Raw genomic sequence first — 288,358 nt, 5'->3', positions numbered from 1 at the left:
AGAAATGATTCTCTCCATCATCTTATAGAATGAGGTTGCTCATTCCTACATGTATGACAGTGAAAACTTTGACTGCCCGATCTCTGATGTCCAAAAGAGTTAATTGTCCAAAATTCAGTCATTTGTAAATCAAATAGAAAATTACTTTAAATTCATGCATTACACTCCATGAAGTCCTCTTTAACTGAAGATGACAAGAGTTTGTTCTTATAATTTCTCAAGTAAATGTTGAAATTTAGCTTCAGCATCTATACACACTAAACAACCAACATCTCACCTGACTCAACAATCACAATAGTTTGGGTTTTTTTCAATATCAAAACAACATCAACTTATCGTACAGTCAATGGACATGCACCTATACAGAATATTGTCAAATGTCTCATTGGGCAGTGATCGCACGTGCAATCTATCAACAAATATTCAAGTCATCAAACATGCTACAACATACATATTCCTAATGGTAAAACTGCTCACAATTGTTATTGTAGAAGACATCTGCATCTACCAATACAGTATACGTTTTCAAACATCAACGAACTCCTGAGATGCAATGCAATGCACCATATACAACATACTGGTAACATATAACAGATAGATTTTCTCTCATGAAATTCAACATATGTTTTTCTCATACGGTAGGTGTACCCATTCATATATATTATAAATAAATGCATATAGGTAAGCACAAAAGCATAAAACATGTAGTAAAAGTAACATCTTGAATACAATATAACATCAACATTTATACAAGAGGACACTAGTATGTCTGAGATCACTTAAATTTCTAAAACTGTGACATTTCAATGCTCTCCTTATTTTTGATAGAGTCCGCCTTAAATGTCGGAAAGGTATCAGCTCGGGTGATAGTACATTTTCTAACAACTTATATAATCCTGTGCTCAACCGATTAATCTTCCTTTCAACCATAGTAGCAAAATGTAACTCCTTTGCAACAAGTTGTATCCAATGTGCATACATGGCCTGAAACCATCGTATCTTACCATCCTCTACATTTATCAGTTCAGTCAGTTCATTATGATTTGCAATTATACCTTGCTTCAAACCGTCCATTCTGTCGTTGGCCTTAGACATGTAGGAACCCATGTAATCCTGTGACACGTTAAAAGCTGCTTCTTCCGCTCTCATTCTATTTGATAAGATATTGATATGTTGTCGTATTATGTTCACGTCGCTGTCACGGGCAGTTCCGAATAAATTATGTGAGAATTCACCAATAAAAGGTAGCAATGCTCTCTTGGAGCGAGTCTGAGAACCAGGAATTGGACCTTGAGGAATAATGTTTTTGATCAAAGTGACCCCTTCAACCAAGTTGTTTAAAGTGTCGTCATGTATGCGATAAGTAAAATTCAATACAGCCCTCATGTTCTCATCACAGGATGAGTGATTTCTTAGAAGACTAGCATTCTTACAAATATCTCGAGGCAAAGTCGGATAATTAGAGATCTTGGGCAATTCAATAGCAAACGTATGATACCACGTCTGCTCATACGTTAAGAGTCTTCCCATGTGACTGAAGGTAGTACCCCAGTGAAGACGATAGATATCCGGAACACATGTCGCCAATGGTACTGAGTTCCACATCACCAGTAGTGTCATCATCACCTTAAGTGCGAAGCCGAAGGGTCCTCATTGTCCACAAATGTTCCATAATTATCCCCCGCCGCGCGAAAGCGCAAAGCGGGGGATATAGTATTCACGACCGTCCGTACGTCCGTCCGTCCGTACGTCCGTCCGTACGTCCCACCTGTTTGTTGCCACGATATCTCAAGAACTAAACACTGGATTGTCTTCATATTTGGAACTATGGTGTATATACAGACTCCGCAGACACCAGTCGGTTTTGGTGACCTTGATCCCATTTTCAAGGTCACAGCAGACAAATCTGCTTTTGGAGTTGGAAAACGGTGTTGCCGCGATATCTCAAGAACTAATCGCTGGATTGTCTTCATATTTGGAACTATGGTGTATATACAGACACCGCAGACACCAGTCGGTTTTGGTGACCTTGACCCCATTTTCAAGGTCACAGCAGGCAAATCTGCTTTTAGAGTTGGAAAACGGTGTTGCCGCGATATCTCAAGAACTAAACCTCTCGATTGTCTTCATATTTGGAACTATGGTGTATATACAGACACCGCAGACACCAGTCGGTTTTGGTGACCTTGACCCCATTTTCAAGGTCACAGCAGGCAAATCTGCTTTTGGAGTTAGAAAACGGTGTTGCCGCGATATCTCAAGAACTAATCGCTGGATTGTCTTCATATTTGGAACTATGGTGTATATACAGACACCGCAGACACCAGTCGGTTTTGGTGACCTTGACCCCATTTTCAAGGTCACAGCAGGCAAATCTGCTTTTGGAGTTAGAAAACGGTGTTGCCGCGATATCTCAAGAACTAATCGCTGGATTGTCTTCATATTTGGTACTATGGTGTATATGGCGGGGGATATTTCGTCACTCTGTGACAAATACTTGTTGTGGTTGTGACACCCTATGCTCCTCCATGTTCATATTCCTTGGAGCAGGGCTCCAGTTTTGTCCACAGGGCACATCATTGTCACTCATGTCCCTGATATCAACATGTGTTGATGCACAACCACTTCTGTGATGTTGATGGAAAGTTTGTGTCCCATTCTTCACTGGGTGTTGGTCATCAGTACACTCAGTCACAGTTTTAATGTACTGCTTTCTGTACATAGTCATCCTGATGCTCATATGAAAAGTTCCCTCCTGTTCGAGTATTTTCTGCACTGGTCAATAAGGATACTTGTCCAACGAGCTCCTCTATAACAGGCACAAGTCTGTCATTCTCTGATGTGGCCAGACCAAATGCAGCATCTGCTATTCTTGCACTTTCAAGGACTTGATCCTTGGTCTCATGCAATCTTGTCAAAATGAACTGTTTAATGTGAGGTTGAGAATTCCTAATGACGGCATCCATGAGAAAGTTGTCATCCAGTCTATCAAGACGTTTTGCTTCATATTGCAATTCTTGAAGAAAGTCCTCAAAATCCTGAGACGGTTTCTGTTTCCTATTATATAGCTTGCATAGTCTTTCATATCTTTTTGCTGAATTTAGTTTGTACCTTGCAAGGAAAGCTGTCTTCACCTCATTCCAGGACTTTTCACTAAAGCCTTGAGCTTCATACCACTTTAAAGCATTTTTGTCTAACCATAAACTAAATGCTGTCTTTGTCCATTTTTCTGAATAATTATGTAAAGAATTAAATTTCTCATATCTGCTTAACCATGAACTTGCAATTTCTGGATCACTTCCATTGAATTTCTCAAGAGAAAACTGACTTTGGGAAAAAGCCCTTGCTAAAGCAGCAAAACTCTTGTCTAATTTGTCCTTATTTCCAAGTCCTCTTGAAAATAATCTGTCATTTGTCTCTGTAATATCAGAGGCAGAACAATTTTCATTGTCATGAAACATTTTGTGTCACTTTGGTTCTTCTCTGACAATATGTGAATGTCCAACTTCATGTCAGAATTTCAAGATCTAGAGCTCAGTGTTGGTGATAAGAGATAATAACAGTAAAGTCAAGCTCACCTCAAAACTTCCCATCCCAAAACTGTCCTGTGTAGTAGCGAACTAAGGGAAATCAATACCACCTCCCTGCAAGTGAGGCAACTGACCAACACTTAGTAATCAATAACTGCTACCCCTAGTGCCACTGTCTCTCTGTGAGGCCGGGCAAGCAAGTGAATAACCCTTCTTAATGTAGCCTGTATAATAAGCACGGATGCATGGCTGAAGTAGAACTGCATTCTCACTTCCACAGTCAGATAAATGTAAGATATGGTTCGTCCATCAGTTCTTAAGTCTTGATTTCTTCCTGTGGTGGGTCATCATGAAACAAATTTTCTTGAGCATTGGCACAAAAAGTCTGAAAAGACTCTCCAACTGTCAGGAACCACAGTCACACTTCACTGTAAGTTTTCTCGCTCCTTGTTTTCATGAGATGAGCATGGTACGGTGATCTTAGAGCAACTCCGCCATATGTAACCTTAGGTTCCGGGTACTTTACCCTTCTACCTTTGGTCACTTGTCCTTATCAACTACTCCTTGGTTCTAGGGATGATGTAGCTCTCTCAAAATCACAAGTCAGATGGTTTGCTCCAGTCCTTTTTATTTATGATAGAATTAATCATAAATATGCACACATGGTCCTCAGATAAGTTCTTGTTGTTGCCTGATATAAATACAACACATACCTAGATGATGCTTTAAAAGGCCTGATGGTTTTTCTGATGAACCTTTAACTCTATTTCATTTCTGACTCGGGATCCCAAAACCACAGTGAACCTTTCTGTTCAGTTGTATGCTCCCGACTCCCCGCACCACTCTCGGGCAACTAACAAAATACTATCGATGATAATTTTAACTCCTCCCACCAAAATCATATTTGACATCATGAGAAATGAGTCATAACGAGTCTATGAACCCCCAATTCCCATTTCAATCAGTCTTTCCATCAAGTTCTTCTAACCAAACACTCAACTAATTTCCTAAATTAATGGTCAAATCATTGGTCAACGGAACATACCCACAACTCAAAACAACCCTAGATGTAAACCCAATACTCTGTCAGACTGGAAGGCGCCGAAAAGATTGTGATTCAAATGAAGCTTGTTATTTAGACATTCCAGTCACGTAGTAGCATGCAGAAACATTTGATCACATCAGGACTTACCAACTTTTGTCCCATCCATTCATTTCCCTTCTGACCCTTATACTACAAGACCGTATTTTACTAATTTCCTCAGATTAATGAAAAGTTATCTCATAAGTTGTCACCTCCTTCAGTTGCCACAGTCTCAGTTACCACCGCCTCAGTTGCCAGCTCCCTCAGTTGTCACCTCGCACAGTTGTCACCTCCCTCAGTTGCCACCCACCTCAGTTGTCACCTCCCTCAGTTGCCACCAGCCTCGGTTGCCACCGGCCTCAGTTGCCATCACATAAGTTGTGACCTCCCTCAGTTGTCACCTCCTTCAGTTGCCACAGGCCTCAGTTGCCACCAGCATCAGTTCCTGCCAGCCTCAGTTATCACCGGCCTCAGTTCCCACTGGCCTGAGTTGCCACCTGCCTGAGTCTCAGTTGCCACAAGTTACCTGCCTCAGTTGCCCCTAGCCTCTGTTGCAACCAACCAGTTGACAACGAAGAAATTTCACACATCTGATCCATAGTGGAATTGGTTGTTTTAAATCTGTATCGATTTTTGTTTCGCTACAACATGGTCTGTATGTAAATGAAAGCCACAAAAACCTTTTCATAATCACACAAAGTCTTTATCAAAAGCAGAATTGATTGTATGTATTTAGTGATTCATAAACACATGCTTTTGATATGGTCCGAAATATGGAATGGACTCTTCTTTTAGTAGAGATTTCTTATGATTATGGAATTGATTTTGTCGCTTTTATTTACATTCAAGTCATCAACACATCAGGGTCCCTCCACATTGTAATTTCGACGGTGGAGGGAGTTCGATGAAGGTGTGTTGATGACTTGACATCACCTCAGGGTCCCTCCACATGATATTTCGACCGTGGAGGGAGTCCCATAAAGGGGTGCTGACAACAACCTGAATGATCCAGGTCTCCTCCACATTGTCATTTCAATGGCGGAGTGAGTCTGTTCCCACCTGTCTCAGTTGCTACCAGCTGCCATCCCCAGTTGCCAGCAGCCTCAGTTGCAGCCAGCCACAAGCCTCTGTTGTCACAAGTAACCTGCCTTAGTTGCCACAAATAACCTGCCTCAGTTGCTACCAGTTGCCGCCACTCTCAGTTGCAACATGCCACCACCTCAGTTGCCACCCGCCTCAGTTGCCACAGTCTCAGTTACCACCGCCTCAGTTGCCACAGTCTCAGTTACCACCGCCTCAGTTGCCACCACATAAGTTGTCACCTCCTTCAGTTGCCACCGGCCTCAGTTGCCACCCGCTTCAGTTGCCACAGTCTCAGTTACCACCGCCTCAGTTGCCAGCTCCCTCAGTTGTCACCTCACACAGTTGTCACCTCCCTCAGTTGCCACCAGCCTCGGTTGCCACCGGCCTCAGTTGCCATCACATAAGTTGTCACCTCCCTCAGTTGTCACCTCCTTCAGTTGCCACAGGCCTCAGTTGCCACAGGCCTCAGTTGCCACCAGCATCAGTTCCCGCCAGCCTCCGTTATCACCGGCCTGAGTTGCCACTGGCCTGAGTTGCCACCTGCCTGAGTCTCAGTTGCCACAAGTTGCCTGCCTCAGTTGCCCCTAGCCTCTGTTGCAACCAACCAGTTGACAACGAAGAAATTTCACACATCTGATCCATAGTGGAATTGGTTGTTTTAAATCTGTATCGATTTTTGTTCGCTACAACATGGTCTGTATGTAAATAAAAGCCACAAAAACCTTTTCATAATCATACAAAATCTTTATCAAAAGCAGAATTGATTGTATGTATTTAGTGATTCATAAACACATGCTTTTGATATGGTCCGGAATATGAAATGGACTCTTCTTTTAGTAGAGATTTCTTATGATTATGGAATTGATTTTGTCGCTTTTATTTACATTCAAGTCATCAACACATCAGGGTCCCTCCACATTGTAATTTCGACGGTGGAGGGAGTTCGATGAAGGTGTGTTGATGACTTGACATCACCTCAGGGTCCCTCCACATGATATTTCGACCGTGGAGGGAGTCCCATAAAGGGGTGCTGACAACAACCTGAATGATCCAGGTCTCCTCCACATTGTCATTTCAATGGCGGAGTGAGTCTGTTCCCACCTGTCTCAGGTGCTACCAGCTGCCATCCCCAGATTTAAAACAACCAATTCCACTATGGATCGGACATGTGAATTTTCTTCTTGTCAACCTGCCACCGGCCTCAGTTGCCACCACATAAGTTGTCACCTCCCTCAGTTGTCATCTCCTTCAGTTGTCACCTCCCTCAGTTGTCACCTCCTTCAGTTGCCACAGGCCTCAGTTGCCACCAGCATCAGTTGCCACCAGCATCAGTTCCCGCCAGCCTCAGTTATCACCGGCCTCAGTTGCCACTGGCCTGAGTTGCCACCTGCCTGAGTCTCAGTTGCCACAAATTGCCTGCCTCAGTTGCCCCTAGCCTCTGTTGCAACCAACCAGTTGACAACGAAGAAATTTCACACATCCGATCCATAGTGGAATTGGTTGTTTTAAATCTATATCGATTTTTGTTTCGCTACAACATGGTCTGTATGTAAATGAAAGCCACAAAAACCTTTTCATAATCACACAAAGTCTTTATCAAAAGCAGAATTGATTGTATGTATTTAGTGATTCATAAACACATGCTTTTGATATGGTCCGAAATATGAAATGGACTCTTCTTTTAGTAGAGATTTCTTATGATTATGGAATTGATTTTGTCGCTTTTATTTACATTCAAGTCATCAACACATCAGGGTCCCTCCACATTGTAATTTCGACGGTGGAGGGAGTTCGATGAAGGTGTGTTGATGACTTGACATCACCTCAGGGTCCCTCCACATGATATTTCGACCGTGGAGGGAGTCCCATAAAGGGGTGCTGACAACAACCTGAATGATCCAGGTCTCCTCCACATTGTCATTTCAATGGCGGAGTGAGTCTGTTCCCACCTGTCTCAGTTGCTACCAGCTGCCATCCCCAGATTTAAAACAACCAATTCCACTATGGATCGGACGTGTGAAATTTCTTCTTGTCAACCTTCCACCGGCCTCAGTTGCCACCACATACCGGTAAGTTGTCACCTCCCTCAGTTGTCATCTCCTTCAGTTGTCACCTCCCTCAGTTGTCACCTCCCTCAGTTGCCACAGGCCTCAGTTGTCACTTGCCTTAGTTTCCGCCAGCCTCAGTTGTCGCCTGCTTCAGTTGCCACCAGCCTTTGTTGCAACCAGACTCTGTCGTCACCAGCGTTAGTTAACACTAGTCTCAGATCCCAGCCACTGCCTCAGCCACCGTCAGGGACCACGTCAACCTGGTGTTACCTCTCCATATGCAGTAAGTAAAACTGAAGATATAAACCTATAATTTGTTCTATAGGAATGATTTTTTAATGTGTAATATTATATTTTCTACTCTATATCTCACTTGAACAGCTGTCATGTTGGTGCCTGCATTTAATTGATATTCCTCCGTCCACTACCCAACAAAAGTTCAAAGAGGGTTACACACACATGTGAATTGATGGGCATGTTATCGAAGTTATTGAATAAATACTTAAATTAACAAAATACTGTTTCGTCTTCAGGTGTGATGACAGGTTACCATCTCCATCACCTCTGCCAATTACACTGCTTCATGTGCAGGAATTGACACCCTCTGATACACTCACCATATCCGTGATCAAGTAATCCGAGTAAGTGTAGATGTAAACAGTTTCATGTTAACTTGGACCAGACACATTGTAAAAGTGAGTTAACTGACTATAAATGTCAAGTTTCCACCCTTGCCAAACTAGGCTGGAAATTTGTGGCTCGATTGTGGCACCACCGTTTGCAGTTACGAGTTACAGTCAAGTCTCGTTAATCCGACATGGGATAAACCATGATTCATCGGTTAACCTTGCCTGTTCGTCACTTATGATTAGCACAAAACCTGCATCAACTAGTCTCTGAATTTGATCATTGTGGATCTTTGCAAGCTCTTGGTGATTCTGATGGTGTTTCTCAGTTCGTCTCAGGTTCAACATCACAGCTTCCTTTCCTGCCTGTAACTTAATATGGTCTGATTTTCGCAGGAGTGGTGTTGCATAGTGCTTACCATCGCTAACTTTCACTCGCACTGTTTTAGCTTCAAGTTACAGTCAAGTCTCGTTAATCCGACGATCGGCGTTATCCGACAATTGGCGTTATCCGACACAAATGATGGGAACCGATTTAATCTGTGCTATTTAGACCCGTTAATCCGACAGTCTCGCACTCCGACTCCGACACACCTAATTTGCAATGAAATGCTGAAATCACTCAGTAATAAGTCTCGTTAATCCGACACAGTGATCAGTGTACTCCATGCCATCTGCCCGCAAGTTGTTTATGAACCAAATGTTGATTTCGTTCCACAATTTTGATTGGACTATACCTAGTCTCGTTAGTCCAGCCAAAATACAACTCCATAATTCCAGCCTAGTTTGGCAAGGGTGGAAACTGGACTTAATTTTGGAAAGATGGATACATTGTCCTATCACCAAAGTGAACAAAGTATTTCAGAAATCTGCGCATCTCCTGCATCCAACATGCTGGTGTTTTCAGGATCTTGTTTTGTGAGTAACGATCATCCACTTCCAAGTCCCTGATGGTGTCCATGTCTACCTCCTGATGACTCGGCAGCTTTGAGGTGTTGAGGGGTGTTTTATGTTTCATGGCTCATATTCCTACTATAAACACCCGCCAACACCTTCTAGTTGAACGACAACTCAGTTGTATTCACAAGCATCTTCTCAGCATCTTCCTGAGGCAATGGAGTTAAGTGAATTTAAAAAAACTGGAAAAAGTCCAGTTTCCACCTTTGCTGAACTAGGCTGAAATTATGGAGTTGTATTCTGGCTGGACTAACGAGTCTATGCATTGTCTAAACAAAATTGTGGAATGAAATCAATATTGGGTTCATAAACAACATGGCGACTGCAATGCAGATGTCAGTCGATAACAGGATTTACAGAGCATGTGTACTTTCATCTGGGCGTCGTGAGATGTTTTCTTAATGTTTTCAGGCTTAAATTCAGGGTGGAAACTTGACATTTATAGTCAGTTAACTCACAATGTATCTGGTCCAAGTTGACATGAAATTGTTTACATCTACACTTACTCGGATTACTTGATCACGGATATGGTGAGTGTATCAGTGGGTGTCAATTCCTGTACATGAAGCAGTGTAATTGGCAGAGGTGACGGAGATGGTAACCTGTCATCACACCTGAAGATGAAACAGTATTTTGTTAATTTAAGTATTTAACAATAACTTCGATAACATGCCAATCAATTCACATGTGTGTGTAACCCTCTTTGAAGTTTTGTTGGGTAGTGGACGGACGAATATCAATTAAATGCAGGCACCAACATGACAGCTGTTCAAATGAGATATAGAGTAGAAACTGTACATATTATACATAAAAAAAAATCCTATAGAGTTAATGATTCGTTTATACCTTCTGTAAAGTAGGGTCAAATTATCAAGGTCAGCCTTATCGGTCGGGACATAACCTAGAGGTTTTGAGTTCATTATGGCTTCAACTTCTATAAGAACAGTTCGCAGGACTGGCTCAGCCACTGACTGATCTCCGAGGACAACTCTAAGGCCATGTATAATAGACTTTATTTCACTCTCCCAGCAGCCACCAAAGTGAGGTGCATAAGGCGTATCTTCTGCTTGGTCAACTGTTGAGCGATCTCAGGGCTCATTGAGGTAAATGCTTCAGTCAACTCAAGGTCACCATCCTTGAAATTGGTACCACGATTCATAGCCCGCAGAGGGAAACCCTATGAAATACTTTCAAAGACATGAGGAAAGCATCACTGTCCATACTCTCGAGCAGATCCAGGTGAACTGCCCTGGTTGTGAGACACTTGAAGACTATATCCCAATGCTTTCCTCTTCTGCAGCCAATCTTGACCCACATTGGTCCAAAACAATCCACGCCAAAACAGAATGCAGGTTTGTAAAGTCGAAGGCATGAGGGGGAGATCTGCCATCTGGGGTATCTGAGGAGATGCACATGATCTCTGTCATGCTGTACAAAGTCTCTGATGGCGTCTGATTGCTTCCCATCCCCTCAGTATCCATAACTTTCATTGAACTTCTGCTAAGTAGCATTCTGGTCCATAATGGTGCGAGATTTCATCAAAGTCCTCGATGATGAGTCTTGTTATGGGAAGCGCCAGAAACCTATGATTGTGGGTTCGAATCCCGGTTCTCCCCAATTATGTTTCTAGGTTTGTCAGCACCATACCCGTGCTCGTGGGTTTCACCGAAGTGGTAAACGTCTGAGACCTGCATCACTTCAGGCTTTCCTCACACATTAAGCTGACATGCCATGATATAGCTGGAATACTGTTGAAAGCGGCGTTAAACCCAACTCACTCACTCACTGTTATGGGAAGTTTAGGGTCGAGGACTTTAGGGTGTTTGACATTGTCTGGGAGTCCCTCAGCCTGTCTGAGTCTTCCACCAACTCCTACCATGCCATCAGATGGGTCATATTCTGGATTGAGTTCTATAAGTCTGCTTGTACGGGTTATTGCTTTGCCTTCTCTTAATGATGCAATTTCATCAGGAAAGCATTCCAGCTGAATTTGTTGAAACAACAGTGTTCCCGCTTTCTCTATGAGTTCAACTTCATCAAATTGATAACTTTCGTCACCCCGTCAAGGCGGTCCATGGTAGCCTTGACTAGTGATTCCCAGTTGTACTGAGAACAATCAGGAAGGTTCACAGCTGAGATATTGCCACAGAAACTTTTCTTCAGTTCATCTGCTACCTCAGCAGCATCAGGAATATCACATTTGTCTATGAGTGTCGGCCTTTTCTCAGAGGATTCTAGAAGGAAAGGAGGTTCCTCCATTGGGAGGCAACACAGAGTTCCTGCAAGGTTAAACCTCTTGTGACATCATCGGCTGGGTTATCCATGTGTTCACATAACGCCAGCTGTCTGCAGGAGTCAGGGGTTGTATCTCAGGCCCGAGTCCCAACAATCACCTTGTACCGACAGAACTCTGACTGAAGCCATGTCAAGACAGTTGTTGAGTCACTCCACAATATGGTATCTTGGATCGTTATTCTCAGTTCTTTGTGAAGTTTAGTGGCTAACTGTGCACCAGTAAGGGCAGCAGAGAGTTCTAGTCTGGGCATTGAGAGCAGCTTCTCAGGAGCCACTCTACTTCTCACAGCCACAAAACTGACAGCTATCTCACCATTACTCTCTGCACTTCTCAAATAGGCAACTGAACCACAGGCACGCTCCGAAGCATCACAGAATATGTGCAGTTGTCTCTGTGACTGAGAACGATCATGGTTTCTAGATGTGTAGCATCTTGGTAGACACACTTGAGGGATATCACACCGTTCAGATTCCCACTTACACCAATGATCATCAAGTTTTCCAGTTTCTATTACAGCATCCCATTCATGTATGGATCTCCTTAGGTCCTGCACCAAGATTCTTGCTCTTGACGTGAACAGTGTCAAGTAGCCGATAGGATCATACTATGTGGCAAGGATCTTATACATAACTTTCATTGTCAGTTTATCATACGTAACTGGTCGATACTGGTAGCTAAGTTCGTCAGTGTTACATTTCCAGTGCAATACAAGAGCAGGTTCTTGCTTATCATCATGTCCAAGACTTGCCCACTGCTTGAAGGTATCTGACTTTGCCTCTGCAGGCAAGTCTTCTAGTATCTCAGGTACATTGCAAGCCCACTGACAGATGTCAAAGCCACCTTCAGCAAGCACCTTTCTCAGATTTGTAACTTGTTTCTTTGCTTGGCCAGGATTCATCAGACTATCCAGGCAGCTGTTTTCCTAGAAAGCCTCACCAAGACACTTCATAACTTCAGGGTTCCACCACTGATCGTCAATTGCTTCAGTAGGGCAATGGTCACACAACATTGACTGCAAGTAGTCCCGAAGGTCAGTACCTGCCATTCGTAGACATCTGGATCCACATTGTTCAAATTGCGCCACAGGAATCTGAGGATGGGTTTGTCTTCAAGTAGGAGTTCCAACTGGGTATTGTCAAAATCTCAAGAACATGCCTAGGAGGGAGGATCCAAGGGTAGGACCCAGTAGAAGATGGCTGTTGAGATCTTGGCCCTTGTACTCATAAGAGCAAATGAAGACAAAACGATGCTCCCCATTGCGTCAACAAGGTGATGGGGGATAAACCATGATTCATCGGTTAACCTTGCCTGTTCGTCACTTATGATTAGCACAAAACCTGCATCAACTAGTCTCTGAATCTGATCATTGTGGATCTTTGCAACTATTGGTGATTCTGATGGTGTTTCTCAGTTCGTCTCAGGTTCAACATCACAGCTTCCTTTCCTGCCTGTAACTTAATATGGTCCGATTTTCACAGGAGCGGTGTTGCATAGTGCTTACCATCGCTAACTTTCACTAGCACTGTTTTAGCTTCAAGTTTGTATAAAACTTCTTGATCCTGTTTGGAAAGAGTTACTTTTCGCTCATTGAAAGGGAAAATGTCAACTTGCCATAGTCTTTCAACATTGTTCATCACCTGATCTGGACTGGAACCTGCTGTGAAATGGCATTGGATGTCTTTGGGATTCATGAATAGCTGACTTGGTCCCTGGAGGGCCCAGTCCAGCTTGTCTGGTCCAAGATAACATGAAACTGTTTACATCTACACTTACTCGGATTACTTGATCACGGATATGGTGAGTGTATCAGAGGGTGTCAATTCCTGCACATGAAGCAGTGTAATTGGCAGAGGTGATGCATGGAGATGGTAACCTGTCATCACACCTGAAGACGAAACAGTATTTTGTTAATTTAAGTATTTATTCAATAACTTCGATAACATGCCAATCAATTCACATGTGTGTGTAACCCTCTTTGAAGTTTTGTTGGGTAGTGGACGGATGAATATCAGTGGCAGTGCGGGGTCAAGCCTCCCAAAAAGGAGGGTGTTTGGTGTCACAGGATCAAGGTCAGCCTTATCGGTCGGGACATAACCTAGAGGTTTTGAGTTCATTATGGCTTCAACTTCTATAAGAACAGTTTACAGGACTGGCTAAGCCACTGACTGATCTCCGAGGACAACTCTAAGGCCATGTTTAATAGACTTTATTTCACTCTCCCAGCATCCACCAAAGTGAGGTGCTTAAGGTGGATTATACTTGAAGCGTATCTTCTGCTTGGTCAACTGTTGAGCGATCTCAGGGCTCATTGAGGTAAATGCTCCAGTCAACTCAAGGTCACCATCCTTGAAGTTGGTACCACAGTCTGAAAGTATTTCATAGGGTTACCCTCTACGGGTTATGAATCGTCTCAAAGACATGAGGAAAGCATCACTGTCCATACTCTCGAGCAAATCCAGGTGAGCTGCCCTGGTTGTGAGACACTTGAAGACAATTCCCCATAGCATTTCTCTTCTGCAGCCAATCTTGACCCACATTGGTCCAAAACAATCCACGCCAGTCCAACAGAATACAGGTTTGTAAAGTCGAAGGCATGAGGGGGAGATCTGGGGTATCTGAGGAGATGCACATGATCTCTGACATGCTGTACAAAGTCTCTGATGGCGTGTGATTGCTTCCCATCCCCTCAGTATCCATAACTTTCATTGAACTTCTGTGAAGTAGCATTCCGGTCCATAATGGTGCGAGATTTCATCAAAGTCCTCGATGATGAGTCTTGTTATGGGAAGCGCCAGAAACCTATGATTGTGGGTTCGAATCCCGGTTCTCCCCAATTATGTTTCTAGGTTTGTCAGCACCATACCCGTGCTCGTGGGTTTCACCGAAGTGGTAAACGTCTGAGACCTGCATCACTTCAGGATTTCCTCCCACATTAAGCTGAAATGCCGCGATATAACTGGAATACTGTTGAAAGCGGCGTTAAAGGCCGGAGTGCAAACTGAAAAAAAACCATGGGTTTCTAATTAGTCTCCCATTGGCTACTCCTCAACGTGTAGATTTTATCTGCCCATGAGTGACAGAGCTCTAAAGGTTTTGCTGCTTGGTGAGAGCCTGGCGAGGTCAAAGGTTAAGCATGGAATTTACTACAAGAATAAACATGTGCCTTGTAGTAAATCCTGAATCCAACTACACTTTCTCTACTAATTCAGAAGAAAAAAAGACAATCATTTGATAACCATATATGAAATTTTACTTATTCATGAATGTACATATTTTCAAAAAATGAGTTACAAGACAAAAGTAATATTCACAAAAAGTTTCAATCACATCACTTCAGTTATACTCTATTCACACACACACACAAACACACACACACATACACTCACACTCACTCACTCACCCACTTAGTGTGTCAAGTATTCGCAACAGGGAGGAGGTGCCCAACATAAATGTCAAGGTTTCCTCGAAAGATCATCCATTATTCATTTACACATTTAATTCACGGCAAAGTACCTTTATAGGTACTTATATATATTGTTTACAACCAACAAATATGTGTTACAGGCGCTCACTTCATCATTTAAATGAACTATAAGCACAATTGTTAAAGTTCTTTTGATCTTTCTAACTTTACAACAATGGCATTAACAGATAACCTTGTTAGGGTAATTGAGAGTACATTATTAACAATAACATCAATATAATACTACATAAACAATGAAGAAACACAATTATTGAAAGGGCGTATTCCATATACCAATGCAAACATAACAAATATATAGTCGTAGCATCAATTCCAGGTATGTCCCATATATGGTTTATTGGGTGGATTTGGTAGCCATGTCCGAACTAGTATTATAACACAATCTGGCATCAGGTCACGTTTGTGTCGGGTTCCATTCCATACCAAGTGATGTCTGTTCACATGTCTTTCTAATGCCTGTCTCTTTCTCTCTTGATAACGTGCATCCCTCCATACACCTCGGTGAAGAAGCATGGTCCAAAATCTCTTATAATGTCCCTTTCTTAGTTCAGAATTATGAACATTGTCTTGAAGGATGTCTTCTTCCCACCACATTTGCTTATTACTAGAGTCCGTTATGCATGGTTTGCATAAACAATGAGGACACTCATCTGCATCAGCTCTCTGTTGGATCATAAACTCGGGGTCATCATCAGGGTCATTAATATCCGGCACAGTTGTAACTGGTGTTGTTGTCTCGGAGTGAGGAACTTCTATTATATCCCAGTTGTGGTGATGAAATAAACTGTAAATAATTTCTCGTTGCAAAGGAGTTACCATCAATGTGAGAGACAGTCTATCTTCTCAAACTTCCATGTTCACTGTGTCTTGATGTAATAATGTTTCTCACAGCTTTCTTAAGACTTTTACCATGAAGTAACACTGGAGATAATTTATAGTTGGCAGTAAAGTCATAAACAAGTCAGCAATTAAAAGTGTCAGCAAGAGAAAATATGTTATCTGTCTATCAGTTGGCAAGAAGTAATTGGTTCAGGTCAAAATAATCTGCCTAAATATCTGCTCCATACAATGCCCCTGTAATTGTAGGAGACAGATTTGTAATTCTTCTTCCTGCGACATCTTTGTGCACCTGGATTCCTTGAATGCCACTCGGAAGTGAAGCTCCTATCAACATTTTCATTCCAGTGACAAACAGCTAATTGAGAATTCATGTCATACACTGTCAGAAAATGAGATTCTTTTATCTTGAAAAATATTCATAACATTATTGAAACTTTCAACATAGAATGTATCTTTGGCCAAATTGAAGTCATCTGGGTACTTGAAAATGACTGTATTTGTAATGACTCCTTTCAATAATGAGATTGCTTTCTTGCTTGTGAGCACGATATGTGATGGTTCATAGTTTGGATCTTTCTTGCATCTAGATGAAGGATTGCAGTCTGAATGATTGTTCTTGTAATGTTCGATCACATTTAAGAGGGAAGATCTCAGATAATCACTGTCACCATAACAATTCCGAATGGCATGATGAAAGTGAGTTGTGACAGGTTGTACTTTGTCAGACAGCTGCTCATGCCAGGTACTGCCATGCTTATATTTTGGCCCAGGGGATACAGCAGAAAGAGATTTGGCTACCGATTTTACACCATGCCATGTGTCGTTTTGGTTAATTGTAGTTCCACTGTCCCGAATGAATTTACTAACAGATAAATTTCTGTCATGTGTGTGGACTTTAACACGGACATCATTCTCTTCTAGGTAATCATAGATTTGTCCAGTTCCAATCTTTTCATGTCTCTGAGAGACGGGATCGATCTGTTTAGTGATATGTGGGCATGCTAACACCTTATATGTGTGGTCACCAATGGCCACAACACTACTGTCCTTGGCATTTTTCCGCCAGCCATGCCGAGCATCTGTCATGATATTTATGCCATCTAAATCTTCATAACCAGCGACTTCTTCTAACAATGCGGTTTCACAGGAATCCCTATACTCTGTCTGAACACAGCAAGTTGACCAAAGGGGGAATTAATCAGCCTACCATTCTGTCATTGAGACCGTGCGGGTGGAACGTTTTTAGCTCAAATATCCACCTCAGTTCGAGTGCTCTCCTCTTAACTGTGGTGTCAGTGGACTCAGGGTTTTCCTTGAGCTGTACTATGATGTTGTATCTAACATCTTTGGTGCTGTGATCATCACTATTGAAGTGATTAGCTACAGGTTTGTCTCTCTTGTAGCTGATGTCTGCAAAGTGTTCTTTCAGTCTAGTCTGAAATTCTCTTTTGGATTCTCCGACGTATGGTTTCTTGCATTTGTTGCAAGTTAGCAAGTAAACTATGTTTTTACTTGTACATTCAAACTTGTGGGTTTTGAATGTTTTGCCTAATGTTGAGCTGCGAAACGTATGTGTTTTGCCTAAGGAGTTGCAGATTTTGCATCCTTCTCTTTTGCAACTCTCATTAACGAATTTGCGGTTTGGTGGGTGGGTAGTGTAGTACTGTCCTAACTAGGTAATCCTTTATGGTAGGATTCCTTCTATAGGCCGAGACATGGGGAATTGAGAAGCAACTTTTGCAAGTGTCAGAACCGGTGAGTAAATGCCACCGGTTTCTGATGATCCTGTTGAGCTCCATGTTCAATGGATTGTAATCGCTAATGAGCACCTGTTTCCTGATTGGAGCAGGTTTGGGTTTGGTTGCTAAGGGTGATTCTCTTTTGCAAGCGTCTGCCCGGTATTTATTTTGTTGTAGTGTTTTATTTGGGTAACCCCTTTTGAGGTAGTAGTTGATAAGATTTCTACTATGTGTATCATAGTCTGATTCAGAGGAGCAGATTCTCTTGAGTCTCAGGAATTGGCTAAATGGCCCTTTCATTTTGATATGACTGGGGTGAGAAGACGTGTACAACAGATAGGAGTGTGTGTCCGTGGGTTTGTTATATAAAGTAAACTGCAGTTTGCATTCCTGTTTGTTGTAAGAAACCCACATGTCCAAGAAGGCCACTTTATTCCTGGAAAATTCTGCGGTGAATTTAATGGAATGGTGTACATTATTAAGAAAGTTAATAAATGCAGCTAGGCGGGTTTCCCCTAGCGTCCAAATAATGAAAATGTCATCAATAAATCGGGCGTAGAAGTCCGGCTTATCGAGATGCCCAGATAGGAGTTGAGTTTCCAATTCTCCCATAAAAATGTTGGCATAGGACGGGGCGACTTTCGTCCCCATAGCTGTGCCTCCAACTTGTAGATAATGTTGGTTATTGAACACATAATTGTTATTGTGTAAAACGATTTTTAGGAGAGAGAGTAAACCGGTGGGCGAAATTTGCCAGTCTGGTTTAAACTTACGAATGGCTTGCGCAACGGCTCTAAGGCCTTCGCAGTTTGGAATGTTGGTGTACAGCAAGGTGACATCCATAGTAACAAGCATGATGTCTCGGTTGTTGGGGAGATTGACTGATTCTAATCTCTGTATGAAGTGTGTTGTATCCCTGAGGTAACTGGGTTATCTGCTGACAAATGCTTTGATGTGTTCGTCTACAAAGCTACTGATGTTTTCAGTAGTTGTGCCATTCCCACTGATGATGGGACGGCCCGGTATTTTTCCTGGTAATAAACATTTGTGTATTTTGGGGAGCAGGTAAAATCTTCCTACTTTAGCGTTTTGCGGTAAAAGTCCCGTAAAACATTTGTGTGATAGTTCTTCTTTGAGGAACAGATTAGTTAGTCTCTTGGCAACGATTTCAGAAAATCTTTCTGTGAGGTCATAGTCTGATTTGACGTAGAACTTAGTGTCAGAGAGCTGTCTTTCTGCCTCTTTGATGTAATCAGTAGTGTTCTGTATTACTACTGCCGAACCTTTTATCAGCTTTTTTAATGATGATTTCACTATTAAATTTGAGCTGTTTTAGTGCAGTTTTATGCGCGCCGGTGATATTTTGGCGTCTGAATTTTATATTACCAAGTTTGTAAAAATCATTGGAGACTGCTTTGATAAACGACTCTAGTGTTGGGTCGGTATAAGGTCTAGGGGTCCAAGTGCTTTTGGGACCGAATTTGCGATTCAGTGTGTTTTGGAGCGGGTGTGAAGTGCCATCAATGGTAGAGTCGTGGAAGAAATGAGTGAGACGTAATTTCCTGAAAAATTGTTTCAGGTCGGAAAAGGTTTTACTTTTGTCAGTAAATCTGGGGGTGGGGCTAAGAGTGAGTCCCTTGTTGAGAACCTCTAATTCAGATGGATTAAGGTCATAATCAGAAAGATTGATAACAAAGTTGTCCTGATAAGATTCACCAGTTTTATTATTTGAGTTATTGTTCAGATCCAGATTAGAAAGTTTATTGCACAAACTGTTGTTGTTGAAGTTGAGGTGCTTCGACAAAAGCTCTAGGGCCCGTTTGAGGTCCCTCGAATTGTTTCCTTGATTGCCCCTGTCGGGGCGGAAGTTCTGTCGTGGTCTGCGTAGTCCACGAGCTCGATCACGTGATGGTTGCCTCGAGCGGCGAAACTTGGGAGATTTGGCCTGTTTCTGGGTCGGGGTCCCTTGCACGTATAGTTTGGCGGCGAAGGGGTCAGATTTGATGGCCGTCTGTTGTAGGCTAACAAATCTGGTGTTGAATTTTTCATGTGTGGACTTGTGCTCTCTGTCTTTGACTGCCTGACAAGCAGTGTTGATGATGTTTTGAGAGTGTAGATCCGCTTTGGAGATAATTTTATCTTCCAACAGTTTAACTGATTCGTTAACGGAAAGAAGCTGGTGTTCTAAAAGTTATTTTTGTGTACTCATGAGTGTGGTACAACAAGTCTTAACAGCATTGCTGCGCTGTAGGGCGAGATCCATGGGGTACGTGGTTTGTGTAGCCGGTGGTATGATGAAAAACTGGTCTGGTACCAGTCCACCTGTGATACAGGCGCCTAAGTATTCTGACTGTACTGGGGTGCGTGCACGTTTGCTAACTGCGTTACGAAGATCTTTGTATGATTGCATAAGATCCGGTGGTAAAGACACTGCTTTGGTCTCAATGCCGGTGTTGGCGGGGATGTTACCGAATGTGATCCGTTTCCCTTTTAAAGGATTGCCTCCATCTTGGTCTAGATGGACATCAACTTCTATTTCCGTGGTAATGGAAGTAGAGCTCTCGAAATTCGAGATGGACGGAGCCGGCGTGATAAGGGTCGACATACCTAAAGGTGTCGCAGAGATAAACCGACTTCGCCGGTTTATTCAGGTATTTAAGGACGCACACGCCCCTAAGCTATCAGTCTGATGAGCGCAAGCCGCGCGAAACTAGTTACAATTACTATTGCTACCCATAGCTATATATCTACTGGTGAAGCCCCCACCAGTCTCTCTGAACACAGTTCTTATAAGTGGTAAGCTGTCCTTCTCTATACTTCCGTGAGAGATTACCAATCCCTGCAGCTGAACAGAACCTGCTGTATTGGACTGGTAACATGCCACAGCTGTAAAAAGCATGTCCAATCTTCTCATTCACCAGGAATTTGTTGTCTGGGAGGTAGGGTGATGACGCCAGACGATACTGGTGTGACTTGCGGCAGCGTACTTTCATCTTCATGACATGGACTGGATAACTGATTTGGGCCACAGTCAATCTGTTGGAGCATTTTCGTCCATGCTTTTCTGCTACATCCAGGCACATTTTCATGGACAATTGAGATATAACAAAAAATCTGTCATCAGTGTCACCTGGTCCAGCTGTCAGGTGTGTTTCACTGGTGGATCTTCCGGGGCAGTCAGGCCATGATGTTGGAGATAATACGATAATACCCGGTCCAGAACATCAGCATTATTAGCAGGCATGCTGGTCTCTGCTTTCAGGTGAGCTTTCACCTGTTTCAGCTTTTGAAGAATACCTTCCTTGACTTCATGATCACCTGGTACTTCAATTGTGAAACGAGCAGGTCGCTAATTTGGATCCAGCATGTGAGGAAATCAGTATGGCGTGGTAGAAAACAAGAGATGTCCAATTTATTCAGATAGTTGGAGTCAATGAGCAGTGGTCAGACCCTCAAGTGATCGCATACTAAACAAAGCCAGGTTCATTGGTTTTTTTGGGGGGGTATGGGTTGGAGAGGTACATTGAGGAGAGGAGATTGGTATATTTTTTATTAAGGTCTTGTGAAATTTAGGTTATTATAAAGAATTTAGTACAACAAAGGTTAACCATCAAATAGAATGAAAATTAACTAGTTGAAGTGTTGGTAATGATCACATAGATACCAAACAAATATCACCCCCTCATGGGAGAATCAAAGTTCTTGTTGGTGTCAGTGTCAAAACAGATTACACTCCCGCACAGGGGGAGTGGGGGTGGGGGTCAGTTTCACTGTCTGGGGAGAAAGTGAAATATGAAACCTTGAATGGCAATCTTTCCTCCACTAGCAGACATGTTGCTATGGATACACACCTCCTCTGGTCACCTGACTGATACAGTGGCAAATTCAAATCTGGATTACAATAAGGGGGAAATATTTTCCAAATTGTACGTTTTGTAGACTATCTGTATCCATATTTTTTCATAGTAAGTCTTCATAACATCCTTCTGTGTACTATGCCTCAATATCATTAACTGGTAAGTCGATTTGTGATATTTCATCGAATGTATTTGACTACTGCTTTGCTTTGCATCAAAAGACAGTTTTAACCATACATTGTGGCCACACCCCCTTTGTGCATAGGCTTGAACCCCGGCCTTTAAACCCAACTCACTCACTCACTGTTATGGGAAGTTTAGGGTCGAGGACTTGAGGGTGTTTGACATTGTCTGGGAGTCCCTCAGCCTGTCTGAGTCTACCACCAACTCCTACCATGCCATCAGATGGGTCATATTCTGGATTGAGTTCTATAAGTCTGCTTGTATGGGTTATTGCTTTGCCTTCTCTGAATAATGCAATTTCATCAGGAAAGCATTCCAGCTGAATTTGTTGAAACAACAGTGTTCCCGCTTTCTCTATGAGTTCAACTTCATCAAATTGATCACTTATGGCCGCCCTGTCAAGGCACTCCATGGTAGCCTTGACTAGTGATTCCCAGTTGTTGTACTGAGAACAATCAGGAAGGTTCACAGCTGAGATATTGCCACAGAAACCTTTCTTCAGTTCATCTGCTACCTCAGCAGCTAGAAAATGCCGCGAAAGTTGCGCTTATGCCGCGAAGTTTCGCGTAAGTGGCGCAAAAGTGCCGTGATAGTGCCGCGATAGTGCCGTGAAAGTGGCGCGATAGTGCCGCAAAAGTCGGTAATAGTGCCGAGAAAGTGGCGCCATATTGGTAGTGACACTGCATGTACACTTCAAAAATGCTGTCGTGCGTCACTTCCCCATGTATGTCGGATGTATGTTCAATCTAACCTGGAGCTGTATAAGCCTGTTGCTCATATTATATTAAAAGAGGTGTAGGTGGTAGGTCCATTAACAGTATAAAGCTTTACATGGATATGTTCTTAAAACTGTATTTTTTCTGCAAGGATGCATGACCTATTCTATATTAATCAATAAGAAATTCATTGACAAATGTTTCTATTCCCTGATGTGTGTAACTCATTTGTATAAGTTGTCAATAGTCTTCGGAATTGGGAGTAGTGTATGAGAACGCAATTCCCAGTGGTGCCTGAATACACTTTTTTTCTAGATTCACCCCGATTTTGGTCCTCAGTTCATCTGATTCATACACAATAAGGACTTGGGTTCGTCCGTAAATGCCTGAAATGCTGAGTGTTAACAGCGGCCATCACAGTCTCTGTTTAGCATTTAGCATTCAGGATTAAATATATGAAAATACATTTCGGTTTGATGTGCTTATGAAAACGGAATAACTTTCCTCAAAACAAAGTAGAAACCAGGTGATACACGGATGATACATACATGTAAGGAAAAGATTTATGGATGGTAACTTTATTATGAGGAACACAATGTTTCGAAGTAATATTTACTCCTTCATCAGGTGAAGGAGTAAGTATACACTCCGAAACATTGTGTTCCCCAAATTAAAGATGTCTTCCTTATGTGTTGAACTTGTAAATGATTTTCAAAGACATGATACATAGACGGTTTTAAAATGATAGGTCAAAGATGAGTTTCTGCTCGTTAATCAGACAAACAACTGCTACACTTGGTTTGTGCAAAAGTTGATGCATGTATACACATGTCGAGTGTCTCAGATACGCGGGGTCTGCTTACTTACTTACTTAAATTGGGACTTTCACGTGCGCTTTCCGACACATGCGTATTTCGCGCACGGGCCCGCCAGGCCATTTAGTGTTTGGTCGAAAAGGGTATGTCCCAGAAGGTGGGGCAACCTAGGGGGGGCTTTTAGGGTTGTTTACTTAATTTGGATAACAAATTTGGAATTTTTAAATATGCCATGCAAAAGGTGGAGGGGGGGACTAAATGTAGTTTTAGTAGTTGTAGTTCTAAGTGTTTTTGTAGGTTTAGAATTTTAAGGTTTATTGGCAGCTTGTTTGCTGTACTTTGTTAGATGTGGCCGAGTAGGCCTGTTTTGATTAGATATATGCCTAGTGCTTTAAAGGTTTGTAAGTCATTTAGGGGTTTAGTACCGTTGCTAGTGTCATTTGATTGTTGCAGTTTAGTGTGGATTGGAGTGTTGTTCTATTTTGCTGGTACTGTGTGCAATATAGTATGACGTGTTCAGGAGTTTCTTTTAAGTTGCAGTGGGGGCATTTCCTGGATTGTTTTTTTTTTTAATTTGGTGTAGGTAGGAGTTTAACTTATTGTGGCCTGTTTGTAGTTTAGTTATTTCTGATAGTTATTTTGCCACTTTTGTATTACTTTTAATTTATTTATTTTACATTGGTAGGTTGATGCTTACTTCTTCTAATTTTAGTGCTGATTTGTCTGCATGTTTGTTGCCAAACACTCCAACGTGGGCAGGGATCCGTACTATTTCTATGTCTTTTCCTAGTTTACGTAGATTGTTGGCGCTTTTAATAATCTGTTGTATTAGTTTTGGGCACTTTTTTTTTTTATATTTTTTTTTTATAGCCTGGAGCCCGCTTAATGAATCTGAAAGGATTAGGGTTTTTGGTGGCGGGGTCTGCAGATATAGTTATGATTTGATGAATTCTTTACTCTCTAGACATTCGAGAGCGAACCAGACTGCAGCATTATTCACAATGAATATACTCAGAATATCTACTCCAATGAAAAAAGCACCCCCCATTTTATTATGTAACTTATAGCGAGACAACTCAGATAGTTAATTACATTGTCTTCTCACAATGCTAAGCAGGTGCACAAAATAACAGGAAGAGTCATGCGTTATATAACATCATAAACATGGAGGATGAAATCCACCTTCCAGCAAATTGTATTCATTAGGAGTAGAGTAGATTCAGCTTTGCAGACAATTGAATAGTAGCGTTAACCAGTGGCATTTAAGACGTTTTTACATTTAAGAACATATGTAATACTCATGGTCATTAGGACGGAAGCGCAACAGATATGAACGATATCGATAGGTTTGTGCGAGGATCAAGGATTACCATCTATTTGCGACACAAGATCTATACTGTATTTTTCAATGAGTATTTGTTTGTGGGCCTATGGCCTTTATACTGAAAAATAAAGAATTGAATTGACACACGATCATATTTCTTCATCAGCAACATCTCACATATCCTGTGGTATCGTGTTTGCTTAGAATATAGAACAATGACTTCATTACACATTACACTATGCAGTCATTTTGTCATCTTGTTCTTAACATTCCTTTACTGAAATAGGATTGCTTCGCAGTATTTAATTAACTTGTTATGTTGGATTCGAGACCAGAGAACATGTTATGTATCGATACCGGTTGTTTATTAATGTTCACTAAAGGAGGGAGGGCTACAATTGACAAGGACCTCTTGGCTACAGGTCATGAAAATATGTTTCTCATGTCGTTGTGTTTAGTTATACGTGTGCGCCTTCACTAATGAAGTAAGTGAATGTTAGGAAGACGAGATAACATGTACCTGTATCATCCATCACACAAAACAATGTAGGTATGGTTTGACACTGTTTTAGAACGTTTTGTAAAACGGATAGGACAAAACAAGCCAGTGCTGGCTTCTGTTGCTGCCCCTCCGAAGATCTGAATAAAAAGGTTATCATACTCATTGCCACATATTACGTTCTAAAATAGGAACATTTACAACGCAGGATTGTTGGCTCATTTTTTATGTACCACACCATATATTTAAGGAGAGTAGGACATTTCCCCCACACTGACAGTCCCCTACTCGGACATTATCCCGTACTGACATTTCCTCACATTGAATATATTAATAATTTATATTACAGTTTCATTTACAGTTTGACAAACTATTATAATATAGACATGAAAAGTCATCATCACATGTCAAGTTCACTCCATGTCTCCAGCTGGAAGTGACATGGGAAATAGATTTTACTCTTTGTTCAGCTGGTTGAGTGACCTCCTTTCATCAGGTTGAAAGGATTACCCACAGAGAAAGAAAGGATTAGAAATCGACATGCTATTACGTATTCACTACCACCGTCCTCTAATATTAAACTGATACCCTTGGTATCCCCTAATGAGATCATGTATACTTTGTCACACCCGGTAATTGTTAAGATCACAAATCCTATCTTCAGCCAGGCAGTCTATACATGTTTGCAATATCCTGTTATAATTAGTGGTGAATGCTAGAAAACACATCATGAAAGATATCCTGAGACGCCTCCAAATGTCCACTTCATAATTCTTACAAAAAGTGATATTCTACAGTAATAATATTTGAAGGCTAATCCACAAATACCATCGCATCAATTGTTACGGAGGATAGAATGCACTTTAAAGCGAGCTGCAATCTTCTTTGAATATTAGATATTCGTTAAGGAGATATTCATGATAATAAAAATTATTATCAAAATAAAATCAACTAAATTATCATTTTTAAAGTCTTAAATATTCTAGATTATGTCCCGAACTTACGTTTAGCATCTGACAGTTATAGTTATAATTCACCCAATATGCTGCTGATAAGACAATAATATTTGAATGCGCCCCGGATTTAATCGGAGCATATGTTAACGTTGTATAGAGATCTGACGTAAATTGTCTATGCGTCCGCTTATAGCACCTGGTCGTGTTTAAAGAACAGTTAACATTTTAGATATAATGGAGGGTTTACTACCGCTACGCCCGAACGTAACGGTTGTCACAAGCATGATGATCATGTCAAGGATACATAAGCGATAATTCAAATACGAATGTACATATGTTGCTCTTTCTAAATAAGCACATTTACATTTACAAGCAAACATAATTTGACACAGTGTCATGATATTGCTGAATGGTTGCTTGGCCATCCATAGCAGGTGTTGGGTTGTCTGCAGGGCGTTATCAGGTGCCCTATTTTTTCTTCTTAGGTGTCAGGCGACCACCGGCATTCAGCTGTATGATCAGGGTTTCTGTAGCTTTTTGTTCCGTCTATAAATGCGTGTCTGGTCGGACCCCGCTTACTTTTATTAGAATGCCAGCCTTCGACCTGGTTGGTTGTTTGGAATCCTGTGGAGCTGAAACCTCTGCTCACCATGCAGAGCTTCACTCACTTGCCTGTGAGACGGCCCCTATAATCCTCTATTGTTTTACAAATCAACACGCTTCATTGGCTATCGTTTTACAAAAACGCTTTTCGCAATAGAGTGATTTGGTTTTCTTTTGACACTGTTTCTGGTAAATATTCCCTGGATAGAGAAGATATTGGTGACATGGGTTCCATGCATCGTTTGATATTTGTAAACAATTCATTTCATTAATTTGAGCTCGAACATATCTTTAAGAAAGTAAGAGAGGTTCTGATTACTCGCGAGTGTGTTATCGGATATGTCAAGTTGGCTTGTTATTAGCTATAAGCTATAAATGTTTCGCTGACAGATAGATTCAAACTTCAAATGGTATATTTCGAAATTCAAGCGTCTATACTGACTGCACTAACACCCGCCAACAATGTTAGTGAATTATTTAATATGCTACAGTTTCATAATAAAAGCGACACAATCCTTTCCATATTCAAAAGAAAATCTCTGCTAAAAGCATTCCAACTGTATCGTGAGCATGTGTTTATAAATCACTATCAAATAGTGATGGTATCGGGCGTTCGTGAAATGTTTATTCCATGTAAGTGGAAAATAATACAACACAATCGTCTTGCCACCTACCATCCCAGATAATATTTCCCCCGGGCTCCTTTCAAGGATGTTCTTTTAAACATATACATGTGTATCTAAAGAAAGAAGTCTGTGTATTGCTTTAATAATAATATTGCATATAATTAAGGCAAAGCCTGTATGTTATATACCTACATTAAACTGACACTTTTGCTATGTACACATGTCTTGCCACCTACCATCCCAGATAATATTTCCCCCGGGCCCCTTTCAAGGATGTTCTTTTAAACATATACATGTGTATCTAAAGAAAGAAGTCTGTGTATTGCTTTAATAATAATATTGCATATAATTAAGGCAAAGCCCGTATGTTATATACCTACATTAAACTGACACTTTTGCTATGTACACATGTCACAAAATGAACCCGTTAGACCACTTCAGAAATTGATTTATGAAATTGCGAAATGTCCGCGTCCAACAGGTCGATGAGTATGTGAACCAACTATTTAATTATCTGTTTTAGAACATTGAAATGTTTCTAAGACTGACAACAGGTATAATAAGTGAATAGTTAGAAGGGGCACTACTTATCAGAACGAATCACTGAAATCAGTGAGTGACTTGGGTTTAAAGCCGCTAATCTCTAGCTTCTTCTCGGCAGTCTGACATTGGCCGCTTGGGCACACTAGCTGCCTTGAGTCAATTTTGCTCGCTAACGCAACTGAGCGTGACAAGAGACTGGGCTACCGCCTGCAAGGACAGCTAAATAAACTTGGAGGCAATATTTGTTTTACGCATTTTTCAACACTGATTGGTTACCCGTGATCTAAGAAGATTTGGACAAAGGGCGCATGTTAATAAATTTCTTCAGCCTAAACAAACAGACAAAAAGAACGACTGAAGCTCATCGGATGTCGTATATGGAAATCCCCCTGGTGGTTATAGTTTATAATAAGAAAAGCATCCCTGCAGTGAAAGCATTTTCGGATTTCGTATTGCGTGGGTAAACTACTCCCTTGTTGTCATCCATGTTTTCTGGTATAACCCTACACTTGTGTATTTGTCGTCATTCAATTGATGCTCAGTTAATTTATTACAGGTATAATTACTGGAGGCACCACACAGATTACCTGATAAAGGTTCCCATTAGGCATTTCGTGTGTCAGGGGTATTTATTCAATTCAAATCCAGGTTTAAACCGAACCCCGGTTTGAAGTGAGGTGAAATGTATGTTATATAATATGCACGTTTCAGCCCAGCAAGAGGAGTGATCACCATCATTCCTCGCCATCAAAGGATCAGCAGAAATTACGTTGATTGAATAATCACTCTTATTTTGCACAGTGGATTTGTCAAAAGTAAGCGTATACATGTGTGTTTACTAAAGCAGACGGAATACCCCAATATCTGGGTGTGAAGTGCCGATGTGAAAACAACATACTTTGTTCAAAGCTGATATAACGTTGATTGATTGCTCATTGTTATCTAACTCAATGGATTTTTTTAAAGAACTGTGGACATTATGAAAACAGTTGTCACGCGGGCTTTCTCAGCTGACCTTTGAGAGTTGACACCTATGTGAAACAACTGAAACAAACTAAGTGATCAGTTGAGAAACCAAACACGGGTTATAATGTTCTTGTTCCTCTACGTCTTGGTTGGGAAGTTCTTCGATGCGCGATAGACGTTGTTTTCACAAGTCTTTTCCTTTGAATGCGTGTATATGTTACAGTCAATGTGTAAAATATGATTCACTCAGGCAATCTATAGAATGTCTAAATATTTCAGGCGATTGACTGAAAAATCTCTTCATTTATTTAACAGATTGACTAAAAATGACCAAGACGGTCAAAAGGGCTTAAAACATCACAATAGATTAATTATGCTGGGATTAGAATCCAAACAATATAGAAATGTACTTTTAATATCCTTACATTTTCAGTCACTTGGTGATGATATTAAACATAAAAATGTTTGGAATTCGTCATCATAATAATACAGATGGGCATATTTTTCAGTCAATTTGTGAAATAACTGAATATTTAGGCGTTTAATAAATTTCCTAAGTGAAACTTTTGCACATTTTGACTGTAAAAATATAAACAACATAAAATAAGCAATGAGCAGGTGAAATATTTTCTTTGTGTTGCAAGTCAAAATAGTGTAAACGAAAATCACACAATTACCAAGCAAGTGACTTATCAAAACACCATCACCATTAATGAAGCTACCCACAAAGATACCTACATTTCCTTATTATTTCCAAAACTGTATTTCATTTTGTTGATAAATGTGACCATACGCCCTTATACTGTCAATAAAAGTGACAACTGCGTTTACGAATGGCGCAGCACAGGTCGCGAACTAGTCTAGATCTCTGATATATCATCCGGGTACTCACGGGGAAAAACAATAACAAAGGCAACAACTCTCGGGGAATTGCTTTAGGTAATTGCCCATTTAACAGTATTCCAGTTATATCACGGCGTGTCAGCTTAATGTGGGAGGAAAGCCCGAAGTGATGCAGGTCTCAGACGTTTACCATTTCGGCGAACCCCACGAGCACGGGTATGGTGCTGACAAACCTAGAAACTTAATTGGGGCGAACCGTGTTACGAACCCACAATTAGAGGTTTCTGGCGTGCCCAAGGGATGCAACTATGTACAGCGAATCGCAGCGCCTAAGACGACTGGGCCACCCGTGCCCCCCACTGAAATCAAAATCGGGGCACCATGTTATAAATCCCGAAGACGCTCAAATAGCAGTTCATGGAAGATTTACATCTACTCATCAATTCTAAGAAAAATATGTCTGATTGATTAAAATTTCTCAATCAAATCTAGTTTTAATCAGCCTGATAAGTCTATGTAAATACATACACGTATATTCTAGTGTCTTCCTCTAAAACACGAAACCAGCTCTTCCCTAAGTTTATTTCAGAAGCTTTGTATAAAGTTGTGTTATTTCAATGTGGTAACTGTATATGTATGTCTTTGACTTGCAAATACCTGTCTTGCATTTGCATGTGTTTGTGGTGGATACGCTCTAACCTGATTCATGAGTATGATTCATTAACACATGCTTATGATATAGTCGGAATGGAATGGAAAAGAAGTAAATTATTGAAATGGTTTTATTTATTTTGTTTCCAATAAAAAGCATATTCTTTTACAATGTTAATAATCGTCCACACATCAAGAACAAGTCACTGTGTAATACAAATACCTAACGACGTAATATTTGTGAAGGACTTCGTTTATCATAGGAAATTATTTAATAACACCAAACGATTTTGCCCAGACTATTTCACATTATATTCAGAATGAAACTTATCACGAAACATTATGGTATACTAGACATGCGCAAAACATTAGTTGGTTATGAGGTTTCCTGACGGTCATTTTGGCCGACACATGATTGTGTTTGATTCTGTTCTAACTTATTTGGTGCCGTGAAAATCATCTCAGCTAATGTGTGTACGAGTATTTGTGATTGGAGTCATGACCACAAGATCACCATACATTTGCAGTCTAAATAAAGTATAGATATCGGTATTTGTAAAAGGAAAAGAAGCTTTACACTATGATCTTAAATAATGCAGACTAGCATGCCATGGAAAATGGAACTCAAAATCAGTCAAGGAAAAAAGTAATACAATATATTGCACTGTACCTTTAGCACAAATGTCACAAGATAGCGTGACTATTCTGTCTTGAAAGTGGCGCGATAGTGCCGTGAAAGTGGCGCAATAGTTTCGCGTTAATGGCTCAAAGGTGGCACGATAATTCCGCGTAAGTGCTGCAATAGTGACGAGAAAGTTTCGCAAAAATAGGGGAAGTTACTAATGAAATGTAGTGTATATGTCACCTGATATTCTAACTGGGTATTGTGGAAATCTCAAGAACACGCCTAGGAGGGAGGATCCAAGGGTAGGACCCAGTAGAAGATGGCTATTGAGATCTTGGCCCTTGTACTCGTAAGAGCAATTGAAGACAAAACGATGTTCCCCATTGCGTCAACAAGGTGATGGGGGATAAACCATGATTCATCAGTTAACCTTGCCTGTTCGTCACTTATGATTAGCACAAAACCTGCATCAACTAGTCTCTGAATCTGATCATTGTGGATCTTTGCAACTATTGGTGATTCTGATGGTGTTTCTCAGTTCGTCTCAGTTTCGACATCACAGCTTCCTTTCCTGCCTGTAACTTAATATGGTCTGATTTTCACAGGAGTGGTGTTGCATAGTGCTTACCATCGCTAACTTTCACTTGCACTGTTTTAGCTTCAAGTTTGGATATAACTTCTTGATCCTGTTTGGAAAGAGTTACTTTTCGCTCATTGAAAGGCAAAATGTCAACTTGCCATAGTCTTTCAACATTGTTCATCACCTGATCTGGACTGGAAACTGCCGTGAAATGGCATTGGATGTCTTTGGGATTCATGAATAGCTGACTTGGTCCCTGGAGCTTGTTCCGGATCATTAGATTGGTTGGGTTGGCAGTATGAGATCTGCATGATCAGAACCCATGAGGATAGTAGGGATAGCTTTGTCGATCATTGGCAAAGGTGTATTTCTCAAATGAAGGTAGGATGAGATCAGAAGGTTCATGCTGTGACCTTGGCAGTTGAAAGGTCCTTCATGAATTGTCGTGAGCATGATATTATCTTGCGTCTTCAGAAGGTTCAACTGCTTCACCACAGAGGTCAGTATCATTGTCCTCATCGAACAAACATCTAAAACAAAATAAGTAAGTGGGTTGGGAATTCCAGGATTAGATCTTGTCGTTCATGCCTTGCGGGTGGATGGTTTTCAGATCGAATATCCATTTGAGTTCAATGGATCGGCGTCTAGCCATGCTCTGAGCTGACTCAGGGTCTGTTTTGAGCTGTTGTATGATTTGATAGTGTAGGTCTCTGGTTGAGTGACCTACAGAGTTGAAGTGTTAAGCGAAAGGGTTGTCCCTCTGATGGTTTGTGTCCGCAGAATGTTCTTTGAGTCTGGTGCCGACGTGGCGTTTGGTTTCGCCTATGTATTGTTTACCACATTTAGTGCAGCTTAGCAAGTAGATTATGTTTCTGCTTTTGCAAGTGAAATGCGAATGTCATTTATATGTCTTGCCTGTTGTTTGGCTGGTGAAGGTGTTAACTGGCTTCATATTTATGCAGATTTTGCATGATTGTTTGTGACAGCTGTCATCTAGGTTTGGTACAGTGCGGCCACTGATTTGTGGTTTAGGTGGTGGATATGTGATTGCCGCTCTCATGAGGATATCTCTGAGTGTGCGGTTCTTCCTATATGCTGTGATGTGCGGGACTCGGAAGGTCTTTGCAGATGTCTGTACCTTAAAGTAGGTGCCAGGACTTTTTTATCATAGAGCTAACCTTGAGTGCAGTGGGGTTGTAATCTGTGATAAAGATCACTGGTTTAGTGTCTTCTGAGGGTGTCTGTTTTTGTAATAAGAGGGACATTCTCTCTTTAGCGTTAGCTTTCGTTTCGTTGTCCAAGAGAATTTTCTTGGGGTAACCTCTCCTGAGGTAGTATTTTACTAGATTGTTGCTATGGAACTCATATTGTGACTGCGAGCTGTATATCTTTTTGAGTCGGAGGAATTGGCTGAATGGTCCTTTGACTTTGATGTGACGCGGGTGGCAGGAGGTATATAGCAGATAAGAGTGTGTATCTGAGGGTTTACAGTCAAAGTCCAGTTTGTTAGTAGCTTGGTTAATATGACCCATGTATCTGAGAAAGCCACTTTTTCCCTGGAAATTTGGCCGTGAATTTAGTGGTGGGATGTGATCGGTCCATTTCTTCGATGAAAGATTCTAACCTAGTGTAACCCAGAGTCCAAATGAGGAAAATGTCGTCTATAAATCTGACGTATAAGTTTGGACTATCGGTGGGGTTTTTTAGAAGTTTTTCTTCTAGTTCTCCCATGAAAATGTTTGCGTATGATGGGGCTAGTTTGGTACCCATGGCCGTTCCTCTGGTTTGTACAAAGTGTACATTGTTAAAGACAAAATTGTTTTTGTATAGCACAAGTCTAAGTAAAGAAAGTAAGCTTGTGGGGCTAATGGACCAGTCAGGTTTGAAGCCCCTAATGGCCTGAGCTACTGAACGGAGGCCTTCCGTGTTTGGTATATTGGTGTAACGGGATGTGACGTCCATAGTGACAAGAATGATGTCGCTATTGGGTGGGAGGTTGAAAGTGCCTACGGTCTGGATAAAGTGGGTGGTGTCCCTGATGTAACTGGGATAATGTTTGACGAACTCTTTTATGTGTTCGTCAACGAAGCTGCTAATCAGTTCAGTGGCCGTACCGTTCCCCCTTATGATAGGGCGGCCCGGTACTTTACCCGGTGTTAGGTTTTTATGAATTTTGGGCAGGAGGTAAAACTGGCTGGGTTTGGGGTGTTTGGGTAACAGTCCATTGAATATTTTGTAAGTGATCTCTTCTTTGGTGAAGAATTTGTTGAGAAGTTGTGTGATTTCATTAGCAAATTCCATGATGGGGTCATGGTCTATTTTGAGATAAAAGTTGGTTTCAGTGAGTTGACGTGTGGCCTCTTGTATGTAGTCAGTAGTGTTTAGATTAACGACTGCTGATCCTTTATTGGCTTTTTTTATCATGATTTCTGAGTTGTTTTTGAGACTGTTGATGGCTGTTCTCTGTGCACGTGTGAGGTTGTTGCGTATGAATGGGATGGTGTTCATTTTGAGAAATTGGTGTTTGACTGATTTGATAAAAGCATCAAGCGTCGGGTCTATGCCCGGATTTGGGGTTCATGTGCTTCGTGGGCCAAATTTACGCTTTAGATCGTTGAAATTATCAACTGTATCTGATTTGTTTGTCTCATGAAAGAAATGAGAGATTCTCATTCTCCGGAAAAAGGCTTTAAGATCTGTATATATTTTGCTAAGATCCATATCTAACGGTGTCGGGCTTAAAGTAAGGCCATTGCTAAGAACACTAAGTTCTGTCTCATTAAGTTGATAATCAGACAGATTGGCAATGAAGGCGTTTTTGTAAGGTTCAGGATTTTTATTATACCCCCGACAAAATGTCGGGGGTATATAGTTATACCAAGATTCCGTCCGTCCGTCCGTCTGTCCGTCCGTCCGTCCGTCCGTCCGTCCGAAAACTTTGTCCACGTGATTTCTCTTAAACTATTCAGTGGATTCATCTCAAACTTAGTACATATAATCTGTGTCATATGGAGGGGTGCAGTCAAAAGAAAAAAATTGTTTTTATTAATTTTCCATTTTTTTATGAATTTTTCAAACCCAAACGTCCGTCCGAAAACTTTGTCCGCGCGATTTCTCTTAAACTATTCAGTGGATTCATCTCAAACCTAGTACATATAATCTGTGTCATATGGAGGGGTGCAGTCAAAAGAAAAAAATTGTTTTCATTAATTTTCCATTTTTTATGAATTTTTAAAACCCTAACGTCCATCCGAAAACTTTGTCCGCGCGATTTCTCTTAAACTTTTCAGTGGGTTCATCTCAAACTTAGTACATATATTCTGTGTCATATGGAGGGGTGCAGTCAAAAGAAAAAAAATGTTTTTATTAATTTTCCATTTTTTTATGAATTTTTCAAACCCAAACGTCCGTCCGAAAACTTTGTCCGCGCGATTTCTCTTAAACTTTTCAGTGGGTTCATCTCAAACTTAGTACATATAATCTGTGTCATATGGAGGGGTGCATTCAAAAGAAAAAAATTGTTTTTATTAATTTTCCATTTTTTTATGAATTTTTCAAACCCAAACGTCCGTCCGAAAACTTTGTCCGCGCGATTTCTCTTAAACTATTCAGTGGATTCATCTCAAACCTAGTACATATAATCTGTGTCATATGGAGGGGTGCAGTCAAAAGAAAAATATTGTTTTCATTAATTTTCCATTTTTTATGAATTTTTAAAACCCTAACGTCCATCCGAAAACTTTGTCCGCGCGATTTCTCTTAAACTTTTCAGTGGGTTCATCTCAAACTTAGTACATATAATCTGTGTCATATGGAGGGGTGCAGTCAAAAAAAAAATAATTGTTTTTATTAATTTTCCATTTTTTTATGAATTTTTCATACCCAAACGTCCGTCCGAAAACTTTGTCCGCACGATTTCTCTTAAACTATTCAGTGCGTCCATCTCAAACCTAGTACATATAATCTGTGTCATATGGAGGGGTGCAGTCAAAACAACAAAAATTGTTTTCATTAATTGTCCATTTTTTATGAATTTTTAAAACCCTAACGTTTTTTAAAACCCTAACGTCCATCCGAAAACTTTGTCTGCGCGATTTCTCTTAAACTATTCCGTGGGTCCATCTCAAACTTAGTACATATAATCTGTGTCATATGGAGGGGTGCAGTCCAAAGAAAAAAAATTGTTTTCATTAATTTTCCATTTTTTATGAATTTTTAAAACCCTAACCAGGAAAAATTAAGGAAAAATACGTCCAGAAATAAATGACTGCGTCATGACTGACGCAATTTCAAAATATCTATGTTGTTGTTTACCAGCTTTGGAATGAAAATATTACAACTACTCACCTGAACTTAATTTATAAACATTTTCTGAAGACAATATATGCAAACATCTTAAAATTTACGTCTATGTTTTAATTAATCGTCGTTTTTAGAAGTAACATAACTTCGCATAACACCTCTGCCACGGGCTAATTTGCATAGCCTGTCACATGACCAGACTTTTCTCTCGTTTTAAAACAAACGCTCAAATCAGAACAGCCGGGGGCTTTACATATTGTTTTGCATAATTATATAGATATGCTACTAAAACTGTGCGACTGTTAGGTACAGGACAAAATATATTTATTCATCAAAGTGAGCATAACTCTCACACTCCGTGTGGCTTCGATGACAGCACGTGATGTAAACAAAGGAAAACTCTGCAAATGGACAAGGTTTTTCACGTTTCGGCATATTTTCTCACTAAAAGTTAACCATGACATATGTTTATCTAGATGTGTAGGCTCGTAAAATATGAAACAGAAGAAAATATTATCATTGTTGCGGAGAATAATGTGATTTGGCGCGGTCACAGTATGTGGTTAAACGGAACCTATGGAACGGGGTAAACTGAAGTTGTAAGTATCAGAGGGACACATGTTTTTGCCGAAATTTAGGTAAACATTATTAAATGAAATTTTAAATAAAATTAATAAAATAGATGACAAACGTAAAGTCAGACATACAGAGAACACATTTTTATTACCAGATAGTGAAATTCAATTCGGATTTGTTATGCTATTTCCGATGACGGATCATGACAGCCTGAAATGAGACTGAAGAAAAGTCTCTGCGTATTATACATGAGAGATATTTTTATCAGGATTTAATTGCCCATAATTAGGGGTGCGTATTATACACGAGTGTGTATACACGAATAAATATGGTATGTACGAAATGTAAAGCTTTGGGCGTGTTTGTTGTTGCTAATAAACTGTATTCAACCAGAAAATATTACGAGTGTTCACAATTCTTCAGTTCAACTTCACTGTTGATAGATAATACAAGATAACTAGATAAAACATTCGCCATATCACTGAGAACGACACCAACACATGCTCCTCTTGTCGCCATTTATTTGTACTCTTCAAAACCATACTTCCGGTTCGCCGGAAGTTATACAAAAGTCGGAATGACGGAATCTGGAGCCTTAACACTCCTATAAAATTCTCTTATTTATTTTTTGATTAAAGATCTGTTTTTAAAAAATAAAAATATCTAAAAGCAAAAACATATTTTTTGTTATTTTTGGTGAAAGTCAATCAAAGATAAAAACAGAATAAATGATTGTCATTCATCATCACAGAGTCACTGAAAACCCGAAAGTTTTCCTGATGACAAAACAGTCATTAGTTGGTGTGCAGATGCTCCTCTCTTTGTCAAACAGTTTGCCAACTGATATTCACCTGGACACCAACACACTTTCAGCACATCTCCATTGGTAAGCAACTGTCTTATGGCAGCTAGATCAATCCGCAGTCTTTTATCATCCACCATTTTTGTTGAATGTATGGCATCGACAACGCTGCGGTTGTCCACATATGCCTCCATGTGCACTTTAACGCCGATCACAGCCAATGTGGAACGAACCACTCTCTTAATCTTGCCAGAATGCCATGACAAAACACAACAATTGCTATCATCAGCAAGAAATATCACATGTGCACCCACGCTGCCAATGCCATCATTCAGATTTGCATGAGCAGCATCTGAAAACACAATAATCCTCCATTTCAATTGATCATCCAGCCTAGGAAAATACACTTTTGTTGAAACAGACTTCAATTTTTTCAAGGCTTTTGTAGCTGTTATAAGATCACACACAGTGCCTGCTTTGAATTTCGTACTAAGATCCACCATCTCAAAGGCTAAATCAGGCCTCGAACCTTGAACTGCCCAGTTCAATTTTCCAACTATCCCCCTAAATTTTGTGCTTTCGTTTTGCGTGAGTGACTCCCTTTTCTGCGCACTTCTGTCTGATGATATCACCTCAACGTGTATTTCTTCAATAAATGCAGACTGGTCCATGAACACACCACTCTCATCTTGCATAATGTCAAACCCGATATACTGGAAACTCTTTTCCTCCAGCCTTCCCGCAAGAAATCTGTGATGCAATTGCTTCATCACAGTTGACTCAAAGTCTGGTTCACCACAATGCAAAAAATCGTCCACATGACTCACCAGCATACCACGCAACACAGAATCATTCTTGTAATAGAAGAAAGCTGGATCTAGCGGTGATTCTTCACACTTTAATTTGACAAGTTCTTCAACTACACTGCGATAAAACTGACGAGCAGCATCATTTAGTCCATACAAACAATGCTTCAATTTCCAGATATATCCTTGCTGGACATTTGATTCTTCTGGTGGATCCAAGAACACATCTCTCTCCAATTCTTTTCCCTGCAGAAAAGCTGATCTGATATCTGTGGTTTTGACATTCCATTGCTTACAAGCTGCAATAGCAAGAAATAGTCTGAGGACACTCTTGCTGACCGTTGGAGAAAAATCCTCCTCAAATCCTCTTGCAACTAATCTAGCCTTCACTTCTTGTCCCTTCTCTGTAATCACCCATCTTGTTGAAATTCTATGCTGTCCTTGATCTAGAACTATTTCGTAAGTGTCAAAAGATTCTAACTTCTTCAATTCTTCAAGCTTTGCACTTACACATGATTGTTCGTTGTGTTTTGACTTTGGAACCATCACGACATTGACATCTGCTACAGTTTCATCTACAGTGTCAATTTTCCACTCTGCCACGTCCAGGTTTACACTAACCGCTTCACCTGAATCTTGTCTAACATTGAACCAATTTTTGTACTTGCCACCTTTCTTTCCTGCTCTTGATATTACCTCAGCTAATACCCAGTTTCCTTCTGTTGTCTTGAGTGATATTCTGTCGTTTTGTTTCAATGATATGTCTTTTGAAACTTGTCTTCCGTCAGTGATTTCTTGCATGTTGCTCTCTTCTATGTCTCTATTGTTGAGATCAAAAATCTCATTCCCCATCTCCTCCTCACTTGCATCACTTTGTATGGTTTCAAAACGATCATCTTCTTTGTGACTTCTTTCAACATGTTCAAATTCATGACCACCTTTCTTCAGTCTATTTGGAGACACTCTGACGAAAACTCCACCATGACGAACAAAGATAACCTTTCCATCCTGGAACACAACTTTACCAGGTCCCAGCCATCACTGCTGTCCTTCTCTCTTGTAGTAGACATGATCACCATTTTCATATCTTTCTTCTGATGCCCTTACTTTGTTTCTCAAAGCACGACGAATTCTTTCACAAGATTCTGACTCTATGAAAGCCTTTCTTGACTCATTCAAAGCATTTAAGTGTTGAGCAAATGTCTCTGAAGAAGTAACTCCTTCCAAAGCTGGGAGACGATCTGTCATGATATTTGGAAGCTTAGGATTTTGTCCAAACACAAGCTGGTATGAACTGAAGCCATGCCACATTTGGAGTGCATTACGCGCCATATTTGCCCAACAAAGTAGAACTGAAAGTGGTGTATCAGGACACTGTTCTTCAAGCTTAACCAGCATATGATCAGTCACTGAATGTATGCGCTCACACAAACCATTTTGAAAAGGACTTTCTGCAGCTGTTATCACTTGTACATCCAAGATGCTTGCTACCTCTCGCATTTCTTCAGCTGAGAATTCACCACCGTTATCAGTCAGAATTGATTGCATGACACCAAATCCCGCTCCTATCCAGCATGTCATAATCTTTCCTATCACTGAAACGCGACCACATGTCCACCATATGCAAAATCCAACAGTCCCTAAACTTATTAAGATCCATTGCTACCTTCTCATTGAAATGTGTAGCCATGGGTAAGGCAACTACCGGTCTGGAAGGGGTTTTGGAATGAACTTTGCAAATGTCACAATTTTCACAGATTTGATGTAAAATATCTCCATACTCGTCTTTCCATATATTTGCATCTCTGAACAAGGCAATCAGACGCTTCTCTGATGGATGAGCAAATTGACGATGAAGTTTCTGTAAGATCTTCTTTCTATCTGACGTTGAAGCATCATACAGTGAAACCATATTGACACTTTCACAATCTGCTGACAAACTCTCAATGATTGGCAAACAGTAATGTCCTGAAGATGTCATGTTTAGACAAACACAACTACCAAAAACATACGCACAGTCATTTTCCAAGTCAAGATGAACTTTAGCACTCTTCATTGCCGACACTGATAATAGAAGAGGTATATCTGAATCGACAACATCTGAGATGATAGTAACTTTCTTTCCCGCTACAACTGCTGGCAGTTCATATGAACCAAGAGATTTGTACTTATCTCCACCACCAAACCGAAAAACAGTATCACTGCTAGTCTTGACCACTTTCTCTTTTTCTTGTTTGGATAAACTGTCAATATAACACTGCAACCACAATTTTCCGCACACTGTCTTGGAACAGCCGCAATCCAACACAGCACAATTTTTAGCCTCAAGTCCTAGCAACACTATTTCCTCTTTTTGATCACCAGCCAACAAAATAGCATACACTTTGTCAGATTCACTAGTATGTCCATGTTCATCATGCTCTGTGTAGTATACCCTTTTTGATAAATTCTCCCAGCTGTCTGGACATCTTGCAATCAATTGCAAGTGTCTATAGGAACCACAACACAAACAAGTCAAAGGTTTTACCATCTGGACCAGGAGGGTTCATGTTTTTACCCCCTCGATATGAAGATGATCCCCCTCTGCCTTGAAATCTTCCTCTATTGGAGTAACTTGTGTTTGGAAATCTACTTTGTCGTCTTCCACGAAATGTTGCTGATCTTTGATAGTTCTGATTAAACGCACCATAACTCTCATCAGCAGCCAATGCAACAGGTTCAACTTTAATGGAAGGTATCTCACTTGACTTCTTAAAACTTGTTCCACCTGTCACATTCACTTCCCAAAAATTTCTTCAAAGATGTTCGGGATTGTTCATACAATTGTCCTTTGTTTGAATAGTCCATCCCAGTCAACACCAACATCTTCTCATCTCTTGAGATATTTGCACGTCTCAACAGCTTAAAAGCCAAAATCTCGGGAGGCAATGTCGTATTTTTCTTCTTAATCTTGTTGTACATCAAATCAAACTTTGTAATATAATCATTAATGGACTGTCCTTTCTCTCTATGAAAATCTTCAAACTCTTCAAACTTTTCCAAACTATCAGTCAAATCATCTTTCAGAAGATGTTCATCAAGAAACTTGATCAAAATGTCGAGACCATTTTCTTTTGATAAATCGGCAACGTTCATGTGGTCAAACACATTTTCACGAATACATAAGGGATGGTCATAAGGAAGCGACAACGCTACAGCTACACCTTTTTCAGTCGTTTTTGCAACAGTTACCTGTCTCCAAGCCAGCAGTTCTTGTTTGTATCGTTCATAATTTCCAGCTTTAACCAAATCCGGGGGATTCAATCTCATGGTCGCCATGTTTTCGCACGTGGACCGTTTTCAAACTTGAAAGTCAATAAAGTATCCTAAAACTTCACACTTCACAGCCAAATACGCTTTTCACCGTCACAGACGCTAACAACAACCTTCGCTATATGGACATGCTCTGCTACCATTTGTTAATTCGCCATATCACTGAGAACGACACCAACACATACTCATCTCGTCGCCATTTATTTGTACTCTTCAAAACCATACTTCCGGTTCGCCGGAAGTTATACAAAAGTCGGAATGACAGAATGTGGAGCCTTAACAGTTTTGTCAGCATCCTTTTGGAGTTTGTTCTTCTCCATAGTGGCTAGGTCTCTAAGCTCACATATGTTGACTTGTAATTGGGAAATATGTGTTTCCATAAGTTTTAAGGCGCAGGTTTTTGCTGACTCACTTCTGATGCTGGCCAATTCTGGGTTGTAATTGGTCTGGTGTTGTTGAATAAATGGTCTAAATAACCTTGGAATTAGACTCTTCTCTTTGCATGCAATTGTAAATTCCAGTTGCATATTGTTATGGGCGATTTTGCTCGTGAGATTCCTATATGTTTTATATGGGCCGACTAGATTGTCGGGTAAATCCACCGCTTTTGCGATGTTATCGGTTGATTTGGATTCTGTGGTTCCAAATTCAACCCTCTTCCTTTTACTAGATGGTTCTGCCTGAACCACCGTAGAAATAGAGCGGCTTTCTAGGCTGCTGAGGTAGGAAGACAGAGTAATTTCAGCCATTACTCTTGGGTGTTAGAGAGATGTGATGAAGATAGAGAGTTTGGGGCTAAAACCCAAGAGCAATCTAAGTGACCAGTTTCAAGCGGGGTGCTCTCATCAGACCTGGTCAAATTTTCAATGGACAAGTTTTGGACTCTGCTTCTTTGATCCGCGATGTATTTGAACTGAAGGACTGGAGTCTGCCCAGTAGCCATGCTGCTCCCACCTCTGTGTGATTGTCACACTGAAGTCTCAAACACGACAATCAGTATAATTATAGTCAGCACGTTGTAGTTAACTGTATGACTTCATATCAATGTTGTCATTGTCCTTCGTAACTAAGTCTTCAATTCAAATCCCTCTTCCTTGATCAGTTGTAATGTCCTTGCAAAGTCAGCTTCCCTGCTTTATTTCCGACACCCCTGGGCAAAGTCCAGCAGTCGTCGTTCAGTGTCATTGCAGTATGTGTTAGAGAATGAGTGACCCAACTACTTCATTCTCTAGTGATCTAATGGCACACTCTCCGGGGTAGAATAGGTCTTCAGCAACCCATGCTTGCTGTGAAAGGTGACTATGCTTGTCGTAAGAGCGACTGACGGGATTGGGTGATCAGGCTCACTGTGTGGATCGATGATCATGATGTCAATCACTGGATTGTCTGGTCTAGACTCGATTATTTACAGACCATCATCTGAGTGCAACAAACAAACTAATGGCACACTCATACCATGTATTGACTTGCTGTTTGTTATCTCCTATATGTTCACTACCATTGTGATAGCTAATGTTCAATGCTTTATTTTGATACTTACATCATCAGTATGGACATGGTAGTTTGTTATTCGTGTTTTGCCGGTGTTTAGAAACACACGTTGGTTAAGCGCCCCAGACTATTGTATTCCCCGGCAGTCCAGGAGTCCGCTTGAGAAAATGCATCTTACATGTTGTGTTACATTCTACTCCAAAACCAAGGGGCTAGTGGGATAGCCTGGTGGTTAAAGTGTTGGCTTGTCACACCAAAGATGAAGGTTCAAATCCCCACATGGGTACAATGTGTGAAGCCCATTTCTGGTGTCCCTCGCTAAAAATTGCTGAAAATTGCTACAAAGCGGCATAAAATACAACTCACTTACTACTTCTAAACCGGCATGAGTTTTGTTTTTTGTTGTTGTTTTTTTCTTTTATTGTTTTTAGAAAGACGCACCTGTTACATAAATGGGCTTCCGCCCAGGGTAGCAGAAAGCCCATGACATAAAGCACAACTTATCAGTACATCTTACTTTGTTGTTTTTTTACAGAAAATAACATACTTCTCACTCACACATTCACTCTTGTTTATATATCATATTGCAGTTTAGGAAAGTACATGGTCTCAAACATTAAAATCTTAAGTACAAAACTAAAATTAAATTGAAAGCTGCTCCTCATTTTCGAAAAGTTGATGATACAGCATCCAAGCACCATAGAATTTCTGTTGATTACCTGTCTTGAAAGCAATATCTTTTTCAATGTTGTATCGTGAAAAAGCTTCCTTTTTATAAACATGAAAATAAGGTTTTGTATTTTGGAATTTGCATCTATAAATATAGTATTTTGCAATTAGTAAAAGTAAATCAAACACTTTATCTGTTTTTATGTTCTCTTTAACTCCAAAAAGTATCAATTCTGCACAAAATGTCATATTATAAACATGAAAGCACTGGTCGATCCACAATGACACTTCATCCCAAAATTGTTTTATTACATCTCATTCCCAAAACAAGTGAGTAATTGTTTCCTTTTCATTGTGACAGAAGGAGCACAAATCATTCTGAGCATAATTGAGTAAATACAGAAAAGTATTAGTGGTGAGAATTCTGTGGGTAATTTTGTATTGAAACCATCGCAGTTTGACATCCTGTGTTGTACTGAAAATTTTATTATAAATATTGTTCCAATTTAAGTTTTCAAATTGTAATTCCCACTTTTCCTGCCCTTTAGTTTTTACTTCTGTAGAAACCAATGAAAAATAAATATGTTTTGAACCGGACTTGGAACTACAAATAGTTTTTACCACACAGCGCTGATCCTCCACAGAATCTGTTGGAACTCTAACTAAATTTAGAGCTCTATCATGGGATAACATTTATACTAAGTTATCTTATAATAAATTAGATCTACATCAAGTGCTTTTATGAGTTATCATGGTGTAATATTTATATATGCATTTAACCTAATGATAATTATTACTTGCTAAACTATAATTATATGAAATGATGTATAAATATTACACCATGATAACTCATAAAAGCACTTGATGTAGATCTAATTATTATAAGATAACTTAGTATAAATGTTATCCCATGATAGCTCCAAGGTATTGTTTAACGCTGCTAACAACACCATAAAACTCCAAATAGGATGAACAAATACCATACATATCATTAAATTCCTCATATGACAGAAACTCCTTATTGGCCTTGACCAAGTCTATAATTTGGGAGACGCCCTTCTCAAACCAGCATTTCAAGAAAAATGATTTCCTATTAATTTTAATATTAGGGTTATAAAAAATTGGTTCAGTTAAAAAACTACTGAAAGATTCTGGCTTGATTTTCTTATCAAGCACTATAAATGACTGAAAACAACTTTTCCAAAACTCATTACTTATCAAAGATAATTTTCTTTCAAAAAACGTCACACCAAACTCACCAAGTTTACACAAATAAGGATATGTAGATTTAAATAGGTGCTTCCATTTTTGATCACCTGAGGACACAAGTCTCCTTATCCATGTGGCCTTAAGAGATGTTACATATGAAAAGATATTCACCATACCTAAGCCCCCTTGCTTAACAGGTTGACAAACTTTAATCCTCTTTACTTTGTCTCGTTTATCACTCCAAAGAAATTTAAAAAGCATAGCATTTAAAGTAACAAGAAAATCATTTGGGGCATCAGGCAGTGATAACAATAGATAATTGAGTTTTGAAATCAACAAGGATTTAATGATTGCCACCCTACCAATTGGTGTAACTATCCGTTTCATCCACCTATTCATAATCTGTTTTAACTCAAATAATTTGTCTTTATATATATTTTAATAAACTTCTCATGTTGGAATCCAGAAGAGTTTAGAATTCTAGGAGTCAAATTTTGCACAAATCTGAAAAAAATGGTTCAGTTGAACTTTAAAGCGTACATAGATCAAGTGTTAATGTTTTGGAATTTTAGAATAGTCTGGGAATTCAAAGCCACACTGATAAAAGTTTAGTGTTTCTAGCTGTGAGGGTACACATAGATTTCTGCCATGTTTCAAATTCAGTCTGCATTTGTCATGTTAATTTTGAAAATCTATTTCGGTCTGTCACGAGAATGGATATATACAGATGTGGTTGAGCCATGCTGCTCTGGATGTATTCATTTGATACTTCTAAAACAAGCCTAGCATTCTTCAAAGTAGGAGTATAGACAGTATTTTGTTAATTTAGGAATTTATTCAATAACTTCCATTAAATGCCGATCAATTCACATGTTTGTGTAACCCTCTTTGAAGTTTTGTTGGGTAGTGGACGGACGAATAAAATTGAAATGTAGGCACCAACATAACAGCTGTTCAAGTGAGATATAGAGTAGAAACAATACATATTATACATAAAAATTTATTCCTATAGTCAGTATAGTGTTAATGATTCGTTTATATCTTCAGTTGTACTTACTGCATGTTGAGAGGTAACACCAGGTTGACCTGGTCCCCAACGATGAAGCAGGAAGTTCTCTTTCTATGCTGGAATGTTGACTGTGAGATCAATGGCCTGTTGACTGTGAGACCAATGGCCTGTTGACTGTGAGACCAATGGCCTGTTGACTGTGAGACCAATGGCCTGTTGACTGTGAGACCAATGGTCTGTTGACTGTGAGATCAATGGCCTGTTGGCTGTGAGACCAATGGCCTGTTAACTGTGTGGCGACTGGTTACTGAGACTTGTGTTGTCTTAATAAATCGGACTACTTTGATAACCGAGTCTGACATGTTTAGGCTGATGTTCTCGGTTACTTGTGTTTGGAGAACGTCTCTTGTCAGGAATTGATTGAATGATTTTGAAACAAGAAATTCTCACTCGTTGAAAAAAGTGTGTCAGATCTCACTGGTATGTCTGAAGAAATATATCACATTCGGTTGAATGGTCAACTTATGGTCAAAATATTTCAGTTACTTTTCTTGATACTCAGAGTTAAAGATGGATTTTCCTAATAATGTGCGGTGCTGTGGTAGGATGTTGGCAGTATGAGGCAACCACTGAGATGGCTGTTGAACAGAACTAAGTGACAAGGTGAGTTTCAGACTGCACTTATTTGATGGTTGAAAGGTATGAGACTCATTTGTAGACAGACTCTTACAAACAACTGTCTTGAGAACTACAAGACCTCCTATCTGTCTTTTCCTTTACAGAACACTCCTTGAGTCAATTCAATTCTAGTTATTTGTTCAACCGCCTCCATGGTCTAGTGGATAGAGCGTCTGACTGGAGAGCGGAAGGTCCGGGGTTCAACTCCAGCTGTGTTATACCAAAAGACGTTAAAAGATTGTATTTGTTGTTACCCTGCCTGCAACTCGTCATTAAGGGGCTAAAACAAGAACTGGTGGGCTCGGAGTCAGTATACTGTGTCTGAGAGTGGGGTATTCATGTTAAAAACTTGTGGCATGGTATCTCAGTGAGCTAGCACTTCAAAATCAGCATTAGTCCAGACTTGTACAAGCAGGCGCACACACGTGCATGCATGTCGCTATATAAGTGCAAAAGTCTTGAACGCGACATTAAACCCCATTTCACCGCACCTAATTAATTGTTACTGTGTGCATGCAATGCCATTTGATCACAATCTGTATGTTTACAGGTACACTTGCCGTGGCAGCACACTGCACCTTGCTCCGCGCTTGTCAGGGGGAGGGTCTGCACACTCAGCCACTGCAGCAGCATACACGATGAAGATTACAGACCTCTAGGACGCCGCTATGGTGCACTGCACCATCATATAACAGAAGGCAAGTAATTATATCAACATCGTAATATAGCAAATTATCCATTGGGGCAAGGATATTGGTACAAACATTTACATTAATTCTCACTGAGCCAATCAGCATGGATAAGCAATTATGATGTTTTGTAATTCCACTATCCCATTGTTTTTATTATTTGTGAAGCATCCCATTGCAATCCCATATCATATCAACGTATTGTTTGCATATAATTAATGATGTCATCCATTGTTTATGACAAGTAGGTTCTCCAAAATTTTCTTCATCATTTTTCACAGAAAATATTGAAAAACATGTATTCAGTTCTGCTCCAATAATCTGTTAAATGTTTTGGTGAAGATAATAAAGACATGACTATATACATGTACGTTTAACCGTCCCATCTCTGGATTAATATAGAACAAATGTATCTTTCTCTCCAACAGGCATTTCCTCTGAATATCAATGAACTAGTTTTGGACTCCGATTCTTTCATCCACGATGGACTGAAGTGTCCCAATAGCAATGCTGCTCCCACCTGTGTGTGATTGTCACACTGAAGACTCCAACATGACAATCAGTATAATTATAGTCAGCACGTTGTAGTTAACTGTATCACTTCATATCAATGTCGTCATTACCCTTGGTAACTAAGTCTTCAATTCAAATCCCTCTTCCTTGATCAGTTGTAATGTTCTTGCAAAGTCAGCTCCTGTATGTTCGCTACCTTAGCCATATATTGAAAATGTTTTTGTAACTATGATTTTCAAACATTAGGGGAAATTATATGTACATTCAGATATTTCTCATGTATTTATGATCATTGTTGCCTCCCCAATAATTGTACACAGCTTGTTGTAATCTTTAATGATACCGCTGAATAGCTTATGTTCAGTGCTTTATTTTGATACTTTCATCATCAGTATAAATATTCTGATTCGTGTTTTCCCCAGGTTTTGAAACACGCTTTGGTTAAGTTTTTGGTTTTGATTTGTTGTTTAACGCCGCACTCAGCAATATTCCAGCTATATGACGGCGGTCTGTAAAATAATTGAGTCTGGGCCAGACAATCCAGTGCTTAAACAACATGAGCATCGATCCACGCAATTGGGATCGATGACATGTATCAACCAAGTCAGCGAGTCTGACCACCCGATCCCGTTAGTCGCCGTAAAAAGTGACTATGCTTGTCGTAAAAGGCAAGTATGGGTTGCTGAAGACCTATTGTACCCTGGAATCTTCACGGGTCCATTGGTTAAGTGCCTCAGACTATGCCCGCGGCCGGCAGTCCAGGAGAGACTGACCTCTACATGAGTGGGTTAAATGGGCCTCCAATCACCATCACCACATAGCAACCCATCTGCTTTGGAAAATGCATCTCCCATGTTGTGTTATGGTATACTCCAAGACCGAGGTGCCTGTGGGATAGACTGGACGTTAAAGCATTCGCTTGTCACGCCAAAGACGCTGGTTGGATTCCCCACATGGGTACAATGTGTGAAGCCGATTTCTGGTGTCCCCCGCCATGATATTGCTGAAAATTGCTAAAAAGCGGCGTAAAATACAACTCACTTACTACTTCTCAACTATTTTTATAAAGTGTACATAGATCAAGTGTTAATGTTTTGGAATTTTAGTATAGTCTGGGAATTCAAAGCCACACTGATAAAAGTTTAGTGTTTCTAGCTGTGAGGGTACACATAGATTTCTGCCATGTTTCAAATTCAGTCTGCATTTGTCATATTAAATTTGAAAATCTATTTCGGTCTGTCACGAGAATGGATACATACAGATGTGGTTGAGCCATGCTGCTCTGGATGTATTCATTTGATACTTCTAAAACAAGCCTAGCATTCTTCAAAGTATGAGTATAGACAGTCACGGAGTTTAAATCGTTCGACATATCTGGGTCACATTTTGCCTCTGTCTTTGCAAATTCCAGTGACAGTAATGACAATACCAATGTATTTCATATCGATAGCCATACATTCACACATGCATTAAGTATTCAATAAGTATAACAGTTTTTACCTTGAGGTTACCCAATTGCGTGGATCGATGCTCATGATATCAATCACTGGATTGTCTGGTCTAGACTCGATTATTTACAGACCGCCATCATTTAGCTGGAATATTGGTGAGTGCGGCGTTTAACAACAAACAAACCAACCAACCTGGGTTTGCTAGGTTGGGTTCCATTCCTCATGTCCCTGCCTCTGTGGTTTAGTGGACAGAGTGTCTCTCTCCGCAGAGCAGATGGTCGGGGTTCGATCCTTGGTTGCGACACACCAAAAGACCAAAAAGGGGCTAAAACAAGGACTGGTTGGCTCGGAGTAGGTATACTGTGTCTGAGTGAGATTTTCATGTTAAACTGCGGTATGGTATCTCAAGTGGGTTAGCACTATAAAATCGGCATTAGTCCAGATGAGTACAAGCTCACAAACACGTACATGCACGTCGCTGTATAAGTGCAATAATCTTGAACGACATTAAACCCCATTCCACCTCACCTTCTCACATGTCACTATGTCTGACCTGATATTCTTGAATAGTGCTGAAAGCAGTCAAAATCCACAAGCCCATGATAAATATTTTAATAGTTCTTGTCATGTGTCATATATTGCCTTCATTGTCTGAGTGATTGTATACTATCATTTGTCACCGAGACCGCCTCCGTAGTCTAGTGGTAGAGCGTCCGCCCGGAGAGCGGAAGGTCCGGGGTTCGAACCCCAGCTGTGTCATACCAAAAGACATTAAAAGATGGCATTTGTTGTTACCGTGTCTGGCGCTCGGCATTAAGGGGCCAAAACAAGGACTGGTCGGCTCGGAGTCGGTATACTGTGTCTGAGTAGGGTATTCATGTTAAACTGCAGCATGGTATCTCAGTGAGCTAGCACTATAAATCGGCATCAGTCCGAACAAGTACATGCAGCCACACAAACACACACACGTACATGCAGTCGCTATATAAGTGCAATAATCTTGGTCCCGACGTTAAACACCATTTCACCTCACCATTTGTCACCGGGTCATTAAATCTACCCTTGTCAAGGTCTAGTGACTGCACCGCTCCCCGGCTATATTTCAGACACTGCTCAGAAATGTTCATTGCATTCTGTGTTAGAGAATTAGTGACCCAACTATTTCATTCTCTTGTGATCTAATGGCACAGGGTAGAATAGGTCTTCAGCAACCTATGTTTGCCGTAAAAGGTGACAATGCTTGTCGTAAGAGCGGCTAACGGGATCAGTTGATCAGGCTTGATGTGTGGATTGATGATCATGATGTCAATCGCTGGATTGGGTGGTCCAGACTCGATAATTTACATACCACCGTCATATAGCTGGAATATTGCTGAGTGCGGCGTATACCAACAAACAAACTACACATTTATGTACATTCAGATATTTCTCATGTATTTATGATCGTTTTTGCCTCCCCGATAATTGTACACAGCTTCTTGTAATCTTTGATGATACCGTTGGATAGCTTATGTTCAGTGTTTTATTTTTATGATTTCATCATCAGTATGGATATAGTAGTTTGTTATTTGTGTTTTCCCCATGTTTAGACACACGTTGGTTAAGCAACTCAGACTATTGTATTCCCCAGCAGTCCATGAGAGACTGACCTCTCTGAGGTCTGCGCCCTGTATGTATAAACATTTTCAAGATCTTGTATGTTTATCCCCCAGGATTAGTTAGGCCGTTTTAAGGGTCGGTTTGCTAAGGGATCTCGTACGAGGACTGACTCGGTTGTATTGAGCTAAACTTAGTATATGTCACTAGGGTTTCCAATACTCAAGTTTCTCTAGTAATCCGTGGATAACCAACCTTCCCGTGATTGTCTAGCTTTTGGGGAATTTTAGTATTTCCTTGCTCGGTCAAAGTGACTGAATCTTTAGTCTATTAGACTAGTTTGATATTATGATGTTCTCCACTATTTTATTGTCAAAGTGACTTATTTTAGGGATATGCCCTCTGATGAGTGAATAACCTCTGCCAGGTTAAATACAGGGAAATAAACATCTGGTCGGTATCTTGTTAGAACAGAACAGCACTTTGTTTCCCTCGGCATATGAGGTACAAACAGTATTTTACACTGCGGTGGACAGAGGTTAACCAGAGCTTTTACAATTTTTATTGTATGTTAACAAATTTACATTGTTTCTTTTGGACAGATATCTTATGGCAGTTAAATAATTGTTGGAGTTGTAAGATATTTGGTCGTTTCGAATAGTGTTTTGGGATGTACTTGTCCCTTTGTTCATCGGGATATTTACATTTGAAGATATACTGGAATTCATCTCCAATGTCAACACAATCACACAACTTGCATAAATGTTTAGTCAACGGAGTGTTTTTCCATCTTCCGGTTTCTATTGGCAGACAAGAATAGCAATTTGAATTATATATTTGGGGAGGGATGTTTATTAAATATGTTTCAAGTTTATAGGCGATTTTAAAAATATGATATTAGGAGCATTTACTTGAATTTGAAATATCCACTTTCCAAGATGTACAGTATGTATCAGAGAGAGTTTTAGAGACATGATTTCAACCAGGAGGATGATATAAATGTTGTCTTTTATCAAAACTATTTTGGATGAATCGTGTATTTCCTAAGTGTTGTTTTAGCTGCTCTCATTTTATTACTGTAATACAGTTGCTTAGCTCAGCCGCTTGTGCATTTGCTCTGATTTAATTAATCAGATCTTTGTCAGTGCAGATTTGGCTCATTTGATCATTTTGATTGTCATCTATTGGTAGAATTAGTTGTCAGTAATGAACCTGTGAACCTATTACCATATTTTCATTATTACTTTTTCTTGTTTAATGACACCCCTTATCATCGGAGCACTTGAGAATAAATAGTTGTTAAAACGATTACTTGGTGCTTTTCCTCATAACGTTTGTAAATTTGTTTTGAATAAAGTTTTATAACAATAAGCTTTATCATGTTGTCAACTTGTCACCTGGCTTGTAGGAACCACGTCGGTGCTGACTGGTTTCACCAGTGATGAACCTGTACCTGTATCACTTTCCTTTCCTCCCACATGAAGTTGATACTTCCTCCAGGGGGTCTTTGACTGCAATGGAGAGTGGTTTTCACTTTTAAAAACAAATGAAAAGATCAATACAACCTTTCCTTTATACAGCAAAATAGTATTGTTACTTATGCCACGGGGGCGGTCGGGTAGCCTAGTGGTTAAAGCATTCGCTCGTCACGCCGAAGACCCGGGTTCGATTCCCGACATGGGTACAATGTGTGAAGCCCATTTCTGGTGTCCCCTGCCGTGATATTGCTGGAATATTGCTAAAAGCGGCGTAAAACCATACTCACTCACTCACTCACTCACTTATGCCACGTACAGCGATGTAAAATTATAACTCACTATGCCCATACGGTGATGTAAAATTATAACTCACTCACTCATTATTCCACGTAGGGCGATTTAAAATTGTAACTCACTCACTCATTATTCCACGTACGGCGATGTAAAATTGTAATTCACTCACTCATTATTCCACGTACGGCGATGTAAAATTATAACTCACTCACTATACCATGTAAAGCGATGTAAAATTATAACTCACTCACTATGCCACGTACGGTGATGTAAAATTATAACTCACTCACTCATTATTCCACGTAGGGCGATTTAAAATTGTAACTCACTCACTCATTATTCCACGTACGGCGATGTAAAATTGTAATTCACTCACTCATTATTCTACGTACGGCGATGTAAAATTGTAATTCACTCACTCATTATTCCACGTACGGCGATGTAAAATTATAACTCACTCACTATACCATGTAAAGCGATGTAAAATTATAACTCACTCACTATGCCACGTACGGTGATGTAAAATTATAACTCACTCACTCATTATTCCACGTAGGGCGATTTAAAATTGTAACTCACTCACTCATTATTCCACGTACGGCGATGTAAAATTGTAATTCACTCACTCATTATTCTACGTACGGCGATGTAAAATTATAACTCACTCACTATACCATGTAAAGCGATGTAAAATTATAACTCACTCACTCACTTTGCCACGTAAGTCGATGTAAAATTATAACTCACTCACTCACTATGCCACGTAGGGTGATGTAAAATTATAACTCACTCACTCACTATTCCACGTACGGCGATGTAAAATTGTAACTCACTCACTCACTATACCATGTAAAGCGATGTAAAATTATAACTCACTCACTCACTTTGCCACGTTAGGCGATGTAAAATTATAACTCACTCACTATGCCACGTACGGCAATGTAAAATTATAACTCACTCACTCACTATTCCACGTACGGCGATGTAAAATTGTAACTCAATCACTCATTATTCCACGTACGGCGATGTAAAATTGTAACTCACTCACTTTGCCATGTAAGGCGATTTAAAATTATAACTCACTCACTCACTATGCCACGTAGGGCGATGTAAAATTATAACTCACTCATTATTCCACGTACGGCGATGTAAAATCTTTACTCACTCACTCACTGTGCCACGTACGGCGATGTAAAATTGTAACTCATTCACTCACTATGCCACGTAGGGCGATGTAAAATTGTAACTCACTCACTCACTATGCCACGTACGGCGATGTAAAATTAATACTCACTCACTCACTATGCCACGTACGGCGATGTAAAATTATAACACACTCACTCACTATGCCACGTACGGCGATGTAAAATTGTAACTCACTCACTCACTATGCCACGTACGGCGATGTAAAATTATAACTCACTCACTATGCCACGTACGGCGATGTAAAATTGTAACTCACTCACTCACTATGCCACGTAGGGCGATGTAAAATTGTAACTCACTCACTCACTATGCCACGTACGGCGATGTAAAATTAATACTCACTCACTCACTATGCCACGTACGGCGATGTAAAATTATAACACACTCACTCACTATGCCACGTACGCCGATGTAAAATTATAACTCACTCACTCATTATTTGTAACTCACTCACTCACTATGCCACGGAGGGCGATTTAAGATTGTAACTCACTCACTCATTATTCCACGTACGGCGATGTAAAATAGTAATTCACTCACTCATTATTCCACGTACGGCGATGTAAAATAATAACACACTCACTCTGCCACGTACGGCGATGTAAAATTATAACTCACTCACTATGCCACGTACGGCGATGTAAAATAATAACTCACTCACTCACTATGCCACGTACGCCGATGTAAAATTATAACTCACTCACTCGCTATGCCACGTACGTATCCCAAGTATAGTTGAGGAAGTGATGGCGTAGCGAGGTCAGACTGACCATATGGGATCGAACATAAGACATAATAAGTCTTATTGTATGTAGAGCCTTTATCACACAGACACTGGTAGGAATCGACCAAGCGTGTGACCGGGGGATCCCAGGACCATACAGTGTTATCGCACTATTTTTTATGAATTCCTCTTAACTTAACATATGTTGCCAACAAGGTTTAAATATATCTTATAACTGTCTCTCTGTTGATACAGGTTGTGCTCGGGGATGATAAAACCTGTTCAAGTGCCAAGTTGAAAATAAGCTTGAAAGTTTAACACAAAAGTACATGTAAGAATATTATATATATCTATGTTAGCTTAAGGTCTGCAATATTATGATGGGTTTGAGTTACTCATCTAGTGGAGACATGTATATTATAAAATGGTCAACTTAATAAACAGTACTAAGGTGGTAAGAGTGAGAGAGAGAGCATGTGAATTAGTTTGGTTTGACGCCGCTTTTAACAGTATTCCAGTTATATCATGGCCTGTCAGCTTAATGTGGGAGAAAAACACGAATTGATGCAGGTATTAGATGTTTACAACTGTACAGGTTATTGGGGCGCCTTTGACAACTGGCCCTCCCGTGCCCCCTGAGGAGGCATGAAGACACACACTTATATTCAAAACCTCCTCCGTGGGGTCCCTGACTGCAATGGAGAGTGGTTTTCACTTTTAAAAACAAATGTAAAGCTCAATAGACCAAATTGCTTTCCTTCATACAGCAAAATAGTGTTGTTACTTATGCCACGTACAGTGATGTAGGCACTCGTGAAGAGCAACCTCCCCGTGGTGAGTGCTGGGTTACGCTAATAGCTCTTCCGCAGTGTGGAACCGGGGCAGAATGTGTCCACAGCACCCCATTGCTGGTCGTAAAAGGCGACCGAATTGGGCAACCTGTTTGCCGTGGGTTGCGCCCCTGTGTCGGTGGAGGAAGGGAGTCTGGTGGTTGAGGGCACTGGAACCAGGAACCAGTGTTCCATTTGCCCAACACACCACTTCGACCCTAACTTCACCAAGACGGGTGGTAGATTTGGCCCGATTCTATCAATCGGCTGGTCACGACAAGCTCTGTGCATAAAATTGTGAATGCACACACGTGATTTTTGTAAATGTGTTATTTACACTTGGCCATGTATAACATGTTTACATTCTCATATTATTTATGTAACTATTTGCCTATAGTGCAGCGGCATAGCAAGCCAATTGTGCCTGTACTTTGCCATGTAAGGCGATTTAAAATTATAACTCACTCACTCACTATGCCACGTAGGGCGATGTAAAATTATAACTCACTCATTATTCCACGTACGGCGATGTAAAATTTTTACTCACTCACTCACTGTGCCACGTACGGCGATGTAAAATTGTAACTCATTCACTCACTATGCCACGTAGGGCGATGTAAAATTGTAACTCACTCACTCACTATGCCACGTACGGCGATGTAAAATTAATACTCACTCACTCACTATGCCACGTACGGCGATGTAAAATTATAACACACTCACTCACTATGCCACGTACGGCGATGTAAAATTGTAACTCACTCACTCACTATGCCACGTACGGCGATGTAAAATTATAACTCACTCACTATGCCACGTACGGCGATGTAAAATTGTAACTCACTCACTCACTATGCCACGTAGGGCGATGTAAAATTGTAACTCACTCACTCACTATGCCACGTACGGCGATGTAAAATTAATACTCACTCACTCACTATGCCACGTACGGCGATGTAAAATTATAACACACTCACTCACTATGCCACGTACGCCGATGTAAAATTATAACTCACTCACTCATTATTTGTAACTCACTCACTCACTATGCCACGGAGGGCGATTTAAGATTGTAACTCACTCACTCATTATTCCACGTACGGCGATGTAAAATAGTAATTCACTCACTCATTATTCCACGTACGGCGATGTAAAATAATAACACACTCACTCTGCCACGTACGGCGATGTAAAATTATAACTCACTCACTATGCCACGTACGGCGATGTAAAATAATAACTCACTCACTCACTATGCCACGTACGCCGATGTAAAATTATAACTCACTCACTCGCTATGCCACGTACGTATCCCAAGTATAGTTGAGGAAGTGATGGCGTAGCGAGGTCAGACTGACCATATGGGATCGAACATAAGACATAATAAGTCTTATTGTATGTAGAGCCTTTATCACACAGACACTGGTAGGAATCGACCAAGCGTGTGACCGGGGGATCCCAGGACCATACAGTGTTATCGCACTATTTTTTATGAATTCCTCTTAACTTAACATATGTTGCCAACAAGGTTTAAATATATCTTATAACTGTCTCTCTGTTGATACAGGTTGTGCTCGGGGATGATAAAACCTGTTCAAGTGCCAAGTTGAAAATAAGCTTGAAAGTTTAACACAAAAGTACATGTAAGAATATTATATATATCTATGTTAGCTTAAGGTCTGCAATATTATGATGGGTTTGAGTTACTCATCTAGTGGAGACATGTATATTATAAAATGGTCAACTTAATAAACAGTACTAAGGTGGTAAGAGTGAGAGAGAGAGCATGTGAATTAGTTTGGTTTGACGCCGCTTTTAACAGTATTCCAGTTATATCATGGCCTGTCAGCTTAATGTGGGAGAAAAACACGAATTGATGCAGGTATTAGATGTTTACAACTGTACAGGTTATTGGGGCGCCTTTGACAACTGGCCCTCCCGTGCCCCCTGAGGAGGCATGAAGACACACACTTATATTCAAAACCTCCTCCGTGGGGTCCCTGACTGCAATGGAGAGTGGTTTTCACTTTTAAAAACAAATGTAAAGCTCAATAGACCAAATTGCTTTCCTTCATACAGCAAAATAGTGTTGTTACTTATGCCACGTACAGTGATGTAGGCACTCGTGAAGAGCAACCTCCCCGTGGTGAGTGCTGGGTTACGCTAATAGCTCTTCCGCAGTGTGGAACCGGGGCAGAATGTGTCCACAGCACCCCATTGCTGGTCGTAAAAGGCGACCGAATTGGGCAACCTGTTTGCCGTGGGTTGCGCCCCTGTGTCGGTGGAGGAAGGGAGTCTGGTGGTTGAGGGCACTGGAACCAGGAACCAGTGTTCCATTTGCCCAACACACCACTTCGACCCTAACTTCACCAAGACGGGTGGTAGATTTGGCCCGATTCTATCAATCGGCTGGTCACGACAAGCTCTGTGCATAAAATTGTGAATGCACACACGTGATTTTTGTAAATGTGTTATTTACACTTGGCCATGTATAACATGTTTACATTCTCATATTATTTATGTAACTATTTGCCTATAGTGCAGCGGCATAGCAAGCCAATTGTGCGTTTTGTGATACAAGCACCACATTTGGCACACAGTTACTTTAATATGTTGCAAACATTTTTGGATATGGAGCCACTTGAAATTCAATATGCGTGAGACGCCATTTTGAATTTCAAAATGGCGGTCATCAAAAATCTATAATTGTCAATATTTCTGGATCTTTGTCTACCATAAACTTCTTCTTGGTGCCTAATTCTACATTTTGGGGGTCAAGGAATCCAATAGTGTCAGTTACAAGTGCCTACAACTGCCGCCATATTGAATTTCAAAATGGCGGCACTGAAAAAAACGTCTAGAAACACGTTACCACATCTCCTAGTCTTAGCAGTACAAAAGAAAAATTTAATGATGTTTACAATACTATCTAACATTACTCAAAAGGGAAGATTAGTGAGTGATCATGGATGTGTAGCATTCACACATGTTCAACAGTAACTGATACTGATTAAGTGTTACATTCGCCCTCACAGGCACACAGTCCGGTGCATTTGAGGGCTGACTTCTTGCATATGCATTTCCCACTGCATCCCTTCTTGCATCCACATGATATCAGTTCATAGCATGACTTTGCAACTTCTGGTAGTGTTGTCTTCAGCAACCCTCTTAAAAGGCGACTATACATATGTTATGTCTCATGCACTGTGCACCGCATTATTCAAGTAGACTGTTGGTAATAAGTTGTTCTAAGTGCGATAGAAAGGTCGCAGACTGTAAAGGTAAATAAATAGTTGACCCCAGTGTGTTGTGTGACTCTTATAAAGTCACAATACCAGGAGCGCACGAGTCATCTACTTGTCTAAGACGCCTCAATTCGCTGAGAACATACCTATGATCATTGCCTGGGTTGGAATCACAACTCGCCCTGATTATGTTTCTAGGATAACGTCCAAGACCTACTTCATTTCAGGTCTTATATGACATGAAACTTCTAAGAACACCTTTATGTATTTGCGACACTAAAACATGAGTTTTGAGTAAAGGAAAATATTCTCGCTCATGGGCGAAATATTTCAATATCTCTATAAAATAGTTGAATTCGGTTAAAATGAGTTAAATTGTGTGTCATGATACATGAAAGAAATGCATTTATGTATTTGCGAAACAAAAACATGAGTTTTGAGTAAAGGAAGATATACTCGCCCATGGGATTGCCCATGGGCCAAACCTTTTTCTCGCCCATGGGCAAAATATTTCAATATTGCTATAAAATCATTGAATTAAGTTAAAATGAGTTAAATTCTGTGTCATGATACATGAAAGAAATACATTTATTTATATGCGAAACAAAAACATGAGTTTTGAGTAAAGGAAGATATACTCGCCCATGGGCCCAACCCTTTTCTCGCCCATCGGCGAAATATTTCAATATCTCTATAAAATCGTTGAAGTAAGTTAAAATGAGTTAAATTTTGTGTCATGCTTCTTGAAAAAAATACATTTATGTATTTGCGAAACAAAAACATGAGTTTTGAGTAAAGGAAAATATTCTCGTCCATGGGATTGCCGATGGGCCAAACCCTTTTCTCGCCCATGGGCGAAATATTTCAATATCGCTATAAAATCGTTGAAGTAAGTTAAAATGAGTTAAATTTTGTGTCATGCTTCTTGAAAAAAATACATTTATGTATTTGCGAAACAAAAACATGAGTTTTGATTAAAGGAAGATATTCTCGCACATGGGCTTGCCCATGGGCCAATCTTTGCCATAGTGTAAATATTGAGTTTTTGAACATTTCTTTTTTTCATTTTTTCTTCCTTAGTATGTTCCCATGAAAACAGCATGTTTATTTTTGTAAATACCTTTGACCGAGTCTACACTGACAAACGATAATAACCAAATACACGTATAACCAAATATAAAACACCAACGCCAAAGAATATCAGTCTGAACATCTGCCGAAACACATCCCATTGGGCGTCAAAGGCAAAAAAGTGGTGAATAGTATATGAATAAATGAATGAGTGAACAGACTGATTGATTTTATCCAAGGATGGAATCAGATTGTACCTTCAACCGCTACGGAATGTGGAATGTGATCAGGATACTGCTGTTTTCCGCTCACACCTGTGACGTCACAATGATTTTACGGTCATATCCATGTAGCATTGTGACATAGCTGTAACTTCAAAATGTTTGAGGTCCGTTTGTTTCAACGATCAACCCTTTCTGTCCCAGATTGGAATATGCAATTAATGACTTAGGGTATCCTGCTTCATCTCTATCGCAATAAAAGGAACAAAACAATTGAAGAGACAAATCCCTAACCCTACAATGTGAATGATTGTACCTTACAAAGATGACACCAGGTGTTCATTAAAAGTCTATACAGTCGTGCATACAAAATTGTCTTTCACACGCATACAGTTGGAACCTCACATACACACGCCTGGCATCATGGAAGACCACACACAGTGAATTCTATTTCAAATGTGTATTCCGCACAATGTTAAATATGTAAAATGGGAACACACTTAATTGCTGCTTTCAGTATTATTTGTCAACAAACTGCTTTCAGTATTATTTGTCAACAAACTGCTTTCAGTATTATTTGTCAACAAACTGCTTTCAGTATTATTTGTCAACAAACTGTGTATTATAATGTAAATGCCAAAATGATGTATCCAGGATCAAGTAGAAGATATATGGACAGCAGCGCTGGAAATTTATTCAACAGGCCCGTGAAAACAACACTGCTTTAGCTCAATGTTTACCACTCCTGGCGGCCTTAATGCGACGGCCATCTTACACACAACCCCGTGCTCACGTCTACAGGTCTCTTCCTGTGGTACGGTAATTAGTATAGCCCTATCCCTCAAGTGTATCCTCCAGGATATATTCTACTCTCATTAATTAAATGCTGCCCTTTCCCAGCGTCACGGCTATGGAGCTGAGACGAAGAGGCCCAACCATCATAAAGTAATTAGGGTCCAATAAAAACAATGCCCCACCAAACCTCATAAACATGATCACTGAAAGTCGTACTACAGATGCTTAATGTCAAATCACAAAAAAAGCATTTGAATAGCAAAAACATGTAACAGGATCATGTATTCTCTTAACACCATCGCAAGACATCATGTAATCACATCTAAAAATGAAACATCAGCAAGTACATATAATAAAATGTGTATTAACATTTTTCGTCAGGAAATCCAAAAGTCATCTCCTTGTTACCACGTCCAGGTTCAGGTAGACATGCCCATGGGTCCTCCTTTGGTCAAAAGTTTGTTCCCCCTCTAATGAGTGTGACACGCGTTGCACACGGGTATCACACGCGTGACGTACGGGTTCCACACGGGTGACCAACGGGGTGCACAAGGGTTGCGTAACGCGTTGCCCATGCGTGTAAGGGGAATGAACTTCTAGGCAGAAGTGTAAGTGCAATAATCTTGGACGCGACGTTAAACCCTATTTCACCTCACCTCATCATTGTTATTGCGACCTCCTATGGGGGTTTCCTCAAAGAGAGGTACCGTGTCCCAGTAAAAGTTCTCACTTCAGATCAGGGCTTAAAATGTGTGCGTGTGTTTTCAGGACACAGTCGGTCTGACTGACTGATATAGAAGATTTAACGTGCGCTTTCCGACTGAAGCGTATTTCGCACACGGGCCTGGCCAGACCATTTAGTGTATTCCGAAAAGGGTGAAAGTGGTGTGTGCAACCCAAGAGGGGGCTTTTAGGGGTTGCTTAATTATATTGAATTTTTGGAATTTTTAAATTTGGAATAAATGCCGAGGTGGGTGGGGGAGGGAACTAAGGGAGCCGGATGAGGTGGGTGTTTGTATGTTTATTGGATTTTGGATTGGTAGAATAATTAGTTTTTAGATGCGCTTAATTAGGTCTGTTTTGATTAGGAATACGCCTAGGCCCTTGAAGTTTTCTAGTTTATTTTGAGGGTTTAGTATTTCATCTAGAGTAGGAACCTTATTTAGATTGAGGGTGGTTTGTAGTGTGGTTCTGTGTGTTTTGTAGTGGGTGCAGTGGATGAGTGCGTGTTCTGTGGTTTCGGGTTGTTTGCAGTGGGGGCAGTTGCCTGTGGTGTGCCTTTTAAGTTTTTTTAGGTGGTTATTTAGGTTAGTGTGTCCTGTTTGGAGTTTTGTAATTGATCTGTCAATTATTTTTGAGGGGTGTAGGATTTTAGGTTTGGCTAGTGGTTTTCTGAGCACTTTTTTGGTTTGGCTATTTGAGTTTTGATATTGATTATGCCATTTTTTGGTTATTTTTTGTTTGTTAACAATTTTAATTTCTGATTTTGAGATGGGTAGGTTTAGGCTTATTTCTGGTATTTTGAGAGATAATTTAGCTGCTTTATCGGCGCTTTCGTTGCCGTAAATTCCTACGTGGGCGGGGATCCAGAAGAAGGTTATTTGTTTGCCTGCTTTTGTTAGGTCGTTGGAGCTTTTAAGTATTTGGTTTATTAATTTAAGCCGTTTTTTGGTATTTTTGTTTTGGAGGGCTTGTAGTCCACTAAGGGAGTCGGTGAGAATTAGGATTTTTGTGTTGTTTTTAGATTGTTGGTTATGCAGGGCTGAGGCCATGCCCATAAGTTCGGCCGTGAATATAGATTGGTTGTTAGGGAGTCGGTAAGATTGTGTGGATATAACTGGTTGTGTGGTATGGACTCCGAAGCCTGTGTGGTTGGAGGTCGGGTCTGAAGATCCGTCAGTGTATATGTGACACCAATTTGGCCAATTTTCGTGTATGTATGCAAGTGTGGTGGTTTTAGCTATGTTTGGGTCGGTTTGTTTATTTATTTGGTTAGCTAGCGTTGTGTCTATTTTGGGTATTTTGAGTTTAGGGGTGAAGATATTTGATTTTTTGCAGTTTTGTTTAAGATTTTGAGTTTGGTGTTCATTGAGGTAGTTAGTTATTCTTTGGGATATTGGGGTGAGTAAGGGGTGTTTGCGAGCTAGAGCTTGGTTTCTTGGGCTAATGTTTTGGTTAAATAGGTTTTGGATGAGAGGGTTTGTTTGGGACGCGGCCCAGAAATTAAGGCTTAGATGTTCCCTGCGTAGATTTAGTGGCATTTCTCCTGTAAGGGCCTGAAGTGAGGTGTAGGAGGTGCCATGTTGGGTGCGTGTAATTAGTTTAAGGGCTTGGTATTGTATTGACTTTGTTTAAGTGATAGCGCATTTGTAATTCAATCTAATATACTTTCCTTGATTGATTATATGGCTGCGGTCGTAGATCCGGATGTATCTAAATATGCTCAGTATATACACAGGGTTTATTGTTAAACTATTAGGATTAACAGATACAATTGAGTATTTATACCCTTGATCATAAAGTTAGTCACTACTTTCACATTTTGATTTGTATGATTTGTGTTATGATTAAATTGACAAAATAAGAAATCATTCCGTGTTTATGTGTATTATATATTGTACCCCAATACGTAATTAAATTGTGTAAATCCGTGTGACGTCACGATGGTGGTCGGACGTTTTACGGAGAGCTGACTCCGCATAGCTGCGCTTTCATGATGTAGGAATTAACTTTCACAACTAAATCTTCAACCTATAAATCCCAAATGGTCTCCAGTACATAATATATGAAAAGTGGAGGATGATGATTTGTAGTTTGGACGATGGGTGTTGGATTGACTGAATGTAAGTGATCCGTGAAAGTCGTGGTCCACGCCATCAACATACGTGTGAGTTGCTAACTCATTGTCTCTTGTGTCTTGCGATGTGCATACAATTCATTTGGATTTCATGGACATATCACGGAATTATCACAACTTCACAGAGTGAGTACGAATGATTTTCACAGTATTTGACATTAACGCATAGCGCATGGAGACATCTATCTCAACTACGCCTCTCACTACAAAACGTAACAGAGACGAAGTGTTCACATCACCCGACTCGGAAATAGACTTTGACTTGAAACGTCAGTGTCCTAACATCTCAGTTTTGGATATTTCTAACACCTCTACCAGGATGAGTACCGAAAGTTTAGATGTATCTGTTAATAGCCCCACCTCTGATTCTCTTACTTCTGAACTGGTAAAAGCTTTGACAAACACGGAAGTTCTCACAGCAATAAGCACTTAAGTTGCCGAGGTGATAAGGCCAATGTTTCGTCAGGAAATGGAACAGATCATTTCTCAAAATAAAATTCTTGAGGAGAATGTGTCCCGCATGTCCACCAAACTTATCGAGCATGAACAGACCATAGAGGCTCTCACCAATAAGCTAGACCGAAGCGAGCAGTACTCAAGGAGGAATAATGTCAGAATTTCAGGGTTGTCCGAGTCCGAAAATGAGGACACTGACCAGTTAGTGTTAGACGTGGCTAAGTCCATTGGGGTTAATCTCAACCCTGGTGACATCGACATTAGTCATCGTGTTCCCAGACGACCAGCCACCCCACAGGACAATCCACGATCTATAATTGTTCGATTCGTTAGCAACGCTTCAAAACGTGCTGTCCTCAAGTCGAGATCGGAACTTAAATTCGTGAAAACCCCTGTAGCCCGTAAAATCTTTATTAATGAAGATCTTACTGGACCCCGAGCAGCGTTAGCTCGAAGGGCCCGCCAGCTTGTCTTTGATAAGAAAGTTGAGGCGTCATGGGTAACCAGTGGGGTCATCCTCATTAAAATGTTGGACGGGACGGTCAGAAAGGTCGCCAACAGCGCTCACTTCGATGAAGTGTGCGAGTCTACTAAACTCAACATAGTGATTAGTCTGAGTCAAGACAAACAAACATTAGTACAAACATGAGATAAAATGTTTGAGATATTCATAATGCCCGTGTACGATCTCGTGAACTGTTGATAACAATTACGGCTCTATGCTTCATAATCATATATGCCAACGTAAGTACAACTGTACATGAAATTGTTGTTTACTGTTACTCTGTGTCTGTAGATCTTCACAGGTGATATTGATAAACAATATGAACTTCGGGAAACATGTTAATGTTCGTCAAGATTTAGATATACAATGAACGATGATATGCGCTCGTGAAGTCAACGTCTTTCTTCACGTCTAGTGTCAGTGACACATCACCGCTTGATGCTTACAGTAAACGTGCTGTGAATGTTGTGAAGCACGTGAGTGTGTGGTATGCACGAGCATCGTGTCCGTGCTTTATATGCTGTGTAACGGCTCTGTCTAATACAGACAGAACAACACGTCCTTACGTTTGATCGTCAATACAGCTAAACTGAGCTTATCCCAATGATAACATGAGCCCTTTTGTATTGTCTTGTATGGTCTGTATGCATTCAATGAGCTTGCTCGTTTGTATCCCGTTTCCTTAAAAATGTGCATGGTTTATTTTTTGTCCGTTAACGTCGCTTAGCAAAACCTAGTTAGCATACATGCATAATGCATAGTGTAGCACTTATGGTGCAAATGTTAGTACAAACATGAGATAAATTGGTTGTGATATTTATATTGCCCGTGGCGCGTGTGCGTAGTATACGTGTGATGTGTTTGTAACATAGCTCACAAACCTTATGTACAGTGTGAGTAGCATAGCAATCATGCAGTGTAATGCGTGGAGTATGTGTGCAGTATACATTCTCTGGAATGTTGTATGTGTGTGATGTGTTTGTAACATAGCTTACAAGCATTATGTTCAGTGTGAGTAGCACAGCAATCATGCAGTGTAATGCGTGGAGTATGTGTGCACTATTCTGCATTCTCTGGAATACAAGCACTGTAATGTAGGTTGTATGTGTGTAGAAGATACACGTATGTAACATATGTGTGAATGTTCAATATTACTTTTATAAATAAGTGTATACATGCGTTCACTCCTATGTATCAGGGTGTGTGTGTATACAGGTACAAGTGTGTGTATTTGTTCAATTGTTAATGGTTTGATGTATTCATGTATGTATGAAAAACGGCGAGGGTATGCGCTTTGGGTGTGTATGTATATTTTATATTTTGTGTATATATCGAGTATGCTAGCTTGACATTATTAACCCGAAGATTTTTCCTCCCATGAAAGCGCAGTTTGCCTTTTTGTTTCTCCATTAAGTTCTTTCATTATGGTTATGGTTAACTTTATCTTCCTTTCTTTTTTCTTTTCTTTGTGTTCAGTGTTTCATTTAGAATTATATTACAGCATGTCATTTGACCTATATCTACATCAAATTACAACAAACCTGATTACATGTTTTATTTACCTTAGTTCAGTTTGTGTGTGTCTACCTCCATTTCATCACTTACTGGAACCCACTGTCCCACCTATTACGACAATAGATATGATATTTGATTATGGCTGATATTGAACAATACAGGCAGGAAGTGGGTTCCTTTGCTGCAAAAGTGCATTCAAAATTTGCTGTCCAATTTATGAAATCCAGTCACAATTTTAAGTTGTTGTGTCTCTACAGCCCTCACGTATCGGTAATTGTTTCTCTCGTCCTACTATGCTGTGGCGATATTCACCCCAAACCAGGGCCGAAATATTTCAGAGACCTTAAAATAATACATTTGAACGTACGCAGTTTGAAAGATAAAACTGATTTACTTGACGCAGAATTTCGATCACATGATATTATATGTCTAACCGAAACCTGGTTGCATGCAGACATCCGCAGTGTTGATATAGCAATACCTGGATACCACCTACCATTCAGGAAAGACAGGCAAACTCGTGGTGGCGGTGTCGCGATCTACGTCAAAAGTAATCTACACGCAAAACATTTGTGCTATCTTGACATTCCTGGGCTTGAGGCGGTGTGGGTACAGATAAAATGTAAAAACCGTTCTTACCTAATCGGTTCCGTCTATCGAGAAGATAAGAGTGCGGAGTACTGGGATCTGATTGAGGAGTCTATCGGTAATGCAGTCGATCTGAACGTGTACACTGTCGTTGTCGGTGACTTTAATATTGACGTCATTCGGGAAAATCGAACAAAAATAGATTACCTTCAATTAATGTATGATCTTAAACAGATAATAACAGAACCAACTAGAATTACACCACATTCAAGTACCTTGATAGATCTGATTTTTGTTTCTAATGTTAAAGCAGTAAACTGGGTACAATGTGTGAAGCCCATTTCTGGTGTCCCCCGCCGTGATATTGCTGGGATATTGCTAAAAGCGGCGTAAAACCATACTCACTCACTTAAGCAGTAAACGAATCTGGAGTTCTTGACCCTAGTTGCAGTGACCACTGTCCGATATATGTGACGATCAAAGAACCAATTTCTCTCCCTACAAACTATAAGAGGAAGGTTTATAACTATCCCTTAGCTGATACAGAAAGTATGAACAGGTGTGTCAATGATATTGACGTTAAAGGTTTATTTTCTTCTAAAAATATATAGAAAATTGTAACCAATTTAACATCCGCAATTACGAGGATCTGTGATGAACACATACCAAATAAGACTGTCACCATCAGACCTACAGATCCACTTTGGATGACGAATCATATACGATCCTTGATTCGGAACCGTAATCGTTTACATAAAATTGCCAAAAAAAGAAACCATCCAACTAAGTGGGCTAATTTCAGATCAGCAAGAAATAAAGCTACTTCCGCTATCCGAACTGCTAAACAAATATTCGTCTCTAAAATTGAAGATACTGTTAATAACTCGCCTTGTACCAAAACGTGGTGGCGCCTGATTAAAGCGTTTATAAAATCACGCAACGATAACAGCCAATTCCCAACAATTATTTTCAATGATGCAGTCTACAATGGCCCCGATGAAATCGCAAATGTCTTAAATAACTACTTTACGGCTCAGTCGACAATTTAAGATCAAAATCGAGATGTGCCCGACCCCCCGGTTACCTGTAACTCAACATTATCTAACATCACTCTAACCCGCGATGACGTCAGAGATATTCTATTGTCATTGGATACATCAAAAGCGACCGGTCCGGACGGAATAGGAAATAAAGTACTTAGATATACCGCAAATAGTCTAACATCCATACTTACGAAATTGTTTAATTTATCACTGAGCCAGTCAATTTTTCCCTGTTTATGGAAAGAAGCATCAGTAATACCTATCCACAAAAAAGACAGCGTACTTGAATGTTCAAACTACCGTCCTGTCGCACTCACATCTTGTTTATCGAAAGTCTTTGAGAAATGTGTATTTAAATATGTATTCAACTTCCTAAGAGATAACGACCTACTAACAAATTTACAATCAGGATTTATGCCAGGAGATTCCACATCAAATCAATTAACCTATTTGTATAATTTCATAGCTAAAGCTCTTGACGAAGGAAAAGAAGTTAGAGCAGCCTTCTGCGATATAAGTAAAGCCTTTGATAAGGTATGGCATAGAGGAATTATTAATAAACTGAAAACTCAAGGTATCCAAGGCGAACTATTAAAATGGTTTGAAAGTTATTTAGAAAATAGTCAAGAGTACAACGGGTAGCAATTAACGGGTACAAATCTGACAAGAAAGCTGTACTAGCTGGAGTACCTCAGGGCTCAGTCCTTGGACCACTTCTTTTTCTGATATACATTAACGATATTGTATGTGATATTGACACTCAGTAACATTCGTCTCTTTGCAGATGACACTTCATTATATGTTATCATAGAAGATCCATCAGTTGCTGCTACCTGTCTTAACAATGATCTAGATACAATTTCACAATGGGCCCGTTAGTGGCAGGTTAAAGTAGAAGACCGAAACCATCCAATTCTCAAGTAAAGCTAAACCGTCTCTAAAGCCGAACCTACTTATGGACGGAACAATCATAAAAGAAGTCAAAAGTCATAAACATTTAGGAGTGACACTCCAAAGCGACTGTACATGGACTGATCACATTAATGATATTGTACAAAAGTTTCGCCCTATGATCAGTTGTCTGAGGAGTTTTAAATACCGGTTATCACGTAAAACCTTGGATACTATGTATAAGTCCAATATCTTGCCAACATTTGACTATTGTTCGCATATTTGGGATAGCTGTACGTCTGAGCAATCGCGTATATTAGAAAGCCTACATCTTGATGCCCTGAGAACTATATGTGGTGCCGTTCGTGGCACAAGTCATAAGAAACTTTATAACGAAACTAAATCTCAATCCTTGCAAGATAGAAGATACTGCCAAAAATTATTTTTTTTCTTTAAAATGTATAACAACCAATTCCCAAACTATCTTTGTGATTTGATCCCAAACTTTGTCTCCGAAACTACAAACTATAATTTAAGAAACAGTTCTGAAATACAAGGAATTTATAGCCGTACTTCCTCTTACGCCAAATCCTTTTTACCAGACACAATACACTTATGGAATGCTCTACCAAAGTCCAAAGAGTCAAGTAGTCTGTCAGAATTAAAAAACCTAATTACGAAAACCGAAAATAAGACTTATTTTGACCTTAGCTATGGCACTCGATTCTGTCAAATCGTTCACTGCCGCCTCAGACTCGGTTGTAGCGACCTAAACGCCGATAAGTATTATAACAGACATTTAATTGACAGCCCGTGTTGCTCCTGTGGATATCAGAGTGAAAACGCCCTACATTATTTTTTTACTTGCTGTAACTTTACTCAGATAAGACTTAATATGCACTTTTACACTACCGGTTATAACCTGGATACTATTATGAACGGAAACAATGAACTTGCTCACTCTGAGAACCAGAAATTAGTTGAATCCGTCCACGATTTCATCATCAAGACAAAACGTTTCAGCTCCTCACAAATTAATAATTAAATAAACCGGACAATAACCTCATGATTGACCATTACTTTTGTTACAAACGACTTGTTAGACACACACAAGCTGTAACTTTCTATTTATGTTTTTGTATTTGATGTAATATGTACAGATGTCTATATCGATGACGTCACATCCTTCATTTCAATATGTAATATATGTTGTATGTGAGCGGTGTTAACATAAGCTGTAAAGCTTGTTCACCAATCCCAACTCATTTCAATGAATAAAAATATGTTTAAACCAATTAAATTGTGTATAAATAAGGACACAAGGTTAATTACTGTAATTGATTATTTGATAAACATATTCACATTTAGTTGCGTGATATGTCACAGAGGTAAAGCTAATTCATAACAACTAATTGTCCCATTTATTTGGCTTCTATCTTTTATATGAAACAAATGCTATAACATGGGGTGATAAACTTCATTGGCAAAAGACGTATCATATAATTGTCCGCATGAACAGTCTACTCTGTTCCAGATATGTTTATTCATTTTGTCAGCATTTAAATCGTTGCATTCCTGGCTCAATGATTCATTTGACGAAATCTTGTTCCCTGTTTTGAATTACCGTCAGATAGTTCCAGACCAATTATAAAATTTCCAGCCCTATGTGTTGCGCATAATTCCGAGATAATTCGAAGTTCATATTCTTGTACGAACACTTATCAAAATTCATTTATACCTAGTACTATTATGTACATATGTATATTAGTTCAAATTATAATTATGAGGCCCTCTATATTCTCGAAACGGTCTTTGTTCTACGACAACCGTAAGTCGGTATGGGAAAACAAAATATTTGTTTAATTGTTCAAAGTTCATAGTCAATGTCATATGATTATAGACAAGGAAGATAAGAAATTAAATATAAAGAGTAGCCACTTTAAATGACAGAAATTCTTTTAGTTAAATTTGCTCATGATTTGGTCTTTTCGTGGTACATAGTGCCAAAATACTCTTAATTATTCACTTTCATGTCATTACTAATCTCACATAAGGTCAAAAGTTGTAAAACTTTTATCATATATGATTATGACATGTTGTATCCAAATATTTCCAAACAATTCCAAACACTTCCAAACAAATCCAAGCTTGGAAATATGACCTTGCCAAATAATAGAATGGTCATATTTCCAATTGGAATGGTGGTATTTCCAAGTTTTGGATTTTTTGGAATGGATGATATTTTGTCCAGTGTTGGCATATCTGACCTTTCGGTCTCGATCTCGGATTGCGTCGGCTGAGCATTAAAAGACACTTACAGCTGCACATGTAATCCCTAGTGTCACCACATGAATATTTATTTTCCAAAACAAATATTATTCTGAAAGAGATTTCCAAAACACAATTTTATAGCTTTCAATAAAGAGATATTAGATCATTATTGGCACATGAACACCAGCAGTTGCACAGACAGGCACAAACTAGCGGGTTTTGAGACCGGTTGTTGTTTACAGAGCTCCGGTAAGCAGTGAAAATTACAAAGTTTAAATGGTAAAGTTGAAGACTGACGAGACATTTCCTGTGTTGTAAACCTCTGAAGCATACAATGGCGTGTCAGAGCTCGAATCGGTCGTTTTAATGCAATTTTAATGTCGTTCATGCTGAAGCGTGCAAATGGACCCGCATGCACGTGCTGCATGTGCTGCACGTGCCGGGATGGACTGGGACCGGTCTGAAGCTTTGTTTGTTCACATCGTTCCTGATGATACTTGTGAGTAACGACGTACAGAAAAACCCGGGCCCACGTCAACGCTACTTTTGCCATACATGATACGCAGAGATTGCTTTGATCTTGCATATAAGAGACAGAAAAAGTTGTACTGTCTAAATATTTGTTGGTGACAAGAGGTTTTACTGTGTTGGCGCTGAATTGCTGTGAAAGTAAGGATATAGTAAAGACATATCAATGTTTCAAAAGGGCTACTGTGAATCACTGAATGCTTCGAGATAGGCGTGTCGCGGTGAACTCCGTAACTTACGTCCTGTCCGAAATCGGGGCTCGAAAATACAACACAGCACATTCTTCAACGAGACATAAAGTACATGTTATATATCTCAGGTGTAGACTGTGCGTGAGACATTTTTTACAGATACAATAACAGCCAAGCCAGGGATGTGTCCTTCAGACGTCAACTAGTTTTGCCGAAGATAGGGTCATCACGTGATCACACAAGCTCCTCCTAGTGTACACTAAAGACCACTGTAGGTTTAAGGGCACAACAAACGTCCTTATTTCGTTGAAAGTTAAGGCTCGGTTAATTTATATATAAGAAATATATATTATTGTGTAACCGAGGCGCACGTTCCCGGAATTCAAACATGTATTAGGCGGTTAAAATATTCTTAGAATGTCTGTGTGTACGTTTTTACGTGTGACCGCGTGCTTGTGCGTGTGCGTTCGCGTGTGCGTTCGCGTGTGCGTGTGACTGTGCGTATGTGAACTCTTTTGTTGTGAAGATTACATGATGTCATAGGGGTATATACACAAAACTTGAGTCCAATTGAGCGAATTGTTTCGCTGTGACAAATTAATAAATAGACTGTGACCTTTTTCGAAAGTACTAGAAAAAAGGAAAAGAACTTAACACCCCCCAAATACCAGGGTAAGATGCCCCTTCCTATGTCACCGTAAAGGGCAGTAGAGTTTAAGCGTGGCAGGGGGGGGGGGGGGGAGGTGTGTCACGTCAACAACAACAGAAAAGATTAGGGAATCCTCGGTATGTTGATGGTTGACCAACGAATGACTGAGCGTCGTATATTGCTTGTTCAGCAAGCATTACCCAGGAGAGGGTATATTCCATTATTACAGAAACTTTGGCAATGAAGAACATATCGACTCGTTCCAGTGCTTCTGACATCTGATAAAAAATGCACCAGGCGCAACATGTCTCATGTTAATATGACCCTGTTTGAAGCTCATCCAGAAAGGTTCTTGCAATGTGCATATGTGACTATGGATGAAACCTAGGTTCAACAACAACAATAAAACAGTGGAAGCATTTGACATTACCACCAAAGAAAGCAAAGACTGTCCTATCAGCTGGAAACGTCATGACCTTCTCGTTCTCTGCCGAGGGTGTCATCATGGTGGACAATCTTCCAAAAGCTGAGACAATAAACGGAGCATATCATGCAGCCCGTTTGAGGCAATTACATGATGAAATTAAGAGAGACAGAAAATGTATTTAGGAGCAGGCCACCAGCCAATAATACATTAATATAACATGATAAAGTATATATATAACAATTTCTTTCTTTACAAAATAGGTATTTAGGTATTTCTATCATGTAGGACAAGTTTATCATCTGTTTGCAGTAGCTGTATGAATTTCATAAGAAATGGATGTCCTCGTCATCCTGGAAGCGTCTTCCAGGTAGGGCAGATTTGTCTGGGCTGTACAATTAATTCACCCACCCTACAGCCCAGACTTAGCCCCCAGTGACTTTTTCCTGTTCCGGCAAATGAAATCTGCCCTACGTGGAAGACCCTTCCAGGATGACGAGGACATAAAGGCTGTCACAGAGGCGTGGTTAGAGGGCCAATCTGCGGATTTCTATAAAAGTGGTATTAAAAGCTTGATGGACAAATGGAATAAGTGTATTGAGGTGTATGGAGATTATATTGAAAGTGCATAAGATATTCTGCGACTTGGTCACTATATTGAAGTTGCAAAACTTATTGAACGCCCCTCGTACTTTATAGAGGCATGTCGTTCACATACAATCACAACATGGTATTTTGTCTTCAATATATTTATGGTGTTTTCAGAAACAGTATTTGCAGACTCGTTCATAATGAGGAATATAACTGTCTTGCAAATTTAACATCAAACGGAAATTGTTGCATCTAAACTTTGAGATATACACCTTAAATGTAATGTGGAATGTACATTGAAAGATGCGTGTCTTGATATAAAGAATAATGTGATATCGCCGGAACAAAATGTTTTTTCATTGATGTAGCCCATGTCACTCTGTCCACATTATCAAGTGATTTAAACAAGAAGGTTTGACGACATAAGATGTGAGAGTGAAAATGAAGAGGTCTGCATCAATATTTAACTGTTCTTGTAATATAGATAGACTGAAGAGGCTTTTTTTCTCAGAGAGGCGAAGAAACAGTGTCCCCCAAACTTCTGTTCCGTAACACAAGATCGAAACGGTTACAGTCAAATATTTAAAAAAGACGTCTTGGAATGATTTGTTTCGGTGCTATTCGACATTCCACCTCATGGAAATAAAATTTGGTTTTATCTACATAAATTTTCATTCCATTGGATTCACAGACATTTTCAAGAACGTTGATTTGCTTTTGTAGCTGTTAAGAACTGGACCTGGTTGTATCAAAGCCTCAGTAACTAATGGCTGCATTAAACCATATATCCAGTGATTCACATCATGAGCATCGACCCACGCAATTGGGATACGATGACATGCATCAACCAAGTCAACCAGCCTGACCACCCTCTGCACAGTACATTGCTTTAGACAACAGCACACACATCGCCTATATAATTTGGAATATACTGTGTGGTTTTGTGTATCTCCGGATCTTGATGAACACCTAATATTGTTCACAGTTTTCATGTAACAGTAATGGTAATACAAATATACAGACAGCGTCTATCAGCGCAGGACACAAACATGTAACTTGATATTGCACGATGAGGAAAAACTGGCTCCATACTATATCCAGCTGAATTCATTTGAACAAAAGATAACCAGATAAACCAATGCAATATTTTCCTACTTCTGAGATAACGAAGAGGCCATATTTTCCTCATAAGTCCTGTATTTTAAAGCTTCTCATTATAGCATACTTCTCAGCACACAGTTGGGGATTACAGAAATGATCTGAGGTGAGACACTTACCATTCCGACGTTGCACATATTACACTGTGAATTTTCCCCCACGTTGTACTACGTTTGTTTGTTGTTTAACGCCGCACTCAGCTATATACCTGCTATATGACGGCGGTCTGAAAATAATCCAGCCTGGACTAGACAATCCAGTGACTGTCATCTGACCGTCCGATCCCGTTTGTCGCCTCTTATGACAAGCTGGGATGCGGAAGACCAATAATTCTAACCTGGAACCTCACGGGTTTGTCATGTAAGACATCAAGTCATTTTAATCACGAGGAAGTAGAACCGGCGGTAATCACTCAGGGTCGTGATTGTTTCTATTTGCTGACATTGGTGTTGTGATATTTCAAACTAACGAGCCATAAACAAACAATCATCACATGAGCTTGACTCACAAGTCCGGAGGCAAAACATATGATTTTAGTCTTTTTAAAAATAAAATGTCTTGTTTCATCCATATTAGATAAATTATATAAATTACTAAAATTTATGATTTTCCTGTAGATACCGTTTGTATTGTAACGAGTGTGTTTAAAAATGTATAGAAAAAAGTAAGGATAAGAATTTATGGATGAACAACTTCTTTATTACAATTAAGAGCGACGTTTTGATGTAGGTTCTAATACCGTTATCAAGCAAGTGATTTACAGAGTGTGGTTGGCAAGTATATATACAAGTAGGAGGCAATGTTTATACAGTAGAGGGTCGGTCGGGTAGCCTTGTGGTAAAAGCGTTCGCACGTCACGCCGAAGACCCGGGTTCGATTCCCAACATGGGTACAATGTGTGAAGCCCATTTCTGGTGTCCCCCGCCGTGATATTGCTGGAATATTACTAAAAGCGGCGTTAAACCATACTCACTCACTCACTCACTCACTTATACAGTAGAGTAGATATTGTTATACTGGAGTAGAGAAGCCTGTTATGTACACACAGGGGTAGTGATGACAATCATCGGTGAAGTCAATGACATAAACAAAGGATGAAGCCAGTAATATAAACAACGGGATTATGGCTAATTGGGGTCTTTGATGAGTTGATGGTACGCCGGGGGTATGTAATAGCCTTGGTCACGGTTGATTGACGGCTGGAGTCTGTTGATGTTGATGGCTTCTTGTAGTTTCCTGATCTTGAAGTCTTTGAGGTTGGTGGCGAGGGTTGTGACTCTCTAAATTCTCATCCTTACTCCAACTTCTAAATGCCCATCAAAGAAATGTATAGAAAAAGCTAAAGCGTATGAGATACGTTTTGAAATATACGTTTATGAAAAAAGGACATCTCTTGGGCCCCTTAATGGTCAGGCTCGGCGTCTTGGTTCTTTGCGTGTCATCGTTCTCCAACGGCGTGGATCGTTGCTCATAATATCACTGACTGGTTTGTCTGGTCCAGAATAGATATTTTATAGATCGCCGCCATGTAAAGCCGGAATATTTCTCACTGTGGCGTTATACAAAAGAACCAACAAAAAAATACCCTAAACAAAACAAATACTATTTAATGATATTTTTTCAGGTAAAAATATATATTTACAATTTTTATCGATAAAATCTCTGACACCCTTGGTCATACCTTATTCGAACTATAAAATCAATGGAGGTGAGGAAAATACGTTTATAAGATAACATGACGTCATTAGTGAATGAAAGGGCTATATTTCCCCGTTTTACCATAATCTGTTAATTGATAGCCGCCATCTCGTTAAGCAGGGTACTGGGGTAATTTCTGACCTGGAATCCTTGACGTTCTTTGTGGTGCTCCTTAATTTTGTTTAATATTATTTAATACTTGTTGCATGTCGATTCCTAAATTGAAACAATATGTTTACCAAGGAATTTGTACATAAAAGAACTTGGTGTGAAACCAACAAACAACCAACAAGTGGTATACAATCAACAAATGTATTACAAAAATTCGCCAAGTTTGCAAATCCATACAAATTATTACACAGCAATTACAATGGCAGTACACAATAGAGTGATAGTGCAATATTCAATGGCAACAAATAATATGATGGCAGTGGTCAGTATCAAATACAAAAATATAGTGGTGATAGCAGAAGTCAGTGATAATAATATATATTTACCAAGCGGCGACAGTGGTCAGGCTTCCGAGATGGGCTAGGCAGGAGATCAGGGATGATGAGCGATCCTCACATGAAAGCTGGTTCCGATATGATGAAAATTCGCAAGAGATACGTGAACACGCTATTGTCCCATTATATGCAATCTACTTGACACTAGAACATTAAAGAAATTTCCATAACATCCTATCACAGCCCGCGTTATACCGGACCGGATGTTTACACATCACACTAGCATCTAAATACAGTAACAGATCATACAATGTTTTTTATCATTACAAAATTCTTTGGAATAGGCCCGGTTACAGCCTCAGACGTATCCAGACAACCTGACCATGTCCTCTTTTGACTGACTATTTCGCGAACAGAGACTTTGCTATTTTTATTTTTTACTAGGTAATACTGATGTTGGCTCTCCTGTTTTATCTGAAATAAGTTCTTGATTGAAATGAGACATTTCTATTTCAAACATGAGACTAGATATTCGAAAAGTTTTAAGCCTTTTAATAGTGTTTATGCCCTATTTAAGATAAAAAAAATCCCGCAAAATTACCGCGATTTAAGTTTCGCTATACGTTTCGTATCGTATCGTAAACAAAGTTATGGGGATACGTGTCGTGTCTGGAGACAGTCGTTTAGTGATATCACCTAGTTAATACATCAAACTTTAGATAACCGACGCCCCTATAATCCTTCTTCACTTTCCTATGTTTGCGCATTTGTAATTGTTGTGACTATGTTCAATCCCTGAGATTTATTCTGTAGTCATAGATCATGTTTTGTTAAAATTTTGAAAATGTGAAGTAGTTAACATAAGCGCGACAATGCGACAAAGCGACAACGCGACATTTTGATGAAATGTTTTCTTGTCGTATTGTCGCGCTTTGGTTAATTTTGACATTTGCTTGTATTTGTTAGGCGACAATGCGTAAAAAAGCGGCAATGTCCCTTCCAGGATTCCATACGATAGTATGCGATTTTTATTCTTGTCATTATGTTATATCTCTTCTATTCACCATCGCTCTCAGAAAATAATTCGAAAAACATCCACCACAGAAGCCATTACGATTTAGAATTTAGGCAATCAAATTTGATGTGACGAACTGGCAGTAATCACGAAAAAATACTCTACGCGAGTTACTAATACCCAGCTGGCCCCGTTCCACAAAGCGATCTTAGGGCTAAGTTGATTGTAACTCACTAAGTACGCGATCTCAAATTTTGGTTAAGATCGGCCGCCCGTTCCACAAAGCAATCTTAACTAAGAGAGTTGTAAGTTAAGATCAAAATGCTAAGTTGCTCCGGACCAACTTAGGATCGCTAAAACCGATTTTAAATATTGTACCATAGCAACAAAGATGGCGACTTTTATTATGATGTGCAAGGAAATGGACCGTGTTTACACAAAGAAAGGGTGTTTAGAGGCCGCACCGGCAGCTGGATACGTTATCTGACGATGAACTGTATGCGCGATATCGTATGCCACGCAACGCCCTCTTGGAACTGATAGAAGCTGTCTCTCCGTCCATTACACCAGCAACCCAGCGTTTACATTTGCATGTTGGGGCACGTATGTTGACTTATTATTATATATTATTGTATATTCTGACAGTCCATAGCTCACTTACTTGTTAGCGATGTCCTCCCACATGCTGCCTCTAAACTTTTTGGTGACGGTAGAGCTGAATGAAGAATTCAGTGTCGTGTGGTGAACAGCCACCTCATCAACAAGGACAGCGATCTCGCTTGCTGCTATATTTCTGCGACGAACGCGTTTGACGCCGACAGAGGTCTGCGTTTCGGCCATATTTCGACAATGCGTCGTCTGCTAAACACGACCAAGGGAGGCCACTCAAAGGGAAACTTTCTTATCTTTATGGCTGAAGATTCCGATCTTTGTTTAGATCGGCTACCAAAGAACTTGTAAAGTTACGATCGCCCTAAGATCGCTCTGTGGAAGGGGCGTAAACTTTAGCTAAGACGATTTTAAAATCGACATAAGTCTCTAAGATTGATTGTAGTTAGGATCGCTTTGTGGAACGGGACCCATGTCAATCAATAGTAAACAAGGAAAGGTAATAGACTAGTTAATAAATGTATGTAATTTCTTTTGAATTTTCTGTGGGAAATCTATTCCGGAATTTTCTCGATGTTAGTTTGCCTCTGTGTGCAATTCAGCAGAGAGAAAGCGCCATTGGTTTGCTACAGTTGGTAGTCAGACATGACACAATCGCTAGACACTTTGCTTGCATTCAAATACCAGGCAACCACCTGCTACAACAATCACCAGGTTACCGTCACGATACCTGCAGACAGTAGACACAAGACCATGTGCCACCACACACGGCGTAGATCGTTATTTGCATATTCTTCAGTTGAGGAACCGCTTCTTGACTGTGACGTCATGGCCGAGGGCATGTGGTCAGCCGTTTCACTATATCCAAACTTTGGCACGTTTTGGCATGAGATCGACGTCGTTGGGAAGAGAGCAAGGTTCGTTATTCTGTCAAGGAGACTACCTTTCGGAGGTCGCAGTGTAATGATATAGGCTGTGAATTGTTTTGGAAAAGACGGAACCAATTGTTGTGAAATCTATTCTCACAGCACCACGTTACATCGACGAGATATTGTGGCTAGTGGCACTTTCATCCGGACATCAGAACGAAAGGAACATGTTTCAATTTGATAACTCAAGCCCACATACAGCACGTATATCGTCCATCACGGATTTGTATCAATTCCATTCATATAAAGAGGTTTTAACCTCAACTATATTGAGTTTACTGCAAACTGACTATATACCCCGTGTCGTTGTCCTCGTGGGTCATTTATTTTTACTGCCAATACATTATAATTCATTGCTGTCTGTTTACTCATTACATGATTACAAAAGTTCCATTTGGAACATCTTTTTTGTCTTTTATGTCAAGCCTGATATATTTTTTGGTGATGTTGCTTTGCTCGTCAGTGTAGTTACAGTCTTTTGTCTATCTTTAGTTGGTTTGTAGACAAATAACGTTTATCCAAAAAAGTAAAAACTTACACCATGTTTACAATACAATACAATACAGTACCACCATGTTTACAATACAATACAATACAATACAGTACCACGAATGTGGTCCAAGTCCAAAGAGCAAAGAGACGACCAGAAGAATGCTTCCAAAGTTATCGATGTTAAATGTTATCGTATTGTAGATATTTTAACCGAAATGTTTCACCCCTGGAATATTGGATCTCTTCATAGTGCCCCACATATGAATACACATACATGAAGTTGACTTAAGCTTGTTCTTCATCCAGATTTTCCTGACAGACATGCCATGGAAGGGATCCTGCTGGGAGCGATTGTGGTCTCTGTCACTGTGTCTCTGACAGGTAGAGCAATGATACATGGGCATGCGTTGACTGATTTCGAATGACATTGCAACATTTCTATATTTAACAGTAACATTCCAGACATGTCATTTTACGTCAAGAATAATGTTTATTTAAACAGTCGTCTTTATGAACGTGTTCGCCTGTATACCACAAGCATTGAACGAGATCTTTGGCAACAATAAATATAAAGCCACAAAGATAAGGTTCACAAGAAATATAACTGACACAAAGTTCAATTCTCCAACAGCCTCAGAGTGTCACTGTAACACCACAAGCGCCTGCACCGTATTCCCCTCCGCTCCTTGTAGCCAGGTTGGCAGTCCAGACAGATGCCATGAAGGATGGTTTGGTCCGTACTGTCAGAAACGTGAGTGGGTTATATTTTACAGGTTTACAGTTTTCAGATTTACATACTATGATGGTTAGACTTTTAAAGGAAACTCGACCCCTCTCTTTTGATGCAGGATATACTGCTGACATGAAGGAAACAACGAAATGTTACGTCCTCAAAAAACGATGTAAATAAAACTTTACAGGAGGGCTAGATATATAGAATTTCATTCGAGAGTGTTTTGTTTTCAAATATATCAACAGGTTTGAAAGCTCGAGGCATGAATTGGCAATTAAAATAATAAGTTTCAGCTGTAATTAATATACCCCAAAACACGTTCACATTTGTCAGTACAATGCCAAATATATACTAAAAGCGAAAACCCATTTCCGTACTCATAAGAGTACGATTCTGACTATATCACGAGCATGTATTTATGAATAACATCCAATAGTGATGATACCATGATACCGAAAAGGTGAGCATATCCTGTCCCATCGGTGCCACCCATCACAACACATGGAAAGGCATGTCAATTGCTCACCTGACAAAAAACGTGAATATATGGTACAAGTCAAAATAGGGAATTGAATCGGACATCACCTTTGTCACTGATGCATCAAATTTGACAATGTCCTCCACATGTCTACCATGAAACCTTTTGAGAGGCTTACTGAGGCCTTGAATGTTTAACCTTGATCAAGCAACTTCTGAGCAAGGGTCGTATGACGCTCTCTGAAATCTCGTTGGAAAGAGCATGATCGACTGCACCACAAATGTGAAGTTTAAACACCAAAGGATGGAGCTGCTGGAGTATTGCTCGACATTAAATGACACCACGGAAAGCTGAAATCATCCCTCTCGTCATACAGTCTTGTGGAGAGTGTTTTGTCACTCTGAATCCTTATGCATAGATCTAAATATGAAACAGTTGAGACGGTCTCACTGTTCTCTTTTGTTTCGAGTTCAGGTGGGTAAATCATTTCAAGGGAATTGGCTATTTCATATCAGATCATCAATATACCTGTAGCTTAAATTAAACTTCTTGGCCAAATGGACTTTGCCAATCCGAGTAGACATTCCGATTCATATGCAAAAAGTAGATCCGCAAGAAGGGGAGCACAATTTGTGCCCACTGGGATGCCTACTTCATGCCTTACTGCCTAACCCAAATTGTTTTCATAGATGTTCAGCATTTCACATATTGTTTTCTCAGTAATGATTAATCTTTGAGACAGTGATTTGGTGGTACATGTGCAGCTACATTTAATAGTAATACATGTAGAATTTGTTCAGAATCAGGGACCAGACAAAACAGCTTCAGCACATTAAGTATATGTGCAGAGATAAGTTATTGATCGTCTGTGTCGCCTGTGGAATCTTGACATATTTAATGGTTACCTTTACTTTTAGTAAAGCTTCATTTTAACACCCCTTTTATGTCTCGTATAATTGTCTCTTTTAAGTATATTTTTTGAATAGTCGCCAGATATGAAATATTGTAATAACGTTTGGTGATAATTAAATTTTTCATTCATACAGTCTAACCATTTGTAAAATAGATTCATATATTACGTCAGATTTAAACGAAGAGTATATATTACCCACGCGTATATATTGGCCCTAAACAGTGACTGCGGAATATCTGGATTTATATTCTTGTTATCTTAAATCTCCAGACCAGGAAAATAGGCAAGTTTAGGCTCTATTCAACATTTGAAATCACCATTACTTTCATAGAATGAATATTAAAAAGACATTACACTGAAGAGTTCATAGATTTAGTGAGCAAAGTTTAGTGGCTAAACATAACCTAACTGACATACTCCCTGTGAACATTTAATATGAAAACTAAATAAAATACTAGTATTAATGACGTGGGAAACATCAGGCAAGGTGTATTTTCATCGTCTTAAATTAAGCTTTTGTTATCTTACCAACTCCATTGCCAAATGGAGTCAAATGTGATCACAATATTTAATATTTAAGTTAATTAGGTGTGAATAAATATTGTTTTGAAACTGGTGGCTGTTTCAACTTCTTAGAAATATGTATAACCTATCAGTACATATAAAAATGGATATTAAACTGCATTAAGTTTGGAAAACCAAACAGATCGTCCGACATAAAACTCAATGGAAAATCTTGTTGTCAGTTGAGCTTTCAGCTGAAGGTAAACAAAAACACCTGAGTGGATCTGAATCCCTCATCATGCAAGGCCATACAAGGTATCAACTACAATTCATACAAAATAATTCTGTAATTTATGTGCTTTGCAATGTCCAGATGACGATATCTATTTTTCACGATTGTTTAAATGATCACATATTATATCCTGTATTATTTTATCACAGTGCCCCAATCCCTAGCACATTCTGACTGGTTTGTCGTATTTTCGCACAAAACATTGATGACATAACAGAATGGGGCCAATGGTGGCGAATGTCGTCTTTAGACTTCATTGGCTTTCCTCTATGGTTCTCCTCCGATTGCTTAGAAATGTGTAACGCTCTTTTTCACAGAAAATGTGGCTTTGGGTAGACCTTCCACCCAGAGTTCCACATACATTGAAAATACAGAGAAGACAAGTAATCTAAACCATGCATTCCAAGCACACTATGGAGTAGATGGCAGAGCTACCACATCCTTCTATAGTACACCACTGACGTGTACACATACAGCCGCTGGAGATCAACACCATACTTGGACTGTGTACCTGAACACCTCCAGCACAGACCGGATACAACACATCAGACTCTATCTGCGTGATGACCGTGAGTGCAAGGTGTACACATGTAGTTGCTATACAAGTCAAGTCTACAGTGTGTGTCACAGAATTTAATATTGGCATGGATTTAGCATTTTTAATGCGATACAAACTGTTTGTAAATATACTGATGGAAACGAATAAGGGAACAATGAAAAATTGAGAAATAATCTCTATTGCCAGTACAGAAATAGCGCGTACAAATTCACCACATGTCAGAATCAAATGTCAAGTTGTGTTATTGTCCATCGTTTCCAACGCGTATTTGGTAGACAAGGCTGGGAACCCATGATAGCATATCATTTATACTGTGTCTAAAAGTAAGTTTACCATATTCATTTCCATCAGTATATACGAACAATCATATGTATCATTCATTCTTTCCAATTAACAGTCTTGTAAAGAAACAACACCTATTAAATAGTTATATTTGTACCCTATAGCTATCGGTATCAGTTCCCATTTAACTCTGCATTTACATCTTTTACACATTTGACATCCATTCTTGACAGGTCAAGAGAGAAGCAACGGCATGGAGATACTTGTGGGCAGCCAGATGTGTTACAACTGGTCGCCAACTGAACATCCTCCTCCTATAGCTAACGTCTCCTGCCGTCAGCCACTGACAGGCAACAACGTCACTATACGGGTGCCAGGTGGCTTCGATTTACACCTTACTTTGTGTGAGATGCAAATATTCGGTAAGTGTTGGATATTTCAACTGATGATTATTAATATCTATGAGTAACTAGCAACGTACCATCGTTGATGCAGTTAGTTTTAGGCATACATATTTGTGCTTTTTTAAAATTGAGCAATAATATCTGTCCTGAAACAGCAGAGGAATATAGGTATTTAATGGTGAAAGACGTCCAGTAGTTTTAGTCAGTGTTTGTAACCTTTTATCAATTAAGTGTGCAGTGACGGCTGGTTTGGCACAGACTGTGACAAACAGTGTCGTTGTCTGAACAACACGGGAGTCTGTGACAAGATCACAGGACAGTGTCTTGGTGGCTGTGCTCCTGGGAACAGTGGCATGGATTGTCAGACACGTGAGGAATGAGTTTTCAATGTTGATGTTAAAAATGACCAAATTCTATTTGAAGGTTTCCATATTTTAAATGAAGATAATGAACAATTATTTCATCCATCATTTTGAACATGTATTACTATTACTAGGGAGTTAATTCAAATCTATAACATGAGTTCAACTTCACAAATATCTAAAATGCTGTTATTTGATAAATTATGTTGAAAAATAAATTAGTTCAGGATTGTTGTCACAATTTCTTCAAACTGCCACCATCACAATGGAAGATGGCGTGTTCATATCCACGAAATGACATAGTTGAGTCCAATTCACATCATGTTGCGGGAAAAAAGTCTTGAAACATGCATTTTTTAACAATTTTGAATCAGTCAAGAATATAAGATATTAATCTTGAACATGAGTAATAGTTTTCCACTAACCGTGACCTCTTTTCAGAATGGTCTAAGATAGCTGACCTATTTACCCATGTGTGAATATGCGTTTCAAAAGAGCATCATTTCGTGTCGTGGCAGATAAACCTGCTGTTTCGAAATTTGATGTAGTCTAATTATAGACTCAATACAACTTACTTTCCTTTGGTACCGAATGCTTTATTGTTTATCTCCTAAGTAAATACCTGATTTGCATGAACTATATTGTAAAATAGTTGACACTTTAAGCACTAATTTAATCCACCTATATGTACATCGAATACTGAGAGCATAACTTGTATGACATGTCCATTTTTCGACGTGAAGTGTAATGGACAATATGACAAAATGTGCCTGAGATGACCCGATACCTATTTGTTCCTACATCACTTGTGCCTGAAGCTTGCCCTCACTAAGACTTTATACTCATTGACGGCTGTTTATGTTACTGTCTACAGCATGCCCAGACGGACGTTATGGTGCCAATTGTGCGTCTCAGTGTGGTCATTGTCTGGATACTGATGTCTGTGACAAGATGACAGGGAAATGTCCTAGAGGATGTCTGTTAGGATGGTCGCCATATCTCTGTTCACAGTGTAGGTACACTTTTTAAACTGTTTCAACTACATATTGGTGAGTGGTCTTGTCGCGTCTCTTATTTGTAGCATTATAAGTACTAAAGTACGTATGTATATAATCAGCTTGTCAAGACGGCTCCTATGGTATCAACTGCTCCTCCCAATGCGGCAACTGCCTAAATGGAGACATATGTGCCAAGACCACAGGGACATGTCCAAGTGGATGTGCACAAGGGTGGACTACTGATACGTGCTTGATTTGTGAGTATATACAGGTTTGTTGTGTAATAATAATAGTAACAACAACAACAACAACAACAACTATAATAATAATAATAATAATGATAATAATAATAATGCAAACTTGAGAGCTGCTAAGTGGCGCTTAGTGGCGCTGTTCGAAGGGGTCCAAAAAAGAGTGATTTCGTGTTCATTTCCAAGACAGGACATAGTCCAAGTGCATATATACAAAATGTTGCGATGAAAATGTGTATCTATGGGTGGTTGTTTCATCACTAAGTCTTTTGGAAAACAAATATGCATTTTGTAACAATTATTTTGAACCAGCCAAGAATGTATGCAATTAATCTTGAACGATGAGTAATAGTGACCTATATGTGCATATGAAGCTGACCGCATAAAATGGTGGACATTTTGTCCGTGTCAAGAGTAATGGACAATATGCTAAAACAATATGCTCACAAAATAAACATATTTGTACCCGTATCACTCACTCCTTCATTGAAGCTTGCCCTCTCTTAGAGTTTATATTAATTGATGGGTGTCCATGTTACTGTCTACAGCATGCCCCCCTCTCTCCCCCCCCACTCCCCCCCCCACTCCCCTCCCCCCCCCCCCCCCCCCCCCCCCCCCCCCCCCCCCCCAAACGGACGTTATGGTGCCAAGTGTGCGCTCTTATGTTATTTCTGTTGTCCCAATTGCCTCTTTTTTGTGTATGAGTGAGTGAGCGATAATGGTCTCAGACTGCACCTCATATTTGTTACATTATAAGTACTAAAGTACATATTTATATGGACAGCTTGTCAAAACGGTTCCTATGGTATCAACTGCTCCTCCCAGTGCGGAAACTGCCTAAATGGAGATGTATGTGCCAAGACCAAAGGAACATGTCCGAGAGGATGTGCATCAGGGTGGACCAGTGATACGTGCTTGAGTTGTGAGTATATTGCATTCTGCATTAATTTATTTACAGGTTATATTTATTAAGTATAATATAATGTGGTTACTTTTGCATAACAGACAGTGTTTCAACTTTTTTGTTCACATTGTTGTTACTTAAACGAGTTCAGACTACTTGATGAGAGAAAATTATATGATCATTCTGGTAAATAATTTATTTTGCCATTTTCATTGTAAAGATTTTATTAATGTTATCAGTCATTACATCGATGTAAATGAATATTTGATGCCTCAAATAAGACCTTTTGTCTTCATTATCGGTATTGCTTTCGGACAATATGATAAAGAATGTGACCCACATACTCTATTGTGATATCTTATTTGTGTCCTCCGAGACGCTCACGTGCATCCCTTTACAAGTTTCACTAAGTTCCAAAAGATAAGCAAGTGTTATGTTGCAACTCTTAACCTCAATAATATCCAATAATGGTTATTTATTTGCACAACAAAACACACACTTTGATAGAATAACATGTCCAGAACACTGAACATAAAGACTATTCACATCCATGCGTCAGATTAGCCAAAACGTGTCTTTCTGAGCACCTTCCGAGAACAACATTTTTTGGTGTTGAAGGTACTCATAAAAGCGAAACTTTGCAACACACGTCAGTCAGTTCTTTGATTGACATGGAATGCACCATGCTCGGATTAGTCATAAACAATTGTCATCGAGTATTGGGCGTTATTGAAGCTGGGATAACACTTTCTTAGTAAAGTACAGATTATCCTACTTTTTTGGGTTGAGTCCCGTCAGGGCACGCCAGCACACAAAGTCAGCGATCTAACCCACTCAGCCACCGGGGCTTCCACAAAAATGAAAGTCCGACAACTGGTAGTCTAGATCACGTATTTTGAGTACCCCTCTGACAAGTGTAAAAGAGTGTCATGAGATCACAAGAGAATGAAATGGTTGGGACACTAAATTCCTAACACAGAACGTAATGACACTGTACACCGACGATCGCCGGAATTAGACGGTGTCGGAAATAAAGCCGGGGAGCGGCACGAGACCGAGACACCAGAAAAATAACGACCCGGTGACATGAACACTGTTTATATTCCAATAACGACATGTAAAATAGCTTTCTAATGTGGTAAAGAAATATGGATTCTGATTATGGATAAAGAAGTGACACTGCACAATTTCGGTATTTTCTTGATCGCTTCTAAATAATTACTCATCTAACTGATGTGTCACATTCAAACTGTTGTTAGAACTGTTCAGTGCATTCACAAGGGCTATGTGATGAGTGTTGATTTTGAGTATTACATCTTCCACAAACTACTTTTTTATCCAAAGTCTTGCCCACGTCACCATAAATGTAATTACAAAGTCTTTGCAACTACATGCAATACTGGAGTCCACATGGAAGAAAAGAGAAAGTTTTAAATCACGGACATCTTAATTGCTTAACGACGGGGGTAGATAGAAATACACGGACAAATTCCCCGCGTAGCTCTCGGGGCCAGATATGAAACGACGTATGACAAGTACGTGTACCGGATTACAAGGAGACGCGTTCATATCCGTGTGTCAATCCGGAGGATTTGAAACATTTGATGAATATTCATTTCACTGCCACATGCCTCGACGGACATTACCGTGTCATCTGCCCGTCTCACTGGGTCACTGTCTGGGCACTCATGTCTGTGACAAGATGTCATGGAAATGTCCTTGAGGATTTCAGATATTGTTTCTTACAGCTTGCAGTGACGGTCGTCATGGATACCACTGTCAGTCAGAATGTGGCCAATGCAAAGGAAACCTGCCTTGTAACAAGATCAATGGAACATGCGACCAGGGATGTCAGCCAGGGTTTCAAGGACCAACTTGTAAAGGTGGGATCCAATGTGATGGAAGTTATTGTTCTCTCTTTTTGCATGAAACAACTCTCCTTGCCCTGGTCGCTATAGTCTTGCCAGTATATCATAAAAGTAAAGTGATCAGATGAAACATTATATGTCGTCTACTCACCAGGATGCGTTGATGGAATGTACGGAGATGACTGCATGTCACGATGTGGTCAGTGTAAAGACGCTCTGATCTGTGATAAGTCCAGTGGGGAATGTCCTGAAGGATGTCAGGGCTACTTCATGAAGCCCCTGTGCCAAGGTAGGAACACGCAACAAGCCATAGGAAGAAAAGATAAACGTTTTCCTTTTCCTTTTTAATTTTGAAGTCAACTATTTACAAATTTTGCTCAGTCATTCTGATACTTGATAAGTAGATCAATATTTTAAAATAGTTTGTTGATTCTCGTACTACTCTTTGAAAGGAACTTCGCAAGACATATCAAGGCAACTCTAAGGACCCCAGCAAAAGTTCATTACAAGATATATGACATACATCATGTACTTTTCCCTTTCAATAAGAGATTTACAGGAACAGTTAATTTGGGTGATAAAAGACGCATATATCACCAAAAGAACAGTATCCGTGAAGATCTGGGTAAGAATCGGTCTTCAGCAAACCATGCTTGTCGTAAGAGGCGACTAACGGGATCGGGTGGTCAGGCTCGCAGACTTGGTTGACGTATGTCATCGTATCTCAAAGGCGTAGATCGATGCTCATGATGTTAATCGCTGGAGTGTCTGGTCCATACTCGATTATTTACAGTCTGCCGCCATATAGCTGGAATACAACAGACAAACAAACACACAAATAAAGCTGTAAGAACTACACAAAATATTAAAGAATATGAACACCTTATTTGTTTTAATAACAATGTTGTACAGTGTGTCTGGCAACACCAGGATGTTTAAGCCGGGAAGCACCAGTTGTAGCAACATTCGGTACACTTCTCGTCTTGGCTGTCATCGCTCTGTTGACGTCCATCTTTTATATCAGAAGGTAGGGATCGTGAAATGTGTAAAAGATAAATATCATGAACATAAAAAGAGGATTCATAATATTGAGCAACATTAACTGATTCTTTGCTAATTGTGCATTAGAGACTTTTACTGAATTATACTATTTACCATATTGCCGTCGATACGTCGAAGAATATTATTTTACTTGTGCTCTCCTATGAATAACATGACAACCTTGTTTCAAATTTCACCCCGAACTTCTATTGTTTAGATCTACACGATAAAATCATATACAAATATGTAAATTAATGTCAAGATTTTAGGAAGGTATCAGTTGGTACAAACATATACGAATATATATTGTGTAGTTGGCGAAAATTGTATAGATTGATTGAAAAATAATATGATTGATTAAAAGTCACAGAGACTTACCACACCGTCTCCTTACATTGATATTGAATACAATGGTTGCAGTTTTGTTCAAAATATACAGGAGCGGGATTTACATATGATCGGTTGCATTTCAGTGAAAATAATAATGGTTGTGTACAGTCAACCATTGCTACCTTTTTAATAATCGAAAAGTGATATAAATGCAACAAATCATCTTGAAATGTATAGCGTTACTAGCTTATTACTGTATATTTCAGACTGAAGCGTCAACTGTCTGCTTCACAAAAGAAGCCCGAAGATAACTACATATCTCTGGATGAGAAGACCAGGGATCCAGCTACGGAAAGCACATATGAAGACATTGACAATACCAGTCCTTATGCTCAGGCAGGGGAAGTCCACTAGGGCTGGAGTTGACAATACCAGTCCTTATGATCAGGCAGGGGAAGTCCACTAGGGCTGAAGTTGACAATACCCTACCTTATGTTAATGCTTGGGAAGTCCACTAGGGCTGAAGTTGACAATACCATGCCTTATGTTAATGCTTGGGAAGTCCACTAGGGCTGAAGTTGACAATACCAGTCCTTATGTTAATGCAGGGGAAGTCCACTATGGCTGAAGTTGACAATACCAGCCATTACGTTAATGCTGGGGAAGTCCACTAGGGCTGAAGTTGACAATACCAGTCCTTATGATCAGGCAGGGGAAGTCCACTAGGGCTGAAGTTGACAATACCATACCTTATGTTAATGCTTGGGAAGTCCACTAGGGCTGAAGTTGACAATACTATGCCTTATGTTAATGCTTGGGAAGTCCACTATGGCTGAAGTTGACAATACCATACCTTATGTTAATGCAGGGGAAGTCCACTATGGCTGAAGTTGACAATACCAGCCATTACGTTAATGCTGGGGAAGTCCACTAGGGCTGAAGTTGACAATACCATCCCTTATGCTAAGGCATGGGAAGTCCATGAGGGCTGGAGTTGACAATACCAGTCCTTATGTTTAATGCAGGGGAAGTCCACTAGGGCTGGAGTTGACAATACCAGTCCTTATGTTAGTGCTGGGGAAGTCCACTGTGGCTGAAATTGACTATACCAGTCCTTATGCTAAGGCATGGGAAGTCCATTAGGGCTGGAGTTGACAATACCAGTCCTTATGTTTAATGCAGGGGAAGTCCACTAGGGCTGGAGTTGACAATACCAGTCCTTATGCTAATGCAGGGGAAGTCCACTAGGGCTGACGTTGACTATTCCAGCCCTTATGTTAATGCTGGGGAAGTCCACTAGGGCTGGAGTTGACAATACCAGCCCTTATGTTAATGCTGGGGAAGTCCACTAGGGCTGAAGTTGACAATACCATGCCTTATGTTAATGCTTGGGAAGTCCACTAGGGCTGAAGTTGACAATACCAGTCCTTATGTTTAATGCAGGGGAAGTCCACTAGGGCTGGAGTTGACAATACCAGTCCTTATGATCAGGCAGGGGAAGTCCACTAGGGCTGAAGTTGACTATACCAGCCATTACGTTAATGCTGGGGAAGTCCACTAGGGCTGAAGTTGACAATACCATCCCTTATGCTAAGGCATGGGAAGTCCACTAGGGCTGGAGTTGACAATACCAGTCCTTATGTTTAATGCGGGGGAAGTCCACTAGGGCTGGAGTTGACAATACCAGTCCTTATGATCAGGCAGGGGAAGTCCACTAGGGCTGAAGTTGACAATACCATACCTTATGTTAATGCTGGGGAAGTCCACTAGGGCTGAAGTTGACAATACCATGCCTTATGTTAATGCAGGGGAAGTCCACTATGGATGAACACAACATCACATGTATAACATGTTTCGAGGACATTAAGAAATGTATGTAGCAATGTAGCTTTGCAGAAAATATTCTTTTATGAGTAATACATTTATAGTGAACGGATTAGTAGACCTAGCAGCAGTTAAAGTAACCTAAACCAACATACGGCCCTATTGTATAGAACGGTCACTGAGATACACCGACACTGACAATTTGTTTATTAATTTATGATAATATGTTAAGCGTTCGTGATGCTGAAAGCAGTTTACACGAATGAACGTTACAGACCGTTATCACTGTTTGCACAACTTGAATATTTATAGAGCTCCTTTCCACAACTCTCACCCTCTTTCTACATCGAAATGTTTATAGAGCTCCTTTCCACAACTCTCACCCTCTTTCTACATCGAAATGTTTATAGAGCTTCTTTCCACAACTCTCACCCTCTTTCTACATCGAAATGTTTATAGAGCTTCTCTCACAACTCTCACCCTCTTTCTACATCGAAATGTTTATAGAGCTTCTCTCACAACTCTCACCCTCTTTCTACATCGAAATGTTTATAGAGCTTCTTTCCACAACTATCATCCTCTTTCTACATCGAAATGTTTATAGAGCTTCTTTCCACAACTCTCATCCTCTTTCTACATCGAAATGTTTATAGAGCTTCTTTCCACAACTCTAGCCCTCTTTCTACATCGAAATGGAATCATGACTTATGTTACCATCCCTGCATGCTTGTAGATCTTAGGTTGGCAATATGCGCAAAAAGATACACGTTTCCGATGTCAATAGCTCTGGTATTGCGTTATACATATACATACATGAATAGATTCAAAGTAACTGAAAAATTACTAAATATAAGTTATCTACAATGTTATCATGGTTTAAACAGTTGGAGATTTAAATGTATAATAAGTATGTTGAAAGATTGTACTATTAATACGAGTCATCAAAATTGGATATCTACTATCAATAACGGTTTCAGATATAATCTTTATAGAGAATATAAAAGTTTGTTACAACCAGAAAAGCATCTTTATGCAATTGGCGAATTAAAGCTTCGAAATATTTTAGTGAAGTTTAGAGGGGGACTTTTACGGTTGAGAAATAATGAAGGTTGGTGGCAAAAAATCGATATATGCATGAGAAACTGTCCTTTATGTGATCGAGGTATGATAGACGAATATCACTTTCTACTTGTTTGTGCTACTTTTGATGATATTATAACTAAATATCTACCAAAGACATGTATTACTAATGTAAATACGCATACATTTTAAAACAAAATTGCCACAGACGATACAGAACAAATAAAATTAATATTCCTGTTTATTGATCATGTGTATGAAAGAAGAAAGTATTTGTTAAACAATATTTAAGATGATGTCATTTGCCACTACCATAAACTTTTATTTGTATATGCTCCTATGGCCTTCACACTGAATAAAATATTGATTGATTGAACTGAATAATGATTCCTATCAGCTTTAAAACCAGTAGATATAATAATATATAAACTATTTGCTCTGCTACACTATACACTACACTAATGGGTACAAAGTGTGAAGCCCATTTCTGGTGTTTCCCGCCGTGATATTGCTAGAATATTGCTAAAAACGGAGTAAAACCATACCCACTCACTCATTATATAATAAATATTTGTATGGGGCATTTTCTTCTTACAAAACCGTGTATATAAGTAATATATCTGTTCATAACACATCTGTATAGTCATATGATTATATGAAATGGTTTAACATAACTCCCATGCATATGAACACTTAAGGGAGTGTCCCCAACAAGTCATACTTTTAGATTTCCTCTAGTAGGTTCCTTTTGATACTATTTGCTTGAGGGAATGCATTCTTTAAGTTTCACAACATATTAACAATTTTTACATTTTCTCCTTTCTAAGCCATATTTAAGATAAAAGCTGAAAGCAATTCAAAGCAGTGCTTCGACAAAGTCTGGATTAACCCTTACCCCATTACTTGGGGCCTCCAAGGCCAACAGCGACCCACACCTTGTTACCAAACCTCTACGTTTTGACTTATCAGCTTGCGATTCCCATGTATTCGTCACCATAGGCGTGTTACACTTTAACAGTGTACTTCAGAATTTGGTTTCTTGTACATTGAATATATATAAATGCAAAAAGAATGATATGCACTATCATTGTTCCTGAAACCCGGTTATATTGGTTATTTTCTGCTGAAGAGATCTCAAATGCTTAAGTCTTCACCAATGTGGTCTGCATCGATCACCATGAGTGACCTCACAAGGAACAAACGCTTATTTGAAACATTTGCGAAAAGTATTCCACATGAAGAAACCGAAAATGTGTTTTTATCTGTAGATAGTGGATTTGACAGTGACTTTGTACGCCATGATACATCTAAAACGGATACTTCTGATTGCTCTGGTTCAGATGATTAGTCGTTTGACGTTTTGACATGGGGGAGCTGTTTAAAGCACAAGATGGGAACTTGTGGTCTCCGACACTCCAGTTCAGTCTCTGAAAATACCTGAAAGGAACAATTTACGTGGTCCTCAGCGAAAGGTTCGAAATACCGATCATGTTTTGCAAGGGGCAGATATGTACAAGCTATCCACCACTGATATGATCACAACTATAGTGACTTGCACAAATATTGAAGGAAAGACGACAATGATAGAAAAGGGCAAAAATGAAAGTGACTAGAAATGTGTGGGCACTGATCGGAATATTTATCACAAGTGGCTATCTTAAACGAACAATGGTTAGGACACCATCTGGAGTAAGTGATATGGTACACCAATTGTGAGAGCAACATTGTCTCAAGCTGGTGCTGATGAGTAACCTTAGCTTTGAGGACAAAGAGACAAGGAGTCGCCGTGCCAAAGGTAAACCTGCTGCTATTGGAGATGTCTTGGTTGCCTTTGAGGGTATTCTGTGCACACACTACAATCCGGGTCAGAACCTTACTGTAGATGAACAGTTGGTTTCCATTTAGAGGAAGATCAACATTTGTCCAATATATACCTGCAAAACCAGACAGATATGGCATAAACCTGTTCTGTACTGTTGACTCCTCTAACTATTGCCCTTTGAAATGTCTCCCGTACCTAGGTAATGAAGGGAGGACTGTATAAGTTGACTTTCGACGTCAGATCACAATACAGATTTGCCGGCCATTCTTTAGAACAACAGAAATATTACAGCTGACAACTTGTTTTACTGACTATGCTCTTGGATTTGAACTGCTTTCAAATGGATTACTCTTGTGGTAACAGTCCATCAAAACAACCGTTTTCTTCCACCAGAGTTTATCTCCAAGTAATCCATTCCTTTTCATGGTTCCATTTTTGGTTTTCAAAAGAAGGCTGCCATTGTCACCTATCAGAGCAATAATAAAAAACTGTGACCCTTCTAAGCACAATGGATCAAACTGATGCAGTGGATACATCAAACAAAGGGAAACCTGATTTTTGTACCAACTGCAACAGTTCAAAAGGTGGTGTTGATACCATGGATCAGATAGCACACACCTATACAACCAAGAGGAAGACCAAAAGATGGCCTATGGTGATGAATATGCTGGACATTGGTGGGATTGCTGCCTACGTCGGTTGGAATCTGAAATATCCACAGTGGCAGACAACGTCCAAACATCACAGAAAAGTCTTCCTCTGGTCTGTTGCCGAGAGTTTGTTTCTGCCACATTAAGAGAGGAGATCCCAGTTTCCCAGACCCAGGCAGAAGTTACATCATTCATTGCTACACCTGCAGGTGCTACTTCAGATGGTTCTTCGATCCCAAAGAGACGTCAGCGACGTTACATATGCAGCAGTAAGAAAGACCGGAAGTGCCAACAGACATGTAGTCGATGAACACGAAATGTTAGTTAGGAGCAGAGTGTATTCTGTATCAGATGAGATGACGTCCATATCGTCCAAATAAATATAACTTTTCAAAGAATGTAATTACTTTAGTTCACATTTTATTTTCAGTAGAACAAATTTACAATGTACTTTTATCTGAATAAAACATTACCATCTCCAAGAACTTTTGTTTACAAACGTTTTCGGATAATTGGAGGCTGTTTCGCTCAGTGGGGTTTGTATCTGCCCACCAGAGGCATGTCCCTTGCATGCTGTGCAGTGTGCTGGGACGCTCTCCACTGAAATTCTATAATCTGCCGAAGTGTGAGATGGAGAAACTGCAACAGGCAAGGAATATGTTGAAGTAGCTTTTTTGAGATTTTTCAGCTAAAGTTAAAGTACATAGGTCATTAAAGTACATTACTCAATGACGATCTCGATCCATCATACTGATCATTGTATGCACCAGCTGTTTTGTCAGGGAAGCTGCCTCTGACAACATGAAGGATCTTCACTGGGTAGACCGATGTAGTTCCCGGTCGTGCCATGACTCCACAGATGCTGTAAGGGATGAAATACTATCAGAACATTATCCACCTTTCTCTGAATTCCTCCGACTCTGTCTCCCTTTGCTGCCATGCATATACGTTGTGCTCCCTGTGATTCTATCTTTCTCTCGCCGCTCTGCCTCTCTCTCATTCACAGCAATACTGTAGATCTGTTCTTTGCAACACTCTCTCCGGCATGCACAGTTAATCTATAAATAGGACCTTTCAATCATCATGTTTCGTCAAAACACCATTTACATATGAGTGATAAACTCGAAATTAAATTCGAAATATAATACCTATACTTACCCTTCAGCTTGAACTTCACTCTGCAGTGGCTCCATGATTGTGTACTGAGAGTAGTGTCCAATACCTGTGCTAACTGTACTGTGGGCTCCTTCATGTGTGGCAAGTAGAAAATAATAAAAGACACTGAGCCTTACAAGCCCGGGATAAAGCGATTGCAAAAAGTTAGTGGGGTAAGGTTAAGGAACTCTTGCCTTGAAGGATCAATCAGATGAATTTGCATGGGTATCTAAGAAATATTGCACCAACAGATAACCATGTATTATGAGTTTATAAGAATCATATAATAAGGTAAAGTGGTATTATTATTACATGCATCATTGAGAAAAAAGTTTTCTGAAGTTGAGAATTGCGATATTTTCATTGCAGTGAACATAACACTTGATATTTCACTTTGACACTTTTATTTAACACTTTGACGGAACTATTGTCTCACAAGAGTTACCTCCCCGAAACTTATCTCCCTTTATCGTTAGTGTCTGCTCCGTACACAAACTGTTGACTTCCTATTTACGCGAGTTCCATAGTTACTAAAATAATGAGTTATGGGAGTTGATATCGCTTCTTGTCGTTTGTTATTCTCTTGAAAATGTTTCGTTATGAACTGTACATTTCTCATTTAACTCGTCAATCGAGACTGTTTGTTTCGCAAAGCGCCATTTTTGTTACTTGAACAGCGAGTATTCTTTCGATTCAAACAACAGTCTCGTAGATTTCAAGAATATTTATTTTGAAGTAGATAATGTATAAAATCATATCTCAAATGTATGATTATTTTACATGAAATATATTTTGCTATTTTTGTATATATTTTTTACGATTTTGCAAACACGGAACTTTTAATTCGCGATTACAGAGGCTGGTGAAACGTCCCTACGTGTTAGGTAGGGAGAATTTACGTTTCAAAGTTACATTTGTATCACTGTACACGATTCCCCCAAATTGCACGTGGATATTGCAAACAGTTCTGCATTACACAATTCAAAACAATGCGTTTTGACACGCCGAATCCTGTCCATTAACATAAAAGAGCATTTTGTTGGTAAAAATGTTACAACCTAACACAGTTTCTGAAAAATAATTGAAATAAACCTTTTCCATATCACCTTTGCATTTACGTTTTTGGAAAGCATACACTATCAAGGTCACACATGTCATTCACAGATTCAAACAGACATTCATCGATTGAGTTTACAAAATTCACAATAAACTGGTAACATTCACTTTCTTCTGGAGACACATTTAGTCCACGAAAGAGATGATGATAAAGAAAACTAGACAACATCAGGAATTATTAAACACTGTAAAACCAAAACAGGTGTCGACATAGAAATTGACTGAAGCACGAGTAACTTATCAATAAATTACAACCAGGAAAGTAGTTCGTCATACTCTGACCTCAATTCATCACCATGGAGTAGCCAATCATAACCACTAGTGTGTAAGAAACTGCCAATTCCACGTCACATACGCACCACACACACATACACGGCGTGAAGCATCAGGGCTATTGTTTTTTCACACCAAACTGTGCCTAATTCCAGACATCATGTGTCTGGGTATACCTTCAGACAACAGCAAACTCTGCAACTCTCAAGTGACCCAAGAGAAGACATTACTAACATATGCAAGTTTCTGAAAACGTGTTTATACCGTGACAAGCCGTCAGGCGTCATTGAGAGAAGCCGCGAATAGCTGGAATATTGCTGATGCGGTTTAAAGCAACATTTACTCACTCACTCATCGACTTCCGCCTCACGTACAGTTGTCCTCAGATAGCTGTACTCTGCTTCATGGTCGGACAATTTGATCTGTGGATTATGGATGATGATGCCCTGTGTCATCAGCTCCTCCTATAGATCCTCGATGGTTCTGAGGACAAGTAATATCAGCAGAGGTTGTGTTGTGAATTATAATATAATCTAGGGAGGGGTAACAAATGATTGATCAACCACAGTTTGAATGAAATTGTGCAAATACAGGTAATGTAAGCTCAAGGTAAACAATGGTGGGGTTAGAAATTTCAATTCGTCGTACCTGCCTCAGTCTCAGGCGTCGATGTTGAGCAGTCAGTACCATTCCTCGGAAAGGACGATACGCTCGGATTCCAGCAGCACGAAGTCGTCACAGTACTGAACATTGGCTAATGGGATGTCCCAACGCTGTTGCTGCCGTCACCGTCGCCGTTACGAATCTGTTTCGCAGGTGAATGAGCCGTATCTGACCGTTTTCCAGGGGTGTTGTTACTCGGGGTCGTCCGGTTCTTGGCCTGTCCTGTGTCCTCCCTGTCTGTCTACCGTTGAATCAGCCTGGCTACTGTGGTGTACAACCAAACCTTATGGCAATTTGGACCTGTGTTGCCCCCTTTTCGGCCATACCGATGGCTCTCTCTCTCTCTCTCTCTGTGCTCCTGTGACAGTCGTGGCATTTCTTTTGTGTGCTTTCATCACGTGTGGTTATACCCCGCAGACGAACGCATTTATACAGCTAAAATGCGCGTGGTAGTTTATGCCATAGGCGGGAAACCTGTTTCACTATTTTTTTTGTCACCGCACGAGCGCCGTCAAAGGTAGCGCCGTCGGGTGAGGTGTTTGGTACCTGTTCCTGGGCAGTCATATTTCCAACACCCACTTTCCACTAGTTATCGCTGTTTTTAGGAAAATTACAAATTGCCAACCTATACTTTCTTTTGCAGCTTAGTGTACTAATAATAAGTATGTCGGTAGAAGCCTCAGTGGAATCCCTATATAAATTTTTACCCGTGACGAACAGGTCTGGTTGTTAAAGAAATATAGTGATAGCTAAATAGACAGATTTTTTATTCATGCACCGATTGTCTTTAAATGTAATATCCAGTTATGTATGACTGTTTAATAATCTTATACCAACTTTGACTGGAGTAAGTCCAATAGTTTTTCAGATATTGAAGTAAACGTCGGTACCTTAAATTAACTTCCAGACTATTTTTTGTTTGTACAAACGCGATACATGTCGTTATGTGATGATAATGCAGGGAGGTTACTGACGTGTGCACCGGATATTGGAGGCGTATAGTTCTTCCCAGTTGTCAAGCTCAATCTCTATATCATCAAGGAAGTGACACCGCGCCTGAATAATTGTGATAACACGACCATCCTGTTTTTTATGTCGAAGTTGTACCATTCTATTATCAGTCAAATCAAGAGGTCTGCATGTTGCCATCTCTGTTCCGTTATGTTCTAAAAGATCCGTCTTTCTCAGAAACGTTTAAATGGATACACACTGCAGGTCGATGTGATTAGCGGTTTCTGAATGTGCAGTTACTGCAATTGATGATCGTCGTCCTAGTTGGAATTCCGTGGAAATCAGTCGTCAGTACTGGTCCCCCAAAATAATACCTATTTGGAGGTTATCACGCGAGCGTGTTATCAGTTGGCTTGTATCATGTCTTTTGAACGTTTGATTGTTTCTTAAGCGTAATGTATTATGAATATTAACATTGTAATAAACGAGCCTTGGCGAGCTAAATACATATATTATGTCTATTTGGTTGTTTGTTGTTAAACGCCGCACTCAGCAATATTCCAGCTATGTGACGGCGGTCTGTAAATAATCAAGTCTGGACCAGACAATCCTGTGATTGACATCATGAGCATCGATCTAGGCCATTGGGATACGATGACATGCATCAACCAAGTTAGTCGCCTCGCTACAAGTATGGGTTGCGAGAGACTAGTCTAGCCCAGATCCTCACGGACGTGGCCTCCTGCTGTTTTCCCGCATCATGCCACGACGGCGTAGATCGATGCTCATGCTTTCAGTCACTCCTTTGTCTGGTCCATAGTCGCCTTTTACGGAAAGCATGGGTTGCTGGAGACCTATTCTACCCCGGATCTTCACGGGTGATTATGTGTTTTCCCAATACAGGATATTTATCATCCCCAAACTCACAAACGTTGTAACCTCTTTATCATATAATGTTAGTCATAAATTCAATCGTCACACAGGGTCTCTGAACACATTTTCCTTGATTGTGCGATTAACTTATTGCATCATAAGGTCAGTGCTTAGTCAGTCGGACAGTGACAACAGAGCGCCAGGCAGAGAAACAAGGAGTACCATCTTTTAACGTCATTTTGGTATGACGCGGCCGAGGATCGAACCCCCGACCTTCCGCTCTCCTGGCAGACGCTCTACCACTAGACCACGGAAACGGTCTCATATTATGGAATATCCATTGCATGTGATCAATAAGGTGTCATTTATGTCATTTATGATTCCTTTATTCCTATCAAAACGCATAAAACTACAGTGGCGCCAAATTTTAACCTGACTAAAAGTAGATAATATGATAGTTAAATGCCGATGCAATCCATGTGATGACGGAATAATTTATGCGTCAGAAAGGAAAAGACAAAAGTGGTTTTATAGAAAAAAATATTTACTTTGCTTAGTCAAAGGTCAGCACCTCACCACCCAGTATTCAGTATTTCATATGTGTACGGAATCATGAAATATACATATTGATACCAAGTATAAGAGAAAAAAGATTAATGTTGATGACAAACATCCTAATATATGCAAGAACATTTATGTCTGTAAAACTCACCAAAATACAGCCTGTAGTTTTTCACGTGCCTTACACAGAAGCGGCACACACGTGTGCAAAGTCTCATTTCTGATTCTGACACTTTCAAAGAAGGTCGATTAATCTCTGTGAACCATTATTTATGTCAATGTTATTGATTCTGCTTATCACACAGCTGTTATTAACCTGATTCAATTCAGTTCTTTGAAAGGCATTTAGAAGGGATACACATAAGGAAGAGAATATATGGATGTCAACTTCTTTATTAGGAGAAACACAACATTTAGGAGTATATGCTTACTCCTTCATCAGGTGAAAAGGATCCTCCTGATGAAGGAGTAAGCATATACTCCGAAACGTTGTGTTCCTCATAATAAAGAAGTTGACATCCATATATTCTCTTCCCTTTGATTCCATTCAGTGTTTGTGCAGTAGCCAATACGTTCAATGTTTCACGGTTTGTGGTCAGCAGACAAGGCACCAAACAATGTTGACGATCGACCTCGTTCAGGGCGTCACAGGTCAACGAAAAGAGAAAAGGATCGACTGATCCGAAACCAGGCTCAACGAAATCGAGCTTAAACGGCGAATCGAACAGCTGGAGTACGAGTTCCGGATCACGGGTTAGACGAGAAGTCGTGCAGCTCTTCTCCATGCTCGAGGGCCAGTGTTGTTCCGCCCCTTGCAAATCGTCATATTGCCAACATACGTCAATGGTGTACACAACTGCTGTCATCGTCGCTGATCATGTGTCATGTTTTCACCTTCTCCCGATTCACTTTGCCCTTCCTTGACAGGCGTGGTCGTGTCTGGCTACGTCGAAATGAACGTCAAGCCAATGTCAGCCTGAGACCTCATGACAGATTTGGCGGTGGATCGGTTATGATTTTGAGTGGCATCACTATGACTGAGCGAACCCTACTCCATATTGTACAAGGAAGGGTCACTGCAAAGAAGTATCGGGACAACGAACTGACACCCTTCGTTGTCCCGTTTGCAAGGCTTGTGGGTCGATCGTTCGTCTTTCAGGAAGACAACATCCGTGCTCATCATGCATGAATCGTCCATACTCACCTCCAGCAGATTGAACAATGTCTATAGAATGCTATGGCCAGCAATGAGCCCAGCCCCTTCCCTTCCCCCACTGAACACGTCTAGGACATGACAGGGAGGCGAGTGCGGCATAGGCCGCCGACCACGCAGAAAGAAGAAAGCCATTTTTTGCCATTAATAAAAACTTAAAATGAGCTTCTAAAGCTCTTGGTATGTCTCCTAATTACTAAAGCCCTTGGTATGTCTCCTATTTAACAAGTCGAAAAATGACGGGACGGGATAAGTGGTGAAAGTAGGGTTGCGTTAGGTTACCGATCTGACATCCTTCGTCGCCGAAATCATTATCTTCGAACAATCAAGTAGAAACGTGAAGAAGGATATGAGCCTGTTTTCCTAGATGAGACGTGGGTAAATGTCTCTCACACAGCCAGCAGTCAGTGGGTACCAAGTGGGGACTGTAAGGAGTCTGGCATATCGCAGTATGCAGGACCCAAACAGCAAGGCCCCGACGTCTAATAGCCTTAAAGGAGATATGATGACGTGGCTGCAATGGATGAATATAATCTTTCCTTCCAGGGCTACAGAAACACAACTCTATGAATTCATCAAATCTGACAAACCTGAGCCCGTGTATATGGGTAACAATTACATCAAATGTCAATGTCACGCCGTCTTACGACTCCCCTCTTACCAGTGCGATCTGACACCAATAGAGTTGATATGGGGTATCGTCAAATGTGAAACTGGACAATTGAACGTTAACACAACGTTTCAATTGCGGGATGTTGAAAAGCTAGGAATCCCGTGATCGGGGGAAAACAGTGGAGACATGTCAGCGTTGCGTTACCAAAGTCGTCAACGAGACAGAGTCAAGGTACTGGTCACGTGATGAACTTCAGCAAACAACAGTCCCACCAATAGCTGTGACCATCAGCAGTGACACAAGCAATTCCGACGACGAGGGCTGTGACACGAGCGAGTCATATTGCCATTAAATTATCATGGGACATCCTCTGCTGTCATCCTCTGAACCGTTGTGTATATAATTTAGCGTTATATCTCATACATGAACAGTGTTACATTTAATAATTATTTAAGCATCCAGTCAATAAAGTTTTTTGAAATTTGTTTTTGCTTTCAAATGTTGAGAGAAATAGCTGCGAAAAGCTGTGTTGTAGAACTTCTTTGATAGGCATTTAGAAGTTGGAGTACTAAGTAAGGATAGTAGTGGATGTACTTGTTCTCAAGGTTGTTGAGTCGGTTTATGATTGAGATTGCCCCGTCTCCATGAAGACTTCAAAATCAGAAAACTTCAAGAACCCATCAACATCAAAAGACTCCAACCTTGACCAAGGCTATAACATACACCCGGCGTACCATAAACTCATCAAAGATCCCAATCAGCCATAATCCTGTTGTTTATATTACTGGCTTCACCCTTTTGTTTATGTTACTGACTTCGCCGATAATTGTCTTTACTACCCTTTTGTGTACATAACAGGTTTCTCCACTCCAGGCTGTGCTGTGATGTACACCACACAATCAACAGAGAGAACAATGCTGTCCACGGATCTGTAGTTGTCTGGCAGGCTGTGCTGTGATATACACCACACAATCAACAGAGAGAACAATGCTGTCCACGGATCTGTAGGTGTCTTGCAGACAGTGGTGTGATATACACCACACAATCAACAGAGAGAACAATGCTGTCCACGGATCTGTAGGTGTCTGGAAGGCTGTGCAGTGATATACATCACACAATCAACAGAGAGAACAATGTTGTCCACGGATCTGTAGGTGTATGGCAGGCTGTGCAGTGATATACATCACACAATCAACAGAGAGAACAATACTGTCCACGGATCTGTAGGTGTGTGGCAGGCTGTGCAGTGATATACACCACACAATCAACAGAGAGAACAATGCTGTCCACGGATCTGCAGGTGTCTGGCAGGCTGTGCTGTGATATACACAACACAATCAACAGAGAGAACAATGCTGTCCACGGATCTGTAGGTGTCTGGCAGACAGTGGTGTGATATACACCACACAATCAACAGAGAGAACAATGCTGTCCACGGATCTGTAGGTGTCTGGCAGGATGTGCAGTGATATACATCACACAATCAACAGAGAGAACAATGTTGTCCACGGATCTGTAGGTGTATGGCAGGCTGTGCAGTGATATACATCACACAATCAGCAGAGTGAACAATGTTGTACACGGATCTGTAGGTGTATGGCAGGCTGTGCAGTGATATACATTACACAATCAACAGAGAGAACAATACTGTCCACGGATCTGTAGGTGTGTGGCAGGCTGTGCAGTGATATACACCACACAATCAACAGAGAGAACAATGCTGTCCACGGATCTGCAGGTGTCTGGCAGGCTGTGCTGTGATATACACAACACAATCAACAGAGAGAACAATGCTGTCCACGGATCTGTAGGTGTCTTGCAGGCTGTGCTGTACACCACACAATCAACAGAGAGAACAATGCTGTCCACGGATCTGTAGGTGTCTTGCAGGCTGTGCTGTGATATACACAACACAATCAACAGAGAGAACAATGCTGTCCACGGATCTGTAGGTGTCTTGCAGGCTGTGCTGTGATGTACACCACACAATCAACAGAGAGAACAATGCTGTCCACGGATCTGTAGGTGTCTGGCAGACAGTGCTGTGATATACACAACACATGGTTGGATATAAAACACATTCGGCATGAATATAACAGCACAATAAGATTAGGCAGGTTACAGTGTATATAGCAGGTAAACTATGTTTAACATTTGTGCTCGGGATTGAATCAGCACTTGAGAGTGAAAGCACATACACACATACACCACTCTACATGTACATTTATTTTAAATGTAATAATAAGATGATGTATGATATGTAACTGTGTGTTGATAGTTCGCATCCGGTTGAAGGGTGTCGGGATGCTGCATACTCCTTCCTTGTTGTCAGTTTCAATTTTGTTTAACTGCGCACTATTCCAACAGAGAAACATCTAGGAGGGGTAAGCCGTCCTTTATAAACTGGTCTTTGATATGTGGTAAAGTTTTAAAGATAGTCTTACAGGTGAGTGCTAATTACCTTCCTTGACAAATGCAAATCTTTCAGTGTAATGTAAAACGTCAACACCAGAGAAAAAACAGTCTCGATTTTCCTGTAAAACAGATTCCAATGGGCGTAAAACGCAAAGTAGCGGTGACAAATATACAACGGGGTCGCCTGTGACCATCGTTTTGCCATGTAATGTTCGTTTTCGTGACAGGTTTCGACAGGTTTCAACTAACTAGAACATAAACGTGTAAACACGGTGTTTATCTCTATATATATAGCTGCTTGTGAGATCGCTGTCATTGGTAACTGTTGGTTCGGGAAACACACAGTCACCTTTTCGAGAGCATCTAGTATCACCACGATTTGATAGTGATTCAAAACACATGCTTATGGCGTAGCCGAAATCGTACACTGGACATTGCCTTTTGCATATCTTGCTTATGATTAAAGAAAGGGTTTTGTCGCTTTTATTTAAATAGGTTTTGAATGAACATTTTCATTCTTGCCTGCTTGAAATCGTAAAAGGCTCGTCATAGACTTCGCGGGTTAACCCTTGTTACATTAAATGTTGAAGTGACAGATACTTTTTATTTTTACATTTAGGGTTATCACCATGAAATAATACTTATCAGACATTAATGAAACTTTGCAGATTTTGCAAACTGGCCACTTAAAGAAAACCTGTAAATGAACACAAGGTTGTCGTTGTTGAGAGGTTTTGGGAATATGAAAGGTGCAATGCACTTACACAAGTTCCATGGCTCTAGCTACTATGTGTGATTTCTGAGGAAACGCGCAAAGTTGATGGAAGAATATATTCTTTTACGAATAATTACGAGAAAACGAGCATATGAAAAATATTAAAATAGAAAAAAAATACTCAAAGTTTGTCGCAGTGAAAAAGCTAACATCAATGGCTTTCGTTATTCGAAAGTCATCCCCACAACGTATGTCACATATTACTTGGCGATATTTTGAAGTTTGAAGTTTCCCAACACTCGTCCCAATATTTCTTTGGGTAGTAGTTTTTGGATATTACAGTTGAAGGGATAGTTGTCGGCATGGGTATTTCAGATATGTACTCTATGTACTTTTCGGTGTACAGAAATGTACCCTAACCAAAATCAGAATACAGAATACACAACAGTACCCAAAGGAAGGGCGAGTCCATATTCTTCAAATCCAAGGAACCAGTTTAGCATACTACCGAATGGATTTTTTAAAGGGAGCATTTGATACCAAAAAGTACCTAGTAAACATATATGTAGTGCCCGTGCCGACAACGACCCTGTCAGCAATACTCTCACTTTTATTTAATATCAAATTTATGTAACGAGTGAAATGATTTTCAGTTTGCCCGAGGTTTATTTTATTTATTACCATATACTATGGGGAACAGGGTGAACACATTTGCTCAAATGTGAGCAGGCTGGTTTTATGTGAACTCAGCAGGAAGGATTTCCACGATCCCGTCAGGCAGTGGGTCATTGACAGCTGGTGATTATTGTTACAAGATGGCTCTAGCTGGGCCAGCACACGCATCATTTACAGAAGCATTGGAAAAAAAATACATTGAATACAACGAAAGCTTACTTATAAGCATAGGGGTTATACATTTTATCATTTATCTATCCTCTGTAACTATTTCAAAATAATACAGATTTAATGATACAAATTTATTAAAAGAAACTAAATTTAAATTTGTGCATGTTGTAATATCCTACAGACAAAATTGTATTGATAATGCCAATGTTAGAAATAATCTCCATAAACTCCCTTCCTCTTGCCTAGGCAAGTCTTGATCAAACTAACCAAGTCTAGTTTGCTTGATTCCACATTTGAAAACAGCTGAAGAGGAAAGGTTCCTTCGAAGAAAAAAATAAATTTTTAAAGACATGTTTTCATTGACTAAGTGTTAGCATATAGGTCCATCTCAGGTGATAAAAAGCCCCAGCTAAGCAAAGTATTACAGCATAAACGACAAATCCCAAACTCCAAATATAAAACACCCTGACAATGAAAATTAACACAAAATATACAAGTTTAAGAGCACTCCGTTCAATCCTCACCAGTCCATTGCACATCGTCCGAATTGGTTTGCGATTATCCAAACACAAGCAAAACCTTCACAAATCAGTGATATTCCCAATTTGCAAGTGCCATGGGAGGGTACATGCCTCAGAGTATTTTCCATAACTGTTCCATAAACTTCATTTTCAACAGCAGTAAGGATAAATTTCATACTCATGCTCCCGTTCGACGCGAAATGCACCTCTTTACAAACTTATGTGAAGTCGATGATTGATTAGAATAAATTTTAAAGGTGTTCGGGCAACTAGGCCCATTTACAGCTTGCCCATAATAAAGGTTTGCTAAGTACCTAGATATTTTATAAAGTATCAATACTTCCACACGTGACGTCATATATATAAAAGTCTGGAAGTTAATTTAAGGTACCGACGTTTACTACAATATCTGAAAACTATTGGACCTACACCAGTCAAAGTTGGTATGAGATTATTAAACAGTCTATTTAGCTATCACTATATTTCTTTAACAACCAGACCTGTTCGTCACGGGTGGGACGAGCATTCATTGTAACAGCCATCTGCATAATGCTACCCCTGCGTCACAGGGCCATATGACACAGTTGAACCAATCAACTCAACTCGAAAGGTTGCACGGGAATCACGCACGCACGAATACGGTGTTAGTATTAGATTTCATGATGTCTCAGCGCAAGCATCTTACTGCTGATGCGAAAGGTTTCGTTGCTAAAATATTTTAATACTTTAAGGCTGAAAGTGAAAGACGTTCGCCCTTCTTTGACATTTCAAAGTACATGAAAAGAACAATTCATGCGTTACAGCTTCCCAAACAAACCGTAGTTAAGATTTTGAACTCTCATAAGAACACATGCTCCCCTGCACATCCCTTAGGGGGCATCTCAAAACAGGATAGGAAATTAAAGTTAGATTCCTTTGATAAGAAAGTTGTCAGGGACGTGATTCGGCGGTTAACATGAGAAAATGAATTTATTTCAACACGAAAACTAAAACAAATTCTCCTTAAAGAGCATGGACCATTTGTAAACTCCTTTCCAAATTTGGATATCAGTACAAAAAGACGAAAGGGTCGAAACTAGCAATGTGTGAACGACAAGATATCATTCGTTTGCGTATCAATTATTTGCGCACTATTAAAATGAAACGAGAAGAAGGCTATGAGCCTGTCTATTTGGACGAAACCTGGGTTAACGCCTGCCACACAGCGGCTAACCAATGGTCTCACCCATATACCAGAGAGCCACAGCACAAGATCCCCCCTGGTAAAGGGGAGCGCCTGATTGTCCTCCATGCAGGCTCCGACAGAGGTTTCCTCCCTGGTTGTGATCTACTGTTCAGATCCAGATCTACAGATGGCAGAGACTACCATACCGAGATGAATAGTCAGGTTTTCACTGCGTATATTGAGGGGCAGCGCTGCCTGATAAATCCTTGGTGGTTATGGACAATGCTCCCTATCACAGTTGTCGAGATTCTATTAACCGTTGTCCAACCTCAAATTCCACCAAAGGTGAGATATATCAGTGGTTGGACAACAACCGCATTGCACGGCCCACGAAAGCCAAAAAAAACTGACTACTACCAACTGGTTCTTCAGAACAAACCCCCGCCCTCTTATTTGATTGACAACATGTTGAGAGAACACGGTCACGTAGTGCTTAGACTTCCTCCTTACCATACTGACTTGAAACCCATCGAACTAATCTGGGGTGATTTGAAAAATATGGTCATACGGCAAAATAAGACCTTCAAGCTTGCCGACGTCAAGCTGATTGTCTTGAAAGGGATGGGAGAAATTACAGATGTACGTTGGGCAAACTGTGTCCAGATGTTATCAAAGTTGAGGAAGAGTATTGGAAACAAGACTGTATCCGACCAGATACTGTCCAGCCTGTTGTTGTTCATTTAGGTGACAGCACAGACTCCGAATCTGACGACAAGGGCATTTCGTGGGACCAAGAATAGTGCAATACATATAATATAATATGTAATAGCCCGAATTACCACGGATATGAATTCTCACATATTCGTACATATTCTTAATCATTTGTTAAGAATCTTAAATATATCTTCATTGATTCCCAAACATTCTTGTATTTCGTGGGATTCGTGAGAGAAAAAATTGTTTGTCAAAGAATTTCTAGGAATCGTCTACCAATTTCAGGTTCGTGCTTTGTAGTACATGTCGTAATTGGATCTTGGCCACTTTGTGCAATTCTTGGCTCAGAATTTGATTCTCTTTCACCTGAAAGTCTCGAATCATCTACGAAAATATTAAAATATTTTCTTCGAAACCATAAAGTAATGATTTGTCTAAATGAATAATTATGTATGATATATTTCACCTGATAACATGATGCATGAAATATAATAATGTGGCAAGGAATGATACATTTAAGTCAATAACACTGACCTAAAAAAGAATGCAAAAATAATTGGATAAATATTATTAAATAACTGCTTGAGACGCCCAACGCTAACACCGTATTCGTGTTAACCCAGGTTTCGTCCAAATAGACAGGCTCATAGCCTTCTTCTCGTTTCATTTTAATAGTGCGCAAATAATTGATACGCAAACGAATGATATCTTGTCGTTCACACATTGCTAGTTTCGACCCTTTCGTCTTTTTGTACTGATATCCAAATTTGGAAAGGAGTTTACAAATGGTCCATGCTCTTTAAGGAGAATTTGTTTTAGTTTTCGTGTTGAAATAAATTCATTTTCTCATGTTAACCGCCGAATCACGTCCCTGACAACTTTCTTATCAAAGGAATCTAACTTTAATTTCCTATCCTGTTTTGAGATGCCCCCTAAGGGATGTGCAGGGGAGCATGTGTTCTTATGAGAGTTCAAAATCTTAACTACGGTTTGTTTGGGAAGCTGTAACGCATGAATTGTTCTTTTCATGTACTTTGAAATGTCAAAGAAGGGCGAACGTCTTTCACTTTCAGCCTTAAAGTATTAAAATATTTTAGCAACGAAACCTTTCGCATCAGCAGTAAGATGCTTGCGCTGAGACATCATGAAATCTAATACTAACACCGTATTCGTGCGTGCGTGATTCCCGTGCAACCTTTCGAGTTGAGTTGATTGGTTCAACTGTGTCATATGGCCCTGTGACGCGGGGGTAGCATTATGCAGATGGCTGTTACAATGAATGCTCGTCCCACCCGTGACGAACAGGTCTGGTTGTTGATGAAATATAGTGATAGCTAAATAGACAGATTTTTTATTCATGCACCGATTGTCTTTAAATGTAATATCCAGTTATGTATGACTGTTTAATAATCTCATACCAACTTTGACTGGAGTAGGTCCAATAGTTTTTCAGATATTGTAGTAAACGTCCGTACCTTAAATTAACTTGTCATGTTTATATTTTTGTTGACTTTTCTGTTACCTACTTTTAAGATAAGCTCAATCCCAAATAGTGTTAACAATTTGTTCAGAGAATAAAATTATGTTGATGTTGACATATTTTCAGTTTATGTTGCATATATTCAAAGAACTATTTTCCTTTGCGTAACAGAGTATGAGTGGGGAAACATGTGACCGAGAGCCGGTAGATACCGACAAAATAACATTGTTGGAATGTTCTTCCGCGAAACCAGAGAACTTCAAAGTAAGCAATCATTGTTACGATATTATTCGGCGAGACCAGTAAACTACAGAGTATAGTAAACTACAGAAATAGTAAGAACTGAACGTCAGTTTGGATGGGTTCATTTAAGTGTTAATAATTATCAAACTTTTATTTGGAATAATCTAAAGATATAATAATGAAAGTAATATCATAATTTAAATGATATTACTAATCCTAAACTGAAGCAGACCTCTACACTGTACAATCAATGAAGAAATCTCTGAGCATATTATTTTTTTAGCAGACTGACATATCATTATCACTATTGTGCAACCAATTCAGGAAACAGTCGAGTACATCAAGTACAGCACTATATCTTCTTGGGAAACTAAACACAAGCAAAAGAAAATACACACTTGTCACCACTTCCAGTGGAGGGACAATTGTCATGTTTATCACCTGAAAGATGAGGATAAATTTTCATGTTTTTAATTTCATAGAAGTTAGATCAACAGTTGAAGTGACGGTTTTGAAGATAGGAAATGAAAGTTTTCAATCGAGCTCCCATCATCCAATACTACATCGTGGAATTCAAAGTCTACAATCTTGGTGTTTTCGTTTGGTAATAAGCTTTTACAGTTCAAAGGCAGGTCTAATTGCATTAGTTTCACACATACATTAGACCGGCCGTCTGCACTAGCATTAATGTGATGACAAATTTTTATGATTTACAGTATTCGTGAAGAATATTTCATCAGCCAATACTACTTCATGGAATTCCCCGGGAAGTCTACAATCTTGGTGTTTTCGTTTGCTAATTATATAATTAGCTTTTACAGTTCAAAGCCAAGACTAATTGCATTAATTTCATTACATATTTTAACCAGCCGTCTGAACTAGCATTAATGTGGTGATAAATATCATGATTAACAGTATTCGTGAAGAATATTTCATGTAGGATCAATCCAATGGGGAACTAAGGCTGAGGCAGTTCTAGGCGAATTCTGCGATTCAGCAATCGCAAAACGATTTGCAGAAAATGTTACCAACTGATAAACTGATATGATGTCTGATTGAATGGTCGTATTCGAGTTTTAACAATGCAGTGCCGGCTTATAACCTCATAACTGCTTATTTAACAGAATAAATTTATCGTAATTCGGCATTAATTTCGCTCGATGAACAAATACCCTGTCTGAGCACAAGTACGTAATAGACGAAACAGATGTGCACATGCAACGGACAGTCTGCTTCTAACATTACATTTAGAGGTCACCGTGTGTATCTGCTAAATATGTCATCACAGTCAAGGCTGACTTGCCAGTACACATATATACTGTCGGACAATTCCACGGGCACTTTATCGGTTGTTCCAATGGATATCTACGGCTCGTTTATTCGTCTTATTTAGCCCAGTAGAAACCACGCTAAAGCTGTCATACGTCGCCAGCCTTACTGTCTTTCTCGCTGCATGGCCAGCGATTATACTGGCTGAAAACGAAGATGTATCAAAGACAATGCGATGTAGTTTATCGTACAAGTAACATACAGGACATTCGTTTATTCAGTATCTTCTTGGTTTTGATGTGATATGATTGAATGAAACCATGCATAGTGATAATGCACTGCTCGACAGCCTGATTCCTGACTTAACATGTTTCGCCTCTCTGGCAAGATTTCTACAGAGAAGGGGGCGTTGTCCCGGGGAAAGCTGCCGTATACATTCGTCGCTGCTTCTCACACAGGTTTATGAGAATACATGAGGATTGGAAAAATTGTGTATTTTTTCATGTCTCGCCGTTTGCTTCCAACACGACTCCGTTCATGATGGCAATTGTTTTGTTTACGATCCACCCGAGAAATCCCCGCTGTACGGCTTTCGTGATAATAACGGTATACATGTAGGTATGTGGCTCTCGCATAGCAGTTATTGAATCTGTAAATGTGTCTGAAATAGAACTTATGCAATTTGGTGACACGGTGAGTGAGTGAGTTAATATTAAACGTCACATCGGCAATATTTCAGCCATATAGTGATCTGGGAAAGTTTATGGGACTTATGGGTATTTGAATAGAAATTACGTGCATTTCTATTTTCAATCGCTAATAACATGCCTATTTGGCCTGCTCGTTCCCGACATTTTATTGGTTGTTCAATTTTAGTTTCATTTAAAACTTGAAATGCCTGACGTTTGTAAGGTTTACTGTAATAATGAGAGGCAGACAGCTCCTACTTGCCGATTTATCACAAGCGGAATGCAACTCGACCTCCATGTAGTTCCGGCCTGAATAGGCCACTGCGCTCATTTTCTGTGAAAAGATATTGTTGATCAAATTCGGTATGTAAGAGAGGTAATCGCATAATGGTAAAAAAACAAGGTGTAACATGCAAAACAGGAAATGAGTGAGTGAGTGAGTTGGGTTTAACGCCGCTTTTAACATTATTCCAGTTATATCACGGCGTGTCAGCTTAATGTGGGAGGAAAGCCCAAAGTGACGCAGGTCTCAGACGTTTACCACTTCGGTGACACCCACGAGCACGGGTATGGTGCTGACAAACCTAGAAACGTAATCGGGGCGAACCGGGATTCGAACCCACAATCATAGGTTCCTGGCGTGCCAAAGGGACGCAACTCTGCACAGCGAATCGCGGCGCCTTAGACGACTGGGCCACTCGTGCCCCCCTGGTGACACGGATTGGGTGTAAGGAAGTCTTTATTGTCTGGTAGTGACCTACTTCAACTTGGTGACATCTATAAAAAAGACGCGAAGCAAGTGCAACACAGGACAGTGAAGCAAACAAGTTCGCAATGTACCTACAAGAATTATGTATCTTTTCGTAAGTGCATATTAAAGGCCGTAATCCAGGGTCTTTCATACTAATAAACTGTACAAGCTTGGTTGATTATGTCATTGGATCTTCTGAGTCTGTTGCTGTGATGGATTTAATAGTTGAATCCCAAGAAAATCTGATCAACTTCAGACACATGTACATTTCAGAGTGTAATTTAAAGAGCTATTTGGAATCATGTAAAAAGGGATTTCGTAAAGTTTGTGTTATTAAACAGCAGCAATATAAGGAGAATATTATTGAAGATCTTAAAGCGTGTATTTCTGATACGGATAGTAAAATAGTTTGTCGTAAAATTAAATCTGTATTACGTTGTAGTGGTAACCAGTTGTCTATATCGTTTGATGTTTGGTATGGTTAATTTAAAACGCTCTTAAATCCTGAAAGGGTTTTTCAGCAATCTTCTTTTGATGTCAATCAGAAATCATGATCTAGGACTTGATGAATGTGTTGATTGTAATAATTCAAGATTATTATCAGACCCTATTACCCAACCTAAAATTTTGAAAGCTGCCAATGCCGTGATAGGTACGAAATCCACAGGTTAAGATGGTATCCCTCCAAAAAGTATTAACAAATCTACTGTGATATCACTATATATTGAAATGTTATTTAATGCTGTCCTTGACACTGGAGTTTTTTCCTGACAGCTGGAATATATGAATAATTCTACCATTGTATTAACATTGAAATAGACAAGACCCGAATAATTACCGTGGTATCTCTCTGTTTAATACTTTGCGGAAGTTTTAAACATCTATTTTGGAGGGTAGAATAAGAACTTGGGTGGAAGGAAATATGCTCATCCATGAATAGCAGGCTAGAGTCTGGAATAAATATTCTACAATAGATTACATTTTACCTTACAGTCCCTTTGCCCAAAGTATTTAAAGTAACAGAAACAACGTTTCTTTGTTGCATTTAATGATTTTCGTAAGGCTTTTGATTTAGTATGAAGACAAAAATTATTATGTGTTTTGCATAAGAAAGGTATTTGTGGGAAGATATTTAATTTTCTTGAGAATATGTATTCTAAGATTTAGGGCTTGTGTAAAAAGGTGGGATGGTAGAACTGAGATATTTGACACATCATCAGGAATCCGTCAAGGATGCATGTTGAGTCCAGGTTTGTTTTTTCATAAACGAATTATCCATATAGTTTCGGAGTTTAAGCGAAGTGGATTAAGAGGCATATTGGTGCTTGAGGAACAGGAGGAAACTTTGATACTTTATTTACCGCGGTCGAGGCTCTGGTATATGATTCAGTAATTGGTGTACAAAGGAAATTTGATTTTCTGAATGTCTTCTGTCTGAAATGGGGACTTGAGGTGAATATGAATAAATCTAACATAATTGTTTTTTTTAAACAGTGGCTACTTACACAGGTTAGAAAAGTTGTTTTATTGAGGAGTTATATTATTATTATTAATATCTAGATAATATTTTCACATCCAGATTAGTGTGTTCAAGAGCTTGTGAAACCCTATCCATTCAAGCCGGAAAGGCAAGCATTCCTATTCATAGATATTTTAGCAGTTATCAAAATTTACCTTTCCATGCTGTTCAAACAATATTTGATACAAAGATATTACAGAAATCTTGGTATTCACTTTTAGGGAGAGGGAGGCTTTAGAAAGGTGCAGAGTGATTTCCTTAAGAGGTGTATAGGTTTTCTTATGAGTTCCCCATTATAAGTCAAACAGCACCACAGTGACTTTATTGTTGTACCTACCATAGTAGTGATAAATCTGTGCAGCTTATGTGATTAACAAAAATTGACTTATTTAAACACTGTGTCCTTAAATCTGACAAGGAAAATACCAATATGATTATCGGGAAGTGTCTTTACATGACATGTGTCAATAAACTTGTGTTTTGGTGCAGCATTAGGTATATCAGCCCACTGTAAATGCTTTGTACTTTGGGCCATGATGCCTGCAATACAAAAATACATTTGTCAGTTGTCACATCCAGACTTATACTCTGTGTTTAAAGTTTATTAAAAATATTGCACATGAACACGAAACGTTTACTGGACGCAGAGCTCTGCTCCAGTAGGCATTCACGGCGACCGTCAGTACAGCTTTACATGCCCCACATCGGATGTCGTTACAATTGGCACACGTTCATTCAGCGAAATAGATAACCAGCTGCATACACGCATATTTAAAATATAAAGATATTTTTTCTGCTGAAGTGCTTCAGCGTTTGGTGATAAAATTAATAATTACAATTACTTTAGATTGTTTAAATTTGTTTTGTTTCATTTCCAGCGTTAACAAAATCGATGTTCTTGTGATCGAAATATGAACGTATGTAACGAAAGTAGTCCTGTAAAGGTCAGGATTCACAATCAGCCAATTAAGTATCTAGAATAACTGAAAAGTGATGTGTACACACTGTGCAAGTTTAGGAAATGTGTGCACCGATATCTTTTACCTCTGGATTGAACATATAGAGAATCTCACCCTAGTGTCTTTTGATATGAAATATATCAACACGAGTTGCTAAAAGTGGAAACATTCCGAGGCTTACCGAGGATTTTTGCCACTTTTATCAGCGAGTGTTGATATATTTGATATCAAAAGACACGAGGGTGAGATTTTATTTATCATCCAACAACATTCTTTCAACTTTTTCAATTTGTAGACAGTAATTAGCTGTGTCCTTAGTGTAATAAGTATTGCTAACAGCTTCAGTAGCAGAGCCATGAGTGATGTCATTTGATTGTGGCGTCATGGTACCCAGTGACATCACAATGGTCTGCAAAGCATTGTAGCGATACGCTTGATCTAATCCAAGCGATATCTCCTATGGGAGCCAGTTTTGGATGATAAATTTTCATGACAGTATGTACAATCAAATGAATGTAGTTAAAACAAATATTTCTGCATCTGTCACATATGCATTCTGTTACTGATGTACAAAATATGACTAGTTTAGCAACAATGCGGCGCCATCTTATTATGTTCTGTCTTTTAGGTACCCACTTGAACCACGATGGGATGCTACTTGGCCATGTTGTGTACAGTGCTTTCTGTTGCGGTTGTAATAGGTATATAAAAGTGCATAAGTAACTTTAACATGGATTTTACAGGATAATATATCCAACTGTTTAGCTCGATCAAAGTTCATAACAAACAGCTTTAACAACAGGTATTCCACTCCCTGTTGGTTGACCGTTCAGTATTACAGTATAAAGAATGAACATGTTTTATACTGATTTGATATAAACACATTTGGAGTTGAAATGATTCGTCATAAAAAAGGTTCATAATATGTTCATAAGTAACTCTCAAATGGTTACAACATATAAAATTAAACCATTCTCCTCGTACCCGTCATGAAAGGCAAAGTGAAGGTATTCTCTTCTGTCCACAATCGAACAGATGCTGGTTGTCACTGTAACACTACTACTGCCTGCGTCGTGTTCCCCTCCACTCCCTGTAGCCAGACCGGCAATCCAGACAGGTGCCAGGAAGGGTGGTTTGGTCCGTACTGTCAGAAACGTGAGTGTGTTATTTTCAATAAGTAGGTTTTCAGTTTTACAAACCTTTACACATACTATGTTGGTTTGATTTGTAAAGGAAACTCGACCTCTGGTCGATGTAGGATACCACAGTTTTGTATAAAACATCGAAATGCTTCTTCCATGACAAACGATGTAAATAACCCTTTAGAGCAGGCCATATATATTCGTATTTTTGTGGAAATGTGTCTGTATACAGGAAAGCAATATACATTCGGATTAATAATTAATTTCGAAATGAAATATTTTTTATATTTCCATAACCTCGAGCTTTGTTTGACCTCATTTATCCCATCAATGATACTTCCCTGATTGTTGATTTTACAGAAAATGTTGCCTTGAGAAGGTCTTCCACACAGAGTTCAACATATATGGAACGTTCAAAGAGGACAAATAACCTGAGCCATAGTTTCACAGCAGACTATGGAGTAGATGGCAGAACTGCCAATTCGCTCTATGATAAACCACTGTCCTGTACACATACAGCCGCTGGAGATCAACACCATACTTGGACTGTGTACCTGCACACCTCCAGCACAGACCGGATACAACACATCAGACTCTATCTACGCAGGAATCGTGAGTACAATGTGCACATATACAGTTTGTGTACAAGGCAAGTGTACAGTATGTCATAAAATTTAAAGTAATATGCATTTACAATTCTAAATGCGGTACAAATGTTTGTAAGACACATATTTCTCCAACTGATCAAAGAACGGAGCATTCATGAATGTTAAGATACATTCTTCATTTAAAGTATGAACCGGTTTTAGTTGTGAAAAAGGGAAATCGGTTTGTAATCAGTTTTTATAACCGACTGGGTTATGCTTTGTCATTATTGCACAAGGATGAATTATAGTGCGTATGTTTGTTTCAGACACTTATTATAGGAATAATCAAACCATGACGTCATGATTAAGTAACCTAAGTGAACTGGGGAAGGTGAACAAAGTTATAAGCACTTCCTTTATATGTCCCCCAACCATTATAGGAAAATAAAATTCATTCTTAATTTGATTTGAAGTCAACCAACAAACAGTTTTGGGAAGAAACAACAACACCGATATAATACTTGCCCCTTGTTCCGCGCTGTGATTAACTGGATATGCGAATGTAGCTAACAACGTCGGTCGCCAAATCAATCACCATAAACACACATAACTCTACAGTTAAAACTTTACACATTTCACATTCATTCTGTACAGATAGCCGCAGAAATAACGGAATGGAGGTGCTTGTGGGTAGCCAGATGTGCTACAACTGGTCATCAACTGAACATCCTCCTCCTATAGCTAACGTCACCTGCCGTCAGCCGCTGGCAGGAAACAACGTCACTATACGGGTGCCAGCTGCGTCCGATATATACCTTACTTTGTGTGAGGTGCAAATATTCGGTAAGTACTCCATATTTGAACTGATGATTACTAGTATTCATATAATTGCGTAACTTGCGGTATACCATCGGTTTTGACGTTAGTTTAGGATATTATATACGCGTAGAGATTTGCGTTGTTTTTTTCACGTTGATAGTTATTCCTAAACAGCAAAAGCATGTCTGTATTTGATGATGATAGATATCCAGCAGATTAAGTCAGTGACATCTCACAGGTGTTTGTACCAGGTGTGAGAATATATATACCAAATAAAAAATTCACAATCCTAAAATCTTAACATTTTGACCAGTTATCATTGTGGGCCCTTATTGTGTATTTAAACAGTAATGGCCTGTTGTAACCGTGGCCTAACAGATACCAATGATGTAACCTACATTGGGTTAGCAAGCGGTCCCTTCAAGACAAGGTATAACAACCACACAAAATCATTCAGAATTGAGAAATATGAAAAAGAGACAGAACTCTCCAAACACATTTGGAAGTTAAAAAGAAACAAAACCAATTACAAAATCAAATGGGACATAATCAAGAAATCAAACACCAACAAAAGAGACTCAGGGATTTGCAATCTATGCGTGGAAGAGAAGCTCGAGATTCTCATGAAAGCTCTTCAGTGTAGCTGACAATGACATATAATGATGTCATACTTATGCGGAGTATATCGAAATTACCAGCTGTCCTGATTTGACATTTAGGCCGATTGTCGGAGGACCGAACAGCCCGACTCAGCGCCTAAGCAATCTCGTCGATATCATTTTAAAACCATTAACAAAGCATGTACCGAGTTTTGTAAGAGACGATGTAGACTTTCTTTCCCACCTGCCCGATGCCGTACCTATTGATGCGACTCTAGCCACCTTTGATGTGAACAGTTTATTTACCAACATACCCCATGATCAGGGATTGGAAGCAGTTCAATTTTGGCTGAGAAAACATCCTGAGGCTATCGACACTGAATTTTCTAAAGTTTCATCGTGGAATCTTTAAGATTAGTCTTAGAAAATAATACCTTCTGTTTCAACGGAAAATTATATCATAAAAGAAAGGGAACGGCCATGGGCACGAAAGTCGCTCCAACATACGCTACACTTGTGATGGGTTATATAGAGGATATTCTTTACAGGAAGGTACACGATTCCATGTCAGAATCCATTGCCAAACATGTGCGCAAAACTTGGAAGCGATTCTTGGACGACTGCTTTTTAGTTTGGCTCTCAACTCGTGAAAATTTAGACATTTTTCTGGATATTATTAATAAGCTCCACCCTCCATCAGTTTTACTATGGAGTCTAGCGAGAGCGAAATTCCATTTCTGGACGTCCTTGTAGTTAAGGAAGATACTAAATTGAAAACAGATATCTACTACAAACCAACGGACACCCATCAATACTTACAATTCGGTTCATGTCACCCCAGGCATACACGAACTAACATTCCTTATTCACTTGCGCGGAGAGTATGTACCATCGTGTCGGAAACGGATAAAAGAGATTTTAGATTGAAAGAATTGATGGGGTATCTCAGGAAGCTAGGATATCCGCTTCGCGTCATAAATGACGCAATAGAAAAGTCGTTAAAAATTCCAAGACATACTCTCCTGAAACCTAATGAAAAATCTGTGGGCGATCAAATTATACCGTTTGTGTCCACCTTCAATCCTAATAACTGTGATATCATGCCAGTCATAAGGGACAACCTCCCAATTCTACAGATAAAGCGATAAAATGAAACAAGGACTGAATACATTTAAAATTATAAAAAGTACCAGGCAACCAAAAAATCTCAAGCAAATTCTTTGTCCATCCAAATATTCTTGTACAGAGAGTGTACCATGTGTAAGTAGATGTAACACACCAAGATGCGGCACGTGTAGCATCATAAGTGAAGGTACTACTTTCCTTTTTGCAAATGGTAAGGGTTTCAATGTGAAAGCCGACATGAACTGCCGCAGCAAAGATGTGGTGTATGTTATGAGATGTTCGGGATGCGGCGAAAACTACATCGGTGAAACCGGCATGGAATTAAAAGATAGAGTCACTGTACACAAACAGCAGATTAGAGACCCTAATGTTCGATGCTTAGGTGTCAGCAAACACATTGATGATTGCGGAAACGGGAAATTTACTATTTTTCCGTTTTATAAATTGTATACAAGTAACAAGCAGCTGAGACTGGAAAAAGACAAATGTTTATCCAGTTGATGAAACCCAAATTGAACTCTAGAATGTATTAATAGATTTGTCATTTCAATCGTTAATGTTGCACTGTTACTTACTGTTACAAATACTGTATATTTAATTCAAATGTCTCCCTACAATTGTTAAATTACTTGGTGTCGTCGCTGGAGTGTGTAAATACATTATGACATCACAGTTGTAATTTATGACGTCATCATAAGTATGACATCATTATATGTCATTGTCAGTTACACTGAAGAGCTGTCATGAGACAGCGAAAGTACTATGTATGAAACTAATATAAAGAAGATGATGGACTAACGTGGACTTTATTATTTTATTATATATTACATGTACACCGAGTGAACATTTACCTCATTTTTGTATATATATATATGTAACAGTATATTTATATTCGTTTCACTTTGTGATGCGTTTATATCGATTTTGAAATTGGTTTCTGTAACCTTTCATCGATTTAGTTTGCAGTGACGGCTGGTTTGGTACCGATTGTGATAAGCAGTGTCAGTGTCTTAAGAAAACAAAAGTCTGTGACAAGATCACAGGACAGTGTCTTGGTGGCTGTGCTCCCGGGAAAACTGGCATTGATTGTCAGACACGTGAGGAATGAGTTTTCAGTGTATATGTGAAAAATGACAAATTTTATGTCTAAGTTTCAACATGTTAAATGCAGATACTTTGTTCAATGATTTGAATTATCATTGGGTGAAAAGGGAGTTCATATGAAATTGACATGCAGCGAAATTTTGTTGGAAAACATGTTGGGAATGTTTGAAAAACGTCATTTCTTGATCCATAGGGCATTTGTCATGGAACGTGGTGATCAAAGATGTAGTTACATATCTATCTTCAGAAGTTCAGCGTAATGTGTCAAAAATGAAAACAAAAGTAAAAAAAGTATTATTGAGGAAACAATACGTAAAATGCTGGACCTCCTCATTGATAACATCTTTGCAAAATCGGGGAGAAAAACATTCTCGCAAGAAGTCCCAATTTTGATCAATACATAAAGAATGAGAGCGACAAAACAATCGCCGAAAGACTCTATGGCAAGAGGTGTGACAAGGTGAACATGTTAAAATCGCTATACAATGTTATAAATGGACAGTGTGTATGATTCGATATTTAAGATACATGTGTCAGATTGTTAGAGTACACTTCTTGCGTTAGAATATATCCTGGCCCACCTTTCCAACGCATTACTTATGTGCCTAAGCATTCCCATGCTCTTGATTTACAAAATGTCGATGATGCAATATTTAATATTATTATGATGATATATATGACTACCTAATACACGCTACTTCTTGAATTTGAATTCGAGAGTATTATCCGAAGTAATGAAGTAAAGTACGACAGAGCTACCATGACACAGAAGAATGCTTCTTTCTGACTGGTCAAAATGAAATGACACCCCAAAATAAACAAGATTCTTCAAACAAGCCCGTTACTTGTGATTACATCGACAATCGATAGCTTATATATCGTTTTACTCCCGCTATACCCGCACGTAATTGTAGATGTACCATGCAACTGTTGTTACAAGCATGAAGATCGTGTCAATGATGCATATTTCAAATAGAAAATAACAAGGACAGACATATTCTTTTTCATTTATTATTGACAGTTTCAGAAGTAAAAAAATTCCAGTTTCCATACTAGCACTCACGAAACATACATGTATATCAATGTTACATTATTTCCCGGCATTCCGGGAAGTCCCCATACATTGATGCATATAACAATGGCTGCCGACAACTTATTAGAACTATATATGTTCAATATCAGAAATTCATCGGATGGATTTTTCACTCGGTTGAACACTGAACAAGTACTTGTTTACAACGGCTAAACAAACATGATAATATCTATTTCAGAATACGCACTATTAAGTAAAACATACACTAACCAGTGTGTCACAAAAACATGCGATACAATTTCCAAGAAACGACACAGTTGACTCTAAGCAGTACAAGATATACAACATGTTGCGATGAAATAAAATATAATTTTTATCTATGGAGGGTTATTTTGTCAATTCTTTATAAAAAAAATGAAACGCGTTTGTTTTATTTTGAACGAGTCAAGAATATATATAATTAATCGTGAACGATGAGTTAATTGTTTCGTTTTCCACTACCCGTGACACCATGTCAGAATGTTAGAAAGATAGTTGACCTATGTACTCATGTGTATATACACCTTCCAAAAAAAAGTACCATTTTAAAGCGTTCTTGTCAGGGTAGAATAGACAGAAACCTACTATGTCTCATTAATTTGAGGTTGCGGAACTAGAGATGGAATACTTCTTATATTAATTTAGAGCTGAGTGCTTTAGCGTTTATCCCCTTAGTAATTATCTGATTTACATAAACACTGTTGTTTTGTGAAACAAAGTTAAAACTTTAACTGATCGCATAAAGTGGTGGACATGTATTTTGTCCACGTCAGGAGTAATGGACAATGTGCTAAAATGTGCCTGATATGATTGGATGATGCTCACAAACTGAAGATACTTTTTACCGGCATCTCTCATGCATTACCTAACCTTGCACCCGACAAGAGTTTGTACTCATTGCTAGGTGTTCATGTTACTGTCTACAGCATGCCCAGACGGACGTTATGGTGCCAATTGTGCGTCTCAGTGTGGCCATTGTCTGGACACTGCTGTCTGTGACAAGGTAACAGGGAAATGTCCTCGAGGATGCCTGTCTGGATGGTTACCAGATCTCTGTTCACAGGGTAAGTACTTTTTTCCAACCATTTCAACTACCTTCTGGTAAGTGAGTGAGCGAATATGGCCTCAGGCCGAACCTCTTCGTAATACAATTAGGAGCTTGTCAAGACGGCTCCTATGGTATCAACTGTTTCTCCCAGTGCGGAAGCTGCCTAAATAGAGATGTATGTGTCAAGACCACAGGGAAATGTCCAAGAGGATGTGCACCAGGGTGGACAACTGATACGTGCTTGAGTTGTGAGTATGTTTGTTTGTTTGTTTCTTTGTTGTTTAATGCCGCACTCAGCAATATTCCAGCTATATGACGGCGGTCTGTAAAATAATCATAGTTTATTTTCGATTTTCAAGGCCAAAGTAACCCTTTTTACTTTTAAAAGTTGCTTGGTTGAATTTGTCATGTCAGAAAACATATTATTAGACACTAAAATCATGACTATCGGACAATGTTAACTGTGTTTGTGAATTTCACCGACTGCCAAAAGTGCGTTGACCTTTCAACGTTTTTGGCCATAGCTACCCCATTTAAGGTCGGAAGTATGACTGGACGAGTAATTTGATATGCATATCGACACAATTTTGAACTTTGATCCCTGTGTGACCTTTGTTGACCCTTCCCCAAAATGCCCGGGATTTTCAACCGGGCAGCCCAAGTCAAAATTGTTCAGTATACATCAGGAAACTCAGAAACACTTTCAAACCTTTGTTTCCATGATTTGGTCACGGGACCTACAGGTTGGTCTTCTAGTAATTAGGCCGTGCTCCTTATCAGAAGAGTATTAAAGTAAATATTAATATGGACAGCTTGTGAAGATGGCTCCTGTGGTATCAACTGCTCCTCCCAATGCGGCAACTGCCTAAATGGAGACATATGTGCCAAGACCACAGGGTCATGTCCGAGAGGATGTGCACAAGGGTGGACTACTGATACGTGCTTGAGTTGTGAGTATATACAGGATTATTGTTCATTATGCAATACATTCATGTACCTGTACATGTTGTATGAAAAAAGTATTATATAATATAGTTACGTTTGTATAACAGACACTGTCTCCACATATTTTGTCCCCATCAGATTATATTTGCATTATAAAATGGTGATACAAGATCGCTCAGGCGAAGGATAAACTCCGCTGACAAGAATTACGGCAGGTTTTTGCGCTTCCGTCGCGCTCGCTTTTCGTACATTGACGACAGTGTATCGTGGTTGTTATTGGCGGAAAGCCCGGTGTTTCAACTTTCATGGCACATATGACAGATGCGGGTGTCTTTACGTTTTCCTGCCCAGAGAGCCGTCCGAGGCACGTGGCGGAGATGGATTTGCTAACAAACAGATTTGAACATATCAAATGGAGGGACCATTATTTCTGTCAATCTTATTGATTCTGCTTATCGTGCAGTAGTGTTTTTCCTGCTTTCATTGTTGCAAGAGGATTTGAACAGACTCCCTTAAATCGCCATTTGTAAACTCATAACCAGTGTGAATATTTGTCCCATGGTCGACAGAAATGAATACACAATGCCTTTTAGAAAGTTTTCAAATGAACAAATGTTATATTTGCGATTGTACTCTAGTACTTTATTCAGTCCCGTCCCGGGTTCGAACCCACACTCTCAGAAGAATAAGGAATATGAACCACTTATTTGTTTTAAAAACAATGTTGTACAGTGTTTGCGGCAACACCAGGATGTTTAAGCCGGGAAGCGCCAGTTGTAGCAACACTCGGTACACTTCTCGTCTTGGCTGCCATCGCTCTGTTGGCGTCCATCTTTTACATCAGAAGGTAAGGATCTTGTAATGTGTAAAAGATAAAATATCATGAACATGAAAAGAGGATTCATAATATTGAGCAATATTAACCATTCTTTGCTAATTGTGCATTAGAGACTCCAACTGACGGATAACAACCACCATATCATATAATTACCATTATCATATTATTACCATTATCATATAATTACCATATCATATAATTACCATTATCATATTATTACCATTATCATATAATTACCATTATCATATTATTACCATCGGTGATTCGTCGTTCATTATCATTTGTCTATGTCCATTACAATGCAGTATTATGACATGAAGCATATTTCATATTTCACGCAGAACTTTCGTTGTTTGATCCACATCATCGAACCGTATAGGGGTATGTACATATATGTCAAGTATACCAGAAATGTATCAGTTGGTACAAACATACATGTATACGAATGTATATTGTACAGCTGGCGATAATTGTATCGATTTATTTAAACATATATTATTCAAGGGACTATTAGGATTGGATACAAATCACAGAGGCTTACTAGATCTCCTTACATTGATGGCAGTTGTATGCAAATTATACAAGGGCGTGATGAACGCATGATCAATTGCATTTCAGTGAAAACAATAGCGTGTGTGTACCGTCAACAAGTGGTGCCTATTTCATATTCGAAAAGGGATAAACATGTAACTAATCATCTTGAAATGATTAGCCTTACTAGCTTATTGCTATACATTTCAGACTGAAGCGTCAACTGGATGCCTTGCAAAAGAAGCCTGAAGATAACTACATATCTCTTGATGAGAACACCAGGGATCCAGTTGTGGAAAACATATACGAACACATTGACAATACCAGTCCTTATGTCAACGCAGTGGAAGTCCACCAGGGCCGAATATAATCTGATGAAATCGATAAAAGCGTCAAAACCATTTCCATAATAATGGAGTCCATTGTAAGATTCCGATGATATCATAAGCATGTGTCCATCATGTGTGAATCACTATCAGATAATGATGATACCAGGTGTTCGCAAATAGGTGAGCGTATCCTGCCCCATCGAAAAAAAACCGTTCACAAACACATGTCAAGTCAAGTCAATTGTTCACCTGAATGTGTCCCATTCAACATAGGGAATTGCACCGGACAGTCCTTTACGTTACCAATGAGTCAAACTTTGAAATACCGTCAACGTGTCAACCATAAAACCTTTTGAAAGCTTTGCTGAGACCTTGGCATTTTGTAACACTGATCAAACAACTTTTAAAGCTTTTTGAAATCTTCGTAGAAAGAGCATGCACGACTGTACCTAAAAACATGACCCATCAGTGACAAAAGTGATGTCCGATGCAATTCCCTACTTTCACTTGTACAATATATTCCTGTTGTTTGTTCATTCATTCATCTTAACTACACTTGGCTTAATGCCCAATGATATGCACATTGTCGTAAACATGTTTAAATTATAAACCTGTTTAGATTATATAGTGAAGTGTTTTGGTGGTGTTTAGGATGTGAGCCTGCAGCTCATTTCATGTGTTTAGACCATCAGTGTGTTCAGCTAGAACACACCAAATGTGTATTCCGTTTAGGAATTGAACACATTCCTATACATGTTTAGATCTAAACACATTTCACAGTGCAGGTGTTCAGACTGTATTCGACCCCTCCCTCACTTGGACATTACCTGTTTATTATGATTATGTGTCCCTTGTATGTGTCACCAAACAGTGCTGGAAGCTGTCACGGTCATTTCTCACTGAATACAGTAACGGAAATGTCAGGTGGAATTTCAGTCAAAATAATTGCGAAAGGGCAAAGCTCTGGAATGGCTAAAGTATAGAAAAGGGATATTACATTCGCAGTCAAATATACCCAAGAAATACGCAAACTAATATCAAACCGAAACTGAAAAATTATAACATGCTGGCTGTCGTATCTCTGTAGACGGTGATCGATTGGTATCTATTACTAGAGAACATAGGCGGTTATTGGTTTCTGATATTGACTTCAAGTGAGAAAACAATGTTTATTAATAATCTTAAGCTTCTCCCGCCCTCTTATTGTATGTGACCTGAGCACAGTGGCTCTGGATTCCCTTTCTCATTAGCAAACATCACTTATCTAAAACCTTATACAGTGATCTGCGTGATGTTATAATGTAGTCGACTATGTTCTGTTATTGTTAAAATATTACTTGTCACATTCCGAAATGAAAGTGTCTATTCTATGGATGTCTAGGCTGCCACCCAAACCGTTCCAAGCTGGGAAGCCAATGTTAATTGTATGTTATGAAGTGACATGGTAGTTTTCCAGAATTTTCCAGATTGTGTTCTTACCTTCACTTTTAAGTAAGGAAAAATTACTTAAAGGAGAACTGTTGAATTTAATTATTTACTTTTGTTATGTTTCCTTACATATTTGATACTGGATATACCAAACATTATTCTTTTTATGTCATCTTGGATATATTAACTCTTGTTACCGTTCTAAAGTCATTCTCTCATATTACGTGTATAGTGCCCTCTGTAAACACTGTAATCAGCAATATATGAGCAGTTCATAGTGTGCCTGTATCTCACATTATGAACAACGTTAAATCTAGGGAGAGTTCACCGAGGATTCGCATGTGTTCAACTGCGACTGTTTCTGTTTGTAGGTTATGAATAATATGTACCCGTAAGTGGCAATGCATTGCAACCAGGATCGACAGTTTTTGCGCTATGTGTTTCTGGCTGTGTTTAATGTTTAAGTTGATTTAATGGCATTACAGAGAATTCGAACTGCTAAGTATTTATAAAACAAAAATATGAAAAATATAAAACAACAACATTTCTCATGCAAAGTAGCGTAATATTTCCGTCTTTTCTTTTTTTCGAATGACATTATCATAATCATTGGTCATAATTATGATATATATCAACAATATCAGTACCCGAACTTTTAACCCAGAAAACAAATGTGTGTTTTCGCAAACGGGTCAAGTCGAGACTGATGCAAAAACAACTTTAATGCAACTGCATTTGTTGGAACGGTTCTCCAGAGCGTAGACAGGACAATAACGTTCACGGGTTCTGAAAGTACATGCTCAGAACCAGTCTGTCTCATAGTCCCTAAATCATATTATTTTCCCTTCCGCCCAGCAGTTACTGTAATTGTATAGTCCTCAATGTAGCAAGGCTAGGCTTTCCCAAGGTCTGAATCTCCCATCTCACTGGGGCTCCTTTTCAATTTAAATATATTTGTTTGTTTCTATCAAAAGTTTTTAAAAATATTTTCAGAGACTAACCATTAGTCTTCCAAGATACCTACAACTCACTTAAAGCTGTAGTTGTTATGTCACTGTTATAAAGCTGGCATGAATATCATAAATACTCAGCAAGTTTATGCTCATAATTCCCTCTTTTCCACCAGCGGTTGGTTCGACATGAAATAGTCTTCATGAATACTGTAAATCATAAAAAAATGCGTCATGAAATTGATGCGAGTAGCCCTGTCTTTGAACGATAAAAACTAATCAGTAAACGATAACACCAAGACTGTAGACTGATTTACTATTGTCTCATAGAAGTTCAATTTAATGATATAATTTGCTATTTTCACAAACTTAACTTCAACTTTTGATCTATCTTCTATGAACTCAAATGCATGTTTTTCATTATCACAGCATGTTCTTCATTTTGTAAAGTACATCAATGTGAATACACTAAATATTGTTCCAATATTTTCTATAAATATTAGAGTTTTTCTTATGTAATTATGAACTAAATATTTATGGGATAAAAATATTCATAAAGTTTTCATTTTCTACAGTATATCTACAAACATATCTAACAGTAGACTTTTACGCGTCAGACTGAACACTGACAGCTACAAAGTAGGCTATTGTAAGATAGACGTATCTATCAAACCCATCTCATTAGCTTTAACAATATAAAGATATAGATATATTTGCTCTGTGTATGTGCACTGGTCCCTTGTGTGCTTGAATAAAGAAGTCTTCATTATTACCTATGTATATATGAAAGATCATACACAATAACATGTGTGTTTTAGAAATGTGTTTACCATGACTTGTATTTTTTTAATGAAAAGATGTTTACTATACTTTGTATGTTTTATAAAGTGTGTTTAGCACCAAAAAAACCCCAGTTAATCCAAAGTATTTGAATATGACCATCGATTATCAATATCCGAATATACACAATTTCAGAATACAATATGTTTCAGATAAATATCATGAAAGTAACGTTAATCGGAAGGTATATTGAACGATAAAGACAGACAGTTAATCTGTATATCTAATGTTCGGCCGTGACAGTCCTGTTACTCAGATACTTAACGTATTATATTTTGATACACACGATGAAAAGCATTGATAAACTTCGAAATCAAATCTAACGTCGTAATGAATCAACTACATACAAATGATCATAAGAAGAATATCAATATCTTTGATATTGTACAGCTTCTATTGTTATGCACCAAATACAATTATGTCATGTTTTATTATACTTTGTTGGAGGTTATTGTTATTTTCGTTTATCTTGTATATATCTATCTATATTTAGTGAATAACACGTCTTACTTCAGATGTTTGTTTGTTTGTGACATGACTAAGTCAGCGAGCCTGACCACCCGATCCCGTTAGACGCCCATCATGACAAGCATATTCGCTTTTTAGGGCAAGCATGGGTAGCTGAAAACCTATTCTACCCTGGATATTCACGGGTTACACACATCCACACACATTTATTATGGTTTAACTTATTTTCACTCATGGATCATAATGTGAGGTGAGGTGCGGTGAGGTGCGGTGAGGTGAGGTGAGGTGAGCTGAGGTGAAATTGGGTTTAACGTCGCGCCCAAGATAATTGCACTTATATAGCGATGTGCATACACGCGTGTGTATGTGTGTGTGTGTGTGTGTGTGTGTGTGTGTGTGTGTGTGTGTGTGTGCGTGCGTGCGATTTATAGTGCTAGCTCACTGAGATACTATGCCACAGTTTAACATGAATACCCCACTCAGTATACTGACTCCGAGCCGATCAATCCTTGTTTTAGCCCCTTAATGCCGAGCGCCAGACAGGGTACCATCTTTTAACGTCTTTTGGTACGACGCGGCCGGGGATCGAAGCCCGGACCTTTCGCTCTCCGGGAGGACGCTCTACCACTAGACCAGGGAGGCGGTCGGATCATAATGTACGTGTCATGATGATGTAATACTCTCTCCAGACATGAAAGAGTGCCTAGCTCTACCTCCAGCTAAGTTCACTACCATTCCAGCTTTCTCCCTTAAGTATAACAACCATTTACATTACTTATACAAATTGTTATTCAATGTTTCATGTATTCATATTTTTAGCATTCTATTAGCATCGCGTGTATTCTATATTGTACACACAAAACCTTTGACAATAAACTGCTTGATTGTAATCGTTCCTCTTCTTCTTATTTAGGTATCAAATTCCATCAAAAGTGTCAAAAGTGTGATTATAAAGTTGTTGTTTTTAATGGTTGTTTAATGCAGCACTCAGCAATATTATAGTTATATGTCGACGGTTTAGAAATAATTAAGTACGGACAGGACAATCCAGTGATTGACATCATGAGCATCGATCCACGCAATTGGGATACGATGACATGCATCAACCAAGTCAGCGAGCCTGACCACCCGATCCCGTTAGTCGCCTCTTACGACAAGCAAAGTCGCCTTTTACAGCAAGCAAGGGTTGCTGAAGACCTATATATTCTACCCCGGATCTTCACGGGTCTTGATTATAAAGGGATCACTTCCCATGGTGTCAGTGTTAAATGCACGTTCTCACTCGAGTTTTGATGTTGGAAACTGAACAAAAAGGAGCGCAACATTTTTATATACTTAAGTGTCGAAGACGGAGTTTCCGAATTTGAGAAAAATGATATTTTTATTGCAGTGAACATAACAATTGATATTTTACAGCATTGAAATAATTCACTGCTGTGAAATTAACACTTTGACGGAACTATTGTCACACAATAGTGACCTCCCTTTAAATTGTCTCCCTTTATCGCATCTGTCTGCCCCGTTCACAAACGGTTGACTTCCATTTTACGTTAGTTCCACACTGACAAGGCAAAATAATGACAGATGGTAATTTACTGAGTTAATATGGCTTTACGTCGTTTGTTATTCTTTTAAAAATGTTCCGTTATAAATTGTAAATTTCTTACTTAACTCGTCAATCGACGCTGTTCGTTTCGCAAAGCGCCACTTTTGTTTCTTTACCAGCGTGTATTCTTTCGCTTCCAAGTTTTCAAGAATATTTTTTGTTAATGTTGATTTTGTATATATATGTATGATACAAAATTTTCGCGACCCTAAATACTTTTGGTTATTTTTGTTTATATTTTTGATGATTTTGCAAACACGAAACTACTTTTTTAGTCGCAAAAGAAGGGGTGGTAACCCGTCCCTGAGCCGTCCCTGAGCTAGGTGGGGAGAAACTATATGATATATGTCATATTTCTTGTGACCGCCTCCGTGGTCTAGGGGTAGAGCGTCCGCCCGGAGAGCGGAAGGTCCGGGGTTCGATCCCCGACCGCGTCATACCAAAAGACGTTAAAAGATGATATTTGTTGTTACCCTGTCTGGCGCTCGGCATTAAGGGGCTAAAACAAGGACTGGTCGGCTCGGAGTCAGTATACTGTGTCTGAGTGAGGTATTCATGTTAAACTGCGGCATGGTATCTCAGTGAGCAAGCACTATAAATCGGCATCAGCCACACAAACACACACACGTACATGCACGTCGCTAAATAAGTGCAATCATCTTTGACGCGACGTTAAACCCCATTTCACCTCACCTCACCACATATTTCTTGTAATGAACGTGTGCTGGTGTGCTGGTGTGCTGGTGTAAATAAAAAATTACAATAGCTTCGTGATTATTAAAAAAGAAACACTTTTGACTAAAAACCTAAGTTGCAATGTGTACATGTATAGTGAGTGAGTATGGTTTTATGCCGCTTTTAGCAATATTCTAGTAATATCACAGCGGGGAATACCAGAAATGGGCTTCACACGTTGTACCCATGTGGGAAATCTAACCCAGGTCTTCGGCGTGACAGGCGAACGCTTTTACCACTAGGCTACCCCACCGCCCGGTGCATTTATTGCAGACAGTAGTACCTTAATATTCCCATCGTGGCGTTTTCTACACGGGTATGAATATCAACTGCTATAATCTACTTTTAGAAACGACTGAGGTACGATGCAATGGTACCCGCGAAACCGAGCTAGTTCCTTTATGTCAGACAAATGCAAAGACACTAGAGAAAAGGCATTTATATATTTCTAATCAGAGTGTAACATTCATCAATTTATAAAAAAAACGACCTTATGCGATGGTATGCATAATTTGAAAGTGTTTGTTATAATTCATAAAAAAACATCGCCCACAAAGAGATCGAAAAGAGACTGTCCTATTCTCCGAGAGGAAGTGGTACCGGTATCGCCTTTGCACCCAAACACTGAACTCTTTTCTAATATTAGTGAGTGAGTGAGTTGGGTTTAACGCTGCTTTTAACAGTATTCCAGTTATATCACGGCGGGTCAGCTTAAGTTGGGAGAAAGGCCCGAAGTGATGCAGGTCTCAGACGTTTACCACTTCGGTGAAACCCACGAGCACGGGTATGGTGCTGTCAAACCTAGAAACATTATCGGGGCGAACTTGGATTCAAACCCACAATCATAGATTTCTGGCAACGCAACTCTGCACCGCGAATCGCGGCGTTTAAGACGACTGGGCCACCCGTGCCCCTTCTAATAGTAGTGTACAATTAAGAAATTCTGCTGTTCGAGTACCAAACAAGACGAATGTGTATACTCCATCAATATAGACGCCTGAAGTTGTTGTTTTTATGTGTGTAGCGAGATCTTTTAAAGCAGGTACCAGAATAATGCTGGTATATAAAGTGCGGGGTTTGTTTATAATAATAGAAACATACTATTAAAGTAATACTGATGATACGTTCTTTAAAAACACATTTTATATAATCCACTTCTAGCGGAAAAGGGGTATGATCGAAAACATCTGTCATGTTGCTTTGTGTAACACTCAAACTTATAAATATTTCATCTGGCGGCTGTTGTTAAGTGTAGTCGGTAGAGGTGTTGGGAATTCGAATAATAATTTTGATAGCAATGAGTGGTACAGCGCATCAATAAATGAAAACCGAGTCACTTCTAACTGTTTTTACGTTTCTTTGGAAAGAGGGCATTGCATTCATAACATTGACATATTACACAAGTACACTTTGATGCGAGGCATCATCAGTTGGCGGCCAACTTTTTGTTTGCCAAATAACATTTACAAAAAAAAAATGTTTCTGAAATGTTCAATCAAAACATACATCATGTTTAAAACAATGTGAATAATTTTGGTTCCAATATATTTCCTGTTTTCGCTGTGCAGAGTTGCGTCCCTTAGGCACGCCAGAAATCTATATATATGATTGTGGGTTCGAATCTCGGTTCGCCCCGATTATATTTCTAGGTTTGTCAGCACCATACCCGTGCTTGTGGGTTTCACCGAAGTTTTAAACGTCTCACGGAGACCTGCATCACTTCGGGCTTTCCTCCCACATTAAGCTGACACGCCGCGATACAACTGGAATACTGTTAAAAGCGGCGTTAAACCCAACTCACTCACTCATTTCCTGTTTTGCATGTTACACCTTGTTTTTTAACCATTATGCGATTACCCCTCTTACATACTGAATTTGATAGACGATGTCTTTTCACAGTAAATGAGCGCAGTGGCCCATTCAGGCCGGAACTCCATGTTGTGATGAATCGGCAAGTAGGAGCTGTCTGTTCTCATTATTACAGTAAACCTTACAAAGTTTTAAATGAAAACAACCAATAAAATGTCGGGAACTTGCAGGCCAAACATTGGATGTTATTATCGATTGTTTATAAAATATAAATGCACGCACTTTCTATTCAAGTACCCACAAGTACCATAGACTATCCCAGGTCATGATATGGCTGAAATATTGCCGATGTGACGTTAAATATTAACTCACTCACTCACCCATAGACTTTCCTGAAACAAAATTTTATAACAAATACACCACGGCAGCATGCTTTCTGTGTATTTACAAGACCTTTTTGGGGCGCTTCAATCGATTAATATTTACTGCTTCAACCTGCAAGCTGTATCGGCTAATCACTCAGGTTCATATCTTATTCCGTGTCGGTGTGAAGCCTTATTCCAAAAATATTATTTACCTTGCCTTGTGCGAATATATTGACCTCAAACAAGATGAAATTGACGACAACTTCTTATACTTTGGGTTTGAGAGATATCAATGAACGGCGCACAGTTTCTGCAGGCGATGGTTTCTGTATGATAATCGGCACACAACTATTAGCCTCAGGTATACAATCATAGGTCCTCCTGATATTCTGTGAAGGACTAATGCTTCCATAAGCTTTTAGGTCATACATATGAGATATTATTTGTAAGGGATATTACTTATCAACAGAGAATGACATTGTGAAATTGAATTATGAAATCTAAAATACATTTTCAAAAACTAGAAATTTAAGAAATCAAATATATTGCTCAAACGTGAGACATGGTTGAATTATTCAGGTTGGGGGAGCATAGTAGATAGCAAGGTAGTTCTCTAACATTAGTCAATCGTATATCACGGTTGTGTATCGACAAGTGAGTCAGAAAAACAATGGTTGATAGCGTAAGCAACACTTTTCACGCTGGTGGGGTACGGTGAGACAGGATCAGTCCGGGCAGACATTGTAACCAATCGATTCCCAATTTAATCGGTTCACACGATAAGCATGTGATGCTGGGGATCTATACTACCCTGGAATTCCGATGGGAGAGAAACGATTTGCAGTGGTGTATTATTGTGTTTAAAATATCAATGTTCTTTGATTATGTAATATGTGTTTGTTTGTCTTTAGTTTAACGCCGCACTCAGCAATATTCCTGCTATATGACGGCGATCTGTAAATAATCGAGTGTGGACCAGACAATCCAGTCATTGACATCATGAGCATCGATCCACGCAATTGGGATACGATGACATGCATCATCAACCAAGTCAGCGAGCCTAATATGGGAAAGTGTACTAAATAAGACATTTAGTGAAACAAATTGGAAAGAACATATATTGATGGCAAAAAGCTGCACTCAAAGTGAGGATATTAGATGGTTTCAGATTAAGATTATTAACTACATTCTTACAACTAACAAATATTTATATAAAATTGGATATGCTGATTCTCCTATGTGTGCTTTCTGTACAAATCAACCTGAAACTATAATCCATATGTTGTATGATTGTGAACATGTAAGAAAGATTTGGGAGAGACTGTATATCTGGTTAAAATCTGTTGTGGAAGGAACCATTGATTTAAATAGGAGAAAATGTTTGGTTTGGATTTCAAGGCAAACACAACAACCCATTGAATATAGTACTTTTAAAAACAAAACAAGTAATATGCAGACAATGTAGGAAAGGATTAAGGCCACATTTTGAACACATACAGCATGAGATAAAAAGTTATTACAATGCTACAAAGGTAATGTCATTCACAAATTATAACTATGCAAACTTTTTTAGTTTTTGGTCTTCCTTCCACACTTTGTTAAATACTGAACAGTGATACACTGATACCGTACGTGGACTTTACAGGCAAGAATTTATTGTTTGGACAGATTTACACTTTTTGAAATCCATGTACCACAATTGTATTGACATGACATGTATATATAAATGCTGTACCTGCTGAGATGAATAAAGAAGAAAAATAAAAAGAAGAAAAATAAAAAGAAGAAAAAAGGAAAGAAGTCAGCGAGCCTGACCACCCGATCCCGTTAGTCGCCTCTTACGACAAGCATAGTCACCTTAAGCATGGGTAGCGGAAGAGTTTACTAATCCTTGTTTGAGAAGAATGACGGCACAAACGATCCGTAATCGTGATGTTGGACTCTCGAGAAAGAAGACCCTATTTGTTAGGTAAACAACAGACTGTTCCCAGAGAGATACAAGATGATGTTTTACCTGCATGTCCTCTTAGTCCTAATCAAGGGATGAAATATAAATATCCCTTCACCTTAATACCGTATTCTTATAAACTCATAATACATGATTATCTGCGTGTGCAATATTCCTCAGATACTCATCTGATTGATAATTCAAGACCTTTCTTGTCAAAAAAGCATCAAATTAAGATATACTATTCATGTGCAAAAGCTGGTGTACGTTTTCTATTTCTGTATATGGGCCAATAGCCTTCATACTAATAAACGTTTGATCTGACATTGAAAGTCGGAATGGGCACCCCAAAAATGTGAACAAATGTACTTGCATTTGCATTTCATGGTACAGTGACCTGCACACCAGAAACAAACGCAATTACTCAAGTCCACTAAGATGTGTTGACTGCTAAAATTGCAACAGGGCATTAAGGGAACTTGAATGAGTGGATGTAAAGTGATACGTCGGGTCTGACATATTAAAAATGATGTATCGTATGAATCTCCACTTCACATATCATGTATTCAAACACATTGGCTGGATATTATGTGTTTTTAGGTTACATGTACTGAGGGTAGTGTCCTCACCGGTTTTTAGCAATATAAATGTACCACTCACATGGTGACACGGGAAGTTGCTATAGATTTATGCAAACAACTGATTTCGTAGACAGCCATGCTATTTACTGAATCCGCCACTGTCAAGTCCAGGGTCACGGAATACTCTTTTCAATGGCGTTTGTTTTGATGATGGTTTGAAATGAACGGATGAATCAGACAAAGTTTCCAGTTTGGGGCAAGTATGTTTTTATAATATTGAGTTTGATGAAGGTGTGCAATTTGTGAACTTGTGAAATATAAAGTCTAGCTACTAAATTCACCAACCTTTACTTAAAACTGTATGAAAATACCACGCTTTTGGGAAGCAAACAGCTGAAAGGTAAATTTTGGGTCATAAATCTGAAATACTTAAAAAAAGAGTTTTTGGGGAAGTTCAACAATACATAGCTGTGATGTAACCAACATTGAGAACACGTGTTTCAATGAGTGAGTGAGTGAGTGAGTTAATATTGCTTTTAGCCGCACCAGCAGCTATTCGCGGCGAGAGAAAGATTACATTTGTCTATAAGGATAAACGAACACAGAAAGTAAACTTAAAATCACTGAAACTTGAGTCCATTATCGCAGTAAACAGTAAAGCCTGACATTCAAAAGTTAAAATATATGTCTATACAGTTTAATTTCTTTACAAAATGCAAACAATAAGTGGTAAGACACGGTATTAAAAAGATCAGATATACGAGTACTTTGATTTTTAAACAGTGAAGTGTAGCTGTCCTCGACGTCAAAGGGAAACATCTTCTCCCGAGGGGCACTACCAATTGTCAGAAAATTGATACACACACTAATTCCCACTAAAAACAGTACCGTTGGGTTTTTGTAGTTGCCTGTGGATCTATCGCAAAACTCCCGAACACGTATGTTTGAAATAGAGAGACTCGTCACTTATATATTGGAGTAGTGCAAGTATTATAAAGGTTCGGAACATAACTACGATACAAGACATTATGACGAAAGATCATTACAACATTCATCGCCGCGTCACTCCGACCTTGAACACTGTGATGCACATGAACGTAGCGCCCCTCGGGTAGTCGTTACGGTATGCTCATGTCAACCAATGCAGCCCACTGTCCTGAATCTTTGGGACAGACGAAATGGATGACAAAGCCTAACGATAATTTCAACCAAAGTCTCAACAGATAAACTGTCTCCTGATGCAACCACATAGCCAGTATAATGTGCAAAATGATATGTGAGAGATTAATAAATAAATTACTACACTAGTTCCTGTTAGATGCCGTTCTTATTACAACTCACTTTGGAACACACGATTTGGAATACACGGTATCTAAATATGGACTCGTGTAGAGTGAAACTGCGAACTGAGCATAAAAATAGTGTGAGAATCCTGTTCAATGTACAAATTGTTAAATTATACATGCAGGTGTGCTTTTACCGGTGAAATATGCATACATGGTTAATCATATTGATATTTTGCGTCGCACATCCTGTGGTTAATCATATTTACACCGTTCAGTGCACATCCTGTAGTTAATCATATTTATATGTTGCGGTGCACATCCTGTGGTTAATCATATCTATATGTTGCGGTGCACATCCTGTGGTTAATCATATTAACACCGTGCAGTGCACATCCATTGGTTAATCATATTTATATGTTGCGGTGTACATCCTGTGGTTAATCCTATTTACACCGTACAGTGCACATCCTGTGGTTAATCCTTTCTATATGTTGCGGTGCACATGCTGTTGGTAATCATAACTTTATGTTGCGGTGAAAATCCTGTGGTTAATCATATTTACACTGTGCAGTGCATATCCTGTGGTTAATCATATTTATATGTTGCGGTGCACATCCTGTGGTTAATCATATCTATATGTTGCGGTGAACATCCTGTGGTTAATCATATTAACGCCGTGCAGTGCACATCCTGTGGTTAATCATATGTATATATGTTGCGGTGCACATCCTGTGGTGCATCTTATTTACACCGTGCAGTGCACATTCGGTGGTTCATCATATTTATATGTTGCGGTGCACATCCTGTGGTTAATCATATTCATTTGTTGAGGTGCACATCCTGTGGTTAATCATATCTATATGTTGCGGTGCACATCCTGTGGTTAATCATATTAACACCTGTGGTTCATAATATTTATAAGTTGCGGTGCACACCCTGTGGTTAATCATATTTACACCGTACAGTGCACATCCTGTGGTTAATCTTATCTATATGTTGCGGTGCACATCCTGTGGTTAATCGTATTTATACCGTGCAGTGCACATCCTGTGGTTAATCATATTTATATGTTGCGGTGCACATCCTGTGGTTAATCATATTAACACCGTGCAGTGCACATCCTGTTGACAGAATACCTTTGTATTACAAAACCGGGTCCCCGAAGAGGGCACTGAGTCAGTTGTTCAGACTGAAATACATGTATATACTCTTATGCGTGATACACCAAAATTCAAAATTATAGCAGAACTAATGGGTGGTATTCACAAAATATGTGCTGACTTAATTTATGTGTATTTCTGATGACTGATATGTTGACATCCCTATCACTGTAAGATACAAGCTATGTTTCTACACGCATTTTGCAAACACCGTTTAATGCGATAATTAACACAGAAATCGTTTTGATTAATTTGATTCAAGATGTTAGATGTACATATCTGCAGCGTGTCATCCCCTCTTCCATAACAGATGATACAACCATCAATTTACACGCTGAACTAGTTAACGGTAATGTGGTAAGGTGAAATATTTTCACATTGTTCGTAGGTATTGCCTAATACATGGTCAGTTGTCCTCTCATCAAGTCCCACATAGTGTTCCTCAGACATCATGGTTTTCGAGTCCTCCAGTTGTTTCATCAATCTGACATGCAAAGTAATTTAGTAAATTGAACATAAACGTAATGTTAAATAACTCGCCTATGCTCTAAAACATGTAAACTTTAAGATCAGTTAAAATATAAGAGACTGAGACGACTGACGTGTGATATATCGTGAAGGGTAACGATTCGAAACGTACTTAACCACTATACACACGTTGGATGGCATCTGTTTGTTTGTTGTTTAACGCCGCACTCAGCAATATTCCTGCTATATGACGGCGGTCTGAAAATAATCGAGTCTGGATCAGACAATCCAGTGATTGATAACATGAGCATCGATCCACACAATTGGGATCGATGACATGCATCAACCAAGTCAGCGAGCCTGACCACTCGATCCCGTTAGTCGTCTCTTACGACAAGCATAGTCGCCTTTTACGGCAAGCATGGGTTGCTGAAGACCTATTTAACCCCGGATCTTCACGGGTCGGATGGCATCTGACATCTATGACATGAGTGACTGTAGTACTGTAAGTTTGCACATTTTGTAATTGTAGTGTGAAAGCTGAGCCTTCACATACACATTATCTCGATGTTTATCGCTTTCTCTTGCACATATTAGTAAAAGCTAATAATACCACAAGAAGATAGTTCAAATACAACGCCAATATGTATACCGGTAAAGTAACCTAGTATACAAAACATGGGAGTTGACAAAGACGCTACCACACTCATTAGCAGTGTAAGAACGGTTATTCATAGAACAAGCATTTCCTCGATCAAGACAGTTTGTCCTCACTAATTGTACCTCTGTGTACAAAATTAATTTTCAAACTATCTGGTTGATATAATTAATACAGCATTTTAGTTAATTTAATTTTGTTGAAATGACTGTGATAGTGACGAAATAAATATTTCACCATAAACGATTCAGTACACAGAGGTACAAATTAGTGAGGACAAACAGTCTTGACCGAGGAAATGCTAGCCGTTCCGCAGAATCCTTGACACTATTTAAAAACATAACGTTTTCCTTCTTTTAAAGGAAGGCTGTGTATTTTAGGGTTCATTCGCAATGTTTGACCTCTTCAAGAGGTTTTTCATGGTGCAGGAAAATAATAAGTGGTTAGTAAGTAGTACTATTTTTATGAACATAATAGTTTGATACACAACAGTTTGTTAATCAAAGGATAAGTAATTAAAATCCTTTTTTTCCCTTTCGAAAACGTGATTTCTTATGACAGAGTCAGCTATTCCTACCGTTTGATGTAGATAGTTGCCGCGATCACCGTGAATATCAGCAACGTGCCCAGGGTGATTGCTACAGGAAGTCCCCAGTTTAATACTTCCTCTGTGACGGCCAAAGAAACAGATATAAATGTTTGTGAAATTATAACTTCAAAATGCTAGTTATTGAGATGTAGTCCAACTGTGAACGTCTTGCAACTAGTATTAGTGAGTGAATTGGGTTTTATGCCGCCTTTAACAGTATTCCAGTTATATCGCTGCGTGTCAGCTTAAAGTGGGAGGAAAGCCCAAAGTGATGCGGGTTTCAGACGTTTAACACTTCGATGAAACCCATGAACACGGCTATGGTGCTGACAAACCTAGAAAACATAATCAGGGCGAACCGGGGTTCGAACCCACAATCATAGGTTCCTGGCGTGCCCAAGGGACGCATCTTTGCAGAGCGAATCGCGGCACCTCAGACGACTGGGCCACCAGTGCCCCCTCAATCAGTTAAGCTGCCAAAAGTTTATTCAGATTTTTTAAATTTTACTTTCTAAGACATATTTGCAAGGTTGATAAATTTTTGTCTTACTACGTATTCATATTCATCATCGTTTCATCTTGAGGCTCCATAAAGTTACTAATACAGCCATGCTGACATTCGCCAGTGTATTTGAAATAGGCCTTGGAGTCTTTACAGACCTAGTCTTGTTATTCAGTAAAAGGCCTCTGGCCCAAAATACATGCAATATCATGATGCTCATTTTATATCAGATTTACAATTGAGTTTTTCTCTTTTTAAATTTACATACTATAGAAATAGACAGATATATCTGATAATGTCAGTGTTTTTCTCTTCATGATAGAAATAAAAGTATAAATTGTAAGATATTAACCAAACGTTGTTTTTTTTAAATTTGTGTACTGTCTCGACTTTGGGACGAAACCGTCAAACGGTTGGAGTGGGAGTGACAGGACTAAAAACACGACACCAAGACACGATCTTCTCATTACATTAACTGCACTACGTAATAGATTCAGATATGTTCCTGTTATCTATAGAGAATTCCTTACAATAACAATAAGGCGAATTTCAACATCTACTATGCAGCCCGCCTGAATGCAAGGCGCCCTGTGAAGGGTGTGACCCTAACAGCTTACCACAGGCGTCAAAGAGTGGGGTGGTCTACACAATACTAGGGAATGGCTGTGACCCGGTGGTGTTACACCATGTATATTTTCCTCCGATTTAAAGATGGCAGTAACCGTTGTTCGCGACGAAGCGGCGAGCGGCATGCCAGGACAACAATTCTTGACCATGATCGGTAAGGGGGCGGTAGTGTCGTGGTGTGGGCCGGAATCACACATTACAGGCGAACTGATAAGGTTTTTGTGAATGGACGTTTGACTGGCGAGCGATTTGTTAACGAAATTATGCGTCCCGTCGTTAACGTTGTTCCTTTCTTTGGAATTATCGGCAGAACTTTTGAACTGCAAGATGACAATGCGAGATCACATCGTGCCCAGGTCGTCGCCGATTGTCCAGGTCGTGGTTAATAGACCATCTGTGAGACATTCTCGGGCGGAGAGCGTACACCAGAGACCTTGTACCCGCTATCATCATGGCCTAGCTTGGGGTAGCACTTTACGAAGAATGGTTTTCAATACCAAAGGTAACATACGCAAGGTTAACAACAGTATGCTATCAAGGTGTCGTACATGTATCGTCCAAAATAGTGGACACACCAGATATTGATCATGCGCCCTAAATGTATTTTACAAACATTTATCGTCATTACACCTTCGCTTTATCAGTTCCCTTACTTTTTGTCGGTAGTATATACATTTCTTAAGACGCACAATTAAGTGGGAAATACTTTAACCTCTGTGTCACTAACATTTAGCAATTTGCCATGTGGTACAATGCCGACTTGTCCCCAGATAAAACAAGAAAACAGCGTTAGCACTGTCCCCCGCCATGAGGCAAATTTGAAGTTTGTTTGTTCATATATACTGAGAGGCAATGAAAACGCAATCCAATTTTAAAACGTGAATTTTATTAACATAAGAAAATTTCAAAGCTTGTATTAAGTATATTAGCAAAGACTGATCACGATAGAGAAATTCTGCATAAAGCAGTGTCCAATATCATCAGTTCCAACCCCATTTACAGGAGAGAGATTGAACAGACCCTCAGTATCTGATGTGTCCACCTTGAGCACGAACACAAGCTTGCAAACGCCTTGGCATGGAATCACATAAACGACGGATGAAATGAGCCGGGATTGCGTTCCAGTGATACTGCAATACTGCAATGCCTGTCAAGTTACCTTGCACAATGACAAGCTGTGATTTAAACACAGCATTTATGGCTCCCCAAACCATTACTCCTCCACCACCAAAGCGATCTCGTTCAATAACACAAGGTCGCACATAACGTTCACCTTGACGTCGGTTCACACGGAGCCGTCCATCTGAGAAAGAGACGTTAAAGCGAGACTCATCAGAGAAAACAACATTCCTCCAACCGACGTTGCCCAGAAAACCACCTGCTGCAGCCCATCGCTGTCGTTGAAGTCTGTGATTATGCGTTAAGATCTGACCTTGGTACGGTCGACGTGACCGTATCCCTGCTGCAGCAAGACGTCGACGCTCAGTTCGACTGCTGGTGAATCTTCCTCTGCTTCCGATAGTGTTGTTAGCAGTCTGTACAGCTGTTTGAAATCGAAGTCGGAGGTGTTGCATGACAAGATAGCGATCCTGACGTCCTGTTGTCACCCGTTGAACGCCTGGGCGTGGCCGATCCTCTTGATCGACTTGGTAGCGCCTTCTGAGACGACTGACATTTGATGGATGGACATTGAAGTGTTGTGCAACCGTCAGTCTGTGGAGTGCCAGCTCGCAGCATTCCAATGGCCTGGTGTCGCTAAACTTGGGTTAACCGTGGCATGGACACCAGTTTCATATCATGATGTGATTTTATAGGGGAAAATGTGTACTGTTTGCATGCAATTCAAAATTCATGTCATGCACGTACATTTCGGACTGCAAGCTGAAGATGTGTTTTGGCGTTTTGTTCAGGATGGTGTGCACACAACCAAACACGTCTGTACACACGACGACAGAGGACAATTATCACGCTAAGTAACATTTTTCAATAACTAATCACTTTGTTTTCTCCTCCGTTACTATTCTATGATAAAACATGCTGATTGCGTTTTCATTGCCTCTCAGTATAGTAGTGAACATAAACTATAAAAAGAGCCCCATGAAACCTACAGAAGCGATAAGCACTTGGGCCGCTTTTTGTCCGAAAAAATTGTTCAACGTGAAATTAATACAGTATACTACGGTTATAACGAACTCAAAGGGACCAGTGCTTTTAGTTCGTAATAACCGAAGTTTGTTATAAGCATATAAACAGCATATATACATCAAATGGGCGGGACTAAAAAATAAGTTCGTTATATCCTTCATTTCGTTATAAGCGTGTTCGTTATAAACGTAGTGTACTGTAAACACAAAAGGCCCTTTCACTGGAAACAATAACATGAAGCCTACAGAAGCGATAGGCACTTGGGCCGCTTTTTGTCAGAAAAAAATGTTCAACGTGAAATTAATACAGTATACTTGATAAGTATCTCTTAGATAAGCTAACTTCAGTTGTTTCTGAGAAAACTTGTCCCCATTGCACAAATGACACGGACCTAAGGCTGTAACTGTAAACAATTTATTGACGGGACCAATTTTTAAACTCTTGACAAGTATCTCCTGGATTCATTCAAGTAAATTCAGTAGTTTCTGAGAAACGTAGAATGCACTAGGTTGACAATCACGGAACAAGGGCCAAAACTCTGTAAAAACTGAATTTACGACATCAATTTGAAATCATTCCCAGTGGCACCAGTGTGTAAAATTTCATTTCTCTGACTAGTTTTGAGACAATTTGTCCCCTTTGAGAAACGGACGGACAGACGGAAAGGACGGACGCGAGGACGGACGAACTCCGTTCCAACATCCCTCGCCCCACCATTGTTATATGCGTCGATATGTAAGCTATCGATAGATCGGTGTATTTACATGCAAGTGTTTTGTGCGGAAGCGTTTGTTAATTTAAGTGCCAAAAACTCTATAGCTAGACTTACATATGTTCAATCATAGTGTACAAAGCATATTTCAACATTGGCATTTAGTAACCAAATACATCAAGATCATTGAAAATGACACGGCATACATAAATAATGGCTATCTTTTTGTGTTTGGGTTGCTGTTCAAATAATATCATCATATCGAGTTTACACGTTCTACAGAAACAATGAACAACCGCATAAGTGTGGTTCTTACTTGTCTGACATCCAATGCCAGTGTACCCATAATCACAATCACCGAGACACTGTCCTGAGTTCTTGTCACAGACTTCTGAGTTCTTCAGACACCGACACTGTTTGTCACAGTTGGTACCAAACCAGCCGTCACTGCAAACTGAATTGATGAAAGGTTACCGAAAAAAATGAAAAGCGACATTAACACATCACAATGGTACTGAAATGTATATAAAAAGTTAGTTTGATACTTTTCTGTCTTAGCTACACATGGTCCCCATACTTGTCGGAAGTTACTGACCAAGACAGCTGAATGTCTATTACCGTCACATACAGACGTTCCTCCGATGTTTTTAGTACTATCAATGTATACTCACACGCAAAGGAAACGCAAGTGGTTTTAAGCAAATAGGTACAAACACGGAACCATAACATGGACGTATCGGATGTTTGGAACCTGGAGAGTCTGTCCAAGATGTTGCCCGTCATTTCAACGTTAACATAACAACAATTTACCGTCTCATGCATCGATACAATGCTACACAGACCACAGATGATCTACTTCGGATCAGTCGTCCTAGGGTCACCACACCTCGATAAGCTCCGCAGATTACTCGCCAACACCAGCGACATCCGTTCCTAACTGCAAGTGAAAGTGCTCGACAGACCATAGGAACTCATAATCGACACATTAGCCGGGACACTGTGATCCGACGTCTCCGTTCCAACAACCTCAGATGTCGCCGACCTGCACGTCGTCCTGTTCTCCAACCACGGCATCGACAAGCACGACTTCAATGAGCACAGGGTCATCACAATTGGCGTCATCGTGAGTGGAGGCGTGTCATCTTCTGTGGTGAAAGTCGCTTTTGTGTCTCCCATGCAGACGGAAGAGTAAGAATTTGGCGGCGTCGAGGTGATCGTTTCGCTGACAGAAACGTTGTGGAAAGGGATCCATGGGGTGGACCTAGCGTCATGATATGGGCAGGGATTGGACTTAATGCGAGACTTGGACCCATGTGCTTTCTGAATGTTGGTCAAGGTCGGGGACACGGCGTCACTGCTCAGCGGTATATCGACCAAGGGATCAGACCCCATGTTGTTCCATTTTTTGCACAACATCAACAACACTTTTTCCAGCAGGACAACGCTCGTCCCCATGTTGCCAGAGCTACCATGGCCTTTCTGCAATAACACAACATCCGTGTTCTACCGTTGTCAGCCCTGATCTGAACCCAATCGAACACTTGTGGGATGAGGTTCAAAGGCGTCTGCACAATGTGCGCCCAACTGCCGATGAACTACGGGCAGCTGCTCTGGATGTGTGCAGGAGGATCCCTAGGGCCTTCACAAATCGTCTGATCCACTCAATGTACCGGAGATGTGTGGCAGTGATCAATGCTAATAGTGGTCACACTAGGTATTGACTGACATTTTAGGTATTGACATTAACATTTGAAAAAAACCAATTATGTCATCTGCCGTTTAATCCATTAAACTGTCTTCAGTCAATTTTTTTTTCAATCTTGCCCTATTAGTATTTCTTGTCTTTACTGTTGAAAATAAATAACATCTATACTGCATACTCTACTTGCGTTTCTTTTGCGTGTGAGTATACAATGTAATTAAAACGCAAATCTTTAAGCCTATACGAAAGTAATAAGCCATGGCTAGTTATGATAGGGTTATTATAACTATCAGTTGAAATATCCAATACTTACCAAATATTTGCACCTCACACAAAGTAAGTTGTTTATCTAAGCCATCTGGCACTCGTATAGTGACGGTGTTCCCTGTCAGTGGCTGGCGGCAGCTGACGTTAGCTATAGAAGGAGGACGTTCAGTTGATGACCAGCTGTAGCACATATGGCTACCCACAAGTATCTCCATGCCGTTGTACCTGGTCTGATGGTTGGCTGTACAAAATGAACTATAAATGTGTACAGTTTTAACTGCAGAGTTATGTGTGTTTCTGGTCCTTGATTGGCGTTAGATATAGGCGCGTATTAAGTTGATGACAGTTAGAAATATGGGTAACGTATGAATATCATATCCGTGTTATTGTTTCTTCCTAAGATTCTTAATGTGTTTACTTTATATCAAATTGAGAATGACCGATTGTATGCCTATAAGGGTTATGGTTATAAAGGAACTGCTCAATGACATTATTTACTACACAATAGCCAGCAAACTTCCCATCCCGGATTAGAATTGGTCGCCAGTTGCATTATGCTTTTTTACAACAAAACAAATGATCTGTGATCAGGCTATGTTTACTCGGTGTGTTGAGTGTCATCGTACCCCGACAGAGGGGACGTTGCTTACAATAGGAATACATTGTGTGACCGCAACAGATCCGATCATTTACTTCAGCTGAAATATTCCGCAAAAAACAACAAAAGGTTACCTGAATGTCACTTTTTTATACCTTTATATTCATCCATATTCAACGATGAACACAATTCGATCAACACATCCACACAGTTTTGGATAAGAAAACCTTTATGTAAAAGACCGTACTTGTCTGTTTAAATGTTTAAACACAAACAGAATAATTAGTGCTACCTGTGCGGATACTCACGGTTATCACGTAGATACAGTCGCAAGTGCTCTATCTTGTATGTGGTATTCAGAGATAGCCGCCAATAATGTTGCTCACTGCTGTTTCCTGTATGTGTACATGTGAAGGGTTTTTCATAAAATGTTGTGGTAGTCCTACCATCTACTCCAAGGCTGGCACGGAACTCTATATGTTCTGTATATGTGGAACTCTGTACGGCAGACATCCCCAAAGCAATATTTTCTGAAACATATATAGTGAGTGAGTGAGTGAGTGAGGTTTTACGGCGCTTTTAGCAATATTCCAGCAATATCACGGCGGGGGACACCAGAAACTGGCTCCACACATTGTACCCATGTCGGGAATCGAACCCGGGTCTTCGGCGTGACGAGCTAACGCTTTAACCACTAGGCTACCCGACCGTCCCTTGAAACATATATAAAACATATGTGTTAGCATTGGTTTCTAGGTGAACATTTACGTTTCAACTTGGGAATCACATGCTAATAATATCAACTTATCAAAGCTAACTGGTGAAATCAGTAAATAACCACACAAGATCAATGAATATTTAACAAATTGTAGTTTAGAATCACAAGAGGCATTACAATGGTATGATTGTGGGTTCGAATCCCGGTTCGCCCCGATTATGTTTCTAGGTTTGTCAGCACCATACCCGTGCTCATTGGTTTCACCGAAGTGTTAAACGTCTTATACCTGCATCACCTCGGGCATTCCTCCCACATTAAGCTGACACGCCGTGATATAACTGGAATATGTGGCAACATCAACATATAATAGGCCCTTTTTTACATAAGTGCACTGACGAAGGTCATGAATTTCTTACCTAGGGTATCCCAGTGTCGATTCACAAAGGCAGATAATTCTTAAGTACTCTGGTTGACTCACACCATCAATACAAAAATCCAGCAACAAAGGCACTTGAAAGTTAATACTTCAATTTTCCGCCACTAACCATCATCAGAAACAACCTACAATATCCCCACTGCCACATAAGAACGTATTTATGAGACAGGGAACACCATTTTGTCTGAATACCATAGATAAATGTCGAACATAGATACTAGTAACTCTATAGTACTTACGTTTCTGACAGTACGCACCAAACCATCCCACCTGACAACTGTCCGGATTGCCGACCTGGCTGCAGGGAGCGGAGGGGAACACAGTGCAGGCATCCGTGGTATAACAGTGACACTCTGCGGCTGTTGGATAATTAAACTTCGTGTCAGTTATATTTCTTGCGAACCATACCCATCGTATTTATGTCGGTGTTGCCAAAGAGTCAAATATACTGAACAACAAAAGTTCCTGTGACATTGAATAAGATTTAATGCCAAGTTATGTTTTTTTAACCAAATCTGAAACAATTTCGGTTTGCAGCAGATAAAAGTCTCATGTAAATGTTCAAATGGTTTAATTTGCTATACTGGCTTCAGAAAATGTGTGATTTCATAAACAAATGAACATGCCAAATGTCAATTTACAAATGAATAGCGTGTGTGTCCACCTCTAGTTGCGATGCAAGCAACACATCTTCGTCTCATGGAATGGACCAGGCGTCGCACAAATTCCTGTGGGATATCTGTCCATATCTGCTAGAGCATGTTTCGAAGTTCCTGGCCATGGAGTGTCTGTGGAACACGTGGTTGACGTCGAAGGCGCCGATCCATATCATCCCACATGTGCTCGATTTGGGAGAGATCAGGGGAGCGAGCCGGCCAGGTGATGACATTCACGTTGTTTTGTTGAAGAGAGTCCTGAACAAGTCGAGCAATGTATCTGGCCGGGCGTTGTCATGTTGAAAGGTAATGCCTGGGCCATGACGACGCAAAAACGGTAGAACAACAGGGCCGATGATCTCGTCGCGGTAGCGCTGTCCATTGAGATTTCCCTCTACCACTATCAAACGGGTCCTCTGTCTTGCTGTAATCCCACCCCATACCATAACGCTGCCGCCCCCGAACCGATCTTCTTCCATGACACAATGATTGACGTAACGTTCACTTCGACGTCGGTACACTGGAATCCGTCCATCGCTGTGGCTGAGGTGAAAACGAGACTCGTCGGTGAATAGAACTTGTCCCCACTGCATGGCCGTCCAGCGTAGACGCTGTCTGCACCACTGTAGACGTGTTTGACGGTGGTTTCCTGTCAAAATGGGACGTCTGGTCGGTCTTCTGGCGACAATCCCTGCACATCTAGGGCGGCGACGTAAGGTTTGTGAAGATATTCGTCGAAGGCCAGGGATGCTTCTTGCAGTCACTGTTGCTGGCTGGAATCGATTTCGTAAGTGTGTTGTTCGAATCCAGTTGTCTTGTCGATTATTGGTTACGCGTGGCCTGCCACTCCGAGGATGGTCTCTGACTGCATTCGTCCGTTGCCAACGTTGCCATAAACACGAAATGGTGTTTCTGTGGACGTTAAATTGTCTTGCAACATCACGTTGACTCGATCCTGCTTCAAGCATACCAATGGCTCGCAGACGCTCATTTTCGGACAGGCGTGGCATTTCGTAATGTGGAATAATTGCGTAATTTTGTTGTTTTTCTGAGAGGTTGTTGTCAGCACGATGCTATACAACGCGTATGGAATCCCATTAATGCACATGCTTTTATACCCATTCTTGGGTAGTGAAATGCATGGGGCTTGCATAAAAGTCAACTTTTGCATGGAGTGCATGCTTTTCTGTAGCAGTTGCGTTTTTGTGTCTTGATTCCATACATGTACTACAATACTGAAAACCAAACTTTACTTGTTAGAAAAATACACTAAAATATTGGTGTCACAGGAACTTTTGTTGTTGAGTATATATAGATATAGCAATGTCATTTGAAGTCACTGCATGCCTATGTATCATTGCTCTACCTGTTAGAGGCACAGTGCCAGAGACCACAATCACTCCGAGCAGGATTCTTTCCATGGCGTGTCTGTCAGGAAGACCTGATTGAAGAATAAGCTTAAGTCAACTTGTATGCACTACAAAGAGATAAAATATTCCACGGGTAAAACATATCGGTGAAAATATTTATGATACGAGTAGCAACTTCTTGAACACAGAGAACCTTACAAGCATTCTAGATGTTTGTTTGAATGTTTGTGGACTTTGATTGTGACATTCGTCATATTGCAATGACATGTGTATGCAATCAAACCTGATATAAATACTTACCTTTGTAAATGAATAGCTTTCTACAATATAACAGACTAAAGAAGACAAAAGACTGCAACCACACCAACGAGCAAATTGTATTATACCAAATTATATATCAGGCTTGACAAAAAAAGACCAGAAGATATTCCAAATGTAACTTTTGTAATAATGAAATGAGTAAACAAACAGCAATGAGTACTATATGGTGCCTCGCGTGTGTTGTAAGGGTAGAACAGTATGTAAAGGAATTATATTTTCACAAATGCATTGGTTATCTTCAAAGCTGCGAACACAAGAAAGAGGATACATTCTGAAAGGTGTTGCTGGCCAGAGATCAGAGCATATTGCAACAAACCTAGAAAGTATTGTCTGACACATTACACATGATAATCATTGGTTTGTTTGTTTGTTTGTTGATAACGCCGTATCAGCTATATGGCGGCGGTCTGTAAAGAATCGAGCCTGAACCAGACAATCCAGTGATTGACATCATGAGCATCGATCCAAGCACTTGGGATACAATGACATGCATCAACCAAGTAGGCGAGCCTGACCACCCGATCCCATTAGTCGTCTTTCACGGCAACTATGGGTTGCTGAATAACACAGGAAAAAAAAGACTTAGGTAGGATATTTTCCACGATAGTGTACTTTGCTGCACCAAAACTGCAAGAGGCATCAGACCACCTTCAGTGATGCTCAGATGAAAGATTGTAACCGAAGATTGGCTTGTACATTAGTACGTGTTTTAGTGTCGGTATTATCAGTTGTGGAGAACAAAACTACATGTATTTGTCATATTTGTTAACTGACGGTCAGCCATTCCAATCATTTGTTAAAATTAAGCATTATCGAATCTATCGTCGACACATACAATGTATTTTCATTCATGGAATAAATTTGTAAATGTTATATGAACTTCAAAACCTTGCGATAAATGTACTAGCAAAATACATTTAAAAATCCCGTTTTCTTATTTCAAACTCAATCTGAATGTATGTTTTGAGTGTTATATTATTAAATGTATGCATCATGCAGTTGCAAATATCTTGGCCCATGTCACTCTGGGGTGTTCTCAACCTAGGCCCAAGTCACTGTGGGGTGTTCTCAACCTAGGCCCAAGTCACTCTAGGGTGATATTAACCAGGACCACAGTCACTCTAGGAGTGATATTAACCAGGGCCCAAGTCATTCTGGAGTGATGTCAACCAGGGCCCAAGTCACTCTGGAGTGATATCAACCATGGCCCAAGTCACTTTGGAGTGATATCAACCAGGGCCAAAGTCACTCTGGAGTGATAACAACCAGGGCCCAAGTCACTCTGGACTGATATCAACCAGGGCCCAAGTCACTCTGGAGTGTTCTCAACCAGGGCCCAAGTCACTCAGGGGTGATATCAACCTAAGCCCAAGTCACTCTGGAGTGATATCAACCTAGGCCCAAGTCACTATGGAGTGATATCAACCTAGGCCAAAGTCACTATGGAGTGATATCAACCAGGGCCAAAGTCACTCTGGAGTGATATCAACCTAGGCCCAAGTCACTGTGGAGTGATATCAACAAGGGCCCAAGTCAATCTGGAGTGTTCTCAACCTAAGCCCAAGTCACTCTGGAGTGTTCTCAACCTAGGCCCAAGTCACTCTGGGGTGATATTAACCAGGACCACAGTCACTCTGGAGTGATATCAACCAGGGCCCAAGTCACTCTGGAGTGATATCAACCATGGCCCAAGTCACTTTGGAGTGATATCAACCAGGGCCCAAGTCACTCTGGAGTGTTTTCAACCAAGGCCCAATTCACTCTGGGGTGATATTAACCAGGACCACAGTCACTCTGGAGTGATATCAACCAGGGCCCAAGTCACTCTGGAGTGATATCAACCATGGCCCAAGTCACTTTCGAGTGATATCAACCAGGGCCCAAGTCACTCTGGAGTGATATCAACCAGGGCCCAAGTCACTCTGGAGTGATATCAACCAGGGCCAAAGTCACTCTGGAGTGATATCAACCAAGGCCCAAGTCACTCTGGAGTGTTCTCAACCAAGGCCCAAGTCACTCTGGGGTGATATTAACCAGGACCACAGTCACTCTGGAGTGATATCAACCTAAGCCCAAGTCACTCTGGAGTGATATCAACCAGGGCCCAAGTCACTCTGGAGTGATATCAACCAGGGCCCAAGACACTCTGGAGTGTTCTCAACCTAGGCCCAAGTCACTCCTGAGTGATATCAACCAAGGCCAAAGTCACCCTGGAGGGTTCTCAACCTAAGCCCAAGTCACTCTGGGGTGTTCTCAACCTAGGCCCAAGTCACTCTGGAGTGATATCAACCAAGGCCCAAGTCACTCTGGAGTGTTCTCAACCTAAGCCCAAGTCACTCTGGGGTGTTCTCAACCTATGCCCAAGTCACTCTGGAGTGATATCAACCAGGGCCTAAGTCACTCTGGAGTGATATCAACCAGGGCCCGAGTCACACTGGAGTGATATCAACCAGGGCCCGAGTCACACTGGAGTGATATCAACCAGGGCCCAAGTCACTCTGGAGTGTTCTCAACCTATGCCCAAGTCACTCTGGAGTGATATCAACCAGGGCCCAAGTCACTCTGGAGTGATAACAACCAGGGCCTAAGTCACTCTGGAGTGAAATTAACCAGGGCCCGAGTCACACTGGAGTGATATCAACCAGGGCCCAAGTCACTCTAGAGTGATATCAACCAGGGCCCAAGACGCTCTGGAGTGATATCAACCAGGGCCCAAGTCACTCTGGAGTGATATCAACCAGGGCCCAAGTCACTCTGGAGTGATATCAACCAGGGCCCAAGTCACTCTGGAGTGATATCAACCAGGGCCAAAGTCACTCTGGAGTGATATCAACCAAGGCCCAAGTCACTCTGGAGTGTTCTCAACCAAGGCCCAAGTCACTCTGGGGTGATATTAACCAGGACCACAGTCACTCTGGAGTGATATCAACCTAAGCCCAAGTCACTCTGGAGTGATATCAACCAGGGCCCAAGACACTCTGGAGTGTTCTCAACCAGGGCCCAAGTCACTCTGGAGTGTTATCAACTAAGGCCAAAGTCACCCTGGAGTGTTCTCAACCTAAGCCCAAGTCACTCTGGGGTGTTCTCAACCTAGGCCCAAGTCACTCTGGAGTGATATCAACCAAGGCCCAAGTCACTCTGGAGTGTTCTCAACCTAAGCCCAAGTCACTCTGGGGTGTTCTCAACCTATGCCCAAGTCACTCTGGAGTGATATCAACCAGGGCCCAAGTCACTCTGGAGTGATAACAACCAGGGCCCGAGTCACTCTGGAGTGATATCAACCAGGGCCCGAGTCACACTGGAGTGATATCAACCAGGGCCCAAGTCACTCTGGAGTGTTCTCAACCTATGCCCAAGTCACTCTGGAGTGATATCAACCAGGGCCCAAGTCACTCTGGAGTGATAACAACCAGGGCCTAAGTCACTCTGGAGTGATATCAACCAGGGCCCGAGTCACACTGGAGTGATATCAACCAGGGCCCAAGTCACTCTAGAGTGATATCAACCAGGGCCCAAGTCACTCTGGAGTGATACCAACCAGGGCCCAAGTCACTCTGGAGTGATAACAACCGGGGCCTAAGTCACTCTGGAGTGATATCAACCAGGGCCCGAGTCACACTGGAGTGATATCAACCAGGGCCCAAGACACTCTGGAGTGATATCAACCAGGGCCCAAGTCACTCTGGAGTGATATCAACCAGGGCCCAAGTCACTCTGGAGTGATATCAACCAAGGCCCAAGCCACTCTGGAGTGGTATCAACCAGGGCCCAAGTCACTCTGGAGTGATATCAACCTAGGCCCAAGTCACTCTGGAGTGATATCAACCAGGGCCAAAGTCACTCTTGGGTGATATCAACCTAGGCCCTAGTCACTATGGAGTGTTCTCAACCTAGGCCCAAGTCACTCTGGAGTGATATCAACCTAGGCCATAGTCACTCTGGAGGGAGTTGAGCCGGGTATTGAATTAGGTATTGAATTGGGCCTCACACACGGGTCGACAATATGTGTTGAAGTAGTACGTCAGACACAATGTTGCCACATTTAAATTAACTCATTGACATACCCCACAGTTACATGAATAATATCTTCGTATTCAACGTAACATCGAAAGGTGATCCTCATTTAAAAAAAAAATCAAATAAAAGATAGTGGGAGTTTGCCATTTGACATGCTGTTAGTTTCCAGGTCATGGGAGCATACATGATCAAATGGATTTAATAATACACCTCATGTATCGTCACATTGTTTTTTTCATATATGTGAGGATTGATTCGTTGTTCTCCCTCATCGTCTTAGACTTGACACTAAACACTTGAAATAGGATTGATAAACATTTATATGTCGTTTATTGTATCCTGTAGTATTTATAACACGCTGTTGTTTGTCGATACAAAATACGAATTAAAACTGGGAGTCTTCTCATGAAATTGCGTAACATAATCCATGTACGCACAATCTACATGTATGTCATTCCTCACACATGAAAATTGATGAATTTCACAACTATAACAATCCTAAACTCATTACAAACGACATCTAAATTTTTGTACACATAGTACAAGCGTTGACGTAAATGTATTTACTTTCAGCGAGATGTTTGAAACAGCGCACTGGAAGTTATTTAGGAAAGGCGTTTAGACGTGAACCTGGCTTTGGAAGCAATTTCAAAACAGAAAAGTCAATCGCTCTCTGTGGTATTTCAAACAAGGTATCGCTGTTCTGTTACAACCTGATCTTGATGGGGCACATTTGGCAGTGAGTGAAGAGTCATATTTTGATTCATTTACATCGTCACCAGTCCCAGAACCACCCAGTTTATGTAGAATCCTCCATCTACGCATGGGCAAAAGTCCCAGAGCACATACACGATCGCTATCGACGCAAGTGCTATTGAATATACATTTAAATCAGAATTGAACTGATATGTACATTTATTGCAACTTTCATTAAAGGGTATGAGTAATCGGATATCGAAACATTTCCTCAGAGATAAACCCTTTCCATATTCATAAGATATCTCTGCTCAAAGCAGAGTTGATTGTGGTTCCGACTATATCATGAGCATGCGTTTATCAATCACTATCAAACAGTAAAGAAAACCAGGTGTTCGCGAAAAGGTGGGCGTACCCTGCCCCTACGGCGGTACCCGTCATAAACACAATTTGCATAAAAAGTAATTATAAGTTAAACAGCGGTGAAAATTATATGGATGGATCACTGAAAAAGCGTTAGAATGTCCGGCCCACCGGGAGAAGCTGCTACTCACACAATTTGCATAAAAAGTAATTATAAGTTAAACAGCGGTGAAAATTATATGGATGGATCACTGAAAAAGCGTTAGAATGTCCGGCCCACCGGGAGAAGCTGCTACTCACACAATTTGCATAAAAAGTAATTCTAAGTTAAACAGCGGTGAAAATTATATGGATGGATCACTGAAAAAGCGTTAGAATGTCCGGCCCACCGGTAGAAGCCGCTACTCACACAATTTGCATAAAAAGTAATTTGTGTTGCCTGACGTCACCCAGCAGTCTCCGGCCATGCGACGGCGGCATGTGAACAACCAGACAATCCAGTGATGGACAAGAAAATCTAGTGACACGATAGCGCATTTACTGATCTTCTTGAACTGAAACCAGTATGTTCATTTTCAATTACGTCTGCTGTGTACAAATGTAGAGATTCTGCTGCTTACAAGTAAAGAAAAGGAACATTTGCACAGCAGTGAGGGGGAGGGTGGAGGCAGTTGTAATGTTTCGGTCTAAACATATATTTTGGAATTGACTCAGCACAACTGATAATTGCTACTGAGCTTATGGTGAAACTAGGCGACTCTAACAGCAGAAACTTCGACTCAGTTCAAGTAAATTATAAAACTTCAACGCCGGAGAACAACATTGTTGTGACTATTTCCATGAAATATTATTCGTTATTTCATGTTTTTGTGACAATATTCAGGAGTTCCCCATGGATCTACTTCCATGATACCAGTTCTGAATTGTCCCAAGTACCATACGTGTTGTAAGAACCGACTGAACTGTTGACTTTGTGACGAATTGTTTATAACCGTACCTGTCAACCACTAGTTTGCTTGGCTCAGTCTATGGCTATTGAAAGCTCTAAAACGGGGAAATATAGCCTTTCCATTCACTCATGTGTCCATGTTATCTTATGCAAACGCTTATTGTCGCTTGTCATTATACGAATCTGTAAAGCTTATGAGGAAACCTTCTGCATGTGCATTGATTGTATGGTTTAAATAATGAATGACCAAACACCGAAAATTTCCCCAGGAATAATTTCGCTCAAAGCAGATACATTTGTATTTAGCTTTGAACAGAAACTTCTAAATTAGTAATAAGTCTGGCATACACAGGATTACTGACCAACCGTGTATTAAGACACACAAAAATTATATCATGGCACATGACATTCAAAATAATTGGCGGATTCCCATGGTAATAATTTTAACTACACCATTGTACAATTAATACATAAAAAAATTATGTGGCTAAGCATCAACCTTAAATCGATACAGCTTACTGCCTAAACATTGGGAGCAAACTTCAAGTACGTTACTAAAGCATGTGCATCAACCAGGGTTAGAATCAATTTAGACTGAGCATGGAGTGTAGTCGGGTATAGAAACGAAGCAGTACTTGGCTGTCTGCTATTAAACATACAAGCTAGATATGACGGGGCAAAATGGCCCTGGAACATTTAACTGCCACAATGATCGGAAATAACTGCGTTTTTAACTGAGCATACCCCCAAAATGACTTAGATGATGATGAAAATTGACAATGTACAAATATGAGAAAAATGCAACTTCCAAAAATGCATGACAAAAACGTTTCCCAGGTATTGCAGAGTGAACCACTGATGAATGCCACTGTCACAACATTTTTGGCCTACTCGCTCGCCGTGCCATACATGGCATTCTGAGCATGAGCATGAGTGGTACGAATGTAGACGAAGAGTCTGAGGAACAACGTCCCAGGGTTTGATGTCCGGGAGATGAACTGCAGCTGCTGAGGTGGCAGCCCCGACATGGAATGAGTTTTCGTTGAGCTGTTGCTCATCCGGATTAAAGGCTTATTTCGCAAATACCACTCTAGTGAAGGTAGTCCCATCTATCATGACAAACAATTTTGTCTCGAGAAGTAGCACCACGTTCGGATACATGACTAAGCACAGCACTAACAGGTAACAGACATGTTTTACTGCATGCACATTGAGCGTCACACCTGTGTCTGTTTTCGAGGGTTTGAGTGTTAGTTAAAATTTGGAATTTTCCACCGCAAATTTAATAGAATCAAGAGACATATTTCGACTAGTGTCAAACTGGTTGTACGTCATCCATCACAACGTAAAAGGGCAAAGAATGTTGCACAGAAGCCTGCTTTGAGAATATATCCATGTATGAGAAAAACATACCATGGTGGCACCATGATTGTCACTGTCAGTATTGTAGCTTTGGCACTAGATGTTTAAGAATGCTTTACCTAGGCCTTGAATGTTGTAACCTGGATCAAACATTTCTGGGTCGTATGACGCTTTTTAAGATCTTGGTAGAAAGAGCATGCACAATTGTACCTCAATAGTTGTGAAATGAAGACACCAAGGGCTGGAGCCGCAGGAATATTGTTCAACTTAAAAGGCAAGTTTACTTTGGGAAAGTTGAAGTAATCCCTCTTGTCATACAGTCTTGTGGAGAGTGTTTTGTCACTCTGAATTTTTATGCATATACCTGAAGTTTAAGTAAAACTTTTTGGCCAAATTACCTTGTTTTGACTTTGCCAATTCGCGCAAAAATTCCGATCAGCCAGAAATGGAGCACACTTCGTGCCCATGGGAATGCTTCCTTTTTGACAAAATGTCCTACCCCAAGTTATACACAGGTGTTATCGATGAGGAGGTCCAGTATTTCACATATTGTTTTCTCAGTTAATAGCATGACACTTGCATTCATATTTGACAAATTTACCGGAACCTCTGAAAGATAGATAGGTAAGTTAACAATAGCTGTTCTGTTAGAAGCTGAATGCGAGGGAACAATATCCTCCGGACATACTGATGATATACAAAAAGGCTCTTGTACCAGACTCGAACAAAGTTCTTTGCTTTGGCAGCGCTTGTGACCAGAGGCCACATAAGCGTGGATTGGAGGCATCGTTAGGTCTTTCATTGGCAGACAGGGAGTAAGATGTTAAGACCTAGCTGACGGAAGTTCTGTGTCTGTAAACTTGTCAAAGTATCTGCTATAACATTGTCGCGACCTGGCAGATGCCCCGTGTTGAACACAAAATTGTGAGTTGCTGCTATAAGTACAAAGTTCCGATGGAAGATCATGACTGGAATTTTTTATCTACCCTTATTAAGAATTGTCACTGTTGACATATTATCATACATAGAAAATATGCTCTTCGAAATCCACAGGTAGCCCCCACAATGACGATGACGTAACAATAGGGTTGATTTCTAATAAATAATATATGCTATTGACATATCTTCTCCTGCTACAGCCATTTGTCCACACACCACTTCCCTCGGAAATAAAGGCACCAAAGCCGACAGATGTCGCGGCATCTGTAAACAGTTAAAATTGCGGAGCTGCTATCATGTCCTGCCTGGGGAATGTTATCCGCATGTTTAGGGCAATACAACATTCCTTGGTCAGAAAGACATGGTGATGTAATTCTGGCACAGCATGGGCTGGATTGAGTCAGTAACTGACAAATGAGCGACCTGGACGGATTATTTGTTTAAGTGCTCCCGCTCACTGAGTAACTTCCTTTGGGTGATTTTCTTTCTGCCCGCACTCGAATCCAATCTGCAAAGTTCTGACTACAGTTTGTGGCTGGATCCGAGGACTAACTTTGTGTAGTAATAGAATTGTTTATCACGAAGGTGCCACATTGAAGGATGTATTGAAATTAGCTTAAAGGCGTTGAAAGGATGTTGAATCTGCTCATGTATGCATTGGGCCCAGTATAATACCCTTGATCACCTCATAGCACCATCCACTTTCACATATGTAAGTGAATAGTCTTTCTGCCTTATTAACGATGTTGGTCATTAACCTATGGTGACGATAGGCCAACAATCAACCTCTTCTTTCTGGAATATCTTCCCTCTTGATCTTATGCCGGGGGCGGGGCAAAATTACGTCTACTGAAATGGTCCAATAAGAAAAAACTTTATCAGGCAAAAACGTGAATATCCCCCAGGATTCCTTCGGGCGTCCAGTAAATTCCAGCAGATCATGTGTGAGTTGGGTTTAACGCCGCTTTTCACAGTATTCCAGTCATATCACGGCGTGTCAACTTAATGTGGGAGGAAAGCCCGAAGTGATGCAGGTCTCAGACGTTTACCACTTCGGTGAAACCCGTGAGCACGGGTATGGTGCTGACAAACCTAGAAATATAATCGGGGCGAACCGGGATTTGAACCCACAATCATAGGTTTCTGGACGCAACTCTGCACAGCGAATCGCGGCGCCTTAGACGACTGGGCCACTCGTGCCCCCTCCCAGTCACAAAACCATGCGTTAGTCCACGAATACGTTTGTTGACGAACTGAACTTTGTCACATTGGATAAGTTTCTCAGCTACGACCCTGACGTTGATTAGGGATGGAATGCATTGCAGTCATTTGTCACGATTGTCTCTCGATGGATTGTCTTACTTTCGTTTCTGACTCTCCTTTCAGGTGACACTTGGACTTGTGACACGTAAAAAAAATCTGCCTGAACAAGCTGTACAAGCTGTACAAGCTGATATACACAGATCGATCAGCGTTGTAATTGTTACACACAGGCATTGGACGTCTGTAACGGTCAAGAGTGTGCTGTCTGCTCTGTGTTTCATTCGCATATATACTTCTCACAAAAAGTTAAGCAACAAGTATTATTTTCCGTGCAACATTCTCATTAGTGTTGAATGCATCCAATGAGAACAAATTTAGGCAGGAGAATTACCTACGAATACTCGACTTAAAGCCTTTTCCATGTAGATTTTCCTGATAACACTGATAACATCGCCTGAACACATCCACCCTCAAAACACACATGCAAAATGCACGACATGCATGTTTTACACACTTCACCCATGCACCCTGATTGCTTAAAAACTGCCAGCAAGGGCAATTTGTCGACATTAACACTTTAGACATGGCTAGGCGTCACTTAACGCCAACTGAGGTTGCTCAGATTCTTGGAATGATACAGGGGGGCCTCACCCAAACTGCTGTTGCCAATCATTTTAATGTTCACCGCAGTGTCATCTCAAGAGCGATAACTCGATACCATCAAACTGGACTGATGACAGAGAGACCACGCACAGGTCGTCCAAGGGTGACAACTCCTCGTGAGGACCGGTATTTAGCCACCCTAGGCCGGAGAAACAGGTTTACTACGGCCAGATCTCTCCAGATTGACCTTCAGAGAGTTGCAGGAAACAGAGTCTCAACACAGACAGTAAGAAACAGACTTCGAGCTCAGGATCTGAGGTCAAGAAGACCAGTACGACGTATCCCACTGCCTGCACACCATCGACAACAGAGACTTGCTTGGGCCAATCAACGCCGTAACTGGAGGGTCAATCGCTGGCGTAACGTTCTCTTCACAGACGAGTCAAGATTCTGCCTTGACTTCAACGATGGTAGGGCACGTGTGTGGAGAAACCGTAATGAACGATACGCCAACTGTACAATTGCTGAACACGACCAGTACGGAGGTGGAAGTTTGATGATCTGGGCTGGCATCAGGGTTGGACACAGAACTGATCTTGTGGTCATCAGACGTGGTACCATGACTGGAGTACGGTACAGGGACGAGATTGTCACACCTGTGATCATTCCCCTGGCACAACAAGCAGGTCCTAACTTCATCTTTATGGATGATAATGCTCGTCCACATCGAGCAAGAGTTGTCACTGATCTTCTTCAGACCAACAACATCACGCATATGGACTGGCCTGCAAGGTCTCCGGATCTTAATCCCATTGAACATGCATGGAACATTCTTGGAAGGCGTGTTTATGGTCTTCATGTTCGTCCTTCGAATCTGGATCAACTTGAACAGGCCTTAAGGAGAGAATGGCAGAACATTCCACAACAGACAGTTGATAGGCTTATCTGGTCAATGCCAAGACGTGTAGAAGCTTGCATTCAAGCCAATGGTGGACATACACGTTACTGAACATTGGATCATTGTTTCAAAATGACTTAAACTCAAATTTAAAGATTTTCATCTTTCAGTGCAGCACATTTTGCACGACTGTTTTCATGATACTGTTTTTGATCATTTGTAAACCTGTTAGGCATAAACGCTTTTCAGTTCCCTTTGAGGACAATGTGTGTTTGTGCTCTTTCTTTGTATTGCTTTAGTCAGTTTTTAGGTATTGGAATATATGAACATGGACTGACACATAATAGATTTGTTGCTTAACTTTTTGTGAGGAGTATATATGTTGCACTGCATATGGTGGTATGCCTTTTATCATGGCTAGCTAATAACCACAAATGAGAAATTCTTTCATGTGACCGATATCTTGGCAAGGCTGACAGGCCATGACACGCTGACCTGTGAATGTCCTTCAGTAAATATCGCCCACCTTACTCCAGTCCACCTTCCAGTTCTGTTGCACATGCAGACCTGCAGCTTTAGCAACAAACCTTCGTTGATACTGGTAAACCAATTAGTTGTAATACTTGGCGACGCTCATATTTATCCAAATCATTGTCATGCTGCAGCACAAAATGTGTCTCAAGCCCAAAGTGTTTTATACCTGTCGAAAGAAACCACAAACATCTGGATTGTTAATGGCATCGGCATCCTGATGTCAACTTCAGGTTTCAGGAGCATCTGTATGCGAATGTACTTGCACATGTGGACATTTCATCAGGAATCATGAGGATAGCGCGATTGACGTTCTTACTCTCCCGAATCTGTTCCTGAGAGCTGGTGGTACAATCTCGACATTGGTTACACCACTGAGAGTGATGTTGTTTGATGAAGCTGTTACCCTGGATGCCAGTGGGTCGTCTGATGTGGCTGAATAGGTAGGTACGTAGGTTTCTTCTCAGCCTGTTCAGGAGTCACACAGTCCTTTTGAAGTGGCTACTCACCTGCTGTGACCGTGTCGCTACTTGCTGCTGCAATTGCTGGACTGTAGACAGTAGGGTTGACATTACTCCATTACTAGCACTATTCACAACAGTTCCAGTTGAGAACTCTGAGAAGGCGTTCTGTAGTAGCTGACATATTGTTTGTGTAAAGTTCCTTGTATTGTTTTCTCGTCAACCCATAAGGTGGTCGAATTCCGAGAATGTCATGAATATATTCGATTATCCTCTCTGTCGATCAATTCCTGGGGAGAACATAGCATAATTCCTACTACCAGCGTAACGCATCCCAGTGTTGTTTACATCTGGCACTTCAGCAATGGTTTGTGTAGCGCTGACCCTTTTTTCCCCAATGGTGGCATCGGGTGACACAAGCAATGTAATGGTATTGGAACGTACTTAATTCTTGTGATAGCAGCAGGCTTACTTCATTGATAAACGCAATTCTGTTGAGGACAAATGCTGGTGGCTACGTCTTAGAGATTAAACTGTTTTTTCCTCAGCTCAACAAAACAACAACATTGCAACTGCACATGAGCCGAAATACCAAATATCAACGCAAGTAACTAAAAGAAGACTTGCTTCTAAAACGGAAATAGTATGTGTGAAATTCAAGAAATGCAAATGTCAAATATGTACAAGATTCACAAATGTAAATTTGCTAGCAGGTTCCATAAACACTGGAGCTGCTGTTGTATGTGTGGCGCTATACTTATAACAACATGGTGATTACCTTGGATTTACAAAGATACGAACATACATGCCTGAAACAAAAGTTGCCCAGCACACGAACACATATACCCAGCGTGAGCAGGTTGTTTCCCTGTCGTCATACGAGAGCTGGTCAAACAGTTCTTAGCCTGACTAACTATGGGTCATAAGAAAGTAAATTAGTCAAAGTCGTACATTATTTGAGTAGTTTATTTCAATATATTGTATACTGAACAACAACAGTTCCTGTGACATTGAATAAGATTTAATGCAAAGTTATGTTTTTTACCAAATCTGAAACAATTTCGGTTTGCAACAGATAAAACACTCCTGTAAGTGTTCAAATGGTTTAATTTGCCATACTGACTTCAGAATATGCGTGATTTCATAAAAAAGACCCATGAACATGCCAAAATGTCAATTTACAAATCAATAGCGCGTGTGTGTCCACCTCTGATTGCGATGCAAGCAACACATCTTCGTCCCATGGAATGGACCAGGCGTCGCACAAAATCCTGTGGGATATCTGTCCATTTCTGCTTGAGCATGTTTCGAAGTTTCAGGAGTGTCTGTGGAACACGTGGTTGACGTCAAAGGCGCCGATCCATCTCATCCCACATGTGCTCGATTGGTGAGAGATCAGGGGAGCGAGCCGGTCAGGGGATGACATTTACGTTGTTTTGTTGAAGAGAATCCTGAACAATTCGAGCAATATGAGGCGGGGCGTTGTCATGTTGAAAGGTATTGGCAGGGCCATGACGACGCAAAAACGGTAGAACAATAGGGCTGATGATCTCGTCGCGGTAGCGCTGTCCATTGAGATTTTCTCTACCACTATCAAACGGGTCCTCTGTCTTGCTGTAATCCCACCCCATACCATGCCGCTCCCGAACCGATCTTCTTCCATGACACAATGATTGACCTAACGTTCACCTCGACGTCGGTACACTCGAATCCGTCCATCGCTGTGGCTGGGTGAAAACGAGACTCTTCAGTGAATAGAACTTGTCCCCACTTCATGACCGTCCAGCGTAGACGCTGTCTGCACCACTGTAGACGTGCTTGACGGTGGTTTCCTGTAAAAAAAGTATAAGTCTCGCGGGTCTTCTGGCGACAATCCCTGCACATCTGAGGCGGCGACGTAAGGTTTGTGAAGATATTCGTCGAAGGCCAGGGAATTTTCTTTGCAGTCACTGTTGCTGCCTTGAATCGATTTCGTAGGTGTGTTGTTCGAATCCAGTTGTCTTGTCGATTATTGGTTACGCGTGGCCTGCCACTCCGAGGATGGTCTCTGACTGCATTCGTCCGTTGCCAACGTTGCCATAAACACGAAATGGTGTTTCTGTGGACGTTAAATTGTCTTGCAACATCACGTTGACTCGATCCTGCTTCAAGCATACCACTGGCTCGCAGACGCTCATTTTCGGACAGGCGTGGCATTTCGTAATGTGGAATAATTGCGTAATTTTGTTGTTTTTCTGAGTGGTTGTTGTCAGCACGATGCTAAACAATGCATATGGAATCCCGTTAACGCACATGTTTTTATACCCATTCTTTGGTAGTGAAATGCATGGGACTTGCATAAAAGTCAACTTTTCTGTAGCATGCTCTTCTGTAGCAGAGCGTTTTTGTGACTTGATTCCATACATGTACTACAATATTGAAAACCAAATTTTACTTGTTTGAAAAATACACTATACTATTGGTGTCACAGGAACTTTTGTTGTTGAGTATATATTAGTGACAGCCAGTTGAACTTGATCGGGGTCCAAATGGACACAGAAATAGAAAAGTGTACCGAGCAGTCATCAAGTTTTTGACTTTTGAAAAAAGTACTCCTCAAGAAGTTCATGACCGCATGTCACAAGTGTATGGAAATAAGTGCCCTAGCTATTCAACTATTAATTGGTTGGTTGTTGGTTGGTTTGTTGTTTAACGCCGCACTCAGCAATATTACAGCTATATGACGGCGGTCTGTAAATAATCGAGTCTGGACCAGACAATCCAGTGATTAATATCATAAGCATCGATCCACGCAATTGGGATCAATGACATGCATCAACCAAGTCAGCGAGCCTGACCACCCGATCCCGTTAGTCGCCTTTTACGACAAGCATAGTCACCTTTTACGGCAAGCATGGGTTTCTGAAGACCTATTCTACCCCTGATCTTCACGGGTCTATTCCACTATTAAACGTTGGGCAGCTATGTTTAAGGCTGGGTGAACAAGCCTTGAAAATGACCCTACGTCTGGACGCCAGTCAACTTCCATCACTGAAGATTCAATCAAGGAGACAGAAAAACCTTTACTTTCCGATACACGTATGAGCATTGCTGAACTTGAGGAAGAGACAGATCTAAGCCCTGGATCAATTGGAACTGTTATTCATGAACATTTACAAATAAATAAGATAGCTGCTCATTGGGTGCCAATTTCAAAAAGCGATTAGTAACGGGTGATGAAGCATGGGTCTACCACTATGATACCGAGTCAAAACCATAATCCATGGAGTGCCACTATTCCACTTCTCCGGCACCAAAGAAATTCTCAAGTCTTCAAGATTTGTGAAGAAAGTCATCTCCTGAGAGAATCTATCAAAGAAAATCAGAGAGGAATGCTGACTGCTGGAGTTCTACAACTTCATGGCAATGAGTTTTCTCACACCTCTCGACTTGCGAAGCCTGCTGTGCTACAATGTGGTTTCGAAGAGCTTCCTTACCCTCCACACTCGCGAGACCTGGCACCAAGTGCTTTCCACCTGTTTCCTAAACTGAAAGAACGCCTTCGTGAAAAGCGCTATGACGTCAATGACGACCTCAAAACTGCCGTGGATGGGTTTTTCAGGGTGGATTCAGAAAACGTCCACCTGACTGGAACTGAAAAGCTTCACTATCGATATCAGAAGTGTATTGAAAAGCAGGGAGATTATGTTGAAAAATAAAATTAAAAACACTTTCACAGTTGTTGGTTTTGTTTATTAGGCTTAGAACATTTTGACCAGCCCTCGTAATAAACAAAATTAATTACACCGACAAGCACATAAGGCAACAGGTAAAACCCTGTGTAGAATGCAACGAGATGTTACCCGTGAAGATCCGGGGTAGATTAGGTCTTCAGCAACACATGCTTGCCGTAAAAGGCGACTATGATTGTCTTCAAAGGCGACTAACGGTTCGGGTGGTCAGGCTCGCTGACTTGGTTGATGCATGTCATCGATTCCCAATTGTGTGGATTGATGTTCATGATGTCAATCACTGGATTGTCTGGTTCAGACTCGATTATTTACAGACCGCCGTCATATAGCTGGACTATTGCTGAGTGCGGCGTAAAACAACACACCAAACCAAAATCAAAAAGCAATGAGATGTATAATGCTTCTGAAGTAGGACGTAGACACGTTCCTCATCCCACAGAAGACATCGTTACCTTGTCACCTTGCTGACGGAGTTATCTTTGGTTATGTACGATGACATGCAATGAGCCAAATCACCGTCAGATACTGTTTTATAAGCATGTTTTTCAAAACGTTGTACGTTGAAAAAACTGACATCATGATGTCATGATTGCGTGCTCATAGAGTAGACATGTTAATATTTAAAGCAAACAGAAAAAGACACGCCTGGGTGATTATCGCCGGTTCTCGTCCTCGTGATTATAATAAGAGATTTAATCAGTGTGGATTGGATGACCAAATATGATTCAGTTGGTATCATAACCTCATACAATTTGGTAATTTACATTCAACTTCATTTTACAAATATTTCCGTTTTCCAAGTGAAAATACGAGTGCTATCAGTATATATCTTATTTTATTTTGTATGCATGAATTTGGATTCGGTCCAATTTGTTCAAGTTAAACAGAAAAAACAGGCTGTTATAAACGAGATTTTATTTACATCCATCTAGACCTATGATTTTACAATAGTTTACATTTATGACTTATTTCAAATCACCTCCATGATATTGCTGGAATATTGCTAAAAGCGGCGTAAAACCATACTCACTCACTCACACACTATTTCAAATCAAATAATTAGTACAACGTTGGTATATTATTGCGATATGGCGGTATTGCGAAATGTGAACACGTCACGGGTTCATACGTAATTTCCGACCATAATGCACTAGGGGATGGTGACGTGACCACCTTTGGAAACCATACCATGTGTTATAGATATATGGAAAGCTCTTGGAAATGTGCATTCGACAGTATCACTAATTAACATAAATCGAAACCATCAAACTAATGACTTTATAGCCATTTGAAGTTATGAAAAAATCAAATCGTTCGGTGATTTTTAAGTGTCATTCAGTAACCCCTTATACTCCAAGACCAATGTCGAAAACCCCGACAGTATGGTAGGTGCGGAAAGAGCCGACAATGGGCAGTAATTTCGCTACAGACAAATATAGGACATGGGGAAAATCGGACAAAGACTTAAAAAGGGACACGCGCATACATCTAAGCTGGCCGAAGTGTGCGCAGAACGTTTCCCAAAGTTCTGAATGCATTTTTTTAGATCCGCAGGGTATGACCTCTGTGACTGCATACTAGAAACTAGTAATTGACCCATTTCTAGGGATTCTGAGTCTTCCAATACGACAATAATTCCAAAACTATTTGTTGCAACAACACCCCCCCCCCCCCCCCAACCCCAACCCCAACCCCAACCCCCCCCACCCATCCGCCCACCTCGTTTACATTAGGATATCTTCATTTGTTATGTCTGAGCATGCTCATAGTGGTTAAAGCGTTGACTCGACACGCCCACATGGGTACAATGTGTGAAGCCCATTTTCCGGTGTCCCCCGCCGTGATATTGCTGGGATATAGCTAAAAGCAGCTTAAAACCATAATCACTCACTATTTCAAATCAAATATTTAGTACAACGTTGGTAAATTATTCACGATACACGTGTAGTATGTATTAAGAATGAATGGTAAGTGCCTCACCTTAGACAATGTCTGTCGTCCAAAACTGTCTGTTGTGAGTTATGTTCAAATGCCCAAATTTTAAATACATTACTTGTGAGGAAAACGTGGCCTATGTGTTATCGCAGAAGTAGGAAAGTAATAAATGCCGCTTTGTAAGCCTTTATGTCTATGTGTTCGTATCAATGTGCTGAATACAGTGCGGAGCTGGTTTGTCCAAATATTGAATGGTATGGTGGTTGATTAGATTCATTGCCGTATCACCCTATTCAGGCGACATGGGTATAGAGTGATAGTACGACACGACATGACCATATTGCGACATGGTATAGCGATATTGTGATACAGGCATAAACGAAAAAGCGATAACACGCAACGACATTGCAATAACACAATGGTCACAATAACCAATATGGTCATGCCACACGCGCCATGGTGGTCAAGCGCGATATAACGGCATGGCGATATAGCGATACTGCGATATGGCGATAAAGCGAAATGACGATAATGCGATATGTTCACGCGACACGGCGAAATAGCGATTTTGCGAAATGGCGACACTACACGTCAAAAACGGGTTCAAACGTAATTTCCGACCATAATGCACTAGGGGATGGTGACGTGACCACCTTTGGAAACCATACCATGTGTTATAGATATATGGAAAGCTCTTGGAAATGTGCATTCGACAGTATCACTAATTAACATAAATCGAAACCATCAAACTAATGACTTTATAGCCATTTGAAGTTATGAAAAAATCAAATCGTTCGGTGATTTTTAAGTGTCATTCAGTAACCCCTTATACTCCAAGACCAATGTCGAAAGCCCCGACAGTATGGTAGGTGCGGAAAGAGCCGACAATGGGCAGTAATTTCGCTACAGACAAATATAGGACATGGGGAAAATCGGACAAAGACTTAAAAAGGGACACGCGCATACATCTATGTTGGCCGAAGTGTGCGCAGAACGTTTCCCAAAGTTCTGAATGCATTTTTTTAGATCCGCAGGGTATGACCTCTGTGACTGCATACTAGAAACTAGTAATTGACCCATTTCTAGGGATTCTGAGTACTTCTAATACGACCATAATTCCAAAACTTTTTGTTGTCAATTTTGTTTGTAATATGTTTTTCTTCCTCCAGCTTTGTGCGTTTTCTCCGTAACTTCGTTACTCAGTAATATACTCTTCAAAAAACGAAACACAAAGCCAGATTTGTGTGAGGTAGGAAAAGACATTTATAGGAGGAACCGTACAATGTATTTAGCCAAAATGTTGTGGAGAGAACACTTAGTGATTGTAGTCATCTCAGTTATCGGTACATAGGAAAAGTCCAAGGTGAAGGTCAGATACCATCAATAACGCGTATGTCCCCCGGCCTGACATCTCCTGCCCATGGAAGAGACGAGTATGCGAAACACATCCTGGGGAATGGTAGCCCACTCGGCCTGCAACGCAAAAGCCAACTGCTGCTACGTCTAGGGTTTTGGTTGACGTCCAATTCATCCCACAGGTGCTCTATCGGGTTCAAATCCGGGGATCTGGTTGGCCAAGGGAGAACATCAACGTTGTTGTTGTGTAGACAGGCTAGCGCTCTTTAGATCCGTGATGTGATCCATCCCCTCGACGGAGGAGAAATCTTGATTAGTCGCTGAACCAGATATCCCTCCATCGCTGTTGAGGCCATACCCTGTGTTGACGACACCAATGCAGTCGTTGTTGACGATGTTTTCGACTATGACGCGTCGAACAGGACGTCTTGCTCGTAGACCTGATGGTCTTAAACGGTTTCGTACGGGCTGGTCGGAGATTCTGCGCAGTCCGGGTATTTGGGATGCAGTTGAGTAGGCTGTGGTCGTCCTTTCACGTAGGTGGCGCAGTCGGATGTAGCGATCTTGGGCGGGGGTGGTTACTTTTGGCCGTCCCGACCTTGGCCGATCACGTGTTGACCTATGCTGTTGAAACCGATCCCATAGCCTTGTGATTATGCTGGGCGCTACATTAAAAAACCTGGCTACAGCTGATCGTGATTCCCTGTCTGCAAGCGGCCTATGACGTTGTTTCTTTGCACTTCTGTTAATCTTGGCATGTTGTTGAACTGTCACTGTTCGATTGACGTAGATGCCAGGCAATCAAAAACCCTACACTTTAATACCATTCGTAGTGCTGCTGCACGTGCAGTACGTGCAGCTCCATGGCCCTTTTGTTAATGCACTGGGTGCGTTTTTCCGAATCGTACGTGTTTCCCGACCAATGGTTTGCATGTTCTTGTTGTGATCATTTTGATCCGGGAAATTGGTCACTGACACTATAACACGTGAAACCTCATCATTTTGCACCTCTTGGTCCGCTAATATTTCTTTTATGGCCAAAAATATCCGTTTTGCGTTTCTTGTTTTGAATATTGCCATGGAATTGGTGCATGTGCTGCGTTTGTAATATTTGGACATCTTTCGCTATTTCCGAGATGACAGGTGTTCTTTTTGCATCCTGTCATTTCATATGTTCACATAGAGTATATGTTTGCGACCTGTGTTTGTACATCCACTGTTTGAACCATAACACTTAAAGTTTTAATCATCAAAGTGAAATCATAATTGAGAATCACATATGGAAGAACTATTCTGATATTCAAACAGGACGCATGACATATTCATTCGATTTGAAATTCACGGACTGCTTATTTAACACCAAAAGCTGTAGACAACCGTTCGGGATGAATGACATCGTTCAGCCCAATAATGCAACACAAGCGACAAAACAAATTGTCAATCAGTTCAATGTAAAGTATTATCAGCCGATCAGAAAACAGTAAACTAGAATAAGGTCACGGTCACACCATGGTGTTTGAGTACTACTGATCGTTGGTGCCAGATGCGTGAAAAGTGTAGTTGTACGTGTGCAAGATATATGCATGGGAAAGTATGTGTCTGATTGGAATGAACGGTTATGCAAGCCTGGCGGAAGAACGGGTGGTAACAAATTACGTACGTATAGAATGTTTAAAGATGGGTATGGATGTGAGAGTTATGTAAGTATGTATATGCCTCGTTCTTACCGCTCTGCCTTCTCCAAATTTAGATCAGGTACTGCTCCTCTGAAGTTGGAAACAGGCAGATATACGAATATGAATGTGAATGAAAGAGTGTGTTTTCAGTGTAAGGAAAGTATCGAAGATGAATGTCATGTATTACTTGATTGCCCTGTGTACGATGATTTGCGTGAAAGTTTATACGAAAAGGTGAGTTTTAGCTATCCCAACTTTCTAGAGTTATGCAATACGGATAAACTTATTGTACTTTTTAAATAGTATGTATATTTTACAGCCAAACCTGCTTTTTAATTCTCCAACGAAGAAAAAATATTTTATATGGCTAGTTACGGGTAGTATATTTTCATACCCCTTTTACACCAATATATTTATGATGTACATACTGTGATACATTTTAAGCCTCTCGTAACCCTTAACGGGTGGCTCACTTTTATGTCCTTTTTTATGTATTTATGTAATTATTTCTGTGAGGTGAGACTCAAATAAACAATCTGTCTGTCTGTCTGTCTGTCTGCAAAGTTGAATACACAGTTGTTAAAGCTGGAATTTGAGAAAAAAAACGCGATGAAAAAGGCCTCCTTTCGACAGTGATTCAACAGTGTTTTGATGATGTATTTTACTGACAAAAAGGCGCGGGGCAAGCATTACCATTCTTTGTAGGTACATCCGCTTTTCGGATGATGCTTGATCACTTCAACGACAACCGTGACAATTTTTATTTTGTCTCGTCAGTCTGTGTGACATACTTGTCACCACTCTCGTCGATTCTGAAGAGGGGTGAATTCATTTTTAGTTGTTTGTGAAATTCTATGCCCCTAATGATGAAGTGGATTGACAGGCCCTACCAAACTCGGTAACGAAGGCTTTTAGATTTGTGGTTGATGAAGGTATGTGGAAATATGTTGTAAATCTGCTGGAGGAATTGTATCTGTTTGTTCCGTTGATCGTGAAAGCCCAATTTCAGCACTGAATTATAGCTTCCCATCGAGAAGTTCATTGGCCGGTCTCAACTGTTTGTCTCTAACAATTTCAATGTATCTGCCGATTATCGTGCAAACTATTCATTTGTCATGTTTCGTTCATAAACAAAACCATACACAATTTACACAAGTCTAACAGGACTTGCATTGGAACTTGGCCTTTGATCAGTTGATTAAATTGAACTTGGAGTTACCTCCCTTGGACCACAAAACGTTTCGTTGAATGTTAACAAATGACAGCTGGCTCCAGCAGACGAGGTCTAAATAATAAACTACATTTGTATTTGCACGTTGACTTTTCACTTTAGATTAGCCACAGGGAAATTAAGAAAATCAACTAAGCGTTACGGTTGGGGCCTACCGTGGACAATTTTAACACCATCTTTGGTTTTTTTGGGGGGATGCTTTAGATTGACGACAGTTCTCTAAATCTTTTATACCAGTTTCAGTAAGTTTTCTGAATCTTTGCTCGGGTAGGGGTTGGAGTTTTGGTGGTTCCTGTCCGTCTTCTGATGCTCTTGAAAGCTCGAGGGTAAGTTCTGTCATCATTGTGCTCGACGCCTCAATCTATATCAGGAACTCACAATATCATTTAGGTCATCGGGATTCACGCATCGGCCATTAACAAGCTGTAGCAGATACCGCAGTCGAGCAAATATTTTGATTTGGGAAAAATACCTTGTGCTCATGGTATGTGTACATTTTATTTTAAACGATCCAAAAAGTATGTGTGTGACGTAAAGAAAGATGTAAACATTGTCAGTTGAAATTTTCATTCATCGAATTTATTTGTACAGGAGGCTTTGCGTAACATGGGCTTGACTATGTAGACGCTGAGAATGCCGGGAAGATCTAGCAAGTAGTCAGCTAGTGAACGTGGCCTCTAGGTTTATGAATACATAAACGAAAAAAACATACCCTGTTAACCAGTCAAATACCACGGAACATAATGCCATTGAATTGACGTTCACTCCAGATTCATTACATATATAAAACAGTAAGATGTCAACATCACTACTGCATGTATATAGTTAGTTACATATATATTATACTGGAAACACATGTTAAATGCGGTCTACCTTCTGCACTAGTAAAACATATCTATGTAATGCTCCAATTATTCACAAGTACGATTGCAATAATAATACTGTATTGGCCAAAGTTATGCTAAGAACGTTTGAATGTGTATTCTGTATTCTGTGACAACATTGAACAATCGAATCTTTGTAAATTTAACTCTTTGTAATTTTGACATCATATCTTCCCAAATTAAACGTGAATGCTTACCAGGAGGTCTAAAAGTGCAAATGAGGGGTACGTTTTGTGCCATATGTAGTCTTGTATGAACACGTATTATGGTATACACAAACGATATACGTTGTTATTTCAGTTTGCGTTGTTCAAATCTTCTACTTCGTATTTTACAATAAACAAATTCTCTGCATAAAGCAGTGTCGATCGAAAGATTCCGACTATATCATGTGCATGTGTTTAAGAATCACTATCAAATAGTAATGATACCAGGTGTTCGCGAAATGGTGAGAGTATTCTGCCCCATCGGTGGCACCCGTCACAAACACATGCAAAGGCAAGTCATTTGTTCACACGGGAACAAGTCCATATGTCTTCCATAAAACCTTTTGAAAGCTTTACTGACGCCTTGAATGTTGTAACCTTGATCAAACAACATCTGACTAAGAGTCGTAAGACGCTATTTGAAATCTTGATAGAAAGTGCGTGCACGATAGTATCTGAAAAGTTGCGAACTGTAAACACCAAAGGCTGGAGCTCCAGGAATATTGCTCGACATGAAGGGAAAGTTGACTATTTGAAAGTTGAAGTCATCCCTCTTGTCATACAGTCTTGTGGAGAGTGTTTTGTCACCCTGGATCTTTATGTATAGACCTAAATATGAAACAGATGAGGCGGCCTCACTGGTCTACTTTATTTCCAGTTAAGGTGGAAGGGAAGGGAATTGGCTATTTAATTGTTAATGAACTACATCAGATCATCAATATACCTGAAGATTAAGTGGTAACTTCTTGGCCAAAGTACCCTGTTTTTGACTTTGCCAATCCGAACAGAAATTCCGATTTATATGCATAAAAGAAACAGATCCACAAGAACGGGTGCACAATTGGTGTTCATGGGGATGACTACGTACTTCTTTGGTTGTGGTTGGTAGGTAAAGCAATGATAAAAGCGTTCTTTCGGGAGATTGGGGTGGCCCTGAAAAGGGCCGTTCGGAAACAAACTCGAATTGAACTGGACGGAAACGGAAACTTCATTCTAGGAAGGCGGGAAATCTTCCTCATTCTCCTCGCACAGATAGTGCCAGTAAGTAGCAGCTGCTACCACGTTCTTCTTGTGTCTCACCAGCCCGGTCAGCTTGAGGTAGGCGCAGTGAGATGACCACTTGAGGTGTACCAGCCAAGGATCGTCGTTGGGCGCCCATCTTCTCAGCCGCACGCCACAATGAAAGCAGTACACACCATCGGTACTTTGCGTGTACACGAAGCCCGCATGGGCCATCTCTTCAGCGGTCTGGTTCATCTGCATCGGCCAACCCTCAAACGAGGCTAGTCTCTTTTTAAAGTGTAGATAATGGGGCGACGGTGGCTTACTGGGTGGCGGTGGCGGCGGCGGCGGTGGCCTACCACCACAACCATCCGTACACTCAGATCTGTCCCCACAAGCATCCGTACCCTCACTCCTTGGTCCACAAGAATCCAGAAGAGTCCTGGTCCCCTCACAAGCATCTATACTGCTCATCGTCTCTGCCATTCTCGGTGTGATGATGATTTTTTTAACAAGTGACACTGAACCCACTCGGGTGTTCGCTCTCTCTTTATAGGAGAGGGAGTGGATCGAAATGGTCCCTGTTTTGATTGGTCCAACACGCTGCGCGCCGATTGGTCCGACACGCAGCGCGCTGATTGGCTCGTTTCGGGATCTGGTCTGAGCTTCGGTTTTCCAAACCGGACGACCCTTTTCTTTCTTTTCCATTGCAACAGGCCTGTTCTGTGGGAGAGAAAGCACAACCAACTGTTCGACCAATCAGAGACCCGCACAGGGCGTGTGTGGCCTCTGATTGGTCGAAAACCCAAGCTTCTGATTGGTCAGATTTCGATCCTGTTTTTCTTCGGTGTGCATGTCGGATTAGGGGGGCGTCCCTGGGATTTTTGTGAACAGGAAACTTTGTCCCTAGGAGTGAACAAGACTCTCTGCTCTTCTCTTCCATGCTTCTTCGGACAACAGGCGCCTGTATTTTTGTTTCACTTCTCCATCAGGACAAAACACACACAAGTATTCACAGGGGACTTTGGCGTGCTTCAGACACTTTGAAAACAAGGATATGACCCCAGGCAAACCCATTTATCTTTGATAGAGTTTCTGTTTTATCTTATGCCAAACAACCTCTGCAAAAAGCACCATGGAACCACAGATCAATCCTATTCCCACAGGAAAGAAGATACTCTTGATCTTGATGAGAGACACGGCTTTAGGGTATTCCTCTTCCGGACATTTGTCACCTGGGGCGGACTGTGACCATTCTTGTAAGGTTGACTGCAGGATGCCACTTTCGCTGAGAAGGGACATGCTGATGAAGACAATATCAAACATATTATTTCGAGAGTTTAACATCCTTAACAGACCATGCAACGAATCGGTGGATTCTGTTCTAGTTAATAAGACTCTCCAGGGCAACTTTGTGGTTCATACAGCTGATAATGTTACTGAAATACTGACTACAGGTGACCAAACTCACTTACCCAGCCGAACAGAATACACCAATGTCGTGAGAACAGTTGACAGTCTAGCTGGGCTCAAAACTTTCCTTCCAGTATGGGTTTTTAAGAAAACAAGAATAAAATACTCATATTCCCCGCCAATATGACATGTCCGGTTGTGTGCAATGCATTAGCTCCTGTGAACTATGTTCACTGGACCTTTTTGTAAATGGCCTAATTGCAGCACTAAAAAAAGTTATAACTGGTGTTGTTTTGCCATCTTCAGTTTATGATAGAATACGTAACTGTATTTGTAATGAGTAAGGATGAGACATAGGGACGAACAACTTCTATATTACCATTAGGAGCGACGTTTCGGTGTAGGGTCTAACACCATTATCACGCAAGTGAAGTACAGAGTATGACAAGAATATATACAGAATAGGAGGCAGTGTTTATACAGTTGAGTAGGTTACACAGTTACACTGTTGCATTTGCATGAGTTGTGTCTTTACTTAAACAATAATCAGAGAAGTAAGGGAGTTCTTACTTTACTTAGAGATCAATGAGAGCAGGGGTCACCAAGAGGTGTACTGAGAAGTACAGCACAATTCATCTGATGATCTGAGTTGTAGACTGGAGTCTGGAATGCTACAGCACTGGCATGATCAGTAAACAACAAGTCCAGTGTAGTTCCAGGACAGTGAGTTGGAGAGTGAATGAGTCATTTTCCGCACATTAAAGAAATCTTCAAGTTTCAGTTTTTCACTGAGATCACAGTTGAAATCCCCAGTAACTAGGATATGTTCACATTCATGCTGCTTGGAGAGATCCTGAAGTTTCTGCATGAAGTTAGCAAGTGACTGCGACAACCGTGTCCATGACACTCTTGAAGGAACATATACACAGGCAATAAAGAACTTGCCAACAAGACAGGAAATGTATTCAATACTGCGAGATGACATTATGTGCCAAGTTTGGTGAAGAAATATGGTACGGTTTTTCGAAACTCGAAAAATATTGTTTTAAAAAAATCCCAAACTATCAAAAGGCACCAGTTCACCTCTAGACCTATCTATGTGCCAAGTTTGGTTAAGATATCTCTGATGGTGTTTTTGTTCTGCTCCAGAAACGAAATGTGACGGACGGACGGACAGGACGGATGGACGGAAGGACGGTAAGACGGACGGACGGCACCCATTCCTATATCCCCCTTCCACTTCGTGGCGGGGGATAATAAACTCATCTACAGAATCCTACCTTTCTTGGAAATCTTGTTTGAAGGGGGACGACTTTGGAAGATGTAAAGCCCTTAAAATCTTATTTAATTTGGCATCAATCACTTTGAGTTTGCAAAATGCACTGTCCAATTCGGTAAGGATTACGCCTGCCAAAAATGCGTATTTTCCCTCCCATACTCGTTGCAGGTGTTTAGTGACGTTGTTGCTGAATACATCAGGGTCTCTGGCAGACAAATCTTGAACTCTTTGTTTGATTGCCATGACATCTGACAGTTTTGAAGTCTAAAATTAATAGAAAAACAAATTTGCTTGAAATATATATTTGACTGCATTTTAGGCATTGGCGTTAAAATTATACAGACTTTTCCTTTCAAACATTCTCCTTGTCATTCTCTTTACCTTAAACATATTTTCAATGGCGCTTGATGAATCGTAGCCTATTATGTAGTCTTCCCTGCCTGCTAACTCGGCCAAGTTGGAAAATGGTGGCTTTTCCGATTTTACCGCAAATAGCGCCATGATTGTCCCGCAGTAGACAGCAGAAAAAATGGTTGTAAACATCCACCATGTCGCCACAAGGATTCGATCCGAGTCATATGATGATATAATTGTTGATCCTGTATGCAATTTGGTATATATGAAACATATATACCACAGTGAGTGCATGAGTGAGGGAGTGAGTTGGGAATTTCGCAGCTATAAACAGTACTCAAGTTATATCACGGCGTGTCAGCTTAATATAGGAGCCGTAAGTAATGCAGGTCTCAGACGTTTACCATTTTTGTGAAACCGTGTATGGTGGTGACATACCTAGAAACATAATCAGGGCAAACCAAGATTTGAACCAAAAATCATAGGTTTCTTGCGTGCCCAAGGGATGCAACACCGCACTTATTGCGGTATTGCGGTGACTGAACTACCCGTGCCCCCTACATTACAGTGAAAATTCTACAATCCTTTTCTGCCCATTATTATTCTTCCATCCACCAGTGGTGATTTCACTGGGACATAGCCCTTCCATTTAAGGGGATTCACTGGGGTGTCGTGTTGAAAAGCACTATACATTAAACACGAGCCATGCACCATTCAGTAAAACTGGACATCAAAGTCACCTCACTACGTTCACTAATCTGAAGTACCGGAACACAAATATGATTGAACAATTCTTGGAAAATCTAAAATTAATTCAATTCGTAAATATAGGTAACCATAGGTTTTTGCAGCCTTCGCCTTGAAATGTTATATTTCTCACCTTGCTTCAAAGTGGCCCCATAAATGGCAAATACCGTTGACGAAGTGGTCTGTATTGCACTGGTGTCGGTTGGAGAGTTGATTTCTAATTGCATATTCCGTTCAGTATTCTTGTGTTTTGAAGTCACATGAGAACTAGAATCGTCCTTATTATGAATTAATCGTATAAAGGTCAGAAGGAAAATACATGTAATCAGTGACACACCAAACATACTAAAGGCAAAATTTTGGAACGGCCGGAGAAGGATCAGCAGATTGTCCTCGTCAACAGCATCCTCTTTCTTGTACAGAATCATTAGTTTGGTTTCACCTATTGGAGGCAGGATGTAATCAGACACTGCACAGCGGTCAATGTGGATTGATAGTAAATCCGATGACAAGTCTGCTTCCTACAACAAACACATATGTAGTACAAGCTGTTCCTTAAAGCTATTCACCGAACACCAGAACAAAATTTCAAAATATAACAAGATATTAGGGTAAATGGTATTAAGTTAAATGACTTTCATGACTTTATTGTGTCAAACATCACGCATAGTTTGTTATACCTTACCCAGTGAATAAAACTTCGCCCTACTATATCATTCTCTGTCTCTTCTAGCCTTTTTTGGTGAAAACTACTCCAATTTCTCATTAAGTGCTTATTAATCGGTGAGTTATGTAGTTTTTCGTTGAAGTCGAGCAGTATTCCAGCAGATCCAGCCTTTGGTGTGTTAGTATTACAGGGGGATGAAACTATCCACAAGACACTTGTATGACAAGAGGGATGACATTATTAATAGTCAACTTTCCCTTCATGTCGAACAATATTCCAACAGAATTTTGAGGTACAATCGAGCAAGCTCTTTCTATGATTTCATAGAACGTCGTACGACTCGGAACTTTGATCATTCTTTGACTTTGTAAATAAACTCGACAAAACCCTTTTCCATAATCACAAGAATGTCCATTGTACGATTCCGATTATATAAAAAGCATATGGTTATGAATGACAATCAAACGGAAACAATAGGTGTTTGCGATGAGGTGAGCATATTCTGTCCCACCGGATGCACCCGTCAACTGTTTATAAACATGTGTCCATTAACCATTAATCATCTTACCATTCCCTGAAGCACCACAAACACTTACTTCTATCCATGAACCATTCATCATTGGCCACACCTTACCATTCTCTACCACTTCACTCCTGTCCATTAACCATTAATCATCTTACCATTCTCTGAATTCGAAGCACCACAAACACTTCTATCCATGAACCATTCATCATGGGCCACACCTTACCATTCTCTACCACTTCACAAACGCTCCTGTCCATGAACCATTAATCATATGCCATGCCTAACTATTCTCTTCCGCATCACAAACACTCCTGTCCATGAACCATTAATCGTGAGCCACGCCTACCTCTTCTCTACCGCATCACAAACGCTCCTGTCCATGAACCATTAATCGTGTGTCGCATGTTACCTTTCTCTGCAGCACCACAAACGCTCCCATGTCCATGAATCATTAATCATGTGCCATGTCTAACTATTCTCTTCCGCATCACAAACACTCCTGTACATGAACCATTAATCATGAGCCACGCCTACCTCTTCCCCGCCGCATCCCAAACACCACTGTCCATGAACCATTAACCATGAGCCACGCCTACCTCTTCTCTGTCGCATGACAAAAACCACTGTCCATGAACCATTTAACATGAGCCACGCCTACCTCTTCTCTGTCGCATGACAAACACCACTGTCCATGAACCATTAATCATACCAACACTTACCCTTCTCTGGAGCATCCCAAACACTCCTGTCCAAGAACCATTGATGTTCTTGCCCCAGCCATCTTCCCTTGGTGGTATGACCTTGTAACTTTTAAATAAATTCATGTTATAATAGAAGGTGAGATGCGTGACATACTTTTGGCAATTGAACATTTTAAATTTAAGTGTTTAAATTACACGGTAATCTAAAGATGTGAAAGTTTTTTTTCTGAACTGAATGCCAAAGGACCATAGCACAATGAAAACTGCTCATAGTTTTTTTTAAATTTTGCAGACGGTTCTAATTTTCTGTTGACAAACGTTTTGAACTAATGAATATTTTTTGGCGGGTATAAAATAAGTTCTTTGGTCTTTCAGCACGTACAAGTAGGATATACTTTCTATCACACAATCTACATTTATTTTCATTTCCAGTGGCAAACTGTTACGTATTTTTCGCACTAGAATGATGTTTGTCCAATGAATAAGAGGATGTACATTTGTTAAAGCACTCCATTGCTGTTGAAAACAAAATCATTACACCTTTGTTGTATAAATGACGGAAGCATTGAGACGTTCTCTGCTCAAACATGCGTGGCCAATGCCTGATTTTTTAATGTGTAAATGAGAACAAAAATGTCTTCTTACTATGATAAATAATGACATTGCACTGAGACCGAGAAATATTTGTTTAATGTATTAATGATAAGCTCACCTGAAGTTCATAGCTTCTGCCAGCAGGTTCAATACACGGAAGGCGGGTCCGAACAACCTCCGCTTATTCACTACCACGAAGTCAAATCCGTAATGGTTGTCCTGTAAGTAAATACGACGATCCAATCATAACAAATGACCGCCACATTGTAACAGATGACATACCTGGATCAAGGGAAGTGAGCGGTGTGTGGAAGCAGTTAGGTACCACAACCCCTACCCTTTTCTGAGCATGACAACATTTCCACTTTCACATGTTTATCGCGGCACTCATTAATATTCCAGCTACATGTACATGACGGCGGTCTGTAATTAATTGAGTCTATACCATGTCTAAGCGTATTATAACACTATAACTATCTTCTTGGCGATAGGTTTTCAACAAACATCACCAAATAAAAATGAGTAATTTCCATTCCTCTGGAACATGTATGGGAACTACGATAAAACATGCATTCCTCCTTTTCTAGCAATCCCCTTTCATACGAGAAATACCGCACCTCATGGTATTATAGGCACATCATGATACATGGCAGGCCCACAATAACTATATGGATGGATGGATAGACGGATGGATTGTCTTCTGTGAAAAATGCTGCGGAAGTTAAGATGATGCAATTAAGGCCACTGGCATTAACCTTAAAAAAATATATAAAAATAATATGTGTCGCTACCCTCATGACGACAGTAAGTTGCCGGCCATTGTAACCGAACTTCACATTGGGGAACACTTCGTTAGGTTGTGTCACTGTCTCACTGGAGAGAGCCACGACTGTGAAAGCACGTCCATTGGGGTGGAACATCAGTGTCCACATCCTTGTCTTTGGTGAATGTCCCTGTATCAAACACACATGCATTAGTTAACATGACAATAATTTGTGATATTCAGATACCGTTAATCTGGTAGAAACTCCAGAACACCCCTATCATCTGGCGTGGTTAGTTACTCGTTATGTAAGCAGCTGACAAGTCGTTACATTACTTAATTATTTTGTATCCTTGTTAATGATAGGTGAGGTGAAATGGGGTTTAACGTCTCGTCCAAGATTATTGCACTTATATAGCGACGTGCATGTACATGTGTGTGTTTGTGTGGCTGCTTGTACTAGTCCGGACTGATGCCGATTTATAGTGCTAGCTCACTGAGATACCATGCCGCAGTTGAACATGAAAACGCAGCTCAGACACAGTATACTGACTCCGAGCCGACCAGTCCTTGTTTTAGCCCCTTGATGCCGAGCGCCAGACAGGGTAACAACAAGTACCATCTTTTAACGTCTTTTGGTATGACGCGGTCGGCGATTGTTAATAATAAATTGAGACTGGAACAAGCAAACAGCATGTGGAACGTTACTGGAGGTCGTCGAGGTGCGATCACTGTACCTGATTAAGTTTTGAAATGTAGACACCAAAGGCAGGAGCTGCTGGAATATTGCTCGACATAATGGAAAAGTTGACTATTGGAAAGTTTAACCCATCCTCTTGTCTAACGTTTGTCACCCTGAAGTTTTATGCACAGAAAGGATCAACATCTGTACGATCATGTATGCGTTTCTACATTTTCTACAACTTTCCAGCATGTAATTCTTCCAGCAATTATACTCGGTTGTTAAAGCAATAGCTCACCTGTCCTGTAGGCAGTTCCAGCAACGCCACATTCTCGACCTTAATGTTGCTACCCATGAGCACAGGTAAGTCATCTGATTTACCGACAACCAGCACCCGTGAGACGTGACACCAGTCAACCGAGGAGTTGGATCTTGTTCCACAGGCTTCAGACTGGTGAACAGAAGCAATTACATAATTATCAAATTGATTTGTCCGAATGTTTAAACAGATATAGCTCAATAAGGTGTTCCGGGGAATGTCAAAAAAACAAATGTAAAATCTTAACATTAGAAAATACTTTAAAATCACTGATGTCAACGTTTCACATGCCAAGGTATGTCATGATCGTTGTATACCATTTGCCCATCTGACCTACAAATAACTTATCAGAAAAGGCGAAAAGCATATTTTTCCAAGAATCACCTCGGACTCTATCCTTTTAAATATTATTGACATCTTCACATGCAATGCCGACGCTAGTCAACATTAAACTATCATGAAGCCTATGAAGACTGATGTCTGTATTTGAGAACTCGATAGGCGGCTGCACCAATCACAGTGGTCAGAGCTTATTTGGGGTTGCGCTATGAATAGCATAGCACATAGTCATGTGTACATGTGACACATTCGATGCATTTATGGTCAAAGTGTGTATATTTACGGCAGAACAGCAGCACAACAACAATTTCAGATTTAAAGGCAGAAAAATATTCGGCGAGGCGTCAGCTGAATACACATCCTCTTGTCGTTGAATGCAAATAATCATTTCAGAGATGCAATAAAAAAACTTTGCAATTAAATATCCTCGTCAAACAATCTAGATATCTGATTGGTCGGTTCCCTTCTTGTAAAAGAACCTTACAGACCGGCTGATCGATCTGCAATGTGTGGCTGTCATCCTATCAGACTCGTAAGCCACTACAAGAGATAAGCGGCTGAAATTCAAATTCTAGGTCAAACACAGCCAATAATATTGTCGAATATAATAAACTATCGGACATAGAAAAACAGGTGGAGCTGTGTTGGATCCCGCCTCGCATAGTTATTCATGGAAATGAAAAAGCAGACACAATGGCGAATGAAGCTCTAGAGATAGCGGAGACACAGCCTTCAGCAAACGAGAGATAAAGATAACAAAACCAAAGCCCCCATAGAACAGAAATGGCAAAGCTCAATGGCCCGCCAGTAAGATCAGAAGATGACTATACATAATTCAACCTAACATCCACAAGAAGGACATACTCAAATGAAAGGAGAGTTGAAGTAGCCATTTCACGCCTCACACTCGGTTTCATTAAACACTATGACAAGGTATGTCCAACTTGCAATGAACGTGAATCCATTGCTCTCTTGTTTCTGGAATGTCAAGACCATGCCCCAGCCGTGGTTCGACTAAAACAAGAATTGCAGTTCTATCTGCTATCTGCCGTAGATCTCTTAAAGCCAAATGATGCAATTCCGAAGGCCAAACTAACTCTTTTGGGAGATGGTCAGCTACTCGAACGTATATGAACAGAGAAGCCAACGAAATTCTATGAATTTCTAAAAATCCAAAATGAAATCATATTAATACGAAAGAGAAATATTTAATTTTTTCACTATTCTCAATGATCGTAGGGGACAATTGAGAACAGTGGACCTTCTGTCCCATACAAACTCGAGTAACAGCTACTAGGGAGAGAACCTAAGGAAAGGAATGATTTCAATTATTGCACTTATACTTTCTTATATCTTCTCGTAACATCGATTATATTCTTGATATTTCCAGTATATTTAAATAAATCGAAATTATGTTTTTTTCTCTCGTAACATGGATAATATCCTTTTGGCATTTCAAGTTTATTTAAAAAACTAATAGATTCCGCCTTACATTGAGTATTTTCTCGTTAATTCCAGAAATTTCTAATTTTTCTCTTTTGTTTTAATTACTTCGATAAGATCTTCGTAATTTGAAACTCTGTGTCGTTATTTAGTTTATTGTTTGTAATTTCAATTATATTCTCGTTATTTCAATTAGTTTTAAAAATTCGAAATTTCGATTCGACAAACTTCAGATAACGTGAAAATAATCAAAGTAACGAGAATTTGTTTTTTAGATTTCGAGAAAATAATTGAAGTAACGGGAACAAAATCGAGGAAACGAGAAAAATAACACGAAATTTCGAACAAATAAACAAAAGAATAATTAAATAACAAGAAAATTCAATTTATAAATAATAAAATTACCAAAGTGGCACCATAGGTTTCGGTGGCCAACGGGATATTTACGAGGTGAACGTTCGTGAGCTCCACTCGACCTTCCTTCGCGAACGGGGCGGTCGAGTAGCCCAGTGGTTAAAGCGTTCGGTCGTCACATCGAAGGCCCGGGTTCGATTCCCGACGTGGGTACAATATGTGAGGCCCATTTCTAGTGTCCCCCACCGTGATATTACTGGAATATTGCTAAAAGCGGCGTAAAACCATACTCACCCAACAATTCCTTCTCGAAGCGTACAAGTCCATTAAACTTTGACTACCATCGGGTGGTCCAGTGGTTAAAGCGTTCGGTTGTCACGCCGAAGACCCAGGTACGATTCCCGACATAGGTACAATGTGTGAGACCCATTTCTGGTGTCCCCCGCCGTGATATTGCTGGAATACTGCTAAAAGCAGCGTAAAACCATACTCACTCGTAAGAATCACGTACATCGCTTTTTTGACATATGTAACTAAGAGTGAGAGAGTGAGTTTGGTTTTATGCCGCTTAGAACAGTATTCCAGTTATATGTTTGTTTGTTGTTTAACGCCGCACTTAGCAATATTCCAGCTATATGACGGCAGTCTGTAAATAATCGAGTCTGGACCAGACAATTGGGATCGATGACATGTATCAACCAAGTCAGCGAGCCTGACCACCCGATCCCGTTAGTCGCCTTTTACGCCAAGCATAGTCGCCTTTTACGGCAAGTATGGGTTGCTGAAGACCTATTCTACCCTGGATTCTTCACGGGTCTATTCCAGTTATATCACGGCATGTCAGTTGTGGGAAGTAAGCCCTAAGTGATGCAGGTCACAGACGTTTACCACTTTGGTGAAACCCACGTGCACTTGGTGTTGGCTTCCATTGTTTATTGCTTATCAGCTATCAGCGCCAATCATCTGTACCCTTTGTTATTTTCCACCTTTTGTTATCTTATCAATGTTGTTGTCCTTACATGTACATATATATGCTCTCTGCCTCATGGCATTCATTCACCTGATGAAGGAGTAAGCATATACTCCGAAACGTTGTGTTCCTCATAATAAAGAAGTTGACATCCATATATCCTCTTCGATACAAATGCCTAGAAATGTCTCCATATCAACATCACCCAGAACTTGTTCCTCTGTATGTCATCAATTTGAAACTTAGAAACACACGAAGGATGAGTTCCTGTTTATTTTCTCAGTGAGTGTTATATATGTATATATTGTTTAACGTACCATTTCACGTAAGGCTGAAACAGTGGTTGTGACGTCACAGAGGAGAAGTACATTGATGCTTGGCTGGAGCACTTTCTCCACATCTCTCAGGATTGTCAGCAGGTCTTCCTCTGTTGAGGAGCTAATGTCGTAATCCACATAGGAAATACCTGATGCCTCCAACAAACAACTAAAGTTGGCATCTGAAACGTATCAAATAGTGAATATATATGCAATGCATGATATCCCATGTCTAATGTTTATGGAATGTTTGATAAAAAACAGTAATACATTGTGGTTTTTAGCTTTTGAATATTTCATTGGCGCTCTTGACAATAAAAAAATCGTAATCAACAGAAACAGCAGTTACTACACATATACACATATTGTACCCCTCCTCTTTAAACTGACATTTACAACATTGTTAAGACTTCATCTTGGGTTCACCCAAGTTGTAAAATAATCTGGATGAAATTCAAAAGAAGAAAAACTTACACAGACCATGTTCATATTCATGCAACACAAGAACAGACCTCCAGGCAAGCGAAAGCAGAAGCTGCACTATCATCCTGTTATGCTGGTACTGGCACCTGTGTCATGGATATATATTTCCATTACACACATCAGGGTGAGGAAAGTATTGTGTTTACCATGCTGTTTTGCCCGTAAAAAGCAAACAGACAGCTAATGGTTTTAAGTGCACGTACACTTGGACAACAAAAATCAACTTCGATTTTGTAGAACAGTCCAAGCAGCTATACTCATCAGAAGGAAGGCATGATCATAGATTAGATAAGGGTATAGACACATAACACCCTGACAGTCGGGGTATAACCGCTTAACATTTAAGCAAGAGTGAGGTAGAGGGATATAACCACGCAACGCCCGAGTCAAAGTGAACACAGGTGGGAGGGATATAGGAATTCAATATCAGTGTGTGTGGGTTGGGGTTGGGAGTGGGGTTGGGGGTGGGGGTGGTGGGTGGTGGTTGTGGGTCTGAGAGGGGTGGGTGGGTGGTGGTGGTGGTATAGCGGTGTAACTAATTAACACTTAAGCCAGGGTAAACGTAGGTTGGGAGGTATGACCACTCACCACGTGAGTCAGGGTTAACGTAGTTAGGAGGAAAATCATCACTTGACACGTAAACAAGAGTGGACGTAGTTAGGAGGGATATCATCACTTGACACGCAAACCAGAGTGGAGGTAGTAAGGAGGGATATCATCACTTGACACATAAACCAGAGTGGACGTAGTTAGGAGGGATATCATCACTTGACACGTAAACCAGAGCGGAGGTAGTTAGGAGGGAAATCACCACTTAACACTTAAGCCAGGGTGAACGTAGGTGGGTGTAGGTAATCTGCATCTGAACCAGAGTGAGTGAGTGAGTGAGTGAGTTGAGTTTTACGCCGCTTTTAGCAATATTCCAGCAATATCACGGCGGGGGACACCAGAAATGGGCTTCACACATTGTACCCATGTCGGGAATCGAACCCGGGTCTTCGGCGTGACGAGCGAACGCTTTAACCACTAGGCTACCCAACCGCCCCCATCTGAACCAGAATAAACACAGGTGACTAGGTACATCCACTTGACACTTAAGCCAGGGTGAACGTAGGTGTGTGTAGGTAATCTGCATCTGAACCAGAATAAACACAGGTGCTAGGTATAGCCACTTGACACTTAAGCCAGAGTGAACACAGATTTGATTCATTATTACCTGGGACATCTGATTCAGTATCATCTCGTCCGCCTGATTCAGTTTTACCTGGGACATCTATTTCCGTATTACCGTGTCCGTTAGATTCAGTATTACCTCGGGCGTGTGAACCAGTATTACTTGGAGCGCCCGATTCAGTACCATTATTCAATATGCTCTCGACATCTCACATCCATCTGACTATTTCCGTGGCATGTTTCATGTTCAAATATTTGAATCGGATCTGTTCGATACCTTTCATCTGTCAGTGTTTACATGTCTAATATACTCACTGTTTTGGTCTCGCCTTGTTATATTATTCAACATTGATGTCCATTATCTCAGCTTTGTTGCTTGGTGCCCACAAAATGCAAAGACTGCGTTAAACCTATCTGTAATGTAGATTTTAATTGGTAATGTTTAAGGCTGTTTACATATAACTCATACAGACTTTAAAGTTGTAATCTTTGTGTTTATCCATCTTATTCTACGTGTTCATTGCTGATGACTGACTGCTAAAGCTTTTTAATCAATCGGAATATGTCACAATTTACTGAATATTTCCCATCCTCTAAAAACATTCTAATAACATATATATGCGTGCATGTTGAATTTAACAATGTGCTGTTTATGATACATTAAGGAGCGCAAGCCTCGGCCTGTGACACCCTTTTTATGATGATGGGAAATATTTCTTAAAGTAAACATTTGTGTTGCTTGCCTGAATGGACTAGCTTGATATTGTCTCTGTTGATGAAAGTTTATAACTGGAATATTGTTTTCAAAACGGCGTTAAACACAACTTACCTACTCATTCACTACATAACTGCAATGATCTTGAACGAGACGATAAACCCCATTTCACCTTCCCTTACATTCATCAAAGTCTCATCTCATGAGGCTATCGCGTCCATAAGTTTGAGGCGCATTGCTATGCCGTGATACAACTGAAATACGATATGACCCAACTCCTTCAATTCCACATAAAGTAGTCCCGGTGATGCATACACTACTGCCTAAAAGTTCATTCCCCTAACACGCGTTGAGAACGCGTGTAACACGCATGTGACACGGGTGCTCAACGGGTTGCACACGCGATTCACATCCGTTGCACACCCGTGTCCAACGGGTGTGAATCGCGTGTGCAACCCGTTGCACACGCGTGTGCCACGCGTGTAACACGGGACCGGGTTCCAGTTGAAGTTGACAAATTTATCAAATGAATAGTGAAATAAAACAAAACAGTGAGAAGTGAAATTTGAGTTAATGAGCGGCCATTGAGCTGTGTTCACCAGACCGTAAATACAAGGTCGGCCCATCTTAATTAGTGTTCGGTTGCTAGACTTTTATGGCATGAACCATTCCACTAGGGTCCAGTCTAGCCATTGTGGCTAGCCGACAGTTGAACAGTAGTGAATTTAGATGCGAGTTTATTGCTAAGAAACCCCCGTGTTGACACGATTGTCGCGGGTTGGTAAATGTTCGCCATTAATAAAATAATTGTTTGTGGATTGCGAACATATTCATTTGCCCACACGAGTCATTCCATTTGATTGCAAATATAACGTTTTTCGTTCGCCAAATTTATGCTTTAGACAGTTCAATTATGACATAGCCGTCACCACTACTAATGTCTCATTATTTCACGTAGGAATATGTCCCATTTCCCCACACCCAACTTTCTGTGTTGTATTTTGAAAAATAAATAAAAGAAGGTTTTGTGTTGGACACTTTTATACTAATTATAAGAGGATGTTGTAAATGAATATGAACAGCCATGCTGTCTGACAGTTGATAAAATTTGAGATCTTCACAATCACCGGGTGTGACCATGTAGACAGAATCTCGTTAGGGTTTGTGATTTTTACATTTGCCCAATTACCATAGTGAGTATTGCTGGGGATACCAAACGTAACAGTTTATTATTAGAGGTTGTGAGTACCTATACCACGTAGATAGGATATATTTAGGGTTTTAATCCTTCTTTGAGAGGCATTTAGAAGTTGGAGTACTACGTTAGGATAAGATTTATGGGTGACTTTAATCCTTTCTTTCTCTGTGGGTAATCCTTTCACGTTCATTTGAGGAAGTCACTCAACCAGGTCATGACAGGTCGTGAGTTTACTTACTAACTACTGTGAGCGTTTTTGGCATGACATCTTTTCTTGTATAAACATAGAAACGATGCTCACTCACTCACTGTTAATCTTCTGCAGTTTCCTGGCAAAGTGGGGATAAACCTCAGTGTCAAAGACGATCAAACTTAGTTCGAATCCTTGTTTATATGTGACATCTCCCAAATGGGGACATTTTCATAAACTTGGCAAGTGATGATGAATTTTAATATTAATATTATTATAGTTTATGAAATTGTTAATAAAACTTTAATAAAATTGTGCTTCACTCTCACGAAAAATATATTGCCTGTGAGTAAATTTATTTGTCACGTTACATCGGCATTTTTCAGTGATATTGGGACTACATGAAACATGGCTGGTTTTACATTTCTGATACAGGTGCTTGACTGACTGAGTAGTTCATGATCAATAAGATATGTTTAAATCAGTCAAGTTTGCAACAATAGATGAATAAGTTGATACATTTGGACCGCAGTTACCGATTAACAACTTAAGACATAGAGACAGGGAGGAGGTATATAACCTAACCTATGATCCTGTTGAGACAGTTGACAGTTAGAACGTTGGATTAAACGACAGTAACTCATTTGAACATTCCCCAGTTATATCATAAAATACATCATAACTCATAACAGTCCGAGAGACAGCTTCCAGACATATACTAGTATTGAAGGGACAATCGCTTTTGACAGTTTAAAAATAAACTCACCTTAAGGTGCTTGGCAAATCAAAACTGACCTCCCTGAATATGTTTTTTAGGTTTGACAGCAACTATGCTTGTGGATTTCAGAGATAGACATGATTGGTTAGCTAGATGTTATTACAATAAGCGAAAATGTCTTAAAAGTCCACAGTTGGTTTAATAGTACAAAAAGTGTGTTATAGATCTATCAACGTCTTCTTTTATTGAACATAATATTTGCACTATATTGCTGTAAGCTGTAAATAATCTAGCCTCCCCATGTACGTAACTTACATATATTTATGTATGGCCAGAACAGCAAATAGAGTTCTGGTAGATAGGTACCTCGGAGATATAACGTGCGCTTTCCGACTTAAGCCTATCTCGCACACGGGGAAGCACTTGTACTATTAGGGTAAAAAAGGGTAATGATTAAATAAAGAAGTGCAACCCCCCCCCCCCCCCCCCCCCACACACACACACCAGTCTGCCTCACCAAGCGTAAGAAAGCATTGTACATGTTCTGATAAACCACACTGATGCAATTAAGCAAATGAATATTTGCTGTGGGCAAATATCTATTTTCTATATATATTTGTAGATATGAAGCATTCTAGTTAATTGTGGATGCATTGGGCAGACAGAATTGTGTTTGTTTCCAGGCCATCCTGATCGTCGTTTACTACTATAAGGTGTATGGTTGGAGGCAAGATCAAAGGCGCCGCACAGCATTTATTAGATAACAGACGGGGTCGTCCGTTTCGCTTTGAACAACCACCCCACCTGTCTGTAGGAGTTATATAATCGGTGGTCAAGTCCACTGCCGGGCTGATGCGGTGTCAGTGTCAGCGATGAACATGAATGCTCAAATTATAGACTTGTAGCACTCACAAGTTGCTTAGCCAAATTATTTGAAAAGTGTATATTCAATTCTCTGATAACAGGAAATATAACCTTAGAAAAAGATTCAACATACAAACAATCAAATGTAGAACACAGTCCTATGCTTATTATCATTTCTTCTGGATATGATCAACCTGCGGAACCCTCTATCCGATGAAGTAACTAATGCTCGCTCATTAAAAGAAATCAAATCCTTAATTAATCGTTCTGATGCAATTATTAATAATTTTGACTTCAAATATTTTCATAGATCATGCCAAATTGTCCACTGTCGCCTTAGGCTCGGCTGCAGTGACTTAAACGCTGATAAGTTTAGACGACATGTATCAGACATACCAGACTGCACTTGTGGATATCACCTTGAAGATGCAATTCACTTTTTCTATAACTGTTAAAAAATACGATAATATCAGAAACACTGTGTATTTTTACACACATGGGTATGGTCTAAAAATTATATTACATGGCAGTAGTTAAGCAGTTCTACAAACATGACTCTTCTTAAATCAGTTCATGACATCATTTCAAAAGCAAAAGGTTTGAGTAGCTTAATTTTATGCATGTAGTAAAGGAAAACTGCATTACCTTATTTCAAAGACACCACTTGCTTGCTTTCATTTGTGCATTTTGTATGTTTATGTTCATCACTCTCTTATATATATCCAGCTGTTGTTAAGTTGTTACCTGGAGAGGTATTACATAAGCATGTTTTGCTTGTTTACCGATTTCCAGATTTCTTTTGAAATAAAAATACGTTTAAGCCAACACAGCTAACCGTAAAACACATGATTGTAAACTATTCAAAAAGGGGCACTAATCTCTGGCTTCTTCTCGGGTGTCGGACTCAAACTCATTTATTCTTAGAATAACATGACATACAATTATCGACAATTTTTATTATGTACAATTTAATGAAAATAGGATACGTGGATACTAATACAATTTACCAATTGTATTGTACACATTGTTAAGGAATTTAGATAGGCCTTTAAGATTTCTTACACTGTTAGTGGTCATAATTTTCTTAAATGTTTGGAAACTTAAGATATTGCTTATTTAAGAGTTCATATCGCCGTTGGTGAAAAGCTTCACATCGGAATATAATGCAATTCATCTCCCACGGCGATAGAATCACAGAGTGGACACTGGTTGTCTTCCCTGGGAATGTTCAGCCATCGACCAGTTTCAACTGGTACTCCTTGGTTAGAAAGTTCTGACTTTTAGTATTGGGAGAAATATTGATTTTGAGAGCAGTAGATATTTCGCAAATGAAGGTTGATTCTTCAGGTAACACGACCTTTGGATTTCCGCTTGGGCTTACTAGCTGCCGTGAGTCAATTTGCTCGTTAACGCAACCGAGCGTGACAAGAGACTGGGCTACCAGTCTGCAAGGACAGCTAAATAAACTTACGCATTTTTGAAAACTGATTGGTTACCCGTGATCTATGAAGATTTCAACAAAGGGCGCATGGTAATTACTTTCTTCAGCCTAAACAAACAGACAAATTACGGCGAAAGCTCATCGGATGTCGTCATTTGGAAATACCCCTGATTGTTACAGTTTGCTAATAAATAAATGTCCTGAGTGAAAGCATTTGCGGATTTCAGATTGCGTGGATGATACAATTACTACTCCCTTGTTGTCATCCACATTTTCTGGTATAACCCTACACTTCTGTATTTGTCGTAATTCACATGCTGCTCAGTTAATGAATTTATAACATGTATACTTAGTTGTAGCACCACTCAGATTACCCGATAAAGGTTCAAATTTGGTCTTTCTTGTACCTGGGGTAATTATTTAATCTAAATCCAGGTTTGAAGTGAGGTGGAATGTGAGTTATGCACGTCGCAGCCCAGCAAGTGATGTATGATCAGTTGCTTTACTTTTTTTGTAAATCAACTGATCATTCCCAGACATCAAAGGATCAACAGGAAATACATTGATTGATTAATTACTGTTATCTTGCACAGTGGATATGTCAAAGGTAAGTGTTTACATGTGAAGGTAGGGTTACTAAACCTAGGGAATACTCATATCATGGCGTGAAGTACAGATGTAAAAACAACATACAGTCAAGTCTCGTTAATCCGACAGTCGTTAATCCGACACTCGGCTTTATCCGACACAAATGATGGGAACCGATTGATTCAGCGCTATTTAGTCCCGTTAATCTGACATTCTCGCACTCCGACTCGACACACCTATTTGCAACGAATTACTGAAATCACTCATTAATCAGTCTCGTTAATCCGACACAGTGGTCAGCGTACTCCGTGGTCATCTGCCCGCGAGTACACAACCCCGTATTTTGACACGCACCGGCTGCAGAGATTAACTTTAACAATTAACACTAGATGCCAGGATCATAAAGAATTTCAAGCTTTATTATAAGAAACAAATGAAATTACACCTCGACAATGTTGATGCTGAAGGACCATCGAATGTACTTTGTTCAAAGGGTAACCGATAATACACTGACTGGTTGTTCATTGTTATCTAACTCAATGTATGTTTTTAAGAACCGTGGACATTATAAGAATAGTTGTCAGTGGGCTTTCTCAGCTAACTTGGCACCTATGTGAAACAATTGAAACAAAATAAGTGATCAGTTAAGAAACAAACACGGGTTATACTATTCGATACATTTAAATAACGTTTAAAAACGATATATTTAAGTATTTTAATATATTTCATATATATTCCAAATATTGTTTCCAAATAATTATTATTAAAGTATTTGATTCTCACATAGACATTTTACATCGAATAAGTATTTTTGTACAGCTGCAGACGCAATGGATATTGTTCCTGTATGTTGATATTCCCGGATACATTATAACTTTGGTAGGTTGTTATAATGATATTTGCATTTTGTTTTCATTCATTCGCTGCAGCTTTGAACAGAATCATTCTTGTTCCTTTCCGTTTGGTTGGGAAGTTTTTCGATGCGCGATAGACGGTGTTTTCACAAGTATTTTCTTTTGTAAGCGTGTATATGTTACAGTCAATGTGTAAAATATGATTCACTCAGGCAATTTATTAAATATCTAAATATTTCAGTCATTTTACAAATTGACTGAATAATCCATTCATTTATTTAACCGACTGACTAAAAATGATAAAGACGACCAAGAGAGCTTAAACACATCACAATATATTAATTATGCTAAGAAAAGAAGCCAAACAATACAGAACTGTACTTGGTGATGGTATTAAACATAAACAAATATTTGGAATTCGTTATCATATTAATAAAGATGGACATATTTTTCAGTTAATTTGTAAAATAAACTGAATATTTAGGCGTTTTAATACATTTCCTTATTGAAATCTGTTTACATTTTGAATGTAAACATATACACACGGTAAAATAAGCAAAGTTCAGTGAAATATTTACTGTGTTGCAAGTCAAAATAGTGTACACGAAGATCGCACAATTACCAAGCAAGTGGCTTATCAAAACTGCATCAGCATTACCGATGCTCCCCACAAATATACCTACATTTCAAAAACTGTATTTAATTTTTGTTGATCAGTGTGACCATACGTCCTTCTACTTTCAATTAAAATGCGCTTACGAATGGCGAGCACAGGTCGCGAACAAGTCTAGATTTCTGCTATATCATCCGGGTACTCACTGGGAAAATACAGTAATGCACAGGTAACAACTACTCCCGCGGAATTGCTTTAGATCAGTGTCCTTTGTACGTTGAAATACTATATATTGTGAAAGACAAAATGATGTATCAAGGATCAAGTAGAAGATACATTGACCGTTGCGCTGGGAGTTTATTCAACAGACCGTGAAAATAACACTGCTGTATCTTATTATTTATTTTAGATGATGCAGGCAAAGCTCACTTCTCCTGGCGGCCATTATCAAACGGCCAGCTAAAACACAACCCCGCGCTTACGTCTACAGGTCTCTTCCTGTAGTACGGTAATTAGTATTCTCTCCCTCAAGTGTATCCTCAATGATATAACCCACCCTCATTAATTACATGCTGCTCTTTTCCAGCCTCACGGCTATGGAGCTGTGATAAAGAGTCCAAGTCATCATAAAGTAATTAGGGTCCAATAAAAACAATGCGCCGCCAAACCTCATACATATTATCACTGAAAGTCGTACTACAGACGGTTAATGTCAAATCACAATAAAAGCATTTCAATTGCAATAACATGTTCCAGGGCCATGTATTCTCTTAACACCATCGGATTTAGAAGCAATGGTCGTATAAAACAAAACAGATCTATTTAATCGCAACAGTATTCATGTTATTCCCACTAAAATCACATAAAGAAAGGAGACATTAGGAAATACGTGTGTATTATCATTTTCGTCAGGATAACAATATTTTCTCTCCATGTTACCACCTCCAGGTTCAGCTTAAGACGGGTCCTCCTTTGGTCAAAAGTTTGTTCCCCCTCTAATGAGTGTGTCACGCGTTGCACACGAGTGGCGGACGGGGTGCACACCCGTGTGCAACGCGTTGCACACGGGTCTCACACGCGTGACCAACCCGATGCACACTGGTTGCGTAACGCGTTGCCCATGCGTGTAAGGGGAATGAACTTCTAGGCAGTAGTGTAAGATGTCTTCCCTAAACCTGATATCAACAATGGCACTTCATCTATAGTTAAGTTGCTTTTCAAACGTTTTCCATTATGGCGTTAACAACACTCAATCACTCAATGTCTAATCTCATTGTTTACGGGGCCAGCGAGAGTGAGCAGTGTAGATTATTTATGTCTTTGTTTGGTCCAGTTTAAAATGTTGGTGGAATGTTTAAAACATTGAATTCATTTCCTCCGCGATAATTGGTGTTCCTCACCATGATATGACTCACAGCTTGGCAATGAAAAACCCAACTCACTCAATGTCAAAATCAGCTTAAACCTCACATATGTATCATGAAATGTTTTTACATCTATAGACTGGTATTATATCTACTAAATACCACTATACAGTGGCAAAAATCGTGGTATTTAAAACAAACATGTTGCTCAAAGTGAAGCCCTGTTCCATCTTCATATTCAACATAGTCTCTATTAGAAGTGTTTGCTCTGTGCTCGGTCCGACTTGGCTCTCGCACCTGTTGGGGTTTAGTCCCATAGGGATTCGAACCCACATTCCCAGAGTGATGGGAAGGTATTCAACCAAAAAAGTACTTGAATCTAAAGTACTAAGAAAGTGTTATCCCAAATATAACATTTGTTACATTTTACCATTTTCTAAATGGGTTTTTGTATTCATAGCTTTCGGCCATGGGTGCCGTGACAATTTACACTTGTCAGAGGTGTACACAAAGTACTTGATCTAGACTACCAGTAGTCGGACTTTCATTTTTGTGTAAATTAATCCTCCACCTACTATATATATTCTGTACAATGTTCCTCATTCAGTCTTGCTTGACCGAAACGATCTATACTGAAACGTCTCCTTTACAGTATTATAGAAGTTGTTGTCCGTAAATTGTATCTACTTTGTCATCCGTCAACTTCTAAGTAATGACTATAAAACAATTCAAGAAAACTGTGGAATGCCTTGTTTTCATCATGAGTCTTTACATGCTTCACAAGAGGATCCTATGGTCCCCAGTATGGTGATCTCCCTTCAGTGGCTGACGATTTCTAGCCCATTTTTACATCGTGTTGTTCATTAATGCTCACTGCTTTTTTTAATATTCTCAACTAGTTTAAAATCAAGTCTGTGATATTCTAGTTATTCTACTGTCCATCGTTGACAGCTTCTTATTTAGTCTAAATATATGTATCATAAATGTATAACTTCTCGTCACGATATGGCTGAAATACTGCCCATGTGACGTTAAATAATAAATCACTCACTCATAAGAGGATCATCAGACAAATAAATGTGTGCAAAAGTGCACAAAACAATACTATCATGAAGAGCATCCACGTTAATCAAATCACGCCCTCTCATTATGATTGGTTAATATAAGCGATTGAGAGAAGGGCGAAGGTGGTGGGATCCATTGTCTGACATGATTCTTCGTGTTTCGTCTAATCAACAACACCAAAAGAATATGACGTGAACAGCATAAATATTTGTGGCTTTAACTTTATTGAGACCGTTCAGCTTTGAACTCCAGATTTTTCTTATGTCTACATTTGTACTCTGACCGAAGTTTTTCCTTGATATGGGCATTCTGGAGTTTGTCCCTAAATCGGAATCCCTAAGAAGATATAGGCCTGACCTTCCACGACATGGTCAATAACTTCTCCCCCAAGTAAACTGACTGATCTTCCCTCTTCTACCTTGCCACGTTTCAGATGAAGAATGTTGCAATTGTCGAGACCAAACGATATCATAACAAAAGGACTCAACAATGAGTGTTGAATTCGCCATACATTTACTTCTAACCTTTAGTTTGATAGATGCTTTAACTACTCTCTGTGCATAACAGATTTATTGACAGAGGCGTACACATGTCTGACATGCATGAATGACAACTGACAAATATTTTCAAACATCAGGGGCAGTTAATTCTAATCATCATTTCCGGTTAACATATTAGGTTAGGTAAAGCATATAAGAGTGCAAATAAAACGTCCATAAAATATCAATACACAGTAACTTAAGTTTACATTCTAACAATAAGAATCTGTTTTTAGTGTGGACCTTCCATGGGCAATATGTTCAAGGTCATCCATGTAACAGAGGTGAGTAAAGGGTGTTGGGGATCTGTGTTGAGGATGTACAGGATGATAACCTTCCTCTTTGCTAAGCAAAACGCTTAAAGGATTTCGTGAAAAACAGAAAAGCAAAGGACTAAAATAATCGCCCTGAAATATTCATCTTCGAACAGAAATGGGTTCCGAAGTCACCACCTGCCTATGCGTATACATCTTAAGTTGAGTTGACTTGCAATCAATTAAAGACTTCAGTAAAACAAGTATACACTCAGAGTGGTCAATACTTTCCAATGACTTCAAAATCCATTCGTGTGGTACAAAATCATAGGCTTTTCTGTAGTCTATCCAAAATATTGAGATGTTACCGTCGAAAGTTTTAGCCTCTTCAAGGAAAATTTTCTGAACTAACTAATTGATCCTCACAACCCCAGCATCCCCTTGTGACTTCTCTCTGCTCCATGTACATAATGTCATTGGAAGCGCAGTATGATAACACAAGATCTGTAAGAAACCATGTATATAGTTTGTACTGTGTATTCAGACCAAAAAATAGGGGGAAAGTTTTTAGGGTCAGTCAAATCACCTTTCTTTGGGAGAAGTACTGTTCGACCTTTGCACAACCAAGCCGGAACATCCCCTGTATCCACAAGATAATTTAAAAAGTGAAGTAATGGTGATTAGTCCCTGACAGGCATTCGTTGTGTGGAATAGGACCGATGATAGCAGATGGTTTATGGTACCTGAACAGAATGTTCATCATAAAAACTAATTACAGACATTAATTATTCACAATACCAAGATCGAAGGTCGTTTCACACATTCAACAATGTATGCAATCATGTTATTTTTGTAGGATTAACACAAAACCCTTCCGGACGTATCCGTATGTCTGCTTAGCATCACAAGATAGATTATATACATATGTAGTAGACCAAGTCTACATATAAGCCAATCCCGCACCACAGCTCCGTAGCGCCAGTAGCATTAGGCCACGCCCCCAAATAGTTTTGGATTACGGAACATGTGATTTCCGCCCTTCACTTGGACATTTAAATACTCTCTACAAGACTGCTTCCGTCGTCTTGTGGTAGAGCGTCCGCCTGAAGGAGCGGGAGATCGGCGTCGTACCAATAGACGTTAAGAGATGGTACTTGTTGTTACCCAGCCTGATTCTCGGCATTGAGTGCCTAAAACGAGGACTGGTCGGCTCAAGAGTCAGTGCTATATACTGTGCCTGTGCGGTGTCATGTTAAACTTAAACATGGTATCTCATGGTATCTCAGTAGGCTAGCACTAGAAAATCGACATTAGTCTGGACTAGTACAAGCAGCCGCACACACACATGTATGTACGTCGCTTTTGAAGTACAATAATTTTGAACGCGACGTTAAACCCCATTTCATCTCACCTCACTCTCTACGAATTTTATGACTTTTTATCGCTCGGGAATTGACTATATGTATCTTTTAAAATTGATATTCTCAACAATATTTCTTTCACGATACTTGCACTCTAAATAATTAATTACAGGCAATCTCAAGGTGGACTTCAACTGTTTATACTCTACCAATTTCATTCATTTGGGAATTGTGAAAGGTGGCGGCAAAAGTATTATTGATTAATAGCTGGAGAAATCTATGAAGTGGAACTTCAAACATACACATGTGCACTGGTTCAAATTCTTATGAAATATTCTCGACAATAACATTAGTACAAAAGGCATAAGCTCTTTAGCATATTCGTTTATTTGGCTCTGATATATTTTATATCAATACAAATTTAGTGTGTTGGCGCCTTGTGACTGGGGCAGTTAAACCTAAAACAATTTATTAATCAAATTAAGTGAAGACAAATAACGAAGGGTAGAGTAAAATCCCATCGACATATAACTGCTTATCTTTTCCCTGTGTGTATACAACCACGTGTTTTGGAATAGAGATGTATCAAGTGCATCATATTAACCACGTACAGAGGAATCAACGAACGTCAGTTCAGGAGACGAAAACTTGATGTGAGTGAGTGAGTGAGTTGGGTTTAACGCCGCTTTTAACAGTATTCCAGTCATATCGCGGCGTGTCAGCTTAATGCGGGAAGAAAGCCCAAAGTGATGCAGGTCTCGGACATTTACCACTTCGGTGAAACCCACGAGCACGGGTATGGTGCTGACAAACCTAGAAATATAATTGGGGCGAACCGGGATTCGAACCCACAATCATAGGTTTCTGGCGTGCCCAAGGGACGCAACTCTGCACCGCGAATCGCGGCGCCTTCGACGACTGGGCCACCCGTGCCCCCCAAACTTGATGTAAATGATGTCACACATCACACTTCAAAATGGTCTCATCCTTTATCATGCGGCATATGTTTGTAATATATGCAAACATGGCTAACCTAGATATGAATATATGTTTCTTCTGTGTTTTTTCTGCATTGTTTATGTTGCCTGTGCTGTGTGATATTATGAGGGCAACGCTATCTTTCATAGCCTTATCCTTTGCAGAAGTACGAGGTTTTCCATTAACTGAAAAAAACACGTTATTACAGCTGATTGGAGGAATTTGTTATCAGCTAAAAAGAAACATCAATATCGGTTTTAAAACATTTACTGCAATAAACAAGAAAGTCAATGAACCACTATACAAATATGGAAACGTCATAGAACAAACCAGATGACGTCACTATTGAACGTGACGTCACCTATCTCTATCCTATGACGTCACCTAACAACGGCCCGTCGTCAAGCAATATGAGGGCATTATCAAGTTACAGTGGCCCGCTCATTTCTGAAAACATGCGGACGGTTAAACGATAATTCTATCTATTTTAGCTATAAATACCTCTCAAAGGACAAATGATAAATTCACTGAAATTACTGATGTGTACATTAGGGCAGGCTGACCTACAGCTATTTTAGGCGTATTGTTCTTCCTGGTTATCAATCTAGATCCTGATAGCCACGCACTTTGCCATCAAGGAAGGGGATTGTACTTACACGAGCATCCTGTTTGAATAATTCGTGTAATTTTACAGTTACATCCTTACAAGTACCAGGTTTCCCTGTGGCTATCGCCGATTCGCTCACAGTTGTTAATGTAAGTGAAACAGAGTTAGTTTTTACACTAAAACTGATCAAAACCTAGAATGCTTTCGGGGGGAATTAGCCACGGGATCAACACACCTTCAAAGACAAACAGAGAGAGGTTCTCAGGCAAAGCAGGAATCCTTTATTAAATGTTTTCATCATCATCAAGCATATAGACATAGTCAGACAATCTCCTTCATCATCAAACACAAAGACATAATCAGACAAATAATGAAGCAGTGATACAAAAACTGTTAAGATATTCTTTGTCATATAATAGACATGCGTTAATAAACAATTGCTTGTTATGTGATCTCACTTTGAGAACAATGCATTAACTTCAGAGACGTCTCAGTACCTATTCAAGTTACAGCCTAATATAACATTGCATAAGATTACGTAACACATTTATAATTAAAATACCATTTGTAAAATAATAACAAAGTGTAAAGTGTAAGCTCAACTCATTGGATATTCATTTATATTATAGCAGTAAACATTTGATATAATGCAGACCTTATAATCAATTCACATTAAATTACTCATTGATAATTACTCATAATGTTTGGTCTATATATTTAAGGTGCTCATAAATAACATCTGAACAATGTTTACAAAAGCATTCATATGAAAGATTATAACAACACCTTTCTTGAACAATGACATGTCTAATAACTTATTTTACATTAAATACGGTACATGTGACGTCATGAACTATAGCTGATTCAGGTGTACACTCCAGAGTTAAATAGTGAACACAAGATTTAATACGGTAAATAATAATGGGACCTGCATTCAATGACTGAATACACTATACTAAATTCAGATAACAGCTTTGCGCAACATGATTAAATACGGTACGTGACGTCACTGCCGAGCGCTGGTGAGTGTGCCGTTATATAACAATGAGCGGTGCCGCCTGTGCATACCGTGCTATGTGGGCCGAGCTTATACAAATCACACATGAATGAATACCGTATTTGAAACTTGAAATATATATGAATTAAAAACTGATTATTAGTGAACGTATGTTCTATTGTGAATGTTTATGAACCTTATTGGAGATTTCGCCAAAAGAGAGAAATTGCTTGTGAACTGTAGTTTAAAAATGAATATAAATACTGCTATAGGAAAGCCTGTTTCATTATAACTATTCTACAACATAAAACTACTACGTTATCTGTAGCGTCCAAATTATGCTAAAAGTATAGTATCAGAGATATTCTATACAGCGTCCATTCATCTTACCGAATGGAAATAATATGCATAAATTGGAAAACATAAATTTATCAGGCATTGCTTAATTTGCGTGCATTTATCTAGAACAAAAAGTTACGTTCAAGTATTGTAGTCTAGTGATATGCCCTCACAAAGTAGTTACCTAATGAGAAATATATTTTGGGCTACAGATAAGAATAATATACTTTGCTGTACTTGCACTGATCTGGTTTTGTATATAAAGAATATATTTGATGAATGAACATCGGATATAAGTTATATTCTTGAACCGTATTTATCAGGCATAAGAACGCAAACAAATATACATAAAGTAAATTATATCGAGTAACTGGATCATGTTAATGCATATTGACGCATTTAACGTTGTTGCATTATAAAACCACTCTACTAACGATACAGCATACAATAAGGTAAATAACACGACACACATATGAATAGTGGTCCTACCGATACATGGACAAATAATTCATACATTATTATAATGCACGCTGTTCACATTAAAACATGATAATTATGAAGCATCCACGACACCTGTGATTACTAATTACAAATGTATTTGCCTAGTAGTTTTAACCCGATAAGTAAACATGTGGGATACGAACGCTGATTGTGGAATAGTAATATTTCTACATGCGACGCACGCATATAAAGTACTGTAGTTAATTTGTGTCAGTAAAACTTGAATAATATGCAGCTTAGATTCGCACGGCATTTCTAATACATAGAGTATAAGTTCATTGTTCAAGCAAGATATTCATACAAAATTAAAGACAATTTTAAAAGACAATTTTAAGCAAAGTTCAACCTAAATGCCAAAGTAACAAGTAAAAGTGACTTACCTTCAAAGACAAACAGAGAGAGGTTCTCAGGCAAAGCAGGAATGACTAACAGTCGATTTCCCCCTATATTTATACCTGAGACCTCCTTTGTTAATCTGAAGGCAAGTCTACACGAGCGTGTCCAGTTTGAAATTTGAGACTTTGGACTAATAAAGACTGGACATGTTATACAATTTTGTATGATGGGTTTGGTCTGTTAATAGCCAAAGCCCACGGTCAGTTTGGAAAGTTGCGTAATAGAAGATTATAAATGCCGATAGAATCACTCAGCTCGTGTTTGGTTTCGCGTTTTCAATTTTCTAGTTTGGTCAGTTGACGCTAAATAGCTGATAACGGTACACTGGTAAGGGCCGAACGCGCTGACCACTACTAGTTGTTATTCAACATGTAATTAAAGTCTCGCCGGCCGACCTGATTGTGGCGGCGTAAATCTGAAGTGCCAGATGTTGTTATGCAATTTCTTATCGCTAGTATGTACCAACAGGTCTTAAATGGTTAACCGACAACTTATGAATTGAAGCCGAATTTCACAAAAAGTTGAATAAAATATAGCAATTTTAGCACTGTTACAATATCCCTGTGCGTCGTGGAGCTTTTGACCTCAAAAGCTTGAAGTAACATCAGGTAAAATAATGGTAGTTAAAGTCTAAGTGTACAAACATAAGATATGATCACATCTAAGAACATGACAACAATGATACATACTGTTCAGAATGCCCAAATCTAATATGTACATTCAATAAGTATAGAAATACATATTGCAACAACTAAAATTGAGGTAGAAGTGATGTCGGGTCCACTACCTTATAATATCCATTGTGAACTAGAAGGACATAGGCAGTGAATGGCTGTTTAAAGAGTCGCTGCAGCTTTTGGGCTGTAAAGAATGATATCTGAATGGTTGAGGGAACGGTAAGGGATGTGCTAGTAAGTTTATTTGTTACTATAAAGTCCGTCCAATCAACTGACAGAGTGGGAAAAATGTATCCCGAAACACAAAGGTTGTCTACTGTATATGGGGCCTGGATGTCCCAGTAGGCAGGGCATAGAGTCAAAGACAAAATAGGGACAGTGACACATTCAGGACCTGTAGTAAGTTCTAAAACAAGGCCATTCTGAAGTCCTGAACGGCGCTGAAAGACTAGTATAAGCAAGATGGAGGCAATTAAAAGTGTGATAAAACCAAGAAGGATTGAGACATGGTAGTCAGCAAGATCTGTGATGACAAAGTCCGTGGGTGGAGTACTAGCAGTGGCATGATCATTATAATTAAGAGCTGGTGGTTGCACTGCTTTGGTGGGGACAACGCGAGTGACTAACAAGAGTGCTGCAGATAGAGTTCGAATTTTCAAAAACATCCAAACAACCAAAATTATAGACACAGCTGATGCAATTGAGGCGCTTAAGGCTAGAATAGCATTCGTATCAAGCCAGGAACTTGGAGGAAGACTGATTTGACCATCAAGCAGTGGCTCAGCAATTGTTTGAAAGATTGTTTGATCCTTTTTAGCACTCTCTGCAACACGTCTTAAACTGAGGTGGGCTTGATTGTCGTTAGCCAAAACATTGGAAATGGCATGGGAAAATATATTAAATTTTTGAATTGTGAAATTAATTGATTTCCTAAAATTGGTATCCCCAGCTATACTGGAGAGGGCCGAGTCATCAAAGAAATGTTGTAATAAGGCTAGATTGACAGGATGGAGATGGGTGATGTGAGAGGTGGAATTTCTACAAGAACTGAAGGAGGCTGGGTAAAATATATCTTCAGTTGAGAGAGAGCAATAGCAGGGAGTTGCAATAAGACAAAATTGACACCCAGGAATCATACGGTGAGTGCCAGGACAAGTAAGGGTCAGGAATGGAACTCTGTAGACAAGAACATTTGAAGAACCAACAGAGATGAGTGTAGGCGGTTGAGGTCTGGTTACATAGCGGAAGTTACAAAGTGCCTTAACTTGTTGTTTATTGTTTTGAAAGAGTGCCAACAGACAAGAAGATTTAGTAATTGAATTAAGAGAAAGCCTAACTGGACATAGCAAATGAAATTCATCACCTGTACATGGGGTAAGCATTGAGCTATCAATATTGATATGGTGTTGGGAATCAGCAGACAACGCAAAATAAGTAGGAGTGTCTAACAATTGGGTAGAATGTGGTGAAGTGCTATTGATTGGCAAAGGTAAAGAGATAACTTTATACATTTGAAGGGGTTTAGCCAATGAAGAGAGTGGAAATTTAACTGAGATATAGATATGGGACTTAGTACGGACAAAGATAAATTTAGCATGGGAATAATAATATGTAGGGTTCGTGTGCAAAAGTTGAAAATTTGGATATTTATCAGATAAAACTGCAGACAGGTGATGAATTGTTTGTTCTAAAATTTCTGGTGCTACCAGCAATGGTGATAACTTATTTTTAGCTAAGTCTAAGATTCCTAACTTTAGTTCTTCCAACTGGTGTTCTATAATGGAAGCATGTTGGATTTGATCAATCAATAGGCCTGTAAGAGCAGTAAATGTAGACTGGATTGTTTTGACATTGTTTTCCATAGCAATAGCTGTAAATGTAATTGCATCATGATTAGCTTTGACACCTTTAAGTGCATTCTTAAATCTAGAGTCGACAAGCTTCATAAACGAGGAGAGATGGGCAGAGTGTTGTTGGATGGTGTTTGCAAGGTTGATATCATGTCTTGTGAGAGCATTAATATGTTTGGCGAGAAGGTTAACATCACTGGTAGTAGCAGTACCAAACAATGTTTTAGAGAGAGACCCGACAAAACTAAGAATAGCGCGTTTTGATCTCGATGATGAAGGTATCTTTGATGCTGGAATTAGCTTAATAATTTGTTGTCTAGTTTCATTTAGCTGGGCAACGCATCTAGTTTTAATTACATTTAGATGCATTTGAATTTGGTGAAGTAGGACACAGGTTCTGTTACTGTGAAGACATCCACTCATGGTTGGGATGCCTGGTACATGTGGAAGCTTCACCTCGTATGTGTGAATCCAGTAATCTGTGGCAAAATTGATTTGAGATGACGGTTGAAACAAAACCCCATAGTTAAGACGTTGAACTGGACCGGAAGCGAGGACAGAAGGGGCGCTAAACGAGAGTAGCCACAGGATAATCAGACTCCATGATGAACCTTAGAGAAACGAAAGAGAACATGGGACCATTAGATGAGATGACCTGGTTGAGCCTGATGTTCTGGCCAGCAACATCTGAACAACCTAGCACTATGAGACACAGAAACGACGTAACTGTAAGAAGGGGTGGTCATTCAACATCTAAGGCAACAGTTAGAAACTTCTCAAAGATAGGTGGGAGCTGATGAAACCTTGGTGTCTTATTTAAAGTATTTTCGCCCATTTTTGCGCCTTTTACCGGACATGGTTCTAGATCTATGGAAGTGTTGGATTAGGTCCTGACTGAGATTGCGGGATGGTTCCCAAGTGGTTTTGGCGTAACCTAACCATTTGATGTGATAGTGTTTGGTGCCGTTGACAACTTTGCATTCGAGAATCTTGTCAACAGTATATGTTTGGTCATCTTGAGATGTGGTGTCTGGCTGCTGTGAGAAGCCGGTATCTGACTGAGATGTAGATGGTGTACTGCCTTGATCAGAGATATATGGCTGTGACTGGACCATCTGTGTGTCAGGATGTGTGTCAACATCATTGCTTGGAACTGGAGTTTGACATCTCGGGTTTTGGACATGATCTGGGAGTCTATTGTTGGGATGTGTGCGGGCAATGTGAGGTTTCAATCTGTTTGCATGGATGAAGGCTTTGTGTGGTTTGTTCGTTTCTGTGTTTTGAATTTTGTATGTGTGATTTGGACCTAATTCTAGGATAGTGTAGGGACCTAACCATTTCACTGCAAGTTTTGGGGACTGGCCTGGGAGAACATGTGAATTCTGCAATAATACAAGATCACCTACAGCATATGATGGTTCTTTTGCTTTGAGGTCCGTGCGTTCTTTGTTGACATCCTGAGAAATTTCCATGTTATCTTTGGCAATTGCTTTTGCTATCTTTAGATTCTCAAGAAGACATTTAAGATGACTTTCTGCAGTTTTGCCAAGAGTTGGTTTGGGAAGAAGGGCAGTGTCAATGGGGAGATGCATCTCTCTGCCAAAGATGAGGTAAAATGGTGTGTACCCTGTGGAGGCACATGGTGTGCTTCGCATTGCCATCATTACACATGGAATGAGGTCTGCCCAGTTGGACTGATCTTGAGGACAATATGCTCTAAGGGCTTGTTCAATAGTCCTGTTGCGTCTCTCACACATGCCATTTGTCTCAGGGTGATATGAGGAGGTCAGATGATGCTTAATTTCAAGTAGTTCACAAAGAGCATTGACAAGCTTTGAAGTGAACTGACGACCTCTGTCGGAAAGAAGGGTTTTTGGAGCACCAAAGCGCGTAATGACCTGATTAAAGAGAACATTAGCCACCTCAGTGGCATCCTGAGTTTTTATTGCGAAGCCTTCAGTCCACCGAGTAAAGGAATCAACTACAAGTAGAACATATTTGAAACCATCTTTAGTTTCAGGCAGGGGACCTAAGATGTCTATGTGGAGACGAGAGAATGTATCTCCAATTGGCATGGGAACCATAGGAGCATGTCTACCATGGGACTTGGACTTAATCTTCTGACACACTTCACAGGACTGAATGTAGTTTTCAATGTCTTGGTACATGCCAGGCCAGTGATATTTGGAAATGAGAGCCTGAAAAGTGGAATCTCTACCAAGATGACAGCCACCTACTTTGGAATCATGATAAGCATAAAGCAGGTCCTTACGTTTGCTAAGGGGGACAACACCTTGAGTGATTTGTGGAGGTCTGTGGGTCTTTGAACCCCTAAATTTGGGCTGATACAAATGATAGATAATGTTGTCTTTAATGACATATTCCTGGGAACGACCAACAAGACCTTTGACTTGGGCATCAGTGTAACTGGGAGGGATTTCACCATTTGAAAGGTAATCAATGATTGGTCGTAGGTCTGGAGAATTGTATTGCTGTACATCAAAGTGCTCATCATCAATGTCATAGCCTGCACACATTACAGCAGGACCAGATGCCACAGTTTCGTTAGCATAGTAGAAATCAACAGCTAATGGAACTGGAGGGTCTGAGGACAGGTCTGAATCAGATGAGGGGTCAGAGGGTAGAGGGGATGATGTGGATGTGACATGAGAGGTCAGGGGCCTTTTGCTATACACATCCTGATAAGTCTCTCTGGGGGGTGGCCTGGAGGAGAAGTTTGGGGTGGGTATAGTTTTGTTTATAGGAGGGGCAGGACATGCAACTACTTGTGCATATGTTTGTCGAGATGGTAAGGGTGGTGAAGGTATGTCATCTGTAACTGGTGCAGTTTTGGGTTCAGGGTATTTAGTTCGAGATAAGGCATCTGCATTTGTATTGGCTTTCCCAGGTTTGTGCACAATTTCGAAATCATAATCTTGGAGCATAATAGACCATCGTCCAAGACGACCAGTTTCATGTTTAACACTTTTTAGCCATGTGAGAGCTTTGTGGTCTGTGTAAACTTGGAATTTGTTCCCAGCCAAATACACTCTAAATACCTTGATCCCTTCTACAACTGCCAAACATTCTAGTTGTGTAACACCCCAATTTCTTTCTGTGGAATGAAGTGACCTGCCGCCATAACAGATGACATGCTCTTTACCATCTGAGCCTTTCTGACCTAGAATATAGCCTAGTGATGTTTGTGAAGCATCTGTTGTGAGAATAAAAGGTTTTGTAGGGTCTGGATATGCAAGGACTGGAGCAGATGTTAAAGCTTGTTTTAGTGTAGTAAAGGCTTTTTGACAATTGTCAGTCCAAGAAAACTTTACATCTTTCTTTAGAGTTTCATAGAGAGGTGATGCTATGCCTGAGAAATTTGGAACAAATTTCCTGTAATAGCTGCAAAGACCGAGAAAGTGGCGAACATCATGGACATTCTTTGGTTGGGGAATTTGCATGACTGCTTCTATTTTAGATTTGTCCACTTCAATGCCATTTTTATTGAAGATGTGCCCTAGATACTGAACTTGTTTTGCTGCAAACTTGCATTTGCTGGGTTTGAGGGTCAAGCCTGCTTGTTTGATCTTTTCGAAAACGCATTTCAAATGTGTTAAATGTTCAGAAAATGATTTAGAGAAGACGATAATATCGTCAACATATATTAGAATATATTTCCAATTCATCTCTTTTAGGGCTTCAGAAATTGTGTTTTGGAATGCCATTGGAGCGTTTTTTAAGCCAAAAGGGAGACGATTCCATTCAAAAACACCATCGGGCGTAATGAAAGCTGATTTATGTTTTGTAGCTGCATGCAGTGGAATCTGCCAAAATCCACTAGCACAATCAAGGACACTAAAGACTTTAGCATGACTTTCACCAACTGCATCAATAACATCTTCAAACCGAATTAGGGGAAAAAATATAGGTTTGGTGACAGCATTAAGACGCCTGTAATCTACAGCAAAACGATAGGTGTTGTCTTTCTTTTTTACCATTACTACAGGAGAGTGCCATTCAGAAGAACTGGGTCGAATGATTTTGGCATCTAGCATTTCTTTAATTTGGCGTGAACATTCTTTCCTAACCTCAGCACTTTGTCTGTAAAAGGGAAGCCTAACCGGTCTAGCATCACCTGTCTCTATTTTATGTTTGTGTAGATGTGTCTTACCTAACTCAGACCAGTTTTGAGCAAAGGCAGAATGTTGTGATTTGAGAAAGGTAAGGAGTTGTTGTTTTTGGTCAAATGTGAGGTCTGATTCTGAGAGATCAAATTTGAGGTCAGGAGGCGGTGTTTGTGTGCAGGGAGGGGCTTGAAAGTTGTCTTCGTGTGACCTGGGAGTATGTGTGGATGACCTAAAGTGTTCCTGAGGTGACCTATCATTTGAGTTGGATGCCCTGTTTCTGCCCTGAGAGACTGTAGACACATTGACCTGGGGTGACCTAAAGCTGCCCTGAGGTGACCTCGTGTCAGAGTTGGGTTTATCCGGGAGAATAGAGACACTTAAAGGATCAATTTCTGATGCAATGGCAAGTACGCGTTGTGTATTCAAATGAATTTTTGAGTCGCTAGGATTTAGCAACCGCATATAAACTGCCTTTTTGGAATTGGTGACCAGACATCTACCACCTTGAATGTTAGTTCTAGAGAGTTCAGGAACTGGTTCTAAAAGGAGAACTGTGCCTGGCCTACAGCGGGAAATATGGACAGGAATGTCAACTTGACAATGAGGTGGAATGACAACTGGCTTCTTACATCTAGCATAGCCTGCACTAGTTTCTATCAATGGTACTGAGACAAGGCCTTCTTGAATGATAAGACTTTTGTCTGCTAAGGAAACAAGGGCTTTGTTTGATTCAAGAAAGTCCATGCCTAAGATAAGGGAATGATGAAGTTTTTCAAAAACGTAGCAGGGCTGAGAAAAGGTGAGATGACCTATTGTGATTTCTAAGGTAATGGAGCCTAGCACTTTGTGTGTTTCACCGCCTACGCCAACTATTTCAGACAAATCCGACAAGTGCAGATTTTGATTGGTATAACCTACCCTCTGAAGGAAGCTCATGTTCACACAGGACACACTAGCTCCTGTGTCAACAAGTGCTGTTGTCTTCGCTTGCTTCACCCTGACCAGAACAGTGTTCTTTAGCAAGGGAGCAACAAGTGAGACCAATGGTTTCTTGTGCCTGACCTCAGAGGTCTGAGAATCAGGCGCGAGTCCTCATTGTCTAGGACCTCCATTCTGTGAATGATGTGCCCTCATGCAAACTTTGGAGTGGTGTCCTACTATGTTGCAATATGTACATATAGTATTAAAGTGTGGGCAAGAAAATCGGTCTGAACAGTACATACCACATCCCCGGCACCTCTGCTGCGGACTCTGGTAGTAATTGTTCTGTGGTTGCTGTTGGTAGCCATGTTGCTGGTAGGATGGACGCCTCTGGTAGAAGTTGTTCCGGGACTGCTGTTGGTAGCCTTGTTGTGGGTAGGATGGTGGCAACAAGGGCTGCTGACTTGAAAAATGGCCTCGTCTTTGTGAAAGTCGTTGTTGAGGGTGATGTTGCCCTGGTAACGACTGGAATCGTTGTTGCTGTTGTTGTTGTTGTTGATGATGGTGTTGTTGCTGATGCTTGGCTGCTGGCACAGCTGCAACTTCAACGGTTGGGGCTTCCGATTTAGTTATTAGAGTTGCAACTAAATCAGACAGTTGTTCTACTTTGGCCGCCATGTTGACATCTGATGCCTTGGACCCTGTCTGAGACTTCTCAGCCAGCACAGCATGGTGTCGGACTTCTTCCAAGGTGGTGGGTTCTTTGTTGACAACCCACTGTCTGATGCTTTGTCGAAGTCCATTGACAGCCACTGCCACAATGACTGAAGGTGGGAGGTCCTGGTTGCGGGTGGCTTTCTGGACTCTGCAGATGAAACCAGGAATTGTCTCATCTGAAGTCTGTGCCATCTGCAAAAGGCTCACGTCGAAAGCCTTTGGCTTCCCAAACCTTGATTTGAAGGCTGCTTCCAGCAGTTTGGCGTCCCTCTTTGTTTCTTCAGCCAAGTCCTGGTGCCAGACCTTGGCCGCTGCTTCTAAATAGAATGGAAATAGGCGACATTGTTTGTCAGCATTGTAATTGAATAATGCAACAAAATCTTGAAAATCCTGCCACCAGGACGTTGCCTCTTCTTGCCCAGTGAATGGCCGGAGTTTGATATGTGGAGCTGCCATTTCACTCCAATCAGCTTCAGCAGAGGAAGATGAGATTGATGGTGGTGATGATGATGATGATGAGGAGGAGGATGCTCTTGTCACAGCCACTGATGACCTTTGGCTTGGGGCTGATGGTGTTGTCAGTGACGGTGAGGATGGTAGAGGTGAAACCTGTTTAAGCAAACTGGTCAGGATCGACCTTGGCTCGGGCCTTCGAAGCTTCTCCCTGTAGTTCTGAGGTGTGGCACCGGTCATCTAGGATTTAAGCTCCACCAATTGAAACAGAGTTAGTTTTTACACTAAAACTGATCAAAACCTAGAATGCTTTCGGGGGGAATTAGCCACGGGATCAACACACCTTCAAAGACAAACAGAGAGAGGTTCTCAGGCAAAGCAGGAATCCTTTATTAAATGTTTTCATCATCATCAAGCATATAGACATAGTCAGACAATCTCCTTCATCATCAAACACAAAGACATAATCAGACAAATAATGAAGCAGTGATACAAAAACTGTTAAGATATTCTTTGTCATATAATAGACATGCGTTAATAAACAATTGCTTGTTATGTGATCTCACTTTGAGAACAATGCATTAACTTCAGAGACGTCTCAGTACCTATTCAAGTTACAGCCTAATATAACATTGCATAAGATTACGTAACACATTTATAATTAAAATACCATTTGTAAAATAATAACAAAGTGTAAAGTGTAAGCTCAACTCATTGGATATTCATTTATATTATAGCAGTAAACATTTGATATAATGCAGACCTTATAATCAATTCACATTAAATTACTCATTGATAATTACTCATAATGTTTGGTCTATATATTTAAGGTGCTCATAAATAACATCTGAACAATGTTTACAAAAGCATTCATATGAAAGATTATAACAACACCTTTCTTGAACAATGACATGTCTAATAACTTATTTTACATTAAATACGGTACATGTGACGTCATGAACTATAGCTGATTCAGGTGTACACTCCAGAGTTAAATAGTGAACACAAGATTTAATACGGTAAATAATAATGGGACCTGCATTCAATGACTGAATACACTATACTAAATTCAGATAACAGCTATGCGCAACATGATTAAATACGGTACGTGACGTCACTGCCGAGCGCTGGTGAGTGTGCCGTTATATAACAATGAGCGGTGCCGCCTGTGCATACCGTGCTATGTGGGCCGAGCTTATACAAATCACACATGAATGAATACCGTATTTGAAACTTGAAATATATATGAATTAAAAACTGATTATTAGTGAACGTATGTTCTATTGTGAATGTTTATGAACCTTATTGGAGATTTCGCCAAAAGAGAGAAATTGCTTGTGAACTGTAGTTTAAAAATGAATATAAATACTGCTATAGGAAAGCCTGTTTCATTATAACTATTCTACAACATAAAACTACTACGTTATCTGTAGCGTCCAAATTATGCTAAAAGTATAGTATCAGAGATATTCTATACAGCGTCCATTCATCTTACCGAATGGAAATAATATGCATAAATTGGAAAACATAAATTTATCAGGCATTGCTTAATTTGCGTGCATTTATCTAGAACAAAAAGTTACGTTCAAGTATTGTAGTCTAGTGATATGCCCTCACAAAGTAGTTACCTAATGAGAAATATATTTTGGGCTACAGATAAGAATAATATACTTTGCTGTACTTGCACTGATCTGGTTTTGTATATAAAGAATATATTTGATGAATGAACATCGGATATAAGTTATATTCTTGAACCGTATTTATCAGGCATAAGAACGCAAACAAATATACATAACGTAAATTATATCGAGTAACTGGATCATGTTAATGCATATTGACGCATTTAACGTTGTTGCATTATAAAACCACTCTACTAACGATACAGCATACAATAAGGTAAATAACACGACACACATATGAATAGTGGTCCTACCGATACATGGACAAATAATTCATACATTATTATAATGCACGCTGTTCACATTAAAACATGATAATTATGAAGCATCCACGACACCTGTGATTACTAATTACAAATGTATTTGCCTAGTAGTTTTAACCCGATAAGTAAACATGTGGGATACGAACGCTGATTGTGGAATAGTAATATTTCTACATGCGACGCACGCATATAAAGTACTGTAGTTAATTTGTGTCAGTAAAACTTGAATAATATGCAGCTTAGATTCGCACGGCATTTCTAATACATAGAGTATAAGTTCATTGTTCAAGCAAGATATTCATACAAAATTAAAGACAATTTTAAAAGACAATTTTAAGCAAAGTTCAACCTAAATGCCAAAGTAACAAGTAAAAGTGACTTACCTTCAAAGACAAACAGAGAGAGGTTCTCAGGCAAAGCAGGAATGACTAACAGTCGATTTCCCCCTATATTTATACCTGAGACCTCCTTTGTTAATCTGAAGGCAAGTCTACACGAGCGTGTCCAGTTTGAAATTTGAGACTTTGGACTAATAAAGACTGGACATGTTATACAATTTTGTATGATGGGTTTGGTCTGTTAATAGCCAAAGCCCACGGTCAGTTTGGAAAGTTGCGTAATAGAAGATTATAAATGCCGATAGAATCACTCAGCTCGTGTTTGGTTTCGCGTTTTCAATTTTCTAGTTTGGTCAGTTGACGCTAAATAGCTGATAACGGTACACTGGTAAGGGCCGAACGCGCTGACCACTACTAGTTGTTATTCAACATGTAATTAAAGTCTCGCCGGCCGACCTGATTGTGGCGGCGTAAATCTGAAGTGCCAGATGTTGTTATGCAATTTCTTATCGCTAGTATGTACCAACAGGTCTTAAATGGTTAACCGACAACTTATGAATTGAAGCCGAATTTCACAAAAAGTTGAATAAAATATAGCAATTTTAGCACTGTTACATAAGCGTCAACGCCAGAGAACGAAACGCAAAATAGTGATGAAAATTAAATCAGTGTATCACTGAAAATCAGTGATGCCAACAGGTGTTGGCGAAAAGGGTACGCACGTCATGCTCAATGCGGCAAAATCCTTTGATTCTCTGGCTTATGACAGTAATGTTGTTTTAGTATGGGTTATTCTGAATTCTGAACTGCCGGCCCTCGGAAAACGAAATGTGAACATGACATGCTTTATTATTTCACTGTGAAGACTGAATGATATGAAACATGTGACATATGAAACATGTAACAAATGAAATGTGTGAAACTTGAAATGTGTTCACCTGTTAAGGTCTGCTTTACGGGAATGAATCCCTCCACCCACTTTACGTTATGTTTATTCATCAATCATGATAGCTACGTGCTGCCGACATTTCAGGATTTTAAATATGTGAGCTCCTGTGCTGTACGTATCTGCTTGAGCATTACAGGGTGCTTCGCTGCATTGTCATAGTGCTTTAAGAAAAGATGTCATGGACCACCCTTACAGGTAACACATTGTCATAGTGCTTGAAGAAAAGATGTCATGGACCACCCTTACATGTACAGGTAACAAATTGTCATAGTGCTTTAAGAAAAGATGTCATGGACCACCCTTACAGGTAACAAATTGTCAAAGTGATTTAGAAAAAATGTCATGGACTACCCTTACAGGTAACACATTGTCATAGTGCTTTAAGAAAAGATTTCATGGACCACCCTTACAGGTAACACATTGTCATAGTGCTTTAAGAAAAAATGTCACTGACCACCCTTACAGGTAACACATTTTCATAGTGCTTTAAGAAAAGATGTCATTGACCACCCTTACAGGTAACAAATTGGCATAGTGATTTAAGAAAAGATGTCATGGACCACCCTTACAGGTAACAAATTGGCATAGTGATTTAAGAAATATGTCCTGGATCACCCTTAATACAGGTAACAAAAGGAAAAGTGTATGATACCTGAAGCTCAGTAAAAGGGATGGGCACCGTAGGAAACAATGTCAACAGATGAATTATGTACCAACATTTAATTGAACCAGCAATGATGCGGCAAAGTTTTTATCCTGTATCACCAAAGAGCGAAAGATGACAAAATAGTGGTTGGTTGTCGTTTGAAAGTGTTTGCATTGTGTGTCTATTTCACTATATGGCTACAAATTATGATGGCTAAGAACACAGGGTTATGCATACAACACATGACAATCTGTCTGATGATAACAGACACAAATGCACCATGTATGAGTTAGTATAGGCAGGATATCGTAGGGGAAACAGTGTATAAATGTTTCAGGATTTAATCAGGGATTGTGAACAAAGCAACTACATTCCTGACTATATAACACAAACACCATTCTACGTTTTACTTTGCAGAAAGTGATAACGATGATGTTTTACACTATATTACGTTTATAAGTGTCTAACAACAAGCATGTGTAACTTTGGTAAGACAACTTAACTGAACGTGATTGGTAGATACACTAGAGACTAGCAGATGACCTGATTTTATTAACTTTTGCACTTGCAGAATCCCTCACACATCATTTGCCTCCAGTCCTTATCCTAATGACATCCACACGTCTATATTCCCGTGTGTTGAGGTTGACAATGTATATTCACTATTCTGTAATACATTAGTCCTCCCATAACCACTGTGTGTCATTGCTATGTTCGTTAAAGTGTGTTTATATTTTTAGGTATTAATGGCGTGCACTGCGTGCCAAAACATACTTCGGTGAGAGAGAGGTGTTTATATAGGTTGAACCTGTTCACTAATCCCATTCCTTTTTCTTGGAAATACATATTGTTTAAATCATATTTTGTTTTGTGTAACGCTGTGTTAATACTTCACATCCGGTCATAAGGGTATGATGACATGTATATACTTGTGGCTGTATTTTCTTCCTGCTTGTAAGTTTCTATTATTTAGCTGCGCTCTACTCTATCACAGAAAGATACATGGAAGGTAAGGCATTGATTACAGTCTGAGCTTTGGTATGTGATAGCTTTTGAAGGCAGGTATATGGTAAACGTACAGAACAAAATAGTTAAGAAGAAAACACATCTACCAGTGAAACAACTGGGTTTTTTCTGTGACCGCCGTTGTATCTTTCAGTTGCAAGGCTTATTATGCAAGCTCTACGATTAACTGGAGCATGACCATGTACCAGTGTCTGTCTATACACATATATCTCCTTGTGAGATCGCTCAGTATACCATATGAGGAAATGCATAAAATTGTAGTTGTGTTGATAATTCTTCCCCGCCCTGAAGTATGCTGTTGTTGCTTCAACTGTTTAAGAGGTCGCCTTCTGCATTAGCAATTTCGGCTGACCTGTCATTCTTTGGGACTCGTGTGTGTGAGTAGGGTACACATATCTATTGTGAGTCTGGTATTCACATAATTTCTATTTTTGTATTGATATGATTTTTTTTTTCGTATATTGATATCATTTCATTTTTATCTTTGGCTGCTCTGTTTATATACGTTCGAGTAGCTGTCCATCTCTCAGAAATAGAGTTAGTTTGGCCTTCACTATTGCATCTCTTGGATTTAGGAGATCAACGACAGATAGCGGATCTAACTGCAATTCTTGTTTTAACCAAGCCCGGGCTGGGGCGTGGTCTTGACATGCTTATAACATGTGAGCAATGGATTCAGCCTGATTGCAAGATGGACAAACCTTGTCATAGTGCTATTTGTGACCGAGTCTGCGTGAGATGGCAATTTCAACGGTCCTTTCGTTTAAGTATGAGTTTGGCTTTCAGTGGATCTTGGGTTGAATTTTGTATAGCAATCTGCCGATCTTACTTGCGTCCCACTGGGCTTGCCATCTTTGGGCTTTGGGGCTTTGATTTTGCTTTTTATCTCTAGTATACTAAAGGGAACAGGCTGTATCTCCGCTTTGTCTAGAGCTAGCTTCGCCAGTGTGTCTGCTTTTTCATTTTCATGAATATCTATGTGAGAGGGGATCCAACACAGCTCCACCTGTTGCCCTTGGTCCGATAGTTTTGTAGATTCGTAAAGAATATTATTGACTAGGTTTGGCCTTGAGTTTGAGTTTCTGCCGCTGAAAGCTTGAAGTGTACTAAGCGAGTCTGATAGAACGACTGCCTTTGCTTCCGGTAGTTCCGGTATGAGTTTGAATGCATGAATAATTGCCTCCAAATCAGCAGTGAATACTGACTGCCAGTATACGGGAAAGGTTAATTGTAGCACAAAACCCGTGCTCCTGGGTTTCACCAAAGTGGTGAATGTCTAAGACCTGCATCACTTCAGGCTTTCCTCCCACATCAAGCTGACACGGAATAGCATATAAACATGTTGGTTTATTTGAAATTTCAAGCCACTCAGTAACCGAAACGAAACTTACAAATCATGTGCGTGAAATGTTGATGCTATTCTTTTCCAGCAATAAGAGATACTACAAAATCGTCTTGTTATTCCTAGACTTAGTCACGTTACGTAATGCAGATAACCCATGCCATTGTTTATTCATTTTTTTAAAAAGAGCTAAAATTGTTTAGGGGAAATATATATCTCATTTCACTAAAGTTAACCGGTCTATATTTTTTAAGAATAAACTATTGCGCATTGAGCGATTTTCTCCTTTTGTTATAGGCGTAGTAGAGAGCTTTATCACGTACTGACCTTGCAATGCTGTACATCGTATCTTATTCAAGCTGTATCACTGAGACTAAGTGATTATCTCCCTTATCCGAACAGCTCTAATGCGCACTACCTTTACAATGTATCGTATGTTATTCAGGGAGCCATCAAGAAAGTTCCAGGGAGGAATTTAGCCTGTAAAGCGCACTCAATCTTTCAACTTCACACTGCTATTGCAAGTTATTGTGTAACACGATTAAATACCAGGCTCCTCTAAAGTATGACTTTGTTCAATAAACAACACTTGTAAAACAACGAGTTTGATATGCGGAATTTGTAAGTAGTTGTCTTCATAATCATGTATGGCACTTGCTGTGCATAGTTGAGCACGGTATTGTTTCTAGTAGATCACTGTATGTAACTTCTGGCAGAGATTATGTTCCCGTATACGTTCTTTGCTTCTGGATACATAGTAAATCAACAGGGTGGTCTGTAGTTTGCAATTATCTTCCCCCAAAATAACATGGTTGCATGATACATGTATATGCATGATGTTTGTGTGGAACATAGTTACATTCTTCTAAACATACTTCAAATCTAAACCGGAAGTAATCACAACACAAACCCAGTTAACCAAACGGAACCGTCCAGAGTGAATGAGGGAGTTGGGTTTTGAATAGTATTCCGTGTCAGCTTGACGTTGGAGGAAAGCCCGAAGTGATGCAGGTCTTAGACATTCATCACTTTGGTGAAACCCACGAGCACGGGTTTGGTGCTGACAACAAAATCGGGGCGAATCGGGATTCAAACACACTGTCATAGGTTTCTGGCGTGCCCAGGGGAAATATTTTGCCTTATTGTACTCTTTAAGGGACACGCAAGAAAGAAATGAAGTGCATCTTCCGTGTGATAGCCACAACAACATCTCGGGCTGTCGAATATAAATCTCGCAAATGTGTCGGCGTCCAGCCAAGCCTGCGACGGGACAAAATCTTGAAAAATAATTTACATCAAAGCATATACCGTTCTCGTCATTGCTTTTTATCAAACTTTTAAAACTTTATAAGTTACTGGCATTGGTGTATTCAATAGGTAGTGAGTTCCAAATATTAGCTGTATTTGGAGTACATCATTTGACATAGTTATTTGTTTTACACTTTATGTTTTGCAGCTGTGAGTAGTTTCTCAAATTATAATCACTTGCATCCGGCACTATCTGAAATTTAGGATGAGAGATAATCCAGTACTAGATTGTTAACCATTTTATAAATGATATTTAACTTGTGAAAATGTCTTCTTTCTTCTAATGACGTAAGATTTGTTTCTGTATAAAGTTAACCGTGACTAGTGCAACGAACAGCCCCACAAATAGTTCTGAGTGCATCTACATTCAGTTTTACAAGTAGTAACGCCTGTTCTTTAGTGCAGTTGTCCCATATGTGGCAACAATAATCAAATATCGGTAATATGAAAGAGTTCTACATACTTTCCAGTGTTTTTTTCTATTTAAATGATACTTGAAACTCCTGAGACAGTGAATCATTGGACTGAATTTCTTAACTAGGCTATCAATGTGATTCAATCTTCTTGGGGAATATGTCGTTTAGGAAGATTAAAATAAGAAGCGGTTCTAAAACTGACCCTTGTGGAACTCCGGTCGTAACTGGTCCTAAGTCTGAACTATGCCCCTTGATAACAACCCGCTGACATTTATTTTTTAGATAGCTTTCAAACCATCTCAATAATTTCCCTTCAACACCATAGGATTTGAGTTTATGGATAATGCCTTTATGCCAAACATTATGAAAGGCCTTACTAATGCCACGAAAGACTGCTCTGATTTCTTTGCCTTTATCCAATTCTCTGGCAATAAAATCATTTAAGTAAATCAGCTGCTTAGCGGTAGAATCTCCTTGCATGAAACATGATTGAAGATTTGTACGCAAATTATTATCTCTAAAGTTATTTAAAACCATATTTAAAAACGCATTTTCGAATATCTTAGCCACACTACACGTGAGAGCTATAGGTCTATAATTACCACATTCATTAATATTAACTTTCTTATGAGTAGCTACTACGGAAGCTTCTTTCCAACTTACCGGAAAAGTAGACTTGTGCAGGGATACATTAAACAGTTTAGCAAGTGGATCTGATATGGCTGAAGCACTTAATTTCGATCATCTATTGCCGATACCGTCGGGCCCTGTTGCTCTAGTTACAGACAGAACATCTTGAACTTCCTTGAAGTTTTGTACTTGTTAGTAGAAAGCGATTCCTCTGAAAGCTGTATATCAGGGATAATTTGATTTGATTAAACAGATGCCTGGCCAGAGAAATAATTGTTCATCACATTTGCAATATCTCTTGTATCATGATATAGTATATCGTGGTAATTAACGGGAGGACATTTTGTATTGCTGGTGCCCCTTAAATAGTTTTTAACTAGCCACCACCATACTTTTTCACCGTACGCATCATTAATGTTACTATCAATCTTAAGTACATAATATAATTTCTCTTTGCAGTGTGAACAACATGATTTCTTATTTGACGAAAATTAGTCCAGTCAGAATCTAAGTTTTTAACAACGTTGCGAATTCTGTTACGTTTCCTTATCGGTCGACGTATCTCACTTGTGATCAATAGTGGATCGTTAGGTCTAATTGTTACACATTTGTTAGGAATATGATAATTACATACATGTACGGCAATCATTGTCCGGGTAAAACATTCTGCCATAACGTCAGCATTTCTGGATGATAACAAATCACCCCACTTTGTCTCAGTTAAGCTATAAATAAATTCTTCATTATCAGCCATGTTGTAATTGTAGATCTTTCTTTTAAAATTAGCATTACTAGGTATGTTTTCCTTAATTTTTACGAATATAGGACAATGATCACTGCACACAGGATCGGATACACACGAACTCCACACACTGTCTAATTAGTTACGAACAATAAATAAATCAAAGTTCTGGAGGTAGGTGTAATCCTGGTGGGCTCAGTTATAATTTGGGTCAACCCATATATTGCTTGTGAGTGATTTTTTTTGTTCTTACTTTCTATAAGATTATCTAGATTAAAGTCCCCAGCTATAATAGTTAGTATATTCCAATCTGTTGTGTTATATTATGACTGATCTATCTACAGAGAGAAAGAATGTCACAACAATCACAGACAAAACATGACAAACACAAAATGAACTTTCAAAACATAAACAAAATCTGTATATATACATCAACCGAGTGTCGGTTGAAGAATCATATAACTGAACAAAATAAAAATGAAAAAGACGATTAATTGGGATTAAATGGGAGCATTGTTGGCTTCGACTCTGGACACTGCCTCTTGATATCAATGTCCGACTCGGGTGTAGTCACCTCGGAGCGAATGCGCTTACCCGATGATGGTGTTTTCTCCATACGAGATATCAATGTCCGACTCGGGTGTAGTCACCTCGGAGCGAATGCGCTTACCCGATCGCAATGATGATGTTTTCTCCATACGAGATATCAATGTCCGACTCGGGTGTAGTCACCTCGGAGCGAATGCGCTTACCTGATGATGGTGTTTTCTCCATACGAGATATCAATGTCCGACTCGGGTGTAGTCACCTCGGAGCGAATGCGCTTACCCGATGATGGTGTTTTCTCCATACGACCCCGCCGTGATATTGCTGGAATATTGCTAAAAGCGGCGTAAAACCATACTCACTCACTCACTCACTCATCATACGAGATATCAATGTCCGACTCGGGTGTAGTCACCTCGGAGCGAATGCGCTTACCCGATCGCGATGATGGTGTTTTCTCCATACGAGATATCAATGTCCGACTCGGGTGTAGTCACCTCGGAGCGAATGCGCTTACCTGATGATGGTGTTTTCTCCATACAAGATATCAATGTCCGACTCGGGTGTAGTCACCTCGGGGCGAATGCGCCTACCCGATGATGGTGTTTTCTCCATACGAGATATCAATGTCCGACTCGGGTGTAGTCACCTCGGAGCGAATGCGCTTACCCGATCGCGATGATGGTGTTTTCTCCATACGAGATATCAATGTCCGACTCGGGTGTAGTCACCTCGGAGCGAATGCGCTTACCTGATGATGGTGTTTTCTCCATACGAAGGACACAAGAGGGTTTATAACTGTCTAGTAAATTAATAGTTTGTTGGTGTTTTTTCTTCCGAGCTCATAGAATATCAGTGAAAACGGGTGACGTTGGCACTCGTGTTACCCGAGGCAATATTTCACTGGCTGGATTTTCAGATACAATCGGCCAAATATCTCACAGTTTGATAGCGATCCTTTCATAAGATATTCTTTGTCGGTATATGATATTGATTAAGTTTACATACCGCACATATTTGGTCGCAAAAGTCGCATTTTCCACCAATCTTAGAAAATTTACACCAATTCATGAGAGATGATAACAATGCGTCCATGCATCGTGATGTCACTTCCTGCAACAATTTCACTGCTGTTTGAATCATTGGGCAAATAACAAACCTTGACCAGTCAATGTTTAACACCATTGGATTCACAATTGCAAACTTCACACCATATGACGTCTTTGATTCAGTCATTTATTTATTTATTCCCCAAATGCATACAAAAGTAGCATAAATATTATCTTGAGCTTCTCACTGCCATTGACGTACTTCAATGACCAGTTTAATTACAGTTTTGTGCCATTATTTTGTTCCAGCCATCAGGGACCAGCTTGTTGCACTATGAAAGGCTTCTTTACCATACTGCTGACAGTGCTTGCTGCTGTTGCGACTGTCATCGGTGAACGTATGAGTAAACTTTAACATGTCATTGAACATTTTTGTGTAGTAGTATATAATCTACGTTTCTCGAGATAGCATTTCATTGCATTGACCTCGACTCTTTGCTTTATAGTTCAGAATCCAATGTCATGCAATACACTTCCTGGAATAAGAGAACAGGTTTTAGCTGGCAATGCTGCAGCGTTTTTAGAATGACTCATTCTTTAATTTGAAGTTTAAATATATCAAATGATGTCTTTTATAATTCAGACGTAACTCTGCAATGTTTAGAATATAGATTAAATCAAAATATTTCCCCCGCACTGGTAAGGTAGGGCAAAAGGAATAGATGTTTGCTTGTTGACTATCCAACAGGCGGAGAGTGTCACTGTAACACCACGAGTGCCTGCACCGTGTTCCCCTCCACTCCCTGTAGCCAGGTCGGCAGTCCGGACAGATGTCTGGAGGGATGGTTCGGCCAATACTGTCAGAAACGTGAGTAGATTATGTTCAACACAGGTTGAGATTCAATTATATTACGCCAGCAGATACAAGTATAAAGCGAACAAATAAAAATCCGCTTTTAAAGAGAAATAATTACTGTACATCTTGAAATTAACGCGAGCGTGAATTAAATGCGAAAAATGCGAGTGGTCTTTGCTCGCATTAATTAACTTCGCATTTATGTCTCCAAAATGACTGTCAACAATGAGACGGCCTCACTGCACACTTTGGCTAGCGGAAATACCAACTTGAATAATAACACAAACACTGTTCACTGAGCAGCAGTTGTAACAACTTTGTCATTCAAACAATAGGAATTACATAATGGGCATCCGGTGAGTTATCACTGCTGGGATCAAGAGTTCTGCCAACTCGTGACACTTTCTCCGTATACCAATCAGTGAAATATGTAGCCTTGAAGAATTCAACGAAATAATACTTCCTCGAAAAACGATTCGGAGACAACGTTTGAAGACAACAACAGAGCATCTTGCATGTAGGGTCACGTGTTATCTTGTGCTTACGTTATTGTTCACTGAGCGATTTACCCAAACGAAAAGACGAAAGCTTGGCTCACGTATTTCAATCCAATCAGTACACCCGTGTCTTTAGAAAACTGACTGGTTCAATTTAGTCACAAATCCAGTGTTTTAATCAGTTTAGTCTGAAATCCAGTATGTAACAGGGACAAACAACGTGGGTTGTTTTGTCAATGTTGAGCCATATTGTTTGTTGGATGGTTGGCACCAGTGATAATGATATAAATGACGATGTTCAGATACAGATTATATATATTATGACAAGTATTGTTATACAAACATAGCTGCAGGCGTTCGATTCTACACAACAAACTATGCACATGATTATATAGTTTAGTTGTCCCAAACTCACAACACCCGGATGAAAATAATAAAAGTCAGCAGACCAGTAATATTGACTGAAACTTATTAGGAAAGAAGACAAGGCGTACACAGATCCCTTCCGCTCTAGCGGTATATGAACCTATAGGATCAAGTATTTGTTTGTTGTTTAGCGCCGCACTCAGCAAAAGTCCAGCTATATGACGGCTGTCTGTAAATAGTCGAATCCAAACCAGACAATCAAGTGATTAACGTCACGAACATCGATCTACTCAATTGGATAAAGATGACATGCATCAACCATGTTAGTCGCCTCTCACGAGAAGCATGGGTTGCTGAAGACAACCTGGATCTTCACGGATGGGATCATATATAGAAAGAGGAAGATAAAAAGGGTAAAAGACAACATACGCCGACTCTTCTCAACAATAGCCGCTTTTGACTAACACGTACCTATATGTTTTCCTCGTGCCCAAGAATGTTTCTGGTGTGGCTGGATATCACATTACTGCAGTACGATATCACAAAACGATGCAGGTCGTGATCTTTTCGATGCATCGGCATGTTGATATAAGACGTAGAAAGCAATCTCTTCCGAGTCCAAAAATAGATTCATTTTGATAATTATGTAAAAAAATATCTCTGTAAAATACATATCGACAAAAGTGCTTATTCAATGTTCGTATTGTCTCCAGAAATATAAAAACCTGTCTTCTTCGGGTTGACTAGTATGGATAATGAGTAATGAGGGTGAACTGAATCTTGTTCTCTTTTCTAAATAGCATTATCTTAATTTAACATAAAAAACTGGGTCCCACAGGAGATATTGCTTGTATTAGATCAAGCGATATCTACACTGTAGACAATGCTTTGCAGACCATTGTGACGTCACTGGTTACCATGACGTAACAATCAAATGACATCACTAATGGCTCTGATACTGAAGCTGTATAGCAGTACCTTATACACTGAAGACACTACTAATTACTGTCTACAAATTGAAAAAGTTGGAAGAATGATGTTGGATGATAAATAAAATCTCACCCTCGTGTCTTTTGATATCAAATATATCAACACTCGTTGATAAAAGTGGCAAAATCCTCGGCAAGCCTCGGAATGTTTCCACTTTTATCAACTCGTGTTGATATATTTGATATCAAAAGACACTCGGGTGAGATTCTCTATATAATTTAGTAAATCAAGAAACATATGGCAAGAAACATACAGTCCACGTAACAGGGAACTGTCAAAATTGGGATGAATATAAACACGTGGATAAATAGATCGGTGCATGTTAGAAAAGAAAAAGGTTTTCAAAATTCCATACAGTTTTTGGTCTACACCTGTGAGGATACGTTTAGAAACTGTTATAAATACTCCCACGGTCACAAACTAACAGCGATACACACGATAGCATCGCTCTATATCACCTCTTAATTTGTTGCCTCTTCTTTTCGAACAGAAAATGTGGCCTTGAGGAGATCGGCCGTCCAGAGTTCTACATACACGGACATAACTTATGTTGTCCGTAATTTCACAGCAGACCTTGGGGTAGATGGCATAGCTACCACATTCGTCAATAGTAAGCCACTGACATGTGCACACACAGCCATGGGAGACCAACGCCCATCATGGACAGTGTCATTGAACACATCCAGCTCAGACAGGATACAACACATCCGACTCTATCTACGTGATGAAAGTGAGTGCAATATGTGCATTTTTGTGTCTGCGAAACATGTTCACAGTATTTATCGTTGCATTAAATATTAACATGGATTTTACCATCCTAAACTAGGACAAATTATTTGCAAGACGCATATGTGGGAGTGTGTGTGCACGGGAGGGCTAGTCGTCTGAGAAGCCGAACATTGCTGTGCAGAAGGGTTGGTCTGATAAGGTTTCTACGTTTGTCATCACCATACCGTTTCCGTTGTAAATGTCTAAACTGGCATCACTGCGTTTTTTCCTTTGACATAAAGTTGACGCGCAGTGATACAACAGAAAAAAACTGTCCTAAGCATCTCACTGAACATTTATCAAGAGATACATGTAGTACTTTCAGAACACGAGACGCGTACGTTTCGTTTGTATTTCATTCATTGTATGAATAGGGTTGATTAAGTTATGGTTTGTTTAGCGCAGTGGTGAATTATAGCGTACTTGTTTCATACATGAAAATATAGGAAGAATCAAATCATCATTAGATATCCTGTTTTTCATGTGATGTCACACAAATAATACACTCAATTGAACAGTTGCCAGGAGAGAGGTTGGATATATATAGTCATTGTTTTGTTATCATTTTGGTATAAGGGAAAACCCGTTTAAAATTCGCTCATTGATGTAGAACTCTATTGGACACGCAGTTCATGAGATGTCATAAATCGACATGGAGTACCACATAATAGACAGGTCTTTTATACGTCCACCTGATGTAATGTGATAGGAATGCTGGCACATAATTCATTATTCATTCGTAATTTGATCTAAATTAAAAACATAACCAGTTTTTGGAAGAAATAAGAACAGTGACACATGCTACTTAAAATTTTCATGAGTGGCGCAATTGGTCATCAACTGAACATGATCCTCATACAGCTGATGCCAATGCATACAATGGATTATACAAATACAATTGTACACAGAATACCTATACATAATTCGAAACAACGGCATGGAGGTGCTTGTGGGTAGCCAGATGTGCTACAACTGGTCGTCAACTGAACATCCTCCTCCTATAGCTAACGTCACCTGCCGTCAGCCACTGACAGGCAACAACGTCACTATACGGATACCAGCTTCCAGCAGCTTTCTTACATTGTGTGAGGTACAAGTATTCGGTAAGTATTGGCTTTTTCAACTTATTCTTAAGCTTGCACAACCAGCTTCATGATTTGTGCTTTTATGACGTTACCCTTTGATAATTGTACTGACACAGCAGCGATACAAGACGTCAAAATTTGATGTTGATAGACAGCAATAGTTTGTCTCTTAGCAAGGTTTGTTGTTGGTAACCTTTCATCAATTCAGTTTGCAGTGACGGCTGGTTTGGTACCAATTGTGACAAACAGTGTCGGTGTCTAAAGAAGACAGAAGTCTGTGACAAAATCACAGGACAGTGTCTTGGTGGTTGTGCTCCTGGGTACAGTGGCATGGATTGCCAGATAAGTAAGGAAGGAGTTTTCAACGTTTATGGGAAAATATTCCAGATTTTATGTTCAAGTTTTCACACGTTAAATGAAAATAATGTATACGAATATTCAAATCATTTGGGTGAAAAAAGGAGTTTCATTTTTAATCGCTCAAATGTTCATGCTGTAAAATATTGTTTACACTTGCTAACATATGTTGGTTGGTTGTTTTGTTGTTTAACGCCGCACTCAGCAATATTCCAGCTATATGACGGCGGTCTGTAAGTAATCGAGTCTGAACCAGACAATCCAGTGATTAATATCATGAGCATCGATCCACGCAATTGGGATCGATGACATGTATCAGCCAAGTCAGCGAGCCTGACCACCCGATCCCGTTAGTCGCCTTTTACGACAAGCATAGTCACCTTTTACGGCAAGCATGGGTTGCTGAAGACCAATTTTACCCCGGAATCTTCACGGATGCTAAATTATGTACACACTTAACGAGTGTATGCTGTTTCTGTAAAACGTGGTGGACGTAAATGTTGTGTAGATTGATGTTTTGTTTGTTTGACGTTTAACGCCACGATCAGCAATATTCCAGCTACATGACGTCGGTCTGTAAATAACCAAGTCTGGACCAGACAGTCCAGTTATTGATATTAGGAACATCGATCCACGCATAAGATTGATATTTAAATTAACAGTTGATAATATTATTTTAACAACACCTTAAACATTTTGTTTTTATTGAGTACATGATACGACATTAAATATAAAAACTGCGTCAAATTGTGAGATCACACTACTTACGTTGGAGTATGTCCTTGACTATATCATCCACATATAACTTAGGTATGCCTCAGCATTTCGTTGCTCTATTTGGTTACGAAGTGCGCTGTTGCAGTGTGTCTTAGTCTTGTGAGAGGAACATTGATGTTTTCAGAGTTCCCGAGACTGCAGCAACCTTTTTCGGTAGAATATCTGTTAGATAGTACATAACCATATCAGGAGTAGACAAAGTTTACGTTTCTTTTTATGCCAAACTAAGAGTTCCCAGGTAACTGTACAATACAATAAATGTCTGGGGGCATACTTACATGTCGGTAGACCAGTTACAATGTCAATGGTAATTGTTCTAATTTCTTGCACAGTAGCATATATCTATGCTGAGCAAACTTCAAAAGAAATGTTTGGGCCGAGACATTAAGCCAATGCCGACTCTGTTGCAAAACGAATATATTTTTCAACGTTGTTCTTTACTTACATGCAGCAGAATCTCTGCACTTGAACACAACAGACGTAATTCAAAATTAGACCTGTGAAGATCCGGGGTAGAATAGGTCTTCAGCAACCCATGCTTGCCGTAAAAGGCAGCTATGCTTGTCGTTAGAGGCGACTAACGGAATCGGTTGGTCAGGCTCACTGACATGTCAATCACTGGATTGTCTGCTCCAGACTCAGTTATTTACAGACCGCCATCATATAGCTGGAGTGCGGCGTTAAACAACAGACAACAACAATTCAAAATTATAATATCGTTTTTATTATCGTGGCGGGAGTACTGCTGTGTGAAGTCGGGCAATAAATACTAAGTGTTACTTTTTTGCAAATCGTGTGAATGGGAGTGCTACCGGTTGGGCAGGACATGCTTACCATTTTCTTGAATATGGGCTTTTCCCCATCACGGAATACAATACGATAGTTTTCTAACGCTGTAAAGTTTGATGATAAAGTGCGATTAGTTGATGGATTGTTGAGTGATCAGGTTGAAACCCCGACTGATCGTTATACAACAAGAGGTAACTATACAAATGTTTTAACATTTCTTAAATAATGTCATGATGTTGTTGTTTTTTCTCTTTAACTGAAATATCTTTGCCTGTAAAGACATATTGAATACAATTCTTCAACGAAAAATATGCAATTTTCTCAAATACTTTATGACAAATTTTTTCCGGTCCGGAGGCTTTGTTCAGAAACATTTTATTATGTTTGTCCTTAATCTTGTTTTATACTATTATATTTGTTATTTCATGTACACTATGAAGGTACATATGTCTGACCATCTTAATAAGTCCCAATTAATCTTGAATTCGAATTTGGGAGCATTTTCTGAAGTAATAAGGCTAAGCAAAATTTGCAAAAAGAAATCGATGGAGATATTTCAAATTGTTTCAACTGAAGAACTCTTGATAGTGATTAGCCAAAATTAGAATGCTATAATTGGGCATCTTATTCCAATAGATACCCCACAATTCACACAAAAACCTTGCATGTGACTACATCGAAATATCAATAGCCTACGTATCGATGCATATAACAATAGCTGCCCATTAGAACTGTATACGTTCGATATCAGAACAGTGTTAGATGTCAGCCACTGGAACACTAGTACTAAACAAGCACTTTTTTGCAACATTTCTATTTCAGAACATGCACAATTAAGTAAAACATACACCAACCACTATGCTGCAAAGTTGAGCAGTCCCTCGTGTGGTTCAATGCCAACTCGTCTTCACCTTAAATACGGCGGCATTCAGCCACACCCCAGCGTGGTTTCGTTGACCGTGGGGTTGTGCCACCTGGCCATTTTCACCAGTAAATCATCAGGCTAATGGTGAACATATTACAAAGGGGTTGTCAAACAACTGGTTTGTGTTTGACAGACAAGGACATTGAAGAGTACGGAAGTATGTGAAGAGCAGCCTGGTCGAAGTTCGGGGTGGAGAGACAGTCATTCTGAATATGTAGTAATATTACTTAGGAGTAATGTCATAAGTTCAACTTCAAAATAAACAAAAACATGAATTTAATAATGTGTTATTACTCGCTCATGATGAGATAATCTTTTTAATGACAATAAGCTGATATTATACGGTGTTTAAAAACCAAAGCGCGTGCTTATTTACTGCCGTAACAAGTTTCGCAAACAAATATTGAAACTCTTCACATCCCTGGGACCATTCAACGACATTGTGTGTGGAGATGCCAGATCACTGAGAGAAGCTTATGCACACACGATGACCCCAGCAACCCTGTTGCTAGACTGACATCACATGGCAGTGTTTCGCGGGTGTGGCTTGCAACAAAATGTCACAAATTACGTCAATGGGTATTGTGAAGTGACTTTAAACTTTTTGGTGCGTGACCCTGTTCTATCGTAGCGCAACAACATCAGTAAGTCTATGTAAAAAAACAACAACAATAAAACAGCTTTAACGGCAAGTAATTCCATATTTGAGAAATAAATTAGATCAGGATTATTTATCACTGTCACTAGTCCTGCAACCACAACAATGGAAAGTGTTACATTCATGCAATATGTGCAACATGTTGCTTTGAAATAAAATTAATATCTATGAAAAGTTATTTCATCACGCTTTTTTAAAACAAATATTTATTATATCACAATTATTTGAAACCAGTCAAGAATATAACTAATTAATCTTGAACAATGATTCGTAGTAATATGTTTTCCACTACCTGTGACCCATTTTCATAATCTTCTACAATAGCTGACCTATTTACCCATGTAATTATAAGTGTACCAATTTAACGTGTTCTGGTCATTCACTAAGAGTTAACGTGTTCTTGTCATTCACTAAGAGTGGAGATAAACCTTCTGTGTTTTGAAATTTGAGGTTGTGTAACCAAAGATTGGCTACCTTATATTTTAATTTGGAATCAAATATCTTATCGTTATTCCCTAAATATATATCTGGTTTGCAAGAACAGCTGTATTGCAACATAGCTGACACTTGAAGGTAATCTACATGTACATAGAAAGCTGACAACATTAAATGATAGACATGTATAGTGTCCACATGCAGAAGCATGGACAATGTGCTGAAATGTGCCTGATATGGTGCTCACAAAATGACAAAAGTTTTACCCGTATCAGTCATACCTTAACTAAAGCGTGCCCTCGCTAAGTGTTTATATCCATTGACGGTTGTTACTGTTACTGTTTCCAGCATGCCCAGAGGGACGTTATGGTGCCAATTGTGCGTCTCAGTGTGGTCACTGTCTGGACACTGATGCCTGTGACAGGTTTACTGGAAAATGTCCAAGTGGATGTCTGTCGGGATGGTTCACAGATCTCTGTTCACAGGGTAGGTACCCACTTTTAAACTACTTCGATGTCCTTTTAGTGTTTGAGTGAGCATGCTCTTGCCGCGCCTCATATTACTAGAGTTTTCAAGTACTAAAGTAACTGTTTCTATGGACAGCTTGTCAAGATGGCTTCTATGGTATCAACTGCTCCTCCCAGTGCGGAAACTGCCTAAATGGAGATGTATGTGCCAAGACCACAGGAACATGTCCGAGAGGATGTGCACCAGGGTGGACCAGTGATACGTGCTTGAGTTGTGAGAATATATACAGGATTATTGATCATTTTTAATACATTCATGCACAGCCTGTATTCAGTCAATATTATGGAATGTGGTTATGTTTACATTTATTTTTAAACAGTGTTTCGACTAACGTATTCATACATCTTTTTACTCTTAAAAACGATGAACACATTTTATATTTGGAAAAGCAGCAGTGTAAAAATTCAAGCAATCTTATCATTCATAACACCGATCTACATTCAAATATTTGCACATGAAATAAGAACGTTTGTTTTCGTTGTGGGAAATGTATACGGACAATCTGATAAGATATGACGGACATACTTTGCCGTGATATCTTATATTCACGAGATAAACCTTTGTACTCGTGTCCTCCGTGACAATCGCAAGATGAGAATTTGTAACGTATGGTGGATGTTCATTTCATTGCAGCATGCAGAGACGGACATCACGGTGTCAACTGTCGATCTCAGTGTGGTCACTGTCTGGATACAGATGTCTGTGACAAGGGGACAGGGAAATGTCCTAGAGGATGTCAGCCTGGATGGTGGTCAGATCTCTGTTCACAGGGTAGGTACTTGTTCTCCACTATTTTCAACAAACCTGAAACTTTGTATTTTTGTTGAGGATGACAAATGCTTACAGTTTGCAGTGACGGTCGCCATGGACACCACTGTCAGTCCGAGTGTGGTCAATGCAAAGGAAACCTGCCTTGTAACAAGATCAATGGAACATGCGACCAGGGATGTCAGCCAGGGTTTCAAGAACCCACTTGTAAAGGTGGGATTCATCTTTAATGTGATGGCTGTTATTGTTCTCTCTTTTTAAAGAAAACCACTCTCCTTTCCCCGGTCGCTTATATAAGGCGACCTTGTCATTATCTCATAAAAGTAAAGATATCAGAAACATTTATGTCGTCTACTCACTAGAATGCGTTGATGGTATGTACGGGGATGACTGCATGTCACGATGCGGTCAATGTAAAGACGCCCTGACCTGTGATAAGTCCAGTGGGGAGTGTGCTGAAGGATGTCAGGGCAACTTCATGGAGCCCTTGTGCCAAGGTAAGTCACAACGGTCAAGCTGGAAAAATAATAAACATAAACGTTTTCTTTCTTTTATATTTTAACGTCGACCTTTCACAAATTTTGGTTAGTCATGATCATCCTGATAATTGATGAGTAAATCAATATTGTACGAATACTTTGTTTATTATATTGAGTACATGCTATGACATTAAAGATAAAAATGCGTCAAATTGTGAGATCACACTACTTACGTTGGCGTATATCCTTGACTATATCATCCACATATAACTTAGGTATGCCTCAGCATTTCATTGCTCTATTTGGTTACGAAGTGCGCTGTTGCAGTGTGTCTTAGTCTTGTGAGAGGAACATTGATATTTTCAGAATTCCCGAGACTGCAGCGACCTTTTACGGTAGAATATCTGTTAGATAGTACATAGCCATATTAGGATTAGACAAAGTTTACGTTTCTTTTTATGCCAAACTAAGAGTTCCCAGGTAATTTTACAATGCAATAAATGTCAGGGGGCATACTGACATGTCAGTAGACCAGTTACAATGTTAATGGCAATTGTTCTAATTTCTTGCTCTGTAGCATATTTCTATGCTGAGCAAACTTCAAAAGAAATGTTTGGGCCGAGACATTATGCCAATGCCGACTCTGTTGCAAAACGAATATATTTTAAACGTTGTTCTTTACTTACATGCAGCAGAATCTCTGCACTTGAACACAACAGACGTAATTCAAAATTAGACCCGTGAAGATCCGAGGTAGAATAGGTTTTCAGCAACCCATGCTTGCCGTAAAAGGCAACTACGCTTGTCGTTAGAGGCGACTAACGGAATCGGTTGGTCAGGCTCACTGACATGTCAATCACTGGATTGTCTGCTCCAGACTCAATTATTTACAGACCGCCATCATATAGCTGGAGTGCGACGTTAAACAACAGACAACAACAATTCAAAATTATGATATCGTTTTTATTATCGTGGCGGGAGTACTGCTGTGTGAAGTCGGGCAATAAATACTTACTTTTTTGCAAATCGTGTGAATGGCGAGTGCTACCGGTTAGGCAGGACATGCTTACCATTTTCTTGAATATTGGCTCCCCGTCACGGAATACAATACGATAGTTTTCTAACGCTGTAAAGTTTGATGATAAAGTGCGATTAGTTGATGGATTGTTGAGTGATCAGGTTGAAACAAACCCAAAACTTTGTCTTTTTGTTGATGACGACAAATGCTTACAGTTTGCAGTGACGGTCGTCATGGACACTACTGTCAGTCCGAGTGTGGTCAATGCAAAGGAAACCTGCCTTGCAACAAGATCAATGGAACATGCGACCAGGGATGTCAGCCAGGGTTTCAAGATCCCACTTGTAAAGGTGGGATGCATCTTTAATGTAAAGGCTGTTATTGTTCTCTCTTTTTAAAGAAAACAACTCTCCTTTCCCCGGTCGCTCATATAAGGCGACCTTGTCATTATCTCATAAAAGTAAAGATATCAGAAACATTTATGTCGTCTACTCACTAGAATGCGTTGATGGTATGTACGGGGATGACTGCATGTCACGATGCGGTCAATGTAAAGACGCCCTGACCTGTGATAAGTCCAGTGGGGAGTGTGCTGAAGGATGTCAGGGCAACTTCATGGAGCCCTTGTGCCAAGGTAAGTCACAACGGTCAAGCTGGAAAAATAATAAACATAAACGTTTTCTTTCTTTTATATTTTAACGTCGACCTTTCACAAATTTTGGTTAGTGATCCTGATAATTGATGAGTAAATCAATATTGTACGAATACTTTGTTTATTATATTGAGTACATGCTATGTCATTAAAGATAAAGGTTCATTCTCCACTAAGTTTGAATATTTACATAATTAGGTGTCTTTGTGTCATCAAAAAAATGCACGCTGAGTTATGTATGGCAAATTGTTCTTAAAATGTGTATGGTAGCCCTATATATTAGGAGCACATCAAAATCCACCTGTATTGATGATATGAAAGCTATATGATGACCAAATGTAACCTTATTTGTCATTATTTATCGTGTCACCGGTTACATGTATCTCAGTGTAAACGCCCTGGTGGGATTATTTTACTGATTATCTGTGACTGCAAGTACCTAGATTTGGATAAACATTGCAATAAATAAGTTTTATGAACAATTGAGCCGCAAATCCGGGAAGTTTGGAATTTTTTCACTTCAATTTCTATGTCTTAACATACCCGACCAGATGCGTTACTCTATTTGAGATTCCTGTTAAGAAATACATGAAAACATTGGGGTATTGCTGATAGGGGGTTTGTGTAGGTTATAATATTGACTAGATCGTTGCAATAGCACTTGGGTATTTAGCTTGCGGTCAAAAGCACTGGTGGTCAATGTTTTGCTGAGAAAAGGAAAGGTACTTGAGATTTTGACCAGATAAGTTACCACAATACCAAATATAGAGCCACGTGTTACCGAATAACTACACTGAATAACTACACATACCACTTGGCCTTATTTTACATTTCTTTATTAGCCAAACCAGATACGTTCCAACCAGATACGTGACCAAAATCGGAAATTTGAATTTTGCGCGTTAATCAGTCTCGGCAGCAGCGTGATTTGATGAGATGTCGTCTGCTAGCACACTTCCGGCTGTCAATAGAAATAACAAGACACAATTTGGCAACACTTGGTAAGTATCCATGTTAATCTTAACTACCTAAATGTCATCTTTCATTTGCACTGAAAGGAAGGTATACCTTACTTCTTTTGCAATAGTTTTGTCATCTGTTCCAATCACTAATTTGAAGTAGATGCACAATTTAATTTCCGTTGAGGGGCAGTTATGCTGTGATAGACAACTGATGGTAACGTATCTGGTTTCACTGGTAACGTATCTGGTATCATTGGTAACGTATTTGGTTTAAGACAATTACCAATTGATTTTGGGATTTTAACAGATTTTAAGATGATTTTATGGAATTGTGTTATGTTATATAATGTCAATGCTTCATTTCAGGCCAATCATGAGCAAGTCACGTGCAGAGATCCAAAAAGCTTACCGGGATCGCAAGAAGCAAAATGACATGACTTATATGGAAAAGGAAAGGCTCCGACAAACCAAATATCGGGTTCATGTTGGCATGCTGACAAAGGCGAAGTTAAAAGCTCGTCGTTTCATAGATAAAGAGTACTCCACGAGGTACAGGTTGAAAAAGCAGAAGCGCAAGCAGGCAGTTGCAAATGCAGTCAATGTTGTGGAACCAACTTCATCACATGGGTCACTTCAATCCAGCGATAGTACCCAATCAGCTGAAGTCACCAGTACATCTGAGTCTGTAACTTCATCCACTCTGAAATCTCCACAGACAAGATCACGGGGGACAAACCGTTTGCTTGTGCAACTTCCATTCCCTGTGAGATCTCCGACTTGTATGCGACGATCCAAGGCACTGGCACGGGCAAGAAATGAAATTTGTAAATTGAAGTCTCAACTCGAAACCCATCAGAAAAGTTCAAGGCGTTTCCAAAAACGATATGAACGACTGTTAAAGCGCAAAAACAAAATGGTACCTGGATGTACATCGGACAACAAAGAGGTACTTACTCCCAAGTCCAAGACATTACATGACATTAAAAAGTCTGGGATTAGCCCCCGGTCATTGCCAAAATCAGTGGTCCGTCAGCTGCAGATTGGAAACTCATTGGTGTCAGAAATTAGAGCTGCCCACATGGAAAACACTTCACAGAAGCAAAGATCATTCGTCAACACAGTTATTAGTGGCCGTATTGTGAAGAAATATAGATGTATTAGATACCTAACGAAAGCTACAGGCATAACACGCCACGAATTCAGTGTAACAGGAGGCAAGAAATTGCTCATTACATCTAAGCGGCAACGGTTGACACACTTGAAGATGAAACTACAACATCAAATCACTTCTTTTTTGGAGAAGGATGAGATCAGTAGGTGTATGCCTGGGAAAAGGGATGTCACAAAATCAAATGGCGAGAAGAAACAAACAAGAATCTTGAACGATTATCTTGGTAACACACATGAACGGTTCCTGGCAGACTATCCTGATGTAAAGATATCCTATTCGGCTTTCTGTAAGATGCGCCCAAAGCACATCCAAGTCACATCTCTGTTATCAAGGAACAAGTGCCTGTGCACGAAGCACCAGAATATGGCTTTAAAGCTCAAATGCCTCTCATCACTAGGTATCAAAACCTCGCCTAATCCAGAAGTTGTTGGTAGGTCGGTGTCTCTTGATGACATGAAGGACATGTTGACAGGTGTTCAAGATGATGTGCCAGTTGAATATGAGGAATGGAGAAGTGTTGAGGTTGGAGGCAAGAAAAAAATGAGAATAGTAAAGGTTTCTCAAAGCAAAGATCAATTTATTCAAATGATGTTACAGCAGTATCAGATGTTCTTGGAACATATTGCCCGTGTGGCTGATCAGTATAAAGCTCTGCATGAACTGAAATTGAATTTACCGGAAGATCACATTATCATCCAAATGGACTTTGCAGAAAATTTCCTATGTCAAACTAATGATGAGATCCAATCAGCATACTGGAATGCAACAGCAGCAACAATCCATCCAGTAGTGATTTACCACAAATCAATGCAAGGAGCATGTGAGCACACCAATCTTGCATTTGTGTCGGATGTGAATCATCATAATCCATCGGCTGTACTCGCAATATTGAAAAAGCTAGTCCCACATGTTCACAGCAAATTCAGCAAAGCCAAAGTGATCCACTACTGGACAGATAGTCCCTCTTCCCAGTACAGGAACCGGTTTATATTCACCATCATTTCACAGCATTTTGAACTTTTTGGTATAGAAGCTAGGTGGAATTATTTCGAGGCAGGCCATGGCAAGGGGCCATGTGATGGCATTGGCGGCACGTGTAAACGTATGGCAGCCCAAGCAATAAAGCAAGGAAAAACAACAATACAAGATGGTCGAGACTTCTACCAGTGGGCAAGACAAAATGAGAAATCAATAGAGTACCAATTCTACACTCAAGAGGACTATGATGAAGCGATGTTGTATCTTTCTAAGATGACAACTAAGCCTCTCAAAGGAACCATGAAGCTCCATGCTGTAAAGACCACTGGAGATGGTAAAATCAGCATCCGGGATACGTCTTGTTATTGTTTGGGATGTTTGCACTGGTCTACACCATGTCAAGGATGGACTTAACGTTCCCTGGTTGAACCAGTGAAAACCATCAACGATGTTGAAAGTGATCATGAAATTATTCAACCAAGTTCAACTGATGATGCTCCTGAATCAGATAATGTTGTACCTAACAATCTGGAGATTGTCCCACCATTCATTCCTACAGTAGGAGAGTTTGTTGCAGCTACCTACGACAATCACTGGTATGTAGGTAGAGTTCTTGAGGTAGATGCGACCGACTCGGATGCTTTAATAACATTTATGTCCAAGCATGACGCCAGTGGCAAAACCCATTTGCAGTGGCCCTCAAAATCAGATGAAATCTGGATCCCATTTAGTAAAATAATCATGTCTGTATCCGAGCCATTGCCTGTTGGAAGGTCAAAAAGGTACAGCACATTATCAACTGAAGATTCCGAATCCATCCTTCAGTTTGTAAATACGAAGTGAACAAATGGATTTCGCAGCCAGATACGTTACCATGTGGTGTAGGACTTTATTTTGTTAAATGCGGCACAGAATGTTTTCAACTTTTTTCTTAATACAAAGTGCCTAAAAATGATTCATTTGTGTTTACTTGTTCCAGTTGCCATGTTACATACGTTAGGAATGGTAGATGTTAGGCCAGATACGTTGCAATAATTGACTTTGCCTAATGTTCCTTTGAAACTACTGTCTTGAATACCAGGACATGAGTATTTTATACTAATGTGATTATAAAAGAAATACTTATCAGTTGAATTTTACTGTTATGGTTCAATATGTTCACTGTTTTGTCTTACCAGTCAAAGCATTGATAATGACCAGATACGTTACCGTTATTAAAACCATATTTGGGTCACTATTATTTCCCAAATTGCTGATGACTTCATGTTTCATCATTGACATGATATTGAACTTTAATTTAATGGTAAAAACAATCACACTCTCAAGCAGTTAAGTGTGTCGCATTCATAGAGGAGTAGAACTTCACAATATCTGTAAAGTCACTTTTTTTCATTGAGAAAACTACAACCAATTCCTTGTAACTGCAAGCAAGGTAGCGGTCACTGTGGTTGTTCTTTCATACTGCAGTTTACAATTTTTCTGAAAATGAACATAACGAATGAATGGATGTACTAATTAGTCAATCAATACAATGTTCTATAAATACATAATGTAACGTATCTGGTTTTACCCTAAATGGAAGGGTCGACTTTGTTACATTGTATCTTTGGACATATCACACCTAGCATGCATTAAATTTAGCTCTGTAACCATTGAACCTTATTGATTAATTATGTTGAATAAAAATGAAGACATTCATAAGTTTCATCGTGGTCAATTACTCATGCATAATGTGCAACTTTAGGGGAGAATGAACCTAAAAATGCGTCAAATTGTGAGATCACACTACTTACGTTGAAGTATATCCTTGACTATATCATCCACATATAACTAAGGTATGCCTCAGCATTTCATTGCTCTATTTGGTTACGAAGTGCGCTGTTGCAGTGTGTCTTAGTCTTGTGAGAGGAACATTGATATTTTCAGAATTCCCGAGACTGCAGCGACCTAAAAATTACGGTAGAATATCTGTTAGATAGTACATAGCCATATTAGGATTAGACAAAGTTTACGTTTCTTTCTATGCCAAACTAAGAGTTCCCAGGTAATTTTACAATGCAATAAATGTCAGGGGGCATACTGACATGTCAGTAGACCAGTTACAATGTTAATGGCAATTGTTCTAATTTCTTGCTCTGAAGCATATTTCTGTGCTGAGCCAACTTCAAAAGAAATGTTTGGGCCGAGACATTATGCCAATGCCGACTCTGTTGCAAAACGAATATATTTTTCAACGTTGTTCTTTACTTACATGCAGCAGAATCTCTGCACTTGAACACAACAGACGTAATTCAAAATTAGACCCGTGAAGATCCGAGGTAGAATAGGTTTTCAGCAACCCATGCTTGCCGTAAAAGGCAACTACGCTTGTCGTTAGAGGCGACTAACGGAATCGGTTGGTCAGGCTCACTGACATGTCAATCACTGGATTGTCTGCTCCAGACTCAATTATTTACAGACCGCCATCATATAGCTGGAGTGCGGCGTTAAACAACAGACAACAACAATTCAAAATTATAATATCGTTTTTATTATCGTGGCGGGAGTACTGCTGTGTGAAGTCGGGCAATAAATACTTACTTTTTTGCAAATCGTGTGAATGGCGAGTGCTAACGGTTGGGCAGAACATGCTTACCATTTTCTTGAATATGGGCTTTTCCCCATCACGGAATACAATACGATAGTTTTCTTACGCTGTAAAGTTTGATGATAAAGTGCGATTAGTTGATGGATTGTTGAGTGATCAGGTTGAAACCCCGACTGATCGTTATACAACAACCAGAGGTAACTATACAAATGTTTTAACATTTCTTAAATAATGTCATGATGTTGTTGTTTTTTCTCTTTAACTGAAATATCTTTGCCTGTAAAGACATATTGAATACAATTCTTGGACGAAAAATATGCAATTTCTCAAATACTTTATGACAATTTTTTTCCGGTCCGGAGGCTTTGTTCAGAAACATTTTATTATGTTTGTCCTTAATCTTGTTTTATATTAATATATTTGTTATTTCATGTACATTATGAAGGTACATATGTCTGACCATGTATATAATTCCCAGTACTTCTTGAATTCGAATTTGGGAGCATTTTCTGAAGTAATAAGGCTATTAAGCAAATTTTTTTCATTTATTGTTTTTAATATCAATGGAGATATTTCAATTTGTTTCAACTGATGAAATCTTGATGTGATTAGCCAAAATTGGAATGCTATAATTGGGCATCTTATTCCAATAGATACCCCACAATTCACACAAAAACATTGCATGTGACAACATCGATATACATGTATCAATAGCCTACCCATCGATGCATATAACAATAGCTGCCCATTAGAACTGTATACGTTCTATATCAGAACAGTGTTAGATGTCAGCCACTGGAACACTAGGACTGAACAAGCACTTATTTGCAACAGCTTACTAAACGTGGTCATATCTATTTCAGAATATGCACAATTAAGTAAAACATCCACTAACCACTGTTTTGCAAAGCTGAGCAGTCTCCCGTGTGGTTCTGTGCCAACTCAATTTCAGCTGAAGTACGGCGGCATTCAGCCACACCCCAGCATGATTTCGTTGACAGTGGGGTTGTGCCACCTGGCCATTTCCACCAGTAAATCATCAGGCTAATGGTGAACATAATTACAAAGGGGTTGTCCTGTGTGTTCATGCAATTCGTGATAGCACTGTCACTGTCAACAACTAGTTTGGGTTTGACAGACATGGTCAGTGAAGAGTACGGAAGTATGTGAAGAACAGCCTGGTCGAAGTTCGGGGTGAATATGTAGTAATATTACTTAGGTGAGGTGAGGTGAGTTGGGTTTAACGCCGCTTTTAACATTATTCCAGTTATTTCACGGCGTGTCAGCTTAATGTGGGAGGAAAGCCCGAAGTGATGCAGTTCTCAGACGTTTACCACTTCGGTGAAACCCACGAGCACGGGTATGGTGCTGACAAACCTGGAAACATAATCGGGGCGAACCGGGATTCGAACCAACAATCATAGGTTTCTGGCGTGCCGAAGGGACGCAACTGGGCCACCCGTGCCCCCATATTACTTAGGAGTAATTTAGTAAGTTCAACTTCAATATAAACAAAAACATGAATTTAATAATGTGTCATTACTCGCTCATGAAGAGTTAATCTTTTTAATGACAATAAGCTGATATTATAAGGTGTTTAAAAACCAAAGCGCGTGCTTTTTTACTGCCGTAACAAGTTTCGCAAACAAATATTGAAACCCTTCACATCCCAGGGACCATTCAACGACATTGCGTGTGGAGATGCCAGATCACTGAGAGAAGCTTATGCACACACGATGACCCCAGCAACCCTGTTGCTAGACTGACATCACATGGCAGTGTTTCGCGGGTGTGTCTTGCAACAAAATGTCACAAATTACGTCATTGGGTATTGTGAAGTGACTTTAAACGTTTTGGTGCCTGACCCTGTTCTATCGTAGCGCAACGACATCAGTAAGTCTATGTAAAAAAACAACAACAATAAAACAGCTTTAACGGCAAGTAATTCTATATTTGAGAAATAAATTAGATCAGGATTATTTATCACTGTCACTAGTCCTGCAACCACAACAATGGAAAGTGTTACATTCATGCAATATATGCAACATGTTGCTTTGAAATAAAATCAATATCTATGAAAAGTTATTTCATCACACTTTTTTAAAACAAATATTTATTATATCACAATTATTTGAAACCAGTCAAGAATATAACTAATTAATCTTGAACAATGAGTCGTAGAAGTATGTTTTCCACTACCTGTGACCCATTTTCATAATCTTCTACAATAGCTGACCTATTTACCCATGTAATTATAAGAGTACCAATTTAACGTGTTCTGGTCATTCACTAAGAGTGGAGATAAACCTTCTGTGTTTTGAAATTTGCGGTTGTGTAACCAAAGATTGGCTACCTTATATTTTTCATTTGGAATCAAATATCTTATCGTTATCCCCTAAATATATATCTGATTTGCAAGAACAGATGTATTGCAACATAGCTGCCACTTTAAGGCAATCCACCTACATGTACATAGTGAGTGAGTGAGTCATTATCTCATAAAAGTAAAGATATCAGATGAAACATTTATGTCGTCTACTCACTAGAATGCGTTGATGGTATGTACGGGGATGACTGCATGTCACGATGCGGTCAATGTAAAGACGCCCTGACCTGTGATAAGTCCAGTGGGGAATGTCCTGAAGGATGTCAGGGCCACTTCATGAAGCCCCTGTGCCAAGGTAAGTCATAACGGTCAAGCTGGAAAAATAATTAACATAAACGTTTTCTTTCTTTTATATTTTAACGTCGACCTTTCACAAATTTTGGTTAGTGATCCTGATAATTGATGAGTAAATCAATATTGTACGAATTCTTTGTTTATTATTTTACTATTCTTTAAAATGAGGGGACCGCCTCCGTAGTCTGTTGGTAGAGCGTCCGCCCGGAGAGCAGAAGGTCCGGGGTTCGATCCCCGGCCGCGTCATACCAAAAGACGTTAAAAGATGGTACTTGTTGTTACCCTGTCTGGCGCTCGGCTAAAACAAGGACTGGTCGGCTCGGAGTCAGTATACTGTGTCTGAGTGGGGTATCCATGTTAAACTGCGGCATGATATCTCAGTGTGATGGCACTATAAATCGGCATCAGTCCGGACTAGTACAAGCAGCCACACACACACGTGCATGCACGTCGCTATATTAGCGCAATAATCTTGGACGCGACGTTAAACCCAATTTCATTTCACCTCACCTTTAAAATGAACGTTGTAAGGCATATCAAGGCAGAAGTCCAATCTACTAAAAACATTGAGGAATATGAATTACTTACCAGTATTGTTTTTAAAACAAACAATGTTGTACAGAGTGTGTGTGTCCGGCAACACCAGGATGTTTAAACCGGGAAGCGCCAGTTGTAGCAACGCTCGTTACACTTCTCGTCTTGATGGTCGTCGCTCTGTTGACATCCATCTTTTACAACAGAAGGTAGGGGTCTAATACTGTGTAAAAGATAAAATATTATGAACTCGAAAAGAAGATTATTTGACAAAAGTTACTGATTTTTTGCCAATTATGCATTGGAGGCTATTTTGCATGTGCATTCCTATGCAGCACATTTCAAATTTCACACAGAGCTTCCGTTGTTTAGATCTCCCTCATCAAGTCATATACGTTTATGTACATTCATGTCAAGTATTAAAGGAATGTATCAATTGGTACAAACATATACGAATGTATTGGCGATAACGGTATTTATTATTTGAAGCATATTTTATTCAAAGGATTATTTATTAGGATAGATAAAAAGTCTGACTAAATTTTCTCCTTCAGTGGGATGTACGTACCATTGAGTGCATTTCGGTAAACATAATAACGTTTGCGTGCAATCAACCAGGCCAGTGGCTCCTATTTCATAAATGTAAATAGTTATACATATAACAAATCATCTTGAAATGTTTAACGTCACCAGCGTATTACTGTATATTTCAGACTGACGCGGCAACTGTCTGCTTCACTAAAGAAGGTTGAAGATAACTACATTTCTCTAGATGAGAAGACCAAAGACCCAGTTGTGGAAAACACATATGAACACATTGGTCATGTCAGTCCTTATGTTAATGCAGAGGAAGTCCATCAGGGCCGAATTTGAACTGAACACTTAAAAGCTACAAATACATGTCTGTTTAAAAGCAGAGTCCATTGTACGATTCCGCCAATGTCAAACATTTTCAGGTGTTTCAGAGTTTCAGGTGGACAATTTAATAGCCATGATATTTGTTTTTACTGGTGTCACGTGTGGTGGAAGATACGTTCACCTTTTCGCGAACACCTGTCCATGGTATGGTCAAAGTTTATAAGTCATTCATAAACACATGCCTATGATACGGTCAGAATCGTATAATGGACTCTTCTTTAAGTACAAATTCCTCATGGTTATTGAAGTGTTGTTTCGCTTTTATTAACAATACAGCTTTGACTGCTGTGTGCTCATTCTATGTGGTCGATTGGGACATGTGCTGTTCTGAACAGTTACCAGACTTTAAAACATAGTTCTACCACATGTACCTTGGACGAACAAATGTTTCATCATTAGAAATGTGCATGCATAAAAAATGTGTTCCTTATTGTCCGCATGAACCCATTCGAAACACACAGAGAAGTGGTCGAGGCTTCTTTATGACAAGGAACTGTTGAAATAATTTAGGTCACAGAATGTAAACGATGAATATTTTTAGCTGTGTATGTGTAGTTTGTTCAACATATCTCCTGGGACTATGTTGGTGAATAATATACAGCATGTTGAACACATGCTCCAGCGACAGTGTTGCTTACACATACAGGATTAAAATACGATATAAAAAATGATATAAAACATTCTTTTATTAACCATTCCCTATTCCCTATAGACTTGTACCATATGTTCCCCTGTTTTTTTCAGATGAACAATTGACTTGCTTTTGCATGTGTTTGTGACGAGTGCCACCGGGTGGCCAGGATAAGCTCACATTTTTGTGAACACATGGCATGATTTCTATTTGATGATGATTCATAAATACATAGTCGGAATCGTACAATCGACTCTGCTTTATGCAGAGATTTCTATTGGATATTGAGAGGGTTTTGTCGTTTATTTATATCTCTTTTTGATTTCATTGCTACACTCAGGGAGTGCATTTTGACCAATATAAGAATACTTATGAAAGAAGGCCTTCTTAAATGAATGTCGCATTACCTCTACTTGACCTTGTATCTTTCTTCCTGGTTGTCCTCATCGAGTTGCACGCTGTTCAGTCAGTTTCGTACGGTCTCTCCTTGATTAAATGGTAGTTTCTCTTTTGATAGAAGGTTGTAACTGATTTGATGAAATATGAAGTTGTAACATTATGCAATCATATTAATACTGTGTTTCTCACAACCAGCCATAACATATTTCATACATATATTATGTGGGTGGTCTATGAGGTGGCTGTTCCTTGAATCCGTCTGTATTCCTTTTTCATAAACATTTTCCCTTGTTCAAATTGAAAGATTCATAGGACTGTTTGTTGGAGCGAAAAACGAACAACATGTAACAATAACTTTTCCTCTTTTTCGCCAACGGATACAAATACATTATTTTCATTATATTTTCTATGTACATTGTGAACCCCTCAGTGCATATGTACAATTGTTATGGAGGCGAGGGATAAGCCTTGCGGATAAAGCATTCACTTGTCAAACTGAAGACCAAAGATACACAGATACAGTGTGTGAATCTAATTCCAAGTGTTCCTCGATATGATATACATTTTTTAATATTGCCCACAGCGATGCAACTGTAACTATATCCCTGCATTGAAATATTCATAAAATGTAAAACACCCTTCTTTAGTTTCATATCTGAGTTGCCATCGATACCTGCGAAAATGAAAGTACAAGACCACTGTATGTTTTGCTGAGACTAGGTCATATTATAGGATTTAAAAGACACAGAGGCGCAAATAAGGGATAGTCAAATAACCAGTTGATGCTCGATTTTGGTTTCTATATTTCAACATATATATGTCTCTTTGTGAAAAAACCAAACGTGTTTCATCAGAAAATTAATACGATTTTTAGAAATTGACTATTTTATATGGTAATATATAGTTGGTAGAGCTTAGTTTGTTAAAGGCCTAGGTGCATAGCAGTATATGCATAGATATTTGTCATAAATGTGTACCGTCATATCATGTGTTACTCATTCCAGGTCAGTAGCAGGTGTATTGGAATCATATTCTAGTACATGAATCCAAGTACACATTTTTGTGGGGTTTTGGTCTCATTTTTTAAACTGTGGTCCAGCAGCCTGACCAGTGAACACCAGTATGTTGTTTAACCTTGGTGTTTTTATCAAACATCATGATCAGTCACGACCTTTCTGACTGGACTGACCGTAGTCATTGGAATGAAATAATATCATGTTTGTTTACTTAGTCTGCCAGATCAGCGAGAAAATATTCATATGTCATTTGGCTTTTCTTATAAAATAACATGTTTATCTCATCTCGTGACGTGTCTCACAAATATCAGTTTTATCCAGTCACTCCATGAGACAAACATGTTATTTAACAATAAAAACAAAATATCCTTTACGTATTGAATTGTGGATTCTGGGATTGTCCTACTGGTATTTGTTTATGAAATATAAATATGACAAAATGAAAGCCCGGTAGTTGCTGCGTTCAATACAAAGATATCTAGAGCAGGTTATAGAAAGAGTCCAATAGTGTTTATTTTTATGATATGCTGTACGCTGAAATCAATTATCACATACTCATATATGCTTTTCATTCAAATATGCCCTATATCAATAAATTCGAAATAATATTTGTTATAGCGCCTTGTATTTGTCTATGAATAGTGTTTGACTTGTAGTATATATCAGGTAGATATTTTAACGAGATAATATTATTATTGAAACTCAACACAGGTACATGTACATGGACCTGTTAGCAGGCAGAGGACTTCGCTGGCATTCCGCGTTTGACAAGGAAAATGGAAATGCATAGTTATGAATAGAAATGAATAGTCATAATGACTATTCGATTATCTACAGTACGTTGTTAGACAACAAATATACAAACAAGATAATGTCCTGTTTAATTGCGACTAATGTGGACATGCCCCAAAGGCCGAGGTATTTGTTTAAATTAATTTGATTGAAGTTTTATAGTGTTCTTCTTCAACAATATTATTTTGAAGCAAAAGGTAGCCTGTGACAGCCATTACATTAGCAGCCGTCGCTTTAAGGTGGCGCTGTCACCTGTAACTCGCTGCTGAAATGTGTACATGCGCTGTGATGTGCTTTGAATGCAAATTAGCTGTCACAAATATTGAGATTGCCGCTTGGTTGCAGTTCACCCCATTTTACAGTTGATCTATGCGGATCCTTAACATATTTGCATCAGGCAATACACACATTCGCACATTATGTCATAGTTTAAATCAAATTATCTAAGGTGATAGGTATAGTTCCATTTCAATAATTATAATGTGAGATTAAGTAGATCAAATGGTGCAAGGGAAGCCTATGATTCCAGAAGGTGAGTGAGTGAGTGAGTTAAAGTTTCCCGTCACATCGGCAATATTTCAGCCATATCGTGACGATTTTCCAGAAGGTACTATGACAAATATGATATATATTGCTTCTTTGTATAACATAATTAGATTGAGTAACACTACATATTATCACATACAATTTAAAACGCCCGGCCTTCGCGGAAAGGGGAAGCGTGTCGTGCCCTCCCGTCAGCGCCCGCCATTCACAGACGTGCAGGGATTCTGCTACTTGTAAGTAGAGAACAGAATTTAAGAAATATGTTCGTTTTGCAATATAGTTTTAATGTTTCGGCCCAACATTTGTTTTGTAATTGACATAAATGCTACTGAGCTTACACTGAAACAAGGGGACTTCAGACCACCAGCTTAAACATCGACCAAATATGAAACGACAACGCCAGAGAATAACCAGTCTTGATTATCCGCCTAAACTTTCATTATTATGTTGTGGGGCACAGGTGGCCCAGTCGTCTAATAAATAAGGCGCAGCAATATTGCTAAGTGAGGCGTTAAACAGCAAACAAACATGAATGACAATAGTCGAACAATAGTGTTATCATATTGTTATTAATAAATATCGTTTACGAAGGTAACAGTATTTTGGCTAGTTCCAGATCATAGAAGTAATGACTGCTTTCACACATAAGCGACTAACAAATATTTTAATAATCTTAATAAAAATCCATAATCATAAGAAATATCCTCTACAAGAAGAATCCATTGTACGCTTCCTGCTTTATCAGAAGCATGTGTTCATGAAACACGATCAAAAAGTGATGATACCAGGTGCTCAGGAAAAGGTGAGCCTATCCTGCCAAACCGACGGACCTGCCACAAATACGTGCAAAGGCAGGGGGCACGGGTGGCCCAGTCGTCTAAGGCGCCGCGATTCGCTGTGCAGATTTGCGTCAGAAACCTATGTTTATGGGTTCGAATCCAGGTTCGTCTCGATTATGTTTATTGGTTTGTCAGCACCATACCGGTGCTCCTGGGTTTCACCAAAGTACTAATCGTCTGAGAGGCGAGGCGAGGCGAGGCGAGGCGAGGCATGTATCTGTGTGTATGTACAGATGTACTGTTTGTTCTAGTTCATACTAACGACATTGTTTATAGTGCAAACTCACTGAGATACCATGCCAGAGTGTTAACATAGATACCCCACTCATACACAGTATACCAGTCCTTGTTTTATCACCTTAATGCCGAGCACCAAGCACGGATACACAAAGTACCATCTTTCATCGTCTTTGGAGTAACGCGGCCGGAGATCGAATCACCGACATTTCACTCCACGGATAGACGTTCTATCCACTGGACCAACGAGGCTGTCGAATTAGACAGGGAAGTACTGTACATGCCATTGCTTTGTGAACACATTTTAGTTTTATTTATATGACAAATGTACACAGTTCTGTTGAGTCTGTTGAGTATTTAGTGTATGCACTACTTTAAGCATACATGAGATCAATACTTTATTGCACAATGATATCAGATCTCTCACATCATGGATTCAATGTTAACAATAATGATCTCACTGACATTAAACCAAATCTAAGACGGAAATAGGACCTTACTAGTAACACGATACAATGAGTGTGATCCGCCATACATGCACCTGCTATTGCTATCCTTCAAACTCCAATATAGTACACATACTCCGAAAACGAGACACGCCAAACGGACACGTGATATATAATCATAACAAAGTTAACAACATACTACCAATGGAATTACTCTTTACTTGTATTGTCACCATTGAATTTATCACCCTAGGAACTCATCTTACATATATTTTACTTATTAAAATCCAGAGTCCACACTTCGCCAAACACGTTGTATGGTGTAAGGCAGACAACTGCGTAAAGTGTAACAATAACGGTACAAACGTATCATTTATAAATTAATAAAGATGTTTACCTCCAAAATATGACCTTTACCAACACTTCCATCATATTCATTTTTTACAGAAATAGTTGTACTGTTGTGATTTTTAGGGACAGTTGAACCTCTACTTCAACAGCCCAATGTATCGTTCATCATCGTACATATGTGTACATAGAGATTATTATTCTGTTGATGTTTATCATGGTTGGCTGTTTGTTTATATCAGAGTAATTATCTATGTCAGCTCATTCGACAGAAAACTAAAACTTTTACATATACACAACACGGAATAGTTTGAATAATATAACACAATCACATTGTATTCATTACATCCATGTGACCTTATACAATTCACTTCCTTGTTGCCAACGCATAGACCCATGAAGTGCTATCGTATTTGAGCAACCGAGACATGTTCATGTGAATGGTGAGTACTACCTTTGGGCTGTTCATTTAATGTCATAATAATTAGCAAAATGTCATCATAAGAGTACATGACAGAAAGGTTTCAATTAGGAAAATATATATGACAATGAAGTACATACAATGTACATGTACATACGTGATATCTCTTTGTCTGCTAAATACCTGTATGATTGAATCAATGTATGGTATCATATCAAATCACATTTCTACTCTGTGTTCATAAGTGGTATATAAATGTATGTGTGTTTTCAAGAGACAGGGTCCATGTGAATTCTTGGATACAATAGGACCCAAGTTACATATGCTTCTCCTGTGAGGAGGCTAAAATGGATCGCTTGGTTAGACTTGGTGACCGCGTGTCATCGTTCCCCGATGGCGTTGGACGTTGCTCATAATAACAACCACTGGTTTATCTGGACCCAAGTGTGAATAGGCCGATGTGATATAGCATTGAGCCAAATCATCCAAGAAACAGTAACTATAGATCGTTCATATCGTGTCTTGAATAACACATACACGCCATTGTGAATGAAATTCTCTTTATTGCAGCAGTAATAGGATGGTTTGTGTTACAGCAAAGTCGGTTTCGCAATTTAACTTTATATTATCTGCCTGGCTTTTTACATTATATCAATGATCTCATTGTTCTGGCTACGGCCTCCGCTTACCTTGGGGTCACTTATCCGGGTCAACTACATGCAGACGATACAACCATTGTTAGTAGCTCTCCATCAGCACTGCAAAATCTGTTAGATGTTGCCCATAATTATGCGTGTAGATGGCATCTGGTTTACATTGCAAATAAAAGTGCAGTCGTAGTATTTTCGCTCTGTAAATATAGATGAATTTGACCCTTATGTGTCCTCCGGAAAGATAGATTTGCCACACAAGAATTCTGTAAGGTGTGCTTGGGTATGCCTTGGTAACAGTATCTCAGTACTTGAATGCTCGCAAACTGCAGGTGAAAAACTGAAAAGACTTATCAATGTAAACCAAAACAATGGTTTGTATTTCGGTGGGTTGAACCCAATTGCAGCCGTGCGAATATTTCAGCGTGTTGCCTTATATGGATGCAGTGTATGCGGGCAAATTACTCACAGAAAGTATGAATTGCTGGAAATACCACAGCGCTACTTCAGTATAAAACTACAGGATCTACTAAGATTTACATCAAGTCAAGTTGTATTGTATAGTCTAGATCTTATAACCTTTCAGGCATTCATTTATAACCTCTCTTATTTGGTAACCTGTGTCGATCTAGCTCTGATTTCTATTTTATACATATATTAATTGGCTTACTAAAGCAATATAAATGAATTGTCAAAAAAATGTGTTATAAATCTCCCTGTTTCAACATGTTGCGCCTTGTTCATAAATACGATCTTTTCCATGTCTTGAGTGATTGCATAGCTAGCTGTAATGTTCCTTGTAAATGTAAACGGACTCGTCTTATGAATGAAAAGATACGAAATGCAGATTCTTTAATGCTTATGAGACAAATGTGCGATCGAAAGGACCTGTTAGGATATATTAGTACCAGATCAGAAGGTCACCACAGGATTTGGCAACTTTCTTTACGCTTCCCTTAAAGTTTTGTGTTCTGTCTAATATACTGTATGGTAGAATCTCGAAACTGTAGCCCATGACATTGTCAAACATATTTTTTGTCGTCATGTACTATTAATATGCAAGAAAGAAATGTCATGTTCGAAACTATTTTTGATAATACCGATGCGAATTGCTTTGTTGACCTTTGGTCGAATGATGATGATGATGATGATGTTATCATGTCTTTCATAGGCGGACTGCCTGATTGCATGAAGACCTTGAGCCTGATATATGGGACGAAACCATGTTACTAGTTTCTTATTATATACAAGTGCCAGCATGGGTATCTAGAACCACTCCAGTTGGCGAGGACATGTCTGGAACAGGGTGAATAAGGACAGACACACTTTCTTATAGCTGTACTGGGTAGTTAAATTGTAAACTGCGTTCAAAGTTTATGTCCACCCTTATAACATATATTCTAATACATAAGGCGTCGAAGACAATAAGTGTTAAAAACTAAAATGACCAAAGGTATTTCTGAATGAATCGCTGGCAGATAAATATTACGTGCAAAACATGAACAGTGCATCTATATCTTAAAATCTGGCATAACTTCTGGAATGCATTAGTGATGTTTTAGTTTCACATACTTATGTCTATTTCTCTATTCGTTAACGAGGACGTCTCAAGCTGGATAATCTCTGTAGCAGTGACCCTTGGCACGTTGCGGATATTCAATGTGGTCGGGGCAACTTTTTACAATGAACAGTAGTAAAAGTTGCCTCCTTCATAAATAATAATATGTTTTCGAGCTTGAATGAAGGTTCTTTTATTCGTCATCCTATGAGAATTCTACGCTTAACCTCCTATTCCATTGCACATTGCGTCTCAACTATATATTATGACGCCGAAGACCTGGGTTCGATTCCCGATTTTAAACTGATATCTTTCCCTTACATGATACAAAGTTTATTGATTGCTTTACAAAAACTAAAAGGGACAAAGTAATGTTGTTCACTGATTTCATTCCGTTTCTTCCAGTATATTTGAATGTTTTATATCAGACATGTCCTGTTTCATTAGCAAACCAAATACCTTAAAAAGGATTTTCCTGATATCGGTGTTGTAATGACGTGACCTTGACGGATTCAATGAATGACATGTTTATCTACGAAATCTGCTGTTTGCACAGATGAATGCAAACCTTCCGTGTCAACATGTGAGTGGTACCATGGACACTTAATACGATCCTTATTTAGTGTTTTTGGCCATATATTTCTGTTGCTGAAACACATGAGGAAAAATATCCTCAGTGGGCGCAATGTACACTATATCCTGGTAGTGTGTTTGGACACATGATATGTATGTTGAAAGTCATACAATACAGTGCTTTAAAATTTCAGACGCGGCGCGCCAGTGTCCATTCATGTATTAAAGTGGACGCTTTCTGTATCTTTCTGTATTTTGGCAACATACAAAAAGAAAGAAAGTCTACTGATACATATCGGGAAATGAGCTTGTCAGAAGGCGATGCTTTCAAAAAGTACATAGAATAAACATGTGTGAATTGTTGGACCTCCTGATCGCCATTTATGTGATATTACCGAGCCAAGCCTTCGAAATAAAAATAAATCTTATCTCTATGGTCCTTGTATTTTTGTTGTGATAGAGATAATATGAATACTTCATTGTCGATTATTATATTTTCAAGTGCTAGAGAAACAGGCAACAGTCAAATATAAAATCAAACAACGAATTTCTTATTCATACACATTCCTGCTTTCAGTGACGACTCGTGTACTTTGATATGTAACATTCATATGCACACAGAATAGCGGGTTGATCGTTTTCATCCACGAGGAAATACAGGTAAGAATTGGTCTTCAGTAACCCATACTTGTCGTAAGAGGCGACTATCAGGAACGCGTGGTCAAACCAGCTAACTTGTTTGATGCATATCATCGTATTCCAAGTGCGTAGATCGATGTTCATGATGCTAACACTAGATTGTCCGGTTGAGACTCTAATAGTTGCAGACCACCCTCATCTAGCTGGAATACTGCTTTGTGTACACGTGGCGTTAAAGTCAAACTATCTTTTGAGCTTACTCTGCATACATAATTATTTAAAATGCATCGACTTTGTCTTTCATCGAGATTGAAATAAAAGAGACAAAACGCTTTTCACAATCAAGAGAAATCTCTTCAAAAAGCCAGTATCTATTGTACAAATCCGACTATGCAATAGGCATGCTTTTATGAGCGCTATCAAATATAGACAATCCCATGTTTTCTAAAAAAACTGTGTGTATCGTGTCTCTGCGGTGTTGCCGTCACAAGCACATGGTACGACAAGTTAAAAAACATATGGTACAAGTAGAAATCGGGAATTGCAAAGGACATCCTTTTTATCACTGATGTGTCAGATTTAGAGATGTCCTCCACGTGTCAACCATAAAACGTTTTGAAAGCTTTACTAAGGCCTTGAAGCAACTTCTGACCAAGAGTCGCATGACGCTCATTGAAATCTTCGTAGAAAGAGCATACTCGAATGTACCTTAAAAGTTGTGAAAAGTAGACACCAAAGGCTGGATCTTCTTGAATACTGCTAGACACAAAGGGAAAGATGACTTTTCATAATCATGTAGTTGTTTGTAAGCTTTTATGCATAGATCTACCATGAAACAGATGAGGCGTTTTCACTGGTGTCTATTGTTTCTAGTTCAGGTGAGTACATGGTTGATGGGGAATTGGCTATTTGACCATTGTTGAACGACATCAGATTTACGATATACCTGAGAATTTAAGATGATCTTGTTTTGTTTTTGTTAATCAGAGACAAATTCCGATTCATATCAACAAGGAGGGGAGAACTAGTGCCCATGTCGATGCCAACCCTAACTGTCACAATTATGTTATTTTTCTAGTCATTTATCAAAAAGAATTCAACATGGTCTCTTTCAGTGATTATAAAGCACGTCTTTCGCTGCATTAACTATTATAGTTAATCTTTGTGACACGGATATGTTGGTACTTTTTTGGACCCAATGATATATCTCTCTCATTGTACGGAGTTCATTATCCCCCGCTACGAATTGGTAAGGGGATATATGAATGGGTGCTGTCCGTCCGTCCTTCCTCTTGTCCGCCACGTTACGTTTCCGGAGCACAACTCGGAAAGCGTTTAATAATATTTTATGACGAAACTTTGCATTCGTATAAAACACATGCTGAACTGGTGCCTTTATTCCGTTTACCATCCAACCTTCCGACTTTGGATCCGGCCCAGACACCTTCCGAAAACCTTCTGGAAACCTTCCCCCAAAATGTAAAAAACTGGAGGATGCATTTAGTGCGAAAAACCTGAAATACTTTAAAACATTTTTTTTAAAGTTTCCTTGTTTCCTTGGCAGCAAGTTGGAAGTAACTCAAATACAGGTTACTTTCATAACCAGAGCGTAACTTGAAACCCTGATGGGTTGTTGTGTTCATTTCCGGATCAAATATCCATATTTTTTCATACAATATCTATGAAACTTTCAACCCATATTAACAGAGCACTGAAACTGTCATACTATTTTAGATTTTCTACAAAAAGATGTACGCGAAGATGTCTGAGAACCGTTATAATAATTACCTGATCGAAAATACCACTAGACAACGGAACTTGTATAAGAATGGTGAAAAATGGATATGGTGAAAAACCAACACAAATCACAATTTACAAGTGGCACCCGACCCAGCCTACTTCCTCGCTGTGAGGTTAATTGATTGTTTTACAAAAAGTTCCAGTGAGCTTGTCAAGACGTATGCCGTAATGTTTTTGTTCTGGAGTTACCCTCCCTTTCTCCGCGTATATATACTACTATATGAACAAATATAATTCTAATGTGCCCAATGGTGGGGGATGATGCTAATATAACACAGTTTTTTGGTTGAACTTTGGAATGGATGTTTTCAGGTTTTAGAGTCAAGCCAAAAACTGATGCGTGAATTTTGCAGATTCCATCCTCAGTTAACGTTCTGGCCTTACAGGATGCATTATTTGAAGAAACACGAAAATGGCAAATTTGGTGCTCCAAGACTCCAGCAGCAGCAAATACCTCCATATCAACAATGTTACATCTCATAAACAAGATCGCCACCGCATACTGACTGCCATGTTGCGCATGAAAAACTGTACCGCATGTCTGTGTTGATGAATGGGGTGGCGTGTGTGCATTATGTTGAAAAGAGACATTTATACAGCCTATAAGGATAAACATATTCTATAGCGTCAATGCATAGTTTGTCTACAGGTGAAAGAGATCTAGATAGGTTGGCCTTGTTTGTTAACTTATGTTTGTTCGTTGTTCACCAGGTCCCTCGGAATCTGAACAAATGTCAAACGAGCCACCTTAAATGCAAACAACAGCTGAATATCTGTCGAGATTTGAAATACACACTGACATTGATCATGTGAACTTTAACTGTCACACATAATTCCCTTCCTGGTTGCCGACACCTGTAGTTACATTGAGAACGAATGCGGTATGGTCATGTGTGAAGTGAGTACTCATTTTGATCATTTAATTTTACTGCGATTCATTGAGTATACTGGTACATGATTATGGTAGTGGTATGCGATTTTGTATCTACATATCCATGAGATACTATGTGTGTCCTTTGTCATAACATTACGCTTTTACTTTGAAATGACCAGATGATAAGCACCTTCATATCATCGTTTATTATCCAACGAGTCCTTTATAATCTGCTCGTGATTACAGCTGATTGTAAACAATCGAGGATCATATTTCAACTAGCTTGTCGTCTCTCCGAACTCAAAGGTTAATTCTTTCTGTAAACATTACACGTAAACACGAACAACGTCTGTCAAAGTATCCACTGAACACATGTAGCACAGAGACATTGCATTCTTGTAAGCCCTCAATAGACTCCCTGTGTTTACTTCTAATCTGCACTCCAGTGACATATCATTCCACGGTCAGGGTGACCTAGCATAGTAATGCAATACATGTGACATGCCTCAACGGAGACCTTTCACGTTTTGAGCTTTCTGGTGTATATTTACTCGGTTTGGGACAACATGCTAATAATTGTCAGTTGGTGATGTCGTGAGCAGATAACTTTGAGTATGATGTCAAACGTAAAATACTTCCCCACTTTTAGACTTTGACATAACTTTACTTTGTGCAAAAACTGGAACTTTATCGAGAACAATATTTATGTCTCTTTTATGCTCGATAAGTCTGAATGAGAAATGTTGATGACCAAGATAAACGTGCGCCAAGTTCCTCGCGAGTTGATCCTTACAATGCATGGTACATGACGCAACAGGTCTTTCCCGCTCACGTGCACGTCTTTAGTACACACTGATTAAGAAGGACACAGGCTTTTTCTATTTTCCGTTTTCGTCTTTGGCGCCGCAGTTCTCTTTGCATAGTAGCGTCCCTTGCGCACACCAGGAACCTGTGATTGTGTGGGTTCGAATCCCGGTTCGCCCCGATTATGTTTCTTGGTTTGTCAGGACCATACCCGTGGTAAATGTGGGAGACCTGAATCATTTATTATATAACAGGAAAACTGTTCAAAGTGGCATTAAACCTAACAAATACTCACTCTTCTCGTTTGAAGTGTATCTTACCCGTGAAGATCCAGGTAATAATTCATCTTCAGTAACCCATGATTGTCGTAAGAGGCGACTAACGAGATGGGGTGGTCAGGCTCGCTGATTTTGTTGATGTATGTCACCGTATTCAAGTTTCGTAGATCGATGGTCATGATGTCAATCACTGGATTGTCTGGTGTAGACTATTATTTACTGACCACCGTCATAGCTCGAATATGGCTGAGTGCGACGTTAAGCAACAAACAAACAAACAAACAAACAAACAAAGGGTTAACTAATTACTTTAAACATCGTTATGACCACCCTTACAGGTAACATGATGTAACACAACATTGTACATATTATGTAATGAGCTTTTAAGGATTACACACATTTGAAAGTATCTAATAGTTAATTTAGCAACGTTCTGTCCTCGGCCGGCTAGTACGTCCACGTATTTTAGCATGCGGTTTCGAGAAACAGTTCTAGCCTTTAGTTCTTTAGTTCTAAGTGTACTACATAATTATCAACCAACTGCCCATTTGTGAAACATAATAGATAGTTTAAAATATAGTGATGTCACATATGTGTTTAAATTTAGGTATTATTTAGGTAATATTTCATCGCATATAATTTGCAAAATGTATTGCCATTAACTTGGCTATATGTGGAAACCCATGACCACATTAGCTGATACAATTACTTCAAACTAATGATTGCGAAACAGGATTTACAAAGAATAGATACTTTCTACAATTTTTCTATTTTCATCGATGTTGTTATATTATAGGACAGCCGAGCTGACTGTTTTGTTAAAAAATCAACTCTATGTTCCTACCAAAACATTAACGCCAGAGAATAACCAGTTTATACGACGAAACTTTTTCCACTGGGCATAAAAAGTTAAAAAACAACGTGAAAATTATATGAATGGATCACTGGAAATCTGTGATATCAGTTGTTCGCGAAAAGGGCCAGGATGCCCTGCCCAACCGGTTGCACCCGCTATTCACACAATTTGAATGAATTACAAAAGTAAGCATTTATTGCCGCGATGTAGTTCTCCTGCAATGCATGTAAACAACCAGACAGGCAAGTTATGGATCAGAAATTTAGTCACGCAAGAACGCATTTACTGATTTAGTTGAAACTATGTGAAGATAATGTAACTATAATTAACAAACAGGGTAAGTGGGAATGTATACATGCATGATGATAGTAGTGTAATAGGCGTATAAGAAAGAAACATGCGTAGTCCATACAATTTAGGTAAAATATAGCACTCTTTATGATACAGAAATATAAAAAATGATCTTCATCATCTATTAACTATTTAGGCAGTAGCACATAAAGATAGAAAAAAAGCGGTGATAAAAATTATTGGCGTTGAAAGGGTATTGAAACAAATGTCATGTTATAACTAAACTGAACACCCGTTAAAACATGGCTCCACGCGCCCGAAAAAACACGTTGACAACGCCATAGAATGACCACCAGCAAATTCAGAAACTCTACATGACACATCAAATTGTATTTGACCGCCTCCGTGGTCTAGTGGTAGAGCGTCCGCCCGGAGATCCCCGGCCGCGTCATACCAAAAGACGTTCAAAGGTACTTGTTGTTACCCTGTCTGGCGCTCGGCATTAAGGGGCTAAAACAAGGACTGGTCGGCTCGGAGTCAGTATACTGTGTCTGAGTGGGGTATTCATGTTAAACTGCAGCATGGTATATCAGTGGGCTAGCACTATAAATCGGCATTTACATCAGTCCGGACCAGTTCAAGCAGCCACACAAACACACACACGTACATGCACGTCGCTATATAAATGCAATAATCTTGGACGCGACGTTAAACCCAATTTCACCTCACCCCACCTCAAATTGTATTTGTTAACAAAGACATCTACCAAGTCATGCAACGTCGCTGGAGTAGATATGTCTATATGTTGTTTATTTAGTGTGTATCGACGCACTCAGCAATATTCCGGCAGAATGACGGCTGTATGTGAATAACCGAATCGGGACCAGACAACCTAGTGGTTGACATAATGAACATCAATCTTCGCAGTTGGGATACGATAATGAAATCTCTCATTTAAGTTGTAAACTTTAACCTACCATCAAGGATTGTCGGATCCTAGATGGAGCTTCATTCAATTAGCTTTAGCCTTTCAATTGGTCTTTGCGTGAAGCATGTTGGATGTCGTCGTTTTACTATAACTTCGCCTCTCAGAAACTGGGATCGAAGTATCATCCCTACCAGCATTCATCTGCTGTTCCATGTCAAGAGAAAGAACGATTGGTGAACTTGTCTGGTTTAGTGGTCGGTCAGATTTGGTATGGAAAGCTCCGTATTTGTTGCTTCCACACGTGCGTCCATGACACGTGGATGAGCTACCTGTTAGTTTAATTTGAAAACACCCTGTATAGCATTAGATTGACGTATTAAAAATCATCCAAATGGTGTTAGAAACACGCAAGGAATGCACATAGGACAAAATCGGATGTGCATAAAAAATAGCATTACCGCAAACGCGTCAATTGTTTGACATGGTGATTCAGCTACAAGATCGAGCCACAGGAAAAAGACATTTCGTTCAGTGTGGTGTTTTGAGCATGTTTGACATTTAAATGCAATTGATACATGTAGACTCTGATTTATTGATAATTCATTAAGGTAAATAAATGGGTTAGCTTATACAAAATGCAGAAGCGGATATTGATAATTTAGTTCGCAATTGTGATCAGTCATATTTCTATATTGCGAGTACGTTTGTGAGTTTGGTTAAACACCATTTAGATTAGTATTGCAGCTATATCACGGCATGTCAGCTAAATGTGGGAGGAAAGCCTGAAGTGATGCAGGACATTTACCACTTTCGTGAAACCCACGATCAAGGGTGTGCTGCCTGAGGGATGTAACTCATCTTTTTATAACGAACATTACAATGTCAGTATATTAAATGCTTTTGAATGAAATTGCATAGTAAAAATATTACAACTACGTGTCTCCAGTTAAAACATATATCAACATTCGTCGAGAAAAAAAAGAAAAGTCCAGAGTTCCTCAATTCTGATGCCTTTATCGACGCGTGCTGATATAGTTGCACGCTGATAAGATTCGCTATTAATGTGATCAAGACTGTGTTAGTTTCTTGTTTCTTTATCTTTCGATTTAGATATCCGACATGGGTTTGGTCTGGATGGGACTGCTTGTGGTCTGTGTCACTTTTACACTCACTGGTAGGAATGTTATTCTCAGAATGTAAAATAAGTGTTAATATTTGTCATATTTCTTAGTTTGATTCTCAAACAGATAGCTATCTTTAAACCCAATCAATGTTTCACTGTAATGTACATTTATGTACGAATAAGTAAAGATCACTATCAATTAATATGAGGTACCATTTTCAAGCAGATGCTGAGTGTCACTGTAATACCACGGACGCCTGTGACGTGTTCCCCTCTACTCCCTGTAGCCAGGTCGGCAGTACAGACAGATGCCAGGAAGGATGGTTTGGTTCGTACTGTCAGAAACGTGAGTGTGAGGTTGATGGGTAGATGTTATATCACGAATACAAATCACCGATCATTCAGATACTGATTAAGTGTTTATATTTTCAGAAAATATTGCGTTGAGGAGAACATGCATCCAGAGTAGTACATTGTCAGATGCAAATAACTACGGAGCAGGACTTGCTGTAGATGGTAGAGCCACCACAAATGCCAAGAGCACGCAACTAACATGTGCTCATACACGCAATCAGACAGAGCCCACCTGGACTGTGAACCTGAAAACATCACGTCCAGAAAAGATACAACACATCAGACTCTATCTACGTGACGACCGTGAGTACATACACACAAGTAACTAAGGGCGATAACATCTATCTCTGCAAGAAATGATAGATTTTGTTGAATTGAAAATGTGTTTTTATCATAAATGTTACAGAAAAATTGAGGAAATAAGAATTTTCACCTAATCATTGACACCAGTGTATGCGGGACCCCGCGGCCAACAAATAAGGTTTCAACGAACCCGAATATTATATTATGTGGCGGATTGTTGAGGACAGGTTACACTCAAATGGGTTACTAATCAGGAGTGATATATTTTCTTCATCCAGTTATACATACAACATAGTATAGCATCATAAGAAATATCTTCTATCCTGAACAATGAATTTGAACTTGTTTTTCTGAACCCAAAAGAGAAACAATATGTAAATAAAAACGACAAAGCCCATTCCGTATTCACAAGAAATATCTGTACGATTCCGACTTTATCATGAACGTGTGTTTATGAATCACTTTCAAATGATGAGGATTCAAAGTGTTCGCTTCAAGGTGACCCACCGGTGGCACACGTCATAAACACATGCAAAGGCAAGTCAATTAAAGCAAGCCACCTAAAAACAGGGGAAAATATGGTACAAGTCAAAATAGGGAATTGCATTGGACATCATTTTTGTGACTTATACGTCAAAGTTGAACATGTCCTCCACAGGTTTACCTTACAACTTTCTGAAAGTATTACTGAGGCCTTGAATGTTGCAACCTTGATCGAACAACTTCTGAGTTGTATGACGCTCTAAAACACGAGTGAGCTGGGGTTTAACGCCGCTTCTAACAGAATAACAGTTGTTTAACGGCGTGTCATCTTAATGTGTGAAGAAAGCCCGAAGTGATACAGGTCTGAGGTGTTTACCACTTTGGTTAGACCCACGAGCATGATCTGGTGCTGACAAACATAGAAACATAACTGGGTCGAATCCGGATTCGAGCCGCAATAAAAAATCATAGCTAGACCCTGCACAGTGAATTGCGGTGTCTAAGACGACTGGGCCACCCGTGCCCCCTGTAATATATGGTTGTCAACATGACAGTATAATTTAGCTCATGCATGAAAACTAAGAATCAGTAGCAATTGCAAAGTCAATATATCTTGTTTGTTAGTTTGTTGGTTGTTTAACGCAAATGTGAGGTACTTCCATATTAAAATGATGCCTTATGCAGTTCATGCAAAGGATTACGAAACGAGTACCTGTTAGATAATAAGACATCGTTATAGTAATGAATCTTATATATGAATGGGTTACTGAAAATCAGTCATGACACCAGGTGTTTGCGAAAAGGGTGACTAAGCATTTCACTCACACAATGTCTATAACATTGTTAAAAAGCGATAGGATGCCGATTCTATAATCATCTTACATCCGTTACATACACAAACATCAACCATGGCATTCAACGGAAAGTCTACCTTCAAACTCGGTTCAGTGTAGGTGAGGGGAGGCCGCGAGAGGATTGATTCATAGAGTGATACCATACTGGCTTTGTGGTTTCACGCTAAACAGCAGATTCTTTATCTATCATGAAATTGATTGTATTTACCGTTAAGATACACCATCTGTTCAATTTCGAAACACGAAATTAAAGTTTCACGAAATTTCCTCGGTTGACACGAGGACGAAATCTCTAACGGCTGTTCACTTGGTCCAAGGGTCGCTACTCTCATTGGCAAGATTCAAGGTCGTAAGTAGACGCGGCGATGAATGTTGTGACGATCGTTCAACATAATGATTTGTTTATTAGTCATGTCCTGAGCCTATAAAAATGCCACGATGATTGCACAACTACAATGTAAAATTGAGGGTCAGTATACTCTCTCTATGTCAAACTACTTGTTTGCGAGTTATGCCCAGACAACAACAAGATATTCATGGACTATCCATCTCAGGTGTTTTGTGAAAATTAGATTTTCCGTCTAGGAGCAGGAGTAGAGTTGCACAGTGCTACCTACGTCCCATTCGAATGACCAGCTAATGCACAAGATAGTCCCGTCCGCTCGTGATGTTATTAAACACTGTACAAAGAGCCGTATTGTTATTAAACAGGTGATCTCTTCACAGTTGGTCAACAAAACACATTTCTCCATGTTCATGCTGTCAATTACGTCTGTCATGGATTGGAAATCGAGGAAGACACAAACTCAATGCACATAGATATCACCCTTGCTGATATTGAATGCACTTTTGTGTGACTGGACTCCTCATTCATCATTTGATTGTGCAGTTGGTTAACATGCTGCCCCCTCATGGCAGGAGTACTGATGTGCGTGTCAGGCAACAAACACATAGTCATACATTTGGGTGCAAATTATGTGAGTGCCGGGTCCTTCCGTCGGGGCAGAACTTGCTTACCCATTTCACGAACATGAGGTGTCATCTCTGATTTCGGTGGTCCACTCATATAAATTTTCACCGCTATTTTTGCCTTTTACGCCCAAATGGAACCTGTTACGTAACACAATATCTGACGTCGGATAATCGAGACAGGTTATTGTCTGGCATTTGACATTATATATCTACATGTAGATACACATATCATCACGACAGTGTGCTTCGAGCGTGGACCATGTTACTCGAAAGACGTAAGAGGCGACTAACGGGACTGGTGGCCAGGCTCGCTGACGTGGTTGATGCATATCATCGTATCACAATTTCGTAGATGGATGCTCATGTTGTCAATCACTGGATAGTCTAGTCCAGACTTGATTATTTACAGACCGCCGTCATATAGCTAGAATATTGCTGAGTGCGGCGTTAAACAAAAAAAATTATGAAAGACAATATTCAAACAATATTGTTATTATATTTTTGTTATTAAATGTCTCTTACGAAGGTAACAGTATTTTGGCTAGTTCCAGATTATATAAATAATGACTGCTTTCACACATAAGGGACAAACAAATATTTATATAATCTTAAAAAAAGCGACAAAAATACCTGTTTCCATAATCATAAGAAATATCTACTACCTTTAGAGTCCATTATACGATTCCTACTTTATCACAAGCATGTGTTTATGAAACACTATCAAATAGTGATGACACAAGGTCTTCAGAAAAAGGTGAGCCTATCCTGCCCAACCGTGGGACCTGCCACAAATACATGCAAAAGCAGGGGGCACGGGTGCAACATTCAAGGCCTCAGTAATACTTTCAGAAAGTTGCATGGTAAACCTGTAGAGGACATGTCCAACTTTGACGTATAAGTCACAAAAATGATGTCCATTGCAATTCCCTATTTTGACTTGTACCATATTTTCCCCCGTTTTAAGGTGGCTTGCTTTAATTGACTTGCCTTTGCATGTGTTTATGACGTGTGCCACCGGTGGGTCACCTTGAAGCGAACACCTTGAATCCTCATCATTTGACAGTGATTCATAAACACATGTTCATGATAAAGTCGGAATCGTACAATCGACTTTTTTCAGATATTTCTTGTGAATACGAAATGGGCTTTGTCGTTTTTATTTACATATTGTTTCTCTTTTGGGTTCAGAAAAACAAGTTCAAAGTCATTGTTCAGGAGAGAAGATATTTCTAATGACGATATACTATGTTGTATGTATAACTGGATGAAGAAACTATATCACTCCTGATTAGTAACCCATTTGAGCGTAACTTGTCCTCAACAATCCGCCACATAATATAATATTCGGGTCGTTGAAACCTTATTTGTTCCTCGCGGGCTCTCCCATACACAGGCATACGTCTGAGGCGCCGCGCTTCGCTGTGCAGAGTTGCGTCCCTTGATTGTGGGTTCGAATCCTGGTTCGCCCCGATTATGTTTCTTGGTTTGTCCGTACCGTAACCGTGCTCGTGGGTTTCACCGAAGTGGTAAACGTCTGAGACCTGCATCACTTCGGGCTTTCCTCCCACATTAAGCTGGCACGCCGTGAAAGAACTAGCGTAATGTTAAAAGCGGCGTTAAACCTAACTGACTCACTCACTCACATGCAAAAGCAGATCATGATCAGTTGTTCACTTGAGAAGACACGGGAACATATGGTACAAGTCAAAATACGCAGTTGCATCACTGGTGCGTCAAATTTGGAAATACCCTCCACATGTGTATCATAAAACGTTTTGAAAGCTATACTGAGGCCTTAAATGTCGTAACCCATCTTTCACATATATGTTATATCCGGAATCCCAGCATTTCACATGTTCTCAGTAAACTTCTGATGACATTTGCTTTCATTTTTGACAAAGATGGAGATGCAACTATATCTTCACATTTAGTAACAATGCCTCATGGATTCAGGAATTAAATTCGTCGTCTGGGAAAGTGGTGTACAAAGTTGAAAATTCATATGTTTTGACAGAATAGAACCTGGTTCATTTCTGAGATTGCAAAATGTCAAGCAAATGCTTTGATTGTTTGAGAACCCACGACGTATTTTCTTCCACTTGTCTCAAATACCCTCCGCATTTCTCTCGCGTCTTACCCCCCAAAATTAAAAGATATTGAAATAATTAAAACAAATTTACAGAATGCCTGGCGTTCGTCATTAATGGGCTAAAACAAGTATTGATCTTATTGGGGTATTCATGTTAAACTGCGGCATGATATCTCAGTGGCCTAGCACTATGAAATCGGCATTAGTCTGGGCCAGTAAATGCAGCCAGACACACACGTGCATGCACGTCGCTGAATGAGTACAACCATCTTGAACGGGACGTTAAACCCCATTTCATCTCACCTCACCCGGCTGTTTAAACAAAACTCACTAATTTCAAATCACCACTCCGCAGTGCATGAGTTCTGTCGACAAGAACGTTTAATACTCACATCAGTGTCTTTGCAAGATTTTTCCTAGCATTACACTTTATATATGCTATGGTTTAAATAATCAGTGACAAATATGAAATAGGTGTCGTTACCCAGACATGGTCATTGTCCTAATCTATCCATTTTAGCTCATGCCGTAGCTAACGAAGAACAATGATAACTGTGCGAGTATTAGTGGATTTCATTAATAACCATGCACTTTGAATAAATACAGATTCCTCGTAACAACACATTTAGTATATTATTGATACCTTGTACCGCTATAGAATATTATGAGTTAAAAAACTCGTTTTGCTCATCATGAGCACTGTACCTGTGTTAATTTTATCATGTTACTTCTTCATTTTTGCATAAAAAACCCATGTGATAAATATACATGTCGTTTTTACATCAGTCTCGCGTGTATGTTTCAAGTAAACACACCCACGTATGCAATCCTGATGCATGGTTGACAGCCTTATTATTCAGTAACAGAATCGGGTCCCAAACGCAAGCATCCCCTGATTACATTATGTAACATACATTGGGCGTGTGTTTATTCATGACTGACATAACGACAACAAATTCACATTTGATCTCGTGATATGGTTAAGTAAAACAACGTTAACGGAGATCACTGATATGAAAACCATATTTATTACAACCCATTTAATACTCAAATACATTTAATACTGAAACGAGCATGCATAACCTTGACCACACTGAAATGAATAAAATATCTTCTTAAAGTGTGTGTGTGTGTGTGTGTGTGTTTGGAGCAAGTATGTTATTAAGATCATCACTGCAATAGGATTGCTAGTACAATTAAACTTTATAACATTTTACTTTAATCTGTACAGTACAGGAGAGAAGCAACGGCATGGCGATATTTGTGGGCAGCCAGATGTGCTACAACTGGTCATCAACTGAACATCCTCCTCCTATAGCTAACGTCACCTGCCATCAACCATTGACAATTGACGTTGGCATTAACGTCACAATACGGATACCTGGTGACCTGAAATTCCTTACTTTATGTGAGGTGCAGATATTTGGTATGTTATGGAAATGTTATCACCTGGTAGAGAATAAGCGGTTTCACAATACAATATGACCAATATATAGATCCATATATATATATATAATACTTGCTCGATTTCACATCACAAACAGCAGCAATTATATATTTAAATCATCGTAAGTTGATGAACGTTATCAAGAACACGATTTGTATAATTATTTTACATAATCCACATCATTCAAAACAAAACAGACCCTAATACGAGGGTTTGGTACGGAGAACAAACGGATAAAGGGCATATAATGTTCAGTTTGCAGTAACGGGTGGTTTGGAGAAGAGTGTGACAAACAGTGTCGATGTCAAAATAGAACTGACATATGTGATAAGATCACTGGTCACTGTGCTGGTGGATGCTCCCCGGGATATAATGGTACCGACTGCCTTACAGGTATGGTGTAAAAAGTGTAAGAAATTAAAGTTACATTTCCAAAAGAGCTTCACACAGTGTGCTAGACTAAGTGAATGTTTCCAGTTTTGCATGACTATGCTAGAAAATGTAAGTTCATGTTCCCCCGATTGTCAAACGAATGGACGGTGCCAAAAGCTGGAATTTAAACTCATATTTGATGCAGAGTTCACACATTATAATCATAAGCAAGGTTTGGTTATGTTTTCCTTTTTATATAAAAAGCAATAAAAGCAGTTGTGTACGCCAAACTCTATACCAATATAAACATGACGTGTGTTATGTTAATGCGAGGTTACAATCTGATGTATTAAAATAAAATCTGGTATTTTGTAAAATAGAAAAACAAAATGTGACAGTATTTCTACAGTACTATGAAGCTTATCCTGATCTATACGAACAAGAAGTGAGTGAGTGAGTATGGGTTTACGCCGCTTTAAGCAATATTCCAGCAATATCACGGCGGGGCACTCCAGAAATGAGCTTCACATGTTGTACCCATGTCGGAAATCGAACCGGGTCTTCGGCGTGACGAGCGAACGCTTTAACCACTAGGCTGCCCGACCGCCCCTACGAACAAATAATGGTATAAGCAAAATGGGTTACAGTATATTCATACCAAATAAAAAACCCGTTAGCGATCTTTAAAAACGTAGCTTTTTGCAAGAACCTTCATAATTGCATCCACTCTTGAATGAACAAACAGTAAATGTTGGCACATTGGTGTTCAAGGATATGAACAAAGTTATCTGTTTATCTGAGTGTCAATCCAAGTGAATACATTCGAACGCTGATTAGTTATATGTAGTTTGTTTGTGCAGCATGTCAAGATGACTCCTATGGTATCAACTGTGCCTCCCAGTGTGGAAACTGCCTAAACGGTGTCAGCTGTGACAAGACAAACGGAACCTGTCCCGGAGGATGTGCAGCAGGGTGGGTCAGTGATGGCACGTGTGAGCAAGGTGAGAAAACACACCCTCGAGCCACTTCAGTTGAGACAAATGACTACACGTTTCTACAAAGTACAAGTTGTAGAATTCAAACATATGTTTCGCTCAATTGTGCTTGCGAGTGTGGGGATATGTACAAGTTAATAAGTTTGTTATCAACCATATCACCATCTATTTGTCAAGGTATTATATTTTCTTACCTCTCGAGGAACCGTGTTCGTTTCTTTTGTCAAGTAGACTGAGCAAAATGTAAAACTTGACTTGAAATATTTGCTAAAAAAAACACCAATTGAAGATGTTACATCATTGCTGTGTTTGAGGACATCAGGCTACTCGCTACAGCATAATGCTTTGGCATTTGAAACGTCAACGCCAGTCATGGAAGACTACGTCTACGCGCTCATAGTCATTGTCCAACACTTGCTATATGTACGCTCCTTTGGATTAGTACAATCTGAGACATTGAACTGCTGTTATTGATGAAAGTGCATACAGGTAAACATTTTACCACGGCATCCTATGATCTATATATCCACATTATATATCTATGTTGTTTCATACACATATTTAATTTTATTTGTGTAACCTACATGTATTACATCATTTTGGTCGTGAATGGACACTAGTTAAAAACCCCCTTCACTTTGTTTTTATATGCATGTACGTATATTCCAAGATCATGAAGACGATCAATAATAAGCGTCCAGATAAAAATTGCGTTATTTGTTTGTGATTGCTCAACAATAATTCCGTTAAAACAGCAAACCCTCATGAATTGGTACCCGATAGGACCAGACGGAAACTGCAACCTTAATTTATTTTTAGATTTATGAGGTTTAACAAGTTTAACGTAAGATATTGTAAGTTATTTTTTCTTGAGGGTCGCCTTTTTCATGGATAACATTCTGATCAAATTTACGAACCACATATGAATTCCGTCTCCTCTCTGAATATTAAGATAATTTAAGGTCAAATACGATCCAGATAACTGAAGGTTTCCATCAACAGATTTCCTTCTGACAAACCTTACAGTCGCAGGATGTCGTGTCTTCTGTGATACATATTTAACAACTGAAAGTTTTATTCATTGTTCGTCGTGTTAACCAAAACTTCCTCTTGCTATTTTTTCTTGAGGGTCGCCTTTTTCATGGATAACATTCTGATCAAATTTACGAACCACATATGAATTCCGTCTCCTCTCTGAATATTAAGATAATTTAAGGTCAAATACGATCCAGATAACTGAAGGTTTCCATCAACAGATTTCCTTCTGACAAACCTTACAGTCGCAGGATGTCGTGTCTTCTGTGATACATATTTAACAACTGAAAGTTTTATTCATTGTTCGTCGTGTTAACCAAAACTTCCTCTTGCTATTTTAATCTCTATATCATGGTTAAAGCACCGTTTTGTTAAAAAGTATGAATTGAATGTTTCACGGCTTATTCCCGCATGCCATCTGAAGAAAATAATAATGTCTGCATAATACCTTCGGATAAACTCGGACCTAACAAAAAGCAGGCCTGCATGTTTTCTGAAAAAAAACACGTTTTTAACCTTTTCTCAAATTTAACAAAACATAAATGTTGTATGAATCTCTTCAACTATTTTACATGCTGTGATAAAAGTGTGTCAGGGAGAACAAACGAGTAGCTGTCGGCTCGTGAATATCATACGCCGAGCTCCGCATGGGCGAGGTGATTCATACTCACGTGTCGACAGTTACGAAGATGTTCTCTAACGTAAAGCACATCCCTTCTTTCTCAAACTATTAGACTTTGACAGCAACTTAAACATAAACCACATACAAATAAACCACTTGTCTTTACGTGGTGCATGTGGAACGTATTCTCTACAGTTGCATCAAACTCCGTGACTGGTTGATATTTACAATGCATTGAACAAGATACGTAACAGGTTCGTGTGATCGATCGCTATATAATACCGATCAGATTATATATAATTTATTTCTTAGTTTTCTCAGCAAAGGGTTATCGAAATATAATATTTCCTAAGCTTTTAAAGATAATACATATGTTTTAAAATATTTCATTATCAATTTCACACTGTTCTGTCACGTGTCGCAGTTGTCATGGTTGACAATTACATCTACAATAAACAATGCGGGATTGATCCTTTCCGGAGACGCAAACTTTGAAATCACTCACTTTATTGTCAAAATAGAAGAGATAGATCCGTTTACTCTAAGTGTAGATTAATTGAAAAGTGGGATCAAGATAATGTAGGCATAAATAGCTGGCAAGCAAACTGTCCATTTATGAAAAATAATGAATTACGAAAACAATAGAGCGAGTCTCAGTAGGATTCTTTAGAATTATGACTTCTATTTACTTGAAAGAAAATATATCTATATTCAACCTTGTGTATGGCAAGATCTCACAAGTCTCTCCTTAATCTGTCCTGGCTGTACGTGTATGTTTCAGAATAGGGGAAATGGCCGCTCTGAAGAATTGTAACACGACCAATGTATACGACTAATATACACACGTCTTCCTCAGCACCCAGCAGCAACTATTGACAATTAATTTCACATTGTATGAATCCATTGGAGTGTTATGTTTAAAAGGGCCAAACTGGGTGAACGGTGAAGTTCGACACTATTATGAGGAGTTTCGGGGGCCAAGAATATGAAATGGCCGGTTCCTAACACTGTGACACGTCCAATGTGCTACCCACTCGCTTACATAGAGTATATTATATAATTATATACTTATAAGAAATTTGTTTACAGATGTTACTGAGTCAATAAAAGCAATAAAAGTATCTGCCTATCGAGGGAAAGAAAAAAAGGGAAACACGAAAAGAACAAAGTAGACACAATTTATGGATAACAGCTTTTATCAGGTTTTTGAAAGACATTTAGAAGTGATTCATATAAGGAAGAAAATATATGGATGTCAACTTCACCTGATGAAGGAGTGAGCATATACTCCGAAACGTTGTGTTCCTCATAATAAAGAAGTTGACATCCATATATTCTCTTCCCTACCAGCTTTTATATTTTACTGTAATTTGCGACGTTTCGCTTTAGATCCTTATACCGAAACGTCGCAAATTACTTAAAAAAAGACTTCTAAGAAATGCTTGTCAAACAATTCATGACAAGAACAGTTCAGTGATAATAGACGCCAATTCGATATGTTTCTTATGGTATTTTCTGTTTTTTAGAATATATGTAGTATTCCTACATTTATGTAGTAGGACTTATAGATGCATGTGTGTTGTGTAAACGGTTGTGCACACAAATAAACTTATCATTTGCTTGATGATCGATTTATTTGGTCACACAACTAAATTCTGTTTTTTGTTTTCTACAAAGCATGTGTCAACGGTACCTTTGGTGGCAACTGTGAATCGCATTGTGGATCATGCCTAGACGGTGATTTGTGCGACAAGAAAACAGGGACATGTCCCAGAGGCTGTGCAACATTCTGGATGGGAAACACGTGTAGTAAGCGTTGGAATGTTTTTCGGTTCATATCGTATTCATGCTATGACTACAATTTAATTGATTCAGAAGCTGCAAATGTTTACATAAAGGAGCACGACTAATCTAAGACACAAAATAATTCAAATCTGTTTGTATGGGTAGATTGTCGGACGTTACTCTTTCTGCATTTTATTGTACATGTATATTAAATATTATCAAATGTTGATCCATAAATACTAAAGTATAGGAATAGTGACTGAGTTTGGTTAACGCGGATTTGAGCATTATTTCATTCATTTACTATAGTGTGTCAGTTTGGGAGAAAAGCCTAAAGTGATTATTGTTTAAGACGTTTACTTTTGATGAAACCCCTGAGCACGGTATCGTGCTGACAAACCAAGAAACATAATCAGTTCTGTTCGCCTAGTCGTATGTATTTTCACCATGATCGACTAGATTCAGGTTCATGTAGGTCACACTAATATATTGTGGGATTTAAGTTCAGGAATTGAAATCAAGTTCTTTATGGTACATATGTGTGAGGATATCCATTTATAAACTTTAATTTGTTATCTATTTCTAATTTAGTCATTTTGATCAATTCAAATATATGTACTAAGATATTGAAATAACAGAAACAAGTTCTTTTCTGATGTTTACATGTGTGGTTTTTATTTTAATTTTAATTGAAAATAGATCTCGAGTTATATATATAACTATAATAAACTGACGTCCAAAAGAAACTTTACCAACTGAAAATATCAATTTCAGACAAAGTATACATTTTTTTTCGATGAAGTCTATCTAAAACGCATAACCTAAATACAACAATAGTGTATGCAGAAAATGTTAGTCGTCTGTTACATGTTTGCGAGATAACACGCGAAAAAGTGGAAAACACGTGCACCACGGACAACTGCAAATGCACGTGCGGGTAAGGGTATAAAACGATTGTTACGGCAAGTCAGACATCCACAGTGATAAAAAAAACACAAAAAAGAAATGCCACGACTCACAGTCGAACAACGTGAACGAGCCTTGGGTATGGTACAGATGGGAGCCACCCACGCCCATATTGCACGAACCTTCGGTTGCTCCCGTGTTGCCGTTACCAACTTGATGCAACGTTACAGACAGACAGAGCGGACGGCTGACAGGCCAAGAACAGGCAGACCCAGGGTGACCACGCCCCATGATGACAGGTACTTGCGTACCTTGCACCTCCGAAATCGCTTGACAAATGCCTTAGGTCACGGGGTTAGTCGACAGACAGTGGCCAGGAGACTCAGGGCTCATGGAATCAGGGCTTTTAGACCATACAGAGGACAGCTATTGACAGCGCAACATCGTCGTCTGCGATTGAGATGGGCCGTTACTGGCAGAGGGTTGTCTTCACTGACGAAAGTCGATTCTGTATGTTTAGGGCTGATGGAAGACAACGTTTTTTCCGCCGAAGGGGTGAACGAACGGCGGCGTGTTGCGTGCAGGAGGTCGTACCATATGGTGGAGGGAGTGTCATGGTGTGGGGAGGGATCTGTGGGCAGGAGAGGACACCGCTGGTCATCGTTGACGGAAACTTGACAGCTCAGCGTTACATGGTGTCCTTTATCAGCATGACAACGCTAGAGCCTATACAGCCAGAATTGTTATTAACTTCCTCGCAGCCAACAACGTCAACGACCTGCCGTGGCCTGCACGCTCACCAGACATGTCCCCCATAGAACACCTCTGGGACTTGATGGATCGTCGTGTTCGACAACGACCACACTCTCCAGCCAACCGGCAAGAACTGATCTTGGCCCTCCAAGAAGAATGGCGTCAAATCCCACGTGACCGCATCAGACGACTGACTTTTTCTGTGCGTCGAAGAGTTTTTGCGTGTATTGAGGCATTTGGTGGTCACACACGCTACTAATGACTTGTTATTGAACGTGAGCGATTGTTTATGTCCTCTGCCTATTGTCCATGATTCTGAAAGCTCGAGTTTTGTACCACACCCAACTTTGGGGCGCTCTGGCGTCATTCTCGGTCGCGGTATGATTGTCATTTTCAGTGTTGATTATGTTGATATACTGATCTTCTCAATACACTTTACCTTAATGCATGTATGTTTTGTTGTTTTTGAGCAAGAGTGATTTCAAACTCTGGTAAAGTTTCTTTTGGACGTCAGTTTATATAAAAAATAAACTTTGCAAAACATGCACAATGCGTGCACCATGTTTGTTAATGTCAATGTTTACCCATTGTTTTTGACAGAAGACAGTTTCATTGCGGGTGTAGTGGGCGGGACGGTTGCAGCTGTTTTGATCATCATTGTTGTTGTGGCTATTGTCATTTGTAAGAAAAGGTAACTGCTAATCTCACTTTATACATTTTACGGTTATTATCCCCCGCCACGAAGTGGAAGGGGGATATAGGAATGGGTGCCGTCCGTCCGTCCTTCCGTTCGTCCGTCCGCCCGTCACATTTCGTTTCCGGAGCAGATCTTGAAAACCGTACCATATTTCTTCACCAAACTTGGCACATAGATAGATCTAGTGGTGAACTGGTGCCTTTTGATAGTTTGGGATTTAAAAAAAAGTTATTTTTTGAGTTTCCATGGCAACGACTTTGATTTAGACTAAAAATGGCGGTAGTCCTCGTTTCCGGAGCAGATCTTGAAAACCGTACATAATGTCTTCACCATATCTTGCACATTGATAGGTCTAGTGGTGAACTGGTGCCTTTTGATAGTTTTGAATTTCTTTTAAAAATTATTTTTTGAGTTTCCATGGCAACGACTTTGATTTAGACTAAAAATGGCGGTAGTCCTCATTTCCGGAGCAGATCTTGAAAACCGTACCATATTTCTTCACCATACTTGGCACATAGATAGATCTAGTGGTGAACTGGTGCCTTTTGATAGTTTGGGATTTTTAAAAAAGTTATTTTTTGCGTTTCCATGGCAACGACTTTGATTTAGACTGAAAATGGCGGTAGTCCTCGTTTCCGGAGCAGATCTTGAAAACCGTACCATTTTTCTTCACCATATCTTGCACATTGATAGGTCTAGTGGTGAACTGGTGCCTTTTGATAGTTTTGAATTTCTTTTAAAAGTTATTTTTCGAGTTTCCAAAGCATCGACTTTGATTTAGACTGAAAATGGAGGTAGTCCTCGTTTCCAGGAGAGATCTTGAAAAACGTACTATATTTCTTTACAAAAAGGCCCAGTGAACAAAGTTCACAGGAGCTAATGCATTGCACACACCCGACATGTCATATTCGCGGGGGATGTGAGTATTTCATGCTTGTTAAATTTGTTACTATACCTTTTTTTATCAAGTAATCAAACGTGTTTTCTTTGCTAATATATTTCTAATCTTTTGTGGAACAAGTTTGATTTTCGATATCCTATAAGAAAGAGATGCACACATTATACCGTAATGATGATGCAATTGTCATATCTTGTTTTAATAAAGGAAAAAGAGGAAAAAGGATGACTCGAGATTGCAGTCTTCCCTGAGTACATTTCCTGTGGCTGCTAGTAATGGTACATTTAACTTCTAAAGTATCACGTTTCACGCATTCTTCAATTACTATCTAGAATGTGTTGTTATTCAAACAAAGTCAACCTCGGTGTGCTGGTTGCAATTTCATGAAACTAGATCTTTTAAACTGAAACCATACCCCTCGCCGTCTGACATGCCCCTCGCAGGACGTCATGATCAGTGAACCTTGAGATAGCTATGGTGACCAAACAATGCTTTAGGATGCACGGGTTTTTGAGACAACCGAATGTCAGCTTTCTATAATAATACGAACTCTCTCCATTCTTAATCTTGTCAACACCATCTGTTGTCAGTGACAGGTTTTGGTTGGTAAATTTCATACCGCCTCTGTTCCTGAAATTTCAGCATGAACAAAAGAAAACCAAAATAATGCACATGGTCCCTGAAAAATACAAACGGGATTGTGTTTTCCTGTGCACAGAAACAACATTGTCATGTATCTATCACGATATGGCGGCCATAACTATTGTCCTTAAGGGGGAAGCTCTTCATTTTCGAGATACGAAAATCGGATATAATGCTGGAAATGCTTTGCTCATTTGTATTTAGGACATTTAAGCCTTTTTGGTTGATTTGAAATTATATATAATCTGAAAGTCACCTCGTGTAGGGTTCTTGAGACGAATATTGGAGTAAAAGACCTGAATTAATACGATACACAAACATTATATATTCTGTTCGCTTCATTACCTTTATTATCATTTAGACGAACCATCTGGGAGTAAATCCAAACCAAGGCCACCTCCAGCTATAGATGAAGATGAAGATGAAGATGAAGATGCTATGTTTTCTGTTGAGACTGAAGTTGATGTCGGCAACGAAGCTTCCTCTGCCTACTACAACTGGATACAACCTCACATGGCGCTGGATAAGCTCCAGCAGTCTGTCAATGAGAAGAAGAAAAAGGCCTCTTTCAAAACTGAATTTCAGGTTTCTTTTTTCACACTATTTTAGATGCATCTACATTTGCAACATGCTTGACTTCTGTGTTATTTGTGGCGACATTTCCGGAATGGTATTTTGTCATGGTATGAGTTAATATATAAGGGATATTAAAGGTGCAATAAGTATCCCTGAAACGTCGTTAAAAATAATACAAAAGTTGTTAAACATTTCGCTTATTAACTGATTTCAAGTGTCAGGGTTTGCAAACAGTTGCAAGCCAGTTTGTGTTCATTTCTTAACAACCGTGTTCTACGCTTATCATTAACACAGTTCCATTTAATTCATTATGCAGTTTGTTTTGGTGTAACAATAATGGACCCTGGAGTTAAATATTATGAGAAATCTAATATCAGGTAAAATGATTTGTGCTGGCAATCGTGCCAAGCTATCTTAGATTAGGCGCTGTACCAGTAAACAACTAACTTAAAGGTTGCAGTTCTAGGTGCAACATGGAGATACAGTAACAATACAAGGTATTGGGAGTAAAAGGCGTTGGGTAGCATGGGGATTCCAGCATTCGCACATCATGCCAGAAGCCCGGGTTCCTTTCCCCTCATGAGACCATTGTCTGGAGTCTATTTCCGGTGTCACGAGTCGTGATACTGATGTGGAGTATTGCTGACAGTGGAGTAAAATCATACTTACTCACTTACGATAAGATGACTGTATCTCAATAACCTTTTTTTTCATTCAGCTTATGAACCGAGGTCATCAATCTAACACACAAGGTTAATTAGCTGTTAGCTTGAATATTACTGAGTTGTCAACTGGTAACAAGTTTGCATGTTCCTATACACATAATACGTGTAATTCTGTGTCGCAGACCATCCCGTATGGAGCAAGACATCCACATGAGGCTGGTAAGAAAGCAGAGAACAAGACGAAGAACCGCTTTCTTGCACTATATGCTTGTAAGTATATAGACCATTGCAAAGCTTTGAGGGGATACATTACATGAACTAATACTTGCTTTGTCATTGTGATAAAATTTGAATAAACTTCTTCAGACGTTACACGTCGGGTGTTCAAGGGACATTTGCGAAATTATTTCTGTTATTTCGGGAGTTCAATTTGGTGCTAATCAGTAAGTTCTAAGACGGGAAGGCTCACTAATAAATATGTTAGCGGTGATGCAGTCAACTCCAGGACGGTTTAACGTAGATTCGAGATTTGAGGATTGTGAAATATAATGGCAACGTAAGCGTTTCAAAGCTGCTTACATCAATATTCGCCTTTTTGGCACAACGTTTCAGATATGTTAAGTGAGTGAGTATAGTTTTACGCCGCTTTTAGCAATAGTCCAGCAATCTCAAGGCGGGGGACAGCAGAAATGGGATTCACACATTGTACCCATGTCGGGAATCGAACCCGGGTCATCGGCGTGACGAGCAGCGAACGCTTTAACTACTAGGCTACCCGACCGTCCCCAGATGTGTTAAGAATAAAACCTGCTATCGTTACATGTGGATATTAAAACAAGACCGTGAACATATTCTCATACATGTAGCTAATTATTAATTGCCATACTGACAGAGGCAACTTCATTTGGGACAATTATCGTTTCAATGGTTTAACTTTAAATATCCATCAGGCTCACATTAGGTTTTTATTCAGATGATGATTCGAGAGTTGTGTTGGCGGATGGAGATGATTACATTAATGCCAATTATATCATGGTGAGATTACTCCACTATTTCTATATAAATGTCAGCATAATGATTGAATTCATGACCAATATTTGAAATATCAAATATCGGTTTGATGTATTTCCAGATAATCCTGTGCATGGAGGAGTGTTAAAATGGACGTATTTCAATTGTTTTTAATGCGTGTAAAATTGTACGGCATTGAATGTTCCACTTACCGGCAGTTATTGACGGCTTTTAACCGTATATCTTTCCACAGGGACACGATGATACTCCAAAATACATAGCTACACAAGGTACGCACAGTTAGTTTACTTGTATATATATCATCATATATTCATTAAACGTATTGTGAACTGGAAATTACAAAATTCGATTGATTAATGTACGACGATGATCACACATCATGCTATGTTTTAGTTTGTAATACATACTGCTTTGCACATAGGACCCAAACCGGTGACAATCACTGACTTCTGGCGGATGGTGTGGCAGGAGGACGTAACACAGATAGTCATGCTGACCAGGCTGATGGAGATGAACAAGGTAGGATGTGCATCAAAGTCTGTTAGCTATTTGAAAATAACACCAGTGCCATAATATTTAAGGAAACGTTTTTTTCTAAAAATGTTTGATTTGAATATGGGCTGCAATATGAGAGTTCGTTCTAATAATTTATTTTCTAGACGAAGTGTGAACAATATTGGCCTGATGGGAATAAGGCAAAAAAGTACGGACACGTTAAGGTGTTTAATAAGAATGTGACTGTGAGGGCTGACTACAGGATCTACACTTTCCTGCTTCAAAAATTCGTAAGTATGCATAATTGCTTATCTTACCTTCCATATAAAATACTTGAATTTTATTGGTTAATGACGTTTTCATAAATGTCCATGTACGCTACAAGGATGTACAACTAGATACAATTTACATCATACAGATCTAGAACAAGGCATTTTCTGTAATTTCTGTAAAGGGTGTCGTGTACATTAACATTGACTTTAAATGCCCATGGTACACAGAGCCTGAAGATACACAAACTGATTTCCGGGGCTCACCTGGCAAAATTGCTACATACAAATACTTAACCGCAAACAACGGCATCCTCTTTTTGGTTTTGTTGGCTTACTTGTAACCAATAGTGCCAATAAAAAATTACAGGGTGTTGAGAGAACTGTGACGCACTACCACTTCACGTCTTGGCCTGACCACGGTGTTCCCTCTGCCCCTGCCCTCGTCAACTTCTGGAGACTGGTCAAACAGGGGGACATGGACAGGGGTCCCATGGTGGTGCACTGCAGGTAATATATATCTAGATAGATCCCGTGAGGGTATCAGGTCATAGTACTCATCAATGACCACTGTTAGCTCTTGAGTGCCCATGGGTTCCATTGATGTCCACTGTCTTAATCTACATGTAATAAGAAGATGGGGCTCTTATGGTGATTCATTTTTGGTAATGGGGTGGACAGGGGTCATGTCGACGTTCACGATGTATATGGTACAATGCAAGTGAATGATAGGATCATAGACCAATATAGGTAGTGCAGGTAAATTAATTGTGGACACAAGAGGCGCGGTGGAAGAATGTATGTTTTCAAACTGTTCTATGCCACTATTCCCTGAAGTTGGACACAGAAATCGTGGTAATAAGTGTACATTACTGGCGACTATTGGGTAGTTGTACTCCTCGGTGTAAGCAACAACCCTGTTGTAGAACATTGGAGATAATTGGAGAGAAGACCATATACATGTATATGTACAAGACAAGTCAGTAAAGACAATGGGATAAATGAGACCACGGTTGTCTTAGAGATTGCTTGCTTAATTGAATAATTATTTATAAAAATCAAATTCAGTGAATGGTGTTGTTTTGTGCAGCGCTGGAGTAGGACGGACGGGAGCGTTCATTGCCCTGGACTACCTGATTGATGAAGCTGAGAGTGATAAAAGAGTCAACGTGTACATGTGTGTATGCAAGATGAGACAGAACAGGATGAACATGGTGCAGAAAGCGGTGGGCAATATAAGGATACACAGACCAGTAAAGAGATACATTTGGCTGCACTAGATTCGTAGAACGGCGTACATAGCGGATGCCGGAGATCTAATACAGACGTTTATAGCCATGTCGAACACGCTTAGAATCAACACATAAATGCAACAGTTTTTTCGCTCGATCACAGATCAGTGGGCTACTCTCTGTGCTTGTCGGTCGCAGACGCAAAATAGACGTGTTCATACAACATATCAAAGTTTTCCTTTTACTTACAATGAAGATAATTCATTAGGAAATGTCGGATATGTGTCAAACAGGATAAGATGATACTCGTGGTTGTGAGAGTCGACTGTATCTCATCTATATCACTTACTTACCTGGTTGCAATATTTCATGTAACCAGTATATGAACACCTTCGTAGCTTTCAATTGAGCGGAATGGACACTGACTTGAATGGCTCTTACACATGATATTTATACGTAGCGGATTCTGGTGTTTAAGGGCAACCATTTCACAAATGCTCTTAATTTGTATGCCCGTGTGCAAGAAATATAATGTCAGTCAATGTTTTCCTTTTATATTGTTTTAGATTATTAGTTGGTACGTAATCTACAGAGTTGATATGCAGCCATAAAATGAACCATCAGAAGGCGCGTTCCTCAATAAAAGTTCATTTTGGTTAGTGTATTTCTCTTAAAATAGGACTTCTTTAACACTGACAAAATAACAGCATAATTTGGCTCTTAAATCAGCACAATATTTTATTCATGTTGTAATAATACACATGTTCTATTCAGAACCAGTACGAGTTCGTGCATGATGTGGTCCTGGAGGCTCTCAATAGTCGAGGAACACACTACACTTCGTCTGAGTTTGACAAAACGTTTGGTTTTGACAAGACGTTTACAACACAGCAAGAGGGCATACTGAAAAATCAATTTAAAGTAAGCCCATTTTTATGTAGCTGCCGAACCCTTTAAGACCGATGTTTCCATTGAAATGATCATTCTTGAAGCTTGTTTAATTAATTGGTGTAGAGCATACGTATAACACACACTGTGTGATAAACATCTTAATAAGGACCACATGCAATGCCTTTTTCTTCAGCTACTTCAAGTACAGACATCTGACCTGACAGCAGAGACAACTTCACATGCCTTGCTTCCAGGGAACCTGGCCAAAAACAGGAGCCGTGATATCCTCCCTGGTACGTACCACGTCCTACCACATACCCACGATAAAAAGATCATCAACATTACAATCTCATCCAAATTGACCCAATTGTCATTTAATCAGTTCATATTGATAAAAATGATTTTGGCCTTAAGGTAATTCCTTTTGTTTCGCTGCATGTACCTTGTGTATATTATAACAATAACAACATAGTACTGGTAACTGTGTCCATTGTAAGAGATACATGTTCCTGTAAATTGGAAATACACTGTACTTCAGACAATTAGCTTGATCACCATCCAATTCTTAAGCTTGATGTCTTGTCACAGGAAACCAATCACGACCCCACCTGTGTACTCCCGTTCAGAGTCGGAATGACTACATCAATGCTGTGGTTTTGCCTGTAAGCACGCTCTCCATTGTTGTTTGTTATGTTAAGCAACATGTAACTGCAATCGTATAGTACTATATACTGTTTGGGCTAATGTGTATTAGTTTACCTGATATTTTCAGATATCACATTGAACCGTTAAGTGTAATAAAACAATACTTGAACATCCAAATAACATAAACATGACGGTGTCATCACAATTTGCATTTATTGGATAATAGTAAGTCTTGGTGTATATAGTTGATATCATAGTAATAATGACTTCGTGTATTCCTTATATACTTTTGTCCACCTTGTGTCCATAAACCATATAATCTTTATAATCGTGCGTCCACCCACCTATTCCTTATACATACAGTCATTTATTTAAGTCAACCACATGCCCACTCACCATTGATACCCCAGTAATACTGTCATGTATTGTGCATATACTGTTAGCCTACTGGTTAAAGCCTTCACTCGTCACGCCGAAGATCGTGGTTCGATTCCCCACATGTGTGAAGTCCATTACTGGTGTATCCTGTCGTGATATTGCTGGAATATTGCTAAAAGTGGCCTAATATCATACCAACTCACTCACTCACTGTATTTACTCTAGTCTATACTTCGGCCATCAAGCCTGATCGTCACACAGACCCCCCTGCCAGACACTGTGGTGGACTTCTGGAGACTGGTGTACGACCATGACTGCTTCACCATTGTCTGTTTGGACGACTCCAAGGTAATACTATTGTGATAAATGTTGTCGTTTCTACATTTGAGTATTTTTATGTTGTCTAAAAAACACACTCACTTCAAAGATTGTAAGAAATAATACCTTTCATTGTCCGAAAGCATGTTTAATGGATTATACTTAATGGATTAGTGGAATATACTTTATATATCTGCTGAAAGAGATCTCATAGGTGAGAGGCAAAATAGTGATGAAAGGTATATGAATGGTGATGTATATATCAGTGACGACACAGAGCATGATTTGATTTTCCTGGTCTACATGTAACATCCGCCACTCACACAATGATCATTAAACATAGTTAGCGCCATTAAGTAAGGACGTGGTGAAAACTCCATATATGGTTGACAAGCTACATGTCATATTCAGTAAATTCCTTTGAATGTCTGCCAAAACATGTCTGTAAGGACTTACCCTAGCCATTGACGGTGAAACCTTGATTGAAATGCTTAGTAGTAAGCAAAATGTGTCTTTCCATGAAATTAAAAAACGAAATCTATGCTCTAAAGTATCTGACAATTGAGAAATGCAGACACCACAAACTGGATATCATGGTATTTTGCTCAACATGAAGGACACATCCACGTATGGAAAATCGCAATCATCTCTCTTGTACAGCTTGGTACAAAGGCTGCCATCATTTTGAATTATGCTTACTTGAATGTAATTAGTAACACTCACTTTTTATCCAGGATACAGATGCAATGTACCCTAAAAAGAACAAAGTGTTAAAGAATGGACCATTCAATGTGATACAAGGGGCAACCAACTCAAACAATGACGAGGCATTCTACAACGAGAGAAAATTAATGCTTGCATATGACAAGAAGGTTGGTTCTGTCGTTATGTTATTTCAAGCAAGCAAGCAAGCAGTGAATGAATGCGCGTCATATTGCTCGTTCAGTAGGCATTTCTCATGAGAAAGTATAATCATTATATCTCAGCTCGTCAGATTCAAAAGCTTAAGGCGGAACCCATTTCGCCTCAACGATGACATCATGGTAGCTGTTGAGAACATTTAGAACAGAGAAGGACCAACATTGTTAGCAAAAGTGTATCGATGTGGAAAGGGATAATGTTAAAAATAATTTACATGTATTTATGTCAAGTCATTCTGTGTGAGGCTTGGAACATACCAACCCCCCATCGTATGATAAAATGGGAAAGCATGACTAGTATAAAGACAACTGGATACTCTGGTTTTGGAAATGTGATAAGTCATATTGTTCAAACATATATCAATTTTTATTTTTGGAGATCTGCAGTTCATGAAGAAGGTAAATGTTTCAATACTGTTCAGGACAGCGAGCAGTCAGTGACATTGTTCAGTCTGCGGTCACAGGACATGATGTCCAACAGTGCCTCACTTCTGGAACTGATCAACGTGGTGGACAGAATCATCAGCTCTGCTGACCACACAGTTCTTATCCACTGCCAGTATGCATTTACCTTCTTCTTCCCCCACCTTACAATAATATACATAATTATGAATTACGGGAATGATGTAAAATAAGAGACATTCATTGCATGTAGCACGATATCAGGTAAATAATGAGGTATTAAACACGTGCTTATCATTTGGACAATTATAAATATACAAATAGTTGGTTTATGATTGATATTGGTTAAAAAAGATATATACATATTGAAACGTGTGTGGATAATATCAAAAGAAGATGTTGCTTCCACAGACATTATATTTACCGTTCTATGTACCTTGCATGACGTGATGGTTTCTATGAACCAGTGACGGTGCCGGAGTGAGCGGCGTGTTCTGCAGTGTCCTGAATATCATCAGCAGACTGATGCTGGACAGAGACGTGGATATCTTCCTCACCATCAGGGAACTGCAGCGTATCAGACCTCAGTTTGTACAGTCCTTCGTGAGTACAATAACTGATCCAATTGATAGTTAAATGACAGTACACGGTTACATATGAAGTCGTTGACATTGTGAACTAGTGATAGCAATCAATATGTGCTGACACAATCAAAATTTAAAATGTTACATGTATTTTCTTGAGAGATTAAACAATTTGCAAAGTTATTATTTGCAAATTATCGACTTTTAGCCTTGGAGCATACTTTAAACATGGAAAAGAAACTATTCGACATTGTTTTAACAGGAAGTTTTGCATGGCGAGATCTATATTCCTTATAATCGGTTGTTCCACGTAATATAACAATCACTCTGTGGGTATAATGTTTAGTCTATGGTACTATGACAATAATATGTGCATTCAGTATTACTGATGACGTTAAATGTTCATAACTAACTGTATGTTATTTGCAGGACCAGTTCCAGCTGTGTTATGATGTGGTGAAGGAGTACAATCGTTCTGCCAACGTCTACACCAATATGTGACACAGAAAGAGAATTACACTGTATTGTACATAAACACGGATAGTTTTTGAATGATGGGTGTTTTTTAACTTTGAAAGGCTTTATCATAATCATGCTTAGGCTTCAGTACTTCTTAATTACTGGCATATAACCAACTTTTATTACATTTAAACGTCGATTAATCAAAATTATGAATCATCGAAATGTTTTGAGTTATCCATACTACAAAGCTGATATGTTTGCGAGGAACCGTGGATCGTTATGTTAAATTGATAATGACATATCAAGTATTACAGTTCGAAAAGTAAACCCCTGGTCAATAAAATTTCATTCATTCACAATGGTCCATTTATTGCTCACAAATGTGTACAATATGCGCGGAACCCAGGGGTTATATCGAAATGCAATAATAAACTTTCAAAGATAAACTAAAGCCATGTCAACTTTTAAAAAACATTGCTCCGGTACAATCGGAACTGAATTATTTATGATCCGGATTAAAAATTGCTCATATCCTTGGAAACCCTGGCACAGGAGAGTAGACGTTACCTTTCGAAGCTACAACAACAACAACAGAAGCTACATTCGTATATCATTTATTGTACAAGTTACTGTATGTTTTAATCGGCGTGTACATGTAATTATTAACGATGCATTGCCGAGATGTTCATTTCGTACTTGATAAAGTTACAAGTCATTGTTGCATTGAAAGAATAAAGAACTTGACATATAGTTTGTTATCTAATACATCCTGTCATTTCAAGATATATAGGCGGACACGCAGTTGAATATAATACTGGCATCGCGCGGTTAAACAAAGTTCTATTATTCACATCACATGCGTATCAATTGCATCTTGACTACAATTCACCATCCACATATAGCACACATGTACGAATATCCACATGCACGAAGAATGAGCAGTGTGTACTTTATTTTATAATCGAACTATATAGGTGTTATAAATATGCAGGCCCAGAAGTTTGAATAAATATGAAATATCTTAGGTTGTATCTAGCATCTTCGTAATTATCAGTTTCATACTAGTAATTTGATAAAATAATCTACTGACCCTTCGTTACCAACTATCATATTACAACCAGTCAGTATCTCTCGGTCTGCTCGCCCGTTTACATTCAGGCCTCTGAAACCTGACAACGTGAAGTACGAACAATGCAGACCATACATAAAAAAGCTTATATTTATACAGTCGTGAGGTCTCTGTAACCTGACTGTGTTCATTATCTAGATGTCAATACCGACGCGTCGATATTTTCAAGTTATTTTGTTTATTTCATGACGCAACACCGACATGAGATCATTATTATGACTGACATGTTCAACTGAAATTATTGCGCACTAACTCTGCTTCGAGCGATCTCAAACGAGAAGAACCCAAGTAATATGATATCAGTGTACAAATGAGGATGTGGCTTCATGTTGACACCGGCGTAATGTTGACAAGGATGAAGGTATCACATTATCCTATTTTTGATAGCATGGGTCGTGTGCCTCTACACTTTCTTCCGGGTTACATGTACATGTCATGGGCATCTTTTCACATCAAATATGCGTATTTTGTGTTAGCAGTGACTGCACCCAACTACTCTCTGTAGCCAGCGCTAATTTTCAATCATGTTTACTGTACGTGAGACGGAAATACATTTTTATTAAACATGTGTAATAGTCTCAAAGCACGATCAGTCGCATCCTACGTCGTGAACCACTTCAAGCAGATATTTAACAGGTTTAGTATACTAATAGTTATGCCCATGAAGCTCATGTTCCTGCATGATAAGCACTTTTTGCAAATACATAACAAATAGCAAACAAACTGGTAATGGTCAAAAATATTTTTAAGTGATGAAAGTAGTTTTCTCTCGTTTCCGTCACATGTTTTCATTCCCCAGCAGCAATGTGTTTTGGCAAAGTCACACTTGTCCGAAATTAGCTCCTCACATGTCGAAGTCATTCGATCCGTGAAACTTTGCGGGTCCCGGTGACCCAGATTCCCTGTTGATTGGCATGCCAAGTGTCATTTGCATAAGGCCATCCATATGTTTTGTATGTGTTTTTCCCCTCAAACCTCCACTAACTAGAGAGCGGGCGGACGAATTAAAATATATTATTTTTTACAAAATGTCTTTTAATTATTGTGTTAGATATTTCATGACATTTAAAAAAAGTTTGAACACTTGGCACTAGAATCTAGTCTATGAAATAAGTTATGACGTAGATCGAGTCGCTTTGCTTTGAATAAACAACTGAAGAAAGATAAAGTTGACTTTGTTTTTTATGACTGTGCAATGGTAGATCTATTAGTATTTCTTTTATTACATCCGTGCACATTTTCCCCAGCGGCAGGAAAGAAATGAGACACGACAACTTTATATCATTTCACGTCGGAATGGAGATAACACACGGACAGTCTCACATACTTCGAAACGTTGTTTAGATAAACATTAGTTCACATTTATTTCCATGGTCATGTGTGTGAATATGGATTTCAAAAATATTTTCATCAAGATTATTCAGGTCGCTGAATACACAGATCATCCTCTCTTGTAAACTACTTCGGCGTGAACACATGTTTGGTCTCGAAGCTCAAAGCAACAATGTGTCTCTCAGATGCATTTTTTCTCAATCCATGACGAGCATCTGTCATAATGTCAATGCCTCGACAATCTTCCTGGTCAGTTGATTTCAACAATGTAATACACACAGCCTCATTCACGTCGTCATCACAAGATTCCGTCGAAATACCCACCCGTGTGATCAAGGTTACGACCTTGGCAAAAATTAATAAATTAATTTGCAATTTTAGAAAAGATGTGTTTTCATTAATACTTATATTTAAAAAACCTAGCAACCACGCCCCGTGAACGCATCCGTGTATACAACTGTCAAGAACATTGCAAGTTCGCTTGCCTTCAATATGAGCAACAGAACATTTTCATGTGACGCTTAGTTTTGACGGAGAGTTGTTCGCGGTGACCAGAGAGGCTTTGGTCATTTCGATTATGACCTTGGTGACTTTATCGTGGAGAAAGTTCCAAATATATACATTCAAGATTACATAATTCCGACCCCCAACTCGAATCAACAAGCGTACATGTGTACATGTATGTTCACACTACTTTTGTCAACAAGGCGTGACACAGCACAGGCAATCGCAATTAGGGAATGGTGCGTCCACCATGTCGCAGAAATTCGTCGATTGGAAAACAGCGCTACCAATATTTCTGGACTGAGCTAAATAGACGAAGTGTTTGGAAAGATCGTAGATACTTGGACTTGAAGAAACGGATATTAAACGTAGCAGCAGATGAAAAAAAAATACGTGGGACAAGTGTTGATCTAATGATCAGACTCAGTTTTCTGTGTGAAAATTCTGTCACAGAAAAGGAAATCCATAATTAAAGTTGTCTTGGAATATTGTATTAGAGTTTTCGTTGATCGTAAGTACAATATTTTCTAGATAAAGGTAAAAAAATCTAGTATATTTCGTTAAGTATTTATCAGTTGCTTATGTTCATTGTTATGTTGATACACGTTGTAGTGAAGTTGAA

General features: G+C 39.6%; 3 protein-coding genes and 2 long non-coding RNA genes across 6 annotated transcripts; 3 read left to right on the top strand and 2 right to left on the bottom strand.

Moving 5' to 3' along the window:
- Window positions 1-74,119: 74,119 nt before the first annotated feature.
- On the top strand, window positions 74,120-247,309 carry LOC124122006 (multiple epidermal growth factor-like domains protein 10). Of its 2 annotated transcripts, XM_048401423.1 has the most exons (21): window positions 74,120-74,214; window positions 79,604-79,678; window positions 79,929-80,048; window positions 82,535-82,786; window positions 83,292-83,480; window positions 83,694-83,831; window positions 84,699-84,836; window positions 84,942-85,079; window positions 85,858-85,995; window positions 122,671-122,808; window positions 122,903-123,040; window positions 123,605-123,742; window positions 231,975-232,112; window positions 232,533-232,670; window positions 232,746-232,880; window positions 233,030-233,164; window positions 234,380-234,514; window positions 234,664-234,798; window positions 243,061-243,195; window positions 243,817-243,937; window positions 244,442-247,309. In XM_048401423.1, the coding sequence occupies exons 2-21, from the start codon at window positions 79,624-79,626 to the stop codon at window positions 244,599-244,601; spliced, it is 2,814 nt and encodes a 937-aa protein (XP_048257380.1). In that variant the 5' UTR covers window positions 74,120-74,214; window positions 79,604-79,623; the 3' UTR covers window positions 244,602-247,309. The 2 variants fall into 2 exon arrangements, with proteins under 2 accessions (XP_048257380.1, XP_048257381.1); XM_048401424.1 differs by lacking the exons at window positions 74,120-74,214; window positions 79,604-79,678; window positions 79,929-80,048; ... (7 more) ...; window positions 122,903-123,040; window positions 123,605-123,742 and adding exons at window positions 216,725-216,818; window positions 223,178-223,266; window positions 223,617-223,736; ... (2 more) ...; window positions 227,639-227,776; window positions 231,720-231,857.
- Window positions 104,379-116,433, top strand: LOC125383206. Its single transcript, XR_007222698.1, has 3 exons — window positions 104,379-104,456; window positions 115,925-115,997; window positions 116,332-116,433. It is a non-coding gene; the product is annotated as an uncharacterized LOC125383206 (long non-coding RNA).
- LOC125383207 lies at window positions 148,279-168,230 on the bottom strand. Its single transcript, XR_007222699.1, has 3 exons — window positions 168,174-168,230; window positions 150,056-150,130; window positions 148,279-148,392 (listed from the first exon to the last, which is right to left on the bottom strand). It is a non-coding gene; the product is annotated as an uncharacterized LOC125383207 (long non-coding RNA).
- LOC124147300 lies at window positions 201,119-207,628 on the bottom strand. The gene is made up of 2 exons (XM_046517983.2): window positions 203,174-207,628; window positions 201,119-201,191 (listed from the first exon to the last, which is right to left on the bottom strand). The coding sequence occupies exon 1, from the start codon at window positions 206,137-206,139 to the stop codon at window positions 203,941-203,943; it is 2,199 nt and encodes a 732-aa protein (XP_046373939.2). The 5' UTR covers window positions 206,140-207,628; the 3' UTR covers window positions 201,119-201,191; window positions 203,174-203,940.
- Window positions 247,310-255,832: 8,523 nt separating the features above from the next.
- On the top strand, window positions 255,833-287,068 carry LOC125383205 (receptor-type tyrosine-protein phosphatase alpha-like). The gene is made up of 26 exons (XM_048401422.1): window positions 255,833-256,439; window positions 260,683-260,746; window positions 260,922-261,041; window positions 261,128-261,352; window positions 266,982-267,176; window positions 267,453-267,590; window positions 268,430-268,570; window positions 271,899-272,030; window positions 274,266-274,356; window positions 275,468-275,538; window positions 276,264-276,487; window positions 277,326-277,413; window positions 278,117-278,178; window positions 278,408-278,444; window positions 278,597-278,694; window positions 278,835-278,960; window positions 279,310-279,449; window positions 280,030-280,165; window positions 280,946-281,092; window positions 281,256-281,355; window positions 281,651-281,724; window positions 282,311-282,433; window positions 283,138-283,275; window positions 283,746-283,882; window positions 284,193-284,328; window positions 284,739-287,068. Exons 1-26 carry the CDS (start codon window positions 256,425-256,427, stop codon window positions 284,808-284,810), a joined length of 3,030 nt encoding a protein of 1,009 aa, XP_048257379.1. The 5' UTR covers window positions 255,833-256,424; the 3' UTR covers window positions 284,811-287,068.
- The last annotated feature ends 1,290 nt before the right edge of the window (window positions 287,069-288,358 follow it).

The sequence above is a fragment of the Haliotis rufescens genome, unplaced genomic scaffold (assembly GCF_023055435.1).
Source record: "Haliotis rufescens isolate VD_foot unplaced genomic scaffold, xgHalRufe1.0.p SCAF_22, whole genome shotgun sequence".
Lineage (NCBI taxonomy): Eukaryota > Metazoa > Mollusca > Gastropoda > Lepetellida > Haliotidae > Haliotis > Haliotis rufescens.
The sequence above is the reverse complement of the archived record's forward strand: the minus strand, read 5'-3'. Positions and strand labels throughout refer to the sequence as shown.

Bases quoted from the DNA above. Each gene is read 5' to 3' on its own strand.
- LOC125383205 (XM_048401422.1), top strand. The intron at 268,571-271,898 runs GTGAGAAAACAC...TTTTCTACAAAG, and splicing joins TGATGGCACGTGTGAGCAAG to CATGTGTCAACGGTACCTTT. The intron at 276,488-277,325 runs GTTTCTTTTTTC...TCTGTGTCGCAG, and splicing joins CTTTCAAAACTGAATTTCAG to ACCATCCCGTATGGAGCAAG.
- LOC124147300 (XM_046517983.2), bottom strand. From the start codon at position 206,139: ATGAGTGGATGTCTTCACAGTAACAGAACCTGTGTCCTACTTCACCAA.
- LOC124122006 (XM_048401423.1), top strand. From the start codon at position 79,624: ATGGAAGGGATCCTGCTGGGAGCGATTGTGGTCTCTGTCACTGTGTCT. The intron at 80,049-82,534 runs GTGAGTGGGTTA...TCTTTTTCACAG, and splicing joins TGGTCCGTACTGTCAGAAAC to AAAATGTGGCTTTGGGTAGA. The intron at 122,809-122,902 runs GTAAGTACTTTT...TACAATTAGGAG, and splicing joins ACCAGATCTCTGTTCACAGG to CTTGTCAAGACGGCTCCTAT.